At 46.4% G+C, this 281,590-nt stretch overlaps 12 protein-coding genes across 25 annotated transcripts; 6 read left to right on the top strand and 6 right to left on the bottom strand.

Annotated features, from left to right (window-relative positions):
- Positions 1 to 32,439: 32,439 nt before the first annotated feature.
- Positions 32,440 to 47,239, bottom strand: ATP23 (ATP23 metallopeptidase and ATP synthase assembly factor homolog). Its single transcript, XM_046012509.1, has 6 exons — positions 46,852 to 47,239; positions 43,375 to 43,420; positions 42,617 to 42,698; positions 38,897 to 39,034; positions 36,992 to 37,075; positions 32,440 to 33,221 (listed from the first exon to the last, which is right to left on the bottom strand). The coding sequence occupies exons 1-6, from the start codon at positions 47,036 to 47,038 to the stop codon at positions 33,018 to 33,020; spliced, it is 741 nt and encodes a 246-aa protein (XP_045868465.1). The 5' UTR covers positions 47,039 to 47,239; the 3' UTR covers positions 32,440 to 33,017.
- An 85,832-nt stretch (positions 47,240 to 133,071) lies between these two features.
- On the top strand, positions 133,072 to 156,860 carry CTDSP2 (CTD small phosphatase 2). Its single transcript, XM_046011887.1, has 8 exons — positions 133,072 to 133,642; positions 147,545 to 147,693; positions 149,290 to 149,328; positions 149,747 to 149,848; positions 150,397 to 150,453; positions 152,435 to 152,527; positions 152,682 to 152,867; positions 153,066 to 156,860. The coding sequence occupies exons 1-8, from the start codon at positions 133,579 to 133,581 to the stop codon at positions 153,189 to 153,191; spliced, it is 816 nt and encodes a 271-aa protein (XP_045867843.1). The 5' UTR covers positions 133,072 to 133,578; the 3' UTR covers positions 153,192 to 156,860.
- Positions 156,861 to 157,755: 895 nt separating this feature from the next.
- AVIL (advillin) lies at positions 157,756 to 176,603 on the top strand. The gene is made up of 20 exons (XM_046011885.1): positions 157,756 to 157,853; positions 159,985 to 160,069; positions 161,406 to 161,480; positions 162,175 to 162,371; positions 163,741 to 163,849; positions 163,939 to 164,049; positions 164,347 to 164,549; positions 165,179 to 165,257; positions 165,364 to 165,462; positions 166,142 to 166,295; positions 166,405 to 166,505; positions 167,004 to 167,141; positions 167,247 to 167,405; positions 168,421 to 168,600; positions 170,223 to 170,368; positions 170,597 to 170,741; positions 172,119 to 172,307; positions 172,941 to 173,009; positions 174,514 to 174,630; positions 175,991 to 176,603. The coding sequence occupies exons 2-20, from the start codon at positions 160,004 to 160,006 to the stop codon at positions 176,102 to 176,104; spliced, it is 2,451 nt and encodes an 816-aa protein (XP_045867841.1). The 5' UTR covers positions 157,756 to 157,853; positions 159,985 to 160,003; the 3' UTR covers positions 176,105 to 176,603.
- Positions 176,604 to 177,265: 662 nt separating this feature from the next.
- Positions 177,266 to 189,158, bottom strand: TSFM (Ts translation elongation factor, mitochondrial). The gene is made up of 6 exons (XM_046011886.1): positions 189,029 to 189,158; positions 188,564 to 188,737; positions 187,806 to 187,934; positions 186,544 to 186,666; positions 179,901 to 179,988; positions 177,266 to 177,844 (listed from the first exon to the last, which is right to left on the bottom strand). The coding sequence occupies exons 1-6, from the start codon at positions 189,083 to 189,085 to the stop codon at positions 177,438 to 177,440; spliced, it is 978 nt and encodes a 325-aa protein (XP_045867842.1). The 5' UTR covers positions 189,086 to 189,158; the 3' UTR covers positions 177,266 to 177,437.
- A 321-nt stretch (positions 189,159 to 189,479) lies between these two features.
- On the bottom strand, positions 189,480 to 196,828 carry EEF1AKMT3 (EEF1A lysine methyltransferase 3). The gene is made up of 3 exons (XM_046013030.1): positions 196,652 to 196,828; positions 196,419 to 196,530; positions 189,480 to 191,489 (listed from the first exon to the last, which is right to left on the bottom strand). Exons 1-3 carry the CDS (start codon positions 196,826 to 196,828, stop codon positions 191,098 to 191,100), a joined length of 681 nt encoding a protein of 226 aa, XP_045868986.1. The 3' UTR covers positions 189,480 to 191,097.
- A 99-nt stretch (positions 196,829 to 196,927) lies between these two features.
- Positions 196,928 to 200,935, top strand: METTL1 (methyltransferase 1, tRNA methylguanosine). Of its 6 annotated transcripts, XM_046013027.1 has the most exons (7): positions 197,005 to 197,075; positions 197,935 to 198,064; positions 198,289 to 198,452; positions 199,400 to 199,584; positions 199,675 to 199,788; positions 200,168 to 200,269; positions 200,433 to 200,930. In XM_046013027.1, exons 2-7 carry the CDS (start codon positions 198,057 to 198,059, stop codon positions 200,550 to 200,552), a joined length of 693 nt encoding a protein of 230 aa, XP_045868983.1. In that variant the 5' UTR covers positions 197,005 to 197,075; positions 197,935 to 198,056; the 3' UTR covers positions 200,553 to 200,930. The 6 variants fall into 6 exon arrangements, with proteins under 6 accessions (XP_045868981.1, XP_045868983.1, XP_045868984.1 ...); XM_046013025.1 differs by lacking the exon at positions 197,935 to 198,064 and having other exon boundaries at positions 196,928 to 197,075; positions 200,433 to 200,935; XM_046013028.1 differs by lacking the exons at positions 197,005 to 197,075; positions 197,935 to 198,064 and adding an exon at positions 197,086 to 197,552 and having other exon boundaries at positions 200,168 to 200,273; positions 200,433 to 200,545.
- Positions 200,936 to 201,122: 187 nt separating this feature from the next.
- LOC123947065 (25-hydroxyvitamin D-1 alpha hydroxylase, mitochondrial) lies at positions 201,123 to 206,673 on the top strand. The gene is made up of 9 exons (XM_046013023.1): positions 201,123 to 202,299; positions 202,945 to 203,135; positions 203,652 to 203,854; positions 203,934 to 204,134; positions 204,221 to 204,393; positions 204,598 to 204,770; positions 204,973 to 205,051; positions 205,336 to 205,533; positions 205,848 to 206,673. Exons 1-9 carry the CDS (start codon positions 201,997 to 201,999, stop codon positions 205,959 to 205,961), a joined length of 1,635 nt encoding a protein of 544 aa, XP_045868979.1. The 5' UTR covers positions 201,123 to 201,996; the 3' UTR covers positions 205,962 to 206,673.
- A 2,009-nt stretch (positions 206,674 to 208,682) lies between these two features.
- On the bottom strand, positions 208,683 to 214,066 carry MARCHF9 (membrane associated ring-CH-type finger 9). The gene is made up of 4 exons (XM_046010624.1): positions 213,115 to 214,066; positions 211,669 to 211,824; positions 210,750 to 210,942; positions 208,683 to 210,487 (listed from the first exon to the last, which is right to left on the bottom strand). Exons 1-4 carry the CDS (start codon positions 213,469 to 213,471, stop codon positions 210,153 to 210,155), a joined length of 1,041 nt encoding a protein of 346 aa, XP_045866580.1. The 5' UTR covers positions 213,472 to 214,066; the 3' UTR covers positions 208,683 to 210,152.
- Positions 214,067 to 216,959: 2,893 nt separating this feature from the next.
- Positions 216,960 to 219,897, top strand: CDK4 (cyclin dependent kinase 4). Its single transcript, XM_046011496.1, has 8 exons — positions 216,960 to 217,154; positions 217,607 to 217,843; positions 217,991 to 218,126; positions 218,245 to 218,412; positions 218,543 to 218,652; positions 218,901 to 218,951; positions 219,087 to 219,222; positions 219,490 to 219,897. Exons 2-8 carry the CDS (start codon positions 217,626 to 217,628, stop codon positions 219,580 to 219,582), a joined length of 912 nt encoding a protein of 303 aa, XP_045867452.1. The 5' UTR covers positions 216,960 to 217,154; positions 217,607 to 217,625; the 3' UTR covers positions 219,583 to 219,897.
- A 201-nt stretch (positions 219,898 to 220,098) lies between these two features.
- On the bottom strand, positions 220,099 to 222,936 carry TSPAN31 (tetraspanin 31). 2 transcript variants are annotated; one of them, XM_046011498.1, is made up of 6 exons: positions 222,642 to 222,936; positions 222,044 to 222,172; positions 221,672 to 221,716; positions 221,192 to 221,323; positions 220,755 to 220,868; positions 220,099 to 220,651 (listed from the first exon to the last, which is right to left on the bottom strand). In XM_046011498.1, the coding sequence occupies exons 1-6, from the start codon at positions 222,702 to 222,704 to the stop codon at positions 220,577 to 220,579; spliced, it is 558 nt and encodes a 185-aa protein (XP_045867454.1). In that variant the 5' UTR covers positions 222,705 to 222,936; the 3' UTR covers positions 220,099 to 220,576. The 2 variants fall into 2 exon arrangements, with proteins under 2 accessions (XP_045867454.1, XP_045867453.1); XM_046011497.1 differs by having other exon boundaries at positions 221,672 to 221,752; positions 222,005 to 222,172; positions 222,642 to 222,918.
- Positions 222,937 to 224,650: 1,714 nt separating this feature from the next.
- AGAP2 (ArfGAP with GTPase domain, ankyrin repeat and PH domain 2) lies at positions 224,651 to 243,004 on the top strand. Of its 5 annotated transcripts, none has more exons than XM_046011494.1 (19): positions 224,651 to 225,480; positions 231,937 to 231,995; positions 232,583 to 232,670; positions 232,851 to 232,936; positions 233,085 to 233,232; positions 234,218 to 234,352; positions 234,618 to 234,727; positions 235,141 to 235,299; positions 235,465 to 235,551; positions 235,637 to 235,741; positions 237,093 to 237,255; positions 237,438 to 237,560; positions 238,805 to 238,933; positions 239,863 to 239,922; positions 240,154 to 240,302; positions 240,411 to 240,501; positions 240,622 to 240,844; positions 240,963 to 241,218; positions 241,401 to 243,004. In XM_046011494.1, the coding sequence occupies exons 1-19, from the start codon at positions 225,321 to 225,323 to the stop codon at positions 241,641 to 241,643; spliced, it is 2,574 nt and encodes an 857-aa protein (XP_045867450.1). In that variant the 5' UTR covers positions 224,651 to 225,320; the 3' UTR covers positions 241,644 to 243,004. The 5 variants fall into 5 exon arrangements, with proteins under 5 accessions (XP_045867450.1, XP_045867451.1, XP_045867449.1 ...); XM_046011491.1 differs by lacking the exon at positions 224,651 to 225,480 and adding an exon at positions 228,969 to 230,286; XM_046011492.1 differs by lacking the exon at positions 224,651 to 225,480 and adding an exon at positions 228,971 to 230,286 and having other exon boundaries at positions 237,441 to 237,560.
- Positions 243,005 to 246,166: 3,162 nt separating this feature from the next.
- Positions 246,167 to 273,238, bottom strand: OS9 (OS9 endoplasmic reticulum lectin). 4 transcript variants are annotated; one of them, XM_046012867.1, is made up of 15 exons: positions 273,051 to 273,238; positions 272,458 to 272,634; positions 271,538 to 271,601; positions 271,331 to 271,407; positions 271,049 to 271,147; positions 251,090 to 251,300; positions 250,882 to 250,986; positions 250,579 to 250,679; positions 250,349 to 250,394; positions 249,576 to 249,664; positions 249,089 to 249,367; positions 248,649 to 248,841; positions 247,525 to 247,689; positions 247,239 to 247,351; positions 246,167 to 246,966 (listed from the first exon to the last, which is right to left on the bottom strand). In XM_046012867.1, exons 1-15 carry the CDS (start codon positions 273,210 to 273,212, stop codon positions 246,841 to 246,843), a joined length of 2,007 nt encoding a protein of 668 aa, XP_045868823.1. In that variant the 5' UTR covers positions 273,213 to 273,238; the 3' UTR covers positions 246,167 to 246,840. The 4 variants fall into 4 exon arrangements, with proteins under 4 accessions (XP_045868823.1, XP_045868824.1, XP_045868825.1 ...); XM_046012868.1 differs by having other exon boundaries at positions 250,882 to 250,983; XM_046012869.1 differs by lacking the exon at positions 247,525 to 247,689.
- Between the last annotated feature and the right edge of the window lie 8,352 nt (positions 273,239 to 281,590).

Genomic DNA, 281,590 nt, shown 5'->3' with positions numbered 1-281,590 from the left:
AATGTGTCCAGTTAAAAATATTCATTTTCCCAGGCTCCTTTGAGCCAAGGGAGAGCATTTGACTTACTTTGGTCAATGATATGTCAGTAGAATTCTGTTGGGTGGGTTTCTGGAAAACTATGATTTTCCTAATAAAAATAGATGGACTTAGCTGGCTCAGCCCTATCATTTACCCTTTCCCTGTCTTCCTGCCCAAAACATGGTCAGAGCAACCAGAACTAGAACAATCATCTGTATCTGTGAGGATGAAAGTCACACACAGAGGATGGAAGAACAGAAGTTGGAAAGAGCCTGGTATCCACGACTTCCTTGAACATTTGAACCAGCCCTGGACTGCATTCCCCTGGACTTGTTGTAAGAGAAAAATACACCTCCATTGGGTTAGGTTGGGTTCCTGTTGTCTGTAGTCCAGCACAGTTCTGGCTGATAAACTCTCCCTTTTTCTTATCACTGATAACACTTAATTGCTTGCAATTACCTATTGTCTGAGTCTATCAGCAGATAATAAGATTCATGAACACATGGCTTTGTTTCATCAGACTCCTCTTCTGCCTTATCTCACATCCTCTTGGCCCACTTTTGAGTCCAGCTTTGGCCATGCCAACCAGCAGATGAAAACTAACAGTGCATTCTCTTCTCTTTCTATGGGGGTTTCTTTGCCTCTGCTAGACAACTTCAGGAGTCAGTCAATCATTCTGATTCTTACACAAACTTAGAAGCAAAGAGAATTAACACCCTCGAAGATGATTCCTATTCGAGGGATTGAATATTGCTCACTTCCGTATTTCAAGGGGGTAATATTGAGGGTCCTCCTAGATAGTTCTCAGGGGGTCCCAGAGGGACTGAACCCTAGATACCCATAATGATAACCCAGGTCAATAACACCTAGATTCTTTCCCTATTTCATTATTTCTAGTTCCCACTTTTGTTGATTTCCAAACTAAAACTTCCTACCAGCAAGCCCTTCTCAGTCTCTGCTTTTGGAGGGAACATGAACTAAGATAGCTGTGACTTCATATCTTAGCACACCACTTAGTGTGATGTCCAGTTCTCAACAAATATTTGTTCACTGATGCATAACTCAATGAATGGACTTCTTTTCCAATTATACCTCTTTGTGAAAACTGCTTTGTATTTCATTAAAACACTATAATCATTTGAAATGTTAGGGGTAGAGTTTAATAGCTGCTAACCTCTACATAAAATACTAGCCACAGAGGAGACAGAGAAACATAACAGCAAGATCTACCCAGATTTCAACCAGTGAGGTTTCACAGTTTATTTTGATCAACCAGGTAAGGATCTCTGAATTACAGATATGAAACATATTGTCCCAAACACAATGAGCCTTAAGCTCTAAGCCTTGGCCTAATTAATGATTTGAACATTTAAGTAGATAAAAGTCTTAAAATATTATCAAAATTAAAAGATTTAGTTAGGAAAACAGCAACAGCTATGACCATACAATCATGTTTTCCCAAATGATATGACCCAGTTCCAAAATAAATCTTCAAATCTAAAACAGCTATAATAATATGCCAACCAATCATTTTATATTATCATACAATCAGAAGAGAAGAAACTAGTTTTTAGGATAATAAAAAAATGTTAGTAATAAAGCATTATTAGAAAATATGGGGCAACATTCTGCTACCATGGGCTTTGTTTTTAGATCGATGATTTAATAAAAATTCATGTGTCCTTTTCTATTTATTTTTAAAAAGAGATAAAAACGTACCACATAAAATGCCTCTAGGTCTATGCACAGTGCCTTAGAAATAAAAAAAATATATTATTATCAAAAGATGGCTATAGCCTCACCTCATCCAAAGAGCTCCTCCTACTGTTTTTTCAAAATATAAAAGGAGTCTGAATTCAGAGATGAGCTTTCACTGAAGAACCAGAGCATGACAAATCAAGGAGTAAGAACCAACAGAGTTAACACTTTCAAGTCAGAGCTGGGTCTCTGATGCCCTGAGCCAGATGAGTCAACGGCTACACTCTGACACCAAAGGGCTTCCCGAGAGTCTCAGGGCTCTCCTTCCCCATAAACGGCCTTGCCCAGGAACTGTGCTTACTTGAAACTTTGCAGGGGCTTTCTGGCAATAATAGGTTAAGTTACAAACTTCAGATCTATTCAGACAGTAGCTTGGAATATAGTAGGAAAGAATTTTTGAACAAGGAACCGTTTCTCCTTGTCTCTAAACACTCCTTGAAAGGCAGTCTCTTTATACAAAAATCATCTTGAAAAGAAAACAAAAGGTTTAACTCAGGCATAAAGCAATTGTTTAAATGAGTGGTTAGTGGTAAGTTTCTAACTTAGAATCAATTTTAATTAATACTAACTTATTTTTAATTACTTAAGTAATCTCTGACATTTTGATGAAGGGACAATAAATTTTATTTTTCAATCCATGGACATGAGGACACACACCTGAGTCACCAAGAGTAAACTGTAGATGCAGAAAATAATAAAGGTTGGAAAGCTACATACCAAATTTACTTTTAGTGTATGTGGGGAAGTGATGAACTAGGGAAAGAGTGGGGATTTTTTTTCTTCTTACTAGATACAATTCTCTATTGTTTGGATCTTTTTTTTAGATTTTATTTTTTAACTATTCTCCACACCCAATGTGGGGCTCAAACTTACAACCCCAAGATCTAAGAGTTGCATGTTCTACCAACTGAGCCAGCCAGACACCCCTATTTTTTAGATCTTGTACAAAAAGAATATTTTTATGTGTAACTTCTGAAATTTCATTTGTTTTAATATTTTATTTGTGTATTTGAGAGAGAGCAAGAGAGCATGAGGGAGTGTGGGGGCAGAGGGAGAAGCAGACTACTTGGGGCTCAATCCGAAGAACCTGGGATCACGACCTGAGCCACCTAGCACCCCAGAAATTTTATTTTTTTAAGGATCATCTATAATAATATTATTATCTGTGCTTTACTTACCCATCTAGACAGTAAGCCGTGTTCTCTGTTTGGTCACTTTGTAGAGTCCTTCGAGACTAGCTCCCTTAGAGAGCCTACCCCCAAATCAGGCACTGCAGAGGCTTCAGAGACCATCCTTGCAACAACAGACATCTATGGAGTGCTGATTACAAGCCAGGCACTGCTCCAGAGTTTTATCAGAACTATTAATTTAATCCTCACTCAAATTTTTCAGTACCAGGATTACAACCATTTAACCATTTTTCAAATGAGGAAAAAAGGCACAGAGAGATTAAGTAAATTGCCCAAGACCTTTCAGCTGAGATGGAGCTGAAATTCAAACCCAAGCAATCTGGCTTCAAACTACACCCCTAATCACTATGCTATTTTATCTTCCTGAAAATGAAAACACTTCCCAGTCTCCAAAGGTTTACAGCGTAGTTAGAGAGAAATTAAGTGACCAATCACAATGCTATGTGCTACATGGTAGGATGCAGGTACATACTGGGAAAATAGAGGAATAAAACTTGATTGAGTGTCATCAGGAGGAAAGGAGAATGTCAAGAAAGGTTCCCCAGAGGAAGCCCCCAGCCAAGCCAAGAGCTGGTCTCACCATGGAGCTAAGGGAGGGGAGCGTCTTGAACATCTACTGTGCACCTGCTGTTTACCAGGCATTTGGTGAGTGTTTTACACAGACCATCTCATTCTGCCCCCATAATAACCCTATGAAATATGTGGTGTTGTCCCCTTTTACTAATCAAGAGACCAATGCCCGAAAAGTAAACTAGTTTGCCTAAAACTGAACAGTTGCAGGTGCCAGAGCCAAGATATGAACCTCCATCTATCTAACTCAGAAGCCCATGCTCTTTCTACTCCCCACCACCTCCTCACCCCCCACATACACACACAGAAGAAGGATAAAAGGGAGAAACAGCATGTACAGACATACATTAAAAACATCCTGGCATGATAAACCTCCATGCCCTCAGAAACCAAAGCCATCTAACCAGAGACTAGACTCTCTTATAAGATGAAATTCCATCCCCAGAAATGTTCGTGCAAATGTTGACAATTGTTGGCCCATTGAAGAAGGCCTAAGGTGAAAGTTTAACCTACCTGACCTCTAGAGGCCCTTAAAGCTAGAGAGAGTAATATTCCACAAACTACCTGGGTTTGCACAGTAACACAGGTACTCACAGAATGTAGTGCTGCTTGGGACTGGTTTTGTTGTCTGTGACGACATCATCAGTTCTTTAAAGAAAAAGATCAAGTCTCACCCTCTCTGTCATTCTGATCAAGGAAGGTCATGCATAACCTTTAAGAGACAAACGTAATGATCATTTTTCTTCTCTGTTGTCCTCTTTTTTTTTTTAATGTTTCATTTATTTGACAGAGAGAAATCACAAGCAGGCAGAGAGGCAGGCAGAGAGAGAGGAGGAAGCAGGCTCCCTGCTGAGCAGAGAGCCCGATGCAGGGCTCGATCCCAGGACCCTGAGATCATGACCTGAGCCAAAGGCAGAGGCTTAACCCACTGAGCCACCCAGGCACCCCCTCTGTTGTCCTCTTAATGTATCTCTCAGCATTGGTACACACTTCCTTCCTGAAACAATTTTTCTTTTGGCTTCCATAACACCAGATTTCTCCAGCTTTACACCTACCATGCTGGCTACGCTTTCTCCATCTCTTCTTCTGGCTCCTCCTTCTCTTCCCAAACTCTGAATTGCTGTGACAATTGGGATGCCGTTCTGGACCATCTTCTCTTGGATCCACACTGTCTCCTAAGGTCAGTTAGTCCAGTCCCTGGTCTTTGCATACCATCCATATGCAAATAATGCCCACAATTATATCTTTAGCTCTGACAGATCTGATTTTGACATTCAATAAACATGTGAAACTAACCAGTTTTGAATCAAACTCTAAATTTCCATCCACTAAAATTCTTCTTTCCCACCTCAGTAAATTGCTCAGGACAAATACCTCTTTCCCTCCAATCCCCACATCTAATCCACCAATATATTCTATTATTTCTCCCTCCAGAGTATATTTTAGAATCAACCATTTTTCTTACACTTCCACTATTTCCACTTTAGTCCAAAGATCCTGGGCTTACCTGATATACCCCAAATTGTCTTCCTGTTCCCACTCTTGCTCCTACTCATTCTCCTCAGAGTGGCTAAAACCATACTTTTGACTCTTCAACAGTTTCTTGACTACACATAGAATAAAATCCTGACTCCTCACGAGGGCTCTACAAGATCCCACAGAGCCTATCCCTACCTGCCTCTCCTTCCTTATCTTTCATTCTCACACCTTTACATACTACATTCCAACTATAAGAGTTCCTTCCAGTGCCCTGAACATGCCAAGTTTGCCACTGCCTCAGGGCATTTGCACTTGCTGTTTCTAGTGTTTAAGATGCTCTTCTCCTTTGCCTTCTTATAACTGACTCCATCTTATTGAACACTCCCTCAAAGAGGACTTTTCTTACCCACACCCCTCACTTTCTTTTTTTTTAAGATTTTACTTATTTATTTGACAGATAGAGATCACAAGTAGGCAGAGAGGCAGGCAGAGAGAGAGAGGAGGAAACAGGCTCCCTGCCCAGCAGAGAGCCCAACATGGGGCTCGATACCAAGACTCTGGGATCAGGACCCGAGCCAAAGGCAGAGGTTTTAACCCACTGAGCCACCCAGGTGCCCCCCTCACTTTCAACCACATTACCTATTTTATCTTTTTTATAGACTCTATGTAAACTTACTTATTGTCATTATCCCCACTGAAAAGTAAGCTCTAAGAGAACTGGGACTTTGTCCATCATGGTCACCATATCCCAGTGCCCAGAATGATGCCTAGCACAAAACAGGTACTCAATAAATACTTGTTGAAGAAATAAATACAAGTATCGGTTTTGGGTTAACTGAATCTAAGGATGATTTTTATCCCACAACTAGAGTTATGGGTGTTGGAAACTTATCACAGACAAGTGATTACAGAGTCCTCAGTCACCCACGTCACCCTAACAAGTTTATATGAGATCTTGACTTACCAGTGGTGCTGGAAGAGATTGCAGCCAATAACTCTCAGATGCAATTCCTTTTATTTTGCATCCTCAATTTCTTAATGTAGGGAATTTTAATGTTTAAATGATGAACTAATCTGTTTCTTTCTGGCACAGTGTTCTTATATGAAACAAAGAGATATCAAGGCAGAAAGCCTGAAAATGATGCCAATTTAGATCAAGACATGAATCATCCTATTTGTATCAGATATGTGTCTTGTTCACCTAGGAAGATATCCAGAGTAATGTCATGAGCCACTTCCAGTTTCACGTGAAAAACACCCATGTGGACATTATCTGCAATTCCTAGTGAGTTCATAGTTCCATTGCAAGCATGTTTCCTGAAATGTCCATTGTTATTTGATATTAAAGTAAAACTCATAAAGAGAATAAGATTAGGTGTTATCAATATAAAGAGAAAATAATCATTCTTAATCATGACTGCATTATGTGAAAAAAAATGACTTCCTTTCATTGGATTTTGGTTTAAACTATTGTACTGAAATTGGCTTCTGAAAAGTTGTCTCAGATAACTTATTTACAGTCGTGATGTGGAAGAACACAATTTGCCACCAGTATCCTATTATTTCTACACTGCTCAGTTATTTGTGACCTGAATAAATAAGGCCTGTTGGTTTAATAGGATGAGAAGGCTGCTAAGATATGAGGAAGCAAAGATAAAGCCTCTTGTCTATTCTCTCCAAGAAGATGAATTTGGCAGATGGAGGTCATGATAGTCAGAGGTCATAGGTTATGATACTTCCCAAAGCAGGGCTGTGTGGCCAGGGCCTTTCCTTGCAGAGTCCTACTTCAAAAGGACACATAGGGTGAAGTCAGGGGACTGGCTTATATAAGGTGACTCAGGAAGAAAAATCTATTTTTTTGTTATAGGCATCTGAATGCCTCAGAAAAGTATATTTCAAGATAGAATTATCTGAATTATATTTCATCATTTTCACATTTCCTTTTGCATATCTAATCACATCTTTCCAACCCCTCTATTAGTGGTGTAACTATGAATTAATTTCATTTTCCCTGTTGGTAGCCTGTTACATTGCTTGATAAGGCTTTAAAAGGTTCTCAGAGAAGAGGTGCCAGAATCAGGTGAAATACCACATCTCTAGAGAAGAAAGGCTACAGATTACTCTGGCTTAAGTGAGAACGTCCCAGCCATCAGAATTACTGAAAAACACCTGCAAATCTTCATTCTTCAAACTCCAAATTCTTTGACCAATCCCCTGACATAGATATCCACATCCTTCATTTGCTTTTTTTCATCTAACAAATGACATGAAGATATGATGCACTGATGAGATGAAATTGAGTGTGTGTGTGTGTGTGTGTGTGCAGTTGTGTGTGAAAAGAAGAACATCTGTTTTCCCCGGGTGTGTCAAAGATGTATGATTCTTAATGATTTCTATCTAGGATTTACTCATAATCAAAAGTTGAAATGTCTCATCCTCCAAGTATCTGAGCCATACTAAATTAATGGAGAAAAAGGTAATTGTTCACTAGGGGGAACAAAACAGAATGCCACATTAAGAAATCACTGGAAACTGTATTACCTGCTAACATCACCCAACCCTAAAAATTGGAGGAATGAGATTCCAGGAATTAAAGTTACATTCCCATCCAAACCAACAGCATTTACCTCTTCATTGGAACCATAAAATCTTCTACAGAAAGGCCTGTGTCATACCTCTGGGTCCTAACCCAGTTCCCTACAAACAGAAGGAGCTGAATACGTTTTGGGATGAAGAGGATAATAATGAAACAATTTCCTTAATTCCCACTATGAAATATATTTCTTATTGTAGTCATCAGACCCATGTTTCTCAAAACATGTTTCACAAAATGTACAGCATGTCTTACAATACTGAGAGTGTTCTATTAAAGATGAAGAGAAGGTTCATTAGCCAATCAAGATTAAGAAACCTGAGTTGTACAAAGTTCAATGTTTCACTGCCACAGAATTTCTTAAGAAACTTTAGAACATTTTTGTGTGTTGTGAAATTCTAAAAGACGATTAAGGTTTGCAACATTTTGCAAAGATTATTTCATAAGGAAAACTTAAGAAACCTTGAAGGGCACCAGTGTCTTTCAGAAGAAAGTTTGGGAAACGTTGCATTGGACAAGTGTTAAAGCAATACACTGTTTGCAAGAACAGTGTCCATGGAAACATGTCCTTTCCCACAGCTTCAGTGTTTTTGTTTTGTTTTGTTTTGTTTTTATCTGTAAACAGATGAAAATAACACCTACCTCACAGGGGTTGTCATGAGACCGAAGTAAAATCAAACATAGAAGCTGCCAAGCCTTGCACAAAGCAGGCCCACAATGAATGTTCCTTCTCTGTCCATATAGGCATAATATGGAGAAAATAAAATTGTCCTGAATTGAACTAGACCTATACATACCTTTGAGGACAGAACTATGGCACGTGAACCTCCGTTCTCTGGTTTAGGTGTCAAGTCAGGCCAGCCACAGTCGTCTCCCACCCAAATGGGATTTTTACTTCCTTCACTTGGTCAGACTCCACTGGCCAACGCCTTTGCTCATTAGACCTCTAATCCCTCCCACAGTCGCACATACTTGCAGAGACCCAAGCATCCCAGCCTAACCCAGAAGCACAGTGCTTCCAATGCCAAAAGGGGCTAGGATCTTGGTTTGTAAAAGAAATCTATCGTTTGTGGCAATGAGAGTGCTCAACAGCACCCTGGAACTGTGTTTAGTTTCTGATCTGCTTTAGCAACACTGCACGGTGAGGTCGACTTAATAAATATTTCAAATAAAATCCAAGTTGCACAAAGCATTGTAAAAAGGAGGCGTTTGTGACTCAAAATTCATCAGTGATACATTGGCACCCTCTGTTGGCCAGACTTTCCAACAGCTCAGAATGTTCAATTCTGCCTTGCCTCCTTCCCTTTGTTTTTGTCTTAAGAGGCAGTGTTATGATTTGGTTCCATTTTTTACACATAAATTAGTAATAATTATCAATAGAATGGTCATCAGAATGCACAGAATTGTGTTTCAATCCTCACCTTAAAGAGGTGTTCTGGGTTAAAAAATGCAATTTCCTATTGAGCTGTAATAGAGAGCGTGTTATCACTCTTTAAATTGTAAAATATTTCGCAAAAGGCATTTTGCCTAAGCATCCTGCAAGCAGAAAATATAGGTGCCAATTTTTACTAATTATAGATATAATTTACTCCTCATTTTATGTGGTCTATTGTTAGAGTTGCCAGACTTAGCAAATAAAAGTATATCTCATGTATTTGCATGGGATATACTCATACTAAATACTTATACAAAAAAATTACTAAACTATTGAGTAAAAAAGCATCCACTGTTAATCTGAAATTCAAATTTAACTGGGTTTCCTGTATTTTATCTGGCAAACTTACCTATTTTCACTTGTACACTGAATTTTATAATCAAAGTTCTTTTCTCTTGTGATAGTCAGTGTTTGTTCTACCAAAATAATAAATAAAGCAAAAACTCCTCTTTCTCTGTTTTCTATGTCTTCCCTCACATTTTGGGAGACACTGAGTAGGTCTTACTATATCAAAGCTTAAAGCAAGATTGAAATAGCTGGAACAGCTAGGCATGAGATTAAAAAACATCTTCTTCTTTGAAAAAAAAAAGGTTATTTAATTAAGGAATGGATTGAATGAGAGAAATCCCGAGTTCCTAGGCTTCCTTTATGCAGCAACAAAGATATTATATGAAATATATTAAAACTGTTTTGTTTTGTTTTGTTTTTAGGATGGTAAATTTGAAAATAAGGGCACCTAGTCACATCCAGCTTTTAAGGCAGTGAATCTCAAGCCTGCAGAGTTGAGTTGCCTGCTCAAGTTTTGAAACTCAAGGATCCCCAGGCTCCACCTGCAGGCCAATTAAATCAGAATCCCTGAGGTCAGAATCCCAAGGAACCTAAGGGCTTAAAAGCAGCCCAGGCAATTTAAATATGCAGCTGGGGTGGCCAACCACTGTCCTGAGGCCATCCAGTTCCTTCAGGGAATGCTTCTTGCTTTTGATGTGCGGGTGAATCAATATAGATTAATTTAGTAAAACCTGGGCTTTTCTAGCTATCTTTCAGTTGATACAGTTACTGCTAGGCAAAGGACCACACTTTGAGGAGCAAGATTTTATGAGAAGCCAGAAAAGAAAAGACACCTGGGTGGCTCAGTGGGTTAAGCCTCTGCCTTCAGCTCAGGTCATGATCCCAGGGTCCTGGGATTGAGCACCGCATTGGGCAATCTGCTCAGCAGGGAGCCTGCTTCCCTCTCTCTCTGCCTGCCTCTCTGCCTACTTGTGATCTCTGTCTGTCAAATAATTTTTTTTTTAAAAAAGAGAAAAAATTAATTTGTTTCAATATGGGTGAAATGCATCTCACTTACAACAACATTGCTATAATGAAAGCTGCGGTAGAAACAAAGGAGGAGAGGGACAGTGAAGGAAGAACTTAACTTGTCTTAATAGTTCTGCAATGTGTTACTCTCTCCTCTCCCATTATCTTACTGTTTTCTGCCACAATGTCTTTTGGAAGCCAAAAGGAATTAATATTTGCTCCCCAGCTACTTTTTCAAAAAACAGCCTGAGATTTGCATTCGATCATTTTAAATGCAGCATCTCAAATATGCCATAATTTAAAGCATACACACTTAGATCGTATTAGAATTTAGTTCATAGTTCATTTCCATCAGAACTTTTTTAACCACTGTAGTCAGTCGGAGCTAAAAGCAGCAATATAAGGACTGTGCAACCATGTGAAGCTGATCCAATCAAGCCTTGGAAGTGTAATTGGTAAACCTCCTCATGTGCTTTTGAAAAATTAATCAAGACAGGTTGGGTGAACCTTTGCTGAGAGAGTCTCTGTAGGACTAATGACTTTGTTCCCAATGTATTGTCATAAAGGCAAACTCCAGCTGCAAATCCCAAGGTGACCCATTTATCTCGCTCGGTCGAAGCATAATGACTTCTTGAGCACTGCAAATAATTCTGCTGGTTTAAAATCAATTTGGTTAATACAATTAAATGAAACTATTTGATCCTTCAGGTTCAAAAAACCATCCATTTGACTCATACATTAAAATTTCAATATGGAAAGAGCCATCATAATCTTCCAATGCCTTCTAATAATGTTCTATAGGGGTATGTTGTTGAAAGCAGTGTGTAGAGTGTCGTCTTTAAAATCTCTGCCGAATTAGTCATGAGAATCAGTATTAAAATAGTTATTCCTCCAGGACCCATAAAGCAACCGAAGCTAGTGCCTACCTGAGGCCTTTTGCATGTGTCCGCCAGAGAAGGCAAAGGAGCCACAAGTGGGGCCTCAGTTCCACCAGGTGGTCAAGCTCCACCACTGTCAAAAGTGCAAGGCCTCCTTGGAACACACGGTACGGTCAGTGGTATTTTCAGATCTCAGTGTATTGACTCAGTCGATGGTACATAACACAGGTGACTACTCCCCTCTTGGAACTCTCTTCTGCTTTTCTTACAGGACACTGCCCCTTCTGGACTCTCTGACAATATTTTCTCCATCTCTTCTTTCTCTGACCAAACCTTAAATGCTGGTATTCCCCAATTTCTAATCCTCTGCCCTCTTCCCTTCCCATTTACTTATGCTCCTCTCTTTATGGCTTCAACTATCACCCATAAGGCGATAACTCCATCTGTAACTCCAGGCCTGGCCTCTCCTCCAAGGTCTAGATCCATGCTGTTCAATAGGGGAACTACTAATTACAGATGGAACTACTAATTACAGATTAGAACTACTAATCTACAGAAGAAACGTAGATAATCATATCAAAAAATGGGCAGAAGACATGAACAGACACTTCTCCAAGGAAGACATACAAATGGCTAACAGACACATGAAAAAAATGTTCATCATCATTAGCCATCAGGGAGATTCAAATCAAAACCACATTGAGATACCACCTTACACCAGTCAGAATGGCCAAAATCAACAAAACAGTAAACAACAAGTGTTGGAGAAGATGTGGAGAACGGGAACCCTCTTACTGCTGGTGGGAGTGCAAGTTGGTGCAGCCACTTTGGAAAACAGTGTGGAGATTCCTAAAGAAACTAAAAATAGAGCTACCCTATGACCCTGCCATTGCACTACTGGGTATGTACCCCAAAGATACAGATGTAGTGAAAAGAAGGGCCATCTGTACCCCAATGTTCAGAGGAGCAATGGCCACAATCACCAAACTGTGGAAAGAACCAAGATGCCCTTCAACAGACGAATGCATAAAGAACATATAGTCCATATATACAATGGAGTATTATGCCTCCTCCATCAGAAAAGATGAATACCCAAATTTTGTATCAACATGGATGGGTCTGGAGGAGATCATGCTGAAATCAGTCAAGCAGAGAGTCAATTATCGTATGGTTTCACTTACTTGTGGAGTATAAGGAATAATATGGAGGACATTAAGAGAAGGGAAGGAAGAGTGGATTGGGGGGAAACCAGAGGAGGAGATGAAGCATGAGAGACTGTGGACTCTGAGAAATGAACAGGGTTTTGGAGGGGAGGGGACTGGGGGGTTGGGTGAGCCTGGTGATGGGGATTATGGAGGGCACATATTGCATGGAGCACCGGGTGTGGTGCATAAACAATGAATCTTGGAACACTGGAAAAATAAAATTTAAAAAAAATTAAATTAAATTTGAATGGCCTCAGTCACACTAACCACATTTCAATACTCCACCACATATGACTAGTGTACACTACATCTGGTGGTTCAGAGAGAGCACATATCCATCATCTCAGAGTTCTACTCTACAGTTAGATTTCAACCTCTAGTCATACATGTGCCAGGTTCTCTGCCAGGTCTTTCACAGGTAAACGAATTTAATCCTCACATGGAATCCTGAGGTACTCACAGTCGTCAACATTATAGAGATAGGAGGTAGATTGTAGGTTGCTGGGGGTGGTCGGGGGTGGCGATTGGGGAGTTATTGTTTAATGAGTATATAGTTTCCATTCTGCAGGATAAAAATAGTTCCGGAGATGGAGGGTGGGTGGTGTTGGCACAACAGCGCAAAGATACCGAATACCACCAGACCATACACCTAAAATGGTCAAGATGGGGAATTTTATGTGTATGGTGGCACAATGACAAAAAAATAGGGGGTGCCTGGGTGGCTCAGTCATTAAGCATCTGCCTTCAGCTCAGGTCATGGTCCCAGGGTCCTGGGGTCGAACCACATTGGGCTCCCTGCTCTGTGGGAAGCCTGTTCTCCCTCTCCCACTTCCCCAGCTTGTGTTCCCTCTCTCACTGCCTCTCCCTCTTTGTCAAATAAATAAAATCTTCTAAAAATTTTTAAAAGAACAAATAAACAGGACAGATACAGTGTGCACTGCAGGAAAAGAGGTATTTGAGACTCCTCACTATCCCAGCTTGTGCCAGCACTAAGACTATTGAAAGATAATCCAACTCAAATGGGAACTTTAGGGTAGATAGTTAAAGGAAGCGAGGGTGGCAGCCCCTGGGTGGCTCAGTCTGTTAAGCGTCTGCCTTCGCTTGTCAGATAACGATACTGGGTCTTGGGATTAAGCAAGTCCGGAGCCCCAGTGGCCTCCCCGCTCAGCAGGGAGTCTGCTTCTCCATCTCTGTCTGCCTCTCCACCCCAACCCTGCTTGTGCTCTCTCCCATGCATGTGCTCTCTCTCTCAAATAAATAAATAAAATCTTTAAAAAAAAAAAAAAATGTGCCCCGAACTATGGCTTGAAAAGTGAAACTAATCTGATGGAAATAAATTTGTCGTATATTTAACAACAGTTAAACAGTTAACACTGTAACTTTTTGTTCAAACTTAGAACAAAGACTCATTGGTTATTTGATACAACAGTTTTGAAAAACTATGAAGAAGAACAATAAGTGTATGGAGTTTTTTGTTTGTTTGCTTTTTGAGTCCACATCTAAGTGCGATCATATAGGATTTGTGGTTTTGGTCTGATTTATTTCACTTAGCGTAATGCCATCAAGGTGGATACATGTTGTCACAAATGGCAAGATGTCATTCCTTTTTTATGACTAAATAATATTCGTGTGTGTGTGTGTGTGTGTGTGTGTGTGTTATTCCCAATATACACCAATTACCCTATTATGTTCCCACCAACAGTGAACAATGCTGCCCTGTTCTCCACGTCCTAACACTTCTTATTTCTTGCCTTTTTTATGATAATACCCATTCTCACAGGTATGAGGTGGAGATCTCTTAGTTTTTATTTTCTTTTCCCTGATAATTAGTGATATCAAGCATCTTTTCAAGTACCTCTTGGTCATCTATATGTCTTCTTTGGGAAAATGTCTTTCCAAATCTTCTGCCCATTTTTAAATTTTTAATCTGATTATTTGTGAGGTTTTGCTGTTGATTTTATGAGATCTTTATATTTTTTGAATTGAAAATAAACCCCATATATATTTCTTTTTCTCTCACTCAGGTTGCCTTTTTATTTTGTTGATAGTTTCTTTTTAGTTTAATGTACATTATATTTTTGACTCTTATAAATCTCATAAGTGAAAACATAGTTTCATGGTTTACACACCTCTTATTACAACTAAGATCACATAAGGCTTATGTTTTGTTTTGTTTTTAAATATTTTATTTATTTATTTGACAGAGAGGTCACAAGTAGGCAGAGAGGCAGGCAGAGAGAAAGGGAGAAACAGGCTCCCCACTGAGCAGAGAGCCCGATGTGGGGCTCGATCCCAGGACCCTGAGATCATGACCTGAGCCGAAGGCAGAGGCTTAAACCACTGAGCCACCCAGGTGCCCCATAAGGCTTATGTTTTAAGAGGTACCCATTTGTACTTTCTATTCATGTCACTTGTTCATTTTTCTGTTGAGTTGGGTTTTATATAAATATAAAAAATTATAATCATCATTTTATTATGAATGACATCAAATCTTTCATGATATATTATTAAAAACATTATCTTTTATTTAACTTTATTTTTTGAAGATTATAAAAATGCCATTAAGGATATCAATATCATTTTTTATGGTGTCATGATTTTGTGTCTCTTTAGGCTTTCCCATTCTAGGATGAGAAAAATTCTCCCATGTCCTGGTACTTTTATGGCTTTCTTTTCTATTAACATCTTTGATGTCTCTGGGATTTGTTTTGGTATAGGAATGATAGAGGATTTAATTCAATTGTTTTCAGATGTCTCCAGTTTTCCCCAGACCATTTATAGAATATTTCATTCTTTTGCACTGTTTACCTTTTGGATTTGGCGCTCAGGTCACATAGCTTCTCCTCTCCCTGGGAACTAGGTGCAAGTTTCCCTGGGGACCAGGTACATAGTTCAACATTGTCCCTTTCTGTAGACCTTCTCCCATCTTCCCTGCTCCTTTCTAAAGCCCTAACACAAAGGGTCTCCTCTTGTCTGGAAATCTCCTTCCCCACCCCCTTGACTTGCTATCCCTCTTCACACATCAGGCCTCAGTTATATGTCACTTTCTCTGACCTGGGTGCCATGTTAAATATCCTCAAATTACCCCGCATTTTTTTTTCTTTTCTGGTGCAGCTGTTCCCTACCATGATAAAAGTCTAATCCGTGTTGGTCACCTCAGTGTCCCCACTGCTTACATGAGTGCAACAGTGAGTGTTCGATAAATGTTTACTGAATCAATGCGATGTTTATTTTTCTGCTCAGATCGATTCTCTTTTTCATGCAGTGGTTACAGAATGAGGAGCAGCTGTGGTTCCCTCCAGGAGCCCTGAGGCCAGCCTCTGGACTCTTTTGAGGCTCCTCAACACCTCCTACTGAGAAGAGGCCACTCCAGCAGCCTGCCTGACCCTCCACACATGTCTGACTTTGACCTTACAGATCCACGTATGGAGGGTGCATACAGCTTTGGCTTTTGCACTGGGGGTCTGTGACTTACTAATTTCCAGAAAAAGAAACATATAGCAGGAGAGTTTTCTTGGCTCAGTTTGATCTTTTTCCCCCTTATTTTACCACCTTGGATGTAAGGCAATATGAATGCAGTTAGCACTCAGAAAAGCTGTCACTGGCCACTTAGGAGGTTGTGTGATTTTTTTTTTTTTCCTTTAAACTTAATATTGGTACTTGTTGAATGAACACTATTGTCCTTATAAAATCCCAAATATTCTACTTGGTGATTTCTATAGAACCAGATTCTGCTTTGGGAGATTCTAACACTCACATTGTAAAACTTAGAAGCAGAAATCAGCAGGGAAGTGAAAGAAGAAAGAGAAAAATATAGGTTATTAGCAAAATGCTTGGCTCTTGCTTCTCAAATATTTTAAATTCAGGAAAAAAGTTTAAAAATTCAAGTGCAACAATATCATCAACATAAATTAACATTTAATTAATTATACACTCAGGGTATTGCTCTGAAGTGAGTTTAATTAGCAAATAACTAGGACTGGTAATATGTTGGCCGGATATCTCTATCCCCTTGAGAAGGAGAGGTTGAATAGCTGAAATAGCAGGTCTGACTGCTGCAGACTAAGATTATCCTGTTTCATTCTTCAGTCTGCCCTTCCTTCTCTCTTCCAAGGGCAGAAATGAACAAAACAATGGCTTCCTGATTGTTTAGCATTCAGTTTTTCTGCTTAGCTAAAACTATGCAGTTATACCAGTTCTCACATATCTTTTTAAAGAAATGTTATTATATTTAGAATTCAGTGCATACTAATCTTTAACTCATTTCCCCTTTAAAAAAAAGAGACTTTATTGTGGAAAATTTTAAGCAGTTACTAAGGACACAGAACAGTATAATGAATATCTTTGAACCCATCGCTCTGCCATGTTGCTTAATCTATACCGCTACCAACTCTCCACCTGCCCAAATATTCACTGTACAACATTGACAATGGCTATGTATATATAGCCCACAACAAAATGAAAATATAGAACATTTCCTCCACCCCAGAAAGTTACGTTGGTCTTCCCATCAATTCTTTGTCCTTTCCCCAATCCTCTAGGCAACCACTATTCTGATTTCCTTTTCAAAATCATATTAGTTTTTGCTCATTCTTTAATTTCAGGCACACAGAATCATTAAATATGTACTATTTTGTATCTTATGTTTCTTTTAATTAGCAAAATGTCTGTGAGCTCCATTCACCTCATTACAGGTATCAGTAATGCATTCCTTTCTATTGCTGAGAAGTACGATGGTGTGAATACATCACAATTTGTTTTTTCATTCTCTTGTTGAGAGATAGTTGTTTCCCTTTTGTAGGCATTATAAAAAAGGCTGCTAACGTTCTTATGCAAGTCTTTTTGAGGATTTTTTTTTCATTTCTTTTCAATAAAATGCTTAGCATGGAATAGGAGAGTCAAAGGATAAGGGGATGTTTAATTTTATATAAAACTGCCAAGCCTTTTTCCAAAGTGATTATACTATTTTACATTCCTACCAGGAATACATTCCTACAGGAATACTGTTTGCTTCATATCTTAACAAATATTGTAAGCAGCCTGTTGAATTTTTTCTTTTCTGGAGGGTGTATAGTGGTTCCTCATTGTGTTGTTGTTTTTTTTTAAGATTTTATTTATTTATTTGACAGATAGAGATCACAAGTAGGGAGAGAGGCAGACAGAAAGAGAGAGAGGAGGAAGCAGGCTCCCTGCCAAGCAGAGAGCCCGATGAGGGCTCGATCCCAGGACCCTGGGATCATGACCTGAGCGAAAGGCAGAGGCTTTAACCCACTGAGCCACCCAGGCGCTCCCCTCATTGTGGTTTTAATTTCCTTTTTTTTTTTAATATTTTATTTATTTGACAGAGAGAAATCACAACTAGGCAGAGAGGCAGGCAGAGAGAGAGGAGGAAGCAGTCTCCCTGCGTAGCAGAGAGCCCGATGAGGGCTCGATCCCAGGACTCTGGGATCATGACCTGAGCCGAAGGCAGAGGCTTTAACCCACTGAGCCACCCAGGTGCCCCTAATTTACTTTTTTTTATGATTAATGATATTGGCATTTTTCACATAATTTTTGGCCAGTTATATATCTTCCTTTGTAAAGTGTCTGTTCAAATTTTTTGTCTACTTTTTTTATTTGGTTGTTTGTCTTTTTATTATTGAGTTAGAGAAAGTCTTTATATTTTCACATGAGAGTCCCTTGTCAGACAAATGAGTATTTTCTTCCAGTCTGATATTTGTCTATTCGTTGTTTTAATATTTTTCAGTGAGAAGTCTTTAATTTTGAATGAAGTCTAATTTAGCAATTAGAAACATATTATAATTTTTACATCCTGTGTCTTTAACTCAGTTTGATTCAATTTGAGTTAATTTTTTGCATATAAAATTTGCATTGTGTTAGGTAAAGTTCCAATCATTAGTTTGCATGTGAATATCTAGTTTTCTCAGCACCAAAAGGTCATCTTTATATGGTCTTGGCACTCATGTCAAAAATCATTTGAGCATATATATGAGTTAATTTCTGGGGACCTTATTCTATCCCATTAGTCTGTAAGACCTCAGTTTTGTTTGTTCGTTTTTTCCAAGATTGTTTTGGCTATTCAGGTTCCCTTGAGATTCCATAAGAATTTTAAGATAGGTTTTTCTACTTCTTGCAAAATACAAGTCATTGGAATTTTTTAGACATTGCAATGAAGCTGTAGATCGCTTTGGGTAATATTGACATCTTCACAATACTAAGTTCTTCCAATCCGTGAGCCTGGGATGTGCTTCCATTCAGTTATGTCTTCTTAGTATCTTTCAGCCATGATTTGTTTTCATTGTACAAGTCCTTTACCTGCTTAGGCAAGTCAATTCCTAACTATTTTATTCTTTATGATACTATTATAAATGGAATTATTGTTCTTAATTTTGGGGACTATACTTTTCAGATTGTTCATTCTTCGTGTACAGAAACACACCTGATTTGTTTGTGTCAACCTCATATCCTACTACTTTGATGAGTTTGTTTATTACTTTTGATTGTGTGTGTGTAATCTTGAGAGTTTGTACATTCAAAATCATATCATCTGCAAACTAAGTTAATTTTATTACTTCCTTTCTAATTTGGATGCCTTTTATTTCTTTTTCTTGCCTTTTGCTCTGGCGAGGACTTCCAGTTATATGTGAATAGAAGTGGGAAAAGTAAGCATCCTTGCCTTGTTCCTAACAGTAAGGTAAGAGTGGTCAGTCTTTCGCTATTGAGTATGATGGTCACTGTAGGCTTTACAGATAATAGCGTTTATTATGTTGAGGTAGTTTCCTTCGATTCCTAGTTGTTTTATCCTGAAAGGGTGTTGAATTTCATCAAAGGCTCTTTCTGCGCCCACTGAGATGACCATGTGGGATTTTCCCCTTTAATTTGTTGACGTGGTGTATTACCTTGATCAAATTTCCCATGTTGAACTATCCTGGCACTCCAGAAATAAATCCCATCTGGTCAGGTATGTATTCCTTTTAATATACTGCTGAATCCAATTTGCATTTTTCTGAGGATCTTTTCAGCAATGTTCATAAGGAATCTTGGTCTGTATTTTTCTTTTCTTGTCATGTCTTTGTCTGGTTTTAGTATCAGGATAATTCTGGTCTCAGAACAAGTTGGGGACCATACTTTCTTCTTAAATTTTTTTGGAAAAGTTTGAGAAGAACAGGTATTAGTTCTTCTATGAATGTTTGGTTGAATTCACTGGTGAAATCATCAGGTTCAGGGCATTCCTTTGTCTGAATTTTTTTTTTCACTCTAAAACTATCATTTTTTAGCTTATTTATAACCATTTCTTTCAAGACAGCTATTTTAGTACTTCACACAATATTAAGAAACAAACCTTCTCTGAATTTATATAATATCTTTCATGTACTTGATACAATTTATAAACAGTACTTTATAAGTTGGTACAATAAATGTATCTGCAAAAGCGAGGCAGGGGCGTGATGCTCCTTGCTACATGTGGGAAGTTCAGCATCTTCAGTGAAACAGCCATATTCATTTGAAGGACTAATGGTTGGGCAGAGATATGGAGAGACAGATGCCAATTCAAGTCTCCTTGGGCATCTTCTGCAATAGTGTGGTAGATAATGTGGCTCAAATATTTCAGTTTATCTTTGTTCTTGGTCCTAGTCCATTTGAGCTCCTGTAACAAAACACCACTTTCAACTAACAGACACTTACTTCCCACAGTTCTGGATGCCACAAGTTGCAGACCAGGGTGTCAGCATGGCCGGGTTTTGCTGAACCCTTTCTTCTGGGTGGTGACCTGCTGACTTCTCACTGTGTCCTCACAGTTAAGGGGTCTTGTCCTTTCTAGCATATTGGCCAGAGGATCAGTCACAAAGTTTTCTTTCGAAGATAATTCTAATCCATGTTCACTTGTAATACCAGAACTTTGGGGAATATAATTATTATTTTTAATATTTTTCTTTGCTAATTTATAAGAGGTGGAAATGAAATATATAGTATTTAAATTGGACTGTAATTATTTATCTTGGTTCCAACTGATCTCTGTCCTAATTGTCAGCAGACAAGCAGCTCATGTTTGGTGTCCGTGTTGGTCTCCCACTTATACTCTGCACTCTCTCCGTGTGGCAGCCAGGGCCACCCAACCTGGGGCAGTTTGAGGACACATGTATCCCAGGCTGACAGCGTGGTGTCCATGGGACAAAAAAAAAGTAAGTCTCCAATTTTCACTTGTCTTGTATTAAGAAATAAGAAAGATGTTACACCTCTGAACCTCTGATATTTACCTGGGAGAACAATCATACTGTTTATGTGTGAAATGTGCAGTATGCCAGGCTTGAAGAAAGAGTGGAAGTTCACTGCAATGTGCAAATTTCTTGAAGTGATCAAGAGAACATCAAGATTCAAATGTCTTCCATTCCACTTAAAATAGCACCATTATGACATAAAACAGGGGTCTAATCAGACCTGATTTATAATCTGCAAAAAAAATTTGAAATTGCCAAAGGCTATGTCATATTACCACAAACTCCATAGTTCTGTACATATTTTGTAACCTACATAATATGTCTGCATAGTGCTACATATGTATAATTTATGTATTTGTATAAATATATTGGATGTTCACTAAAACATGCCATTTTTAAATTTTTTTCACTTGTATTTTTGTATTTAAATTCAATTAATTAACATATAATGTATTACCAGTTTCAGAGGTAGAAGTCAGTGATTCATCAGTCTTATATAATACCTAGTGCTCATTATATCATGTGCCCTCCTTAATGTCCATCACCTAGTTACCCCATCCCCTCACCCCTCTCCACTCCAGCAACCCTCAGTTTGTTTCCTTTGATTAAGAGTCCCTTATGGTGGGGCGCCTGGGTGGCTCAGTCATTAAGTGTCTTCCTTCAGCTCAGGTCATGATCCCAGGGTACTGGAATCCAGCCCCACATTGGGCTCCCTGCTCAACAGGAAGCCTGCTTGTGTTCCCTCTCTCACTGTGTCTTTCTCTGTCAAATAAATAAATAAATACCAGGGGGAGGGGTTCGCTTATGGTTTCTCTCCCTCTCTGATTTCTTCTTTCCATTGTTTGGCTATTGTGGACATCCTTCTATAAACATTGGGGTGTCTGTACCCCTTCAGATCACTACATTTGTAGCTTTGGGGTAAATACCCAGTAGTCCAATTGCTGGGTTGTAGGTAGCTCTATTTTCAACTTTTTGAGGAACTTCCATGCTGTTTCCCAGAGTGGCTGCACCAGTTCGCTTTCCCACCAACAGTGTAAGATGGTTCTTTCCCCTTTCTCCACATCCTCACCAACATCTGTTGTTTCCTGATTTGTTGATTTTAACCATTCTGACTGGTGTGAGGTGGTATCTCATTGTGCGTTTGATTTGTATTTCCTTGATATCAAGTGATATTGAACATTTTTTCATCTGTCTGTAGGCCACCTGGATGTCTTCTCTGGAGAAATGTCTGTTCATGTCTTCTGCCCCTTTCTTAACCAGACTCTCTATTCTTTGGGTGTTGAGCTGATAAGTTCTTTATAGATTTTGGAGACTAGCCTTTTATCTGGTAAGATATTTGCAAATATCTTTTCCCATCCTGCCAGTGGTCTTTTGGTTTTGAAGACTGTTTCCTTTGCTGTGCAAAAACTTTTTTATCTTGATAAAGTCCCAATAGTTCATTTTTGCCTTTGTTTCCCTTCCCTTGGAGACATGTCTAACAAAAAGTTGAAGCAGCCAAGGTCACAGAGGTTGTTACCTGTGTTCTCCTCTAGAATTTTCATGAATTCCTAGCTCACATTTAGGTCTTTCAACCATTTTGAGTCTCTTTTTGTGTATGGTATAAGGAAATGGTCCAGTTTCATTCATCTGCATATGGCTGTCCAATTTACCCAACACCATTTGTTGGAGAGACTGTATTTTTTCCATTGGATAGTCTTTCTTGCTTTGTTGAAGATTAGTTGACCATAGAGCTAAGGGTCCATTTCTGGGTTCTCTATTCTGTTCCATTGATCTATGTGTCTGTTTTTATGCCAGTACCATACTGTCTTGATGATTACAGCTTCATAATAGAGCTTGAAGTCCAGCATTATGATACCACCAAGTCTGGTTTTCTTTTTCAAAATTTCTTTGTCTATTTGGGGTCTTTTCTTGTTCCATATAGATTTTAGGATTATTTGTTCCAGCTCTGTGAAAAAAGTTGATGATATTTTGATAGAGATTACATTGAATGTGTAGATTGCTCCAGGTAGCATAGACATTTTAACAATATTTATCCCTCCAATCTTAAGCACAGAATGTTTTTCCATTTCTTTGTGTATTCCTCAATTTCTTTCATGAGAGTTCTATAGTTTTCTGAGTACAAATCTTTTGCCTTTTTGGTTAGGTTTATTCCTAAGTATCTTATGGTTTTTGGCACAATTGTAAATGGGATCAACTCCTTAATTTCTCTTTCTTCCATCCCATTGTTAGTCTATAGAAATGCAACTGATTTCTGTGCATCAATTTTATATCCTGTCCCTTTGCTGAATTCCTGTATAAGTTCTAGTGATTTTGGGGTGGAATCTTTTGGATTGTTCACATAAAGTATTATGTCACCTGCAAAGAGTGAGAGTTTGACTTCTTCTTTGCCAATTCGGATGCCTTTTATATCTTTTTGTTGTCTGATTGCTGAAGCTAAGAGTTCTATTACCAGGTTGAACAACAGTGATGATAGTAGTAGATATCCCTGCTATGTTCTTGACCTTAAGGGAAACGTTTTTAGTTTTTGCCCATTGAGAATGATACTGTGAACTTTTCATATATGGTTTTATCCCTAGACTGTGAAGAGTTTTAATCAAGAAAAGATGCTGTACTTTCTCAAATGCTTTTTCTGCATCTATTGAGAGGATCATATGGTTCTTTTTTTTTTTTTTAGCATTTTATAGTAATTTTTATTTTATTTTTTTTTATTTATTTTTTCAGCGTAACAGTATTCATTCTTTTTGCACAACACCCAGTGCTCCATGCAAAACGTGCCCTCCCCATTACCCACCACCTGTTCCCCCAACCTCCCACCCTTGACCCTTCAAAACCCTCAGGTTGCCCCAACCTCCCACCCCTGACCCTTCAAAACCCTCAGGTTGTTTTTCAGAGTCCATAGTCTCTTGTGGTTCGCCTCCCCTCCCCAATGTCCATAGCCCGCTCCCCCTCTCCCAATCCCACCTCCCCCCAGCAACCCCCAGTTTGTTTTGTGAGATTAAGAGTCATTTATGGTTTGTCTCCCTCCCAATCCCATCTTGTTTCATTTATTCTTCTCCTTTCCCCCTACCCCCCCCCCCATGTTGCTTCTCCATGTCCTCATATCAGGGAGATCAGATCATATGGTTCTTGTCCTTTCTTTTATTAATGTATTGTATCACATGAATTTATTTGCAGATGTTGAACCATGCTTGCAGCCCAGAATAAATCCCACTTGGTCGTGGTGAGTAATTCTTTTAATGTACTATTGGATCCTATTGGCTAGTATATTGGTGAGAATTTTGGCATCTGTGTTCATCAGGAATATTGGTCTGTCATTCTCCTTTTCAGTACAATCTTTGTCTGGTTTTGGGAATCAAGGCAATGCTGGCCTCATGAAAGAGTTTGGAAGTTTTGCATCATTTCTATTTTTGGAAAAACCTTCAGAAGAGTAAGTATTAATTCTTCTTTAAATGTTTGGTAGAATTCTCATGGGAAGCCCTCAGGCCCTGGACTCTAGTTTCTTGGGAGTTTTTTTTTGTTTGTTTTGGTTTTTTTTTGGTTTTTTTTTTTTCGTTTCTTTTTTTTTTTTCCATTTTATTTATTTTTTCAGCGTAACAGTATTCATTCTTTTTGCACAACACCCAGTGCTCCATGCAAAACGTGCCCTCCCCATTACCCACCACCTGTTCCCCCAACCTCCCACCCCTGACCCTTCAAAACCCTCAGGTTGTTTTTCAGAGTCCATAGTCTCTTATGGTTCGCCTTTTTTTTTTTTTAAGATTTTATTTGTTTACTTCACAGACACAGATCACAAGTAGGCAGAGAGAGAGGAGAAAGCAGGTACCCTGTTGAGCAGAGAGCCTGATGCAGGGCTCGATCCCAGGACTCTGGGATCATGACCTGAGCTGAAGCCAGAGGCTTTAACCCACTGAGCCACCCAGGCGCCCCATGTTGGGAGATTTTTGATTATTGCTTCAATTTCCTTGATGGTTATGGATCCGTTCAGGTTTTCTATTTTCTCCTGTTTTCGTTTTGGTAGTTTATACATCTCTGGGAATGCATCCATTTCTTCCAAATTGCCTAATTTGTTGGCATATAGTTGCTCGTAATATGTTCTTAAAATTGTTTGTATTTCTTTGGTGTTGGTTGTGATCTCTTCTCTTTCATTCATGATTTTATTTATTTGGGTCCTTTCTCTTTTCCTTTTGATAAGTCTGGCCAGGGGGTTATCAATTTTATTAATTCTTTCAAAGAACCAGTTCTTAGTTTCATTGATCTCTTCTACTGTTCTTTTCCCTTCTATTTCATTGATTTCTGCCCTAATCTTTATTCTCTTCTCCTGCTGGGTTTAGGCTTTATTTGCTGCTCTTTCTCCAGCTCCTTTAGGTGTAAGGTTAGGTTGTGTATTTGAGACTTTTTTCTTTTTTGTTTTTTAAGATTTTATTTATTTATTTGACAGACAGAGATCACAAGTAGGCATAGAGAGAGGGGAGGGGAAGCAGACTCCCTGCTGAGCAGAGAGCCCGATGTGGGGCTCAACCCCAGGACCCTGAGATTGTGACCTCAGGCAAAGGCAGAAGCTTAACCCACTGAGCCTCCCAGACACCCCACCTTTCTTATTTTTTGAGGACCACCTACATTGCTATATACTTCCCTCTTAGGACTGCCTTTGCTATATCCCAAAAGTTTTGAATAGTTGTGTTTTCATTTTCATTTGTCTCCACGAATTTTTTAAATTCTTTTTTAATTTCCTGGTTGATCCATTCACTCTTTAGAAGGATGCTCTTTAGCCTCCATGTACTTGAGTTCTTTCCACCTTTCCTCTTGTGATTGAGTTCCAGTTTCAAAGCATTGTGGTCCAAAAATATGCTGGGAATGATCCCAATCTTTTGGTACCCTTTGAGACCCAATTTGTGACCCAGTATGTGATCTATTCTGGAGAATGTTCCATGTGCTCTTAAGAAGAATGTGTATTCTGTTGCTGTAGGATGGTGTGCTCTGAATATATTTGTGAAGTCCATCTGGTCCAGTGTGTCATTCAAATCCCTTATTCCCTTTTGAATGATCTGCTTAGATGATCTGTCCAATGCAATGAGTGGGTGTTAGAGTCCCCTATTATTATCATATTATTGGTGTGTTTCTTTAATTTTGTTATGACTTGATTTATAGAATTGGCTGCTCCCATGTTCAGTGCATAAATATTTACAATTATTAGATCTTGTTGGCTAGACCCTTTCATTATGATATATTATCTTTTCTCATCTCTTATTACAGACTTTGTTTTAAAATCTAATTTGTCTGTTATAAGGATTATCGCCCTAGCTTTCTTTTGATGTTCATTAGCATGATAAATGGTGTTCCACCCCCTCAGTTTAAATCTGGAGGTGTCTTTGGGTCTAAAATGAGTCTCTTTCAGACAGCATATCAATGGGTCTTGCTTTTTTATCCAATATGATACCTTGGATCTTTTGACTGGGGCATTTAGCCCATTTACATTCAGAGTAACTATTGAAAGATATTAATTTAGTGCCATTGTATTACCTGTAAAGTCACTGTTTCTGTATATTGTCTCTGTTCTTTTTTGGTCTATGTTATTTTGGGGCTCTCTCTTCACTTAAAGGATCTCTTTTAACATTTCTTGCAGGGCAGGTTTAGTGATCAAAATTCTTTTAGTTTCTGTTTTTCCTGGAAACTTTTTATCTCTCCTTCTATTTTGAATGACATCCTAGCTGGATAAAGTATTCTTGGCTGCATATTTTTCTCACTTAACACCCTGAATATATCATGCCAGTCCTCTCTGGCCTGCCAGATCTCTGTGGATATGTCTTCTGCCAGTCTAATATTTCTACCCTTGTAGGTTATAGACCTCTTGTCCCAAGATGCTTTCAAGTTTATTGCTTTGTCTTTGAGACTTGCAAGTGTCACTATTATATATGGATGTATTTGTCTACTTTTATTGATTTTGAGGGGGGTTCTCTGTGCCTCCTCACTTGAATGCCTCTTTCCTTCCCCAGATTAGGAAAGTTCTCCACTATAATATGTTCCAATATACCTTCTGCCACTGTATCTCTCTTTCCTCTTCTTCTGGGATCCCAATTACTCTAATATTGTTTTGCTTTTGGTATTACTTATCTCCCGAATTCTCCCGTCATGATTCCAGTAGTTGTTTCTTTCCTCTTCTTAGCTTCTTTACTCTCCATCATCTGGTCCTCTATATCACTAATTCTCTCTTCAGCCTCATTTATCCTAACAGAGCCTCCATTTTTTATTGTATCTCATTAATAGTCTTTTTTTATTTATACTTGATTAAATTCTAGTTCTTTTATTTCTCCAAAAAGGGATTCTCCAATGTCTTCTGTGCTTTTTTCAAGCTGAGATATCTTTTTTTTATATATTTTATTTAGTCATTTGACAGAGATCACAAGTAGGTGGGGGTGGAGGGAGCAGGCTCCCTGCTGAGCAGAGAGTCTGATGCGGTGCTCAATCCCAGGACCCTGAGATCATGACCTGAGCTGAAGGTAGAGGCTTAATCCACTGAGCCACCCAGGTGCCCCACCCAGATATTATCTTTATGATCATTATTCTGAACACTAGTTCCAACATCTTACTTATATCCATACTTACTAGATCCCTGACAGTCAGTACTCCTCTTGTTTTCTTATTTGAGATGAGTTTTTCTGTCTTGTCATTCTGTCCAGAAAAGAACAGTGAATGAGAGAACAAAATGCTAAAATGGCAACAATGACCCCAGAGAAATATACATTAAACAAATCAGAGGAGACCCAAAACTGAAAAAAAAAAAAATTTTATTTACATTAAAAAAGAGAGAGAGACTATAATCAGACAGGTGAACAGAACAGAGCAATACATTGGAATCTGTGTGTATTTTGGTCTGTTTGTTAGAAAACTAGATCCCAAAATTGTAAAGAAAGAAAAATGTATATATGTACAAAAATAAATTAAATACAATGAAAGGGTAGACTGTAACTGTAAAAATGAAAATTAAAAGATTTTTTTAAAGGAGTTGATAAAATAAGAAATTCAATGAAAAAGGAAAGAGAAGGGTGCCTGGGTGGCTCAGTGGGTTAAAGCCTCTGTCTTCAGCTCAGGTCATGATTCCAGGGTCCTGGGATCAAGCCCTGAATCGGGCTCTCTGCTCAGTGGAGAGTCTGCTTCCCCCTCTCTCTCTGCCTGTCTCTCTGCCTACTTGTGATCTCTGTTTGTCAAATAAATTAAAAAATCTTTAAAAAAGAAAAAAGAAAGAGAAAAAAACAAAAGTGAAATACTAAAGAATTATGGGGGAAAAAACATGAATTCTATTTATATTTTTCCCTAGTGCTGGAGTTTTGCAGTTCTGTGTGACTGGTAAACTTGGTCTTAGCTGGATGTTCTTGCTGATCTTCTGAGGCAGGGGCATGTTGCACTGATTTTCAGGTGTCTTTGTCCTGGGCAGATGTGCACTTCCCTGGCTAGGGGGCCAGGTTAAGTAATCTGCTCTGGATTGCTCTCTGTGGCTTTTGTTCCCTGAAGGCTTTGCGAGCTGATTTAGAGGATGAGAATGAAAATGGTAGCCTCCCAACCTCCAGCCCCAGAGCCAAAATCTCAGGGCCCCACTTCTCAGTGAGCCCCCAGGGAAAAGTGTTCAATCGCTCCTCTCTCACTGATCTCTGTCCACACTCCATGCTCACCCAACCTTTGACCAAGTGTTTCTATCTCAGGCATATGACCCCATTTTAAGTCTCCTTAAAGACTCCTGTGGTGCACTCCCATGCTGTCCTCTTAGGGGAGGAAGGGGAGTCTTGCTGCAGCTCTGCCACTTGCTGGGCCTCTGCCTGGAGAGCAGTCATATGACCATGCTGCGGTTTCAGGTATAGGACAACCCCCAGATGAAATCTCACTCTTGGGCTTGCTGATTGCAGCCAGCTTCCCCATTCCAATGCCTAGAACTCTGCTGCACTCAGACACCCCCCGCTCTTTCTGTGACCCTGGGGATCCTGACACCACATTGTCCCACCTAGGATTCTGCCCGACTTCACCACCTAAGCACCCCTCATGGAAGCAAACTTCTTTAAAGTTCTGATTTTGTGCTCTTCTGCTTTATCACTTTACAGTAGCCAGCGTATAGAGGCTCCGCTACCCCATGGTCCATCTTCCCATATATCACCTCAGATTCTCTTCTCCACATCTCCTACCTGCAGAAAGTGGTCGCTTTTCTGTTTGTAGAGTTGCAGCTATTCTTTTCTGAGCTCTCTGGTTGAGTTTGCAGGTGTTCAGAATGATTCGATAGCTATCTAGCAGAATTCCTGGGACCAGATGAAACTAAGATCTTCTACTCCTCTGCCAACTTGAACTATCTCCCCCAGAAGATTTTTTATTAGGGATTCAATCTCCCTATTAGTTTTAGCTCTTATAGATTTTCTATTCTTTATGGTTTGGTGCTGCATTTCTAGGAATTTGTCCATTTCATCTAGGTGATCTAATATGTGTGTGTACATTTGTCCACAGTACTCTCATAATTGTTTTTATTCCTATAGTTTGGTAGTAATGTTCCCACTTTCTGATTTTAGTAATTTGAAGTCTCTTTTAATATATTAGTTTGTAGCCTAACATATAATCTATATTGGAAAATATCCCATGTCACTTGAGAAAAAATGTGCATGCTGTTTTGTTGGTTAGAGTGTCCTGTGTATGTCTGTTAGATCGGTTGGTTCATTTTGTGGTTTAAGTCCTCCGTTCACTTGGTTATCATCTGTCTGGTTGTTCTATCCACTATGGAGAGTCGGGTGGTGAAATTTCCAACTATTATTGTAGAGCTGTCTATTTCTCCCTTCGATTCTCTCCCCTTTGCTTCACCTTTATCACCATTTTGGTGGCCTTTATTATGTGTGTAAATGTTATGTCTTCTTCCTCTATTGAAGCTTTTTTTAATGTACAACATCCTTTTTTGTCTCTTATAAACTCTTTTTTTTAAGATTTTATTTATTTATTTGACAGAGATCACAAGTAGGCAGAGAGAGAGACAGAGGAGGAAGCAGGCTCTCCGCAGAGCAGAGAGCCCGATGTGGGGCTCGATCCCAGGACCCTGGAATCATGACCTGAGCTGAAGGCAGAGGCTTTAACCCACTGAGCCACCCAGGTGACCCTATAAACTCTTTTAATTTAAAGTCTATCTTGTCCAGTGTTAGTATAGTCTATCCTGCTCTCTTTTGGTTTGTATTTGCAGGGAATATCCTTTTCCATTGTTTCACTTTTAATCTACTTGTGTTTACATCTTAGCTGAGTCTTTTGTAGACATCTTATAGTTGGGTCATTTTTTTTTTAATCCATTCTGCCAATTTTTTCCCAATCTTTTGATTGGAGATTTTAATCCATTTACATTTAAAATAATAACTGAGGGGATACTGGATGGCTCAGTTGATTGAGCACCTGACTCTTGATTTCAGCTCAGGTCATGGGATCAGGCCTTGCCTTGGGCTCTGTGCTCAGCATGGAGTCTGCTTAAGAATTCTTGCTCCCTCTCCCTTTGCCCCTCTCCTTGCTTGTGCTCTCTCTTTTTAGAATAAAAAAATTAGTATGTTAAAATAATAAAATAATTACTGATAGGAAGACATTTACCTCAGGCATCTTGCTACATATTTTTCTATATACCTTACAGCTTTTTATCTCCCATGTACAGAACCATTCTCTTCTTTTGTGTTTACTTGATTTTTTGTAGTGAAATTTAAATTCCTTGTCATGTCCTTTTGTGTATATTCTATAGCTATTTTCCTGTTGTTACCATGGAGATTACATTTAACATCAGAAAGTTTTAACACTCTATTTTGAATTTAGACCAGTGTAACTTTAATAACATACAAAAATTCTCCTCCTTCAAAACTCTGTCTTCTTCCTTTTCAGTTGTTGGTGCCACAGAATTACATATTTATATATGTGTGCCCCCAAACATAAACTAATAATTCTTTAATGTATTAGTCTCTAAAATCATGTAGAAAAGAAAATGTGTAGTTACAAACCATTTATTTCTTCAAATATTCTGTGTGTCCCTTTCTCTCTCTTCTCCTTCTGGGACTTCCATAATGCATATACTGGCCAACATGATTGTACCCCTCACATCCCTTAGACTCTGTTCCATTTTCTTTTATCTTGTTTTTCTGTCCTTTAGACTCAATAATTTTCCTTTTCTTCAAGATTACTGATTCTTTCTTCTGCCTGACCAAATCTGCATTTGAATCCCTCATGTGGATTTTTGTCTTTTGTCATTGTACTTTCCAAGTCTTTTTGGTTTTAAGTTTTTTATCTCCTTATTGATATTTCCATTTTGTTTGTATATCATTTGTTGACTTTCTCCACATTTGCCTTTAGTTCTTTGAGCATATTTAATGCAGTTGTTTTAAATTCTTTGTCTGCTAAACCCACCATCAGGTCTTTTCAGGGAAAATTTCTGTTAGTTTATTTTCTCCTTTGAATGGGCCACATTCTCTTGTGTATGTCTTGTGTATCCTTTGTATGCCTGTGATTTTGGGGGTTGAAAACAGAACATTTGAATCTAATAATGTGGTAGCTCTGAAAATCAATCAGATTCTTCTGCTTCCTCAGGTTGAGTGTTAGTTTTTGTTTCTGCTTTTAATTGTTGCAGGCTGTCTCTGTGCCGAGGATCATTCTGAGGTGTAAACTTGGGTTTTTCTGAGGCTATGCCTTTCCCTGAGCATGCCTGATGACTTTCTAATTACCCCCTGCATAAGCCATTATTTTTGTTTTTCTGATTTTTTTTTTTAAGATTTTATTTATTTGAGAGCATGAGAGGGCACAAGCAGGGAAAGTGGCAGAGGGAGTGAGAGAAGGAGGCTGCCCACTGAGCAGGGAGCCCAACGTGAGGCTCAATAGTACCTTCAGACCTGATCTGAAGGCAGATGCTTTACCAACTGAGCCACGTAGGTGTCCCTGCCATTGTTTTTGAATGGCCTAGTCTTCAAGGTCTAGATCCCAAAAGGGGAAAATGAAGGACAACAAAAGGTACCAGCCCTTTGAAGACCCTTCAGCCATTTGGGAAGCACTTTGCAAAAATGGTGCAACAATGCCACCACCTCTTTCTCCAAACCTCTGTGTTCAGAAGCAGCAATCAGAGCAGGTCCCAAATATATGGAAGACAGGGTGCCTTTTGCCCACTGTGGCTCCACAATCTGTGTACAAGCTACTCCAGGAACACATATATAACTGTCTGCCACAGGGCAGAGTGATGGGAGATGGGTAGCTACCACAACGCTAAGAGCTGAAATTGACCAAAATTAACTGCAATTTACCATCCACACCTTTCCTTGGAAGTTAGGAGCCTTCAGACTCGAGTTTCAAAATATTTATATAAGATTCTGCCAGTGCAATTTTGTCTAGGTGGTGACACTGATTTCTGTTGTTTCCTACTCTACCGTCTTCCCAGAATCCTCAAACCTCGTTTTCATGTTTAATAAGTTATCAAGCTTGGGTATCACTTTATAATTTAATCAAATGTTAATTCACAAGAAACAATCCTAACTTCATTGTCTTTAAATTAATTAGCCACATCTACATACAGGTATCACTGTCTTTCAGTCTGGACATAGGCCAAGGAACATTTGCCAGAGATAGGTGGAAAATGCAGCTACCAGTTAAGGGGAATAGACAAGATGTCCTGTTTTCTGAATCTAAAACTCAAGACACAGGGCCTGACAAAAGATTTGAGAATAACTATATGAAAAATCTTATAAGTATATACAAATTAAATTCAGAAAAAAAATTAAATTTAGTTACATTATAAACTTAATGCACTGCCTTTACAAAAGAAGAAAAATCTAATCAGAACTTATCCCTGGAAAGTTAAACCACATAGTCCCCACATACATGTTGAAAGAAGAAGAGGGAAAAGGGAGGCATTGACCATTGAATGAACCATTCCCAACTTTAATTCTTTGCATATATTGACCATGATAACATCTCAGTAAATGTCTTTTAATAAAATCAGTACATTTTCTTTACATTTAATGTAAATACCAAGTCACATATCAACTTCATACAAGGACACACTTCATGGGTTTCATAATCAGATTTTAAAATATTCACATGTAACAAAAACAAATCACAATCTAAAAATAACATAAATAATAAAAAACACAAGTACTACATAAAAAATACAAAAATGTAATTTATTTACCTTATCTACCAAATGGTTAACTATAAAGTTACAATTTTTGCCTTGGAGTTTAAGGCAGTTTCACTTTTACCACAGTTACTTTTTCTGATCATATGCTAGAATCAGTACCTTCTCTCTTTTATCTGTATTTAATCGATCAAATACATTTTACATTTATCCACTTAAGAACTATATTTTCTTCAGATCACAGAAGCTCCATTTATAAAATGTCTTCATATATTTGAGTAATACCGATCACGGTTTTGAAAGTCTCTATGAGCATATCTTGCATAAGTCTTGTTATGTGGGATCCTTCCAAAAGGTTCATGGTCATTGAAACAAGACTCAAAAACTTCATCAACAGCCTTTTGGGCTACCTCTTTGCTGATATTCCTAACAGCCAGGATAGAAAGAATGGCTCTGTCTCGCACACAAGTCTAAGGAGAAAGAAAAGTATACGGCTTTAATTTAAATGACAATTTAATCATGAAATAATAACATTTTATATAATGTCTGACCACAGTCAGACTTAATTCCCTTTCAAACCCTCTTACCCTGTTGGTGGGAATGCCAGCTGGTGCAGCCACTCTGGAGAACACTATAGAGGTTCCTCAAAAAGCTGAGCCTGGGTGGCTCAGAGGGTTAAGCCTCTGCCTTCGGCTCAGGTTATGATCTCAGGGTCCTGGGATCAAGCCCTGCATCGGGCTCTCTCCTCGGCAGGGAGCCTGCTTCCCCCTCTCTCTCTGCCTGCCTCTATGCCTACTTATGATCTCTCTCTCTCTCTGCCAAATAAATAAAATCTTTTTTAAAAAAAGTTGAAAATAGAGCTATCCTACAACCCAGCAATTGCACTAATAGGTATTTACCCCATTGATACAAATGTAGTGATCTGAAGGGCCACCTGTACCCCAATGTTTATAGCAGCAATGTCCACAACAGCCAAACTATGGAAAGAGCTCAAATGTCCATTAATAGATGAATGGATAAAGAAGATGCAGTATTTATATACAATGGAATACTGCTCGGCCATAAAAAAAAAAAAGAAATCTTGCCATTTGCAATGACATGGATGGAACTAAAGGATATTATGCTAAGCGAAATAGGTCAATCAGACAAAGATAATTATTCATATGTGGAATTTAAGAAAAAAACAGGATCATAGGGGAAGGGAGGGAAAAATAAAAGACAAAATCAGAGAGGGAAACAAATCATAAGAGACTTCTTTTTTTTTAAACGATTGATTGATTGATTGATTGATTGATTGATTCAGAGAGGGAGAAAGAACACAAGCAGGGAGGAGGGGCAGAGAAAAAAGGAGCAGCAGACCCCCTGCTGAGCAGGGAGCCCAAGGCGGGACTCAGTCTCATGACCCTGGGATCGTGACCTGAGCTGAAGGCAGAAGCTTAACCAACTGAGCCACTCAGGCACCCCACCATAAGAGATTCTTAATCACAGGAAACAAACTGAGGGTTGCTGGAGGGGATGTCAATGGGGGGATGTGGTAACTGGGTGATGGACATTAAGGAGGGCATGTGATGTAATGAGAACTGGGTATTATATAAGACTGATGAATCACTGACCTCTCCCACTGAAACTAATAATACATTATGTGTTAATTACTTGAATTTAAGTTTTAAAAATTCATGGAAAAAGAAGAATTAATTCTCTTTCATATTATTTTATTCATTTCTATCATTCTAAAGTAGAAACATAACTCTTAAATTATGGAATATGGGGGCACCTGGGTGGCTCAGTTGGTTAAGTGACTGCCTTCAGCTCAGGTCATGATCCTGGAGTCCTGGGATCAAGTCCCACATCCGGCTCCCAGTTCCACGGGGAGTCTGCTTCTCCCTCTGACCTTCCCCTCGCTCATGCTCTCTCTCACTATCTCTCTTTCTCAAATAAATAAATAAATAAATATAAAATATTTTTAAAAATCATGGAATATGTTTAGCTTGATCTAAAATTATTTAGGTATAAATAAGATCTCCTCCATTTTTTCATCTTTTCCAATAATACAACCAGATGTCATTCTCTGCAGTCCAACAAACAGTAACTCCCAATTTTCAAAAATCAAAAAAACTAACAAACAAACAAAAAATCTATAAATAAGGTTCTGGTTGGATTTCTGGTAAAATTGCAATAGATTTAAGATATAATTTACTTCTATGTCTTTCTCTTTACTTTCCAGTTGACTAATACTAGATAATCTTTCCTTCAAGAGGGGCATCTCCCATGGAGGCAATAGGAGGCTACACATATATATACACAAAATGTGAAGGTGTCTCAATTTTTCAGGAGAAAAAAATCAAACAACTTTTTTTTCCTGAGCATTCTTTGCATGGGTATTAAATTCTCTACTTAAGAAAACAAATTATCTAATGTTACATACTAATAGGCTAGAATCTCTCAGTATTCTAAATATGTTACAAAACAGATGGTCCTGGGGCACCTGGGTGGCTCAGTCGCTTAAGTGTCTGCTTCGGCTCAGGTCATGATCCCAAGGTCCTGGGATCGAGCCCCTCATTGGACTCCCTGCTCAGCGGAGAGTCGCTTCTCCCTCTCCCTTTGCTGCCACTCTGCCTGCTTGTGCACTCTCTATCTCTCTGTCAAATAAATAAATAAAATCTTAAAAAAAAAAAAAAAAAAGACTGTCCTGCCATTCCAATTCTTGGAGAGCTTTAAACCATTTATTTCTCCACAAGCACAAACTAAAGTTCAAAAGAATGGCATCTAACCTTTTCATGAAAAATAACCAGGGACACCTGAATGGCTCAGTCGGTTAAGCATCTGCCTTCAGCTCAGGTCATGATCCCAGGGTCCTGGGATTGAGTCCTACATTGGGCTCCTTGTTTGTTGGGGGGCTTGCTTTTCCCTCTCCCTCTGCCTGCCACTTCCCCTGCTTTTACTCACTCTCGTTTTCTCTCTCTCTCAAATAAATAAAATCTTAAAAAGAAAAAAAGTACTGGTCCTTACAGCTGTGCAATCTGTCAATTATTCATCTTCTGTGTTTATTTCCTGTTTCACTTCACCCTGGTCAGTATGCCTGAGCTAGAGATGCTCACTAGCATTATTAGAATATAAACCAGTGCTTCTCAAACTAAGTTACACTAAACACTGATTTTAAAAATAAACCCCAGGCATAAAGGAAGAAGAAAGAGAGGCGGAACCATATGGAGCTATGACAGCAACTGCCAGGAGAAGACATTCTCCCTTCCAGGGGAAAAAACGATAGCAAGAATTTGTCTCCTAGAGTTAAAGGTTTGCGAGGCACACATATAGACCACAGTTCAGGTTTACCTTTCCAAATGTAATGCATTCTTGTTAAAACTGAGCAATATTACCATATTTTGCCATCGGTTACTATCATCCATGTCAGTGTCTCTTGAGTACATGCTGTACAAACACAGGGACTCCACTCTCTAAGACTGCTCTCCCTCAACCAGGCTCCCACTACCTCCCTGAACCTTCCCTCCTATTGCTAGTTCTATTCATTTTCAGCGGCCACTACCCAAGGGAAAAAGAGGAGAGACAGCATCATCAGGGCTGTGGTGATTCAAAGCTTTGCTGTCATGGCCCACAGCCTGTAAAGGTGCCCTACTACTCAGCCCTAACCTGTGCTGTGGGGTAGCCTCTGTTCCGAAAGGTATGACTATTTTGTCTCCGGAATACAAGTCCCAGACTGTGGGGAGCACAGTCCGACAGGCTGTGATTTTGCACCCATTCTTCATCTAACTGCTTCCAAAAGGATCCCAAGAACAAGATCGTATAGTTCTTTTCACTATTAAAATCTCTCACTGAGTCACACAGCTTCCCATCGTTAAAAAGTAGAATTCAGGCACCTGGGTGGCTCAGTTGGTTAAGCAACTGCCTTCAGCTCAGGTCTTCATTCCAGAGTCCCGGGATTGAGCCCCACATCGGGCTCCCAGCTCCACGGGGAGTATGCTTCTCCCTCTGACCTTCTCCCCTCCCATGCTCTCTCTCACTGTCTCTCTCTCTCAAATAAATAAATAAAATCTTAAAAAAAAAAAAAAAAAAAGTAGAACTCAACTCCATCCATTTGGCCTCCACAGGACAACATTCTGTATTCTTCCCATAGAAGTAGTTCTTTCACATTTCAAATACAAAATGTACTTCTCATTTCTTTGTGCGTTATTTCCACTCCCAGTACTCTGGAGGGTTAAGTGATTTCATATGTTAGTTTTACCTGATGGTGTTGTTTCAATCCAAAATGCAACCTGAATATTTCATTTATAAGTGAGCAGTCTCCACTAAGGTTAGCAGCTCGAACCTATCACAGAGACAGAGGCAAACAGAAAGAAGGTTAAGTTCTCCTGCACTATAAAAAGTTTTAAAAAAGAATTTTAAATTACCATGTCTTTCTGAGACTAGAGTATCCACTGGACCTTTTTCAAGAATGTTTTGAACTCTGACATAAGACTATTTTAAGTTATTCTTACATTAAGAAAAAGAGCAGATATCCATGAGCTGGGCTAGACAATGCAAAATAAACTGGGGGTTGGGGGAAGGCCAATCGTTCATCAAAGGAAATTTTCAAAACTTCACACCATATACTGCATGGAGCACTGGGTGTGATGCCAAAACAATGAACACTGTTATGCTGTAAATAAATAAAAAATGAATAAAAAAAAAAAACAACAACTTCACACCATAACCTTATTGAAAGAACTAATTTCTTCTGAAACCAGAAGCCAGAAAGTTGGGGCTCAGAGTTAAAGTCCATGCTCTCCACAAGACGCAACATTTCTAGAAATTACCAAAAGGACTGCAAAATAGCATTCTTTCAAAGATCTACAAACTGAATTTCATGTAAGCTTAAACTTAAATGCATCAGCATCTAAGACACTTTGAGAATAGGAACCTCCTGCCCTTGGCCCAAAACAATGAAACTCTCTTGGAACCTCCCTTAAACCTGTATAAACTGAAGCCTTCCTTCAGGGCCTCAACTGTCCTTTGAAGACTTAAGTTGTTGAAACTGAAGCAAGAACATTCCAAGCACAAGAACACACTGGAGCTAGCTGACAGGCATTCATTCTTCTAACATCCAAGGGAGAGACCTATTTAAAAACTCGGGTTTCAGTCTACTCTCCAAATAATAGGAGTTATAATTAGATGCAGTGGGGCTGCTTATTAATTTCAAAGGAAAGAGAAAATAATCTAAGTTATAAAGTGTACACTTAAATTTATATATATTTTTTTTATTCCTCAGCACATTGCACTCTTCAATTACTGAAATGCAAGTATTAAATACATATGTCTCTCTAAGAGCATAAATATATTGCACTTCTGAGCAACCCTAAGTGCTTAGCAATAAAAAAACTTTTTATGTCATATTTTTGAGACTAAATGTTTTACTCAAGGGCAAGCAAGGCGCTCCACCTATGGAAGGCAGCACAACAGACCGGTTAAGAACCCTGGTTGTAATCCTGTCTCTGCCATGTACTAACCATAGATCTCAATCAATGTCTCCCATTAGACACATGTAACATGCTGATCATAGCATCTACCTGGATGGACTGTTCAGTAGACTCAGGAAGAATGCACAAAAGGAACAGTGTTTGGCACAGTCTTCAGCCAGGGTTAACTAGCATTAGTTTTTATATTATAGAGTTGATCCCACAGGGAAAAATGGTTATTTGGTTAAGTGGTTAAAAATTGTTATTATATACCACATATAATAATATATGTCATATGTTATTATATATGTGAAATATATATTATACACTAATGTATATGAAATATATATATTAGATACTAAAAATGGTTATTATAAAGTCATTACTATCACTAGGATTTAAAAGTTATAATTAAGATAATTCGCAGAAGATACTTAAAATATCTTTTGTTGTGTCTCAAAGCTGTGTTCAGGAATTTAAAAGGGACATCTAAGAGTAACATGGAACCATGACAGGAGGAAAAGGAGTATGTTTAAGTAAATTATACTTCAACTAGTTGGTTTGTTTTAAGATTTATTTATTTGAGGGGGGAGTGAGGGGCAGAAAAAGACAAAGTCTTAAGCATTATATTTCAATTAGATGTTCAAACCCAGAGTGTTTCAGAGGGAGAAAGTATCTTTCACAATAAAACTCACTTCAGAGCAGGCCAAATGTCTGACGTCAGTGAACCAGTTGACATGAGCGCGACAGTGATCAAAGGCATGAATGAGCTCATGGGTGACCACTCTGTTCATATGGGCCTGATTGCGGATGTTGTTCTGGCACAAAACAATCTAGGAGGGACCAAAATAAGAGAAGTTCCATTATATCTAACACCTACTCACCTTTTGTAACTCCCATCTTCTCTCTGGTATGAGATGGCTCAGCAGCTTAGAGAGCCTCCACCCAATACCCTCCCTCAACCCCACACCTACCCATCCATCAAGGCCTGGTCCTAACGTACATGCTCCATTTAGCGCTCCCAGTAACCAACTTCTCCCTGTTCTCTCTGAACTACAGTAGCACTTAAATGCCATCCTCGGTGGGCTGCTGGACTCCACAGCATCATGCTAGGAGTGGGCTTTGGAATGAAGCAAATTCAAACACCAGCCCCACTCCTTACTAACTCGGTGACCTTGGACAAGTGTCTTAACCTCTTTGCACCTCAGTTTCCTCAACTATAAAAAGGAGATAATTAGAGAACCTACCTCATAGAATTGTGAGAATTAAATGAGAATACATGTAAACTGCTTCTTATCAAGTTTCTGAATGAGCAATGAATCAACAATGAATGACCACCACTGTCTCATTCTACTAGAATTGCCAGGGAAAATCCTCAGAAAGACCTTCAGAAAGAAGTGCAAAAAGCCAACAGCACACAGAGCAGGACCCTATAAGAATAATAAAGACATGAGAGGGATCCTAATAACGACAGTTACCATTTATTGTGTACTTACTATGAGCCAGACACCAGGATACATGCCCACTATTTTATATACATTCATCCAACACTCATCTTTCAACTAATATTTCTTGAGACCTACTAGTAGATTTATAATCTACTTTGAATTTATAATCTATAATTATAATTTCTAATGTATAATCTATAAATGGTGCTAGAAATTAATCAACTATTTACCAAAATCTTTAAATACATTCAATGACAGCTGTCATGAAGAAAAATCCAGGATGTCATGAGGACATACAATAAGAATGCCTGACCTGGTCTAGAGGATTGGGAAAGGGATCTCTGCAGAAGGAATTTTTAAACTGGGATCTCATGGATGAACAGGAGTTAAATTTGAGAGGTGGGGAGGGGAGCATTCCAGACAGAGCAACCTGTGCAAAGGCAAGGAGCGCTGAAGTTCTAGAATGTCTGAGAAGCTGAAAGCCGGCCTACACTGCTATAGCACAGAGCTACAGGGGATAGGCACAAGATAAGGCTGGTGAGGTTGGCTAGAGCCAAATCACTCTTTATCCTGAGAACAGTGGAAGTCACGGAAAGGGAGGAGTGAAACAGGGTGGTGCTTTTGTTTATCCTTTTGACTACAGTGGGAAAAATAAGCAGATGACGACCAAAACTGGATGCAGAGAGACTTCCTGAAGGTTAAAGAGGTATTCTAGGCAACGGGTAATGGTATTTGAGCAGGGATAGTGAGATGCCTCCCCAAAAAACACTTAGGAGATAAACTGGACAAAAGTTGGTGATGGATATAAAATATGGAAAGGGAATTAGAGATACAAAGATGATCTCTATATTTCTGGCTTGGGTAAGAGGTTGGAAGGTGGTAAAATTCACTGAGATATGCAAAATTACAACACCAAGTTAGATGGGGATAGGGGATGGTAAAAACCATCAATTTGGACTTGGACAAATCTGTGAGTTCTCAGGTGCCTTTAAGACACCTGTAGGTGTAGGGCTGTAGTGCCACTTGGGTATATAGATGTTAAGTTCAAAAGAGAGCTCTGATCTAGGGAAATAAATGAGATCCCCTTGGCAAACTGTAGAGGAAGAAAAGAAGGGAATCTAACATCAAGGATTAAGAGACTTCAACATTTAGCAGCTGAGAGAGGAAGGTGAGCTAGCAAAGGAGCAACCAGAAGAGTGTCACATACCAGGAGCCAGGGGAAGAGATTGTCTGGCATTACCCACAAAAGCATCTGGCGTTACCCATGAAAGCCAAGGGTACGCATGCTATATGACCCAGCAATTCTGCTTCTAGGCAAATACCTAGGAGTAACTTCTGCACATGTGCCCCGGGAGAAAAGGTGAGAAATATTCACAGCAGCATTGTTCATAATAACAAAGTCAGAAACAATATTAAGTATGGTTAACTGCTGTATACGGATACAGTGGAGGACTATATAACAGTCCAACTATAGAAAAGAGAGCTGCGTACAACATGAAAGAATCTCAACAAAATAATGGTTACAGAAGACCCTGTGTTGTATGATTTCATCAAACTACAAAGCATCACACAGAACTCAAAGTATTCCATGAATAAAACTTAAAACCCAGGCAACTAAATAACACATAGTTTGACTGTACATGTCTATGGTAAAACCAGTGAGAAAAGCAGGAAATCACTATCACGAGAGTCAGAATAAGAAAGGGAGAGGAAATGTGATCCAAGAGGGGGACACAAGCTTCTGAAGTCCTGGCGATGGCCTATTTCTCAAGTCTGGGTGGCAGTTACAAAGGTACTCATTTTATTACTACGACCAAAAGCATGCACACAGGTTTCTTACTCTTCTATATGAATGAGACACTTCATGATACAAATTAGAATTTAAAAAAAAAAATAAAAGGAGAAAGTACCCAACTACGCTCAACACTGCTGAGAAGTAAGCTAAAAGTTCAAAATGTCCACTCTATTTAGCCCCAAGGGAGAAATGAATTCACCTGAGACCCATTTTGAGAGCTACAAGTATTGTTATTATCATTTTACAAATGAGGAAACTGAGAATAAGGCAAATAACTTCCCCAAGCCCCACAGCTAATAAGCAAGGGAAGTAGATTTGAACTCAACTCTATCAGACTCCAAAACCCAGACCTTTCACACGTATGCTATGTTTCTTTTTCTCATGATTACTACAAAATACCTATAAATAACCAAATTACATACCAAATTCCCCAGGAGGAAACAACTAAGTATTATTAAACAGGGTTGTATGTTCAAGATGGAAGGTGTTACTTATAAAAACTTCATCTACCCTCATCACATGCCCTAATTCTTCTACCACCTCCAAGATGCTGTCAAAACCCTCTGATGACTTAAAACTTTTATTGAATGCTTTCTATGCTTATTATGATAAGCACCTTACACAAGGTATCTCATTTAATTCTCATAACTATACTTTAAGATAGATACAATCAGTACCCGTATTTTCCAGATGAGAAAACGTACTTCCCTAGTCGAAAATGTTCTAAGGTATATCAGCTCAGCATTCAAAGCCTCCCACCATATGGCTTTCCTTTTCTTCCAATCCTATCTCCACACATTCCTGTCCCCCAGCTACGTTAGACAACATGCCACTTTCCAAATACACCTTATCTTTTGCCAACACACCACCTTTGCTCATGCTACCCCTTCTTTGCCATGGAAAAAACTTTATACACTCTAGCTGAATCTGTAGGTATCTTGCAATCACCTTACCATCCCATTGTGGTAACTACACCCCCCTAAAAACCACACCCCCTCAACTTTATCACTGTCTTATCTCCCCTATGAGAGCATAAGCTCCTGAAGAGTAAGAACCATAACTATTTATTTTTTATATAAGAATCTTACATAAAGTCTACCCAACAGAATGGCCAGGATGCCAAGGTCCCTAGCAAATATCAGGAAGGGGAACAACTTGGCAAAAATGCCTACCTGAGATGTTGATGCATCAAAACCTCCGCTGACATTGCCATTACAGTCTTCACAAGAAAAGTGTCTTTCTCTGTTAACAGCACTAAAAGGCAAGAAAACATTAAAGATAAAATATCCAAAAGCAGTGTGCACTCAGTGCAGGGGAAACAGCCCTGGGCAAGGAAGGAGTCAGGAGCCCCTTGTCATAAATCCCCTCTACCACTAACACATAGGAAACCTTGGGAAGCCTTCAGGACTAAGTTGTCTCATCTGTGATATAAGGAAATCATCCCTGCAAAATCTATCCTAGTTTAAATTCCATGACATGGTTCCATAAAGCATTTGGTCCGCTGATTAAGACCATATTGGGAATACCCTGGAGTTGTTCCCCTCGGACCAGAAAGTCACCTCCCTAATCTCCGCCAAGTTAAACAACCCTTGGAAGGCTCCTACATAACAAGCTGAGATTTTTTCTCCACGAAAGACAATGCTGGGGCTGGAAGAGAGGAAAAGTCAGGTTTGGTAATTACTCACAAGACTTTATGTGTGGTCTTTACTAAACACCGGAGATGAATGGTAAAGCCAGAGATTTACAGTTAGGACAGAAGATGTATGCAGAGATCAAGACCTACCTGGAAAGAATACAGCCCATCCCCACCACCTACCGCATGGAAAAGGTTTTGTGGCCTTAAGTAAAAACCTGTAAGTAGTTCTAGTATGGGGTTTTTATGTTTTTAGCAGCCTGAATAGAGACCAGCACTTTAAAAAGATTTACTTACCAACCTGAGTGCTTCATGGCATCAAGTAGAAGTTTGACATACGGATCTAAAAAGATATTGATTCAATTAAGCATGTTAATTGGAAAAAATAGCACCAATTAAATTATCCAAAAAGCAGTAAATTATCAAAAACTCACAAATCTTAATGAAGTAATACTATCTTAAAAGTGGTAAAAATGGATATGAAAAGACAAGCTTAAATTAACATAAAAACAAGTCTTCAATGAAATAAAACACTGATACGAATACCCAGATGGGTACTACTGAACATCTTCAATAATACCAAAAATGATTTGAAAGCTCTTTTTTAGTTACATGATCAAAAACAGCGTACTGAAGCACATACCAAAAGAATGAGGGAGTTTGGGGCCACATCCATAGAAAGGAACAGCAGCACAGTACCCAGATTAGAAGGTAGTTACAGAGCCCCACTGGCATCTTTCCTGGTCAGACACAGACTAACAGAATCCCATTCTGAATACCACACTCTAAACAGGACCTGCCAACCGAAGCTCTTCCACAAGAGAAGGCAGTCAGAATAGTACAGGACTTTGTTCAGTAAGAAGCAAGAAAGGAATTGTGGATTTGGAAAGGAGAATACAAAACTGAACTAAGACCACAATGGCTTCAGATTTTGAAGGCGTGCCATGTGGAAATAGATGCCCTCTTCAGAGGGCAGAACAAGGACCAAAGAGTAGAAGTTACAGTATGAGAAAGGATTTTTTCCAACAATTAAAGCTGTTAATAAAAATACAAGTGGCCTCAAAGAGCCTCAAAGAATCAGTAACCTGTTCCAGCAGAGGTTATAAACTCTCTGGTCGGTGATGGCTCAGAGGTTTTCCTATATGGGGTGGAAAGGTCTAGATGACTCCTGAGGCCCCTTCTAAGCAGCCACGAGTCTGTGATAATTGCAGGAAAGTACAACAAACCCAAATGCCTCTAATATCAACTTTTCACATAGGGGTCTCATCTGAGTGTACAAATGGGCAGAGTATTATATGACATAAGTGAAAAAATTAAAAAAGAAAGGAAATCAAGGTTGGTTTTTTTTTAAGGGTTGAAAGCAAAAACAAGTGAGTAAAACAAAGTAATGAGAGATGAGAAAGATAGGCATAGGTTACTGCTTTAGTAACCTGCCTCCCCCCTTAAGAGTGTTAACAGTAATATAATTATTAGTAATAACCATTGTGTGTGTGTGTGTGTGTGTGTCTGTGTGTCAAGTGTCAGGAACCATATCAAGTGCATTATTATTCAGGCAACTAAGAGAGTCTTACAAAGTTAAAGTGTATTCCAAAATCTATTTTGGAATCTATTATTTTCTTACTAAAAAATAATCATAACAATAATAATTGTGGGGAGCGTGGGGGAGGGGTCTGATACTTCAAACAGGACCTGCAGTATTTAAAATGGATTTACTTTGGGGCACCTGGGTGGCTCAGTGGGTTAAAGCCTCTGTCTTTGGCTCAGGTCATGATCCCAGGGTCCTGGGATGGAGCCCCACATTAGACTCTCTGCTCAGCAGGGAGCCTGCTTCCCTCTCTCTCTCTCTCTGCCTGCCTCTCTGCCTACTTGTGATCTCTGTCTGTCAAATAAATAAATAAAATCTTAGAAAAAATAAAATAAAATGGATTTACTTTAAAGAAAAAGAGAACAAAGATCTCCCTGAGGCTCAGTCCTAGGAACAGCATAGTTAAGTTACAGGTTGATGCTTTAATACCACTAACACTTCTCTCAACATCCCTTCAGGGGAGGGTTGAGGCCTGTAAATTCCTCCTGGGGCTCATGGTCAGCCCACCACCATCTTCACATTCTACCTACATATCTCCTCCATTGTTTGTCTCTTCCACTGTAAGCAGTTATCCATTACTCAGCTCCTGTTACACTTACCATTCATAAAACCTATTCCTCACAACCCTAAGAGAGGCTTTTTATCCCTACCCATTTTTGTGTGTGTGTGCAGATAAGGATAGCCGGGATCGGAGAGTTAAGTCAATCTTCCACACCTGATAAGGAGAGGGACCAGGATTTGAACCCACGTCTAACTCTGCAGTCCATGTTCTTTCCACTGTGTTCCACTTCATAAAAGGTACAGTACAGTCCTGGTCCCTACCCATCTTTGTATTTCCCCACACCAGAACCTAGGAGGCATTCAATATACATTTCCAAGTGAATACAATCTCATTATTCCCATTACCACTCTTCTTCCCACTCCCTTGAGTCCCAAATAAGAAGATTGGAGAATCTTCAGGTGGTTGACATTTGAACTGTAATGGGCAGCTATGAGATAGCTTGCTTTAGGACCAACAGGTTTAAGACATTTTATTTTCTAAATATACCTGAAGTAAACTTAGAAAGTCCATATATCAATGTAAAGGAGTTAAGAAATCTCTAGTGCAGTGTTCCTGGGACTAGAGGAATTGGCCAGCAGGTCCCCTATTTAACCCACAGCAGTGGTTCTTTTTTTTTTTTTTTTTAAGATTTTATTTATTTATTTGAAAGACAGAAATCACAAGTAGGCGGAGAGGCAGGCAGAGAGAGAGAGAGGAGGAAGCAGGCTCCCTGCTGAGCAGAGAGCCCCATGCGGGGCTCGATCCCACGACCCTGGGATCATGACCTGAGCCATAGGCAGAGGCTTTAACCCACTGAGCCACAGCAGTGGTTCTTGACCCTTTGGGGATCGGGCCTTTTTGAGAATATGATGAAGTTCCCCAGAAAAATGCATTCAAGTGCATACACACAGGATTTCATAGCCCATTTCAGAGGTTTCCACACTCGGAAGCCCATCTATGTATGAAGCTTAAGAACCCCTCGCAATGAAGAACGGTTTGCAAAACTGCTTTTATGCCCTCAGCAGTCATGCCTTAATTAACGTGACTCTTTAAAACTCTGCTTCACCCGGACTATGAAGCCCCCACACCGCTGCATAATTTATATAAGAAATCGGAGCACCTGGGGCGCCTGAGTGGCTCAGCGGGTTAAGCCTCTGCCTTCAGCTCAGGTCATGATCTCAGGGTCCTCGGATCAAGCCCTGCATCGGGTTCTCTGCTCAGTGGGGGGCTTGCTTCCCCCTCTCTCTCTGCCTGCCTCTCTGTCTACTTGTGATCTCTGTCAAATAAATAAATAAAATTTTAAAATAAAAAATTTAAAAAAGAAATCGGAGGACCTGTCAGATCAGTGCCTCTGACTGAAAAAGGCAAAACTCCCATCCGACTCCTTCCTCATTCCACAAGCAAGAGTAGGGCTGAACACGGCCTCAACACCTCCTCTAATAGGGAAACTGAGGCCCAACCTGACACCCCCCCTCCCCGCCACCACTCCCTCCCCAAGACGCTGAATCTACCTAGACCCTACTGAGAGGTGCCTGAACTCTGCTCATCCAAAACCTGGGGCTGAACCCAGAGACCCCTGCCCTCCGGGTCTCAGACACCATCGGGCCCACCCCCAGCCGACCCCCGGCACCCGGGCCACGGCTCCTACTTGTCTCTAGAGTCTTCAGGAGCATAAGCTGGCACTTCTGGTTGTTGGTGAAGAAGCTGGAAAGGAACCCTTGCCCGGGCTTCCCCTCAGCTAGCCGCTCGGGTAGGACCTGGCACGCGACGTGTTGCTGCTGCAGCTGTTCCTCCGCCGCGGGAGCGGGCGGGCGCTCGTCCGGAGCTCCTGCCATGCCGCCCGCGGACCTCGCCGCTGCCTCACCTCCCGCCTCGGGCGGCCAGGGATGAGATCCGGATAAGGCAACAGCCCTCCAGCCAACCCGGCCGCCTCGAACCTCCTTCCGCCCGGCCCACCGCGCCCCAAGTAGGGCGACAGCCGCAGAGCGCGTAGGAGGACGTTGGGGCGGCTGGGCCTCCGAGCCCTGCTATAGACGCCGGGCCGGGGGGAGAGGAGCGGGGCGGGGCAAGAGTGCGGGTGGGGCGGGGCGAGAGGCGCGAGAAGGAATGGGGGCGGGGCTCCAGATCCCCGCGGAAGTAGTCAAACCTGGGCGCTGCGCTGGCTGGCGTCTGTTTCCAGGACTGCTGTGGGCTTCGCTGGGGACCCTCGGAGTGGTTGGCCGATCCTCATAAGCATGGTTCCGCAGCCCACCTCCTCGTGGACACTCATTCCTCAGTACTGGCCACTAAAGTCCCCTCACGATCCGAAGGTCTCAGGCATCCTCCCACTCCCTGACTTTTCCACCAGCAGGCCAGTTGCAATCGGGCCCACCCATCTCCTCATGTCCCAAGCCATTTCGAAAGCAGTGCTTTTCAGAAACGTTTGAAAGCTGCCATTATAATTACTGGTCATGTCAGTATCCTCAAAATTTTTTCTACCTCATCTGGGCCCAATGGCCCACCCTGCTCTCTTGTCACTAAAAATAACTTTCTGCTAGCAAAACACAACCAGTTTACTTCTACCTCCAACCCTTAATTCACTTCCATTTTTAAGCCCCTTTACTCAGTCCTTATGATCCTGGTCCTGATCAAATCTACATATCCCACAGGGCTTTCCCAGATACCTTAATCAAAATTATTCTCTCCTGATCTCCCAAGGTACAAAATACTCTTCATCTGTTATCATTTTCATCACAACCTGTCAGGTTTTAACTAATTTGTATTTCGCATTTTCCACAAAATTTTTTTAAGATTTTATTTACCTGTTCGAGAGAGAGAGAGCGAGCGCGCGCGCACAAACACATGGAAGGGCAGAGGGAGAGGGAGAAGCAGACTTCCCACTGAGCAGGGGCTACATCCCAGGTTCCTGTGCTCTCAACCTGAGCCAAAGGCAGACAGTCAACCAACTGAGCCACCCAGGCGCCCCTCTTTTTCCACTAAATTACTCAGTTCAGCTCACGCATTTATTCAGCACCTACTATGATGGCCCAAACATAATGGCAGAGACTGAGGAAACAATAATAAGAGAATTGATGAGGCTGAAGAGGAGCATATGATTTATGTGAGAAATGTATAGAAATAATATAGGCTCAAGAGACCTTGAGGATTATGAACAGTGCTTTAAGTGTCATGGATGCTTAATAAATATCTTGATTGAATGCAAATCAAAACCACAATGAGATATCACCTCACACCTGTTAGAATGGTTAATTATAAAAAAGACAAGAAATAACAAATGTTGATGAATATGTGAAGAATAGAGAACACTTGTGCACTATTGATGGGAATGTAAATTAGTGAAGCCACTCTGAAATACAGTATAGAGATTCTTCAAAAAAATTAAAAATAGGACTACCATATGATCCAGTAATTTCACTTCTGGGTATTTATCCAAAGAAAACAAAACACTAATTTGAAAACATAACATGCATCTCGTGTTCACTGCAGCGTTGTTTACAATAGCTAAGATATGGAAGCAAACTCATTGATGAATGAATGAAGAAACGGTGGTATTAAAAAAATGGAAAACTGTTCAGTCATTAAAAAAAAATGAAATCTTGCCACTTGCAGCAACATGGCATTTGTATTGATCAGGAAGTGGTAAAAGCACTAATTTGTAGTGGATTTAATCAAGGATACATGCTGTAATCACAAGGATAACCATTAAAAGACCAACATTAAAGGGCAAAACTAATGTACTAATGAGGGGGGAAATGAAAAATAAGCAAATTGGATGGGATGCTAGGATTATTCATCATTTGAAAAATTACAAAAATACAAACACCTCCTACGTACAGATTGCTAAAATTATAATAGCTTTCTTAAGCCACTTTTTATTGAGTTAACCTTGGATACATTACTTCTAACCTCCACTACAACCCTATAAAATAAGTATTAATATCACTATTTTGCTGATAAAAAAAAGTGGGTTCAGCCATATTGAATAATTTATCTAGGACCACACAGACAACTTTCAATCTATTTAGGGAACTAAAACATAAACATATAGAAAACTACACTATTACAGTTATTGTAATGGGTCCACAATACTCAGGAAAGGCTAGATGGAGAAGATGAGGCCTGACATTGACCATATCCTGTAAGCACATGAAATACTATTTGAAATATCATTCAGCTACATGAATAAGGAAATAAATGCAAATTAAAAGCTGTAATTTTGCCCTACCAAATTAACAAACATGTTTTTCAATATTCATCACTGAAGGCAACAAAGAAAACTAGAAAAAAAATGCCAAAATATGATCAGTCGTTGCCTAGGTATTGGGCTATTTTTATTATATTCTGAACTTTCCTATTGTTCACAATAAGCATGTATTACCTTTGTAATAAGTAAACTTTAAAAAATTGAATAAGCTTTCAGTGCAATTTGTGTAACTTCATCCCTTTATAGTATAAAGACATAGAGTGGAATGGAAAGGTGTTAGGAGAGCGATAACGAAGTGCAAATACAAAGGACTAAGTTAAAAAGAGAAAAGTAATGACCACAAATAAGAGTATGCGCAAAGATTTAGCTAACAGTATTTTCATTTCTCCATGGCAACACTGGGATCGAGCCCCGCATCGGGCTCTCTGCTCTGCATCGGGCTCTCTGCTCTGCGGGGAGCCTGTTTCCTCCTCTCTGCCTGCTTCTCTGCCTACTTGTGATCTCTGTCTGTCAAATAAATAAATAAATAAAATCTTTTTAAAAAAAAAAAGTTTCAATGTCCAAGAGATACAATGGAATACATGAAACCATGTTGTTGTAGTCTTTTTAAGTATATTCATAAAAATTAAGTTACAAAACTGCATAAACGTGATTCCATTTTGAAATTTCATTTACTATATGCATGGAAAGGGTCTAGAAGACTGCTCCAGTGTTCACAGTGGTTATTTCTATGTGGATGAGATTTGGGTGTTTTGTTTTCTTTTGTGCTTCTCTTCGTTTTCTAAAGCAAAAATTTGTTGCTTTTTTATTGGAAGTTTTTTGAATATATCACAGCAATACATGAAGTTGCTATCATTTTAAAGTGCTTTCCATCTTTCAGTTTTTTACTAACGTTTAATCTATTTTTCGAGAGCCAACAAAAATTCGGTAAGTTTCTAGCCTTTCCTCAGCTTTCCAGTCATTATTGAATGCTGGGAAAGAAACAAAAACGGTCCCCACAGCCCTCTGCGGAAATAGTCGCCAGCGACTGACAGGAATCTACTTCCGGAAGGAGTCAGCCCCGCGAACCAGAAGCTAAGGAGAGCAGGCGCGCAGCATTCTGGGAAGACCTGCGGAGCTGGGTTGGGCGGGGCTGGGATTGCTGGCTGTTACCAGGACAACTGGAAGCGATTGGCGGTTTTCCGAGGTTTGCAGCCCTTAAGCTGCAGAGGCTGAGATGCTCAGAAGTCGTTTGGGATAAGCGAAAAGGGCAAGAGGGCCTTTCTAAGAGAAAACTGTCCTATCAGGAGGTTTTCTAGTCATGACCCGCAGCGGGAACACCTGCCCTGGGGCTGTGGGTCGTGCTCACCTGCTCTTGCTCCTCGCGGTGAAAGTAAGTGTGGTCCGGTGATTCCTGTCACTTCTCTGATTTTCTTCTGCCTTGTAAAAAATGTAAGTTGGTCATTGCAGTATCACATTGCAACGTGTTTTAATAGCAAGGTAAAATTTTTTTCAGTTGAGGAAAATTACAAGAAAAGGAAAAAGAAAACTCACCAGTCATCCCAACTGCCTGGCAGTGACTTAAATTTTTCATTTTATTACCTATCACTTCTTTTCCCAACACAAATATTTTTTACACAGTTGACTTTATTTGAGGAATATCATCTTGTATCCGGCTTTATATCATACATATACGATACAATTGTTGTTAAAATCTTAGCAACAAAGAAGGCTTTGAAGATTTTTTTTTAAGATTTTATTTATTTATTTGACAGACAGAGATCATAAGTAGTCAGAGAGGCAGGCAGAGAGAGAGAGGTGGAAGCAGGCTCCCTGCTGATCAGAGAGCCTGATGCAGGGCTCGATCCCAGGACCCTGAGATCATGACCTGAGCCAAAGGCAGAGGCTTTAACCCACTGAGCCACCCAGGTGCCCCTAAGGCTTTGAAGATCTTAATGTAAATCTATTTGTAGTGAATTGAAAAGACAGAGATGAAGGGGACGCAGCATGTGAAGACAATGCTTTCAAGAAGTTTGACTGTAAAAAAAAAAAAAGAAGAAGTTTGACTGTAAAGGAAAAGAGAAGTGTCAGTAACCAGAGAAGAATGGCAAGTAAAAGAAAAAAGTTGGGGTTTTTCCTGAAGAAGAGGACATTTAGTGATATTTATCATTACAAGAGGAAAAACTAGTAGTCAGAGGTTAAACATACTGCTGAGAAAGCAAATAACTGATTGAATAATTCCCTAAAGAAATCGAGGAGATAAGATCCACACTTAGAGTACTTAAATTAGTTTAGGAGGTGGAACTCGGTAGGAGGATGTCAAGGTGGATTATGGATGTTAGTAATTTTAAAACTATTACAAGTTACAAGTTGGCAAGAGTAATAAAGATATAGATACAAATGGCCAACAATAGGTATGCTCAGCCACATTAGTAGTAATATAAATGGAATATTAAGTACCTATTAAATTGGAAAAGATTAAAAAGCAGATAATATATGTGTTGGGCAAGAGCTCAGCTAAACAGGCACTGCAGGTGGGAATAGAAACTTGTACTTCTCTTCCCTCCCCCAGGCACTTTAGAACTACATAAACTTAAAATGTGTATATACTTTGACTAAGCAAGTATACTTCTAGGAAGTTCTCAAAAGGAAATAATCACAACTGCGTACATATATTAAGCTGGATGGAGTTCACTTCAGCTTGTCCACTAATGAAAGACTGGTGAAATATATTACACCAGTACGTACTTCTTAGGCATGGATAACATGCTTGCAGTTAAGAGAGGTTCACTTATATTAGTTTCAGTAAGAACATCTTAAGGTTTTACTGCTTTTTGATGGAATCTCTGTTATGGAGGGGAGGCTCCTCAGAAAGTATATCTCTTTAATTACCTTTCTCATTTGGAGGCAAACAGCACAGTGTTGGAGCCTGGATAAGCAGCAGGTGACACTCTGGCTTGAAGATATGCATATAGAAGGGCTCCTGGGTGGCTCAGTCCCTGAGACATGTGACTCTTGATCTCAGGGTTGTAAGTTTGAGCCCCATGCAGGGTGTAGAGATTATGAAAAATAAAATCTTAAAAGAAAATTTTTTTAAAAAGAAGATCATCTTCAGGTTTTATAGGAAGGGAATGTAGTGTTGCAGTCTGATTGACTGGCCTGATAATCAGTGGGATGCTTTGAACCATTAAAAATTATTTAGAAGACTATTTAATGATAAGGAAAGATATGTAAAATACATTGTTACGAGAGAAAAGTGGGATATAAAAGCAGCAATATGTAGGTTCTTAACCACATGATGGTTTTTTGTTGTTGTTGTTCTTTAGGTATTCTGCTTTCTGCTTATCTGTATTATACATGATATTTATTTTATAAGGACATATAAAATGTTGCTCATTTAAAGATGTGAATAACTTTACAAGTAAGGAAAGAAGTTGGGGAAGTTCTCTCCTGATAACCTTAAAGTTGATTATAACTCTCTGTGAGGGGCGCCTGGGTGGCTCAGTGGGTTAAAGCCTCTGCCTTCGGCTCAGGTCACGATCTCAGGGTTCTGGGATCGAGCCCCACATCGGACTCTCTGCTCAGTGGGGAGTGGGCTTCCCCCCCTCTCTCTGCCTGCCTCTCTGCCTACTTGTGATCTCTGTCTGTCAAATAAATAAATAAAATCTTTAAAAAAAAAAAACTCTCTGTGAAGTAGGAGATCAAAAGAAATTAGATGCTTTAAAAAGCTGTAAGACCTGGCGAACCATGAGAGACTATGGACTCTGAGAAACAACCTGGGGGTTTTGAGGGGGCGGGGGTGGGAGGTTGGGGGAACCAGGTGGTGGGTAATAGGGAGGGCACGTATTGCATGGAGCACTGGGTGTTGTGCAAAAACAATGAATACTGTTATGTTGAAAAAAAAATTAAGTAATTAATTTTTTTAAATAGAAAAAAAAAGCTGTAAGACCTGTTTTTAAAATATATTTTATAGATACTTATTATTTATCAATGCCCCACCAGTCTCACAAAAGATTGAGTGTGCTCAGAAAGAGATATATGCTATAGTAGAAGAAAATGATCAGAAGAGGCAAAAGGTAACTGGAAAACAAACAAGATCAAAATAAAGGCAAGCATATGTTAATATCCAAAAAAATCATGCCAAAAGGTCCTTTGTAATTGCTAGAGGGGTGCCACCACAAATTAGTCTCTGATGTTCCTAGAAACTAAAACAAAAGGAAACGTAGTTCTAAGTTTCACATGGTTTATAAGAGTTTTTCTTAAGTTGCTTAAGAGAAGTATAATTTGGCAGGGAAACCTGAGAAAAAATTCCCCCTAAGCTCCCTATAAGGCCATAATATGAGATTCATCTATTACTATTTTTATTTGTGTTTATTCTGTTTTTATAGAATTTAGGAACATCTCAGAAAGGCTATACTCCTCTTTACTAACTCAGTAATTACAAGCGTTCATTAAGTACTGTAAGATATAGAAACACATGTAAGACAAAGTACCTGCCCTCATCTATCATGAAAGAATAAGTATAATATATAATGAATAACTAGTAAGATGAATAATGAGTATGATGAGTAATAGAATAATTAATGTGAATAACTATAAATCAAGGCACTGTTTGAAGCAAAAAAGTGAGATGGGATTCCTGCAGTATATAGAAATACTTTCAACCAGTGGGATCATGTTTAACCATTTGTAAAAGGGGATGATATTCCCCCTTTTTACAGAGATTTGATAAATTGTCCAGGGTCACATGGCTAGTAAAGGACAGAGCCAGGATTTCAAACCAGACCTCTCCCATGCAAACCATCTTCTTAACTACTGCACCTTATGGGAGAGGTAGCAATCAAATAAACTTTAAAGGATGGAAAAAGTTATGTCAGGCGGAGTTTGGGCAAAGATAATCTAGGTGGAGAGAACAGCACTAAACAAAACCAGAAAGTTTGGAAAGCATAGGGTCTGTTTTGGATAATACATACACACACCCCAGAAAAGTGAGATAAATGTAGGTAAGCACTAGAAAAGTAAGACTAGAAAGGCTGGACAGATTTTTTTAATTTTTAAGAATTAGGGCATAGCTTACCTGATAAAGGATTCAGGTCTCAGGGCCTGATAAAGCAAGAATTTTAAGCACAGAGACCTTGAACCTGAAAATTCTAGGTGAGGGCTTTGAATGGGAAATATGAAAGACATTAGGTCTAGGTTAAGGATTCACCCCACCCAGGTGAGGAGCGGGTCTAATGGCAAATAATAGAATCCTGCTACACATTAACTGTGTAAAATTGCCCAGGTAATGTAAGTTATTTGGACCTTAATTTTTTTTATTTCTTAGAGGAGGAGGAAGAAGACTGTCAGACAGGATGATATCTTTTTTTTTTTTTAGATTTTATTTATTTATTTGTCACAGAGAGAGCACAAGCAGGCAGAGTGGCAGGCAGAGGCAGAGAGAGAATCAGGCTCCCCACTGGACAAGGAGCACGATGTGGGACTCGATCCTAGGACCCTGGGATCATAACCTGAGCTGAAGGCAGTGGCCTAACCGACTGAGCCACCCAGGTGTCCCAGACAGGATGATATCTTAATATCTCTTCTAGTACTAGCATCCTGTGATCACATATGCCAAAGATTGCAAACTCAAATGCCTAAATTAAGGATCAGGAAGGTTTGATAAATACGTAAATGAATTTGAAGAAAGAAAAATAAGGAATGGTAGAGATTAGAGTGGTAGTTTAGATGCCCCATCTAAAACTCCAGCCAATTTTTTCATGAATGGGGACCCAATGTTGCCTATTTTCTAATTTTTCATGAGAAACAAGAATACCATACTTTTAAGAATATGATATAGAACAAACAAAACACCTCTGCTGGCTAAATACAGTCCATGAGTCACTAATTTTCAACCTCTACTACAGATAAAAAGGCCTAAACAAGAATACTAAGTGTTTGAATGAAAAGAACTAAACTGTGAAGAAAGAAGAAGGAATCAAGGAGAATACCAAGATTTCCCCTAGGTAATGAGAAGGAGGTGGGAACATTAAGATAAATATTAAAAATCAGTAGAAGGTTTGGAAAGAAGGTGCTTAGCGGTGATTTTTTTGAACACAGGACAAACTTCTCAGTCATAGCTGTCCACAGCACACAAACAAATTAAGCTGTTGAGTTTGAGAAATCTGTGGGATTTAGCAGGTCAAATGGGCACAAGAAATATAAGACAGGAGTTTTGGGAGAGAGGATGAAACAGGAGTTAAAGATATAAGATTCATTCTTTCAAAGTTTTATTAAACATACATCAAAATATGTATTTGTTATTTCTTAAGAGTCTATATTCTACGAGGGCAAAAACCACATTTTTTTTCACCACTTATCCAGCACCTAGCACAATGCACGGTAGATGCTTAATGTATGTAGATTTAAAAAATTAATAAATACACCTTGTGCTTCACTGTACACAAGGTACAGTGTTGAATTAGAAAATGTTCTCCAGTTTATAGACTAGAAAGTAAGTCAACTCTTATATATATAATTAACTAATCTCAGTTTGAAAGCAGTACCATTGAAAAAAAGGCACCATGGAATTCAGAAGAAAAAAAATTTTTAGAAGAAGTTACACTGGGCTTTGATAATAGATAGTTAAGATTGGATCATGCAGATGTTGGGAGGAACTGGTCAGAAGCATCTAAGTTAAAGGTACATACTTTTCTTCTGAAAGTAGGGAAGTGTTTGAGACTGCCAAGATAGTGAATAGAGAAACAGTTCGAAGCCAGAGCCTTGAGAATGTAAATATAGCCACATGTAAAGGCAAGGAAGGAGAACCAACAAAGTAAACAGGTTAGAAGTCATCAGAAAGCTAAGAGAAGCATCAGGAGAGTGAGTTACATAGAAACTAAAAATCCACGTTTCAGGTTCCTGGGTGGCTCCGTGGGTTAAGCTTCTGCCTTCCACTCAGGTCATGATCCCAGGGTGCTGGGATGGAAGTCTGCATCAGACTCTCTGCTCAGCAGGGAGCCTGCTTCCCCCTCTCTCTGCCTACTTGTGATCTCTCTATCAAATAAATAAATAAAATCTTTAAAATTTTAAAATTAAAATTAAAAAAATTAAAATCCACGTTTCAAGAAAGGAAGGTCAATCAGTATTGTCAAATACTACAGACAGCAGGCCAGCAAGAAGGAGGATTTAAAGCCATTGGATTTAGTGATTAAGGAAATAATTGATGACTTTCAACTAAACAATTTCTTTATAGTTGACCATTGAATAAGAGGAGAGGAGCATAAAAGACCACTAGAATTTTGATTTGCGGAGGGTGGAAGAGAATGGGGTTACTTAGTAGCGGGGGGAGGCGAGGAACTAGAAGAGAAGAAGATTAGGTTGCAAAAAAGGATAAATTCATAAAGCAAAATTTTACAGGATCTAAACAGTAACGAGAAAAACTAGAAAGAGAAAACAAAAGAAAAGAGAAGAGTCATTTGTCAAGAATCAGCATTATAATTCTAACAAATATATCTCAATAACAAAGATAATATTTTAAGTAATCTCTCAACATATTTTTCCTACTTGGTTACCTTATTTCTTTTTATCCTTATGGCCCAAAGTAACTTCTGATATACTGAAAAATAATATTAGAACTTTAACTTAATAATATTTCTTAATGCTTCCTGAAAATCCTCTTTTTATAAGTGAATGGATATCATAGTACATAACTCCTGCATTCTTTGTTATTCCACATCCCTTCAAGAATCCACCCCTCCACAAATGTAGCTTGTGTAGTTCAAGTGGGGCTGATTCCCAAATCTCCACCCAGCCCCCACTCCTATATTTGAGCCCAGATCTGGCCAATGACAACCATCACCGATACTTTCACTTACACTATAAGGAAAAAGACTCTTTCTCTGAGCTGCAGGAGCTAACGACCATGTAAGCATGGAGCAGATAGGCCACCTTTGCTACCACATGGAGGCTTGTGTAAAATTGGAACCTGGAAGATAGAAACCAAATCCTGATGATGTTATTTAGCCCAGCAATCCAGATATACCTCACAACTAGTTTGACCACTGGACTTTTCAGTTAAATAAGCCAATTAACTCTCTTTTATGCTTATCTGGACTTCTGTGATTTACTACTCAAAACATCCTAATACAGGTATCCTTCATTAAGTCAGCATCATTTCTGTTTCTTCTATGCCTTTTTTTTAAGATTTTATTTGTTTATTTGACAGAGAAAGAGCATGAGCAGGGGGGCCAGCAGGCAGAGGGAGAGGGAGATGCAGGCACGTCACTGAGCAGGGAGCCCAGTGTGGGGTTCAGATGCCAGGATTTGGGTATCATGACCTGATCCAAGGGCAGATATTTAACTGACTGAGCTACCCAGGGGCCCCTCTATGCCTCATTTTAAATTTGTTACTCTAGAATGTACTCTGTAATGTATTCCACAGTTCTCACTAAATTAATCCACAAATTTAGTACAATCTCAATCTTAATCCCAGTGGTATTTTAAGAACTTTTTGTTGTTGTTTGCCTGTTTGGGAAATAGGTGGAATTACCTCAAAGTTCACAGAGAGGAAAAAAAAAAACATTAAAATGCCAAGAAAAATAGGGGAATATAATCAGATACTGAAACATATTATAAAGCAAGAATAATAAACATGGGGTGGTATGTTTAGAGTATGATAGAGTATGACCTAACAGTCATAGAGCAGAATCCAAAGCTTAAGTATATATATTTAATATATTTGCCATATTTAATATATGGTAAATCAGGAAATAGTTAATTCAATAAAGTATTTAATATTTTAAGGTCAATGAGTCAGATTTGGGGGGGAAATAATCAGATCTCTACCTTATTCATCACTCTAGAATAAATCCCAAATGGGTTCATGACTTAAATGTGAAAATTAAAGCAAGACTGATTCTCAATATATATTGGTTGGTGTATAGTTGATATAATCTTTAACAATATCTACTAAATTTTTAAATGTGAATACCTTCTGACATAGCTTTTCAATTCTAGGTATTTATCCTATAGAAATAAAATAAATGTATAAATATAAGGATGACAATAGAGCACTGGAATATCAAAAATAGTATACACGTGTGGAATAATTAAGTTATGGAATATCTATACCATGCAACCTCAAAGAAGCAATATCACAACCCAGAGGTGAAAATTGATTCGGGGGTGGGGGGGACAAAAAAAACTTGTTTTTTTCATACAAAGCACAAATATATACATAAAGTACAGTTTATATGTGGTATTGAAATTTCATGGAAGGGATGATTAAGAAAAAATGTCTAAACAGGCTTCATGGGACAATAATGGAAAAAAAAAAAAGACTGAGAATAACTGACCTAAAAAATTCATTACAGTCCAGCTGTTGAAAAGAATGAGGTAGATGTATATTGACAAAAAAGGATGCCCAAGATGCAGGATGTTTTAAATGAAAAAGAAAGAAACCAGTGTAGATAGCCTTGTGGTGAAAAACGACTTATTAAACATGACTCCAAAGCCCAATACTATTAATGTTTAGGTTAAACTACACAAAATTAAAGATTGGGGGAAAAGATCATGGGGAAAAACCCTACCCACCCACTACCCTACATACACACACACACACACACACACACACACACACACACTCACATTAGAATTCAAGTTGAAACAACAACCCAAGAGAAAATATTTGCAAAATACATGAAAAAGTATATGCCATTAATAAAGAGCTCTTATATGTCAATAAAAAGGTTTAACATCCTAACAAATACATCTGCTAAAGACTGTAAACAAGCAAATCACAGACACACCAAATAAGCATATGAAAATAGATATATTCTTACTAGTTAAGAAACACAAATAATCCCAGATTCCTGGGTGGCTCAGTTGCCTTCAGCTCAGATCATGAGCCCAGGGTCCTGGGATCAAGTCCCGAGACAGGCTCCTTGCAGCTTCTCCCTCTGCCTGCTGCTCCCCCTGCTTGTGCTCTCTCTTCTCTCTGACAAGTAAATAAATAAAACAATTTTTAAAAATTTTTTTAAAAATACAAATAATCCCAGCAATGAGATAACATGTTTTCATTGGATTAGACAGGTTTGCAAAGATTGGTGTTGGCAGAGATATGATAGGGCTCTGTCCGAGTATAAATAGGTTCAGCCCTTTTGAAGTACAGTTTGGCAACATGTATCAAAATGTTAAATACAAATACCTTTGAATCAGCAGTGATACTTCTAGGAATATATCTAAAGGTGATCATCAGATAAGCCAGAAAATATGCATGTGTAAGAATGCTCTTTATAATATTGGTTAAAAATTGGAACCAACTTAAAATTTTATATAAGTAAGAGTCTAAATGTACTTTTGAGTGAAAAGAGCTTGTTACAAAGCATCATGTTCATTATAATGCTACTTATGTAAGTTATGTATAAGTACACATAGAAACAATATTTTTTAAATGCTAGTGGAAGTTTCTGTGGGATTTCAAGTGAGTTTCAAGCTTATGCAAAAATGAGAGAATAGTATGAATTCTAATATATAATAATAGTAATATGTACCCTCCTACATATCCAATCTTAGTTCATCTATATTCCCACCCCCTCCCTCACTCAACCCAATTTTTGGTAAATCCAAAACATTTTATCTGTAAATGGTTTAATATATACCTCTAACAGATAAGGATGATTCTGAAACAATGCCCGCGCCATTACTAACAATTCATTTATGAAATCAATTATATCCAATCAATGTTCAAATTTTTTAAAGATTTTATTTATTTATTTGACAGACAGAGATCACAAGTAGGCAGAGAGGCAGGCAGAGAGAGAGAGGGGAAGCAGGCTTCCCGCTGAGCAGAGAGCCTGATGCAGGCTAGATCCCAGGACCTTGAGATCACAACCTGAGCCAAAGGCAGAGGTTTTAACCCACTAAGCTACCCAGGTGCCCCAATGGTCAAATTTTTTATTCTTATGCATTGTTTTACAGTTAGATTGAAGTCCATACATTACAATTCATTCATATATTTCCTAAGCTATAGGTCTTTCTCCCTTCCTCCCTTCCTCTCTTCCTCTCTCTCTCTACCCACCCCCACCCCACCCCCCTGCTCCCACCGCCAACCCCCACCCCGGTTCCCTCTCCCAATTTACTTCCATAAGTGACTGGGTTGTTTGAGCTTAGGAGTTTTGAAAGTAGACCTGACCCTAACATTTATGAACCTGGGACAACAGTACAAATAGAGCCCCAAATACCACAGTTAAGATAAAATAAAATGCACAAAACTTAACTGTTCAGTTCAGTTAGTTTTAACAATTAGGTACATTCATGTAGCTTGCTCCCAAAACAAGGTAAAGACTATTTCCATTACTTCAGAATGTTTTCTTATGAGTCTTTACAGTTAGTTCCCCTCTACCCACTGAGCCTGGGGCTACTATGAATAAGGCTGCCATGAACATTCCTGTACATGTTGTCTTGTGGGCATTTTCATTCTTCTGGGTGAACACTTAGGAATGAAAATGATAGTTTAGCTTTAAAAGAAACTACCAAACAGTTCTTCAAAGTGGTTTACTAGTTTACATGTCCAGCAACAGTGTACGAAAATTCCAATTGCTTTTTGTGCTGTTAACAGATGTTGACTATCATTACTTAGAAACATTAATTAGGGTTTACAAAATAGCGGTATTCTAGCATTTATTTATTTGCTGAAATGCTTCTTTAAAGAGAAAATTCCCTTAAAATGCATTTGGTTTCCCTGAAATACAACTCATACAGGAAAGTCAGGATTAATGCTTAATTCTTTATTTACCAATTTTCAAAATGATGAGTTCTCTCACATTCATCAAAGACTGACAGACAGTGAAAAGGGTTTTTTTTTCAGAATTATTATAAACTCATTAACTTAAACATATTTGATGTGCTGAAACCATTTCAATTATCATCTTTACTGATGCTCATATTGTCCTATCTTTAGTCAGTGGGAATCTCTTCAAATTAGCTTCTGTTTTCTTTCACACAATGCTCTAAGTCTTTGATAACTTCCTTCCCTTCTAAATGACAAGTCGTTCCACACTGATCTTCAGCCTTTCCTGCAGCAGACACAGAATCAGCCATTTCTCCAAAGAATCCTGGTTCTTTTTAATGGGAAATGGTATCTCAGAGGCCACAATCTGGTAGGGTGTTTATTGGTAGTGGATGTTCACGGTTTCTAGAACTTTAGAGTGGGTGAAGCTAAGAAATGTGTCATTGTCATTGTTGTTGTTTAAAGATTGTATTTATTTATTAGAGAGAGAAAGAGAGAACACGCATGAGTCAGGGAGGGGCAGAGGAAGAAGGAAAATCAGACTCCACACTGAGCAGGGAGCCTGATGGCAGGGATGCATCCCAGAACCCTGGGATCATGACCTGAGCCAAGGGTAGATGCTTAAACAACTGAGCCACCCAGGAGCCCTGAAATGTGTTGTTGTTTTAAAGAAATAACACATATGTCCAGTTGAAAGTTAGAACTACCCTCATCAGTCTCACATCCGTATCTCCTTTTTCCCATGCCTAAAATCAACATAATTACTCATTTGCTTTATAACACCATGTACAAATAACAGTCTCAGAATACAATCTTGGCAGTACAACCACAATATGATTACTGAAAACAGTTTTGTTTTTTGATGTTGTTGGGGTAGGGGAGCCTTTCTTTAAGTCCTTTGTTATTAGGGTGTATTTCCTTATGGATGTGTAGTTTATTACTGTGTTTTAAAGCCACTTGGAAAGGTTCCACATGTGTGGTTATGCCACCAACTCAATACATAGTTAGATTAATTTATTTAATCTTGATTGCAATTTTTAGAGATTGCATTTTAAATGTAGCTTTGCTTTATACAAACATAAAATATTTACATGGTTCTAAAGTAAAGTCTATAAAACAAGAGCTGTCAGAGAAAAATCTAGCTTCTACCCCTCTCCAGTCTGTGCTGTCCTTCCCTCACTATATAAATAACCATTTATTTTTATTATTTATCCTTCCGTTTTTATATACATAAGCAATTATAATCTTCTAAAACAAATGATAGCATACTATGCACTCAGTTCACTCATTTAAAGTGTACAATTTAGGAGTGCCTGGCTGGCTCAGTTGTTTCAGCAACTGACTCTTGGTTTCGGCTCAGATCATGATCTCAGGGTTGTGGGATCAAGCCCTGCCAGGCTCCATGCTGAGGGCAGAGTCTGCTTGGAACTGTCTATTTCCCTCTCCCTCTGCCCCTCCCCACCTACATGTGGGTCCCGGGCTCTCTCTCTCTAACAAATAAATCTTTAAAAAATATATAGTATATAATTTAATGATTTTTAGTATATTCACAAAATTATGCAACATGACTACAGGTTTAGACCATTTCGTAACCCCAAAACACCCTTCACGCCTTAGTTACCCCCTCTCAATCCCCCAATTCTCCCTAGCCATAGGCAACCACTAATCTACTTTCTGTCTCTATAGTATAAATTTGCCTGTTCTGGATATTTCATGTAAATGGAATCATACAATATGCGGTATTTGAGTCTGGCTTTTTTATTTACCAAATGTTTTCAAGGTTTGTTCATGTTGTATATGTATTGGTACTTCATTACTTTCTATTGCTAAATATGTTCCATTATGTCGGTATACCACATGTTATTTATCCATTTATCAGCTGATGGACTTTTGGGTTGTTTCTGCTCTTTAGCTTGTGTGAATCATGCTGCTATGAACATCTGCATAGCATAGACTTACACTTTCGTTTCTCTTGAGTGGAACAGCTGGGTCATATGGTATTCCATGTTTAACATTTAGGGGAACTGTCAAACTGTTTTCCAAAGGAGCTTGCACTATTTTACATCCTTCCTCCCCAGCATTGTGGTTTCCAATTTTTCCACATTCTTGTCACCACTTGTTATTGTCCATCCTTTTTCTAATAGCTATGTTAATGGGAATGAAGCAATATCTCACTGTGAGTTTGATTTGAATTTCCCTAATACTAATGATGTAGAGCATCTTTTCATGTGCTTATCAGCCATTGGTATATTTTCTTCAGAGAAATGTCTGTTCAAATCCTTCACCCATGTATCGATTGGGTCATTTGTCTTCAGTTGCTATTATAAGAGGTTTATTTTATATGTTCTGGGTACAAGTCCCTTATCAACTTGTGATTTGAGCATGTTCTCTCCCATTCTGCTTTCTTTTCATTTTCTTTTTTTTTCCTTTAAGATTTTGTTCCCTTATTTAATTAACAGAGAGTAAGCACAAGCAGGCGAAGTGGGAAGCAGGGGATGTGGGAGAGGGAGAAGCAGGCTCTCCACTGAGCAGGGAACCCGATGTGGACCTTGATCCCAGGACCCCGGGATCATGGCCTGAGCTGAAGGCAGACCCTTAACCAACTGAGCCACCCAGGCACCACTTCTTTTCATTTTCTTGAGAGTGTCCTTTATTGGTTAAAGTCTAATTTATCTACTTATTCTTTCTTTTGTTGGTACTCATTTTAGCATCATGTCTGAGAAGGCTTTACCTAACCGAAGGCCACAAAGACTTATTCGGATATTTTATTCCACAACTTTTACAATTTTAGTTCTTACAGTTATGTCTATGATTCATATTTATGAATTTTATGTATGTAGGAGTCTAACTTCATCCTTTTGCATGTGAATATCCAGTTGTCCTGGTGCTATTTGTTGATAAAACTATTCTATTTTTTTTTCTGATTAATTGTGTTGGTACTTGAAAATCAATTGACTAGGGTCACCTTGGTGGCTCAGTCGTTAATCGTCTGCCTTCGGCTTGGTCATGATCCCGGGGTCCTGGGAAGCCTGCTTCTCCCTCTCCCACATCCCCTGCTTGTGTTCCCTCTCATGCTGTTTCTCACTTGGTCAAATAAATAAATAAAAATCTTAAAAAAAAAAAAAAGAGTAGCCAATCTCTAGGCTGACGAGTTGGACACAGAAAAGTGTAAGGTATCACCCAATCACATTGATCCCAAGCATAGAGCTAAGGCCCACATATTTCTGCTTAATCCACAGCCACTCTTCAGCTCTGGACTCTCTGAGGCCTAATCCCAGTATGTGTCCTATGTGTAGCATGCCAGGAAATATTGTGTCCCTTGATGCAATTATCACTTTAGCTTGAATGTCTCTCTCTCTCTCTCTCTCTCGTAACCAAGTGAGTCTGACTAGAGTCAGACGTGAGTCTGACTAACTTTGGAGAAGTTAGTACCTTGGAAAATATCCCATTTCCTTAAAAAAGGATATAGACTTTATTATCTTTAGCCTAAAAAGGATAAGAGATGCATTATACTACATTTTACTTTTCTAGCTACCCCTATAACTAAAGAAGAAGCCAAAGAAAATCCATTTGATGGGAAAATGTGGGGTCAGGCCTCAAACCTCCATAGAAATGTCTATAGTATTTTATATTTTTCAAGAAGAAATTATAGTCATTTGGAAATTTTCAGGTTTTTATTTTGTTTTTGCTGACCCTCTTTTCCAAGTTTATGACCCTCTTTTCCAAGTACTTCAACATGTATCTCCTAAGAACAATGGCATTCTCAGGGTGCAGTCAGCTAAGTGGTCTGCCTCTTGATCTCAGTTCAGGTCTTGATCTCGGGGTAGTGAGTTCAAAGCCTACATTGTGCTCCATGCTGGGTATGGAGACTACTTTTTAAAAAAGGGAAAAGAAAAAAGAAAAAAAAAAAACAGAATAATGGCATTCTCTTACCCAAACACAAAGCGATTGTAAAAATCAGAAAATTCACATGTAGACAATGTTATTATCTAATATGTCATCCATACTCAAATTTTACTAATTTTTGCAGTATTATCCTTTAGAGAAATCTTTTTTCCCATTCCAGAACCACATATTTCATGTAGTTATCATATCCCTTTTCTTTTTTCTTTCCTTTTCTTTATTTTGTTTGTTTGTTTTTTAATAACATCTTTGTGTGGAGTTTTTTCCTTTTTTTTTTTTTTAAGTAGGCTCCATGCTTAGCGTGGAGCCCAATGCAGGGCTCGAACTCACGACCTGGAGAACAAGACCTGAGCTGAAATCAAGTTGGGTGCTTAACTGACTAAGCCATCCAGGCACCCTTGTTTGTTTTTTTATAACATCATTATCATGTCTCTTTAGTTTCTTTAAATCTGAAACCATTCCTCAGCCTTTCTTTGTCTTTCATGACAATGACATTTTTAAAGAATACAGGACCACTGTTTTGTTCCCATTACTTCCTCATGACTCAATTCAGATTATACATCTGGGGCAGAAACACTACACAAGCAATATATGTCCATCGCTTCAAGAGACACCTCAGCTTGTATCATTTGTGATGACGTTTCAATCTTGATCTCTCAGAGGAAGTGGTTTCAGCTAGATTTGTCTTGTTTTTCTGTTTCTATTTAATAAATATCGGTAGGTATATACTTTGAGGCTATATAAATATCCTGTTCCCAAGTAAATTTTCTACAACAAACTTTTAGCACCCACTGATGATTCTTGACTAAATAGATTATTACTATGCTAAATGCATAAAAGGTGATTTTCTAACTCTTGCCATTCCTCCTACATTGATTACTGGCATTCTACCATAAAAAGCCTTCCTTCTCCCTGCCCTTTGTGCCATTTGCCTGCTTGTTTTCAATGTCAGTATGAATTCATGGATTCTTTTTTGTTCAAGGAGATACAGTCCATTCACATTACTACTCATTTTGATGCTCAAATTATCCCTGGTTTGGCCAGGGGAGGCCCATCAACTGGCTTCTTTACTTCCTGGCATAGCAAGCGCTCCAGGCCCTTGTTGCATTTCCTTGCCTTAGCCATAGAATAGTCAACACTTTGAGAAACCCTCAGTTTCTTTTAGAAGATAATGTTCTTAGAAACCAAGATTTAGGGGCGCTTGGGTAGCTCAGTAGGTTAAAGGCTTTGCCTTCAGCTCATGGGGCTCTCTGCTCAATAGGGAGTCTGCTCCCCCTGCCCCGCCCCCCGGCCCCTCTCTGCCTGCCTCTCTGCCTACTTGTGTATTTTTTTTAAATGTTTAAAAGGGGTGCCTGGGTGGCTCAGAGGGTTAAAGCCTCTGCCTTCAGCTCAGGTCATGATCCCAGGGTCCTGGGATGGAGTCCCACCTCGGGCTCTCTGCTCAGCAAGGAGCCTGCTTCCCTTCCTCTCTCTCTGCCTGCCTCTCTGCCTGCTTGTGATCTCTATCTGTCAAATAAATAAATAAAATCTTTTTTTTAAAATGTTTAAAAGAAGAAAAAAAGAAACCAAGATTTAGGAAGCAGGTCTCTTCATTGCTCCTCACTCTTTCAGCAAATATACCTAGGAAGTAGTTTTTGTTTTGTTTTAAAGAAAGAAAAAAAGCCTGAATTTTTACCAGTCCAGCACCTAAGTGTCCGTCCTCCTTCCCATATTCCATATTGGTATATCCTCTCTCCAAAACTGAGAACCCTGGCTCCCAGCAATGTCAGTATGGTTTCTTATTTTCTCAATACTATATTATACACAAAATAGTTCCAGAATTGCTACAGCTGTACCACTAACAGCAATAAACTTGTTAAGTGGAGTTCAGGATTTCTTTGCAGGTTTTTTCTGTATTTAGACTGAGGAGATATATAGAGATATAAATACAGATATAGATATAGATATAGATATACTCAAGGTACTATGTTCAAACATTACTTGAATAAGTTCTTTTTTATTCTATTTGATTATCCAGTTGATGTGCAATTCAGTTTCCTTGTTTCTGTTTGTATTCAGGTTTAGAATTTCTCCCCCAAACTTACTGATTTTACTTTATTTTATAGATATGAAAAATATTATCATGGTTCCAAAAGTCAAAGCTATATACAAATGCTTATCCAGAGAATCGTCATTCTCTCCTGTATCCCTTTCATTCTGTCCCCTCTCTCCTGTAGGCAAATTTCATTAGTTTTTGGTTTATTCTTCCAGTGTATATTTTTGTAAAAAGTGAGCAGATACATGTATATTATTTCTCCTTATTCCTTACCCAAAAGGTAGCATATGATATACTCTTCCGCTCTTTGCTTTTTTCACTGAGCAGTAAATCCTGAAAGTCACTCTATAAAAGCTGCCTAGTACTTGATTATGTGTATATCACTCTATTATGTATATTCAGTCTCTCTCCAATGTGTACATATTTAGATTATCTCCAACATTTTGCAATTTACTCATTTTTTAAAAAATACAATCATAGGGGCACCTGGGTGGCTCAGTTGATGAAGCATCTACCTTCAGCTCAGGTCATGATCCCAGAATCCTGGAATTGAGCCCCAAATTAGGTTCCTTGGTCAGTAGGGAGCCTGCTTCTCCCCTCCCTCTCCCTCTGCCTACTGTTCCCACTGCTTGTGCATGCTCTCTCTCTCTCTCTCTGTCAAATGAGTAAATAAAATATTTAATAAAAAATACAATCACAACCACCATATATATCCTAAAATTAACTCTTTTCCCAAAAGAAGTATAGGTGAAAACACCACTTGATTTGTGGTTTTCATTACGTGAATATTCTATCTGGCCTTTGCTGTTGCCCCCTTTTTTTGGCAGATATGCTTTGCAACAGTATGTTTGGTGGAACCTGAAAAAAGCATGATGCATGCCTAAAACCTGTAGCTGGTCTGGCTGTCACCAAGCGGCAGGCCACAGCAGCAATATTCTGCCCTGAGGATAACCAAATCAGTGGCCACACACATCTGTCCTTATTGTTTCAAAGACTGGTGTGCTGCTCATCTTCCCTGCAGAGTGTATCTTCGTGTCATTCACATGTTTTCATTTTCCACTTTGGGGAATTTTAGCACAAGGAAAAAGGAAAGGCTAAACTATGGGTATGAAATGAAACATCAGCAAGAGATGTATGCAGGGAGAAGACAGCAGATCCCAGATGCTTCTTGGGTCTGATTGAGTGTGTGCTGCAAATTGCACGAGGCTCAAGGACATTGCATGGATGGAGGGCACAAGCCTTTAGCCCTCACTTTATTCTTACCATCCTCAGAGTCCCAGGCAGGAAAAACACATCAGTCAATGGGCAAAGATTATGTGACCAGCCAAAACACTCCTCTTTAAAGGAGTCAAGCACCTCACTAATGTCGTCCTCTTCCACCTCCTCAAAGCCCACTTGCCTGACTGGCTGTCAAGGATGGGCATCTGAGCCAATGGAGGGGGAAGAAACCACCCTTCCAGCTCTAACACCTCATCTGACCACATTTCCTCACTTACACCCCACCTCTACCGTCTTTTCTCTGCTCTTTCTCTCACCCTTCACCCCTCCTTCCCTTCATCCACAAGTACTTTGTACTTTGTGGTCCTCTCCTTCCCCAACCTGACAGAGACTGCATGGCCTATCAGAAACCACAAGGGCTTTGGACTTAAAAAGAGTTGTTTTTGCCTCTTAGCTCTGTAGTAATGAGTTTTCTGACCTTGGGCACATTATTATGAGACTTCTAGTTCTCTGTTTCCTCACCTGTAAATGGGGGAAATAAGATCTACTTTGTAAAGTTGTTGTAGGACTAATGATGATTTTAGTGTGACACATTAGTAGCTCAATAAATAATAACTAGAACATGAAAACCCCATGTGAGGAAGGCCAGAAAGTTATCTTTATTCTTTGTTTTCTTTCCATCTTCTAACCTGTGCTTCCTCACTTTATTTTTTTACTTTTTTAATTTTTTTTAAGGATTTTATTTATTTATTTGACCGGCAGAGATCACAAGTAGGCAGAGAGGCACGCGGGGGCGGGAAGGGGAGGTAGGCCCACCGCCAAGCAGAGAGCCCAATGTGGGGCTCAATCCCAGGAGCCCTGGACCACGACTGGAGCTGAAGGCAGAAGCTTTAACCTACTGAGACACCCAGATGCCCCATTTTTTAATTTTTTTTTAAGATTTTATTTATTTATTTGACAGACAGAGATCGCAAGCAGAGAGGCAGGTGAGGGCGGCGGGGGTGGGGGGGAGGGGGGCGCGGGGTGCAGAGCAGGCTCCCTGCCGAGCAGAGAGCTCCATGCAGGGCTTGATCCCAGGACCCTGAGATCATGACCTGAGCTGAAGGCAGAGGCTTAACCCACTGAGCCACCCAGGCACCTCATGCTTCCTCACTTTAAAAAGTAAACGATTTTAGAAGTCTTTTCCAATACTAAAATTCTATTTTTAATGGGAAAAAATAACCATGTGTATTTAAGACCTGTTATGAACAGAGAAGGTCACATACTATTTCTTTGGGTCAACCAGATAAATGAAAATCTGCTGAAAAAATCATCTTTAGATTTTCTTTTTCTTGCTTCATATATTATTGCCAGGTGGTGTCACTGTGTATAGATCAAAAGGAATAGCAAGTGACAATGATTCCTCTACTTAGTAAGAGCCTGAGGCCATATATATATATATGTGTGTGTGTGTGTGTGTATATATATATATATATATATATCCCCACATACATGTGTATATATATATTTAATTACATAATGTTTACACCTTAAAAATTCAATTTCAGTACTTCCTTATTCTCTGCCTGGGCCATCTAATATGGTCACCACTACTCATGTGTGGTCAGTAAGAATTTGAAATATGACTAGTCCCAGTTGAGGATGCACTGTAATATCCACACTAGATTTCTAAGATTTAATTTGACCAAAAAAAACAAAAAAGAATGGAATATATGTCATTAACATTTTTATATTGATTGCATATTGAAATATTATTTAGATATATTAGAGTATATAAAATGTATTATTAAAATTAATTTCACCTTTTCCTTGGGGCGCCTGGGTGGCTCAGTGGGTTAAGCCTCTGCCTTCGGCTCAGGTCATGATCTCAGGGTCCTGGGATCGAGCCCCGCATCAGGCTCTCTGCTCAGTGGAGATCCTGCTTCCTCCTCTCTCTCTCTGTCTGCCTCTCTGCCTACTTGTGCTCTCTGCCAAATAAATAAATAAAATCTTTTTTAAAAAAATTAATTTCACCTTTTCCTTTTACCTTTTTTGATGTGGCTATTGGAATTTCCTAAGTGGCTCACGTTATATTTCCATGGGACAGGACTGCTCTAAACAAATGAGAAGTCTACACAACATTAATATTCTCCAAAACAGTGTTGTCACTGACTCTTAGTAAATTAAATTTACTAAGGACTATGGGGGTTTTTTCCTGTGCATATTCTCTGGGGAGTAAAATCAATACCCACTCTTAGTGACTTTTACATTTTAATTTTTTGGAGTGATCTTCAAATCACTAGATATCAGTAGCTGTGTGGTGGAGACTGCCTGTCATACTCAGTGGTGTGACCTCATTTCATGGAGCCCATCAGTAAAAGATCAGGCTGAGATGATTCATTCAGTTTCAGTATCTAGGAAATTCATATCATTAAAACTGAATTAGCTGAGTACAACCCAGCTAAGTGCTCTCCCAGGTTCGGAGATAGCTTTTGGTGGGAGATGATGAGACTAACACTAGGAAGCCTCCTTTCACCCTGCTTATCTCCTCTGAACATTATCATCTGCAAAGGGTTTTCACCTGGGTCCATAAGATGTGCTATGTGGCGTCCATGAACCACTTGAAATTGTATTCAGTTTTGTGTGTATATGAACTCTTCTAGAGAGAAGATCTGTAGCTCTCATCAGGTTCTCAAAGGGGTCTGTGGTGGTCCAAAAGTAAAGGGCCACAGACATGAGAAATTAAGTAGTGTCCTAGCTGCTGTAACAAATGACCATAAACTTAGTGAACTTAAACTCGTGTATTATAGCTCCATGGGTCAGAAGTCTGACACAGTCTCACCAATGTGTGGGCAGGGCTGCATCCCTTTCTCAAGGCTCTAGGGGCAGCTTGTTTCCTTGCTCATTCAGGCTGTCTGAAAAATTCTGTTTCTTGCGGTTGTAGAACAACAGGTCCCCACGTCCTTGCTGGCTGCCATCTGAGTGCTACTCCCCGCTTCTAGAGGCTGCCCACATTCCTTGGCTCATGGCCCTCTTCCTCTCTCTCCAAAGCCAAGGTTTGAGTCCCTCTCAAGCTTCATCTCCCCTGCCTCTTCAATCACATCTCTCTGACTCATTTTCCTGCCTCTCTCTTCCACTTGTAAAGGCTCATGTGATTATGATGTGATTACATTAAGCCCATCTGGATAATCCAGGATAATCTCCCTCTGTTAAGGTTCATAACTTTAATTCCCTCCTCAAAGTCTTTTTTCACTGTATGATTTAACATACTCACAGATGCCAGGGATTGGGGAGCCATATTCTACCTGCCACAGCTTTCCACCCACGTTGTGTGACTTGCTCCATTCTGAGCACAGAGATGAGGCTGGTGACTAGTCCCTGTGCAAGGTGTCCCTCAGCAAAAAGTGTGGGAGTCCATATTTGTCAACAGCTTCCGCAGTCTTCCTTCTGTTACTCATTAGTCAAGTGCCACTCACACTCCCCACTTAAAGGCTTGATGTACTTGGGCCCCAGCAGCACCTCTCTTCTCCGGCTCCTCAAGCCAGACTGCCATCTCCCATCACTCTACCTTTCTTCCTTTTTTAAAAAAATTAAGTCTCACAGCTACCATCCGGAAGGGATCTAATAAAATAAGTTGCTCTAAATTGCTGAAGTCTGATAGGTAACAACCCTTCTCTAATCTTAGATATATTCACAAAATTGATTAAAACTTATAGATGTGTTACTACATTTCTGTGAATTGCAAGTAAGCTGTGTCCAAGGCTTATTAAATTTGTCTGCTCACACGTCTTCTGTTTTCTTATCATCAATCAACTCTGTTCATGAGGTTTTATCATGAGGACTATCATTCATCCCTCTCCCTTCTAAGAGATTTCACCTTTTGTGCCAGACCTTCAGTGCCAGCCAGCTCACAGGTCTCTTAAGAGAATATCAGTGTGCCTATCATTAAAAATACAGACACGCAGGGAGGGAGGCTGCACTACAGAGGAAAAGGTTAGGCTTTTCTAGATCTAGACCACCTTCAACTGTCTGCTTTGTAAAGGCAATCTGCCCTAGATATTTCCTCATAGCATCCTTGTCTTTTAGAGAAATAACCAAATGTAAAATGGTTTTTAGAACAACTGTCTTCATCAATATAGGTGTTTTTTTATATTTAGTTTAAAACAAGATTTAGCAGCCAACCTAAAAAGTTATAAGGAAAAAATTATTCAGATAGTGAACCCTGGCTTGCTTACAAGCTCCTTCTCTGTTCTTCTCTCTCTCCCTCTGCCTCTGCCTCTCACAGGTACACAAATGAGTATTTCTTCTATGTGTTTGCAATAAAGAAAATTAAAAGAGTAAAACTGTTGCTAATAGACTAATTCATGTTCAAAACTCAGAGTTTCCAGGTATCCCTTTCATTAAACCATCTCTGTGACTCTGGAGACAAGATGGCGGGGCCTCTTCAGCCCAACACCTACTCAGCTACTTGAGCTCACCGTGACGGGAAGGGAGACGTCACGCTTAAACACAGCTGTTTCAATGTAGGGTATGTTGTTTTGTTTTTTTTTAACAAGATCTGAAAAATAAAACATCATATTTCCCCATACTCTGCCCCAACTCCCTTTATTATTTATCCTTAGGTAATGTGTAGAATCCTTCTTCCAATCCTTATATCACAACTCTGATCTGTACCGCATCATCACCCCACGCCCTAGTCACCTCCAAAGGTGATTCACAGGGAGGCTAACAAAGCTGTGGCCTATGGACCCCTCACTTGCAGGCCTCTGGGAGGTGCCAGAAGCTGTAGAGGGATCTTGGTGGGGAGGTGAACCAAGTTCCAATCAGAAAGGATTTGTCTGTGAAGTTCTGGAAAATTGCCTGAAATTTATCAGAAGAAAGTATTCTGAATCTCCAAAGCATTAAGAATTGGTTGTGATTTAACAGGTATCTAAGTGGGCAATTTTGTCCATAATTTTGCATTTTTTTTCTTAAAGGGCCCCCAAAATGTAAATGCTTCAGCCCCAAAAAACCTGGTTCTGCCTCTGCTCACCTCATCACAATTCCTCATGGCGTCCCCAGGTCTCAACCCCCTCTTCATTCCCAACCCCCGCCCCATGATTAAGTGGGATTTATTCCAGGGAGGCAAGAATGGTTCAACTTCTGTTAATCAATCAATGTGATATACCACATTAACAAAATGAAGGATAAAAATCATATGATCATCCCAATAGATCCAGAAAAACATTTGATAAAATTCAAGTAAAAGTTTTATTCATGATTAAAAACTCTTAACCAAGTGGATATAGAGGTCATGAACTTCAACATGATAAAGGCTATCTATGACAAGCCCACAGCTAGCATTATACTCAATGATGACAGGGTGAAACCTTTTCCCCAAGATCAGGAGCAAGACAAAGAGGCCGCTCTTGCCACTTTTATTCAACATAGTACTGGAAGTCCTAGCTGAGCAATTAAGAAAGAAAAAGAAATAAAAGGCATCCAAACTGGAAAGGAAGAAGTAAAAGTAACCTCTATTTGAGGGTGACATGATATTCTATATAGAAAACCCTAAAGAATCCACCCAAAAAACCTGTTAGAACTAATAAACAGGGGCGCCTGGGTGGCTCAGTGGGTTAAAGCCTCTGCCTTCGGCTCAGGTCATGATCCCAGGGTCTTGGGATCGAGCCCCGCATCGAGCTCTCTGCTCCGCGGGGAGCCTGCTTCCTCCTCTCTCTCTGCCTGCCTCTCTGCCTAGTTGTGATTTCTCTCTGTCAGGTAAATAAAATATTTTTAAAAAAGGACTAATAAACAAATTCAATAAAGTTGCAGAATAAAAATCAATATACAAAAATGAGTTGTGTTTCTATACACTAATAAAAAAAACTATAAGAGAAATTAAGAAAAGAATCCCATTTACAATTGCACCAAAAAGGATAAAACTCCTATATATAAATTTAACCAAAAAGATGAAGTATCTGAATGTTGCAAACTATTAGATACCAATGAAAGAAACTGAAGAAGAAACAAATAAATGGAAAGATAGTCCATGCTTATGGATTGGAAGAATATTGTTAAAATGTCTATACTACCCAAAGCAATCTACAAACTCAGGGCAATCCTTATCAAAATTCTGATGGCCTTTTCCACTGAAATACCAAAAAAAAAAAAAACCTAAAATTTGTATGGAACCACAAAAGACCCTGAATACCCAAAGCAATCTTGAAAAAGAAGAACAAAACTGAAGGTTATCATACTTCCCGGTTTCAAGCCATAGTACAAAGTACCCAGTAATCAAAAGAGTATGGAACTGGCATAAAAGCAGACACATAGAACAATGTGATAGAATAGAGAATCCAGAAGGAAACTCATGCACACTTAGTCAAGTAATTAATGACAAAAGAACCAAGATTATACAATGGGAAAAGGATCTTCAGTGGTGTTGAAAAAACTAGACAGTTAGATGCCAACGAATGAAACTGTACCACTTTCTTACACTATCCACAAAAACGGACTTAAAACTTGAGTGTAAAACCTGAAACTACAAAACTCCTAAAAGAAAGCATAGAGGGTATGCTCCTTGACATCAGTTTTGGCAATGATTTCTTTGGATTTTACAACGAAAGGAAGGATGACAAAAGCAAAAATAATCCAAGTGGGATCCCATCGAACTAAAAAACTTCTGCAAAGGAAGCCATCAACAGAATAAAAAGGCATCTCATGGAATTAGAGAAAATATTTGCAAACCATATATATCTAATAAGGGGTGTAATCTAGTAAGAATTCAATCTAATAAGATTCAAAATATATAAAGAGTTCATATGACTAAGTAGCAAAAAAAAATTTTTTTCTTAAAAAATGGGCAGAGAAACTGAATAGACATTTTTTCCAGGGAAGATATATGAATGTCCAACAGGTACAAGAAAAGATGCTCAACATCACTAATCATCAGGAAAATGCAAATCAAAACCACAGTGAGATTTCGCCTCACACCTGTTAGAAAGGCTCTCATCAAAAATACAAGAACTAACAAGTGTTGAGGATTGAGTAAAGGGAACACTTGTGTACTGCTGGTGAGAATGTAAAGTGGTATGGACACTGAGGAAAACAGTATGGAGGTTCCCCAAAAAATTAAGAATAGAACTACCATGTGATCCAACAAGTCCACTGTGGATATATACTGAAGGAAACAAAATCACAATCTCAAAGAAATATCTGCACCCCAATGTTCATTGTAGCATTAGTCATAATAGCCAAGACATGGAAACAACCTAAGTATCACGGATGGATGGATGAATGGATAAAGAAATTGTGATACACACACATACACACACACAGTGGAATATTATGTAGCCATACAAAGAAGAAAATTCTGTTACTTGCAACAATATGGATGGACCTTGCAGGCATTATACTAAGTGAAATAATAAGTCAGGCAGAGAAAGACAAATACCATGTAATCTCACTTGCATGTGGAATCCAAAAAAAAAAAAAAAAAAAACCAAACTCATAAAAACGAAGATCAGATTGGTGGTTGCTGGTGGGGGGGGATGAGGGGTAGGGGAATTAGGTGAAGGTGATCCAAAGGTACAGATTTCTAGTAATAAGATAAATAAGTTCTGGGGATGTAATGTACAGTATGATTGTAGTTAACAATGCTGTATTGTATATTTGAAAGTTGCTAAAAGAATAGCTCTTAACAGTTCTTAACACAAGACAAAAAAATTGTACTGTGGGAGGTGATATATGTCAACTAGATTTATTGTAGTCACCATTTCACAGTATCTACATAAATCATTATGTTGTGCACTTTAATATAAATTTATGTCAATTATTGCTATAAAACTGGAAAAATAAAAAATATAAGTAATTAGTATCCAAACCTGTCCTTCCTCAATGTTTCCATTTCCACTGTCTTCAGTGTTCATCACTGTACACTGAATTATTATAGTAGCCCGCCAATTAGTTCTCTGCCTCCTTCTTAGTTCTACCCAAGTTATTTTAAATCCAGAAGTCTGATCTTCTAACTCTGCTGCTTAAAACTTTTAGTGGCCCTCCAGCTCACCCTCCTTCAGCTCTTACAGCCTAACAGTCACACTCCTTAGTGTTATGACCTGCCCACCACCTAACCTCGTCACCCTCCTCTCTCACCACTCCCACCACTATCGTCATCATTCATTCATGCATTCAAGGATTTATGGAGCAAATACAGTGCACCTCACACCATATGCTACAATCATATTTGCAAGTACCTGGACACCCAGTGCAATCCCACCTTCTTGGATGAGCTTTCCAAATGCCTAGGCCTCCCGCTTCCCTCCTCACCCACCCTCATCCAGCCTACCTGTAAAGCTCCCTATTCTGCTAGACACAGATGAAGTGCTCCCGCCTGTCTTTCAAGCCCTCGCCGACTTCCAAGTAGAGATGGCGGTTCTGCATCTGTGTCCTCGCAGCATGCGTGCTCTTCCACTGTTGTTGCACACTGCATGGCATTTACTTATTTATCTGTCTTTATCATCACACTTTTAACCCTTTAAGGACAAGGCTTACACTTACCTAATTCATCTTCAGTCCCTAACATCACTAGTATAGAAGCTAATAGAAAAAATTCAATAAAATTTTGCTGACTAATATCTAAAATGTTTTCCAGCTTTAAAATTCTGTGATTCTGGCACAGGCTAAAGATCAAAAATTAATCATTGAGAATACATCATATATTCACACCCCATTTCACACAAAATTGTAAGTTTGGATTTTCTGAGGGCAGTAGGCAGCAACCACAGATACCGTGACGGTGCCAGTATTCTACTAGTTTACCTTTGAGCCCTGTCTGCCTTACAGGTGTTACATAAACTAACTGTTAACTCACTTCTTCCTGATCTCACCATCATTTCGCTAATCCTAAAGCAGGGGAAGGATTCCTATGGTGTCATACCAATTCTGGCCACAAGAGGGCAACAAGAAGACACGACTTGTGGTAAGACCTTCTGGCCACCAGATGGACCCCAAACACCAGTTTAATGGGGGCAAAGATTTAATTTAGATCAGATGCACTTTAATTTACATCAGTTTTCCTTTATTTCCTCTTCCTGAAAAGTAAAATCTCTCTGACAGGTGACTAGCCAAAAAACCTGGAAATTGTCTAGAGCTATAAGTTACTTTGCTTATCAAGAGGAACTAGAGGGAAAAAGAGAACCACTAAGATTTTTTTTTAATGGTTAGAAAGAGAGGTTCTCTTCAAGCCCAAATAAAAGAACCAGCAATTTGATGGTGGATTGAGAATTTAGGTGAGTCCAAAGAATTAGCATTAATTTTTGTAGGTATGTTGGTGATTTTTTTTAAGAAAATAATATATTTAAAAGCCAAGCATACTAAAAGTCCCCCCCAAAATATCCCTGGAGATAGATGGGTGGTGAATCCTAACCATGATCATCAAATTACATTCTTGAAAGCCTGGCACTGTCATCATGGCACAAAGAACCAAAATGAAAGTCTTGTGAATGAAGACAGTCCCTGCAGGAGACAGGTTTGCTGGGCCAAGAAAACATTTATGCCCTGTCCTCTTCCCTGGCCCTTGGTGGATGAGCATGTGGGCAGGGGAGTGGCAGGTGTGATGTAGAAAGCAAACCCTCTAAACCCGCTCTGAGGAAGCTGGTTTATCTTGAGGGGCAGCAAACTCAGGAGAGAGATTTTTCATGTTGGTTCTGGACAGACCTCTGGAATTTATATTCTCCGTGAAGGCTTTCAGGCCCTCCCATTAAAGCTGTGTGGTAGTTATTTACCCCAAGTAAGAAATTTCCATCAAAAATCGTGATTCCGGGGGTCACCTGGGTGGCTCAGTGGGTTAAAGCCTCTGCCTTCGGCTCAGGTCCTGGGATCGAGCTCCGCATGGGGCTCTCTGCTCAGCGGGGAGCCTGCTTCCCCCTCTCTCTCTGCCTGCCTCTCTGCCTACTTGTCATCTCTCTCTCTGTCAAATAAATAAATGAAATCTTAAAAAAAAAAAATGATTCGGGGCATTTGAGTGGCTCAGTTGGTTAAGCATCTGCCTTTGGCTCAGGTCATGATCCCAGGGTCCTGGGATTGAGTCCCACACCGAGTTCCTTGCTCAGCGGGGAGTCTGCTTCTCCCTCTCCTTCTGCTCCTCCCCTACTACTTTTCCTGCTCTCTCTTGCTCATTCTCTCTTGCTTGCTCTCTCTCTCTCTCTCAAACAGAATCTTAAAAAAAAAAAAAAAAAAAAAAGCATGGTTCACACCCAGACAGTAAAAAGACTGCATTAGGGGCATGTGGTACTTTCATTCAGAAGAACTGAGCAGGAGAGGCTGTCCAGGGAACTTCATCCTTATTTTAATTTTGTAGCCCCCAGAAGAGATAATTCCATGCCCTGCTTTTCTTCTTCATTGACTGGTGCTGTTTCTCCTGTGCTAAAAGAAAACTGTTTGGGGGCACCTGGGTGGTTCAGTTAGTTGAGTGTCTGACTTGATTTCGACTCAGTCATGATCTCAGGGTCCTGAAATCGAGCCCCACAACGACTCTGTGCTCAGCACAGAATCTGCTTGAGATCCTTTTCCCTCTGCCCCTCACCAAGCTCGTACTGTGCCTTTCTCTCTCTCTCCCTAAGATCAATAAATTAAAAAATTGTTTAATTGTAAGGAAGCTGATTACAGGAGGTATTTTTAACCAAAAAATATATGTTAGTGCCCAGTCATCCACAAAATGTATGTGACATTCCCTGACTCCCCCACCTAAAGTCAGTCTCCATATTCATAGCATCTGTATATGTCCTCCATAGTACTTGGGACAGTTGGTATTGTTTTGTTTTGTTTTTTAATTTGTTTATCGATCATCCTCTCTACTAGACCTTCAGCTCCATGAGGACAGGACCTGGTCTATTCTGTTCACTCTCTCAGCTCTTAGCAAAATGGCACAAAGTAGGCCTTTAGTGAATGGTTGTTGAATGAAAAAATGAGTGAAGAGAAATTTTAATGTCATCCAAATTCTACCAATCACAAGAGGAGGGAAAACAGAATCTTGGCTGGTTTCTATGTTGAACATTCTTTCAGGAATGAAGAGAACTATTAAGATTATTGCTCTTTTTCAGGGTGCCTGGGTGGCTCAGTGGGTTAAAGCCTTTGCCTTCGGCTTGGGTCATGATCCTGGAGTCCTGGGATCGAGCCCGGCATTGGGCTCTCTGCTCAGCAGGGAGCCTGCTTCCTCCTCTCTCTCTCTCTCTGCCTATTTGTGATCTCTGTCAAGTAAATAAAATAAAATCTTTTTTTAAAAAAAGACTATTGCTCTTTTTCAATAGAGTCCAATTATAATTACTGTTCATTTACCTGTGTTCTCCTGGAAGGACTACTTAAGCCAATTACTAGCATTAAAACATAGAAATGTGACATTTCACTGTTGAGATGACAGTCTATTTAAAATATGTCCTAATTTTACTCTCTTGTTAGAAGATTCTGACAAATCTCTTTATAAAATCCAATTCCTCCCCTAATTGAGCCTAATCACAGTAGAACCATTAGTATACTGCCTAGCTGGACTGGGGAGTGAGTTGATCCGGAGCTGGGTTCTAGCTTGGCCAGATATTGCCATGTGACCCGGACCAGGGTAGCTTTCCAGAGCTTTCTCTTCCCCACCTAACAGTGCCTCCCCGGGACTGTGCCTGGCCCATGCTAGCCCCCCAGAACTATTCAATTCCCTTACTTTCCCCACCAGCCCAGAGGAGTCACACTACCCAAAACACCTGGACTTACCCATCCAGGTATTAGCAACATTCAACTTGAGAAACAAGATTATAGGCCCCACCACAAATGCCCCAACTCAAACTTCCTCCCCAGTCTCCATATTTATTACGCTTCCCCATCAGATGGACACCCACAGGAGCACACGTGCGCGTGCACGCACACACACACATACACACACACACTCTACCTCAGTCCTCCCTATTTAACACAGAACTGCACTGGCTCCCTGCTATCTCCACAGAGTAAAAAACAGCTTTCTATTTTGTTGCTCAATATGGCCAAGTGTTCAAGGACCAAAGAGGGTAAATGTGTTATACGGGCCAAGGTTTCCCCAATTCGTCATCAACAGGCTGCATGCAGTTAAGGGCACACAGCATCCAGCCACACACTTGGCAGAACAGAGGCAAATTTCTTTAACATTCAGAAACTCCTACAAATCCATCAGGAACATCACTTCGGAAAAAGCAAACTACCCATTAGAAAAATGAAGACTTAAACAAGCAAAAGAATGCAAAAGGCCAGTACCCCTGTGAAAATATACTCAGGTTCACTTTATTAAGATAAAGCAAAACAACCAGACACCAGATTAACAAATACTAAATAAATATCAGATTAGCAAAACTTAAAACCAATAATACCCAGTCAGCAGAAGTGGGGAGAAACAGGCAGTCATGTACACTATTGACACAAGTATAAATTGGGCAATTAACGATACTGAAAATCTAAATACAAAATTCAACTACATTATGTCAACTTCTGCCCATCAAAAGTCTCCATTTAAAAAGTGAGAAAACAATCCAGGTGCCTGGCTGGCTCAGCCAGTAAAGTGTGGGACTCTTGATCTCGGGGTTGTGAGTTCGAGCCCCACGATGGATGTAGAGATTACTTTAAAATAGGGTCTTTGAGGGACGCCTGGGTGGCTCAGTTGGATAAACTTCAGCCTTTGGCTCAAGTCATGGTACCAGGGTCCTGGGATTGAGTCCCACGTGGGGCTCCCTGCTCAGTAGGGAGTCTACTTCTCCTTTTGCTCCTCCCCACCTCATGCATATGCTCGCTCTCTCTCTCTCTCTCTCTCTCTCAAATAAGTAAAATCGTTTTTAAAAATGGGGTCTTTGAGAGGTACATGGGTGGCTCAGTCAGTTAAGCATTCGACTTCTGATTTCAGCTCAGGTCTCAATCTCAGGGTCATGGGTTCAGGACCCCGAGTTGGGCTCCATGCTTGGAATGGAGACTACTAAAAAGAAAGGGGGGGTGGATCTTTGAAGAAAAAAAAAGTGAAAAGACACTCACATACTGGGAAAAAGATATTATTTAATTCATAACAGACCAGTAAGCACAACATATAATGAAATTCTGTAAGTCAACAAGGAAAGGACAAACAGTCCGACAGAAAAAACTGGGCAAAAGCAATTTACATAAGAGGAAACATGCACAGCCACAAAATTATATGAAAGACGCCCAATCTCACTAGTAAACAGAGAAATATAAATGAAAACTACAGTTCACATCTATCAAGTACGCAAAAATTAAAATGTTGGACAATACCAAGTGTTAGTGAACATGTGGAAAAACTGAAGACAGGTTTAAGAGTGTAAAACTATGTTGAAGAACAACTTCTGAAATCATCGAAGATTCTCCTCTTCCCCGAACCAACCATTCCCTCCTAGGCAAATAAATACCCTACACAAGTCCCCACCTACTGACAACAGAGAGATACACACAGGAATGTTCATAGTAGGGGCTCCTAACTGGCTCATGGGTAGAGCACACCACTCTTGTTCTCGGGGTTGTAAGTTTTGAGCCCCATGTTGGGTGGAGATTACTTAAAAATAAATGCCTAAAAAATGTTCATAGCAGCATTGTTTATAGCAGGAAAAACTGATACAGCCTTACTGTCCATTTAAAAAATGGATACATAAGTTGTGATATATTCATGTAATTTGAAGTTATTTGGTACTGAAAAGGAATTAACTAAAAAATGGTATACAGATGGAAGAATGTCAGAAATATAATACTGAGGAAAAGATGCAAGTCTCAGGAGAATATATACAGCAAAGTACCCTTAATATACCATGTAAAAACATTCCCATCATTGCATGAAAATAATAAATACCAATTCAGGATCCTGGCATCCTTTAGGTGGATTGGAAGGGATGACAAGCAGGGCTGTACAAAGGAACATGTCCCTGTGCGGACAATGCTGTTTTTTAAGTTCTTTTTATTCTTTATGTCTTTTTCTTTGTGTATGTTTCAAGTAGTACAGAATAAATTTTTTTTAATTTAATGTATATATACTTTCACTTAATTCCACTGCTAGGAATGTACCTTACATATGTACTAGCATATGCACAAGTGTGCAACAATATATACAAAGATGCTTTTTGTGCAGCTTATAAGGGGTGAAATGGAAGCAACACAATTTGGGAATATTATATGCAATATTCAGTGAAACGCCAGAGCTAGACGATCATTAAAAATGAGATAGGCCAACATATATATGTCAACATATATATTTAAGTGAAAAAAAATGTAGGACTAGACCATTTGTGGAAAATATTAGATTAGCTATACACACACACACACACGTATAACAAAAAATTTCTGGGTCACAAGAAACCATTAACTTCAATCATCTCAGGGGAATAAGAATGGGTAATGAGAGGGGACTTTTCATTTTACACCCTTCAGAATGATTTCCATTTCTATTTTTACCATTAATTAATTATCTTTGTAATGCAAATAAATAGATAAAGCAGTGGAAAAAATAAATAACAGCATAAGATTAGGATGTTGGTTTGATGGGATTTTATTTTAACAGTAAAAATCATACGAAATTCTTTTAATCATTTTTATAATGCTTATCTCCTGGGGAACTGATACCACTCAGAGAGATGACTCCTACCGGACTGGTGGCTGCTTTGTACAGGACAATAATTAGTACTGCAGTTAGAGTACTTGATCTGTGGCTCTTTCACAGCTTTACATAACTATCTGCAGCACATGTCACCAATATTTATTTCAAGTCAACATTCTAAAAACCATAAACTGTTTTTGTTTTTATACCAAAGAGTTTGCCTTTCAAGAAACACACTCAAAGAGGGAATAAAGACCCAAAGCACATTAGCAGAGCAGGCCAATACACCCCAGCCAAGGTGTTCCCGAGCCCCGGTGACATGGGGTGCTGTTGTTAGGGTCTGACCAGAGAGGGCAACCTGGCCCTCTGCCTCAGAGCAGCGCTGGTCCTGCTAAGCTGGTCCACACCCCCAGCTGCCAAAATGCAGGCAGGGCCAAGCTGCTGGCATCGCCATCAGAGACTACATGTGGCTCACGTGATGAGCACAGCCACAGGTCCACAAAGCCTTCTTGGGCTCCAGCCTGGCCTCTGAAGTCAGGAAGTTTGTAGCTAAAAAGGAAGAGAAAGAAGCTGCGTGTAGAGAAAGAGGCTCTAAGTGCTTCTGGGTTGCCCCAGAAGCAAAGTCCCATTGCCCAGACGGGCCCAGGGGGCCAGGAGCGGGAGCAGAGCCGAGCCGAGCCATGGACACTCAGAACCTCCCCCACTCCACTAAAGCCAGAACTCTAGTTTTTGTATTTTATTTGACTGCCAGGTAAAATCTACTTCCAAAAAGAAGAGCCTAAAAATAAAAGTTTGGAAATCTTTGACCTAACCATATAGATAGACAGGTGTTTCTCTAACATAACGACAAAACTTTTAACAACCATGCTTCTGTTTCTTCAGCTATAGGTGTGGGGAGGGACCTCATAATTCCTACCCTCCTGAACCTTGCAGGCTGCTGGAAAGATCAAATGAGCTAATAGTCATCTTCAGCTAAGAGGCCCTTAGGAAACAAATTTATTATTTCCTTCCTTTATTAATGGAAGGTATATCCGGTTCAAATAATTAGTCATGCAAGCAAAACTGTGTTTCTTCTAGAAGGAAAAGGAGAATCAGCAACAACCACAGGACAAGGACAGGGCAGGGGGGGAGCAGAAAGGGAGTTAGGAAGAAGAAAAACAACAGCAACAGCAGCCCAATTAAATTTTTAAAGAGAGAACTATACTCTGTTCCAGTGCCTGCCACTTCCAGGAAATGAGGGAGGGGGCGAGAAGGGAGAGAAGTGCGGAGAGCAGGATACTTGCTTTAAGCACCTGCAGTGTGCCAAGCACCGTACTGGGTGCAAGATGCTTCCTACATTTCCTTTAATCCAAACAGAATACGATGCAGGTATTATCATCCCCATTTTACAGATCAGAAAACTAAGGTTTAAAGAGAGTAAAGAACCAAGTTCAGGTAGAACCTCTACTCACCCAGGTCAGGGCATATTCCCTCCACCGCCTGGCCACCGGCTCCTCCTCCCAAACGTGGGTGTTCCCTGGCCCTCTTTCTCTTTTTCCCTTTCTGTTAGCTTCCTTTCAGATCTGTAGTAATTCTTTCATCCTTTGGGTTATTTCCTCCGTGCTGTTCTTCTGTCCTGATTTCCAGCCCCCCACCCCCGCACAGTTCCCAGTTAAGATCCCACTGTCCTTACAAATGATAGCTCTAAAGGCGGCTCCTCCCCTCCCGATGACACACCCTCTCCACCTGGGGGTAGCCCTCTTCTCCCTGCCTCCGAAGCTCAAAATCGCCATCTCTTTTGGTCATTTCTTTCCTCCCCAAATACACAATCGCTCGACTACCTTCATTCCTTCTTAAAAATATCTCCTACCTCTCACTTTTCCTTTCTACTTTTTCTCTTAACATCCTAGCACTGTGAACCTTTGTGTCTGCCTGGTTTCTGCAGAAACTACCAGCTGGTTCCTTCAGGGCTTCCAGATTAGGCTGTGTGCGCTGCTGCCAGACGCCTGGCACCACCTACCTGCCCTGCACCTTCAGAGGATCCCACACTGCCTTTGTCAAATCACATCCGCCCAGGCCTGCACTCCAGGCTGTCCACATCTGACCCCTAGGGCTTTCCAGCCTCAGGCCCTGCTCCTCCATCTCCAGTTCCTCCCCTTATCCAAAAGGACTGCTCACTGTGCAACATCCTAACACCACACTCCTTTCCTCCCAGGCCCACCTGTGGCCCCCAGGTCCCCCACAGGCTGCCCCTCTCCTCCCTCCTCCCTCCTGCTTTCTCCCAGCCCTCCCTGGAAGGCTGCACGACTCATTATCTGTACTATTCAAGGGGCAGTAATTGCCTACTGTCTGAAACAGCATTGAAATGGACCAAGTGGTATTTCAAATCTCCCAAGTCTGTATCTCATCGCCCAAATAGTATAAAGCACTTGAAGGTGAAGACTAACAGGTCTTGGTTTCTCCCTGCAGTGCCTAATACTTAGTTAGTAGGTGCTTAATACCTGTGTTGATTTTTTTCCCCCACATATGTTGGCCTCAAACAAATAGCCAGGACTGGTGAGAATAAAAAGCATCAGACTGAGAAGCCTGATTTTGGCCACACAGATCTCCCACAAGTCAGTTTCATCTTAACCCCTCGGCTCAAGATCCCTCACAGGCATCCTGGGCATCAGCGCTCTCAGGACCCGGTCTCTGACCGACCTCGCGGGCCCGGGACTGCCTGCTCATTGGGTGATCGAATTTCCAGGTCCTTCCCCGGTTTCCAGCTAAAACGACACGTCCCCGGGGTGGTGATGGATGGGGGTGAGCTCCCCAAACCGGGAGCCCTGGCACCCTCGGGGGTGAAGCCCCCTCCTGTGCAGCTCAGGGGCCGGCAGAAGCGCCCGGCGCCCGGCCCTGGGGAGAGAAAGAAGACACTGCACCTTTAAGTCTGCTGCCAGTGCAGAAAAACAAGCTGTGATTTATATAAGCGGGAAAACCATGTGATTTGCGGGAACGCTCCCTCCTCCTCCGGCCCCCTCCCCGCGTCGCCTCCAGCCCTTCCCAGAGGGGCCCCGCCGCGGGACGCCTTCCCCGGCGCTCCCTTCCCGCGGCGCTGCCCCGGGGCCCCAGACGCCCGGGCTGGCCGGCGTCGGGCCCGGCGGGGCGGGGCGCGTTCGGCAGCGCGGGCGGGAGGCGTCCCCGCCCACACCCCCGCGGCCCGTGCGTCCCCTCCCGGGGCACCCTCGGCCTGCCACCCGCCGCCCAGAGCGTGCGTGGAGACACTGAGGCTTCCCCCCAACTTCTCGCGGAGGGGGCAAAGCCGGGGCCCCCACGGCCGGGCTTCTGCGTCCCGGAACACCCAGCACGCGGGCGGGGGGCGGACGATTGAAGAAATAATTTGGTAGGGACGGCGGGATGAACATCAGCCAGCCATTTCTAGAGCGGAGAGGTGCTTGAGTGTAGCCCAGAGGCCCTAGCTTTGTTGGGGGGGGGGGGGGGGGACCAATGTGGCCTTTTCAGACAGAGCCAAGGAAAATAAATACAAGATTTGGAGGCCGTAAGAACCAGCACGGATCTTTCAAATATTCGAAGGAGGGTATGTAGCTACAAGGAGATCACGCCCACGCGGAGTTAACTCCGACAGCCTCTGAAGAAAAGGAAATGTTTAGACCCTCCTGAGATGCACAAACTGTTGAGCGGGCAGGTCTTAAGAGGTCATCTCAGCCGTCCCTGTCTCTGGAAGACTGTACCAAGCCTTCCAGGAAGGGCTTCTAGTGGGAGAGTAAGGTTAAAGATCACTTCCAAAACCAAGCCCAGGAGAGGCTGGGGGGCTTTCTGGGGGCGAAGAGCTGGGAAGAGAGGTGAGATCTCTCTGGGTGACGCGCCCTGTCCACAACCAGGAAGATGGGCTCTGAAATTGTCCAAGGAAGGCAACCCATAGCTTCCCTGAGTACCCGCTTTCAAAGATTAAACCTTGTCAGGGATACGGTTTAAATTCCACTTTATTTCCCTCCGTTGGTCATCTGCTGGGTTGGGGCATAAGCCCCGAGCTCTCACCTAGAGGAAAAACCCAGTGCTGTTCAGGAGGTTACTAATGCATCCTCTCGGGGCGCCTGGGTGGCTCAGTGGGTTAAGCCGCTGCCTTCGGCTCAGGTCATGATCTCAGGATCCTGGGATCGAGTCCCGCATCGGGCTCTCTGCTCAGCAGCGAGCCTGCTTCCCTCTCTCTGCCTGCCTCTCTGTCTACTTGTGATCTCTCTCTGTAAAATAAATAAATAAAATCTTTAAAAAAAAAAAAAAAAAAAACTAATGCATCCTCTCGTCCTGACGTCCTGACCCCTGCCACGGTGGGCAGAGCTGGGCGAATTCCAGTCTACCCTCTACCCTCTGCATCCCACAGCCAGGTGGGCCCTCCTCCAGTCTCCCTTCCTCCCCACATGGAGGGTCTTTATGCTGAGATCATTTCCAAAACAGTGCCTCAGCGCCCTGTGTCACAGCAACAGAAGATCCTTCCCGAAGGGGAAAGCACAAGGTGGGCAAATATCCTCCACTAGTTTTAAATCCCAGCGAAGAAAAATTTCAGGTAACTTGGGGATTCCAGAGAAGAGCATTCCATGGGTTCATCCAGTTATGTAGTGAGTGCCTTCTGTGTGCCTGGTGCCCAGACGGGGAACTAGAGGCACGGAGGGAGCAAGACAGACACTGCCCCCCCCCAAAATGAGCCGGAAGCCCTGACTGTCTGCTCCCCCACTCTGCTTCCCAGAGAGACCTTCCTCTCTTCCACCAGCATGTGTATGTCCCCTCCCCAGTCCCCACCCAGCATGTGCTGTCCCCAAGTCCAGCTGCATATGTCTCAGCAATCCAGAGCTGCTTCTATCAGAAGGCGCTAACTCTCTGGTGATTGGGTGGCGGATTTAAGAAGTAACCCAAAGGCCTGTCCAGAAAATGAGATCAAAGTTGGCAGCCTCCTGGGCCCCTCCCCAAATTTATAATTTAATTCAGGCCCCACCTCAGTGCCACTTGCTTTCTCTGTCTCTCTCTCTGTCTCTCTCTCTCTCTCTCTCTCTCTCTGCTCTTTTTCTTCTAGGCTGGCTGACCCCTCTTCTAGGTCTGCTCTTCCCTAAGCTTCCAGAGCCCTCCCAGACCAGCCCAGGTGCCTTCGTCCTAAGCAGCCTTAGCTGCTTCCACAGGGGGCCTGAGCCTTCCCGCAAGCCTGCCCAGATGCCCAGCCCAGGTCTCTGAGCAGTGAGGCTCCCCGTGCAGGGTCTCAGACGTTCACCTTTAACCACAGGCCTGTTGACCATGACCTCGACCTTCCCACCCTCCCAGACCATACCAGCCGCTGCCTTCGCCACAGGCTTTTCCTGAGTTTTCCTGTTTCTGGCTTCCCTCAGCCATTCACAAGCCTGATAACGTGCAAAGGGAAACCTGGCAATAAGCCTGTGGTGAGCGATCATTTTAGATGAACAAACAGAAATTATGGCTCCAAGCTGAAAACACCCTGCAAACTACACGCTCTGTTACTTTCAAAGAAGCCAGATTAGACCCCTGAGTTTTCTCTAAAACGCACCAAGAAGTGCAATGAGTGAATGAGTAAAATCGGACACTCTTTCAGGAAATGGGGCCTCTGAAGAAAAAAGGCCTCCCAGCCCCTGCCAAATTCCATTCTGTTTCAAATTAGCCTTCCAGCAAAAGGGCGGGGTGGGGGTGGGGGTGGGGGTGGGGGTTGCTAAACTAGCCGGTCTCTAAGATCCTCCCCTTGTTGAAGCTCTGAGGCTCTATGGTGCCCCCCCCCCCACAACCAAAACAACCTTTTAGAACACTCCACGGTCTCCTGAGTAGAAAATGCATTTGTACCCCAGGCCTAGGTCGGCAGCTGAAGCTCAGAATTGGGCTTTCACTGCCGCTTTTTCAAGCCGGTTTCCTCTTTCTCCTTTCCCTGAAAGGGCCTCTGGTCTTTCCCAAGCTGCCAGAGAAGAGAACACACAGCTCCCCCAGAGCAGAGGGGCCCGCCAGAGGGAACGCTGGCCGAGCCCCAGCACAGGCTCGCCTTGGATTCTGCAGGGACATTCCTCCCTCCCAATGGGCAGGGAACTTCTGGAACTTCTAAAGAGCGTATCCTCTGGCCAGCCCAAGCCCCATGGCATCCTGCTCCCTAGTTTGCAAGCTTTTAGTGGCAACTAACACATTTGGCAAACATTCCTCAAGTGTGAGCCAAGCCAGGCCCTTTTCTCCAGGACCCACTGATGAAGGGTTACTGGGCCGGGACAAAAATGAGGACCAGCCAGACAAGCCGTGAGCCTTGGTTCTCTGGGCCAAGACTGGAGAGGACCGGGGGGAAATGTCCTCAGTCGGCCTCACCGCTACCATGCAGGCTGGTCCCAAGATCTCAGGGCGCATCACTAATTCCAGGCAGGGCTCCACCCCAGCCCACACTCAGCCCGGGACCCGGTTAGGAAAACTCCAAGCGTTCCCGGCAACATGAAGCTTGTTCTCCATGCCAGGCTTCTCTGGGGTCTCTGGGTGGGAGCAGCCAGACCCTCTCCCTGGGCTCCTGCTGTGTCTAGGAGGTCCAGAAAGCATCCATCTCCATCGGAGCTGGTCGCAGCCCCAGCTCTCTGCCTTCAGATGATTTTAAAGAGAATGGTGTTTTAAAAGCTCAAGACATGTTCTGGGCTGGGCTTTGGTTCTAACTCCATCTCCATCTTTCAAAACACAATAGCTTTCCCCATGCATACAGAAATCCCAAAGGCAGTGTGCTGAGCTGAGGGGGCCTCAGAGAGCCCCTGCTTCCTAAATTACCCAGCTGTGCCCTGGCTAGATCTTGCCACGAGGTTCCCAGGAAGAGAAGATCCACATCCATGCCTTCCTTCCAGTTGTCTACCTGGAATGCCTGCCACGTAATACTCAAGAAAATGACTTGAGCCCCATCCCACTTACTGTAGGGATCCATCATTGTGTCCCTCCAACCTCGTGATCTTCCTAGCCTCCTGTCCCCAACACCATCTCTGTCCCCAGAGTTCGCAGAGGGTCTATGCTTCCTTTGGTGACCTCTGGCTCTGATTCCCTGCTTTTCTGTCTCCATCTGCATCTCACCTGCTGCAGCCACTGTCCCTCCCCCCCCTCCCCCCCCCCCCCCCGGCGCAGCCCCCTTGTTCCCTTCCTAATCCCACAGCTGCCCCGGGACCTGCAGAAGGGTGAAGGACACAGAAGCAGATGTTGACTCAAAGTTTGGGGTAACAGAGGGGGACCACAGCGAGCACATTCGGTTCCACGCATAGACATTACTCCCCTAAAACTTCATCAACCATTCCCCTGCCTCGAAATATTTCTCGCTTCATCCTAAGTTCGAACATATCCTATCTTCTCCAGCCTCTTCTCTTCCAGACACTTCTACCCAAATTCCAAGGTCCTATGGATTTCTCCTGCAGAACCATTTGTATTGCCTTCTGCATGGTCAGAGGACCACATTGTTCTCACTGGAGTAGCTTCCCCATCAGGGTCCATCATACCATAAACCTCAAAAAGGAGGCATCTACCTCCCAGGGAGGACGCTACCCCTCCCCTGGGATGATAAAGCACAGCACTCTGTTTTCTATGTAACACTTTCTTCCTATCCACCCGCCACCACCGCCCCCTTACATCTGGTACCCCTGACAGTCAAGAAATCCACCCCAAATCACTCCTGTTCTTTCTCTCCCTGTTTTGTTCTCTCGCCTTTGTTTTTGTTTTTTTGACTCCTCTCTGGGCATGGGGTGCTGCTCACCTGCACCACCTCTGTTGTCATTGAAAGCGATGAGCCGAATAAAAATAAGCATAAGGCAGACACAAAAGGGCAAATATTGTAAGATTCCACTTACATGATGAACCCAGAGGAGTCAAATTCCCAGAGACAGAAAGTAGATTAGCGGTTGCCGGGGGCTAGGGAGAGGGGGGAATGGGAATGACTGTGTAGTGGGTATGGAGTTTCAGTTTAGGAAGATGAAAAAGGTTTTGAAGATGGGTAGTAGTGATGGTCGCCCAAGGTACTTACTGTCAATGTGAATGTACTTACTGTCCCTGAGCTACGTGCAGAATGGTAAATTTCAGGTTACATATATTTTACCACAATGCGAAAATGTCAGCGACATTCACTCTGACCCCAAAAGAGATTTGCCATTAATTCAACAAATGGGGGATTTTTCCCTCTGCTGCCGGGGATCACGGCTGCTCTGGGAACACCAGTCCCAGAGCTCCAGAGCTAAAGGGAGCACCCTCAGGACACCTGAGTGGCTCAGTCAGTTAAGCCACTGCCTTTGGCTTGGGTCATGGTCCTAAGGTCCTGGGATCGAGTCCTGCATCGTTTGCTCCTTTGCTCGGCAGGGAGACTGCTTCTCTCTCCACCTCTGTCTGCCATTCTGCCTGCTTGTGTGCTCGCTCGCTCTCTCTCTCTCTCTGACAAATAAATAAATAAATAAATGGATAAAATCTTTGAAAAACAATAAATAAATAAAGGGAGCACCGTCACCTGCTCCCGGACTCAGGGGTCAGTCTCTGCTGCCCCCGCCCATCTTGCTGGAAGCATACACTTCCTTCTCAACGGGGGGAAAACAGAAGAACCACAAAGGGGTCACCATTGGAACAGGAGGCTTTAGACTCCTTTAGACTTTAAACCTAGTTCAATCATTCATTAGCTGTGCACTCCTGGGCAGGTTATTTCATCTGTCTCCATATCCTTAGAAAGAAAAGTGGAGAAGACCATAGCCAGCCTTGAGTGAGATAATGGATGGGAACACACCTTGAGAAGTGTGCGCGTCTCCTCGTCTCTCATTTCACTCCATCAGACTAAAAACACCTCAGACGTAAGAAGTTGCTACTTATAATAAGGAGGTATCCAAATAAGCCTAAAATAATACTCTGATTTTCAGTCAACATCGCAAAATCATCATCCTCCTTCAATGTACAATGGAGCAAATCCTTCATGGGCTGCTCGTCTGCTACAAAAGCCCCCTTTTGCTGAAATAATGTATTTTCTCCATGATTAGCCTTTATTCCAAGCCAGCCTCCAGCTTTGCCCACAGGATGCGTGTAGCATTGCCTGGATGAAGTGTGGAATGGAGTTCCAAGTGGGAGCACAGCTGGGGCGGGGAGTAGGAGAGATGCCAGGGAGGAGAGATGTAGCCCATGAGCACGCATTCAAAAATGGCACCTTCTATAATAATGTTCAAAACACTCTCAGTCCACTGACATGGCTGTCGAAAGACTGACGGAGGGGGGCCAACACAAGTAGGGCTACCACAGACCACAAACCCCATAAAGAAGGTGTTCCAAAGGTGGCCTCAGTTGGCCGAGTTGGCTGCCCCTCAGTCTGACCACCAGCTGGCTTTCCTGGGGCTAGGGCCCCCCAGCCCTGGCTGGGCTTGCACCCGATGTAAGAGGCATCTTGCTCACCCTTTCTTCCTTCCGGTCTTTCTTTCAATATTTTATTTTTTTAAGTAATCTCTACACCCAGCATGGGGCTCGAACCCACAATCCTGAGATCAAGAGTTGCACACTCCACCGACTGAACCAGCCAGGAGCCCCTAGCACTTCTTTCCAATAAATTCTCTCTTTCCCTCAGGCCTGAGGAGGACATTCAGGTCACCCACGGCCCAGGTAAGGGCCACACCTGACCTTCTCCCTTCCTTTGGCCACCCTACCTCATACAACCCTTTCTGGTCCTTCTCTCAGCCTCCCCTTCCCTTTGAGGAGAGACTCAACAGCCCCTCCCCTCCTCCATAGAACATCCTAAAAGGAGAGGTCCCAGGGCTCCAGGTCTCCGGCCCCTGCCGTGCCTCAGGACCAGCTCAGGCGCTTCACAGGGACCCAGCTGAGCCCAGATGGAAGTCATCTGCTTAAGGCTTCATACTGATTTCACCAATAATTACGTTATGCTCATCCACACCCATTCCCACATCACCTCCTCCAGAGTCCCCTTCCTACTCACTCAGGCAGTGCCAAGAAGTGAAAATGGAAGCAGGCCTGAAGGAACCCGGGCGGGCAATCTAGGGACACAAACAGAGCCTCGGGCTCAGACCATGTCCAAGCGCAGGCTTCCCACCGCACGCCACCTGGCCGCCTGTGCAGCCAGGGCAGCCCAGCTGCAGGATCTCTACCGCCAAGGAGCCAATGTTCCTTTAAAGCACAGGAAGGGGTCTGCAGAGGTTTCCAGGGAAGCTGGCTCCCTCTGGAGTGGCCTGTTTCCCTTCCCTCCTCTGGGCCTTGTGGGCGCTTGGGGAGACTCTCCTTGTTGCTGGCCCGGAGCCCTCACCCCACAGCCAGCCAGAGGCATCTGCAGGTCTCCACCCCTCAGATCCAAGGACCCCAAGGGGCAGGGGGTTGTTGTGAGGCGCCAAAATGATCTTTCCCATTTTGTGGCCTTTTACCTTTTCTTACTACTCAGGCAGAGCAGACTAAGGGGACTTTGATCTCAGGGGCACCTAGTAGAGTAAATAGGGCCTTGTCCCGGACTCCTCTCCACCCTTTCTCTCCAAGGTGGCCTGTGTGAGAGAGAGCTGCACCACAAAACCACACCTTCCTGGGAGCTCAGGAGCAGCCAGGGTGAGTGGGGAGAGGGGACCTGAGCCATCACTCAGCGAGGAGCTCTCTGGTGGGGGGAGGGAACTCAAGAACACCCCCACCCCCCGCACGCGCCCCTTCCAGAAAGAGCTAGAGTGGTTCCTCACAAGAAACCGTGAAGTGTCGACAACGTGACAGTAGCCCAGCCTGAGATGTCTGAGCCACCGGCTGCCTCTCGACTCCTCCCTGGAGGTTGGGGGTGGCAGGTGTGGGCGGAGTACTGCCCACCCCACCAAGACGCAGACCCCACCCCACCTCCCCCCCCCCCCCCCCCCCGCCCCGGGCTTTGAGGAACCGCAGCTCCAGCTTCCCCAGTCTTTGCCCTCACAAAGGCACCCTCTGTCACAGCCTCCCAGAGAACAGGCCTCCCCCTCCTGCTACCCACTCGCTCCCACTCCCCCCATCACACACATGCACTTCCTCCAGGAGCAGATTCCAAGCTGAGTTAATGTCGGATACTGTCTCCCAACAACATGCTGGAACAAAGGCTGCACATGACTAACCGCGTTGGGGTGCTTGTCAGGGCTCAGGCAAACGTAATTATAGGGAGGGCAGAGCTGCTCTCCGCAGCCACACCTGGCCATACAGTAAACAGCACTTCTCTCTGTCGAGCTGGGGGGAGCTGAGAGACAGGGAGGCGACAAACCACAATTTGAATCATTTGGAGAGAAGCTATAAATATAATAATGAGTCATTTGTAAAATATAATTTCATCCAAAAGCCTGGAAAAAAAAATGGGAAAGAAGTTCTTATGCTATTTCAGGCTAAATTGTTCAAGGGTGTTCTGCCAGAACCTGGGGAGGGGCCCCAGCTGCCCACCAAGAGCGAGGCTGGGCTTCACATCCGGGCCTTTCCGAGCCCTCCTCCTGGCAGGGTGCTGCCTTAGGCACCCCCTTCCCCAGTTCTCGCCTAATATTCTGGGATCGGAATGCTCGCCATTCAGAGCTCTCTGTCGGAGAGCTGATAAGAATCACGGACAAGCAGCCCAGCGTCCAGGCTGTGCAGCTGAGAACAGTTTAGGGCAGGCTTGCTGTTGTTTTTGGCAAACTCTTCCCCAGCCTTGGGGCCCGAACAGCCCTTCGTGCACAGGGTGGCTTTTCCAGCGTGGTTCCAAGGTCTCTTCCAGAGCACCAGGAAGCCTTCCAGCCCTGAGCCCCAGCTGGCCTGGGGGGAAAGGAAGAGGCCACACAAAGCTCCATCTGGGGAGTGGGCTGACACTGGCCTGGCCCCAGGTCGCTGCCGCTGTGCAGGGCAGTGGCAAAGAGCGTGAGCTCTGGAACTAGATTTTCCCTAGGTTCAGTTACAACTGGGCCACTTACTATCTGTGTGACCTCAAGTAATTGACTTCTCCTCTCTAGGCTGTTACCTCATCTCTTTGATGGGTTTAATAACAGTAACTTCCTCAAAGGGTTGTTGAGGAGATGAATATGTAAAACACCTAGAAGAGGGCCCAGCACGATGAGGTACCATTAAGCTCATAAGGTTCTTGTTGTCTCTCACTGAGCGTGGGGTGCAACAACGAACCACAGAACGGGGGCCCCTTCATGTATGTGGTCAACCCTGCGCGATCATGGGTAAGCCAGGGTCAGGTCCCCCCATCTGTCCTTCAGCCATTTCATCACATCAGCTTTCTTGTCGACCTAAGCAAACTCTGTAGTCTCATCGGCCAGAGAGGCCCCTTTCTCCGTCCTTTCTCAAAGCTTTGCCCTCCGCCCAGCCTGCAGGCAGCATGAGGGGAGGAGGGCAGCATGACCCTTGATGTTTGGCGCCTGAAGTCAAGCGGCACTTTGAAGGCCCTGAATGCACACTGAGCTCTAACCCCAGCCTCTGGGGCTCTCCTCCCTCCTTTCTTTCCTCTTCTTCTCTTTGCTAGGTCTCCCCATCTTGGTCTTCTCCCCGCCACGGGGCAGACCTGGGAGGTGGGGATGAGGTTAGGGCCCTCAAAGCCTCTGTCCCACCCATGGTGCTCAGTCCTTGTCCCTTGTTGCTGAGAATGGCCTTGACAACCCTCAGGACTTCCTCTTAAGGCAACCTCTACCCCAGGAGGCCAGAAAACATTGATATAGTCTCCATGTCAATTACTCAGTCGTCTTCTGCCTCCAAAACCAGAGCAGCAGAGCCAGCCCAAGCCTGGAGGTAAGAGAGGACGTGTATGCAGCAGGAAGCTGTCAGACTGCTCCCCTCTCACTAAGAGGGCACGCCTTGGCGCTTGCTGTCCCCACCCTCTGGAGTGAACTTCCTCCTCTCCTGGCCTGGCTCACTTTTTTTTTCCTCCAATAATTCCTTCATATACCTGTCAGTGTTGACATTCTCCTGAATGCCATCCAGTTTTTTCCCTTTTCAGTTAGAATTAGGGATTAAATAAGAACCACATGTTGTGACCGACTGATGTGTTACTTAAGTCCCTTGCTGTCTATAGAGCCCCCTCCACGTAACTGTCACTCTTTCTCATTCTATCTGTTTGCAAGTTTGTTTGTTTCCTTGTTTGTTTGTTTTTGATGAAAAAAAAAATCTGGTGGTTTATCCTACAGAATTTCCCAAATCTGGGTTTGTTTGTTTGTTTGTTTGTTTACTAAAACCAAGTGGTGTCACTTAAATGTTTTCCTGCCCCTTATATATCCTGTAAATTGGTAGTTAGATCTAGAATCAGGTTTGACTATTATGACACTTTTTTTTCCTGCTTTTTGGTCAAGGTTTCTTTACACAGGTGGTGAAGCGTGTCTCTATCGATGAATGTGATATCTGGTTGTCTCCCTTTTGGTCATATTGTCAGCCATTGTTCATGCTTGCCTAGATCCACTATTCTTTGGCATTTCAAAATTGTGATATCCTAATGATACTATTCCTTCTTCATCTGTTACAACACCTCAATTCTAGTGCTCTTAATTGCCTCTCATACATCCAGACTTTGATCCAGTATAATTTTCCTTCTGCTTGAAGGATTTTTCAACATTTCCTATAGTGTAAGTCTGGTGGTGATGAATTTTTTCACATTTTGCCTGAAATTTCACTTTAATTTCTGAAAGTTATTTTTGTTGGGTATAAAATTCTAGAGTGACCTTTATTTCTTTCAGTACTTTAAAGATGTTGTTCCATTGACTCCTGGCTTTCATTATTTTTAAAAGAAGTCTGCTGTCATTTTTATCTTTGTTCCTTTATACATGATGTCTTTTTCTCTGTGGCTGCTTGTAAGATATTCTATTTAGTACTGTTTTTAAGCAGTTTGATTATGATGTGCCTTTATACAGCTCAGTTTCTTGTGCTAGGGGTTTATTGACCTTCTTGGGTTTATAGTTTTCAAAATGACATTTAGAATATATTGGGTCCTTTTTTAAAATTTTATTAACTTATTTACTTTTAAGTAATCTCTACACCCAACATGAGGCTCAAACTCACAACCCTGAGATGAGCAGTCTCATGCTCTTCCAACTTAGCCAGCCAGGCTAATAGCCCTGGCCATTTTTTTTTTATTATTATATTTTATGCCCTCCTCCTTTTTCTGAGACTCCAATTACACACATGTTAGGCCCCAGGAGTTTTCTCAGAGATTATTGATGTTCTGTTTTGTTTTGTTTTGTCCTTTCCTCAGTCTTTTTTCCCCCCCTGTATTTCATTTTGAATAGTCTCTACAATTATGTCTTTACATTTACTAGTGTTTTCCTCTGCAGTGTCTAATTGATGTTATTCCCATCCAGGGTGTTTTTGCACTTCATATTGTTTTTCATCTCTAGAAGTTTGGTTTGAATCTTTTTCTTTTTTTTTTTTAAAGATTTATTTATTTATTTGACAGACAGAGATCACAAGTAGGCAGAGAGGCAGGCGGGGGTGGGGGTGGGGGAAGCAGGCTCCCTGTTGAGTAGAGAGCCTGATGTGGGGCTTGATCCCAGGACTCTGGGATCATGACCTGAGCTGAAGGCAGAGGCTTTAACCCACTGAGCCACCCAGGCACCCTGATTTGGATCTTTTTTTGTATCTGCCATGCTTTTACTTAACATGTTTCATCTTTCTTTTACTTTCTTGAACATTATGTCTTTTTTTATTGAACATTATATGTCTTTGTCAACTAATGTCTACTGATGTCCTTATTCTAACATCTATGTCATTTCTGCGTCTGCTTCCATTGATTGATTTCTTTCTTTTGTCATAGGTCATATTTTCTTGATTATTTGCACACCTAGTGATTTTGAACTGAATAGCAAACATTGTGAATTTTACCTTGTTAGATGCTGGACATGTTTGTCCTATAAATTACTATAAATACTCTCGAGCTTTGTTTTGGGACACAGTTAAGTTACTTGAAAACGGTTTTATATTTTTAAGGCTTGTTTTTAAGTTTGTTAGTTGTTAGTTGGAACCAGCATATCCCTTAGTCAAGAGTTAATTTTGCCCCACAACTGAGGTAATCCCCCTCTGAGTATTCTGTCTGATGTCTCGTGATGTATGAGGTTTGCCATTCTGGCTAGTGAAAACAAATTATTCTTTGCCTTGTGTGAGCTCCAAAGATTATTTCCTGTGCTCCTTTTCTCATGGTTGTTTCCCTCACTTGGGTGGTTTCCATATACACATTCTCTGACCAATACTCAGCGAAAGACTCAAAGGAGCCCTCTGCAGATTTCTGGATATCTCTTTTCCTATCTCTTTCTCTATTTCCCTCTCTCCTCTAATCCTTCCCTCCTCCATGCCTCACTCTTCTCTGGTATTCTGCCCTGAAAATTGTAGCTTCCTTGGCCTCCCTAAATTCCCTGGTCCATCTCCTCAAATCTGAGAAACTGTTGAACTCCACCTGTGTCCTCTTCTTTGTGCTACACCCTGAGACCTCTCTCAAGACAGTAGGCTGAAGCAATTGCAGGGCTCACCTGGGTTGTTTTCCCTCTCCTAAGGGAAAACATTGTCCTGTGCTGATGTCCAAAACCATTGTTTCATATATATTGTACAACTTTCTCATTGCTTCAGGTGGTAGGATAAATTCCACCCCTGTTATTCCATCTTGGCCAGAAACTGAAATTGGCCTGGTTAATTTCTACTTTAGTTATATATTCAGTCAAGGACCCTACTCCCAGAAGATTTCCCTATACCCTACCATCATCTCCACCACTCCAAGTTGTATATCCTTCCTTAGTGAGCTTATAATACCCTGCCTGTGGGTGTGATTATTGTTCATGAGTCTCTGCAGGACCACTATGTTCCCTTCTGGTCTGTGAGCTCATTTGGGGTAGGTTTGTGCCTACACATTTTTGTATCCTCCCTGGTGTCTGGCATACAGTAGGTGCTGAATTAAAAGTTTAGGAGAATGAATAAAGAGAAATCTGTGGTCACTTGGCAATCACCAACCAGAACTAAATAACAACATGGCCATACCCATAACTGCTGCGTGCTGTTAGACCTGCCTTAAACTGCGGGCACTAACCCTGACAGCTGTCCTCTGGGCATGTCTCTCTTCCTGAGCTGAGCTGGCAGTGTCCAGAACACTCCCAAGAATGTGGTTTTAAATATCCTGACCTTGACAATTCCAAGGCCTTTGATGGTGTGTGAAGTTGAGACACAAGTCACCCAACATGCCAGAAATGTATAATTGCTTCACTGAGGCTCTCAGAACACTCCCTGTCCTGAGGTGTGGTGGAAGGAAGAAAATAAACATGAGAAACCCAGTAAACACTCTCTCCAGTATTTGACACATTCCTCACCCCCACAGATGTATCTAGAGCTCTCTGCCTCCATAAGGGGCACTGAGAGAAGATCCCAGATATATTCTCTGCCTGCTCAGTGTCTGGATATGGCTGCCCCAATAGCTGCAAAGCAGAATCAAGGAGCAGGAGGCAGGAATTCAGGGAGATCAGTCTCTGGAGTCACAGTCTGCACACTTCCCAAAACCACCTTGGCTCTGGAAACCCAGGCTTTTCAGGTCTAGTAGACAAGGCCCTTCCAAGCTCCCATTCTGTGTGCCCTACACAGTGCAAGATACTGTGAAGACGAAAGAAGTCCTGCTGCCTGTCCATAAGGAATTTAATATTTCCCTAAATGCAATGTCTCCCAAAGTGAGGTTCCCTCATCACCTGCTGATGTGAATCATCAGGGACATTTATCAATAATGCTTATTCCTGAGACCAATCTCAGAGGAAAGGAGTCATATTTGAGGAGGATGAAGCCCAGAATTGACACCTTAGATAAAATTCATATATACATAAAAATTGTAAGAATTATGGCTTTAATGTTTTATTTCTATGAAGGTTGATTCTCTGTGTTTGGGGACCTAAGTGTTGAAAAGTCTCTAGACACTGTCATCTGGGCTTAGAGTTTCTTTGGCACTACAACTCCTTTGATAGGCTTCTAGTCTATTTGATTCTGGCATATTCTATGAGCTAGTATATAAAACCAGAGATCTTGCTGAGACTAGTCTAGGTCTGGAGTCCGGTATGAAACAGGCCTTAGCGTTCCTCCAGACATTCAGCCTTACATTTAATTTTGAACTATACCTTAGAACAACTGGGGGAGCACCTTAAGTCTGGTCCTTACCTGTAACCTGATATCCCACCTACATCTCTGGTGGGATTGATAATTCCCTTTGGAGGTAGTAGAAAACAGGAGGTGCTGAAGAAAGGGCTAGGGAGCAGGATTAATCTATATCCCAGTCTTATCTCATGCAATGTATTCCCCCACCCCTGTTTCTGCTTATCGTAACATACCTAGAGGCAAAATTTAGGGGATTTTCCAGTCCTGCCAGTTTCCAGAATCTCAGCTACAGCCACAGCAGGCACATGATCTGCCTCCCAAGATATAATGGAAACCATATAACTAGCTATATCAGATTACCAATTTCTCAGCCCAAGATATAGGGGTTCTTACTGCTCTTCATCTTACCTCCTTAGTTGAACCAACTCCACTTTGGCGGTGAGGGGGGGGTCTTCCCTCTTGAAATGCCTCCACACTCGTGTTACTGATTTCTGTACTAGTGAGGACTCTTTAGGTGGCAACGAACAAAAATCCAACTCAACCGGCTTAAGCAGTAAAGAGAAGGTATTGGTTCGCCTTACTCTGAAGTCCTGAGGAAGAGCTGGCTCTGAGCAATGCTTGATCCAAGAGTTCACACGTCACCAAGGACTCTGTTTCCCTCCTGTGCCACACAGCCTTTCACGGTGGGTTCATCACCATGTTTCCTATGGTGGCCTTCCAGCAGTTCCAGGTCCTGCCACAGGAGTCGTCAAGTGGCTCAGCAATTCCAGACTCGCATCTTCATACTCGTAACCGCTTTACAAGTCCTGAGACTCGTGTTCTCCCAGTTCCTTAAAATGGGTCAAGTATCCATCCCTGAACTAGTCACTTAGGTTGATGTATTGATTAGTTGAGGGATAGCTGGGGTCAGGAGTCCATCCTACCTGAATCCCTTCGCTGGGAATAAGTGAATCCTCTAAGGGAAACCGTGTACTGTGGCAGGTGTAAGGAATAGCTACTGAGTAGACAACAAATAAGGAGTTTAGAAGCCACATATAGAGGGAAACAGACACCTAAATGCTGTTATCAAAACAAAGTTAGGACTGTAATAGAAATGGGGATAACATGAACCAGTGGAATAAAACAAGGTGCCTAAGTCTGCCTGGAGGAAAATAGAAAGGCTTCTCAAAGGAGGAATAGAAGCTTTCCAGATGCGTAGGGAGGCAAAGAGTGAAGGAGGGCATTCCAGGCAGAGAAAAAAGCATGCATGAGGGTCTGGAGGCTGAGAAAGTGAGGCATATTCAGGGCACTCTGAGTCCTGCTGGAGAATAAAGGGGGAGAAGGTGGCTGGGATAGAGAGGAATGCCAGCAGATGGAGCTGGACAGGTAGGCAAGTGCTAAGCCTCTTGACCACGCTATGGGTTTACACAGCTACCAGGTAGGGGAGAGGGATTTGGATTCTAAAGAGATTTGAACAGAGAAATGACATGAGACTTTTGTTTTAGGAAAAGGATTCTGGCCACAGAGCGCAGGATGTGTTGGAGAGGTGCAGGATCCCAGGACTGGTTCTACCCATTTCCCCATCTCAGTGAATAGCATCGTCACTCTCCATCCGTGGTGGTCCCTGGTGTCATTCACGTGACATGTCCAATACCCCCCCTGCCAATCCCATGGTAGGACTGCATGTCCTTGCCTCCTTGAAATGAGGGGAGACCATGAGACTTGTTTTGGCTAAAGAACACTGAGTATTAATTTTTTTAAAGATTTTATTTATTTATGTGACAGTGAGCACAAGCAGGGGAAGCGGTAGGCAGAGGGAGAAGCAGGCTTCCCACTAACCAGGAGCCCAACAGAGGCCTCACTCCCAGAACCCTGAGATCATGACTTGAGTCAAAGGCAGATACTTAACCAACTAAGCCACCGGTGCCCCACTGAGTTTTAATTTTAAAGGATTTGCCGCATCCCCTTTTGCTGCCTTCAAGTGACTATGGAAGCATGTACTGAGACACAGCCTCTGTCACACTGGTCCCTTATAACAGGAAACTCTCTTTACAGTCTGTGATGGCTACACAGCAAGAATGAGAAGTAAACCTTTCCCATATTAAGCTACTGAGATTGGGGGCATGTTTGTTGCTACCATAGAGCATAAGCCATATGCTAACTGATGCAACCACCCATTTGCCAAGCCATAAACCTGGGCATCATTACAGACTTCTCCCATGCTCTCATTTCCCACCTCCATGTCCTTCTGAGCCTACTTCTAAATATCTCTACAATTCATCCATTTCTCTCCATCCCCACTGCCACTGCCCTAGTCTAGGACTCCATCCTCTCCTGCCTGGTCAACGGCCACCCTTCCCCAACTGCTCTCTTCCTCGAATCTTGCGTGATCCACTTACTTCTTTCCATACTTAAAGTGTTCTTACTAAAACTCCAACTCAGTCCCAACACTCTCCTGCTTCAATCCTTCAGGTTTCCCATTTTCTTTAGAATAAAGTCAATATTCTTAATAAGGTTTTCCAGGTTCTGCATGATTTGGCCACTGTTTACCTCCAACCTCTCTCTCTCTCCCTCCTTCACACTTGAAATGAACCAACCTCCCTTCAGTGTCTTAAATTTGCTCGGCTCTTCATGAGTTTTCCCACTTGCTCTTCCCTTTGTCTGAAACCTCTAAGTTTGGCTAATTCCTACCCAGTCCTCAGAGTCCGGCTTCTTCATCACTCCTTCCGGAAGTTTTCCCTGAGCCTCTGGTACTGGGTGAGATGCCCTTCTGTGCACTCCTTTGTGCTTACAGCACCATGAACTTGTCATGGCACATCATTCATCTGGTATCCCTGGTACTTAATAAAAGGTAAAGAGGTCATCATCATGGTCCTCAAGGAATGACCAGCTGTTCTAAGGGGGTGACGTGGCGGCAAGCAAGGCCGAGGGTGCTAAGGGAAGCATTTAGAATGACTTCCCAGTTTCAGGACTGGGTAAGAGAGGGAGGCCAGTGTCACAATGAGGAGTTCAGATTCTGTTGTGCAGGTGGCAGGAGCTGCAGGAGACAACTTCAGACTCGCTCCACACTATGTGTCCGTGGCCCATCGCGGGCTGGGCTGTGGCTGCAGCAGACAGACCCCCACGCACGGACAGCAGCCCCCCTCGGTGGCCACCGCATCTCTGGCTTTCTGCTGCACGAACCTGGTGCATTCCCTCAGCCAGCATGCAGAGCAGCCCGGAAATACCGGAGGGTAATGTTCCTGGCACAACACTCCGGAAATGGGAGTGAGAGTCCATTGAATAGAAGGCCTAGTCTTCTGTTCTTCTGAGGGACAATTTGAGATACGTCCTACCTAGGAACTCCTCAGGTTATGGTCAGCCAGTTTGAACCCCAGTTACCCACAGTGCTGACCAGCTCAGTAACATAGTCTTCATGCTTTTGCTCCTTCCCTGCCTCACTCCCCTTGCTCCCTGATTACCCTCCAGATAAACTCCCTGAATGCCCCTATCATTCCCTAGATAAACTCCCTGAACCCACATCCAAACCTCAGCCCTGGCTCTCATCTATACAGTAGCCACTGAAGATCGTCTGACAGAGGAAACAGGAGACGCAGTTTGAAGGGAAGCTGCCCGCACATAACCGCCATGTTTGCTGTGTCACTGTGGGGTCCCCATGGGGCCACAGGACTATGACCCCTGCTAAGCATACACAACCTTTCTGCCTTAATTCCCCACTGATTACCTCTCTCTCTCTCTCTCAATCTCTCTCTCTCTCTCTGGCACATGCTTCATGGACACAGTACTTCCCTGGTTTTCCTCCTTCCTTCCTGGCTACTACTTTCAGTTCCCTTTGTAAAATTAAGTTGATGGTGTTGAAGATGTGATGGGCATCTAAGCAGTTGTGGTGGTATTTTAAACTTGTGTATGTTCTACACTTCTAGAACCACTTTTTTAAGGATAACTGTGGGGGCTCCTGGGTGGCTCAGGTGGTTGAACATCTGCCTTCGGCCAGGTCATGATCCCAGAGTCCTGGGATCAAGCCGCACTCGAGCCCCACGTCCAGCTCCCTGCTCAGTGGGGGGTCTGCTTCTCCCTCTCTTGCTCCCTCTGCTTGTGCTCTCTGTGTCAAATAAATAAATAAAATCTTTTAAAAAAATAAATAAAAGAAGAAGAACTTTGAGATGGAGTTTTTTTCCCATGCCAAGTTCTCTTTCTCCATCATCCTCAGTTGTTCTCAAATGTGTGCAAAAGCCTAAGTAAGCATCCCCTGGAGATTTGATGAAAAGCTTGCTCACGTTGCTGTGCTTGACCTGGCTCCTGCCATTTTTCAGGTCTTCTCGCACACACCAGGCTACCTTGTGTTGACCTTGCTCCCGCCACACTGGCATTCCTTCTCATCCTCAAGCACACTCGTAAGTTTGTGGCCTTCACACTTGCACAGCCGCAGATGACAGACACCACGACATGCAGACCTCATTTTATTGCACTTGGCTTTGCTGCACCTGGCTCAGATGGTTGTGGTGTTTTTTACAAATTGAAGGTTTGTGGCAACCCTACATCGAGCAAGCCCGTTGGTGTTGTTTATCCACTTTGTGTCTCTGTGTCACATTTCGGTTTGTCATGATGATCTGTGCTCGGTGATCTTGGATGTGCTATTGTAATTGTTCAGGGGTGCCATAAACTGCACCTATAAGATGGCAAACTTGCAGCGCCTGGGTAGCTCAGCCGTTAGGCATCTGCCTTCAGCTCGGGTCATGATCCCAGGGTCCTGGGATCGAGCCCTGTGGGCTCCAGGCTCAGTGGGTAGCCTGCCTCTCCCTCTCCTACTATTCCTGCTTGTGTTCCCTCTCTCATGCTCTCTCTCTCTGTCTGTCAAATAAATAAAATCTTAAAAAAAAATAGATGGCAAACTTAATCAAAGGTGTGTGTGTTCTTGACTGTTCCACTGTCTGGACGTTCTCTGGTCTCTCACCCTCTCCTCCAGCCTCCATATTCCCTGAGACACAACAATATTGAAATCAGACCAATGAATAACCCTGCAATGGCCTCGCGGTGTTCAAGTGCAAGAAAGAGTCACATGTCTCTCACTTTACATCAAAATCTAGAGATGACTGAGCTTAGTGAGGAGACCTGGTCAAACGCCATGATGGGCTACAAGCTAGCCTCTTGCTCTAAAGAGTTAGCTGAGTTGTGAAGGCAAAGGAAAAGTCCCTGCGGGAAATGAGAAGTGCTCCTCCCGTGAATATACAAATGGTAGGAACGTGTAAGAGCCTTATGGCTGATATGGAGAAAGCTTGGTTGTTTAGATAGAAGATCAAACCGGCCACAACATTCCCTTAATCCAAAGCATAATCCAGAGCAAGGGCCTAAATCTCTTCAATTCCATGAAAGCTGAGAGAGGTGAGGAAGCTGCGGGAGAAGAGTTGGAAGCTAGCAGAAGTTGGTTTATGAGACCCAAGGAAAGAAGCCATCTCCCTAACATCAAAGCACAAGGTGAAGCAGCAAGTGCTGATGGGGAAGTTGCCGCAAGTTATCTAGAAGATCTGGCTAAGATCATTAATGATGGGGCTATCCTAAAGAACAGATTTTCAGCATAGACGAAACAGCCTTTATAAGAAGATGCTATCTAGACTTTCATAGCTCAAGAGGAAAAGTCAATGCCTGGCGTCAAAGGACAGAATGACTCTCTGGTTGGGGCCAATGCAGTTGATGACTTGAAGTTGAAGCCAGTGCTCCCTGACCATTCTGAAAATTCCAGGGCCCTTAAGAGTGATGCTGAATCCACCCTGCCTGTGCTCTGTAAATGGAACAGCAAGGCCTAAATGACAGCACGCCTATTTATAACATGGTCTAGTGACTATTTTAAGCCCACTGTTGAGGCTTACTTCTCAGAAAAGAAGATTCCTTTCAAAATATTACTGCTCATTGACAATGCACCTGGTCACCCAAGAGCTCTGATGGAGATGCCCAATGAGGTTAATGTTTTCACACCTGCTAACACAACGTACACTCTGCGGCCCACGGATCAAGGAGTCATTTGGGCTTTCAAGTCTTATTAATTGAGAAATACATTTGGGGTGTTTGTATTTTATTTATTTATTTATTTGACAGACACATTGAGAGGGGGAACACAAGCAGGGGAAGTGGGAGAGAGAGAGGCAGGTTTCCTGCTGGGCAGGTAGCCCAATGCGTGGCTCTGTCCCAGAAACCTGGGATTATCACCTGAGCCAAAGGCAGATGCTTAATGACTGAGCCACCCAGGCGCCCCTAAGAAACACATTTTGAAAGGCTATAGTTCCCATAGATAGTGACTTCTCTCATGGATCTGGGCCATAAATTGAAAACCTTCTGGAAAGGATTAATCATTCTAGATGCCATTAAGAACAGTCATGATGCATGAGAAGAGGTCAAAATATCAACATGAGCAGGAGTTTAGGAGAAGTTGGTTCCAGCTCTCAAGGACGACTTTGAGAGGTTCAAGACCAGTGGAGGAAGTCACTGCGGATGTGATGGAAATAGCAAGAGAACTAGAATTAGAAGTGGAGCCTGAGGATGGGAGCGAGTTGTTGCAATTTCATGATAAAACTTCCCTGGGTGAGGAATTGCTTCTTATGGATGAATAAGGAAAGTGGTATCTTGAGATGGAATCTACTCCTGGTGAAGATGCTGTGAAGATTGTGGAATAAGATAGTTGAAGAGACTTAGAATATCACATAAACTTGGTTGGTCAAGCAGCAGCAGGCTTGAGAGGACAGACTCGAACTTTGAAAGAAGTTCTACTTTGGGTAAAACGCTATCAAGCAGCATTACATGCTACAGAGAAATCATTCATAAAAGGAAGAGGCAAATGATGCAACAAACCTTATTATTGTCTCATTTTAAGAAATTACCATAGCCATCCTAACCTTCAGCACTCACCAACCTGATCTGTCAGCAGCCATAAACATTCAAGCAAGACCCTCCACCAGCAAAAAGATTATGACTTGCTCAAAGCTCAGATGATGGCTAGCATTTTGTAGCAATGAAGTAATTTTTTAAAGATTTTGTTTATTTATTTGATAGAGACACAGTAAGAGAGGGAACACAACCAGGGGGAGTGGGAGAGGGAGAGGCAGGCTTCCAGCTGAATAGGGAACCCGATGCCGGGCTCAATCCCAGGGATCATGACCTGGGATCATGACCTGAGCTGAAGGCAGACAGTTAATGACTTGGGCCACCCAGGCACCCAGCAATAAAATATTTTTAATTAAGGTAAATACATTGGGTTTTTAAAAGACATAATCTTATCGCACACTTAATAGACTACAGTATGGTGTAAACACAACTTTAATATGCATTGAGAAACAAAATAATTCATTTGACTCACTTTATTGTGGTATTCCTCCTTTTTGCAATATTCTTTTTATTAAGGTAGTCTGGACCTGAACCAACAATATCTCCGAAGTATGCCTGTACTAGGTCTCTGCTCAAATGCTACTCCTGTAAGCAGTCACTGTAAAATAGTGCAAACACATGCACACACAAACTCTGTCACACTGACCTGTTTCATTGTCTGTGTAATGCTGATCACTGTCTAAAATTATCCGGTTTACTTACCTATTTGAATTTTGCTCACTAGCTCCACGTTGTCTAGCACTCCTAGAAGGTGAGTTCCTATTTACTGCTTTATTCCAACTCCTGGCATATTCAAACTGCACAATAAATATTTGCTGGATAGAAAAATAGATGTAAGCCTGCATAACTCAGGAGAGAAAGCTGGGGGTGGGGGTGGATTTGGGAGCTGGCATCACAATAAGAACAGTTGAAACCATTTCATGAATTGATTTGCCCAGCAAGAGTGGGCAGAAGTGGGGAAGACCAGAATAGAATCCAGGAGACCATCCACAGAGTGGAAAAAGGAAAAGAAGCCTGGGAAGGAAATCAAAAAGACATGGTCAGAGAGGCTGCAGAGAAGTATTGGAAGGAGACCAGAAGAGAGTTCAGGAGCAGGAAGTAGGGGACAACACAGCAAAGAAGGATTTAGATGAAATGTGCCCAATTTCTGGCCATTGAGAAGTCACCGGTGAACATCCAGTTCCAATATAATTAGGGGTCACTGGCAACCAATGAAAGTCATTAGATAAATGCCCTGGCCTCCTGCCATTTGGAGGGACAATTCTGATGTCCCTCAGTGGGCATCCAGCAGGATTGAGCCCCAGTGGAACAAGTTCAGAAATGCACCCTTTGTTGGCTTGTCTTTCTCTCCTGTTTCATCCTCTCTGCGTTGTCTTGCCTGCTCCTTGGGGTCCCCTCCCACATAAACTATTAGCATTCAAGTCCTCCCTCAGTCTCTGCTTTCAGGGAGATCCAAATTAGGAGGGACTAGGTGCATTTCTCATCTCTCTCTGTTTTTCAAGGATGGAATGGGACTTCCCCTTACAGCTCATCATCTGGAACTAGACTGTGTGCCCACGTGTAAACTAATCATAACCACAAGGGAAGGGAATTATTATGACTGCCTTAGACCAGTATTGATCCATCACCTGGGGCTGGGCATACCATCCATTGAGAATATCCAAGCCAGATTCCAGTTCTATCTCCAAACCATCACAATTTCATGACTAATGAATGTGGGGGACCCTCACAAGAATGGGACATCTTAACCCCTACACATCCCGTCTATACCTATCCCAACCACAGACTGCCAGGTACTCAGTTCATGCCTCTGCTCTGCACGGCACCATGCCAAGTGCTGGGGACTGGAATCCAAAGCCCATAAAATAGAATTCCTTACCCCAAGGGCTGTATTATCCAGACACGTTACATATATAGGACGATAAGGCAAACCTACAGAGAATAATAGCACAGTTGATTCCAAATCAGAGAGGGAAGCAATATTAGTCAGGATAGACTAGGTTACGCTGAAGAAACAAATAACCCCTCAGACTGATTTATTCCTCACTACGTAGCCCTCGCGGCGGACAGGAGTTTCTAGTCCGTGGCATCATGCTCAAGCCAGAACCCAGCCCAAGGGAGCGCTGATATCTGGATATTGCTGAGCCAGAGGGAAGGAGAGCTCCAGAGGGTTTTGAATTAGCAACTGAATTCTTGGCCCAGGAATGAAATGTATGACTTCCACTTATAACTCATTGGCTGAAACTGGTCACATGGCCCCATCCAACCTCAGAAAGCCAGGAAGTGAGATTCTACCAGAAGATATGCCAGAAGGCAGAGAGGCAGAGAGGCAGAGATATCTGGTGAAGAGTGTAAAGACTTCCAGAAAGCATGAAGACTAATGACGTTTGAACTGAGCCTCGAAAAATATTTTAGTCTTCAATAAATGAAGCTAGGGTCAAGAGAGGGCCCACCGAATAGAGAGCCGTGTAAGAGAAGTTCTGGAGGCCAGAGAATGCCTGACCAGTGTGAGCACAGCCAGGCTTCATGAGAGGGTGACGACTATACCAGAATAGGAACTGGGGAGGAACGCTGAGTTTACTCAGTGAAGGGCTCTTAATGTCATAAGGATTTTAAACTATAATAGATGACTGGCAATAAGGAGCTTCCAAAAGGTTTTTAAGCAAGGAGGTAACTTGATCTGATTCATGTTTTAGGAAGGTACCTTGGTGGCAGAATGGGAAGGAGATTGGAAGGGAGAGAGACCCAAGTCTGGGAGGCGATCGGAGGCTGTTGTCACAGACAGTCCAGGCATGGATAAGGCGGCAGGAGCCGAGGGCGGGGCTGGGAGGATGCCGAGAAGAAACAGATGGGAGAAGACACTTCCCATCTAGAAAGGATCACTGCCTTTTTTTTTTTTTAATGAAAATATTCAAACATATACAAGACGAGAGAAAGTAGTTTAACAAACCCCCATCTACCGTCACCCAGCTTTAATTGTTCTATCCACATGGCCATTACCCACCCCCTCCTCGCTCCACTCCACTGCATGACTTTAAAGCAAATCCCAATCGCTGTTTTGCTTAATCTGTCATTTCTTCTGTATGTATCCTAAAAGATAAAGACTTTTTAACTGCAATCACAATACCATTATTACAACTAAAAAAATAATGACAATTACTTCACATTACCAAATATCCAGCCATTAGCCCCATTTCCGTACTAGTCTCTTAGTTTTTCCCAGATGTTTTGTTCGAATCAGGATCCACACATCCCATTTGGTTCTCCCTCTTTCTCTCTCATGTCATTTACTCATTGAAGATTCTGGGTCATCTCTCCTCTGGAATTTCCCCAATTCTGGATTTTGCCATCTCCCCCTGCCTGCTGACATTTGACATGCTTATCTTCCTCCTGCATTTCCGGCGAACTGGTGGCTGGATCTGAACCTTCCCTCTGAACAGAAGCAGAGGGAGGAGAAGGGAAGGGGGAAGGAGGCCATTGCTGACACAACACCTACCATTTGCCAGGCACCATGTGGATTCCGTGTTAAGGGATCTCATCGAACCCTCACCACAACTCTTTGAGGCAAGAGTACATGATCACTGTTTTGTCAGACGAGGAAACTGGGATGGAGGAAAAGCAACCTGCCCAAGCTCACAAAGCCAAAAGAAGAGGGAGGTGGGGTGGAACCTAGTTCTGTCTGACCCCAAGGCCCCTTCTCTTTCCACAGCTGTGGCAGGGAGAAGGGACATGGCCCATGAGTGGCCATGCCAGGAAGGAAACCCAGCTCTCCTGACTCCCAAGACAACTTCAATATATTAATAATAGACATTGCTACTTCCCACGTGGCACACATCGCAAGGACAGTAAATGATGCATCACTGTCCCCATTTTACTGATGGGAACACCAAAGTCCAGAAAGCGTGAGTGGCTTGCCCCGGACCCTGCAGCTGGTGCACAGAGCCAGGATGCACCTCAGGTCTGCCTGACACCAGAGCCCATGCCTTGCACCACTGCCCTACATGGCCTCTCCTTGTGGGTGGCTGTCATCTTCCTGGTGGCCATGGGGGGGATGGGGTTGGATGCAGAGATGGGAAGGGGCAGGATGGATTTTCTGGCTGGAGTTGGGAAAATGAGCTGTCACTGTTGGCCCAGAGTGGATCTGTTTCTTCCTACCACATTCCCCAACCAAGCACAGCATCCACTCAACTCACAGCAGTGAGGCAGCGAGGGAGGGCCAGCCCACACCCAGCCCCATCAATCTTGGTGGCAGGGACTCCCTCCCCTAGCTTTCTCAAGAGGCCGCACTCCCTGCTGCAACAGGGCAAGAATCCAGGAGGACCGCACTCTGAGGGGAGACAGAGGCAAGTCTCCCCGTGCTTGGAAGCCCTGTAGCAGCTCTTCCTCCTCAGAGCCGCAGGGACAATTGCAGAGAAAAACCAGGACATTCCCCCCCACCAGGATATTTTGTATGCTTTGCACTTGCTGCTGTGTTTCCTTCATCTAAAAGCTCTAAAATTTCAAATAAAAAGGTACAATGAAAGCAGCAGCAGGATAAATAGCCCCAGTGAGCTGAGCCGAAACCCTGGAAGCTTTATTCACATCTTTAGAAAAACTCTGAAGGCTCCTAGTAGCAGCTACAGTACAAAGCCTCACACTTTAATTCTAAGGCTGCCAGAAATAGGTCTGTCAGGCCTGAAATATCACTGCATTTCATTACTCTTAAATGTGCATTACCATCTCTGCCTCATTACCAGCTGGGGGGTATTCTCCAGACCAACTCCAGAGAGAACCGGGAAGCTGGGAGCCATGGGGAAGGGGAGAGGCTGAGCTGGGCCAAGAGCACAGGGATGGGAGGGGAGACCGCGAAGCCTCACAAGGCCTAGGGACTTGTGGGAGCCCCATAGACATGGGGGATCGGCTATTAACACGTCCCCAATGGGCAGGCCTTCGGGAGAGTCTGATGTCACCAGCTGGGGCAACGAAGCCAGGAAGAGACAAGGAAGAGGCAGGACTGCTGGGGTGGCAGGGAGGATAGTCTCCGAGCAAAGAATGGGGCTCGAAGAAGTGGTGGGTAAAGGGCACGGAGGCCTTCATGCCTGGCGGCAGGTAGGAACCAGTCAAAAGCAAATTAGGCCGGGAGTCTCGAATCACAGACACAAAGCAGCCAGGGAAAGATCCTGGAAGGAGCTGGAGCTGGAGGGTTGGAAGTTTGGAGCCCAGAGCAATCTGCATGTTTACAATAAAACTGACACCCAGGGCAGCTCTGAATAATTCAGTAGGCGCTGTGATCTCCTTACAGTTCGTGTCCCTAGGGTACAAAGGGAAAGGGGCGGCTAGCCCAGGCCGGCTACCTTCGCCCGGCTCTCTGAAAGGGCGTGACAGATGGGCCTGCGCTGGCCACCACCCAGTCACGCTTTGCACGGTGATTGGTTTTCAAAGGAGGACAGGGTTTGTGAATGGAGCCAGCTTGTTGCTTGCTGCCTTCAAATGAACGCTGCTGGGTCGCGTGGCCAGCCTGGGCCCCCTTGTGAATGGGACATCACCAGTGGGTGGTGAACAAGCCAGCGGTGGCTTCCCATCCCCTCCCCCTGTCACGGCTGAGGCTGAGGTGAGGGGAAGAGGGAAAAGTGCCCCCTGACCCTTCTCTAAACTGACAGGTTTAACCCTCTGTTGGTCCTCCTCTGTGCTAGCCCTTTGCATCGGTTAGAATCAAATTTGGCTGCATAAAGTTAAGAAAAAAAAAAAAGGCTGAAACAAGACGGCTGTTTACGTTTCCCTCACGTGAAGAAGTCTGAAGATAATTGGCACAGACCTAGCTTGTAAGTTCCGATACCAGCAGAGACCGGGGCCTCCTGCGGCCTGTGGCTCTTTCATCCTCAGTCTTCACGTGCCACTCCTGGCCCAACACGGCTGCTCACACTCCAACAGCATGACCACATTCCAGCCATCAGGAAAAAAGAAAATGAGAAGAAGGAACCCTGGGTACATGCGAGCCATCTTTGGCAATTTCCCAGAAGCTGCCACACAAAAGCTTGCACTTCGTAGACCACAACTTAGATGGTTACACCTAGCTGCCGGAGAGGCTGGGAAATGTATTGTTCGGTGTCCCCGGCCGTGTGTTTGTTGGCAGAAAACTCTCCACGGTTCTCGTCCATTTCTTCACGTCTTACAAGTGAAACACTGACTGTCCTTAGTTCCAGCCCATCCTTTCTGGGATCGTGGACATCCACAGAAGGCATACGGTGCCTCCCTCCAGAGCAAAGGGCAGGCATTCTGCCCATTATAAAAGATTCGGTTTCCCCATGTTTGCGTCCCTCGCCTGAAATGCAGCCCACGTGTGTGCGGTCCTCACCTGGGCCCCTCTGTGAAGCCCTCGGGGAACTGAGGCTGCTGCTGTTCTGCTTCTGCTGAGAACAACAAAACGTCCCTCATCTCTGGCCCAGGAGCCTCAGCTCCTGCCAGCAGCTAGGACGTGGGCCAATTTGTTAGCTTATAAATAGGACAAAATCACAGATATTCACAATTCTTGACAGTGTCCAGCTACAAATCAGGGTTTCTGCCAGGATAGTTCCTAAAAGTTTGTCAAAGTCCCTTCCCAGCTATTTGAACTGTGCCCACAGGTGTTTTCTGGTGCCTCTGCCCCTCCCACAATCAGAGGGAGCGCTCTTCAGGCGAACTTCAGCCACTTCCAGAATCCCAGCAGGTCCTGAAATGCCCAAAGGCAGGGGAGCCACCGCACCTGCTCACCTCTTCAGCTCTGAGTGTTTACTCAGGGCCCCATGGACCGCCCGGTCCCCACCTAGTCAGTCCCCACGTTACAGGAGGGTGCTGAGACCTCCTCTGGCTTCTCCATCTGGAGTGATTCGGTGACCTACTCCTCAGTTCCCTGAACCAAACTGCACCCCTTCTCTTTCCCCACCCATCTCTTCCAGTTCCCCCCCCTCCACTCCCCACTTCCCAACCAAGGTCTCCCAGGTCAGATCCCCCTAGTACAACAACCTTCAGTTGGCCCATTCTGCAACTGACCTGTGGCCCAAGATGGGCCTCCTCTGGGGGAGGAGGCCAGGACCTGGCCGGGCCCACCCTCACCCTCACCCCCACTCGAGATGCTCATGTGTGCGTGCACCTCCCCACCACCCCACCCCGTCCCTCTCCTCTTCATCCTGCAAACCAGAACTCCTTCCAAAGTCACCCTAACTCCTCTTACCCCTTACCCCACTCCACTATCCAATCACTGGCGGAGTCCTGCCTCTAAGTCTCTCTGGTGTCTGTCCCCTCCGCCCCAACTCCACTGCCCTGTTTCAGACCCCGTTACCTCTCACCCAGAGTCCAGGCTCCAAAGAGGCACCCAAGTGACCATTATAAGAAGTAAATGAGCTCCTAACCCTCACCAGCCACCAAACCAAGTTTAAACTCCTAACCGTGGAACCTAAGACCTGATTGTTCTATTTATCCAGCTTGTCTCTCTCCTGCCACCTCCTCCACACCCCCATGCTCCAGGCACACCGGGCTACTCTGCAGATCCGACAAGCTTAGAGGCACCTGCACTCTCACACCTGCTTTCGTGTCTGCTGGGAGCGCCCTTCTCTCCTCTCCCTGACCCCTTCCTGAACACCTACCAATTTCTATCCATCTTTCAAGACCCAACTCAAGCCCAACCTCAGGAGTTGTCCCAATGTGCCTCCACGATCCAAGCGACCAGGCTCTGTCCCTAAGTGTGTATGCACATTGTCGCTATAAAGACATGTCCCCTGATTATTAGTTCACACTGCCTGTCTCTTCCTCCAGAACATAAGACCTTAGAGAGCAAGGATCAGAACTGTTCAACTTCGTGACTCAACCAGGCTCAATAAATCCTTGTCAACTGAATAAACGGATTGTCCCTCACTTCACTCATCTCCAACCCCAAGGCTAGCTCATCGGTGTACTGTGAGCAAGTAACATAGCCCCAAACAGAATCCTCAGCTGCTTCCCTGAGGGTTTCAGGCTAGGAGAGGACTCCAGGATGGGGTAAAAGGAGAGTGAGGCTGGGCAGAAGTGAATGGGGTCTATCCCTCATGAAGACCAGCAATGAGGGGCACAGAGAAGATTCAGGTCCAAAAGGAAATACAGACCTGGGTCAGATCATCTGGAGCAGCACGTCCATCTCCTTTCTGGTATAACCATGGTGGAGGTATGGAGGCAGGACCCAGGGCAGGCCTCCAGGTCTAGATTTGTACCAGATGCTCCCAGAGCCAGCAAGCCAACTCAGGAGGAATCCCTTAATATCACTCTCAGGAAATCCAGGGCTCAAGGTGTTTCCTAGGCCCCCAGGACAGGAAGCTCAGTCCTGTTTCAGGGACTCTGCCTCCTGCATCATTGCCCTACACAATGAGAGGAGAGAGACCCTAGATGATGAGATCTGGATTACACATTAAAAAGCTTCCAGCCCAAAATGCAAAGAGATATCCCAGACTGGGCCTTGGAACAGAAAAAGGATATGAGTGGAAAAACATGAAATCCAAGAAAAGTATGTAGTCTGGTTAATAGTATCGCACCAATGTTAATTCATTTTTGACAAATGTACCAAATGTAAGATACTATCTTTGGGGGAAGCTGGGTGAAGAGTATATGGGAACTCTTTATACTATCTTTGCAACTTTTCTGTAAACCCAAAATTATTGCAAATGAACTAAAATAAAACTCACACACACACACAGACTTTAAAATGTAAGCTCAAGTTTAAGAGGCAGGAAGAGAAAGAAAGCATGAGTTTCAATGGAAGGTAAAGGAGTGAGAAGGAAGGATACATATTTCATTCTTAAGAATCTGATGACCTGGACTATAGTCATTCATCCACTCAACAAATACTTACTGAGCATCTACTATGTACCAAGCATTGTTTTCAGAGACCCGGGTACTGCAGTAAACAAAACAGACAAATCCCCACTGGAGCTTGTATTTAAGGGTTTGAGAGCTTAATAGTATCTCCTCCCACTCCCAGCTCCAGCACTCAGCTCCTGAGTGGCAAAAGCAGGGCCAGTTCCTGGTCACATTACGGGGCAGGAAGGGCTTTGCTGGACCTGAGAGCTCAGCAGACCTGAGGTGGCTCCCGAGAGGGTTCCCCATTGGGCTAACTCCTTCTCGGCTTCTAACCAGTCATGAAACTAGGAGTCTGGGCTTTCGAGTTCCTAAAATAAGGGAAATGGTAAGAAACCAACTTTGTCCCTGAAATACGTTGAAACTCAGTAGGCATTGAGAGTGTATTTCAAGTGCCTGTACTAATAAGATTATTGTAAATATTCACATTCAGGCCAAGAACTCGGTTAGGACCGCTCTTCTGTAGTTACTCCAAACCCTCCCCTCTCCATCGTCAAAGAATCCTCAGAATTGGAGCAGAAACTGAAGCAAACTTGACGTGTTCTCCGCGTGCAGTGCGCCAGACCCGGTGGTCAGCGGGGACCAGCAGCTCCACGATCAAGGCCAGGGTCAGGCCCCGCGCACCCACCCGGAGCTCAGGCAATCCCGCCACAGCCGGCGGGAACTCGGAGCTGCACCCCGGGCCTGAGCCCCCCTCCTCCCAACCCGCAGCAGCCTCGGCTCCTGGGGGGGGGGGGGGGCCGCAGGGACTGGCGGCCCGCGCCTGGGGTGTCGCGGGAGGCACCGAGGCCCGGGCTGTGCCCCTTTGGCCCCCAGCCCAGCCGCCCTCGGAGGGAAAGTTGTTGCTCAACCTTGAGGAATGCGGAGCCCAAGCGGCGGCGAGAGGAAGCGACGGGAGATTACGGCGAAAGCCGCCGGGGACCGCGCCGAGAGGGCGCGCGGCGAACTTCGCCCAAATGTAAACAGCGGACCGGGCAGGGGAAGCGGCGCCACCCGACGTCCGGGCCCTCCCGCAGCCGGGAGGTGACAACCACGCGGGCGGCCGCCGGCGCGGCGCGGGGCTGCGATGGCCCAAGCCGGGCGCCCGCCCCCGGGGCCGCTTTGGAACGCGGGGCAGAGGCAGGCCCCAGGACCAGGCAAGAGCAGTCACCGTCCTCTGAAGACTCCAAGGCGGCAGGGAGTTCTGGATTTTCTCATCACGATCGGTGTCCCACGCCGAAGGGTGCCTCGTGAACATAGTAGGCGTTCAAGAAACATTTTGGAGAGAGTGAGCCAACCCCCCATCCCCCACCCCAGCCTCAGTTTCCTCCTATGTACCAGGAAAGGTGGGATCCCCTAGGCCCCTGGCCACTCTGAAATTCTAGGATGCTGAGATTAAATCCCATGTGTACTGCTGTGGTTTTGCTTTTAGTTTTTCAGGGACATTTTTAGTGCTACCCTTTATGATGTGCCAGGAGTGAATTTGACACCAGATGGCTTTTTTTTTTTTTTTTTTAAATAAGAAAGAAGACAAAGGGAGGGAGAAAATTATTTTCCAACTGGCAGTGCTGACAGCATTTTGGAAGAGAATCCAGGGAGGCAAAGAGGAGCTGTTTCAGCTTGATTTTTTCCTCCTCCTGCACACTCTGCTACCCTGGACTCCACCATGGATGGGGTAGATCATACTGGAGCTTTTTATAGAAGAGGCAAAGGGAACATATCACAGGAAACTCCACCCGGAGTTGGTCCTTGCTTTGTCCTCCCTGGCTCTCCCAGAGGACAGGTCCCTGAGCCACAGGGTTATGGACCGCAGCTATAGGCAGGCCTCTGGTGGAGGCGGACTCTGATGTTAATTAGAAGACCAGAGAGACACCTGGCAAATCAAAAGTCAGAGCTCCCTGCCTGGGGAGCATTAAGGGAAAAAAGCTGATATGGCAGTGTCTTTTCTGGATTTCCTCTTCTTTCGAATCCCGACTCCCTCTCTTCACACAGGGAGGAGAGGAACTGGTCCTCGAGCAGAATGGCCTCCGGCTCGGTTCTTAATGTTGTGGCAAGAAGGGGAATTCCCAGAATGAGCCAGTTTGGCAGCCCGGGCAACGGCATCAACTGGGGATGCTGCAGTCAGACGGCTTGGGTTTGCACCAGTTACTAGCCGGTTGACTAGCTCACGTGACCTTACTTCTCTGTGCCTTATTCTCTTCAACTGTTGCGTGGAATAAAGTCCCCACCTACCAGGATTGTTGTGTGCATTTAATGAGATAATACAAGGAAAATGCTAGTGGTCTGCCTCTTCAACAGGCCAACACTGTAAGCAATCAGCATTTTTCTTACTCGTTCCACAACAGGACCCCCAAAACTAGGACCTTGTGCTGGGTAGGCCCCTGAAAAGCTCACTGGAGCAATGTCATGGGCAAAGGAGCCTATAATCCAGCCGACTGGTCCCTCCCTCCTCCTTCACATCCCCAGAAGACTAGAGGAAGGCCGCAGAGAATAAGCAGAAATCATGTGTCAGACTCCAACTGGATGAATTACCCGTCAAGGGACTTGGGGGGTTCTCAGTCCCTTTGCCCTAGGGGAAGAAGGGAGCAGTGGGCCAGGAGAGGAGGGCTATTGGTGCTGGGCTGGGAGGGCTGCCCTGGGAGGGGCTTGTGATAGCCACCCATGGTCTCTAACCCTATGGGGTATCCTTGATTTTCTTCTGATAAATTCTTCTCTAATTGCTTCAGAGACAGTATTCTCTAATCCTTGACTGGCAGGCTCCATGAGGCCAGGTCTTTCTGTTGTGGTATCCATCCCATGCACGCTCCTGGCAGAAGCCAAACAAACACTCTGGAGGTGCTTATTGATCAGGTTGAGCTGTTTTTTATGGCCTGAATGTGTCTCCACGAGATTCATATGTTGCAATCCTAAACCCCAGTGTGACGGTATTAGGAGGCTGGGCCTTTGGGAGATGATTAGGTCATAAGCCCTCATGAATGGGGTCAGTAATCTTATTATAAAAGGGACCCCATAGAGCTCTCTCATTCCTTCTGCCATGTGAGGATGCAACCTGAAGACAGCCCTCTTTGAACCGGGAAGCAACCCTCACCAGACTGAAACCGCTGGCACCTTGATCTTGGACTTCCCAGCCTGCAGAACTGTGAGAAATACATTTCTCACCTAGTCTACAGCATTCTGTTACAGCAACCCAAATTAAGACATGTTAAAACAGGGGTACCTGGGTGGCTCAGTGGGTTAAGGCTCTGCCTTTGGCAGATCTTTAGGCCATGATCTCAGGGTCCTGGGATCGAGCACTGGTATCGGGCTCTCTGCTCAGTGGGGTGCCCACTTCCCCCTTTCTCTCTGCCTGCCTCTTTGCCTACTTGTGATCTTTCTCTGTCAAAGGAATGAATGAAATCTTTAAAAAAAAAATTTTTTTTCTGGGGCTCCTGGGTGGCTCAGTGGGTTAAAGCCTCTGCCTTCGACTCAGGTCATGATCTCAGAGTCCTGGGATTGAGCCCCACATCGGGCTCTCTGCTCAGCAGGGAGCCTGCTTCCTCCTTTCTCTGTCTGCTTCTCTGCCTACTTGTGATCTCTGTCTGTCAAATAAATTACAAAAAAAAAAAATTTTTTTTTTTTTTTTTTAAAAAGGACATGTTAAAACAGGGAACAGGTTGGAACTCCAGGCTGGATGGGCAAGGGGAGACAGCAAGTAACTAGGCCCTCAGAGACCAGAGGGTCATCTGCTGACCCAAAGTGTCTTTCCTTCAACCCACAGGCTCTCCCTCCAGATACTCCATTCAAACTTTTCCAGCCCCTAGAAAGTCAGTGACACTGAAGTTCCCAGCCTGTCCTGCCACAGGGGAGGTCTCCAGCTACTCTGTCACTCCCAGCCGGCATGAGCCTCCAAGGCCAGCCCAACTGCCACCCCTTCCCTTTCTGGAATGGGCACTGAACTCTCAGCAAGAAAGAGAGAGCAACGGGCTGCCCTGAAACATTCAGGAAATCTCTGTGTCGTTATTCATGCATCTGGCTCATTCTCCCTTTGGGTCTCTTCTTCTGAGGGGACTTCCTTGACTACCATCTATCAAAATTAACCACCCTCCTGGAATTACCTTACATTATCTTATCCTGTTTATTTTGTTATTTGCCCGTTAGTGGTCTCCCCACCACAGGTGGGCTGAAAGTTTCACAACAGCAGGGGTTCTTGTCTTCTGCTCCTCATTATGTTCATCCTCGCCCCTTTCACAGCACCTGGTATACAGCAAGTGTCTACTGGATGAGTGGTGACCTCCTCCCTGAGTGGTTCCCCTACTCTCTAGCATCTTCCAGCCATTCTCAGCTGTTAGGTAATTCTTGTGTGTCCAAAAGATGCATCAGCCTCCTTTATTTTGAAATCTTATTAATGCTACTCTTTGAACAATCAGTTTCTTTTCCCTCAGTCACCCCACCAAATACCCAGGGAAGATACCTGGTATTTATGTGATAGTTAGAACCTTTTGGTTGAAAGCCACAGAAGACCAACTAAAAGTGACTTAAATAATGAGCAACTATACCATTTTTCGGAGGCAGAGAGGGTTAATTCCATCTTCAGTAAAGTCAAGGCTCCCCTCAAACTTCCAGACAGCTTGTGGCTCTGTCAGGACCCCAGCCTAGCAGGCTTCCCCTGTGTCTCATTGGCCAGAGCCACCCCACATGCCTGGGCCTAAGCCAGGAGCTGGGAGGAGACAGAAGCACCCTGACTGGGTGCCTACGTTTAACCTTCCTTTCCTGTGGCTGATGAGGATCTCCTTCCCTGGGGACAGAGCTTTGTACATTCAGGAATAAAATCAAGCCTTACCAGCACAGAAAAAAAGATAGGGAGTGCTGTTGAATCCATGACCTGCCTGCTAATCTTCCACTCAACTGTCTTCCTGCTTCCATTAGCCAGCATTAGTTTCTGCGGCCTGTGACCACTGGATTCTGACTGATGCAGATCTGGGGCCATGCAGCGACGAGTGACAGGAGCAGCGTTCGTGGCCAGGAGGATCTCAGCACACGCCTGTGATATAGAATGGCCACACAGAAGAAGAGATGAAATGGCCCTAAGACCCTGGAAAATGCCTGGTGGGTTCTGAAAGCGAAAGCTCAGAGACAGAGGCCCAGACTACACGGGCACCCCCATGCTCTGTGACCTGGCCAAGGCACTCCATGGATGTTCAGCATGTACTAAAGTATACTAAAGTGACTGTCCTCCCTTTTTAGAATTCTCTCCTTTCTTGGTGTCCAGGGGGCCATGCCTCTAAATGACTGGCCTCTCCCACCCACTGCCTTTCCTTTGGAAGATGTGAGCAAGTGCACTGCTCAGCGGGAAGCCTGCTTCTCCCTCTCCCACTCCCCCTGCTTGTGTTCCTGCTCTTGCTGTGTCTCTGTCAAATAAATAAATAAATAAAATCTTAAAGGAGGAGGAGAAGGAAGAGGAGGAGGAGGAGGAGGAAGAGGAGGGGGAGGAGGAGGAGAAAGCTCAGACTTCTGGTCACAAAGTGGTGGAGTAAAGCTCTTTCCATCTCCTTTTTCTCCTTAAAAATCAACCCCCCAAAATCACATGGAGAATAAGAAATAGAAAAACAAACTCCATATTTAACCAAACTTGGAGACATTTAAAATCCTGAACTGCATCATATGGAAACAGAAAGTGGATGCAAAAGTGGCCAACAACTAAGAAAGGCAGGCCCACATTTGCGACCATGTGGATGGAACTAGAGGGTATTATGCTTAGCGAAATAAGTCAATCAGAGAAAGACAACTATCATATGATCTCCCTGATATGAGGAAGTTGAGAGGCAACATGGGGGGCTTAGGGGGTAGAGAAGGAATAAATGAAACAAGAGGGGATCGGGAGGGAGACAAATCATAAGAGACTCCTAATCTCATAAAACAAACTGAGGGTTGCGGGGCGGGGGAGGGGCATAGGGAGAGGGTGGTTGGGTTATGGACATTGGGGAAGGAATGTGCTATGGTGAGTGCTGTGAAGTGTGTAAACCTGGCGATTCATAGACCTGTAGCCTTGGGGCTAAAAATACATTATACGTTAATTAAAAAATAAAATTTTTTTTAAAAAGAGCAAAACTGCAAGTCAAAGTCCAATTTTATGTTTTAATGCTCAGTTTTACCATTATGTTAAAAAAAAAAGTTTGTAAGCAGTTCAGATTAGTAATATTGGAAAACAGTGAAAATATGGGACAGAAGGATAAAGGTCATTATTATTTTAATTAAATGTAAGTAATACTTGTCTAAAAAAAAAAAAAAAAAAGGCAGGCCCAAAATGTCCAGAGGCACAAACCCATAAGAAGCAAGCTGCTAGAGTGCCTATGTGGCTCAGTCCTTCAGGCGTCTGCCTTTGGCCCAGGTCATGATCTGGGATCGAGCCACATGTAGTGTCCTGTGTAGTGTCCTGTTGGACTCTCTGGTCAGCAGGAAGTCTGCTTCTCCCTCCCTCTCTACCCCTCCCCCCATCATACTCCCCCCTCCCCCAGTAAATAAATAATCTTTAAAAAAAAAAAAAAACCCAGAACCCCAGAGAAGCTTGGGAATTGGAAGTTACAAGTAAACTAGAAGACAGGGGTCTAAAAACCTGGGGGCCTCTTCGAAGATCTATTTAAAGAGCAATTCGATAGTCAGGAAAGTCAGCTGTACCCAACACAAGTGACTTGTGTTGTCCCCTTCAATGTGACTTACTGTGTCCCCTTCCCCATTCCTGCAGGAAACAGGAAAATGGATTCTGGAGATACTGAACTTTCTTGGGGGAGGCGGTGGAGAAGAATGAGTGGGAACCAAAACTGAGTGAAAGTCAGTATTCTGAATTGTGTTACTCAGCCTGCTTGCCACACAGGGCTCCCCGCTTTCCACGCTACACCCAGTTCTAGGACTCTGGGCAGGCGGCCTTATACCCTTCAAGCTGGAGATTATACTAAATGATCCTGTTCTGGAAAAACCAGACTGTGCCACTGCTACTGACAACTGGAGCTCCCCAACGAAAGAGTCTAGCCAGCCACCTGACTGCCTACCGTGAGACCACACTGACTCTCCAGCTGCGCCCAGTGCCTCCTTTTCAACGATCAATGGATAGCCAAGGAAGACCAGACATCTGTGGAAAGTCTACAGTGTGATACATAGCAAAACAACAGAAAATGTGAAATTGGAGGAAACAAACAACATACAGAGAACACTTCAAATTAATATCTTCAAAGAGATGACACCGCATAGGCATCCAGAGAACCGAGAACATGAAACCATTTGAAAGGAAAAGAAAGAAAACAAGGAATATGAAAGCACTCTTGAAAATAGAAGGAGGAGGAGGAGGAGAGGGAGGGGGAGGAGAAGAAGAGAGGGAGGGAGAAAGGAAGGAAGGAAAAGGCTCATGAGAACATAATAAATGTATTGGAATGTAAGATTAACAAAATCTCCCAGAAATAGAAAAAAGATATGGCCAATAAGAGAGAAATATAAGAAAATTAAAGGATCACTCCAAGAGGTCCAGTATCTAAATAAGAGTTATAGATGCTTCAAAGAAATAACAAAGAAATGCCCAGAAGTAAAGACATGAATTGTTAAAACAGAGGTTCTTAAACCTTAGCAGGCACAAAAACACCTAGAGGGCTTATTAAAACACAGATCATATATATATATAGTTTATATATATAATATAAATAAAGAATAACTATATAAATATTTATATATATTATATATAATGTTTATACATTTATATATTTATATTTTTTATATTATATATATATAAAATATTACTCAGCGATAAAAAAGAAGGAAACCTTGCCATCCGCAACAATGTAGATGCATCTTGAGGGTGTTCTGCTAAGTGAAATAAGTCAGACAGAGAAAGACAAATACTGTCAGATCTCGCTTATATGCAGAATCTGAAAAACAAACAAACAAACAAAAAACCAATCTCATAGACACAGAGAACAGACTAATGTCTGCCAGAGGTAGCAGTGAGCCAAGTGGGTAAAGGGAGTCAGGAGGTACAGACTTCCCAGGGATGCCATGTACAGCAAGGTGACTACAGTTAATGATACTGCATTGCATATTTGAAAGTTGCTAAGAAAGTAGATCTTAAAAGTTCTCATCCTAAAAAAAAAATGTGTCCCTCTGTATGGTGGCAGATATTAACAAGACTTAGTGCAGTGATCATAGTGTGTACAAATATCAAACCATTATGTTGTACACCTGCAACTAATACCATGTTATATGTCAATTACCTCTCAATAAAGCAAACAACAAAACCCAGGCTGCCTGGGTGGTTCAGTTGGTTAAGCATCTGTCTTCAGCTCAGGTCATGATCCCAGGGTCCTGGGGTTGAGCCCCACATCCGGCTCCCTGCTCAGCGGGGAGACTGCTTCTCCCCTTCCCTCTGCCTGCTGTTCTGTCTGCTTGTGCTCACTCTCTTTCCCCATCAAATAAATAAAATCTTTTAAAAAACAACAACAATACAGGTTGCTGGGACCTAAGGAGAGTTTCTATTCATTAGATGGAGGGTGGGCTCACGATGTGCATAGATACCTATCATGTTCCCACAGGTGATACTGATGTAGCTACCTGGGGACTACACTTTGAAAACCAGTCAGATTAAAGAGTCCTAGCAAGTGCCATGAAAAATGACCCATGCTGATACATTATCATGGTTTTATATATCAGGGATAATACAGAAAACCCTAAAGGTGGGGGTGGGGGAGGGAGATGAATTCAAAGTCTCAGGAATCAAAATAGCATGAAACTTCTCAACTGCAAAATTTTCAAAGCTGCAAGACAAAGGAGCGATGTCTTCAAAATTCTGATGGAAAATGATTTCAACCTAAAATTCTGTACCCAGCCCAAAACTATGAAGCAAAAGCAAGGGTGAGAATGAAACCATTTCAGGTAGGCAAAATGTTATACCTCCCAGGCACTCTCTCAAAAAGCTCTTGGAGGATGTGTTTCATCCAAACAAGGAAGTACAGAGAGAAAGAAAGACCCTGAGTCCTTGAAAGAGGAACAGGGCAAAGGGAATTCTTTTTTTTTTTTTTTTAATTTTATTTATTTGTCAGAGAGAGAAAGAGAGAGCACAGCAAGGGTAGGGGCAGAGGGAGAAGCAGGCTCCCAGCTGAGCAAGGAGCCCAATGTGAGACTTGATTCTGAGACCCTGGGATCATGATCAAAGCCAAAGGCAGATGCTTAACCATCTGAGCCACCCAGGCATCCCAGGGCAAAGGGAATTCTTAACTACTGGCAATGAGAAGTCCCAGGGTGAGAGATATGCCACAGACCTCAACCAGAGAGCAATGCACCCAGAGAAAAGCAGAAAGAGGCAGCTCCGCAGGACAAATGTCTCCTAGGAAAAACAAAACAGAACCGGTAAGATTATATGACACGTTTGGCCATATGCAAAATTGTACTGAGAAGGCGTTTTACAGAACTGTTGAAGGGTGTGGGAAGACAGAGCCAGAGATTCAAAGAAATCCAAGCAAAGAAAAAATGAGGCAATTAACTCCAGGAAAAACAAGAAAGTTGTACAAGAAAGGAAATGTAAACAGAGCATCCAACAAAAAGTTACATTAGAGAGGAAATGTAAGCAGAATACTTGCCTCAAAAGTAAACAATATTTTCGAAGTCAATAATGAAATCACTGAACAAGGATTTAACCATAAATTATGGTCTAAACATCAAGGGGGTGGAACCGGGGAAGAGGGGAGCAAGAATCAAAATCCCCATCCACCAAAACAAGAAGTCAACAAATGAACTGGATGAATCCAGAATGGCAGTGCATAGATTATTTGGAAATAAGGAAGGAAATACCAGAAGAAATAGCTAAAACAGTTGAAAGTGGTTGCCCCTGGGGAGTAGAATAAAGATTGGGAAAAAGGCCAGGGGACTTCTGTTTTTGTTACAGCCCTTCAGAACTATTTGATTTTTTTAAGCTGTGTGCCTGTAGTATCTTGATAAAAATAAATATTGATTTTATAGAGCAACTATAAAAGGAGCTGTCCCATCCTCTGCTACAGCTCTCCTGCAGGACCCTAGGTGGGACGCCAAGGGGCACCTTCCCGGGCGGCATTATTTATCAGCTCAGCCCTCTTCCTCTCCCTAATGCAATCTCTCCATCTCCTCCTATTTTGTCAGCCAGCAACTGAATGGCTCTGCACCAACCCGACTTCACTGGCAGTTTCCAGAATGTGCCTCTGGGACTTTGCACACACTGTGCCTTGTACCTGTAAGGCTATTCATTCTTTCCTTCTCTACTGTCACTGGGCCCAACAGATTAAGGATGGTTTGTACTTCAGGCCTCTAACACTTTGTCTTTAGCCAGCCTCTTCCCCCACCTAATTTGGGCTAAGTGTTCCTCTTTCCCACAGCCCCCGTGCCCCATGGGTGCTCTCAGCACTGTGAAAGCCCCTCCCATAAGACTGCGAGCTCTACGAGGGCAGCAATCCCGTCTTACTCACGGGAGCCTCAGGACAGGTTGATGATTATGCAAGTCAATGATTACACAAATGATTGAATACGCCACTGGCATTTAGTAAGGGCTCAATAAATGTCTGAATGAGTGAATTAATGATTCACCAAAAAATGCAGACCTCTCCCTCTATCCAAAATGTGGCTCCCTTCTGCCACCTCCATTCTACCATCTACTTCCTTCCTACTGGGTCACACCTCTCAAGCAGGGTGGGTGTGGCTGGTACCCAGCTTCCAATCCACTCAATCGCACCTCAACCCAAAAAGAAGCCAAGGCTCCTTGGTGTGGCCAGGGTCAGCTCTCCAGTACAGGGCTTTCTAAGTATATGAGTTGGCACCAGAATGGAGGAAGCAGTTTCAGGACCATCTGCCCAGCCCAGAGAGAAAGCAATCCCTTTAGTTTCCCTATCTCCAGCCGCAAAGTACAGCTCTAAGAGGTCTGGAAGCCAGGCTAACCGGAGGGAACATGGTTAGTTCTTGACTTGGCCTAGACAGAGTCCTAAACTAAGAGATTGGTTCTACCCAGTCTTGCCACCTCCTTGTCCACTTTGCAGGCCAAGAGTGGAGATTCTAGCCCTCTGAGCTGCCATGCCTCAGTGACTCCCTGCTAGTGTGTCTTCCAGCAGGGAAAGGTATGCGGCCCGGCCTGGGATGCAGAGGGAGCTGGAGGTAAGAAGCCTGAGTATTCAGCACGAGCCAGACACACAGTAGGCGCTGGAGGGTAAAAACCCGCCCGTGCATCACTCTCAGGGCTCCAGAAGCCAAAGCGAATCTGGCCTACGCTGGGTCTGGCGAGAAGGGACCAAAATGTGCAACCCTGGAAAGCTTCTAGGTCGCCAGCCTGTGTCAGGGGCATCCTGCCGCCCCCCCCATGGGCCACGTGACCTCAAAAGACCCGCCAGGGGTTTGGAAAGTGGCGACCCAAGCTGTGCCCCTAGAAGGGCCCGCAGAGCGGTGGTGGAGGGAGGGGCAGCACCCCGCCGGAATGACTGGAGGGCTGGGGGTGGGGCACAGGAGGGGCCCGAGGGTAGGAGGGGGCGGAAGCAAGGAAAGGAGGAGGTTTGGCTTAGAACCTGTAAACGGGGCCCAGACTCGATCCGCTCCTGTCGCTTATTTAGGAAAAGAGTTGGAGCCCAGGGATTAGTGACTGCTGGGGGTGCAGATCACATGGCCATCTACGACTAATTGGTGGGGAAAAGGAGGGGAGGTGTGCACCGGAGGAACCGGGACTGAGGGTGGTGGGAGTCCGGGCACCTGCCCAAATAGCACCATTTGTCTTTATCTTACATACTGACTATGGGATGGGGAGGTCTGGGGTCTGCCCTGCTGCAGGTTCGTGCACCCAACGAGTCCTTTAGGAATGCCAGGGTGAGGCGTATCAGTTGGTTTCACCAAGCCTCTGTTGGCTTCAGCCTAGTTTCCAAAGCCCTGGGCAGAGCCCCGGTTCCAGGCTGCCGTGTTCATGCTGTCAGTTAGGCTCCCAGGTTCCACTCTGGGTCCAGGACTCCCACTTCTTGGGAGGTAGAGAAAGTGCCTAGGATGCTGGCATCCTGCCTCCAGTCTTCCTGGCTCAGTGCCGCAGGAGTAGAGCAAGGAGGAAGATGCCTAATGGGACTAGCTTCCGACAAAGCCTACTATGTGCCAGGCTCAGCGAGGAGCATTAGCAGTCCGGAGGAAAAAAGATAGTAACCGCCCTCAAGGAACTTATATGGGGGGGGGGGTGCATCCAGAACAACCAGAATGAAAATAGGAACACAGAGAAGCATCTCAGAGGGACCTGGGAGGATTTGAGGAAGAAATGGCAATTGAGATGTATTTGATAGGATGAGGAGTCAGCCACAGAGAAGCAGCAAGGCATCCAGGCAGAAAGAACTGTGTGTGCAAAAGTATGGAGGCAAGGGTGTCAAAGAACCACAGGTGTTTGGTTCCTCTGGACAGAAGCATGGGTGGCTGTGTGGAAGGTGTGGGAGACAGGGTAGGTAAGCCAACAGGAGCCGATCTTGGAGACCATCTGTGCCCAGCTAGACATCTGAGCTTCATCCTGAAAGTTCCACAGAGACAGGATGAGATCTGCATCCTCTAGGAGAGCGAGGATTTGAACTGGGGACCTAGAGAACAAAAGAAGTTGGTTAGGAGTCTGTTGCCAGCTTCCCCTGAGGTAGCCGCAGGGAAGGTAAAGAAGGACAAGGCCTGACTAATAATACTTGGGAGGGGAAGAGTCCATGGTCCCCAGGACTGATTGGGGGTGGGCATGTGGAGGAGGAGTCTTGGGCGGCCCCAGGTTTCTAGCTTGGGGAACTGGGCACACACAGAAGGAACAGGTCTGGAGAAAAGGCTGATGATGGTGAGAGGAATGTTTACTAAACACTCCCAGTGTTTCAGGCACTAACTCTGCATATATGATCTCAGTTAATTCTCACAATAACCTATAATGTGGGTACTAGTGTTCCCCCCCCCCCATTATACTATGAGGAAGGTAGTCAAAAGGTTATGAAACTAAGTGGTCGGGTTGGGGTGATCAGCATGCTTACACCTCACAGAATGCATCTTCCCAAATCTGAGGCCCCAGTGAGGTGTCCCAGGCAGATCTACAGAGAAGCTACACTCACTCCCGTTGGCTCCTCCCCAGCTCCCAGTATCTGGCACCCCCACCCATGCATGGTTCACTCACTGTAACTCATTCCCCCTTCCTCAATCGGACCCAACCTACCCTGCCACCCCCTCAGCACCTTGCCCCAGGCAGCTAGGACAGGACTGAACAAGCCTTGTGACAAGAGGGCACAGGGCTCTGGAACCACAGCACTGAGACCCCACCTTCCCAGTTATAACACAAAACGGAACTGAGACTCTGCAGGGACGATCAGAGAAACCAAGAAAATGAATGTGTTCCGTTTGTAATAAAAATAAACATTTTTTTAAATGGAACATTTCAGTGACATCAGAAGGTCAAGAAAGGTCTCCCTTGGCCCAACCCTGTGTTTATTTTCTGTGGTGAAAGGGGCAGGATTCGGGAACAGCATGCGTATGCGTCTCCCTGAGGGGAAGCCCCTCCAGCTACTACCCTTTCCCAAAGCTTAGCTCAGGTACACCAGGTCCAGCCGGAGCAGCTGCAACAGATAGGGACAGCTGCTCCTTTGACCCCCTACCCTCACCACCGCAATGTTCTGGCACTTGGTGGGGGAGGGAGGGTGCTTCTGTTTCCATACTGTCTCTCACCAACCCTCCAGGTGAGGTAAGGGTGAGGCAGGGGATGAAGCAAATAGGTAAGCTTTCCCTTGGCAGAGCTGTCAGGCCCAGAGAGCCCTGGCTTCAGCGGTCGCTTAAACCTCATTAAACAGCCCACCCGAAGTCACACAGCCAGCAACTGGCCCGGGGCTTGGAGGCAAGAGGTTACTGAAGAGGCTGTTTTAGGCAGAAATGGGAATGTCCACGTTCCTCCCACCTCCACCACCCCTATAGCCGAGAGCTTTCTCTGGTGGAGACCTATAATCTGGGAGAGCAAGGTAGAGCAGGAAGAGGCCTGTGGCCTATCTGTGTTTGGGGGTTTCAGGCCCCAGTAAAGCTGGCATTACCTTTTAATTTCTGGAGGCACAAAGATTCCCACCAGGCTTCTCAGGGACCTTCCCTCCTCGTCTGTTGCCCCCCACCCCGGGTTCTATTTGCACCCTGTTCCTCCCTCCAGTCTCGGAAGGGTTCTGTTTATTCTTTATATGTAAGCCTTGCTTTCACCTCAGAAAGAGTACTCGAGTGCCATCTTCTCTGCATCTCTTACGGCCAGCTAGACCCTAGACAGAGAAGGCCTCTCCCACAGACAGGAGATCAAAGCAGTGTCCTTCCAACTATAAGTCACTACATGTGGGTCATGAAATCAATGTAGGCGGTCATGGCCAACACCTTGAAAACATGAAATACAAGAGAAAATATCAGGGGGCACCTGGGTGGCTCAGTCAGTTAAGTCTAACTCTTGGTTTTTCGGCTCAGGTCATGATTTCATGGGTTTGTGAGTTGGAGCCTGGGAGATGGGCTCTGTGCTCAGTGGGGAGTCTGCTTGAAGGGTCTCTCCTCTGCCCCCAATCCCCAGCCTCACCCACACACTTTCATGCCCTCCCTCTTTCTTTCTTTCCCTTGAATAAATAAGTCTAGAAAGAGAGAAAGAAAGAAAGAAGGAAAAGCTTGTACACTTAGAAAAGAAAATATCAGAGTGCATGATAGCAAGGGTAAATACTGTCCTGTAAAAGTTGTTTTAGTTATTCTACAACGGAAAATGTGTTTCTTGCAGTGAATCTCCAAACTCCTGGACAAAAGAGCACTGGTTAAGATGTACAGTCAAGACTGATACCAGCAAACACAGAAGGCTGCCTGCCCTTTGGCAGGCAACATGCTAGGTCCAAGAGACACCCTAATAAATAATACATAATTCATTAGACTCAATAATCTCAATCCATCTTCTGGTTGGGAAGCCGATAAGCAAACTGCCAGTTGCAGGGCAAAATGTTAAGTGCTTTAAGAGAGTGTGTAGGAGGCTATAAAGCCCTGATGAGAGACTGGATATTGGGAGGGCTTCCCAGAGGAGGTGATGCAATTAGACTTCTTAACAAGAAAAGACGGTGACTAGGTTCTAGTATTTCTTCCATTCTATACATAGGAAAGGAACTACAGGAAAGGTTCAGGAGTTCTAGTCTTAAAAATCTAAAGACAAATTCTAGTCCTGCCTCTTCCTCTTAATAAGCTTGTGAGAGACCTTAGGTAACTCAATTAACCTTTCCAGACCCTCTTTCCTCATTGACAAAATGGGCATGAAACTGCTGTCAGTCTCAAAGAAATGAGAGATTAAATGAGACAGAGTGCATGTGAAAGTACTTTGTAAACTATAAATAGGGGAGGGATTGTCTCCATGGATAAGGAAACAGAAACAGAAACTTAGAGATGGAGTATCCTGCCCACCACTACAGAGCTGGGGGAGCAGGTGTCTCTCAATCCTCAGTTCTCAGCTCCTGCCTGCACTCTTCCTCCTGCCATCCCAACCCAACTTACCTTGCAAAGGGGCACGGGACAGGGCCCAAAAAGGCCCCCCACCACACCCAATTGAAGATTTACCTTTAAGAATCCTATTGGTTTAGTGATTCTTTTAATAATTAGGGGAGGGGCACCTGGGTGGCTCAGTGGGTTAAAGCCTTTGCCTTTGGCTCAGGTCATGATCCCAGGGTCCTTGGATCTAGCCCCGCATCGGGCTCTCTGCTCAGCAGAGAGCTCTGCTTCCTTTCCCCTCTCTCTGCCTGCCTCTCTGCCTACTTTTGATCTCTGTCAAATAAATAAGTAAAATCTTTTTAAAAAAAATAAAATAATGAGGGGAGATAAGTATGTAAACATGCCTTCCTGGGGCGTGTAGGTGGCTCCATCTGTGAAGTATCCCACTGAGTGTTCCACTCTTGATCTTGGCTCAGGTCGTGATCTCAGGTCGGGAGATCAAGCCCCTGCATCAGGCTCCAAACTCAGCACAAAGTCTGCTTGTCCCTCTCCCTCTGCTCCTCACCCCGCTGGTGTGCTCGTGCTCTCTCTCTCTTTCAAATAATCTTTAAAAAAGAACTCCTCCCTTTCCCCTTCCGTTAATGAATTAAGATCTACCCAAACTCAGTTTTTAAAGTTACATAAGCATCATTCAGATCTTCTGTAACAGCTTTCATTTTGGAAAAACAGCATTTCCATTAATATGGTGTTATATAAAAAGGTTCTCTGTATGTGTGTGTAAGAACAGAAGAACCAGGCACGCGTGAGCACTATTAAGGTACACAGCCTGATACACATCACAACCTCACCTATCCTCGTGAGGGAGGGATGGGGTGGGGGGGCAGGTATTTGATGATACCTGAAGATTTAAGTTGTGACCCACTTGTCCTCCACCCCTCAGTGAGGCCTGGTGTAAGTTGGGCCATGGAAACTGCAGAGGGAAGGCCATCAGCTGCTCCCACTTGCCAGGGACCAGAGAAGTCCTGACCCCCTGGAAGGCCCTACCTTGGTAGGTGAGTTCCATTAAATCATTGACTTTTAGGGCTAGAAGGAGCTCAGAAATCACCTGGTGCATTCTCATTCTACATCACTCCTGCCGGCCTTGAACAGTTCCCTTCTTCTGAAGGCAGCCCGTGTCACCTATGGACAGATGTAGCTCACTGGAAAGGGCCTGATATTGAGCTGAAACTTGACTTTCTGGAGTTCTCACTTTTTGGAAGCAAATGTGTGTGTGTGTGTGTATCCCTCACCCAAAGCCTTGAGTCCAGGAGCCATAGCCAAGGGAGGGTGCCTGAGGCCTAAGAGCAAAGACGGAGGGGAGGGAGCATTGAGTCCACCAAGCAAAAGCTCTTCCCCTGGAGACCTCTGTCCATCTAATCTGAGGCTGGGACTATAGGGGAAGAGGGGGAGGAGGTAAACCCTGAATGGGAATGAGTGAGTGGCTTTGAGGAAAGCCCTGCGACTCATGTCTCATTTGAACAGTAGGTCAGACCATACCGAGGTCAGTTCCAGTTCTGATATTCTGGGGTCCTAAGTCCACCCCCCACCCATATCCCTTTCGAGGTTCTGTGGTTGTACTTTTACGTGAAACTGTAGGCCCACGATTCCAGGGCCAAGCAGGAAGAAAACTGCCCCGAACCCTCCCATCCTGGCCGGACCCGGGTTAGGACTCGCGGCTTGCCCTGCTTATCCGAAGGGCGGAACCATTTCACCTTACCCGAGAACAGACGCACAGACGTGAACACACCAGCACCGAGTACGGAAACGTGAGCTTTGGAGTGTCCTTTTAAGTAGTTGGGAAGGGGGTGTGGCCGAGTAGACTGGGAGGCCTCAGCCAGGCGAGGGGGGAGTGGCCCGGGGGCGTGGCCGTAGCGACTGGAATGTTGTTGGGTCCTCGCACCGCATAGTAAGGAGGGGCCACGCCCCTTTTCTCCGAGAGGGCCAATAGGGGAACAGGAGCGGTTTCAAGTCTCCCCCGCCAGCCTGCCCGCCCGCCACCCCACCCCCCTCGGGGATTCGCTTTTTCCGTAACAAAATAGGAAAGCTCGGGATGTTCCGCAGCCTCGGCCGCTCACGGGTGAAGGGTCCTGGGGCATAGGACGGTGCCCTGGAGAGGGAGGCGCTGGCGGGCCGTGGAGAGGCCGGGTCCGGAGCCGGGAGGCGCGCGGGGGTGGGCGCTGCAGCCGCGGGTTGTTTATCCGGAGTACGGAGGGGAGGGGGGAGCCTGGAAACCGCCCCGTGTCCCATTTCCTCCTCTTGTTTTCGCTCCGGATTCTCCATGTTGGACCCAAACTGAGGAGCCCGGAGCTGCTGCCGGGGGATCGGGGCCGGGGGCACCCGGGGGAGCCGCTGCCCGGGCCGCCTGCCCTCCGTATAGGCCGCCTCCCTTCCCGGCCCAGGGAGGAAACGAGAGCAGGGATGTGAACAGCGGTGGGAGTCCGAGTCTTGGGAGCCGGAGCCGGAGCGGGCCCCCGCCCAGGCCCCCCAGCCCAGCCCAGCCTGCGCGCCCGCCCGTCCTCCCGCCCAGCCAGCCCGGGCCCGCGGGATTGTTAGATGGAACACGGCTCCATCATCACCCAGGCGCGGAGGGAAGACGCCCTGGTGCTCACCAAGCAAGGTAGGGGCAGCAACTTCCCAAAACTTTGCGTCGCCCCCGGCCGGGTGGGGGGTTAGCACAGCCCAGAACCCGAGTCCGGGTCCCTCACCTCCCGGGCATCAGAGCCGGCGATTCCGACCGGACTCCCTGTTCCATCCGCCCCCGCGTCTCTGTCCGCACTCAGACCCCCATGGGGGCTGCGCGGGGCCCGGGCTCCTGGCGCGCGAGGGGGAGGGGCGTCATCGCGCAGCTGTCACCCTGTCCTGCACCCCCTCCCCCCGTACGGAGAGACAGGAGTAGCGCTCGAAGCGCGGGTCACCCGCGTCGGTCTCCCTCCTGAGTTGGGAGGTGGGGTCGTCACTTTCCCACACGACGGCGCGCAGCCGCCCCAGGGCGGTGGGGAGAGGGGTGGGGAGGAGGACGGAGGGGTCCCGAGCTGGAATGGAGCCGGAACTGGAGTCCAGCACTTCCCAGCGCCCCCCTCAAGCCCGAGGTCAATCTGGCCGCGGGCGGTGACGGAGGTCCTGCGCGACTTGGGACCAAGTTCATCGCCTGGAGGCGGGGGCGGCCGTGGTGGGGGAGGGGCCGAGCCTGAGGGACCCAACTGGCCCGCGCGAGGCCCTGCTATGGGCCGGGGACCTCGATGGCTCGGCGCTCCGGCCCGGCTGCCTCCTGCCGCGTTCTCTGAGCCTCCGAGCCCGACCCCGAGGCCCGGCCGCAGCCCCTCCCTGCCCCGGTGCGCTTCCCCGGGGCCGAGGCTGCACACACAGAGCCGCGTTTGTTTAGCCCGGGAGCGGTGTCCCTGGTTACATAATTCGCTGAATGGCATCAGACCCGGCGTGTTTCTGAATCGCGCAGCGAAAAAGTGCGAGTTCTCCGTGGGCAGCAGTTCGCGGCCCCCGCCTTCCTGAGGGTCAGGTGGAAACGCAAGGGGGTCGCGGGCCCTCCCTGGGGTGGTCTTGGGAACGGGTGCGGGGTGAGGCCGAGGCCTCTGCCGAGGGCGGGGAAAGGTCGCGCGGCCCGAGGGTGGAATCTCTCTTAGTTTGGTCACTCGAAGCCCCGAAACTCTTTTTTCCCCCTCCCTCACGTTCCTCCTCGAGGCTTGAGGAATGTGTTTAAAATAGCGGACAGAATTTCCTCAGGGAGTAAGGACTAGGTCGGGTTTTTTGTGTTTTTGTTTGTTTGTTTGTTTGTTTTGGTTTTGGTTTTCTGGGGTTTTTTTTCCCCTGGAGAACTTCCCCGGGCTGGGGCTACCTGGCCCTGCGCCTGGAGAGAGCACGCTCTGCATACCAAATCCCGAGCATTGCTGCCCTTCCCTCGACCACCCATAATAGGACATGCAGGGCCACTACTGCACTTGAACATATTGAGGCCTAGACCCCGGTGGGGGGCCAGCTGCCGATCCTCAGTGTTGCCCACATTCCCCTGTTTGGAAACATTACTCAGCAGGTAACTTATTCCTGGGGTTCACATTCCCTGCTAGCTCCCCCAACTTGCCTAGGGGCAAGCTGAGCTGGTGGTGTGAGCCTTTCCCTAATTCCTGGAGTGGAATGGGGTGGAGAGGCAATGTATGCTTCCTACATTGAGGGTCCTTCCTTAAATAAGCCTGCCCTGAGGAGGGAGAGAGCTTTGCCAGATAGGATCCCAAGCCCCCCAAAGCCCCTGCTCCTTGTGCCCTGTGCTCCTGGCTGCATCACTGAGAAGGCTTTATGACCCCAGGGGTGACTTCCCCTCTCTGCTGGCTGCCCAGCTGTGCTGAGGCCTGAAGAGGGGAGGCTTTCTGTGTTGAGAACTTCACTCCTGCCTGTTCGAAGTCTCATCCCAGAAAAGGACTCCAGGAGGTAGCCAGAAGTGATGAAGAGATTTGGGTGTGGAAGGATTCCATGACAAGTGGGAAGAACCATCCTGTGCTTCCCTTCTCTGGTCCTGCTCTTGCATACGCTCTGGAGGGTGCCTTCCTGGCAAGGGAATCACACCAGGATTGAGAGGGAGCAGGACTGCTGAAGGGGCGGCCTACGTATCAGAGTTGCAAGTTTCAGCCACCAGGGCCAGTGGCAGGGAACAGAAGAGATGACAGCAGGAAGCAGAGCAGCTGGCTTCTTGACAGTGTTCAGTTGCTGAAGTTGATTGGATTTTCTTGGAGTTACGCTTTTTGTTTTCTTTTTTGTGTGTGGTTTGTCCTTCAGCCTTATCCCTGGAGGAATCTGAATTCTCAAGCCAGGAACCATGGCTCGCTCTCTCCATGTAATTTGACTGCATTCCGGAGAAGACATACTATTTTCCTGGGCTGCTTGGGCACCCAGCAACCAGCAAGCCAACTTTCTGAGTCTCTCATTATTTACAAATGCTGCATCCCTTTTTTTTCTCTCTCTTTTAAGTGGGGGTGGGGAGTAGATGTTTTAATGATATCCTTTAGGAATTCCTGCCCCCCCCCACCTCCCCAGCATCCCATCTCTCTGCCCTGCCTCCCTCTGGAAAAGGGGAAGGGGTGTGATACAGGTTATTAATAAGCCAATTTCTAGAAGAAAAAAAATGTTCCCAGTTTGGGTGGCTTTTTAGTGAAGTTGTTTGCCATTACGGGGTTGTTGGGGTTTTTTTTTTTAGTTTTGTGTTTTGGGTTTTTTGTGTGTGTTTTTTTGTTGTTTTCCTTTTTAGCATTCAGTTCTTGGAGCTTTAAGGCTGACTGGGTGTGTTGATGATTCAAAAGTAATTACAGTAAAGGAAATAGAACAAAGTTACTGAAAGCATTGATGATAAAAGGACCAAAATTGGATCATCTTCCCAGACAGATGGGTGAAATGGCTTCCTGGTGCAGTGGGGACAGGGTTGTGTGTAACATCAGAAGTCGAAAAGAAAAGTTGATAGCAGTTTGGCCAGAGAATAGCCATTTATTACAACTCCGTACGAGGGTGTAGCCCCACTACTGGGAGGTTATGCCCCGGGCTTTGGAGTTAGATGGGGGAAAGCCAAGAAAATGGGATCAAGTCTGTAACCTCCCAAAGTGAGATGAGAGGGTGGAGGCAACCTCTTTCGGGGCTTGTTGGGACCCATGGGTCCTGTGGGATAGTCGGGACCTTTTTCATTTTCCAGGAGACCTAGTGACCCTCTCAGAGAGATGGTGGTGCAGTGAATCGTCTTCTCACATGAGAAACTGCGCAGGTACCAGTAGATGACCCTCCGTAAGAGTGAGGACGCCAGCGAGGTTTTTCCAGCTCTCTGCTTTCTCCCCATAAGGGAGAAATTCTGCCTTATTTTCTCATGGAAAAGCTCAAACACCTTTCCTTGTAGTTGTAGGAACAGGTGTTACTGGAGCTTTCCTCCTTGGTTGGCTCTATGTGGGCCCAGGGTGCACATGTGTCACCGACTCTTCCTGCCCTCCTCGCTCCTCTCCTCTCCCTGCCCCAGCTCAGCCTTAGCCTCTTTGTGGCTCTGAGGCTCCCGCAAGCCTGTTTTGGAGATGCGTCCTCCATCTTGGAAGTCACCTATTGTGGTGACTTAGAGGTTGGGTTTGCTCCCTCTGGAAGCCCCCAGGAGAGTGCTGCTAACTGAGCAACAAAGTTGGTGGGTTTCTGTCCTCCCAAGCTGGGAGCTGGAGCTTCTGCTGCTTCCTGTGGGTTTCCAGTGGGGCAGGACTTTGGAAGGCCCGGGAAAAGCCCCTCAGAGCTGGCACAGGGGCAGGTGTACTGTCTCTTCCCTTCTCAGCCGTCAAGGCCTTATAGAATCTGGCAGTGGAGAGGCCGTTGCATCCTCTGTAGGGACATCCACATCCGTTACAGTCGTGGACTTTGTCAAAATGGTGACTACTGTCAAAGCCACACCTCTAGCCAGGGTGCATTGCTGCCTTTCCGTGGAGAATTAAATCACAGCAGTGGATGGGGTTGGGGGGCAGGGAGGAAGGATGGCATGTAAGTGTGTACATATGTATGTACAGATGTATATCCCTTCCTCTTCCTCCTGGGCCTTCTTCCGGCCAGCTTTTGGGTAATTTAGGCTAGTGTCTTCTGTTCCCATCTTGGGAAGTTTGGTGTTTGATTGGGTGAAGTGGGAAGGGCTGGAGGGCCAGGCCAGGCAGCAGTTAAAGTGTTCCTGTTGTTTCAGAGAACTGTTCCAGGAGCAAAGTTAGTTGCTTCAGACCCGAACGCACATCCCTACTTTTCCTATTCACAGTGAGACTTGACAAATCACGTTAGTGTTTGGAGTGACTTCTTTGTAAAATAGAAATATTGGTATTTACACTTCCGCAATGCCTCATACTTAGGAGGTGATTGAGATATGTTAATGCCCTTCTTTTTTGCGGGGCTAGACCACGCTCCATTAGTTCCTTCTCCTTTCCCCAAAGGACACCGGTGAAAACAGCACGGGGTCATGTTGGCTTTATTGTTAAAGACAGGTGGCTGGGGTCAGAGGGGACACTGATGTGGGGGCTTGGGCCTTCTGGAAGGATGAACCTCCGAGCCTCGCAAACACCGTTGCTGCATAGACCCTTTCTTTGTGCTGGTGTGACTTGGGATGGGATTTTATCTGCACTAACAGGAGCAGCCTGTGCCTTGAGGCATTTGCCGCTCTGCCTGGCGCCTGGGCATCTGGGGGTGGGAGGAGGCCGGGGGGCCATGCACCTCCTGGGAAGAGTCTCTGGAGTCTGAACCTTCTGAGCAATGCTCAGCCTCTCAGAAATGGTTATCCTGAACGCTTGAGACAACTGTGTGCCGCGTTCTGGCCCTGGCTGCGTTCACTTTGAGAGTTAATGGACCCAGTGAGATCACATTTCTTTTAGGGAATTCTGGTAATAAGGAGAGAAATAAAAAGCTGGGGTTTTGAAGAGAAATAGATGTTCTTAGGCTGTGTCTTTGCTGCCTTGGTTTTGGAGTACAACACTGAGAAAGCACAAAAGCAGCAAGAAAATTGTTTTTCGCCCTGTCTCAGGCCAGCCTCCTTGCAAAGCACAGAATTAACTCACCCGTCTTGGGGTCACGGGACTGGGTGTGGCCCTGACATGATCCCCTCCCTCTTCTGAAATGGAGGCATGGTTCCCAACTTGGATATAGATGAACTCGTTAACATGTAACTCTTATGAAAGAGTTAGAAATCAAAGTGGAGAAATTGACTTAGAACTGGAAGGTACTCTGGACCAGAGGCCAACTAGAACAGGGTTTCTTTGTCCAGCAAAGTGCCCAGCCCTTTCAGGTTTGTGCGCCTGCCCTAGGTCTGTTGTTACAGAGTGGGTACTCCAGGGAGCACCCAGACTCCCTCTAGGCAGGAGCTGTGTATGTCTTGTTTTATGGGTCAGCTCTTCTAGGGGTTATCCTTGAACCTGATCTCTGAGTAGACCTCCTGACATTTCCTTTCCCTTTCCAGATGCTCTTGATCCCCCCCCGCCCCCTAAAAATCATACTTGCTCTTACTCTCATTTTATTCTATACCTTTTTTTTTTTAAATCTCTTGACATATGAAAAGCTTTTGCATCCTGTAGAATTTGCTCTTTCCCACCCACACTGTTCTCAAGGAACAAGTGTTGCCCCATTCCCAGTGAGAGCCAAGCAGATTCATGAGAAGGTCCAAATCACCTAACACAGGCTTGTGGAAATGCCTTCTCAGTGTGGTAGTTCCCAGCTCTTCTGTTTCTGTAGCAAAATGGGGCTGGGGCCCCTCCTTCACAGGAATAGGGGCCTGTAAGAAGAGACAGCAGGCTTGGGTCTTTGGATTCAGTGATAGAGTAAGTACTCCTAGAAAGGAAAACCAGACCCTCAGGTACAAGTCCTCCAGGACATGCAGAAACACTGAGCCAGTGAGATATAGTGGGGAAAGGGACGCAGGGGACACTGGCTGAAGCACTTTCCAGCCCTGGAAGGGTTAGTCAAGGACCACTGGCAACCTTTAGGCATTGGCCCTCAGCCAGGGACACACATCAGGATCTCCTGTGACACTTACTAAAAATATAGACCCCACCTGGATCCTGCCGAATCAGAGCATGAGCAGGTGGGCCGGGCATGTGTGTGTTCCAAATGCTCCCTATGATTCTGACAAGTGTCCCTGGAGAAGAGCCAGGTAAACACAGCAGTGGCCCCAACTGCCTACTTAGCCCTGAGCAGAAAGAGTCCCCTGGAGAGATCCAGTTTTGCTGTTTGTTAAAGATCTTGTGGCTCCTAAAAAAAAAAAAAAAAAAAAAAAAAAAAAAAAGATCTTGTGGCTCCTAAAGGGGAGTCCTAAAGTTTTCTGAGTGTGAATGGATAGAGTAATGATTCTCCCCCAGTAATGATCACAGACTATAGAGCATTTCCCATGGGCCAGGGAGTGTTCCTAGCATTTTATATCTAGTATCTTACTTAATCCTCACACTGACCTGTGAGATAGGAGTTAAGCTATACTTCACAAATGAGCAAAACCTCAGCTAAGAGCCGAAGCACCTCGTCCAAGGCTATATGGCTGGTTAGTGTCAGCCAGGACTCCGACTCCAGAGTCCAGTCCTAACCGTGACCTGCATGGCCTCTCATTTGCATTGTGCATCCCCACTTTCTAAAATAACCTGGAGCCACCTTGTAAGGGACCCTGTCAAGTAGACCTTTCCCCATTGACCTGTGAGGAAACTGAACCTCAGAGAGGTTGTGCCTCAGGTGAGACCACAGAACTGTTGGAGACGCTGAAGTGGGGGAAGCGCTGGTTGACTTCTGCCTCGGTACTTTCTCAAGCCGACACACCAGTACTGGTTGGCCGATCCCCAGGGCAGCTGAGGGGTGTGGCTGGAGCAGGCAAGTTTCCATGGAGGTAGGACAGACTCTCTGGCGGATGCCTTCAGTCCTTCTGCAGAGGCCAGCCACTAGAAGAAGAAGGAACTGGTTGGCCAACCTCAGAGAAAGAGAGCGAGCGAGAGAGAGAGAAAGTGTGTGTGACAAAGACACACTGTGACTGGTTTGTGGAGTCCCAGAAAAGGCCCATTCCCACGCTTGGCCCTGCCACTACCTCTGTGTGACCTCTGGGATGAGAAGAAATCTCTGTGGTCTCCTCAAGTGGAACATTTTGAGAGATTGAGACTGAGATTAGGTTATGACAGTACCTTGTCCTTAATAACTAGCAGTTGACTAGAGCCAGGACATACCTGAGTTCCCTATAAATCTCACAGCTCTGTGGAATAGGTAATGTTAGTCTTCCCATTTTACGATGAAGAGACTGAGACCCAAGGCCACACCTTACATGTGGCAGAGCCAGATTTAAATCCAAGTCCATGGCACTTTGTGACCACTATATTGTTCACTGGTTGGAGGAGAGGTGGTCGAGGGTCCCTTTGTCCTGTGCCTCCACTGCTTCGTCTGCATCTTAACTCATGCATATGTCCCCAAAAGCAGGCTTACAGAGCTGGAGGGTAAAGAGGTACTGGATTCTTCATGCTTTCCACCGAATCAGGCATTGCGGGAGTCAGCCAGACAGCCAAAGCAGGGCCAAAACAGCCACCAAGAAGGCATTTGTGTCCTGCCTGCAGGTTTCCCTTAGCCTCCCAGCCTCTGGAAGGGGCCTGCTCAGCACCTCCTCCTGGGGAGGTGGGCGGGTATGGTTTCCAGTGCCCAACAAGGACAGCTCTGCCCTTGCTGGCATGCGTGGGGCAAGGCCTCGGGCAGACGCAGGAATAGGATCCAGCCCTTCGGGTTCTCCCAGATGGTGTCTCTGGTCTGTCTGAGCTGCCACTGTGGGCCATCGATCACTTCCTGACATCCACTGAGATCTCTCTGGCGTGGGGCGGGGGGCCGAGCCTGCTGCTAACATTTGTGTGAGGAAACGGCCCCTCCATCCCTAGTCCAGGACCTGTTGCTCCTTCTGGGAGCCCTGTCCCCACCCCAGCATGTTTTTGAAGTATTATTTTGGGTTTGTTTGTTTGTTTTTTAAGATTTATTTATTTATTAGAGAGAGAGAGAGCATGAGCAGGAGGGGCAGAGGGAGAGAATTCCAAGCTGACTCCATGCTGATCATGGGGCGGATGGGGGGCCTTGATCTCAGAACCATGAGATCACGACCTGAGCTGAAACCAAGAGTCTGTCACTTACCTGACTGTGCCTCCAGGTGTCCTGAAGTAGGATTTTAAAGTATGTTAGAGTGACCTAGGAGGGTGTTTTGGCAATAACTTGTATAAAGGCTGATGGATAAAGTATCTCGATCATGTTTTAGAAGTTGCCAGGAATCCCCTGCTCCCAAACCAGTCCTTCTCAAGGGAACATCCCTGAAATTGAAGCCGTGTGTTTAGATCAGTGACCAGATTGCTGAGGGGACAGGGAACGGGTAGGAGGCAGGTAGCTAGTGACCTGTAACACACACACACACACACACACACACCCACCCCCCACCCCCCCCCCACCCCCCCCCCCCCGCTACAGGCTGCGTTTAGGACCCAGGACTGAGAAAAGACCTTCTGTCTTAGAAGAAAGGGAGATGCAAGGAGCCCTCTGGCTGCGTTTAGGACCCAGGACTGAGAAAAGACCTTCTGTCTTAGAAGAAAGGGAGATGCAAGGAGCCCTCTGGCCCAGAGGAGGACTGTCAGGAGACACCCCACGAGTAAAACAGCCTGGATGCCAGCTGCAGGGAGGGCTCCAGTATAGAATGTGCTGGTGTGAGCTAAACAGCATGGCTAGAACTACTTTTAAAAGTCTGTGTGGTCGGATTAACAGCTGCGTTTGGGGAATTTGGGGAGCTGGTGCTGAGCTGATTGAGGCTCTGTCTGCCTTGTCACCTGAAGAGAATAGTGTCAGCAGTTGGGCATTGTGGGAACTGGTATACTCTTCCCATTGTTTCCAGTCTCTTCTGTGGGGAGGATGTCTAGGCATCTCTCAGCCTCTTGTACTCCTGCCGACTCACCTGCTGGTCCAAGGAGCCCTTCCGTCCACCTGGCGCTTCAGGGCTATCCTTAGCCAAGTCCCAGATGTCCCTTGCTGTGGACCTGGGAGGACTTCTTTCTGTGGGGAGCCCCAATCAGACGTGTCTTGGCTGCAGGGCCCAGGCAGCTAGCCAAGAAGGGCCGGAAATGTTCCAAATACTCTCCTTCCTCCAATAGCTAAGGGGAGGGAGGCCCCTGAGAGAGACCATTTTACAATGATAGCCAGACTAAATCCTTTGCTATGGGGGGATGGGAAATGGTGGGGAAGGAAGTACTTCTGAGGAAACCAAGAAAGCATCCTTCTACGTGAATGGGCTTGTTAAAATCCAATTGCCTGAGAGCTTGCCTTCTGCCGGCTCCCAGGCGGATGTGTGAGGAGTTCCTTTGCTGGGACGCAAAGCTGTGTTGTTGGCAACAGTGACATCTGAACCTGACCTTCAGAAGAAGGTTAAAAATAGTGTTGTCCTGGCAAAGCCAGTCTCCGTTGGGAGGGAGGGGGTTGCGCGTGCGCGGCAGACCTGTACATGCACAAGCTTCTGAGTAGTGGAAGCAAATACCGTCCTCATCTGGTGCTTCTTGGGGGCAGCGGTGGTCGACAGAAGGGGAGAGGGCACTGTTCATCTCAGGTGGAACAGCCTCACCTGCTTTCCTGTTCTTGCAGAATATCAGCCAGGGTATTTGCAAGCTGGAGAGCAACTTTCCTAGTGGGTTTAGAAGTAGGTATAGGGGTGGTTTTGACTTTTTGAAACCTGCTTATGATCAGAGTTCCTTTGACACCTTCCTCACATCTCCCGGGGGCGGGAGGGCGCCCGATGTCCTGTTGCGGGGCTCCTGCAGTGAGGTCCGGTGTTGCTCAGGGGTGGTCATCGCCCCTTAGATAATTCAAACGAGCACAGCACTGAGCCTTAGAGTCCACACAGGATGTTACTATGTAAACATCAAGTTTTGCTTCTCTCCATTTAGGAGAGGTCTTGGTGTTGTCCCAAGTCGTGGATGCAGAGACCAAGGCTCAAAGAGGCTGTGTGTCACAGTCAGTCACTGGCAGAGTCTGGCCCCCAGCCCAGGTGACCCTCAGCAGGGGGTACGTCCCGCGTCCCACCTCGTCTTCACCCCGTCTTCACCCCCTGGCTTGGTGGGAAGGCTTGCAGTAGTGAACTGGAGGTGAGGCCCGGCTTCCTTGTCCTCAGCCACCTCCTCACTTTCTTCTTAAGCTAGAGCTCCTGTCGTTAGGTCTGTGCTGCTGCTCTCTGACACTGAGTACCATACCAGATGTTTGGAGCAGAGAGAGCAGGTGTGCCTCAGCAGCTGGCCAGGGGAGGAGGAGGGCTTCCACAGAGCGTGGGGAGCAGGAAGGGTGAAGGAGAGAGAGCAGCTGGTTATGGGCCTGCATGGCACCCATTGGAATCCTGCCCTCCCTGGACGGGAAACCATGTGCAGTGAAATCCCCAAGGGCCTGTAAATCCTCTTGTGCCTGGTGTTCCTGTCTGTGAGGGGGGCCAGAGCTCCTCGCTGTCCCATCCGGAGGGGTTAGGGGTGTCCTGCCCCTGGCTGTCAGGGACACAATACTGAGTGCTGGCTGAAAGGGGCCCTTTGAAAGGCTCTCTGACACAGGTTTCAGATCCCACTCTGATGAGTGTTCCCCCTCATCCTTAAACCCACCGAACAAAGCAGGTTTGGGGCCAAAGCTCCTGTCTCCTGCCCCTTCCCCTCTCCCTCCCCCATTGTCCTCTTGATCTCCCAGAGGTATCTGTCAGTCAGAGCAGGTGCAGGGCTGGGATGGGGGTGAAGCAAGCCCTGCAGTGGAATCCCAGAGCCTTGTACTGTTCACCCCTTGCACCTTTCACGGTCTGCCCAAGGGGGCAGCTAAGAAGGGGGCTGGGCCCCAGACTAATCCTTTAGCATCCTAGCCTAGAGAGGAGTAGAACAAACCTTCTAAGAGACTGAGAGGGCCCTACCACCTCACTGGTGTTGTAGAGATAAATACACGTGATACCCCTGAGCCCGTCAGGGTGAGGAGTGGGTAAGAACTCTGGCCCTGGGTCTTAATCTGGCTTCAAATCCTGCCTCTGCTCCTTCTCCCTGTGTGATTTCTAGCGGTGTGACCTTTCTGCTTCAGTTTCCTTCTGTAAAATGGGGAATTAGTGCCTACAGTTGGGTCTGTACTAAGGATTAAATGAGGTAATGGTGTCAAGTGTTCTAACCCAGAGCTGGCACAGCATCCCAGTAAACACTCCCAGTAAACATGACTGCGGCCCAGAAAGACTTAAGTGGCTTCCTGCAGGGGCTCAGCTCCTTCAGTGCCCACCTTCTTGTCATTCCTTAAAGGATGCTTTTTTTTGTTTCTGCCTCTTGTGGGCTGTTGCACACCAGTGAGGGCTTCCACAGGTCCTGGCTCTCTGTACAGGCGACAGGGCCCTGGAGTTCTCAGAGTCATTCCTCCACCAGTGACAGTCACTGAGCACCTGCTGTACACAGGGCCAGAGGCTGGGGAATGTACTCAGCCAAGGGCATTGCAGGCCCCGTCAGGAGGCAGCCATGTTGAGGGGAGGCTGAAGAGGCTGTGATGGGTTCTCAGAGACAGTGTTCGTAAGGGTAAGGAGGATAGACAGCCTGGAGAAGGATTGAGGGCAGCGGGGCCCCAGCAGAGGGACATGTGGGGTATTGACCTTGCTGCCGTGGGCTGGGGACACCCTCCGCAGGCGCCATAGCTCTGTGCTCTACTCAGAGCACCTGCCCCCAAGGTCAAGGCATCTGCGGTCTCTGAGGCCCAGGGGCTGCCTGGTTGCATTGTGTTTTTGAGAAGACCTTCATCCCCTGCTGAGTCCAGACCAAGCTAAGAAGCCCCTACCCCCATCCCGCCAAGCTCTGTGTCTGAGGCTGAAGTGCATCTGCCTGTTGGGCCTCCCGCAGTGGGCACCAGCGAGGCCTCTCTGTGGCCCCAGCCAGCTGCCCCTTTCACCCCCCTGCCTCTCAGGATTACTTAGCCTTCACAGCGTCTGTCACTAAGATGCCGAGTGCGTTCTTGACGGCCTCTCTTCAGGAAAGGCCTGGGCTGTGTGGCCTTTTTAAAAAGGCTCCAGGCCTGGGTTAAGCCTCTGATTGTGGTTCTGCATGAAGAAACCATAAACCAAAGGAAGAGTGATGGTTCAGCTTTGGTCTTGGAGCTTTGTGTCAGTGTCTACCTGCGCGCCTGGGCTCGGAATTGAAGGTGGGCCATGAAGGCAGGTGGAGAAGCCGTCCTTTGCCTCTGGTTGCTGCCTAGATTATTAAGAGTCAGGAAAAGTCCAAGGAGCCTCTCTCATCCTGCTCTTTAGGTGCTCGACTCTGCACTGAGGTGTGTCTCTTTGATACAGGGGCCTTGCCAGGGGGTGAGGGGGCTCCGGTGCATCCTCTTCATTTATGACAAAAGCCCCGGTCCCTGGAAATCTTGGTTCTTCCACCAGGGCCAAGAGCTCAAGAATGATACTGGGTTTGTCAGCTAACTGCTGGGGAGGACTGGTCACTTACAGAAAGGATCCTGATGGTCATCCCAGTGTCAGGGGTGTCTGGCGTCACCCAGGGAGGCAGAGAGCTCTGAAGCTCAGGGATGCCGGCCTGCACCTGCAGGAAAGCCCTCTGCCGCTGTTGAGTCAGAGCTGAGGGGCCTGGCCTGGGCGGCGCTGCCTGCCACTTGGCAGCATTTCCTCACCCTTGGTCATGGCCAATACAGTTTGGTTTTCTCTCCTCCACTTCAGGAGCACAGGCAGCCCACGCCTGGCTATTAAATGACCCTCTCCCCACCTCTTTGCAAGGGCCTCTGGGCTCTGAGGACTGAGCCCTGCCTTGGTTCTGGGTGGGTCCCACCACATTGTCTCCCCCTTCCCTTCCTAAAGGGAACAACTCAAGGAAAGTCATCCTTAGTGCCACATTCTGTTTGCCTTTTTAACCCCCCACAGTGACAGGTGTTTCCAGATTTATTTTCTATTTCCTGCACTGTTAGCCTGCGTTGTAAGGTGAAGTGGGCGCGTTGAAGCCTCAGGCCCCTCCTGCCCAGGCTGAGACCGGGGCTGGGGACCATTTGGGCCGCAGTTGCGTGGCGCCACCTCCTGGCTACAGTCCCCTCGTTTCTCCCTACACTTGCTCCACAGTTGCCGGAACAGTTCCTGTAAAAGCAAAAGGCACTTAAAGATACCCTGAAGTCCATTTCTGGTTGATCCCATAATGGCCATAGCTGTTTGTATCAGTTTGGCTTTTCTGGGGCCGCCTCATCAAGCCTCCTATTCAAATGGCTTAGTATTTCTGAAGCCTGAATTACTAAGGCTGGAATGAGCCCCTACAGTCTAGAAGCCGGGCCATCGGCCTAGAACCCAACACCAGGTGTGTTTCCCAAGGGGTGGGTGTGCCTGTGGTGTACAGGTTAGGCCTCCTGCCTGTGAGGGGAGAGAGGAGGAAGGACAGCGCCCTGGGGGTGCGGAGAGAGGGTGTAGCTTCTTCCTTGGGGCTGCAGGTGTCCTTTTTCTCATCTGTTGGCGGCAGCTTGGGCTGTTCTGCTGCTGCTGCTGCTGCTGCTGCTGCTGCTGACCTGGCCTCTGGGGACACTGACCCAGAGCAGACCCTCAGCCCCACTAACTTGAAGGGTCTAAGTGTCTCCCTTGTCTGGAGCAGCTAGTTCTTCTGCAAAGAAGAGAACAGCTAGGGCTGGTCGGGGACTGGGGGGGGGGGGGGTGGCCTTGGTAACTTTTACTATTGAGGGGACCTTCAGCATGCTACAGAGTGATGGGACCCCTGAATTCCATACCTGGCCCCATCTTTGAGTGCCTCTGCCCGAGTGCCTGTCCCCTGCCATGGAAGGAAGAACAACTTCTCTGCATATCATTTCCCAAACCAGAGAGTGGTGATTCCTGCTGTTTCTGCTCTAGAGAGATGCTGGACTAAAGCCGCACCCTCCACTGTGGACAGTACTTGGTGACCAGCCAGGCCCATGCTGTGGGCCCTGCTGGGGTTTACAGCTTGGAGGGAGGTGGGTATAGTGTGCTTGTGGCCACAGTGGCCCTGTAGCTAATGCCTCATCATTCCATCTGCTCTAGGCCTGGTCTCCAAGTCCTCTCCTAAGAAACCTCGTGGACGGAACATCTTCAAGGCCTTTTTCTGCTGTTTTCGCGCCCAGCATGTTGGCCAGTCAAGCTCGTCCACTGAGCTCTCTGCGTACAAGGAGGAAGCCAACACCATTGCTAAGGTAGCTAGAGGAGGGTGGCGTGGTGTCGGCAAGGAGGGGGCTGCTGGTGGGGGCCCCTGCAACTGTGGCATGTGGGCAACGTAATCTGCCCTGAAGTCGCAGAGATCTCTGGCTCAGAGGCCCCTCTCTGTCCCTCCCAGACAGGCCATCTCCTTTCTCTTGGCTCTGGTTGTGATACGAGCCGTGTGGTTCTCCCTGTAGTTTCTGAGGGCCCCTGCACTCCAGACCCTTCCAGGTGCCAGGAACTTACAAGGCGCTTGGTGTATATTGTCTCATGTGATACAGAAGTTCATCAGTATTCCCACTTACGCACCTGGAAACTGAGAGCCAGAGGGTGTGTGTAGCCCCCGAAGAGTTATTGGCTAATACATAGAGTTGGAGCTCCAAGCTCTGTGGCCATGTACCATACAAAGCTTGTCTTCCAAGTTACTTGACTCCCTGGGAGGCAAGGAATTGAAATTCTGCCACACTCTCGATATCCTTTTCCAGCCCTCTCACCTGTTCGGGGGGGGGGGGGGGGGGGTGGGATATTGGGAAATGTGTGGGTGTCTTTGAGCCTCACAAGGAGCAGAAGGTGTGTCTGGCATTTCAAGGGTGGGGACAGCCCAGACCAAAACCCCATCTGCCCCCAATGCTGTTGGTCACTTCTTTCAAGAACACCAAGGTCTAGCTGTTTTTCTCTCTCAAAAGAGATGTGCATCAGAGCATTAGCCAATGGGGGAATCGGTAAATATAGTGCAATGTGACAGTATTACTTAGCAACTGATTTTTACAGAATTCACGATAACACGCAAAAGTATTGAGTTGCAACATTAAGTTGAAAAGCAGAATGTGAAATTACATATTATGGGGGGGGACTGCTAAAACAGACTTGAAAGAAGTACACTAAAATGCCAACGTTAAGATTTTCATTTTTCTTCAGGGTTTCTATTAAGAACACATATCACTTTTTACAACCCTAACAATTTTTATTACCGGTAGAAGGCCGGGGAAGCCTTCTGACCTCTCTATATTCCACTTCCCCTCATATTTTAGGACTCATAGTGTAGGTTCACATTGGCATACCTGATGTTTTATAGGGGTTCTGCTGCCCTCCCCACACAGTGTACCCCAACCACCCACCCACAACAGAGTGTCTAGAAAACACACCACAGCGAGGAGTTCTGATTTGGGTTCTGCCTCTGATTCCGTGTCCCGGCATCAGCAACTGGAGTTCCTGCTACTCAGTTTGTCCAACAGAGAGGCAGTGGCAACTGAGAACAAAGATACTGCTTTCTCTGCCCATCATCAAATCTGATGTCGAAAGGCAGCTCTGGCCTTTCCCCCTTTCCTGTCCAGCTCTTAGGAAAAGTCACTTTTGGGGCTCATGGCTGGCTCAGAGCATGAGACCCTTAATCGCAGGGTCATGAGTTCAAGCCCCACACATTGGGTTTAGAGCTTACTTTTAAAAAAAAGTCACCATTTTATGTCAGAACCTTCCCCCGGGGGCTGGGGTTTTGCTGCAAAAATGACCCTCTGGGCCTGAGGCAGAAGCAGTGGGCTTGAGCTGGGATGGCGTTGGCTGGTTGGCACTGACTGCCTCCTTTTCCCCCACAGTCGGATCTGCTCCACTGTCTCCAGTACCAGTTTTATCAGGTAGGTGAATCGGATAGGGTACATGTTCAGAGGCCCCAGACCTGTGATGACATCGAGTGATACCCTCGTTCCTCAGTGCCTGGCTGGTGCCGCTGCCTGTGGAAGTCATTTGTCCCAGAGATTAGCTGAGGGCTCACTTGGTGCAAGGTGTTAGGTTATGGGGGGATAGCTGACCTCCATCCCACACCAGCCCTGGCCCACATCTCAATGTCCAGATCATTTCATAGTCCAGTGGGAGGCTGGAGCTGAGGAGCCAATTCTCTTTCTCTGTCTCTTGGCCTTCAAAGGGCACCTCGTCTGGGTTGAAGTTGAGGGTCTTCTGTGTCTTGCGATGACCCCAGTACTTCTCAGAATTCTGCTGAGGAGAACACTTGGGCTTTCTTGGTGGCAGACCTCAGCAATCTGGCTCTGATTTCAGATCCCGGGGACCTGTCTGCTCCCAGAGGTGACAGAGGAAGATCAAGGAAGGATCTGTGTGGTCATTGACTTGGATGAAACACTTGTGCATAGCTCCTTTAAGGTAGTTCCCCATCTGGAGTTCTTCCTGCACGCCACTCCGGCTGTCTTGTGTACCTGACTGCAAGTGCTAGGGGGCAGCCTAAAGCTGAGGGCGGGCTGGGGGCCTCTGGCATTTTGGCCATACTGGCATCACAGATGCTCGGAGGCCACACTGAAGAATGTGGAGTAGGAATCCCTGCTCCCCCCGGTCACTGCCCATAGTCTTCATCTGCCCCTAGTCACGTAGCCCGGAATCCCACCAGGGCTTTGGACAGGACAGGCCTGTGAGAGGGTTGGAATCAGGCCAGGACCTGGCCGCGCTCCATTCTGTCAGGTTGTCTGTTAACTCAGGCACTGAAGCTGTCTCAGCTCAGGTAGAATTGGGGGTGGCAGTAAGTAGGGAAAACTAGGAGAGGCTATTGTGCCCCTTAATGGGGTGGTGGGAGCAGCTTCCTGGAGTGTCTGCGCTCTGTCCCTCCCCAGCTTTCCATGGGATAGTGCAGCCGCTGTGGCAGAGGTTTGTTGTCTCCTTCACATGGTGCTGACCTCATTAACTTTTCTGCCTTCCAGCCAATCAACAATGCTGACTTCATAGTGCCTGTAGAGATTGAGGGGACCACTCACCAGGTGAGCTGCCTACCAGGCCGCAGCCGGCCGAGAGGCTCTGATGCGCACCATCATGGGGACCCTCTCCTGCAACTTCAGCCCCTCCTTTCTTGGTACCTCTCGCACTCCGGGCTTTCTCATCTTCGAAACGGTTCAGCCTCTCATCACCCTCTAGCTGTCATCTTTTTTTGCTTTGCAGCCAAGCTGTTTAAAATTAAATATTTCTCAATATGAGTAATAGGTGTCATTTACTGAACACTATCTCCCAGGCAAGGTAGCCAGTGCTGTTAAGTGATGGCGTCTTCTCTAATCCTGAAGAGCTGGTTGTCTGCCCGTTACAGGCAAGGAAGCCAGGGCTCTCTCTTTTATCTCCTCCCCGTGCCTACTGACTCCCGTCTAGCAAGTGGATTTCTTCCTCCCCTGCCCCGGCATCTCGTACTCCATGAAGTGTCTCCACCTCCCCTTCTGTGAGGTCCCCACCCTGGATTCCGCCCCAGTAAATGCTGTCAGAGAGCACTTAAATCCAAGTAAGCCCAGCCTCTGGCCCTGCATAACCTGCTCAGTCTGGGCTCATGCAGTATTGGTAGTGAAAAAGCAGTTACTCTGAACGCTTGCCCAGAAGGCCTGCCAGCCAGCCTGAGAGGCAGAACCATCAGGAACAAGGCCTTATTAGCCCCGAAACTATCCATATGGCCTGGTGGGATAGAAGACTTACCTGAGGCTTCCCTGGGGAGTCACCACTATCCTGTGTTCCTTCGAAGCTTTCGTCCCCAACACCACCGGCCCTTCCATCTGAGGTGACATCAGGCCCAGCACAGCCCCTGCTCGGAACCAGGGTTGGCCCTGGACGGCCCAGCTGAGCTTTACATCCATCTGAGGTTATGGAGATGCGGAGAACCTGCAGAGAGAAGAAGGAGGCATATTTTCAGACAGGAGGAGCTGCACAGTCAACTCCTGATTGACAGGGAGAACCCTGCCTCATGAGAAAGGGCTGAGATTAAACTAGGGGGGGAGGGTGGCTACCTACAGAAGGCGGGTTTTCAGCAGAGCAGGGAGGGGATGCCGAGTTGGATGAACAGCCAGGAAGAGGGAGGGACCTGTGCGAGGTTGAAGAAGTGGCACCTGCAAGGGAGCCAAGCTGTGGCTCCTCAGAGCAGAGGGGTCCTGCTGCAGAGCCACCAGGGGTCTGGTGAGTTGGTGGCCAGTTCAGGCCACCAACAAGGAGGGAGAGGCATGGCAGGCCCTTGCTGGTTGAGCAGGGAGTGACATGGATAACAAGCTTAGAAGGAATGCTTCTTGTAACATCAAGGCTGGCTGAGAAGGGGAGATCCTGGAGGCGGGGAGGCAGTTAGATGCAGAGTGGTGAGGGACATGTAACTGACGAACCTTTGCGGCCAAAATGTGCAAGACTGTGAGAGGTGGACACGAGAGTGAGGGGTGGCCGGCTGGACCAGGTGCAAACAGTGGGACACAAGAGCAGGATGTGCAGGGTATCTGACCCACAGTCCTGAGGAGAAAGAGTCACTTCTCCCTGGCACATTCCTGAGAAGCTGTGTAACGGCGAGAGGTTTCACGAGTGTCTGCAACCTCGCCTGATGGTGATCTGGACACTGTCCCGCCAGAGCCAAGGACAGGAAGCTCCCACAGAGGCTGTGGCTGGATTCAAGTAATCCAGGATAGGCTGTTTCCGTCTGTGAGGCCTATTCTTGATTACTTGTTTCTGGAGGCAGCTGATGGTTCGCCGCCTGAAACCAAGATGGCTTCTGGGACATAGGCTTGTGCGTTTCTGCCTTAGCAGGGTCATGGGTGGGCCGCCAAGCCCACAGAAGCCTTGTGAGGAGGGGGTAGCAGTGTCCCAGTCTGTGGGGCAGAAGGTTTCTAGGGTGTAGGGGCCCAACAGAGTGAGGTGTGATCCTGTTGGCCACTCTTTGTGGAAGTGGAGACCATGACCTGCTTCCCCCCAACGGGGATGCCTCCTACAGGCCTCTCTGCTTTTCCTCAGGTGTATGTGCTCAAGAGGCCTTACGTGGATGAGTTCCTGAGACGAATGGGGGAACTCTTTGAATGTGTGCTCTTCACTGCCAGCCTAGCCAAGGTACCTGGGGTGGGGGTGGGGGAGGGGGAGGAAGCAAGAGCACCCCGTGGCGGCTGCATGGGGAGGGGGGCATCCAGCAGCTCCTTGCTGATCCACGGGCAGCCCCAAGGGGAGCCAGGACTGCGTCTGGACAAAAGCATCTTCTCTGCTCTAGTATGCCGACCCTGTGACGGATCTGCTGGACCGGTGTGGCGTGTTCCGGGCCCGCCTGTTCCGGGAGTCTTGTGTGTTCCACCAGGGTTGCTATGTCAAGGACCTCAGCCGCCTGGGAAGGGACCTGAGGAAAACCCTCATTCTAGACAACTCCCCCGCCTCTTATATCTTCCACCCGGAGAATGCGGTGAGTGGTCCCGACACACCCACACTGCAGGGCCTGGGGAGCCTCTACCCCGGTGCGGGGGAGGGGCAGGGCAGTGGAAACCTGGGCTTTTCCAGAGGAGCCTACCACCCAGCTGCTCCCAGCCAGCCTCCTGAGGCTGGGGCCAGGGAGGGAAGAACTGGCGGTCAGGGGACTAACACTGCCTTTTCCCCATCCCAGGTGCCCGTGCAGTCTTGGTTTGATGACATGGCAGACACTGAGCTGCTGAACCTGATCCCAATCTTTGAGGAGTTGAGCGGAGCAGAGGATGTCTACACCAGCCTTGGGCAGCTGCGGGCCCCTTAGCCTTCCCTGCTTCTAAACAGTGGCCATCCCAGTAGGGGACTTTCCTACACTGTGCCTTTATGATCAGCCTGACGGAGCAGAAGCTGAAGCATCTCACCAAGTGGGGCCTGGAGGAGAAGTGACTGGAAAGGGCTTTAGGACAGGATAGGTGCCAAGTGGGCATGTAGCAGACCGACGACTCCCAGAGCTGCCTGCTCCCTGAGTTGGGTTCCCAAATGTGAGTGTGTGTATGTGTCTGTGTGTCTGTGTGTCTCACCCTGAACTGTGGCCCCACGATATGTGTTCAGGTTGAGGGCAAAACTGAAAGATCAAGACTCCCCAAGTTAGTCTGCCTCCTCTCTAGTCACCCTGAGAGCCCCCGCGCTCGGTAGGGATGAAGACTGTTGAAGACTCTGTTGCCAAACTCATGGCCTTTCCTTGGTGTTAGAAGGCTCATGCCAAGGAGAAAGGGTCAATCAGAGGCTGCCTTCAGGTATCCCGGGCACACGCCTTTCTGATACTTTTCTCCAACCAGCTACTGCAGACAGACAACATTTCTGGAAAGAAAAGCTTGTTTCCAGAACCAGTAGCCCCAGCATCCATCAAGTCCTGTGGTCTGAGAGCTGCACTTGCCTCCAGCCAAGTGCCTGGCATGGACCCTTTCTGTGTCTCCCCAAGGCTTGGATGCCGGGCAGGCCTTCCTCATCACCTAGCCATAGTCTTGAACCTTTGGGGAAGGAGGTCTTCTCCCTGGCCTAGAAGAGGACAAATAACATTTCCGTTCTTTTGACTCTCTTTTAAAATTCTCTTTCTAAACATGGAGTGTTGGGCCTGTTTTGTTTCTGACAAAGCTGCAGTCCTGGGCCCAAGATGAATGTGGGAGGCCCTGGAGGTGCAGGGAGGAGGAAAACCCCCAAACCATGAATGTGTGTGTCCCCTTGGCTTGTAGATCAGCTGATCGTGGGACCATGTCCCTAAGTCTGCTCTTCAGGGATTCTCTGCTGGTGCTGGTGTGAGGACTTCTGTTCCAAAGTCCGGGAGGGGCTCTTGGAGCCCACACCCACCCTGCTTCTCGGGCAGGGCTGTTTCCTGTCGTTCCCCCAGGGCCTGGCCTATGCCTCTCACTCTCTGCTTCTGTCTCTTGTCCCTCCAAGCTGTTGCTTTTTTGCTCCAGGGCCTCAGAGGCACTCCTGCTTTCCCTGGCTGAGGGGAGGAGCATTCTCTTCATTTCCTTTGCCACCCTAATGCACATGCCTCCTGCCTCCCGTGACAGGTGTGAGCGAGCCCTTTACACACCTGGGCTTTGCGTGTCTCTCGCTTTCCGAGTTTCTTAGTAGCGAATGCTTTTAAAAATTGCCACAAAATGGAAGTTTCCAAGGATGGAGAAGGGGAAGTGCTGCTGTAATTGGGAGCACAAGGGCATCCCAAAAGGGAGCCCCACCCCAGCATCACTGCCTTAATTATGGCCTCCCCTGGGGCTGGCTGGGGTTGTCTCCTCTTCTTCCTTCCTCCTTCCCTCCCTCCTCCTCCTGGGAGAGGAGGCGTTTCCTCTCCCCATCTCTGCTTTCCCTGGAGGCAGGGGGTCACAAAGCATTTGAGGACACTCCCCACTCAGGACTCTTCCCTGTTATCCTTTTCAATGTCCACACACTGGGTTCAGCCTGAGGAATTGGCCAGTTTGGAGCCAACCAGGTGGTGGAGCAGCAGCTTGGCGCTCTGAGAAGTAGTGGCTGACTGGTATCATTCTCTAGCATTGTGGTATCAGCTCCCCTCCTTGTCCCAAGGTTGTATGGCCATGTCACAGAAGTGGAACAGAGTCCCTGGTGACCTGTGGTCATTCTCCCCAGTACCATTCCCCAGTGTTCTTGGGGTCCTACAGGTAAAGGAAGAGGGGTCCGGTGCTAGCCAGGAACGAGACCTCCTGAGGGGAAATGGGATCTTCTGATTCTAAGGCCCTCTTTGGGCCTTTATCCTAATACTGTGGAAGGGGCCTCTCTCCCAGGCCCCACCCTGAGGGTTAGCCTCTGGGCCAAATCTGCCACCGGGGCCCAGCCAAACTTTTGTGACTAAATAAGCAATAAGCAGCTCTAAGCTGATCCAGTTTTAGGACCCTTTCTCCCTCCTTTGGGTCTCCCATGTTTTTCCCAATGAGGGAAGAGCCTGTGCCCCTCCCCCCCTTTCCTATCAGGCTCATCCAAATGCTCCAAGTGTGACTCATGACTACGGCCCAGGATATCTTGGTGAGGGGTGTCCCTGCCGCTTCTGCATGAAACCCCTGCTCTCTAGGCCTTGTTCCCATCAGAACCCTGCCCTGCCCACCTGCAGGTCCTCAGCAGGAATATCCTATTCCCTCTTTCCCCCTTCTCCTGCTACTGGCAGAGAAGGAACTTAGCCAAATAAACCTAAACAGGGTCCATCCGTGTGGACCAGAGCCAGCCTGAAGTCATTATTTACTGTCTGGTTTCCAGTTTCACAGTGTGTTAGGGGCGAGTGATGATTGCCAAACGCTCCTCAGAGGAATCAGCCAGACTGTGTGGGAGAAAGGCAAGATTGGGAGGGAAGCAGTTTAGCCCAGAATCTGTTCTGGGGCTTCCCGTCAGCCCTTCCATTGGAGGCTGTCCTCAAGAGGCAGTAGGCCATTGTGCCTGGTCAGCCCCAACTCGAGCCATACCCAGAATCTGCCCACCTGCCAGCTTCAGTTCTTCAAGGTGCCTCTTCAGGGACACTGTGTGTGTGTGTCTCTCTGATTGGGCTTCTAAATCAAAAGCCTGATGTTCGTGTCCCTCTCATAGGGGGAGCTTTGGACACAGGACCAGTCTGGAAACAGTCAAGGGAAGAGTTTCCACTCTGCACATTGTAGAGGGGACGCTCTGTAGGCCCGTGGGTCCTTTACTCTAGAGAGGTTGAGTAAATTTGCCTTCAGTTAACCCGGGACCTTCTGTTTAGTTCCTTCCTGCCTCCCAAAGATTTTAACCATTTTGTTAAGTGTTTCAGCTCATCTTTGTGAACATTGGCCAAGAAGCATCTTTGTGCTAAAAGCGTAGGAAGTCTATAAAGGCAGTTGTTCCCTGGGAGACGGATCCCATTCAGATCTGCTGCCCCTGCCCTGTTCTTGAGGCCTCCTTCAGGAGGGCAGCCCCCCATGTAGGGCTGTCCTAAGTCCCATGTGCCAGCCAGGCCAAGTGTCTGTGGAAGGTAAGGCCCTTTTCCCCTTCAGGTCTTCTATTGGTTACCATTGCTATTCTTCAGTCACTTTTTGTAAAATGGGGTTTTGTCTTTTTTTTTTTTTTTTTTTTTTTAATGCCAACAAATACTTGCATTCAAGCAGAGGAGGGAAGGCAGGGGGGTGACCTGCTGTCCTACGCCCTGCTCTAGGTCCTGCCCCTGGAGCAGACCCTCCTCTTTGGGCCCCATGAGCTTCGCTTATAGTTATCCCAAGTTCTACACATTCCACGTCCTGCTGCTTTCCCTCTCAAGATGCCATGTGGAGGGCAGGGGATCTGCTTCCCACTGTGACTGGGCTATGGGACTCTGACTACCTTGCTTACATATTCATGGTTTGATAAATTTGTTGTATTCAAAACTTGAAATGTAGAACGCCATTAAGTGTCTGTTTATATTTTTGGAATATTTGTATTACTTACAATTAATTAATAAAAGCGGGTTTTAAAAACCCATCCAGAAATGGGAGATGCTTCCTGTCCCTGCTGTCGTTCATTTGGGCAGTCACCAGCACATGCTTCTTCCCTTGCCACCCCTGGCATCAGACAGAGTTCGCGCCCCCAGGCTGGGCGAGCTGTTGCCTCCGGCTGGGGACCAGCCACGCACAGAGCACCACAGTGCTGCTCTGCTCAAGGTTACAGAAGTTGGACTCTCTTTCTGGACCTCGTTTGGAACCAATTCCATTGCCACCCAGGTGCTTAATAAGCATACACTTGGTGTCCTATTGACTTCTGGGGGACGAACCAGAAGCCCTGAGAGACTGGGAGTCTTCATGCTCCCAAACCGGGATCCCCAGAACTGAGAGCCCATCAGGGTTCTTGGCACATAGTAGGCACTCAGACTTTGACTGGACTGCTGTATGGACCCCAAGGAAACCCTCAGGAGCAAAACAGGATGACCTAAAAGAGCACACTCCTGGCCCTTCTCCTGGACTTCCCTCCCTCTGAAAAATGCCCAGAAGCTTCTCAAGGAGGCACTTGCTGGCCTAGACATCCTAGGCACTCAGGGGCAGCTCCGGCTCCTGCCTCCTGTCATCAGCATAATGCATCCATATCTATAATATGGCAAATTTCATATCCTCCCACCCTCTTTCCTGCATTATTGATGGGCTATGCACTTAAAAAAAAAATCAATTAGATCAGGGTGTGGAGCTGGAGTCAAAAGAGAAAAGAAGCCTTTAAAGGTCCGCTCTTCTTGTTTCTGCTGTTTTGAATAGGAGCAGATAAAGCTTCCCCTCTGGTTTGAATAAGTCAAGCCCAGGGCTAGGTTGGCTGTGATTGGCCAGGACTGGGAAAATGAGGTTAAGATGCAAACACAAGCAAATATAACCCAGTGTCTGCGCAGCCATTACTAAGCTAAGGCAGCAGGACCTGGTGCCTCCTGCCTTGGGGTGGTTCTCTGGTAGCTGCTGCTGCTCGCTGGAAAACTCAACTCGGAAGGCCCTGCTGGAGCGAAGACAAGGTACGGTCGGCTTAGTGGATGGGTGTGCATCAGTAGAGCAATCCTACTGAAGGAGGAAGAAAGGGAGAGGAGATTGAAATTTCTGTGCCTTTGTCTTCTTGGATGATACTTTCAAAGGATTAAACCAGCAGTTTGTAACTAGTTTTGCAAACTTTCTGCTGAGCATTTAAGGCCCTTTTTAGAAACCACTGAAGAGATAGGGCACTTTTTCAAAAGCTGGGACATAAGGAGACTGCCCCATTCGCCTAGCTCAGAAAGATGGTGTGGAGTAAGATAGAACCAGCTTCCTCTGCTTGGGGTCCATTCACAGAGCTGTCTATAAGAATTGAGGGCCACTGGCTTTTAGTCTGGGATTTCAGAACTCCACCCCACACCACCCCATGGGTTTCTGGAGTGCCAGGGAATTAAATAAGGACTTGGGGAAGAGGGAGAGAGAAACAGCTTTGGGGGACTTTGATGTCACAAATGCAGTCACATTTTCCAGTGTTCCAATGAGGCAGGAAGTACTGACTTTGAGCTTGTCCTGGGGGGGGGGGGGGGCTTTGGCCCAGTGAGCTCCTTTCCGATTGATCACTTAAGTCCCTGCAGGGAAATGGGACTGCTTTTGGCCTCGGAGAGTCCCAGGTTACAACTTCTCGATTTTCAAGAAATTAATTCATTGCTCCTTGTCCCCTTCCCCTAGTTGGGTCACAGCATTTGCCTTTAATGAATAAAATCTAGGGTCTGAGGAAAACCTGAACAAATATTTCCTGGCAGTTGGGAGCCACACAGGGGAGGGTGGGGCAGCACAAGTTATCAAATTAAATCCTCAAACATTGGCTGCTCCGAGTCACTGCCCTGCTTTAGCCTTGTTATGACAGAACACAAAGGGAGTCTGGTTTTTTGTGTTTTGCCAAAGCCCATGCTAGATGATGGCACAAACAATCCAGACCTGACTTTGTCCACCAGGGCTCAAGGATCAATGGCCAGACTGGCTCCTCTTAAAAACGCATCATGCTTCTAGATAGCAAAACTCCGTGCAGCCCTTTCTGGGTGGGTCGTGTTTGGGGTTTTGTGTTTGCTTATTTACTTTATGTAAATCCACTAAGCACATCTTTTTTCCTTTGCCTCTTGAGAGCCTTCATCAGTTATAGGTATTACCAGAATGCAAGCTCCTTGAGAGCAAGAACCAGGCAGGCATTTTGATGATACAAAGCCGCTCCCTGAGCATGAATGTGTAGAAGTCCTTGCTAATCCTAGACACGCCTTGAACACAGATGGTGCCCCATCCTCCCGCACTTCTCTCCGCTTCCTCCCTCTCCCCACCCTGCCTTGTGGGCGGCCATGGCCACCACCAACTCCTGCAGGTCTGTGTGGGAGGGGACCCAGGGGTGCCCCAAACTCGGTCCCACACCCTGCTCAGCCATGTTATTTTGCCTATTCTGCGAGGCACATGGAATATATTTGTCAGAGGACAAAAGCAAGATGGGCTGTTTGACTTTTAGGACAGTTTCCTTAAAAGAGAAAGTCTGGAAAGTAAAAGCCCAAAGAGGAAGTCAAAGAGTTGACAGCAGACCTGGTAAGTGAGGACCCTGGGCAGAGCCGGACGGGACGAATGAGAGAAGGCAGCACCACTTGGAGATACCCTGATACAAGCTTTTCTTCCCGCGTGCTACTGCAGGCAGACAAGTTTAGGAAGGATTACACAACATCAAAGTGACTAAAAGCGCAGGTTTTAGGGCCAGATACAGATTTCACTCTAGTGTGTGACATCAGGCAAATTATTTAACCTCTCCGAACCTCAACTAGCCTATGATGTAAGCTGAAAATCTACTCAGTTTATAAGAATTAAATGACAACATAAAGTGAACCTGCACAGTAGATAACCATGGCTTTTACCAGAGCTCTTGATGAGGGAAGTGGCAAGGGGGAAGCCGACCTTCTTTCTGGGAGGGGCGCCCCCCAGTCCAGTCAGGCTTACTGTGGGAACTTGGACAAGTCATTTCCCCCACTGCGGTGAAACAGTGCAGGGTGTCCCACAAGGACATGGCAGGATGACTGACAAGAGACTAGGAAATGACTTAGGGGAAAAGCTGGAGAGATGCCTGCTGTGAGAGGCATCATCTCCCCCCCTCACTCTGTGATGTTGCAGTCCTGGAAAGACACGCGCCATGTCTCTGAGCAGCACCTTCAGGGCTGTGGGCAATGAGCCTGGGATCATCACCTGGAGAATAGAGGTGAGCTGGGCTGCAGGCACACTTTCCTGCTCACACAGGATCTGGGTGGGGGCGGTCTCTGGTCACCCCAGTCTACTAAACGACAGCCCTGGTACTCCCTCAGTCTCCTGCCTTTGGAAACAGCGACGGGGCAACATCAGAGTCAGCTTTTCCTATCCTTGACCCCTCCTGTGTGCTTGAAGCAGGTGGTGACAGGTGGAGGAAATGCTTTTAGCCCTGGAGAGCAGGGCTCCAAGCAAAATGAAGCTTGCCCTTTATCCTGCCATCTGCTCAGTGAGTCTGCACTTCCAGTAAATGCCCTGGAGAAATGGGTGGGGCCTGGGCCCACCCAGGAGACCAAAGACTCCTGGCTGTTTCTGTCAGAAAAAGGGAACCTGTCTTTCACAGGGTACCCTGGCTCCTGCCAAGTGTTAGTGGGGCAGGTTGAGGGGGGGACACGGAGGTTACTGCGTAGATCAGGATGCCACTCATCACTTCCGCCTGGGCTTGAGTTCCTCCATCTGACCTCGTGTTCCAGCAATCTAGCTGGGAACAGCCCTAGCCCGGGCAACTCCACCTGTCGGATGTAAGAAACCCCCCTCTCCGCACCCCTCCTCCCTGCTCTGAGGCCAGGGAGGGGTGGCTGCCTAAGACCCAGAGCCCTTAAGTCTCCCTGTTTATTTCAAAATAGGTACTAAAAGTTACCTATGGTATATTTAACAGTGTTACATTTAACACAGGTGTAGAATATACATACACAAGTATGACTACAGGTGTCTGTTACTTGGAGAGAGTGATGAAAATCCCTGAGGCCATGTGAATGGCTCTCCTGAGACAAGCCATATGCGCAGGGGACACATCAAGTCCTCACCCCCAGACTCCAACGGGGAATGCTGGGCGTGGAGCCCCACACACCACTGGCACTCACCTCTCCTAGCCCCCCAGGACCCCCACGTTCCGTTCACAGCCGTAACCCTTGCCCAGCTCTGGGAGGTCAGGGTTGAAGAACCGTGTTGGAGACACTGGTGCAGCTGCTCAGAGTGGGATTTGACATAGCTCTTCTCCCTGCAAACGGCTGGAGGAGCTCACAAGGCTCCTCCCAGTATAGTGAGAGCAAGCAGGTTGTGGGGAGGGCGGTGGGGTGAAGACAGGGACCCAGATTCAGCCCAGGGGCCACGCAGGCAGAGCTCAGCAGAAGCTAGAGGGGTGGGCCCGCTAATCCTGTGGCTGCCCACCATGCCCTGTAGGATCAGCAGGGACATCTTCCCTACCTCTCCCCAGCCACCTGCGCCAAAATGATGGAGAACAGGGAGGCTGGGGGTGGGCAGTGGATTGTACACAGCCCTTGTTCTTCCAGAAACTGGAGCTGGCGCTAGTACCCCTGAGTGCCCACGGCAACTTCTATGAGGGGGACTGCTACGTCATCCTCTCGGTGAGCCCCCCCACCCCTGGTTCCCATGAGCTTCTCCCCTGAGAGCCATTCCTGGGTTCCACTGAGGCCTGCTGCTGGTGCTAACCTATTTCCTGGTATCGCACTTGACTCTCCCTCGGTGTCGTAGAGAACAAGCCTCCAGTTTGACTATCAAAGGCCATTCTTAGGGGATGGGGCCCTTGGTCTAAACCTCAGGGAGGAGTCGGCAAGCAGCACCTCTCCTTCCCGGGGCCCAGCCCCCACGGTAACGTGGTATGGAGGCAGGCCAGGTAAATCCAAGACCACACCTCCAAGTGCTCATTCTAGTAGAGGGAACAATATCACCCAGGAACGGTGCCGACAGAACCAGGCAGAGGGACAGCTCGGCTTCGTGTCAGCACGGCAGTGCAGGGCATGAAGGGCCAGCAAGTCCTGTCTGTGGTTCGACTTGGAAGAGATCCCCACAGGTCTCCATGTAGTCAGAGAACAGTAAGCTACCAACTCTCGCCAAATGCGGGAGGGCATCTGGGCCCTGCCAGAGTTTGAGCCACCTACCAGGTCTGGACAGGGGTGCTGCGGAGAGGGAGAGAGACCCAGAGCCTGCCTGGTGTGGGTCACGAGCCACCATGGCTGTGTTCTTCCTACTCCCGGGGGCCAGCAGCAGAGCAGAGGCTGGGTGAGCTGGCCCCTGACCTCATCTCTCTGGACACCCCAGACTCGGAGGGTGGGCAGCCTCCTGTCCCAGGACATCCACTTCTGGATCGGGAAGGACTCCTCCCAGGATGAGCAGGCCTGCGCCGCCATCTACACCACGCAGCTGGATGACTACCTGGGAGGCAGCCCTGTGCAGCACCGAGAGGTCCAGTACCATGAGTCTGACACCTTCCACGGCTACTTCAAGCAGGGCATCATGTGAGTAGTTCCGGCAGAGCCTGCACATAAATTGCAGTTTACTAAAGAGGAAACAAAAAAGGCTAATCTGTATACGAAGAATCAGAGAAACACAGATGAAAGAAAGCTATCGCTTCCACCTAAATCAGAGCAGGGCAGGCTAGAGGGCAGGGCGGAGGCCAGCAGCTGCAAGGCTGTGGGGAAAGAGGAGCTTGAGTGCCCCTCAGGGCGGGGCGGGGGGGGGGTGGGGGCGGTGGGTGAGGAGAGCACACACTCCGTAGGGCAGTCTGCTGTCACTGAGGCCAGTCCCCCTCCGGGGTGTATAACTCAGGGGACCTCTCGTGCACCCAGCTCCCCAAGGGCTCATGAGCCAGAATGTTCACAGCGGTGTCAGGACTGGTCGTGTGAAGCCATTAGCACCGTAAGGGCCCCTCATGGGGAGACAGGACAGGGAAAAGTACTGCATGGGTCGGGGGGCAATGGGAGGCCGTGGAGCAGATGCCCCGCTGAGTAGTGGACAGCCCTTAAAAACATGGTACTTAGTGACCAAAGTAAGAAACGGGCCTGAAATATATAACAGTGCCAACTTCTGTTTTAAAAAAATACACACCCACAAAACAACAGGACACATTTACCCGAATGAAAAGAAAAAGGCAGTTGTTCTATGGTTGTAGGGGGTGCCTGTGGTGGGGAGAGAAATGGCGGAGCACATGCCAAGGAGAGGGAATGCATAAATATGAAAACAGGAGAGGGGTCTTGGAAAGGACAGTGATAATGTTCCACGAACTGAGGGGTTTAACTCCAAACTTTGCACGTGAGATTGAAAACAAAAAGGAATTCCAAGGAGCTCGAGAGATCTGAGGCTGGTCCAAGGCGCTTCTTGCCGGTTGGCAGTCTTACTGACTGAGGACCTGCTGGGCACAGCATGCCCCATGTCACCAGCGAGCCCACAGACCAATGTCCCACTGGATTTCTGCTCATCCTGCAGGTGCAGGACACTTGGGATGGAGGCAGGGTTAGGGGAAACTTGGGGGCCAGGAGAGCGGACTCCCTGAGCAGGTTTGTCTTAAGGCCATAGTGTCATGACTGCTTCCCTGTGCCCCTCTCCTTGTCCCATGCTGAGATTCAGAGAGTTGCTAGAACCAACGAAGCTCATGCTACGGGGTCCTCACCCCGTAGTGCTGGAACACTAGTCCTCCTAATACGTCAGCCTGAATGTCACTCCTCTGGAGAGGACTGCCCAGACCACTCTGTCAAAAAGGCTGTCACGGAGTCTCCTTCTGGGGTGGCAATTACCACCTGCTCTGTTTCCCTTGCTTATTTACTGCTGCCCCAGTCTCCCCAGTCCCTAGCACCTAAGTAACTGGGGGTTATCTGGATATCCCCTCAGCTACAAGAAGGGGGGTGTGTCCTCTGGGATGAAGCATGTGGAGACCAACACCTACGATGTGAAGCGGCTCTTACATGTGAAAGGGAAAAGAAACATCAGGGCCACAGAGGTAAGCCCTGCCCACTGTCGGTCCTAGGCCCGGAGCCTCCCCACCAGGTACTTCAGAATTCCTCCTGAACGATGTCTCCTTGTCCGCAGGTGGAAATGAGCTGGGACAGTTTTAACCAAGGCGATGTCTTCTTGCTGGACCTTGGGAAGGTCATCATCCAGTGGAATGGCCCAGAGAGCAACAGCGGAGAGCGACTCAAGGTACGGTTCTTCCCAAGCTCGGCACCTTCTCTCCCTCAGGCCCACTCATGGGGCGTGCACTCTCTCAGTTGCCTTGTCCGTCTTCTTTCCTTGCTGACTCCCATGAGAAGACAGACCTCTGCCTTGAAGCAGAATCTGTTTCAGAGACAGGCCAAGTGCCTAAGTCTGTGACTCACGCCGGGGTCTTAAGCCACAGAATAATTCCTGTGTCTGGGACCCAGGTCACTCCCCCCCGAAGCCAGCAAGTGCCAGGGGGTGCCCAGCGGGACTGAGTGCTTCCTTGGGCTTTTTTGACAGGCTATGCTTCTGGCAAAGGATATCCGGGACAGAGAACGAGGGGGCCGTGCTGAGATAGGTGTGATCGAGGGAGACAAGGAGGCAGCCAGTCCAGAGCTGATGAAGGTCCTTCAGGACACCCTCGGCCGGCGCTCTGTTATCAAGCCTGCCGTGGCCGATGAGATCATAGATCAACAGCAGAAATCAAACATCATGTTGTACCAGTGAGTAACTAAACCTGGCTGCCGGCTGGAAGCTGGGGTAGCAGGTGCTTTGGCTCCTCACTTTGGGTACAGGCCTCTGGCTTTATCTTAGGATTTTATGTATTTATTTGAGAGAGAGCATGTGCATGCACACGCACACACACAGAGGGAGGTGGCTCGATCCCAGAACCCTGAGATCCTGACCCAAGGAGAGCGATCCCAGAACCCTGAAATCCTGACCCAAGGAGAGCCGAAAGCAAACAGAGCTACCCAGGTGTCCCCAGGCATCTGGTTTTCCTTTAATCCTTTTCAAATGCAGCTTTCAGAAGGAGCTCAGTGTTCCCTACTCAAGGAGGCAACTATCTCCTGTTCTTGTCAGCAACCCTTCCTGGTCTCTTGAGGACACTCTTCCTTTACTTGGGTCTATCCATGCCCAGGGATGTGGAGGAGATCATGTTCGGGAAAGAGATGCACCCAAGTGTCCTCCCAAGAACAGAATCCATCACACTCCTGTCTGCATTCAAGCCACGCCTGTCATAAGAGGTCAAACTTCACCCAGAAACTACTGAAACGAAGCCAACAAAATACCAAATTGACTGCAAGATGCTTTGCAGAAAAGAAGGCACAGGCTAATTTCTCCCCTTTTCCAGTGTCTCGGACTCCGCTGGGCAGCTGGCAGTCACAGAGGTAGCGACAAGGCCACTGGTCCAGGACTTACTGAACCATGACGTGAGTAGAGTATGGGTGGGTGCGGCTTCTGCAGCCAGACCTGGCTTCAGAGATCTTCCTTATGGTCCTGATTGGCTGTAACCACCTCTATCCCTGCCCGCTTCAGGACTGCTACATCTTGGACCAAAGTGGAACCAAGATCTATGTGTGGAAGGGAAGAGGAGCCACGAAGACCGAGAAACAGACAGCCATGTCTAAAGCCCTGGTAGGAGCTACAGCTGTGCGGTATTGTCCACAGAATTCTGTCAGGACCACGTCAGATGTGTCCAGAGAGCCAGACAAGGCGCTTGGGCTTACAACCTCACCATTACATACACGGACTTCAGTCAGACCCACAACCTGGGGATAAATCCAGGTTTGAGAGACAACTCCCGGGCTGTTCTGGGGGGTCAGTAACATTTGTAAGGCGCTTAGAACGGTACCTGGCGCCTGCACCTGCTCAGTAGACATGGCTGCTGCTATCGAAGGGGATATCACCTCATGGGCAACAGCCCTGTCCTCAAGGGGCCCAGGACACTGTCCGGACCTACGCAGGTGAACCCAGCAGGATACACTTACACAGCAATAAATGAACAAATGAATGTGGCACAGAATCAGTGGAGTGCATGCGTGCAACAGGAACACAGTATAGAGGATCTTGCAAAAATAATAATAATAATCATAATCATGACAGGCCAAGCCAGAGATAGGCAAATGTTCCCCTTAGTCCTTTCCCTGAGGCAGGTAACTTGGTGCCTAGACATGAGTGAGTTAGCATCTGACTCCGGCTCCTACAAGGGGGCAGTCCCACCAGCTGGCTTCCAAGGGGCGAGTCACCAGACAAGCAAAGAACCCAGTGCCTTCCCTGACCGACCTGCCTTTCGGGGGGTGGGGGGTGTCTTCAGCACTTCATCCAGATGAAGGGCTACCCCAGCAGCACCAACGTGGAGACCATCAACGACGGTGCTGAGTCGGCCATGTTCAAGCAGCTGTTCCAGAAGTGGTCAGGGAAGGACCAGACCATGGGCCTGGGGAAAACATTTGGTGTCGGTAAAATCGGTAAGACTGAGATCGCTCCCCCGGTGGCCTTCCCACGACAGGGACTCTCTAGAAAGGCAGGCACAGACGCTCTTCACTCACCTGGCTTCTCCCAACCCCTCCTCTGCAGCGAAAGTTTTCCAGGATAAATTTGATGTGACTTTGCTGCACACCAAGCCCGAGGTCGCAGCCCAGGAAAGAATGGTGGATGATGGCAACGGGAAAGTTGAGGTAAGTCAGGGATGCGCATCTCAGGGCGGGCAGCTGTGGCCCTCCTAGCTGTGTTGCTGGAGAGGCCGGTGACTCGGCTCCGCTTTGCTTTCGGTTTCACCTCTGGGAACTTAGGAGTCCTCTCTCAGGGGTGGCCGCAGTCTGCCACACTTTCCCACAACCCCTCCGGGAAGTGAGAGGCTTCTACCCCCCCACCCCCACCGCAGGCGATCAATGACTCCACTGGCAGAAACAGTTAAATTACCTCAGAGCCATGGCAGGAATGCACCTGAGCCGGAATGACCCAGTTCTCCTCGGGATTCAAATCATGCAAACTGCAAACGGGAAAAGCCCTCACAACTGGGAAAGAAGAGCCAGAGGGGGAAGCTGTGCTGTGGGTAGATGTTAGGGCCTCACCCGCCTGGATTCTCTGTGAAGCATGGCCCCATTCCCTTCAGGTGGCCATCTTTTCAAATAGGGACCCCATCTCTGGGAAATTGCGTCTTCTTCTGTGTCCAGGTCTGGAGGATTGAAAACCTGGAGCTGGTCCCCGTGGAGCATCAGTGGTATGGCTTTTTTTATGGGGGAGACTGCTATCTGGTTCTCTACACGTACGAGGTTCATGGGAAGCCACACTACATCCTGTATATCTGGCAGGTAGGCCTGATGCAGGCTCTGAACTTGGGATCCCCATGCTTCCTCCGGGCACCAGGCAGGGGCAAGGGGTAGCCGGGACCCACTACTCCCCTCTCACCCCTGCAGGGCCGCCACGCCTCAAAGGACGAGCTGACGGCCTCGGCATACCAGGCAGTGGAAGTGGATCAGCAATTTGACGGGGCACCTGTGCAGGTCCGAGTTGCCATGGGGAAGGAGCCCCGCCACTTCATGGCCATCTTCAAAGGGAAAATGGTTATCTTTGAGGTGAGACCCCTCAGATAAAGTGACGCCAGGAGCAGGAATACTCAGACCAGTCAGTCAGTCTCCGTATAGGAGAGGAGGGACGGAGACCAGGGCCGGGGATAGACACAGACGAGAAGGTTAACCTCTCCTAGACATTCCCGAGAATCCCAGCTGCCCAGGGCTTCAGGTCCAAACTCTGCCTAGCTAATGTTCAAGTCTTTCACAATCTGACCTGTATTACCCATGTAGGTGTATTACTCTCAGAGCCCTAACCCACACTCCCCACCCTAGTGAAGGGGGTCTCCCCATTGGACCCCACGTGTGCCACAGCCCTGCCCAGCCTGCCCCTGGATGTGCCCCTTCAAATTCAAGTCCCACTTCTTCCATGGAGCCCCTCGCAGAAGCAATACCAGGAATGTGTAATGTCGTATGCTTGATATCACACAGCCTGTGGGTAAGTCCTAGTCTTGTCATTTACTCACCAGGTTGCAAAGCCTCAGTTTTCCCATCTGCACCATAGGATAAAAAACACCTACTTCAGGGGTGCCTGCGTGGCTCAGTCAGTTAAGGGGTCTGACTCTCGATTTCAGCTCAGGTCATGATCTTGGTCCTGGGAGATTGAGCCCCACATCAGGCTCCACACTCAGCAGGGAATCTGCTTGGGTTTCTCTCTTTCTCTTTCCCTCTGCCCCTCCTTGTGGTCAGGAGCACATGCACTATCTCTCTCGCGCTCTCTCTCTCAAATAAATAAATAAATCTTTAAAAACAAATACCTATTTCACAGTTATTATGAGGTTCCACAAAATGATATGGGTAAGGCACCAGCCACAGAGTCTAGTATATAATAAAAGTCTCAGAATGAGAGCTAATATTATTGGTACCATAATTCCAGCTCACCTGACCTCTCCCTGTTGGCATGGGAGCCCACCAAGTTCAAAGGCAGGGTTAAATTCATCCATAAGCTCTACAATGGCTATCCCAGTGCTCTGTACACACGGTGCCCCTTAGAACCAGATTTGGCTTTTCTCCTCTCTAGGGTGGGACTTCCAGAAAAGGAAATGCTGAGCCCAATCCACCAGTAAGGCTCTTCCAGATTCAAGGAAATGACAAATCTAACACCAAAGCAGTAGAGGTTCCAGCCTTTGCCTCCTCCCTAAACTCCAATGATGTCTTTCTGCTGCGGACCCAGGCAGAGCACTACCTGTGGTATGGCAAGGTAAGACAGCCAGGCCTAGGGGACACATCAGCCCACTGGAGACCAGCCCTATGCCCACCTCCCTGTCAGCAAGGGTGGAGGAACTAAGGGGTAGGCTGGAGCAGTCCTCAAGATGAGTCTTTTCCTAAAGGATCTGCCAGTGTTCCCCAGGATTAGAAACTCACTGACAGCATTGCTCACGCCCAGGAGATGCTCCGTAAACTTTACACAGAGGGAGGCTGGATAAGTCAATCTTCCACACCAGTTCGCTGGATTGCAATAGGACAGGCATTAACATTGAACACAAACACTAAAAATGTGATTTTTTCCCATTCAGAGTGCATCTACACTAAACGCCAGATTTGTTTTACAAATTGTTTTACCAAAATTGTCTTACAAAAGAGAACTGGACAGGGAAAATGCTCCACCACAGTCATCAGGGCAGTGCTAGTGAAAACCACAGAGATGCTGTCATATGCCTAGCAGAACGTCTTAAAAAAAAAAAAATTGACAATATCAAGTGCAGGTGAGGAGGCCAGAACTCGCGGGCATTGCGGGCAGGAATGCAGATCCAGCCTTTGGAAAACGATTTGACAATTTCTTATAAAACGCACACCTAGGGCGCCTGGGTGGCTCAGTGGTTTAAGCCGCTGCCTTCGGCTCAGGTCATGATCTCAGGGTCCTGGGATCGAGTCCCACATCGGGCTCTCTGCTCGTCAGGGAGCCTGCTTCCTCCTCTCTCTCTGCCTGCCTCTCTGCCTACTTGTGATCTCTCTCTGTCAAATAAAAATATAAAATCTTAAAAAAAAATATTAAAACGCACACCTATGATCCAGCAATCCCATGCCTGGGCATTTATTTACCCTTGAGAAAGAAAAATCTACCTTCACACAAATATACACGGCACCTTTACTCATCATGACCCAAAACTGGAAGCAATCCAAATGAAGAATGAAAAAAACAGTGGTATATTCCTACCGGAAGCTACTACTCAACACCACAAAGAAAAGAGCTGTTGATCCTCACAACAAGCGTGAATCTCAAGTGTCCTCTGCTAAGTGAAGGAAGCCAAACTCAGAGGCTATCTAGTGTATGATTCCAATTGTAGCATTCCAGAAAACGCAGACTGCAGTGATGGAGAACAGATTGGTGGTTGCCAGAGGTTAAGGATTTGGAGAGGGTCTGAAGACAAAGGGGGAGTAGCCTGAGGGAATTTTGGCAGGGCTGAGGCCATGTTCTCTCGCTGCATTTTGATGGTGGTAACATGATTCTCTGTGTTGGTCAAGACTCATGGAACCGTACACCACCAAGAGTGAATTTTTTTTAATGTAATTTAAAGAATAAATTTAAATTTTTTCTCTTAAAAAAAAAATCAAAAGGAGGTGCTGAGATTCCAACCGAAGGTGAAACAAAGGGGCCTCTGACCAACACCCACTGTGGGTTTCAGAGTTCAGTCCTGTTCTTTGCCACCACACTGTTTTCCTCTCCCCATCGCTCCTTTCCCAGCACCAGACCAAACCTAGCTCCCTATCCTAGGCCACTGTGGCCTGGTAGCTGATCCAAGTACACTCAGGGTCCCCCCTCCCCAACATCAATGTGTCTGTGTGCGACTAACACGTGTGCTCTCCTCATCCCACTCTCAGGGGTCTAGTGGAGATGAGCGGGCGATGGCCAAGGAGCTGGCCAGCCTTCTCTGCGAGGGCACAGAGGACGCTGTGGCCGAGGGCCAGGAGCCGGCTGAGTTCTGGGACCTGCTGGGAGGGAAAACTGCCTATGCTGATGACAAAAGGTATGGGAAGGCGGTGTCACCTCCTACGGGCTCCCCCTGCCGCCCGGGTTTGTGAGCTGCGCAAACTCTAGGATGCCTTAGAGTTCGAAAACCCTGATTTCTGGATGAACCACTGAACGCTACCCCTGAAACCAATACTGAAGTGTATGTCAACTAACTAGAATTTAAATGTTAAAGAAACACATGATTTCTCAGTAGCTCAGTTCCTCTAAACAGACTGTATTGCAGACTACAGCAGGAAATCCTGGACGTGCAGCCTCGTCTCTTTGAATGTTCCAATAAGACTGGGCGGTTCGTTGTCACGGAGATCACAGACTTCACCCAGGATGACCTGAACCCAGGTGATGTGATGCTCCTGGATACCTGGGACCAGGTAAGACACAGCCAGAGAGCTTGGAACAAGTGACAGACCAACATCTGTCAGTGGTAACCGAAGGAAGACCCCACTTTTCACCAGGGATGGGACGAACAGAGTGTTGTTTAAAACTGACCACCCTGGGGAAATCAGTCCATCGTATCACCATGCACTTTTTTTTCTTAGAAGAAACAGCAACAGGCTCCACACTCAGCAATGGGCCTCTTAGAAAATATAGGGCCCTAAAGAGGAGATCTCCAAGGCAACTGCTCCCTAACACCCTATTTTCCTCAGCTCAGCTCAGCAGACATACTCAGCACTTCCTTCGTGCTCCAGTGACCGTGGTGGGGGTAGGGTCACCAAGGTGAAGGGCCCCTGCTCTCACAGTCGACAGGCTGATGGAGGAGCTGGACAGAAAAATCTCATTTTGCTATGATGGAGGTATGGTGCCATGGGAGCACAAATTAGGGGCACTCAACATAGTTTAGGGGTTCAGAGAAGACTTCCTGGAGGAGATGGCCTCCAGGCTGAATCTCAAAGGACGAGTGGGCATTAATCAGGTAGAGAGAGCATCCTGGGCAAAGGAAATCGCACAAGTAAAAAGCAAGGCATGGAATAATGTACAGTTCCCTGTATACTAGGGAACTACCGACAATATCATCAGACCATAAGACAGAGTAAAAGAGTTTGAGATGAAGCTAAGAAGTAGGTATGAGCCTTACCTACCATGTCAAGTTTGAATTTTATCGTGGAAAACTATGGAAAGCAGGTGAATGACACGGTACCTGTTCTTTCAACAGATCACCCTACAAAGTGTGGGAGAGGAGGGACGGGGGGAAACGACAGAAGAATATGTACTGGGAGGCCAGTAAGGAGAGCACCATAATAGTCGAATAAGAGGAATAAGGGCCACCTCGGGCTGCACAGGGACAGTGAGGTCAGGATGGAGGGAATGGTGACACATATGACAAATGTGTGGGAGGGAAAGAGCTGGCCTTGGTGATTCGCTGAGTACAGGGGCATCGAGGATGGCTCCCATGTTACTGCCCTCGGTGACATGGATGGTTGGTATTGACCAAGAATGGAGACACAGACACAAGTCTTGAAAAGAAGAGCTACATTTGGGAGTTCTGGGGGGAGATGGTGTCTTGCAAGAAGCTGAGTTCAGGAAGCTGAAGTTCAGTGATATCAGGACTGGACATGTAGATTTAGGAGATACGTGTTTAATTAACATCATGAACACCAAGCTGATTCTGGGAAAAACCTTTCTCTCTGCTGAACAAATGAGGCTGGGAAAGTTCTCTGAGGCTGTGGTTCGCTGAGCAGGGAAAGGAAGGGCACTTAGTACTTAGTCCTTGCTAAAAGACCATTAAGACGCCCCCTCTACCACAACAGGTGTTCCTGTGGATTGGGGCTGAGGCCAATGCCACAGAGAAGGAGAAAGCCCTTGCCACGGCCCAGGAATACCTGCATACTCACCCCAGCGGCCGGGACGCCGACACACCGATCCTGATCATCAAACAGGGTTTTGAGCCTCCCATCTTCACAGGCTGGTTCTTGGCCTGGGACCCTCATATTTGGAGTGTAAGGACAGAGAATGGGGGAGACCTCCCTACTGCCCGGGAGCTCAGCACGAATAGCTCAGTGGGAACGCGGGGTACCACCTCAAAGGCTGAATAAATCCAGGACCGCATTTCCCCCACCCTCCTCCACTCCCTTGATTTATACTTTTCTTCTCTTTTCCGCCTACCACGGCACTAAGTCCAGTTAGAGAATTCACAGCTCAGGAATAAGCCGTGTGTGGAAGTAACCAAAGGTTGAGAGAGTTTATCCACACACATCTCCTTTCTGAGCTGCACACCACCCTGACAGTTGAAGCAAACATTGCTTCCCCTGTTAAAAAGGTGGAAGCTTAGAGGAAAGGGGATTTGTCCAAAGTCACAATTAGGAAGAAGCCAGGTTTTCTGACTCCTAGTCAACTGCTCTGTGTTCTTCCGTCTTGTATGGAGGATTAGGGAACACCAGCAAAGAATGCAGATCAGGTTGAAGGACCTTCCAACCTGGCGTGGACCCAGACAGGGGTATTTTCTTTTCTGCTTAGCCCTGCAATGTCTTCTGATTCCCCAGCTACTTTGCTTTCCTCAAGGGTAGACAAGGCCTGAGATGTCCCTCCCCCTGAAAGCAGCACCTGATCCTGTCTTGTCTCTTTTGTTTCAGGCAGGAAAATCCTATGAACAGTTAAAAGCAGAGCTGGGAGATGCCGCTGCTATCACGAGAATCACTGCTGTGAGTTGCATTTGCTCTTGGACAGAAGCAAGTCACACAGGCAACTGGAGCCAGGGAGAAACCGTAAATGCTACAGACACAGCACAGGCAAAACCCTATCGTGTCCTCCTTAGTATCACTCTAGTGGGCTATTTGGATTTGAGGTTGTTTTAATCAATAGCAAAGCAGGCCTCAAAGCCAAGTTCCTCGTTTTAATGCCTTCCAGAATTTAGAATAGAGTTGCTGCTTAAAAATATATATCTAATATATATCATATACATATATATTTAAACATAAATATAAATAATTATAACCTAGGAATCACCTAGGATTATGGACTGAATGATTTTGTCTTCCAAAATTCATATGTGCTGCCCCGAGCCCCTAATGTGGTGGTATGAGGAGGTGGGGCCTTTAGGGCGGAATTAGTGCCCTTAAAGGGAGCGCTATGAGCACTTGCTGTCTTGCTCTCTGCCATTTGAGGACACATTGGGAAAATGCCACCCACAAGCCAGGAATCAGACACCTTAATCTTGGGCTTCTAAGCCTCCAGAACTATGAGAAATGAATGTTTGTTGTTTAAGCTAAAAAACAAACAAACAAAAACTACAAAAACTAATTTTATTATTCAGTTCCATCATTCAGGACAGACTAAACTGACTAGTAGTATTTTTCATAAATAAGAAGCTTCTAGGGGTGAGAGGGTGGCTCAGTGGGGTAAGCCTCTGCCTTTGGCTCAGGTCATGATCTCAGGGTCCTGGGACCGAGCCCTGTGCTGGGCTCTCTGCTCAATGGGGAGCTTGCTTCCCCCTCTCTCTCTTGCCTACCTCTCTGCCTACTTGTGATCTCTCTCTCTCTCTCTCTCTGTCAAATAAATAAAAAAATTTTTAACATTAAAAAAAAAGAAAAGGAGAAGCTTCTAAGCCAAACGAGGTGCTTACCAGTTTCTGACCGTGAAGTCCACAAAAACTCAGGCCATTGCCCCTACTGCAATGGTGAAAAGAAGTGCAGCCTCTGGCCAGGAAGCCAACAGCTCTTTAGCCTTAGGATGAACGCATTGTAGCAGGCTCCAAGCCATCTGCGGCTCCATCCTTTGTGCTCTACAAACTCTGGATTCCAAAGCTAATGGCCACGTAGTATCTTTAAAATGCGTTTAACAACAGTATGACTTCTATTTGAAGTCATTTAAAGGCTGGAAATGGAGAGCCTAAACACCGGGCCAAAAGAAGCTCTGTGATCACAGTACTGAAATGAGATTTAAGCACAGCGTTAAGCCCAACTGCTTATACAGGGTTTACCCTAGACTCACTGAATCAGCTTTCCCAAGATCTGACCCCAAAATCTGAATATTTTAGATTCCCAGATGATTCTGACAGGCAGCCAGCTTTAGGAAATCATTGCCCTAAAAGATGATCACAAAGGGGGCAGTGGTATCAGCCAAAATATTAAATATTATGCACACAGAACTTGAACTGCACAGACCCTGAACAGTCTTTCATCCTGCCTACGTTCTTATCTTACCTAGGACATGAGGAATGCAACCCTCTCCCTGAATTCTGAGCCAAAATATTACCCTCTGGAAGTCCTGTTGAAAAATCAAAATCAGGAGCTGCCTGAGGATGTGAACCCTGCCAAAAAGGAGGTGAGTGGCGAAAAGGAGCTGTGTCTACTGGGAGTGGAGCTCTCCACGAGGAAGTACCCATCTCGGCACATGGCCTAGGACAGCTCCGGCACATTGCTGGCCCCTCAGCAGACATCTGAGCTACCCAGTAGCTCAAGACAAAAACCCAGGACTCCTTTTTCCCTCACCTCCCACATCAGTCCATCTGCTAGACTCTGTCCATTCCTCCCCGTGTCTCTGCTGTCCAGCCATCACGGACTACTGCAATAGTCCCCCAACCAGCTTCCACCCTTGTCCCAACCATCGGTTCTCCCCCCGCATAACAGCCAATAGGCTTTTAAAGCAGACAAAACTGTTCTATCAAAACACCTCCAAAGGCTTCCCACTACAAACAGAAAAGAATCTAGAATCCTTTCTGTGGCCTCCGTGGCTCTACACAATCTGGCCCGCACCCGCCTCTCTGATGTCATCTCAGAGACCACTGGCCTCTACTCGCCACCCTCTAGCCAGGGGCTCCCTTTCTGTCTTAAACACACTCCATCCCAGCCTTTGAGCCTTTACACCGCCTGAGACCCTTCTTCTCACAGATCATCACAGAGGTCAGGTCCTGGCTCCGAAGCTGCCTCCCCCCAGACAGCCCTCCCTGACCACCCTAACACTGCTTGAGATCAAGGACCTTCTCTGTCTTGTTAACTTCCACATTCTCTGCTTTTCAGCACCTAAAACAGTGCCTGGCATATAGTATGCACTCTTGAAGTTTTGGTTAAATGAATTAGCACTTTGATATTGAATGAATGCACTAATTTTCCACTTAAAGGAATTGATTTGGGAAGGATCTCTGGGTTTTGTACAGTGTCTTAGTTAAGCAACTCTTAAGGATCTGGACTACAACTCCTTGAAAACAGAAGCCATATCTTAATAATTTTATTCAGACAGCAACTATTCAGTAAGCATCAATAAATAAATGTTAGAATTTTATGCTCTGAACAAGATCCACATGATCATGCATTCAAAAATGTCTGAATAAAAAATGGTAGATAAGGGCACGAAGCAAAGAAAACCAACTCTCAATTTAGTTCTCCATTCAGCCAAAACCTGATGTCTAGGATTCATCATATATAACCCAATTCTTGTTCTTCTGGCAAAAAACTGGTACCAGGTGGGATACGAGAGCAGCAAATCTGGTCAGCTTCTACTCAGGCCAAAATGGGACTCCACAACCCAAGAACCCTCCAGTGAATAATTTAAGTGCTTTACACCCTTTCTGAAAAATGCCTTCTCCTTCCCCCTTCAAAGATGCTCTCTTGGCTCCACCTTCCCCCACCCTGTTGTCATTGATGGGTGCCATGTCTTCCTAACTAGAGACTGTTTTCTCTTTTAGAATTACCTCTCTGAACAGGACTTTATTTCTGTGTTTGGCATCACAAGAGGGCAATTTGCTGCTCTGCCTGGCTGGAAGCAACTCCAAATGAAGAAAGAAAAGGGGCTTTTCTAAGGCAAGAAGCTATAGGCCTATTGCAAGACCACAGAAGAGAGCAGAAAGAGCCAGTAACAGGAAAGAATTTATCTACCAATTTCTGCCTAATAGCCAACTACTTAATTTAGATACAGTAAGGTCTGCAAATCACAGCATGTTCTCCATCTTTCTCACCCCTGCTTCCGTAGTTGTTATAGACCTAAAATGTTAACTACCCACTCTTTGATTTTTGTGGCCTTCCAGCTAAAGTCTCAGCAGAAAGCACCACAACTGCAAGAATCCGGAGAAGTCAGAAAAGAAAAGAAAAAAAAAAAATACAGCTAAGTTTAAAGTGTTTAATAATGGGGCAAGGACATAGGTTGTTTTAAATTGTAAGATCGGTGTTTGCACCATCTATTTAACCCACCAATCACTGAAGGTATTTCCATTATCTACCCCAAGGGCAAAATCTAAATGCGCAGATCTGTAGGTACCAGAGATTTTTAACTTTTCAAATAAAAATATCTGTATGAGCAAATGGAGTTCAGTATTTGGGGTTTGCCTGTTATGGTAATTATTTTGTGATGCTGGGAGAAACGTCTCCGTACTGGGGTAGGCAAGAGGCACTGCTGAGTGAGTTCTCTGGGTAACCGGACCACTGTAAGTCCTGTTTCTGGCACAAGAATGAATGCCCAAATCTGCCTTACAGCTGTCCAGGAAACCTCAGTCCCCACCCATCTCTACCCCATTATCCAAAAGAAAAATAGGGCCATGTGTTATTAATTTCAGTAACGAGGCCAGAACCAGTGTGCACACCACAGCAGAGAGCCTTCAAAGCACGCCATAGACAGCAACACATGAACCACATTTTCCAGACAGCAAAAAGTTAGTCAACAACTCCCAAGGAATCCATGTGGCAGAAGTAACATATTGGGGAACATTCCAGGAGAGAAGTGCTGTGCAGGGCATCACAAAGTGTGCAGGGTCACAGAAGCACTAAGATCAATGGGTTTTGACATTTTAGAGTTACCATGATAGGTCTCGGCTGAAGGAAGCAGCAGCCCAACGGCTTACGTCTGTCCTCCCAGATACTGGCGGCCCCTTCAGTGAGGGCCCCCTGCTGTTTTCCACAACCTGGCACAAGTCAGGCACAAAAAAAGCTAAACCCAGCACTACACAAACAAGGAAAAGATTCTACTCTTCTTTATTATATAGCAATTTTATTTAAAGCTTTACTCATCGAGTCTATCATTTCTTTATAAACGCCAATGAAAAACAACTTCTGGGTTTGAAGAGGCTTAGGAAATAACTTCTTTTCGTAATGATGTCCAAAGCTGAGGAGAAACCTTTCCTCCAGTCAAGTCTCTGGAACCTATTCAGCTTCTGCTGCCTCTTCACCTTCTCCACATTCAAACCGCACGAAGTCCACGACAGACACCCCTTGAGGCTGCACATACTGTCCCAGCGTGATGGAGGGATCCAGCAAGTATGGCTGGGACAGCATCTTGGTTTCTGCCTCCCCCCCAGGCTCATCATCCAAAGAGCCAACAGAGAGAGGGGCCATGCCCACCACATGCTGCCCCAGGCGGCGGCCCAGGTCCTCCAGGCCTGCTCTGTGCTCAGGTGTCTCGCAGATGACCAAAGCTCCATACTTCCCCAGCACCAGGTTGTGGAGCGATGGGCTGTGCATTGCTCCATGGACATAAGAGCCAACGTAGAACCCAGCTGGCACCTTCACCCATGCGGCTCGTTTAAGAGTCATGTTTTCTCCCAGTTTCCCTATAAAAAAGAAAAAACAAGTAACATGCTTCTAGAACATGACACCCGTGGCAGTGACTGAAATATGCACAGAAGTGGCCGAGTCTGGGAGACAGTCCTCTCTCCCCACATTTACACTATGAATATGGAGAGATACCATTTGCCATTTAAAGAGGAAAAGGTATGTGGGAGGAGAGGGTAGGGATGGGAGAAATAAAGAACACCCTTACGGGAACACCAACAACATGCCACACTGGTACTTAAAAACATAGGCTATGGTGTCCCACAGACCCTGGACTCGGGTCTCAGTTCCGCCCCTTACCAGCTATGTAACCTTATGCAAGTGACATAACCCCATTTATGAATTTATCAAGCCTTTGTTTCCTCCTCCACAACACGGAGATGACATCACTTAAAACAACCTGAAAGCAGGGTTCTTGGGAGACATAAATTAAGTAACATATGTAAACGCACTTAATTACATGATCTAGCACAGAGCGACACACAAATGCTGGCTATCATTACTATGTTTGATGTAGGCCTAGAAAGCTCGAGCTACCGCCCAAGCTCACACAGCTACTACATGCCAGAGCTGGAAGCAAAGCCTGCATCTCACTCCAAAGCAATTAGGTGTTTTCTTCCCCTGAAATTACCATCCCTCCCGAAAATCACCATAACTGACACAACTCTTCGTCATCCATGATAGCAGGAAAAAGTCCACAACTAAAAGCCCCAGAAAACCCAAACCCCATACCATCAGATAGTTTCAACTTCCTCTCAGCAAAAATAAAAATTTTCAGTTTTTTTTGTTTTGTTTTGTTTTAAGATTTTATTTATTTGAGAGGGAGAGGGAGAAAGAGCAGGGGAGGGGCAGAAGGAGAAGCAGGCTCCCCACTCATCAGGGAGCCCAATGCAGGGCTTGATCCCAGCACCCTGGAATCATGACCTGAGTGGAAGGAACTTAACCCATTGAGCCACCCAGTTGCCCCCAGCGTTGTTTTTAAGAATCAAATATAATTCCAGGTTTCCCTGTCTCCTCAGGATGCTATCCTCTCTAACATAAGTCCAAATAAGCCAAAAGGTAGGAAAGAGGTTAGGAGACCCCAAAAGGTCTAGGTAAATATCCCTGCATTAGCCATAGTTATATCTAAAAGTCTTAATAAGGGGAGAAATCAAAAGAAATCTTAAAACAATTCAAAGCATTTGAACAGTAGTTAATTCTCAGAAACTGACAAGGTTGAAACACCCAGTTCTTCCAGAATTTCTTAATAAGTCCCATTCGCAGCTGTCTGCCTGGCTTCTCAGCCATGACTCACTAAAACATCATACATATTTCAAGATAACTTGATAAAAACAGAATTGATGCCTTGACTGGAAACGATGGATGAGCAGTAAATTCCCAGCAAGCTCCAACCCAGCCCTACTTCCCTCTTTCCATCAAGGACACGTAGGAAGAAAACAAAATTCCCACTAGTTCTGGCACAATGACCCAGCTATGGTTCCTGTGCCCAGTGGTTCTGGAAGGAATAAACCTTCACAAATTCAGGATCAGATTTTTCCAAAAAAGAGCTCAAATTCCTACACATGATGCCCCCAAATATTCCTGGATCCCTTTATAAAGAAGGTGAGATGACTTCTGATGTAGTGTGTCTCCCAAAGCGTATAGAGAGGTAGTCAATTGGAAGAAGTCAAAAGCCATCCCTGCCTAAAGACATGCTTCGGTCAGCCTGCAGAGTGAGGAAAATGATTTTAATTAGCTGCAAACATCTAAAAACTGAAATTTTCACACAGAAAGCTAAATTCTTTTGAAGGAATTAAAAAATTCTGACCACGCTGGGACCCCAAGGCAACAACTGGCCAGAGCCTGGCGGCAGTTCCCGTCACCAGTGTGAAAGTCTCAGGAAGCCTACTGCTCACTAATGTCTAATGCACAACACAACCCACTTCTCACATTCATATTTCCTGACCCTTGTGGGCACATGAGCTCACAATTCCTGATCAGGTGTGGAGGAATATCAAAGATACCAGGAGGTCCAGTTCATGATTTCCAGTTCCCACAATCCTTACAAATACTCACCAATTGCTAAGGCTAGCTGATCCTTGAGACAGCCTTCTTTCTCAGGCCCAGTCGGAAGTTCAGAAAGCTCAGAGGAATTCAAGAAGCCCTAAGTGCACACATACACAAAAGAACAAATCTGTTCTGTCCCACTTAAATTACACAGAGACTAGGCAAAAATAGTGTGTTTCTCAAAAAATGATTTAAGACAACTAAGTATAAATGAATGTTTTGGGTCTTTTTTTTTTTAAGATTTATTTATTTGAGAGAGAAAGAGCATTAGCGAGCAAGCCTGCACAAGGGAGGGGCAAAGGGAGAGGAAGAGACTGTCAAGCAGACTTCCTGCTGAGTGCAGAGCCCAACGCAGGGCTTGATCCCAGGATCCTGACATCATGACCTGAGCTGAAACCAAGAGTCAGATACTCAACCCACGGAGCCACCTAGGCACCCCCTAAATAAATGTTTTCATTAAGCCAAAGATGTTACAAATTTATAAGAGTTCTATTTTTATCTCTATTATATTCTATCACTATACCACCCCCAATTCTATCTCAATCCCATCCTCTGGCCTAACTTCTTTGACTGTGGTTTCCAAGAAATCAGAACAGTATTTTCAAACAATCATAAAATGTTAAAGCTAAAAGACTGGTTGGATAAACCATGGCACAGCCACATAATGGAAAAACTATGCAGCTGGGAAAAAGAAAAGATCTGCATGAGCTGCTACAAAGTATGTCCAGGTTATATTATTAAGTGAAAAAAAGCAAATTAAAAGAGTACATATCTAGGGGCAACTGCATCGGGTTCCACACTCAGTGAGGAGTCTGCTGGAGATTCTTTCTCCCTTTGCCACTTTCCCTGTGCGTGCACACTCTCTCTCTCAAATAATAAATACTTAAAAAAAAAAAAAGAGTGTGTGTGTGTGTGTGTGTGTATTTAAAGATTTTATTTACTTATTCGACAGACAGAAATCACAAGTAGGCAGAGAGAGAGGAGGAAGGGAAATGGGCTCCCTGCTGAGCAGAGAGTCCAACATGGGGCTCGATCCCAGGACCCTGCGATCATGACCTGAGCTGAAAGCAGAGGCTTTAACCCACTGAGCCACCAGGTGCCCCAAGAGTATGTATATATTATACCATCATTTGTGTAAGAAAGAGTTACAAAAATATGCTATTTTTGCAAAAAAGACTTAAAGGATACCCAAAACCAATGAAACTAGTTATCTACAGGAGTGGACAAGAATAAGGTAGAAAGGAGAGAAGGAGGAGTGAGACTTCTTTGTGTGTATGCGTGTGTGCATGTGTATTACAGCTTTAACTTTCAGAATCTTGTTAATGTTTTACATTTTTTTTTTAACTTATCAGACAGACAGAGATCACAAGTAGGCAAAGAGTCAGGCAGAGAGAGAGGGAAGCAGGCTCCCTGCTGAGCAGAGAGCCTGATGCGGGGCTTGATCCCAGGACCCTGGGATCATGACCTGAGCCGAAGGCAGAGGCTTTAACCCACTGATCCACCCACATGCCCCAATGTTTTACATATTTAAAAACAAAATTAGATTAACAAGAATTTGGGGGTAAAACCAAAATTACCTACACACAAACATAAGACTCTAACTGTATTTCAAATGAATAATGTAACTTCACAGAAGGGGGAAAAAACTAATCCCAGTAACTTTGAATACAGTCCTTTGACCATGTAACTCCAATATAAAGACAAAAACAACATCCAAGGAATCTTGAACTCCTTAATAGGTTTGTTATTTGCAGCAGTCAGGTATAGTCACTAAAACGATTTAATGTGTATTGGAAGGATGAGAAAATAAGTAAACACAGAAGTTGCTAAGAGCCAGTGTACTAACAGTGCAAGAAGGAAGATACAAAAATAGAATAGGGGAAGGAAAGGAAAAACCTGGGATGCAGGATTAGAACTGGAACACACACACGCTTCCTGCATCTGTCTGCTGAAGGAGCAGAGCAGCAGTAGAATGCCAACTAATAAAACGAACACATGTAAAAGAAATTTTAAGAGACAGAAAATTAACCATTACGTAATTATCAGTCATTACTGATATTAACAGTCATAACTGAACCTGACAAGAGTCACGGATGGATGCTAATACTTTCAAGTAAAAGTTTTTTGATGAACTGGACACTTATACAGTCTCAAAGAATCTCCCATACAGATTGCTGGTTAATTACAAAGAGAAATAGAGTAACTTCACAGTAGAGAAACCTGGAAGGTACTACCCTGACCAAAAAGAGACCAAAAGTAACATCATCAGGGACAAGGTGGTGACTCAGTTGATTGAGCATCCAACTCTTCTTTTTTTTTTAAGATTGACTGATTGATTGATTGATTGATTTGACAGAGAGAGAGGGAACACAAGCAGGGGGATTGGGAGAGGGAGAAGCAGGCTTTCCACTGAGCAGGGAGACCCATGCAGGCCTCGATTCCAGGACCCTGGGATCATGACCCAAGCCAAAGGCAGACATTTATCGCCTGAGTCACCCAGACGCCCCTAGTATCCAACTCTTGATTTCAGCTCAGGTCATGATCACAGGGATCAAGTCTCAGGTCGGGCTACTCGCTCAGTGCAGAGTCTGCTTAAGATTCCCTCTCTCCTTCTCCCTCTGCCCCTCCCCTGCTCACTCTGGCACAAGCTCACTCTCACTCTCCCTCTAAAATAAATAAATAAAATCTTAAAAACTTAGTACCATCGGTGTTGCCTGGGTGGCTCAGAGGGTCAAGTGTCTGCCTACGGCTCAGGGCGTGATCACGGGGTCCTGGAATCAAGCCCCGCATTGGGCTCCCTGCTCAGTGGGGAGCCTGCTTCTCCCTCTTCCTCTGTCCCTTTCCCTCCTTGTGTGTTCTCTCTCACTCTCCCTCTCAAATAAATACAATATTTAAAAATAATAAAAAAATTAAAATTAACATCATTAGTAATGAGACCAATGGTCATCACATACCTCCTGATGCACCATCCTGGGATAATATACAGGATAATTTATTTAATATTCATGCTAAAAACCCAAACTCTAACTATGACGAAACATCAGACAAACCCAAATTAAAGGACTTTCTACAATACTGTCCTCTACTCTTCAAAAATGTCAGTGTGGGGGGTGCCTGGGTGGCTCAGTGGGTGAAGCCTCTGCCTTCAGCTCAGGTCATGATCCCAGGGTCCTGGGATCGAGCCCCGCATCAAGCTCTCTGCTCAGCAGGGAGCCTGCTTCCCTTCCTCTCTCCTGCTTCTCTGCCTACTTGTGATCTCTGTCTGTCAAATAAATAAATAAAAGCTTTAAAAAAAAAGGAGCTTATGGAAAAAAAAAAAGTCAGTGTGGGGCACCTGACTGGCTCAGTTAGGAGAGCATGTAACTCTTGATCTTGGGGCTATACGTTCAAGTCCCACCTTGGGTGTGGGTGTGAGATTATTTAAAAATAAAATCTTAAAAAAAAAAGGTCATTGTAATGAAAGACAAAGAAAGGCTGTGAAACAAAGAAAGGACACTAAACAAACATGACAACTAATCATAACACATGATACCAAACTGGATCCTGGATCAGAAAAAAAGTGCTAGCTGGCAAAATATGAATATATGTCCTATATAGATTATATAAATAAAAATATTGTATCAGTGTTAAAATTCCTTATTGTGATTATTGTACTGTGGTTACACAGGAGAATGTCATTTTTAGGAAATAACCTATTCAAGGGAATAACGGTCCTGATGTCTGCAACATACTTGCAAAAAATTTCTTTAAATAGTGATGGGACACCTGGCTATCTCAGTTGGTTGAGCATGCAACTCTTTTTATTTATTTATTTATTTATTATTTACTTGATAGAGAGAGACACAGTGAGAGATGGAACACAAGCATGAGGCTTCCCGCTGAGCAAGGAAACCCGACATGGGGCTCAATCCCAGGACCCATGGATCATGACCTGAGCTGAAGGCAGACGCTTAACAACTGAGCCATCCAGGCGCCCCTTGAAAATGCAACTCTTAAACTCTTGATCTTGGGGTTGTGAGTTCCAGCCTCACGTTGGGGTGTAGAGGTTACTTAAAATTAAAATAAAATGAGGGCGCCTGGGTGGCTCAGTGGGTTAAGCCGCTGCCTTCGGCTCAGGTCATGATCTCGGGGTCCTGGGATCGAGTCCCGCATCGGGCTCTCTGCTCAGCGGGGAGCCTGCTTCCCTCTCTCTCTCTCTGCCTGCCTATCTACTTGTGATCTCTGTCAAATAAATAAATAAAATCTTTAAAAAAATAAATAAATAAATAAATAAAATAAAATGAAAGAGTGATGATAACAGTAAGTATATAAAAAGTAATACAACAAATGTGCCAAAATGTTAACAAATGGTGACTCTAGATAAAAGTACAATGTAGGGGCACCTGGGTGGCTCAGTGGGTTAAAGCCTCTGCCTTTGGCTCAGGTCATGATCCCAGGGCCCTGGGATCAAGCCCCGCTTCAGGCTCTCTGCTCAGCGGGAAGCCTGCTTCCCTTCCTCTCTCTCTACCTGCCTCTCTGCCTACTTGTGATCTCTGTCAAATAAATAAATAAAATCTTTAAAAAAAAAAAAAAGAAAGTACAATGTAGCTTATTCCAGAACACTAGCAACTTTTCCGTAAGTTTGAATTTTTTTCAAAATAAAAGTTAAAAAAAATTAAAGGCCAAAACGGAAAAAAATAAATGAAGCTAAAATAAACCAATATTTCTTGTTACAGATAATGAAACAGGGACAAAATAAGTGAATGGCTCAGGGTTACAGACTTACAGGCAGTCAAGATTAGAACTTCTAGGTGTCTATATGTTGACTAATTGAACATAATTTAAAAAATTAAATTAAAATTTAAAGTTAAAAACAAAACAACAACAACAAAAAAAAATTGGGTGTGCCTGGCAGGCTCAGTTGGTAGAGCATGCAACTCTTAATCTTGGAGTCATGAGTTCAAGCCCCCCTTGGGAGCAGAGTTTACTTAAAAAAAAAAAGAAAGAAAGAAAGAAAAAAGATTAGAACTTCTAGTTTAAGTAGCTCATCTTTGAACATTTACCACAAGCTCTCAAGAGAAGGATACACAGGAGAAAAAAGGTACTAGTATAAACACACATAAAAAAATGAGTAGTTGGTTCGTTTTTGTCTTGACCTTAAGGATGAACCAAAGGCAGACTAATATAATTCCATCCTGCTTCTCCTATGGACAAGAATATGCTTGTTTTCCTAAACTGTGCCTTCTCTAATATCTGTATTTACAAATCCTTTCCTTAAAAAAGAAAGAGGGGGTGCCTGGGTGGCTCAGCAGGTTAAAGCCTCTGCCTTCAGCTCAGGTCATGATCCCAGGGTCCTGGGATCGAGCCCCGCATCGGGCTCTCTGCTTAGCTGGGAGCCTGCTTCCTCCTCTCTCTCTCTCTGCCTGCCTCTCTGCCTACTTGTGATCTCTATCTGTCAAATAAATAAAATCTTTAAAAAAAAAAAAGAAAGAAAAAGAGAGAGAGAAAAAAAGAAAGAAGAAATCCTTTCCTCGGGCTATTCTAGATTTCTGAATACAAAGAAACGTTCACCTGATTAGGGTGCCTGGGTGGCTCAGTCAGTTAAGTTTCTGGCTCTTGATTTCAGCTCAGGTCTTACTCTGGGATTGAGCCCTGCACCCAGCCCTACTCCCACCCCCTACCCCAGGGGAGCCTGGAGCCCTCCATAGGGCTCCACCCTTGGCAGGGAGTCTGCTTGGGATTTTCTTCTGCTCCCTCGTCCCTCCCACCCCATTCAGGCTCCCACTCTCACTCTCTCAAGAATAGGTAGGTCTTTAAAAAAAAAAAAGGAAAGAAAGAAAGAAAAGAAAAGTGGGGCACCTGGGTGGCTCAGATGGTTAAGCATCTGCATTTGGCTCAGGTCATGATCCCAGGGTCCTGGGATCAAGCCCCACGTTGGGCTCCTTGATCAGCAAGGAATATGCTTCTCCCTCTCCCTGCTCATGCTCTCTCTGTATCTCTCTGTAACAAATGATTTAACAAAAAAATCTTTAAAAGAAAAAATGCTTCACCTGATTTGAAGGACTCTACCCCACTGGCATTCATTCATTCATTCATTCAATATTTAATGAGCCCCAACCAAATGCTGGGCCCACTCCTCTTTCACCAAAGACACAGTAGTGAAAAGACAAACTTAAATTCTCTGCCTTATGAAACTCACATTCGATTGGGGAAGACAATCAATATATAAATAAGTAAAAGTATAATAATAGTATTATAAGAAAACTTCTTCAATGAAGCAAAATAAGGGGCTAGAACAACAGGAAGGATGTTTCTCTCCAAAGAGATAACATTTAAGCAAGGACATGAAGTAAGGGAGTGAGCCATGAAGATGTCTGAAAAACAGGGAACAGCAAAGACCCTAAGAAAGCAGTGTGTCGGGGGGTGCCTGGGTGGCTCAGTCGGTTAAGCCTCTGCCTTCAGCTCAGGTGATGATCCCAGAGTCCTGGGATCAGGCTTCTTATCAGGCTCCCTGCTCCAAGGGGCACCTGCTTCTCCCTCTTCCTCTAACTGCTGCTTCCCCTCCTTGTGTGCTCGTGCTGTCAAGTAAACAAAATCTTTAAAAATAAAAATAAAAAAAAGAAAGGGGTGTGTGTGTAAATCCAGCATATTGACAGATAATCCCAAAACTCACTTTACTGTATGTGGAAAGTTGATCCTTTAGGTTCTGACAATGCAACAGGGTTCCCAGGGCGACTTGCTGGACCAACTGTTGAAATTTCAAATTTCTGGAAACAAAATCTGTCTCACAGTTTACCTGGTGAGAACAAACAAATTGATATTGTTTATAGGCTGTTTACGGACAGTTTGCAAAAGTGCCATAAAATTGGAGAGTAAACCAAGGTACTGCAGAACAAGCTGCAGATTCAATAAAACAGAAATAAAAGACCCTAGAATTTTAAGGCTGCAGTTCCTCTCCTAGCTTGAGGCCAGAAACTGAATGAAGTGATTCTTGCTCTGCCAATGAGTTGGCAATGACCCGCGCTTTCAAAAGATGGTTCCATAATGTCCCCCAAAGGACTCACTACAAGTTCACCATTTGCCTGTGGCTGCAGGCCATGAACACCTAATTCCCCAGGCTCCTCCAACAGCAAGCCACTTTTGCTATCAGCATGCTTATCTCCTTTTCTCACTCTAAACTAACCCACACCTGATTCTTCACCAGCTGAGGCCCCTAAACCTCCTCTAAAACAGCTACATGCTATCCATCAACTAATATAATTCCTAGCTTTAAAATCTGTTCCAGGAAACAATCAGTGGCAAGTTATAAGGCCATACGAGACTCACATGTAGAAGCATAGGTTTGTTTGCTCCACCATCTCAAAGTAGAGTATGCCTATGAAACCTTTTGTCGGCCCAAATGGCATAAAGCGAAAAATCAATTACCATTCATTTAGATGGACGTGGGGCACAAAATAAATCGACCTAAAACACAGATGCTCACAAAGTTCAAAGGTACGGCAGCTTGATGTTGAGTGTAGTTTGGGCAGGGAATAGTTGGGGGGCACAACTCTTGCTGCTAGGGTGCCCCTGCCTCTAAAGCAAATCAGGGCAAACCAACAGGGAATGCTATTTTCACTTTTTGCCTTTTTCTTCGTAAAAGTGAAAGTACTCCTTGAATTACTTTTGGTTAACCAAAAACAAAACAGGTACGAATGTAGGCCTTTTGTAAATGTAAAGTGTGTAACTCAAACTTTCGAAAAGTGGGGGATATCTGTAATCTTTTTGACTTCTAGGCCTTTATTCATCAACATACCTGTGCATTTCTATACTTAAGTGAATTCATAACTGTGGTCTCACCAGTTTAATTTCAACAACCTTTTGCGGTTCTCAAACACCTCTTCTTTCCACCCAAGGGGCAGCTGTTCCTGGTTATCCGGAATTCTGACAACTCACCTCTACTAACACAGTTGTGTTTCCTTCCTGAAGCAGCCCAATCAGACCTTCTTTGGTCTTCCTGCCATGGAGTTTGGCAGCTCTGCTCCAGCCTTCCTTCTGGGCCTGTTTGTGGAGCCAGCTCTCTGCCTATAAATTAAAAATACAGCAGATGACAAAGTCATAGAATTTAGAACTGAACAGAGTTCTAAAATATGTTCAGGTTCCCTAATTCTTTCTGCTTCTCTTCAGTCCTATAATGGAAACTAAAGCAATCTATCGTTTGCTGGCAGCCTACCACTGAATGCCAAATACCAGGCATTGTGCCTGGTGCTTTGGATACATTTCATCTCCACAACAACCCCATGAAGCAGACAGTAGTATTTCTATTATACAGACAAGAACACTTCAACTCTGAAAGAGTACGGTGTCCTAGATCACAGGGTTAGTGTGAGGGCACCACAGCTGGAGTCCTGATGGGTCTCATTCCCAAAGCCCACACGAGCCCTTTGGGCTCCAAGCAGCAGGAAAACGGCATAGCAGTGTGCTTGGAATCGAGTTTGCCAACCATGGGATCCTGAGTTAACGGCTTCCGGAGTCAAAACACGGTCAAAGGGTGAGGTTGTCATTTAAGTCAGAATCCTATCCAGAGTTCTGCAGTTATGCGTCGCTGGGCAGCAGGTCTGATTCACTGCTCCCCAGCAGCACCTCCCTGAGAGACTGAGTTCGGGCCCTAGTACCCCGCCCCGCCCCGCTCCCCTCGCCCTCCTCCCCCACACCTGTTTGAGATCCCCGCCACAAGTCTCCAGAGCTTTCTTGCAGTTTACAAAGGAGTAGCCTGTTTTTCGCCGCAGCTTCATGAGAAGCTCCTTGCTGGAGGCCGCAGAAGAGAGCCAGGGCCCAGTGTGAAATGTGTGCCACGGCTGAAGCGACTGAAGCCGAAGGGGTCCCGCCTGCAGAGGTAAGAAGAAAGGGATGAGAAGCAGGAAGCAGCCAGGAACTCCGGCGGGCGGAGAGCACGTCGGTGGGAATGCCACCTTAGGAGGCCACCTTAGGATATACCTCCTCCGGGGGCGGGGGAAGGCAGCCAACTGGGGACTGGACCCCACAGAGAAAATGAGGTCGGGGGCGTAGGGGGTGGGGGGAGGATGGAGTCGAACGGGGAACGGAAGGAAACACTGCGTTCCGAGCGCTCGGGAGATCTGCAAGGAAGGCGGGACGGTGGGAGGACCCAGACCCCTCACCGGGCAGCTCCCGACCCGCGCGACCAGGTTGAGGCTCAACGACCGCAGCAGCGACATCTCTCTGGCCCGAGTACACTGCCGCCGTCCGGCGCACGGGTGAGGCCACTAGCCTACGGCGCGGCGGCAGGGCCAAATCTCTTCACCGCAACGAGCCGAGCGAGGGCTGCGCCACCTGCTGGCCGGGGTGGGCACACTCGCCGCTTCTACCTTGTTTTTGGAGACTATTTCACAGGGGATTTATGGCCCCTCACCTCCCGACTCCCACCATAGATAAAATAACAGAAACCATGGGACAAAGTTGTCGCAAAATAACAATTCAAGACATGTGGCAACATTTTATGTTTCTTTATTTCCGTTCATCTTTCTTTTTTTTTTTTAGATTTTATTTATTTGACAGACAGAGATCACAAGTAGGCAGAGAGGCAGGCAGAGAGAGAGGAAGGGAAGCAGGCTCCCTGCTGAACGGAGAGCCCGATGCGGGGCTCGATCCCAGGACGCTGGGATCATGGCCCGAGTCAACCGCAGAGGCTTTAACTCACTGAGCCACCCAGGCGCCCTTGTTCATCTTTCATAGTCATCCATTTAGGACTCACAACAAACTTGTGAGGTAGGTGGGTGGGTTCAGAAATTTGGCCAAGGGCACCTGGGGAGGTAAGAGTGGAGTCCTTTCAACAAGCCCTGTAAATATTTGTTGAATAAGCAAAGTCTTTATTGGACATCTACGGTATGCTGGGAGCTGTGCTAGACTTCAGGGAATTAGAGAAGAGTAAACCACAGCCCTACGCTCCAAGATAATCTAATGGTGAGAAAATAATAGGGAACAGGCAAGTGACCACGCAAGATAATGTAAGTCCCATAAGATGAACAAACAGTGAAAGGGTCTCCAGGGAGAAAGAAATCACACCCAAACTAGAGGCTCTGTAAAAGTTTTTTTCAGGAAAGAGGCCAAGAATAATAAAGATTTTGACAAGTAGACATAGCCCTTCCAGGCAGAGAATCACCAAAAAGAATGAAGAAAACAAGGAATTTAGGTGTGGAAATAGGGAACAAAGAGTAGACATTTGGAATTTGTCCAGAGGTTGCAATACACATAGGAAACCAGTTGAAAATTAAAATTAAGAGTATTTTGGGATCACACAGGATGGACTGAGTACCAAGCCAAGGAGCATACTCTTGCTGTAGGCATCCGAAGCTAATCAGAGCTGATGTGGGAAGATCAACAGAGTTTGATAAGTGGCTTGGATGGGAGGGAATGGAGGCCAGGAATCCAGAGGAGGTGATATGTGGCCCAAGGAGTAAAAGGGAGCCCCAAGCAGAGGTAGCTCAGTGGGAAGAGAAAAGAAGGGAAGACAAAACACGTTAGCAAGGAAGGACCAACAGGCCTTGGAAACCTGAAGAAAATTCAAAGATGAGAAGAACCTAGTACTTAGTGATCCTGGTTCCAGCTCCAAAAAGGATGAAGAAGCCATAGTCCAAAGGACAGCTTGCTGCCTATGTCCCCAGCTTCAGGGCAGGCAGGATTTGACCCAGTTACGGCCATGGTCCCACCAGACTCTGTCTCCAGAAGCAAGAAGTGGGTGGTCTGAGGTTCATTCCTTCCTGCCCCCCAGCAAAAGCCTGAATTCTTTGGATGGAGAGATGATCTTCTTTCCCTTTAAAAAAAATTCCATTCAAATCTTGCAGGGAGAAAAGTCCATTCTGTATTTAAAAAAAACAAAAACAAAAACAACAAAACACAACAGGACTGGAAGGGTTCAGGGACAGTCTCTCTGCAACCACTGTTCTCACCTCCCATTTGTCTCCCCTATCCCTAAAAAATCTTCGTTTCATCCTCTGAGAACAGGAACTGGGAACTTCCTTTGTTCTCTAACCCAGCGCTATCAGGGCTCTAAGATTCCTAGCAAGCAGGCACCTCCCTGCACCAGCCCAAGAGTATCTGGGGAACAAAGAGGGAAGGAGGAAAGAGAGAGGCAACGGAAACCCATACTTCTCTTCCTCGTGTTTATGGCTTTGGAGATTCGGCAGTTCTTTTCTTAGGTCAAGGGGTTCAGAGGAGCAGAAGGGTGTTGTCAAGCAGGTCTTGGTTCCCTGTGCCTGGCTCTATAGATGTTGACATTCTCATCCTCATCCCGCTGGGCCAGCTCCAGTTGGAAGTGCTGGGGCAGGAGGTGCTGAAAGAAGCTCTCTGTCCCGTGCTCCTCTCTCATCTTGGAGGCCAGATAGATGGTGCCTTGGGGCCCGCATAGGTGTTGGAGGGTGCCCAGCAGCAGTGGGAAGGTGGGCTCCAGGTACACGATATCAGCCCCCAGCACCAGGTCATAGTCTCCAGGGAAAACATGCTGGTCAATCCCCCAGGACAAGGCGCGGACCTGGGTCTGGCCTCCAGCCGGCACATTGGCCTGGACGTTGGCCTGGATCTGCTCTAGGGCCAGGGGCAGATCAGTGATGGTAACATTCCCCCCTGAGAGAGAGGAAGGAGGAGAAATGCAAGTCAGACAGACCAACCGAGGGGTCTCGGCTTCTACCCAGAAGGTCCAGAGACAGCAGGGCCTAGAGAACTATGTCTTGCCAGCCCAGAGTGCACACTTGGGCTTTTAGTTACCCTAACCTCCATCTCACCTGCTGCTGTCCTCATTGCTTTAAGTTCTACAACATCAATGTTGTCTTTGAGCTGATCTTCAACCTCTCTGTCCAACACACAACCACTGGGCATGCCCAGAAGCCTGGAGAAGGGCTATATATGCATCCAGCCCCTACTGACCCACACCAAACTTCATGGGTCTGGAAAGCTTCCCAGAAGACATGGCCTCAGCAAGCCCCAAAGGACAAGCAGGAGTTAGTTAGGTGGAGCTTTCCAGGCAGAGAACAGAGAGTACAAAGGCCTCGGGGCGAGAGCATCACAAGTTCAAGGAAGGCTGAACCTTAGGGGATGTGGAAGGAACGAGAGAAGTATCAAGACCGGAGAATAATGATGACAGGCTAAGAGACTCAGGTTTGATTCTGAGGGTAGGTTTTATAGGTAGAAGCAGAGGGTGAGGATAATCAGATTAGCACCTCAGAAAGCTTCATTCATGCAAGAAATACATGTACTGAGCCCCTACTAAGTTCTGGCAGCACCGTGGTGAGCAAGATAAAACCTCAGCCTTCCTTGAGTGTTGTTAGAGAGGTAGAGACACATGAGGTACTGCAAAACAGACCCTGATCATGACGACTGTTACAAACACAGGAAAAATTCATTCATTCATTCATATTTATTTTGTGCCTCTGTGCCAGGTGCTGAGAATACAGCAGTGAACCAATCAGACAAGAATCCCTCCCCTCATAGGGATTATGGTCTGGTGGCAAAAAATGGACAACAAACAAAACAAATCAAAGAAAACACACTGTACACCAGATGCTATGGTGAAGCATTAAGGAGAGAAGGGGGATAAGAATTGCTTCAGGGATGGGGCGGGGCATGTAATTTTAAATTGAGTGGTTAGGAAATGGCTCGTTCAACAGATTATGTTTAGGCAAAGACCTGAAGGAAATGATGGAGCAAACCACGTGGACCTCTCAGGCTAAATGTACCAAATAAGGAACTAATACTTGCGGAGACCTTGGGGCAGGAGTGTGTCAGCAAGTCTGAGAAAGAGCAGGAAGGCCAGTGGCTGGAGCAGAGTCTGCTAGAGATGCTCTCTCTCCCTCTCCCTCTGCCCTTCCCCATGCTCTCTTAAATACATAAGTAGATAAATAAATGTCTTTAAAATAAACAAATGAATAAAGGATCAGTCTGACTGCTGTGATGAGAAAGGATGGCAGGGGGACAAGTTCAGAAGTGAAGAGACCAGTGAGGAGGCAGCTAACCCAGCTGAGAGGTGATGCTCGTTTGAACCAGGGCGGTAGCCACATCTGAGAAATGGTCAGATCCTGAATGATTCTGAAGGTGCAGTCAGCAAGATGTGTTGAGAGGCTGGACATGAAATACTAGAGAGAGGGGATGTTTGAGCTGACTGATTAGAAGATTGAACTGCTATTTACCAAAAGGAAGAAGGCTATAGGAGGAGCAGGACTGGAGAGGAAGATCGTGAGTTCCTGTCTATGGGTGAGGTGCCCACCAGACAACCACATGAAGATATCGGGTAGGTAGGATGTTCCACAAACAAATCTGGAGATGGAAATGGGAGTTACAGGGTCATGAGCACAGAAACAGGATTTAAAGTCATGAGGTGATGGGATTGCTTGGGAGTGGGGAGTATAGACAGAAAAGGGAAGGGGTCAGGGCACCGGGGTGGCTCAGTCGGTTAAGTGTCTGCCTTCAGCTCGGGCTGTGATCCCAGGGTCCTGGGATGGAGCCCTGCATCGAGGTCCCTGCTTGACAGGAAGCTTACTTCTTCCTCTCCCACTCCCCCTGCTGTGTTCCCTCTCTCACTGTGTCTCTCTCTGTCAAATAATAAATAAAATCCTTAAAAATTAAAAAATAAAAGAAAAAAGAAAAGGGAAGGGGTCAAAGGACAGCTCCAGTGCAAGTGAGGTGGGCAGAAAGCAGAAGTGTGGTACCCTGGCAATGAAGGGAAGCATTTTAAGGAGGAGGGAGAGTCAAATGCTGCAAAGTCAAGTCAAGTGGGCTCATAACCGACTCCAGTACTTACCAACATGGAGTTGGAAATGAAACTCACCACCTCTGACTGCTGCGAATAAGGGCAGAAACGTGGAATGGACTGAGGGAAAAGATAGGTACTACAGATGAAGATTAACTCTTTTGAGGAGTTTTGTTATAAAGCAGAACAGAAAAATGGGGTGGTAACTAAAAGAATATGTAGGACCAACAGTTTTTTTCTAAGAGAAAATATGGCATATTTATAGATGTAATAGGTGGGTGTGGGGGGGGGCGCACGCGCGTGTGTGTATAGAATGTTCCAGAGAAAAGGAAAAACTGGTAATGCAGGGGGTACTGGGGATGGGGAGGTTTGCTGGAACAATGTTTTTGAGTAGACAAAGTTCGGGGTCCTGTTGACAAGTGGAGAGCTTGACTTAGGAGCACAGTGTGCTTATCAATGGTAACAGGAAAGAAGGCAGCACTTAAAACAGACACAGGTGAGGAGACATTGTGACAGGAACGTGGAAAATTTTCTACAACAAAATAGAAGCAATCAGAAGAGATGGACAACAAAGCCATCAGCTGAGGGTGAAGATGGGGAGGAGGCAAGTAGAGGTCTGAAGGGAAAGAAGGTAAAACAGATGTTTGGGAGAACAGAAGAATACGTGCACAACGGAAGAACATGTGCACTGCTAGTAACAGAGTAGCTGGGCAGTGCTTAAGGACTTAAGTTTAGTAATGACAAATTAAAACGAAACCAGTCAGCACGGTTGTGTATATACTAGGAGGCCTAAGCTAGCCTGGAGATGGGGATACCAAAGAGGCTTTCCCTTGGAAGTGATGTTTGAGCTGAGCACTGAAGGATGCATATGAATAAACCAGGTGATTCAAGGATTCCAGGCGTAGAGTACAGTCTGTATGAAGGCTCTACGGATGAGAACATCAAGACAGACTTGAGGCACTGGGAGAAGGGTAACTGACAGCATGAGGAGCACAAGAAGGGAAGGAGAAGCACAGAAAGTGGCCAGAGAGAGAGGCAGGACCTTGGAAGCCATGCCAAAGGTATTGGTTTGATCTTGAAAGAACAAGAACTCATTGAAAGATGGGAGTAAGAGGCGATTACAGGTGCATCTTGAAAAGATCACTCTGCTGGGTAGAGTGGGCAGAGATCTGGGTGGGGACAAGGAGTCAAAGCAGGAAGACGAGCTGGGCTAAATGCAGCAGGGCAGGCAAGTGCCCATGCTGGCATGGACTGGGGAGCCATCAGTGTCGATGGGAAAACGTGAGATTTGAGAGATTTTTAGAAGATAAAATCAGTAGGACTTGAGTAATGGCTGTGGGGGTGAGAAAAAGGGACATGTACCCATTGGGTAGATGATGCTTTGATTCACTGAGATGGGGACGCCTGAAGGAGAAACAGCCTGGGTGCAGGAAGAACACAAGATGTTCTTGCGGCATGCTTACCTTCCCATGGGAAAGCTTGAAGACACTTGGGAAAACCCAAGGAAGAAACAACAGTGGCCTGAACTGGAGATGATAGGAAGAGGAGCAGACAACTGGGGAACCATTAAGGACCCATGACCCACAGGTTTGACTGATTGCCGAGATATGAGCAGGAGAGAGCAAGGGACAAGATGACACCTAGATTTCTTACTTGGCAGCTGGACGGGGGCAAAGGAGGAGAACCCAGTCTTGGAGCAAGTGGAAGCAGGTGTTCCCATCCATATTACATGCTTTTCTCCCATTTTAGCATAACTTTATACTTCTCCTCTGCTCTTCCTTCATGGAAAATTGCTTTTAACACTCCCTTGGTTTTGTGAGCCTGCTGTGTTCTCACTGTTCACCTGCTCACTTCACAGTGCTTCTCTTTGAATTCCCAGGGATCAAGGGACACATAGCCAGAGCATGTCCATTGGCTCCGTGCATACATCACCATAATTCCAGTACCATAACATCTGCCCCCACCTTCCCCACTAGATCATAACCTCCTCGGGAACAGGAGAGCTGTCTCACTCACTGTTATATCCCAGTACCTGGCACAATAGAAGGCTCCAGATATTGACTGAATGAACACAAGAATGAATGCCTGTCTCTGGGAAGACTTCCCTGAATGTGACCTAGTTGTGTTCCCAAGAACAAAGACATTTGCATTACTAAGAAGATGACATCATAAGTGTTTTAAGTGAGTGTATTGGGTGTGAGGTTTTGCCTGCCCATTAGATTATAAACTGAGGAGCTGTTTCCTTTGTAGTTTTGGATCCTTGAAAAAAAAAGTGAAGCAAAATTTTCCTTACCTTTTCCTTCCCGAAGTCTGCGGTGCCGAATTCCTACTCCCACTTCCCCCACAAAAAAACCCTAACCCTCAAGAATTCACGCTTATTTCTCCCAAGCAGTCCAAAACCCTAAAAAATCTAATATCTATTCATACTAGAATTGTAAGGCCCTCCTCGGGTTTAATACAAGCAGATTGCTCCCCCTACAGAATGCCCCCAAAGATGCATTTTGACAAAATACCATGTCAAAGCAAAGGCGGTTTTAAGTGACGGTATTATTCATGAAATCACAAAGAGCAAAAATGTAGAAAAAAACTCCAGCTCCTTCTAAGGCCTGCCCGGTTTTTATTTCCTGCCCCCAAATCAACCACCCTGGGTGTTTTCTCTGGCACACACACACACACACACACACACAGAGTTTGTTAAAAAGAGACTGGTCGGGTCACAAATCACTCCCCTCCCAAGAATCCAGGGAGTCACAAATTTCTCCACCACCCAGTCCCCACCCCCAGTCACTCCTATCACAAAGCTCACGCACCCTGCAGCGCGGCCAAGATTCCCACGATGCCCGTCCCTGCGCCTAGTTCGATCACTTTCTTGCCTCGGAAATCCACATTTTGACTCTCAAAATAGTTGCACAGGCTCAGAGCCTACAGGGGGAAAGGGGGAGAGAGAAAGAAAAAGACTGTCGCGTGGATGGTTCCATATGGCAGAGGGAGTCCCGGGTCCGGACCTCCCGGCGGCCATCGCCCAGAGCCGCCCACTCCTCACCGCGTCCCACACGCGCGCCGCCACCCCGAGGCGGGACCCGAAGTTCTGTGTGATGCTCAGCACGTGTCCACAGAAATAGAACCGGCTCTTCTCCGAGTACGAGTCCGCGAAAAGCCCGACTTCCCGCGGGAACACGTATTCGGACTCTGATTCACGATCTGGGCAGGGGTCGGCCATCCGGCTGAGAGCGCACGCGGACCCCGCGGCCAGCGCTGGTATCCCGGATCTAGGACCTGCTGGGGGTGAGGGGCCGCGGGTCGCCTGGGCTTCTCCGTGGCACCGAGCCCCGCCTCCCCGAGTTTGCCCTCCTCCCTCCAGTTTGACTTCCTGGAGATGGGATGAGAAGCTGCCCCTCCCGCTCCGGTCCCCAGCGCACACCAGACCGGACTCCCGTCGGACCTCGCGGGTCAGACCCGGCAGACAGGTCTGAGATTGGGGGAGAGGGGAGAGGAGTGAGGATTTTACTGTAGGAAGGGGCAGTCCTGGGACTCCTCTCACCTGCGGGATGCACAGGTGCCTGCAACTAGGATAGTAACCCAGACCACGCAGAAGCGGACTAACGAAAGGAGTAGGGTGCCAAGACTGGCTTTGCCAGCCCAGGTGAAGACCCGCGCCGCGAACGCCCCCCGCTCCGGCGCCGCCCACCCTCGCCGCGCAGGTCCGCGAAGTATACTGTTGGGTCTTTAAGAGGCGGGGTTGACTCGCAACGTGCCTGATTGCGTCATTATCGTGCGCCTCGAGCCTTGGTCTCCACGTGTGTTCAGTGGAGAAACGCCCGACTGGGGATCATGGCGGGAGCTGAGAGTGGGGACGCGGCGGGAGCAGAGGCCCCGCAGCCCCAGAAGCGCTACTATCGGCAACGTGCTCACTCCAACCCCATGGCTGACCACACGCTGCGTTAGTGAGTGAGCAGGGCAGGGGGGCGGGAGCAGGGGGAGGCAAAGGAGGACGGAATGTTTGCAGCATCCCGCAGCAATTCCGAAGGGCTGTTCCGGGATGGTCGGCAGGGTCACAGAGGGAGCCGGAGTCTCGGCTGGGTGACGTCAGCTTTAGAGGTGGGTCGGGGAGATTTAGGAGAGGGCGGAGTTGGAGGGCTGGGAGGGGGCGTGGCGTTCAGCCCCAAGTCTCAGTTGTGGTGTAAGTCTGGAAAGGGAGAGTAACTTAGACTGGAGTGTTGCAGGCAGAACGTCGTTTCCACCTTTCGGTTTCGTTTATCGGATTTAATAAAAAGACAAACATAAACACACATCCCACCCACACCTTAATCCATCCTCTTCCCACAGAGCACATAAACAGAGTAAGTAAGGTCCCAGTGCCTTAGGCAGCCAATCTCTGGGGGAAGGGAACTTGTGACCGAGGAAGGAGAGCTGCCTGACCAGAGTCACATCAGCTCCTAGCAGTGGAGATGGGCAGGTCAGCAATCATGAGCCCCATGATGGGCCTATGATTCACACTGGGGTTTAAGGGTGGTTTCCATTGTGTCTGCTACAGACCACAGAGCCCACTGTTACAGAATTTTTGAGAATAGCTCTTCCCATTTACCTCCCACCCTTATCCATCTGCCCACACACATGTAGTACCACTTCCGCAATGGCTTGACCAACCTTCTCATGTCCCTCGTGTCTTCTCTCCAATAGCCCTGTGAAGCCTGAAGAGATGGACTGGTCCGAGCTATACCCAGAGTTCTTCACTCCACTGACTCAAAATAAGAGCCACGATGACCCAAAGGATAAGAAAGAAAAGAGAGCTCAGGCCCAAGTGGAGTTTGCAGACATAGGCTGTGGCTATGGTGGCCTGTTAGGTAACACTCTGGCCTTTTCTCTAGGGCATGGAGAGGCAATGTCTAGGTTCTACTACCTCAGCAGGTTTGGTGGGGGCCACAGTTGGCCTTTCCCCTTCGGACCAGACACCAGTGCTGTGACATCAGTGTGGAGAACCTCTGCTTTCCCGGTACTCTGGGTCTGTGGCCTTTGTCCTGGAGAAGGGAGGGTGTTGACTCAAATGCCTCTTAGAACTTGGGTTGTCCTGTCTGGCCCCACCCCTGGCCTCAGTCCCTCCTTGAGCCATTTCACCTGCAAGGTGCCGGGTCAGTGAGCTGGTCAGCACAAGCGTCAGAGATTAGTCACTGTAGCCAGTGATCCTGAACTGTCTTTCTGAGGGATTCCACCACTCTCCCTCTCCTCCCCCTTCCTTCACCAGAACTCATTGTTTCTGCTCTACTCTTGTGTTTTCAAGTTCCTCCTGTATTGTCTGTATTGTCCCAGCCCTGCATGCCAGGCCACTTCTCTATTTTTAGATCTTCCCATAGAGGTAACAGTATGACAGAGAGAGGAAAAACATGGTACTTGGGGGCAGAAGAGCTCGGCTCAAGTTCAAGTTCTGCCTCTTCTTAGCTCTGTGACCTTGGGCATTTCTGACCTCAGTATCTTTATCTTCTCAATTTACAGGGTGTTAGGAGGATTAACTGAGACAATGTGTAAAAACACTGAAAACTCAGAAGCACTTGCAAATATACATGTATTCCCAGACCCTCCCACTTCCAGTCTGGGTAATAGTCTTTGGATCTAAGCCTAACCCTAACCTTAACCCTCTTCTCCAGATTAGAACCAGCCACGTACGTATCTCTCCAACCACACTTGCCATTCATGATTTTGGCAGTTGCAGATTGGCAGTTCCTTTCTTTTCTTGACCCCTTTGTACTTCCTGTAAGTATGAGGTTGACGATTCCATTCCTATTTCTGCGTCCAGTGGAACTGTCACCGTTGTTCCCGGACACACTGATTCTGGGTCTGGAGATCCGGGTGAAAGTCTCAGACTATGTACAAGACCGGATTCGGGCCCTTCGAGCAGCTCCTGGAGGTGGCTTCCAGAACATCGCCTGTCTCCGTAGCAATGCCATGAAACACCTTCCTAACTTCTTCCGCAAGGGCCAGGTGGGGAGGGGCTCTGGTGGGTAAGGCTGGTAGGCAGATGTGACATTGAAGCCAGGCTCTCAACCCTGTCAATGCCTCTCTGTCTCCCAGCTGACAAAGATGTTCTTCCTCTTCCCTGACCCACATTTCAAGCGGACAAAGCACAAGTGGCGAATCATTAGTCCCACACTGCTGGCAGAATATGCCTACGTGCTTAGAGTCGGGGTGAGTTGGCAGTGGGAGGGAGGAAGGGGTGAGTGGCCTATTCAGAGACCCTGACTAAGAATTCCACTTAATGGGCGCCTGGGTGGCTCAGTGGGTTGGGCCGCTGCCTTCGGCTCAGGTCATGATCTCAGGGTCCTGGGATCGAGTCCCGCGTCGGGCTCTCTGCTCAGCAGGGAGCCTGCTTCCCTCTCTCTCTCTCTCTGCCTGCCTCTCTGCCTTGTTGTGATTTCTCTCTATCAAATAAATAAATAAAATCTTAAAAAAAAAAAAAGAATTCCACTTAATAAATTAAGCATTTAGGACTCTCACCACCACTCCCATCATCACCCTGCTCAGCTGCATGCAGCCCCCCCATCTCGGGTGATTTTTGCCTCTGCAGGGGCTCGTATACACCATAACTGATGTGCTGGAGCTACATGACTGGATGTGTGCCCACTTTGAAAGGCACCCCCTTTTTGAGCGCGTGCCTCTGGAGGAACTGGTAGGTAGGGGCCCTGAGGGAATTATGACAATGCAGGCCTTTTCCAGAGTGGATCTGTATTCTTTGAACCCAACTCAGTGCCGGGGGATGGGCCCTCAGAACCTCAGGGCCAGGGGCCGTCTGAAAGGTGGGCAAGGACTTACGGAATCCTTCTTTTTCCCAGAGTGAAGACCCCATTGTGGGACATCTGGGCACCTCAACTGAGGAGGGAAAGAAAGTCTTACGCAACGGAGGCAAGAATTTCCCAGCCATCTTCCGAAGAATACAGGATCCCACCCTCTAGCCAGTGACCCCCCCAGTCCCACCCCTCTTGGCCACTGACAGCCTACCTTGCCTTAGCTTGACTGCAGAACCTGCCTAGCTGATACTGCCAGGGCCAAGAGGGGACAGTTTTTCAAAGAAGTCGGGAGAACTTCCCAAGCCAGAAGCCTGAGATTCACAACTGACCTCTCATCTTCTTGCCTGTCTACCACCAACAGAAAGCAAAAGAAGCTAACTGGGAAGGTCAAAAGACCTTGGACCAGAAGGGATGTTTGGAAGGGTGTGGGGTCTTGCTCTTCCTTAGCACTCCCTTCTTCTGGGATCTTTCCTTCTCAGCGAAAGTGAGGAATGCAGTTCTCCACTATCCATCTAAACAGCTTGCTAGACTCAAACTGCCTGTCCACTTGTGTTTACTTTGCAGTCCTGGGGATAACGTGTGTGCGTGTGCCCCTGCCCATGCTGCTATTTCTTGGGAAAGGCTAGAGCATGTATCTATCACATGCCTTCTCCCATCCCCACCCCCCAATCCTCTCCCTGCCTGAAACTTGACCTGAGGAATCTGCTGTCTTTATTGTTGCTGTCTCTGGAGAGTCCTGGGTCCGGGTGGTGGAGACCCTCTCCTTTTTCATGTTGACCTTCGATTCCAGAACTTCAGAGCTAACTGACTGGCGCGGAGCCCAGTGGCAGCAGGGTGGAGGAGTGAGGAGCAGAGAACTAAACTGTGCAGGATTCTGAGGCTAAAAGCAAATTTTTGCTTTAGACTGCTGACTAGAAATCCCCCCTCCCCTCAAAGAGGACTGAGTCAGCTGGAGATTCAGAGCACTCACGTAGCCCATCCAGGAGCCCAGAGAAATCTCTCAACTTTTCTAATTGGTAAAAGGTTCTTTTGTTTCTGCTCCTGAAGCCCTAGGTTCCCATGGCTGGAAAGACAGGGTTTGTTGACCTAAAAGACCAACACCTTCCCAAGGAGCAAAGATGAAGGCTCCTGGAGCCATTTTAACCCATTAACCTACCCACCATCTGCCCAGTGTCAGGTACAGGAGGTGGGAAAGCTGTGGGAGTGCCAGAAAGTTCTGCTTAGTTACAGAGAAGGCACAGCTCCATATGCCAAGAATATAGAGACGGCTACAGCTGTGTCTCTTCCCTTCCCGAAGGCTGAAGGATGGGGAATTCCTGACAATGGTCCCAAGAGGGCCTGGCTCCCTAGGGAAGTGAGAATACCAGAGACTGACTCTGTACCTCAGTATCCTAAACCTCACCAAAGAGCCTTTACCAGGAAGATATCTCTAGGCAACTGGACCAGGGCACCAGCCCAGAAAGGGGGAACCAAGGCAGATCTCCCTTGCCAAGAGGGTCATAGCAACAAGAGACCCAAGAGAGCTGCAAGGTAACCCCAGCCCCGCCTACTGTGCCTGGGTGCTAATCTTCAGCTGAACCACTTAGGAGGGGATTGGCTGAGGAGCTTGATGAGGAGGCGTTGCCACTATCTCACCCAAAGGTTAAATAGGGGCTCAGAAAAGCAAGCAAGATGCCTGGGAGAAGTCCTCTCTTTTGTGGGTTCCCTGAACCAGACCATGACCCAGACCCTCAAGCTGGCCTCCAGAGTGTTCCAGCGCGTCCACTGTGCTCCCAAGCTGGGCACCTCACTGGGTTCCAGAGGCTCCGACTCACCGCCCCGGAGCTTGGCGGACATTCCAGGCCCCTCCATGCCAGTCTTCCTTGCTGAACTCTTCTGCAAGGGGGGTCTGTCACGCCTACACGAGCTGCAGGTAGAGGTGGATGTTCATGGGAATGGAATGCTGGGGAAACGGGCTTTGACAACACCAGAAAGACTAGTGCACAAAGTAGGAGGAGGGCCAGTGACAACAGATGCCCATGAATGAGAAAAGTTGGGACTGCGGGCGGTGGTTGGACCTGCTCGGAGTCCATCCCCACACCCAGCAGAAGAGTGCACTCAAAAAGCGCCTTCTCGCGGTACTGAAGTGGGGGCCAGGTAGGTCTAGAACAAGTGTGGGGGAGGTGGGAATGCACAGTACCTTCCCCGCGCGCGTCAGACTTAAAGCTACAGGCGCTCCTCTTCAGTTACTAGGGGTTCGTTCTGAGATAGTCCACGTGAGGAGCCTTCAAGGATTTCTTCGCCTCAGCTCAGCCTGGGTGACCTAAGAGAAGTGCTGAGTATCTGCTTTGTGCAGAATCCCTCCGTTTTGCCCATCACACTCAAACTTCCTAGGGATGGGAAGTGGGGAAAAGAAAAGGAGGAAGGGTTTGCAGCATCACGGCTATATACTAGCTGGGAGTCTGTGAAGAAACAAGATCCCTCTTGCAAAACCCAGCCAACACCCTTGACATTGACATGGACCAAGCTGAAGGGCCCCGACTGGGGTCTCCAGTGTCCTCTACGCTCCTTCTCTCAGGTGCAGGGCGTTTCGCGCTTCGGGCCCATGTGGTTGGCCAGCTTCGGGACGGTGCGCACTGTGTACGTGGCGGCCCCTGCGCTCGTCGAGCAGCTCTTGCGACAGGAGGGGCCCCGGCCGGAACGCTGCAGCTTCTCGCCCTGGGCAGAGCATCGTCGCCGCCAGCAGCGGGGTTGCGGGCTGCTCACAGCGTGAGTCTTCCCTGGCCCCAAAGCCCCAACGCCCGGCTGCTGCGTCCCTCTCCTGTAGCTGGTCTGGAAACAGTCTGTCTCGGGTTGTGGAAGGAGGCTGGCCTTTCCTCCCCAACCGTCTGGCACATTGTGCTTCCCACCCCAGCCTGTTTCGCTCAGGCTCAGGTAGAACCCCACCTTGGTCCCCCACCCATCTCCTTGTCTTTGGAGTCCGGAATCCTGGAAATCTGTTGAAGGGGCGAAGGTACCAGGACCTAGACGGAATGTAAGAATCCGTGACTCAAGTTACCCAGGAACGCAGCCCTCCCTGCCCCCCGGCCAGGAAATGAGTAACGAGGAAGGGGGACAGAAAGCAGACGCAGGCAAGAGCAGGGTTTTGTACCCCAAGGGAGCAGCTGCAATCCTTTTCCTGGCCACCCCAGCCGCATACGCTCCATCTTCACCGCAGCCAGCCGGGTCGGCCGCCTCCACACACCCCCATCCGCCCTGATGCGCCCCCTCTCTGCACACCCGCAGGGAAGGCGAAGAATGGCAGAAGCTCCGTAGCCTCCTGGCCCCGCTGCTCCTCCGGCCTCAGGCGGCCTCCCAATATGCCAGGACCCTGGACGGCGTGGTCCATGACCTTGTGCGGCGACTGCGGCACCAACGGGGACGCGGTGCTGGGCCGCCCACCCTGGTTCGGGACGTGGCTGGAGAGTTTTACAAGTTTGGACTAGAAGGTGAGTCCCAAGACAGGGGCAAGCGTGGGAGTCTCCCGCCTGGTCTCCGGGTGCCCTGACAGCGCCCCCTCCCGCCCAGGCATAGCGGCGGTGCTCCTGGGTTCCCGCCTGGGCTGCCTGGAGGCCGAAGTGCCTGCGGACACAGAGACCTTCATCCGCGCGGTGGGATCGGTGTTTGTGTCCACGCTTCTGACCATGGCGATGCCCAGCTGGCTTCACCGCCTCGTCCCCGGACCCTGGGACCGCCTCTGCCGAGACTGGGACCTAATGTTTGCATTTGGTAAGGCCCGGAAATGAAGTGGGGATAGGGGAACATAAAGCTGTTTATGGATGGTGAGGCATCCCTGTACCTTCTCCCCCACACAGCCCAGCAGCACGTGGAGAGGCGGGAGGCTGAGATAGCCTTGAGGAGCAAGGGAAAGCCTGAGGAGGACTTGGGATCTGGGACACACCTGACCTACTTCCTGTTCCGGGAAGAGTTGCCTGCTCCGTCCATCCTGGGCAATGTGACGGAGCTGCTACTGGCTGGAGTGGACACAGTGAGGTTCTTCTCCATGTTGGGAGCCCCACTTCCAGAGCTTAGCCTCTCCAGTTTCAGGGGCCACTTTGCTGCTGCAGGGGATCCACTGTGACCCTTTCGGCCAGCTTGGCTTAACACTTCCTGAACTCCAGACTGCCTCATATCTGCCCCCTTTACTGGGCGTCCACTCTCAACACCTCTGAGACTCTCAACTTCCCCCCAGGTATCCAACACACTCTCCTGGGCTCTGTATGAACTCTCTCGGCACCCCGAAGTCCAGACAGCTCTCCACTCTGAGATCACAGCGGCCCTGGGCCCTGGCTCCAATTCCCACCCCTCAGCTACAGCTCTATCCCAACTGCCCCTACTGAAGGCAGTAGTCAAGGAAGTGCTAAGGTGAGGGGACAGGAGAGGAGAAGCTAAAGAAAATGTTGGGAAGGGCTGGGGAAGGAGATGGTGAATGGGAGTGGGGAGGAAGTGCAGAGGAAAATGCATACTCCTGACCAAGAATGGCTTTGGACGTAGAGGGCTTGGGGTCAAGAGGAAGGCTACAGCCACCAGACTTACCTTGCTATTTCCCTCTTGTTCTGCAATCCAGACTGTACCCTGTGGTACCTGGAAATTCCCGTGTCCCAGACAAAGATATTCGCGTGGGTGACTATATTATCCCCAAAAACGTGAGTAGAGCCTCTGGGCCCCTTTTGTTAAGCCATCCCTCACTATCTTGGGCCCCATCTTGTTTTCAAACACTCCATATATGCCCTTCACCTTCCCTTTGGCCTCAATGCCTCTGTCTGGAATGTAATGGGGCAGTGGAGCAATCATTCCAAAAGTAGCCCCAAAAAACTTACCCCATCACCAACCAGCACCTGCTTTTTCTTCAATCCATATATCCTCTTTTCCATGTCCCTCCCTGCTTCCGTGGGCCCAAACTGACAAGTTTATGTTCCTACCCCATCAGACGCTGGTCACATTGTGTCATTATGCCACTTCAAGGGACCCTACCCAGTTTCCAGAACCAAATTCTTTTTGTCCAGCCCGATGGCTGGGGGAAGGTCCAGCCCCCCATCCATTTGCATCTCTTCCCTTTGGCTTCGGCAAACGCAGCTGCATGGGGAGACGCCTGGCAGAGCTGGAGCTGCAGATGGCTTTGGCTCAGGTGAGTGATCTGGACATACCTTCCCCAGACATGAGAGACCCTGACCCTCTAAAGCTATGAGGTCTTCTGACAAGCATAGCAGAATGTATGACTTGGTAAACCTAATCCTCTGAAATTTGGCAATCCTGTTTTAAGTCTGGAGTGAGCAAGGATATTTGGACTTTTTTTTGCCCTGCCGTAATCCCTTAAGAAATTCCCTACTGACCACAGATGTCATTTCAGAATTGACCAACCTAACACTAATAATACCCTTCACTAACTAAATCCACCATTACAGACCCCTCCCAAAGTGAGAGCCTTCTTTCCCTTTCCAGATCTTAACCCACTTTGAGGTGAAGCCTGAGCCAGGTGCTGCCCCAATCCGACCCATGACCCGGACTGTCCTGGTACCTGAGAGGAGTATCAACCTACAGTTTGTAGACAGATAGTCCTGTGGAAGAAGGCTATCATCATCACCCTTTCTCTCACTGTAGGGATTTATTAGCCACAAGACCAAGAGATATAGATTCCCCCTAAGACCTGTCTATTTGACTAGACTGGTTGGAAGGACCCTAGCAAACTGCTTGAGGCAGCCCTGACCAAGGTGAGAAATATGCCTTGGCCTGACCCTTTGGGTCCTGAGAAAACCAGGGTCCCTCTGCCTACTCAGGTTTTCTCCTGGTCTCAATCATACACATCCTTCAAAGGCCAGCTCAGATCTGAACTCATAGTGCTGGGTGGCCTGTGGAGGGATTCAACCACTGCCTTTTGGGGCTTCCACAGTGTTCAGGAGCTGCTGGGTATGCACTTACCACCACATGAGCTCGGTTATGCATTTGGTCTGCATCTGGTTGGTCTTTTCTTCTTGCATGTGAGCTCTTTGAGAGGAAGAATGAGACCTTATTCAGTCTTTATATCCCCTGATTGGGTGGTGCCATACAGGCTCTCAGACTGAATCTGGACCATGTGGCAGAAGGGATAAGCAGCTTACCAGGACCTGTCTACTCTCCTTTTTCCTCATCTTGTCTCTAGCAAAGTGAGTCAGCCCTCACCTGGTTTATGTTTTAAAACTCTCCTTGACTCTCTGGTCACCATTAGAGGTTGGCTTGTCCCACCACTTAGTTCCTGGGCAGACACATCTTTGGGCCTATACCTGCCTAAACCTTCCTTTTATATATTGGTATTTTTTAATATTCAAAGGTTTGAAATAAAATAATCAAATGTTCCATCTTTGGTTTTGACTTACTTCTCTTGCATTTCTACTTCCTACAAGTCCAGGAGGCAAGACCCTCACCCAAATCCGCTGCTTTGATTTCTCTTGTCCTGGGAGTGATCTCCATAACAATGGGAGGTCTAGACACCTGGGAGAGTGGTTTGCTTCACAAACCCAACACCTTTCTGTCTGTACTGGGAAGAGCCAGAGTCTGGCTCCCTGTAAGAGATTAAGGGGGTGGTGGTGAAAACTAATGCCAAGGATTAGCCTGTAGAAATGGGTTGGGGAGCTAGGGATTTGCAGAGATGGCCAGAGGCAACTGACTCTGGTGGAAGTACTTCTGGAACTTGGACTGCTAGGACCAAAGGCTATCTGCTCTCTCTGGAAAAGTTGCTCTGAAGTAATTTCCTTCAGAGAAAGACAGGGATACGTGCACAGAAGTGAAGTTAGACAGGATGAAAGCTGAGTGTGGAGGCATCCAGAAGCCCTGGGGCACTGAGGCAGAAGCGGGTAGGGCAGAAGGATCCTCTGTTTCCCTGAGTCAGCATTCTCTGCAACCCCCCCCCCCAGAGGCTGGGCACAGTTCTCCCCTTGCAATGTATACAGATTAACTCATCTTCCATACAAATAAATCTCTCAGCACACTCCCTGCCGCCCCTCTCTAGCCTAGATTACCCTCCCCATGTCAGGACTTGCCCCCCTGCCTCCTGCTCCTCTCCATTCCAATTAGCTGGATGGAGATGGAGACACTTCCTCCTCCACCAGCTTGGCCCTCTACCCTAGACAGGGCTCCCTCACTACAGACAGTTTGCCACCGGCCTTCTGAGGGCATCTATCTTTGTAAGATCTACAGAGGGGCACAGTTTACCCGAGGTCTTATGCAGAGACCAAGGTTTTTGTGTCTTCACTGCCCCACCTCTCGACTCTTCTACTGTATTCTCTGTCCACCCCCACTCCCCTATGACCAAACTTAACTTGAACTTGAGTGCCCTGACTTTTAGCAGATCCAAACTTTGAGGGAGAATAAGCCCAATTTTCTCTCACACTCTTTCCCCCTGGAATCAGTGATGAGAATTCTGTACACCCACATTCCTCATTGGGCAAGTTTGACTGATTTACTTGAGGAGGATAGCAGTTCCCATCACCCCTTCATGACAAGAATCTCTTTAGGTTGGAAAAAGGGAAGGAGAAGGGACCATACTGATTGCTGGTCCCAACCCACATTCCAAGCAAGACCTCCAATGGTACTGAAAGGGAGGGAAACATCCTATCTCCGCTTGGCCCAGTTTTAGGACACAGAATGGAATTGGAGAGGATGTGTTTGTGTTCGTGTGTTCTTCAGTACATCTAAGCTTCCAGGGAGGGTCATCATGAGGGACAGTCTGGGCCTGGCACAAGAAACCCCACGTGTGGCATACCTACCTGTCATATTTGCCAGGATAGGTACTAGTAGTCACTCTGATTTGCCCTCTCCTTTCTGACCTCCACCAGCTATTTTGTGAACAGCAAATCAGGAAAGTCTGGCACTTCTGTCTTCCCAGGTGGAGAATATGGAGGGTTGTCTCTCTACAGAAATAATATCCCACTGGAAAAAAATTGGGGCACTTGGCCTCTGTCCCCTCTTTCTGATCTCCTCAGAGGTTAGAAGTGATACACCTCAATACTTCCAGGTGATTCAAACCTGAGTCTAGTTTCAATGAGAACCTCCCCAGGTAAGTCTGGGTGCCAGCACCATGGACAGCAGCCAAGACCCTTTTAGGGAAGGACGGGGAAGACCATTTCCAAGACAAGGATGTGTGACCTTTAGGAGAGAAGCATTTCCCCCAAAACATCCCCAGGGAGGAGGCAGAACAGAACCTTCCTGAGAAAAGGACCAATAATAGGAAAGGCGTCTGGATCTGACTTAACAATGTATGAAGTAATTATTTTAATTGCTGATGAATAGTTCACTTAAAAGACACCATAATTCATATAATACACAGCCCCAAGGCCTCAGGAGAAAGGAAGCAGGCCTCAGGCTGACCCACATTTTAACCAGTCCTTCCCAAACCCTTTCTCTATAACAGCCCTCTACACTGCTGCCTCCTGGCACACCTTCCAGTGAACACCACTAGCTGGGGCACACGGTCAGACCTGTGACCCTGAACTGCCATAGAAGCTTAAGCCAAGGTTGGAGATTCATAACATTGGGACATTCTGTCTTACTCCAAATAAGTCCAGATTCATTTCACATCACTTCCCTGGGTGGAACACATTATCTTGGAAGGACTGATAGAACCCACAAGATCCCCAGAGCAAGAAGGATAGCTCCATCCTTCCCCAGCTCCCAGTGTTTAGGGTGTTGCGGGAGCTCTTATTTATTTATTTATTTATTTATTTATTTATTTATTTTTGCAAATAACCGCCATCCTTCATATTTGCAGTTTCTATTTCCCCCCATATTTCCATTTATATTATGACACTCAACACAAATTTCCAAGGCTCTGTGAAACTCCAGATGAAAAACACATTCTGGAATTTGTTAACCAGCTACTATTTGAAACAAATGGACCACCAACTAGTCTAGAAATCTTTTTACGCCATCACTAATTTTCTTTGCAATGGCTTTCAACCTGTCCCTCATTTATCCTCATTCCAACCCTATGAGGTAGACAGGAAAACCACGGTGAAGAGATTTTTTTTTCCTAAATCATACAACTTGCACGTGGCAGGTCCACCCCTTAGACACCTCTGAGCACTGCCACCTAGCAGCCACTGTGAATTATTCGCCAGCAAGTGGGAGTTACACCTCCAACTCAGAACCCACTGCTGTATTTAGGATTTGCAACCTCTGCAGAGAAACCTCCCCACACCTCCCAACCCTCCAGAAAAGCCCCAGATGAGAAAGGAGTCTCCACGTGCATATAAATGATTCTTTATGCCCTCCCCCCATGCAATGGGGGGGTGGAGCAGGGCGAGGTCCCCCCCCCCCCGCCCTCATGCAGGGAACGGGAGGTCAATGTATACTAGTCTTATTGCCAGCTGCCCTGTGGCCATAGGGTGGGGAATAGGGGGTCTACAACCCCTTTCTTCTGGCATTGGTCCCCCTTCACCAAGTCACCATGGTGGAGCTGGGGGGCTGGAGGCCCTAGGAGCTGAGGTAAGGACGGTTCTCTAGGGAAGAAAAGATGTTCTCCCCAACTGCCCACTGACTGCCCCAGGATGAGCGTGAGGAGCTATCGGTGGGGGCTGGAATGTCATCCAGGTGTCTCTACCCAGTGGGTAGCAGAGGCCAGACAATGTCTCCAGCTTGAGGTTGCCCCCAGAGATCCTCAGTGGTGGGAGCAGTGTGCCCCAAACACCTTGTCCAGGAGGTACCTCCAACAGCCATGACAGCTCATCTCTGGCCAATGCATCGACTCAAGATCCCTGCTCCTGGAGTTCAGTTTCAGACCGTGGTGACTCTCATAACAACCTCTCGGCCAGAATGGGAACTGGAACGGGCATCTGGTGGCCGCAGCTGTCCAAGGAGGTGCAGGATTGTGTAACCACAGCGCTGAGGCAAGAGCGTCCGCATGCGCTGGGCAGCCGGGGGGCGGCTGGTGGCCCCAGAGAGGGGGCCCGTCCGTGAGGTCCTGGGGCCCGGCTTCCCTGCCGTCCCTCCCCCTGCATCTCCTCCTATGTCCTTGGTCTTGTCGTAATTCAGGACCTTCCACTGCTGGTTCACTGCCTGCCAGCGCTTGAAGATGCGGTAGACAGAGGAGCCTTCGTGGACGATGAGGCCTGAGCAAAAGGGATAAAAAATCCAGGGTCACCTGCTGCCCAGACTTAGGCCAGAGGTACTGAAGCAAGTATTTCTCTAGAGTGAGGAGCTGGGGTCTGTAAAAGGCCTGAAGAAGCAGGGAAGGGAGGGGCACCAAGATAGCCCTCAAGGCTCCCAATGGTAGAAAATGTGGCTGTGGAGCTGAAGGAATGGGCAGGGAAAGTCAAGTATGTGAGTTGAAGGAAAACACTGAGCAGGTAAGGGGGAGAGAGGTGCCCTCACCTATGCAGACGACATCCATGAAGCCATACATGCCGTAGCAGATCTGAAAGAGCAGATCCTGCCGTTGCCACTTGGCTGAAGGGCTGAGTGAGGACCAGATGAGCCAGGAGATGCTGGCAACGAGGAAGAGAGAGCCCAGAACTATGGCTGCAATCTGGACCTTCTCGATGACCGTCAGGGAGATGGCCTGCCACTGTGTGGGAGAAAGGGCTCCAAAAAGTCACAGAAAGAGAAGGAGGGCCAGGTGATGAGTGGCCCTAAAGACAAGATGCTGCAGAGCCTTCCTGACACCCCTTCAGCCAGGATTAGCAATCCGTCTCCTCTGACCTGATCACACCTAGTACAGAGCACTTTTCCCTTTGTTTGAGACCATTTCCCATCTTATTTTAGAAAGGCAGGATCAGGCAAGTGCTCTGAACCCAGACCATCTAGGTCTGAATTCCAAATCCTAACTTCGTCACTTACTGGCTGAGTAACTTTGGGCAAGCTTTTAAATCTCTTTAAGCATCGATGTCCTCATTTTTAAAATTGAGATAATAATGGCACATAACTAACAGGATTATTATGAAGAAATACTATGCAACAAGAGTGTAACACATAGAAAACACTACAGGTTTGCTATCATCATCACCATCTTCTGCTGCTGCTGCTGGTTTTTTTGTTTTGTTTTGTTTTGTTTTTGTTTTTCTGTCTCGGTGCCTAGAACAGTGCCTGGAATACAGGTGGCACCCAATAAATGTGAATAAATGAAGGAAGGGAGGATTTACAAGCAGACAGGAGATTGTGGTAAGGGTGGGTAAGGGTGGATAGGGGTAAATGAGGAAAGATGAAACGGATAAATAGGCTCCCTGGAGAGTCCCTGATTCTGACTACTGAAAGGCTCTTGCCCCCATCTGGAAGTTCTCTCCTTGCACCTCACCTGCAGCGGGTTCTTGGTGCTGATCGCCAGGACCTGGTACTTGAAGTAGCAGAGCTCACAGCTCCAGGAGCCCCTCTCACTGATCCAGCGGATGAGGCAGGGCTGGTGTGTGCAGCGCACTGAGCCGTCGCAGCGGCAGGGGCTCAGGAGCTCCCCCTGGAGGAAGAGTGAGGAGGGTCCTCGTCAGCTGTCACCACCCCACTCCTGTCCACTCCAAGAGAGGGAAACCTCTCCAGGTCAGTCATTCTCCAACATTTAAAAAAACCTCAAGCCTTTCACCCAAAACAGGGCAAGAGGCTAAGACCACAGCAAAAAAGAAACAACTTAGAGCTCAAGGTAAACTTCCCTGACCAAACAGACGAAGGATAAAAAGAAATGGGGTGGGGGAGTGACTGGGTCTCCTCCTCTCCTCAAATTTGGGGAGCGTGCTCTTTAAGGCTTCCCAAATGGAAAGCTACTCCTTAGGATCTGAAAAGATGGGAGGGTCAAAGCTTCTGAGCCATGCCTTCCTCCTTCCCATCGCTGTAAAGTATTTCACACATGTGGTGCAGACTGGGATGGGTTATTGTCCTCAGTTTCCAAGTATCAAAAAGGGTGGGGAGGGGGGCGCTCCGGTTGTGGGAACGGAAAATTTTCCTTTAATCCTCTAGAGTGAGGAGCTGGGGTCTGTAAAAGGCCTGAAGAAGCAGGGAAGGGAGGGGCACCAAGATAGCCCTCAAGGCTCCCAATGGTAGAAAATGTGGCTGTGGAGCTGAAGAAATGGGCAGGGAAAGTCAAGTATGTGAGTTGAAGGAAAACACTGAGCAGGTAAGGGGGAGAGAGGTGCCCTCACCTATGCAGACGACATCCATGAAGCCATACAAGCCAAACATACAAGCATATTTAAAGGAAAATATTCCTTTAATCAAGGAATATTTCTCGTGAGGTAGGTACACTCCCAGCACTATACCGGGACAACTTTGCCCATAACATTTAAACAAAGAGTACTCTTTGGAATGAGATGGAAAGTTACGGAATGGGAAGTGAAGAAAAGTGCCCCATGGAGAGAAATACTGAGTAAGGCAAGGGCGTCAGCAGGGCCCCTCCCTTCAAAGGGGGAACAGAAGCACTCTGCCCACCTCAGAGTGAATAGGCCCCTCAGCCTACAGGGACACCGGGGTGAGAGAAGTTGGGCAAAAAGGCTCTCCCGGTTGGTGGATGAGAGGGATTTTGAGCCCTCCAGGAGAAAGCCCCACCCTTTCTCTGGGAACCAGACCCCCTCCACCCCAAACATGCGCTCCTCGACTCTCCAGCCAATACCCCCCAACCCCAGACGCACCCGGTACCCACTCTGGGTCCTGGGTCCCGCCCAGCCTCCTCAGGCCCCGCCCCCTGTTCCTGGTCGGCCTGGGCGCCCCAGGTGCGCGCCCCCACCCCTCCCCGCCCGGCCCGGTACCTAGGCCTGACCTGCTCCGGGCCCTGGAAGCAGATTCGGCACTGAGGGGTTCGGAGCCCGCTGTCCAGGCTGCTGCTGAGCGACAGGGCGTCCAGCGCACCCGGGGGCGGCGGCGGCGGCGCGGGCGGCGGCGGGGGTCCGGCCCGCGGCTCCTTGTCGCCGGCCAGGCCCCGGGCCCGCGGCTCCGACCCGTAGTACTCCTCTTCGTCGCCGTCGCCGTCCCGGGTCGAGCAGCCGGCGAAGGGCGCCCAGCCGCAGCCGCCTCCCCCGCCCCCCCGGGGCTGCGGCTCGGCCCGGGGCCGCCCCCCGCCCGTCAGCACCAGCAGCTTCAGCTCGTTCAGGAACATGCGGAGCCGAGACTTGAGCATCGTCCGGGCGCCGGGGGGCGGGAGGCGGCGTGCAAGGGGGGCTCTCGGGCGGCGGGGGGAAGGGAGAGGACAAGGCCGGGAAGGGGGCGCGCGCTGGAGAGCCGAGCCCGGCTGGGGTCTTCGGGGCCTGAGAGCGCCGTTCACGGCTGCCACAGCCGGGGTTCCGGGGCTTGCGGGGCCGAGAGGGCTGGTGGCCCGGGGGCCGCGGGGCGGGCAGCCATGGTCGGGGCAGGGGGCGGGGAGGGGGGGCTCAAGGTGCCGCGCCCCACGGGTCCGGGTCTGGGGCAGGCCGGGCCCCCGGGGTTACGCGCCCCAGTCCTCCTGCGGCGGGGCCGCCCCCCATCGCGGTCCTGCTGGCTCCAGTCCCGCTCCGGTTCCCGGCTCCTACTCGGCTCGGCCCGTGCGCTCGGCGGTGGCAAATGGCGGCTCCTTCCGGCGGCGGCGGCGGCGGAGACCCCCCCGGAGCGGCGGGCGGGCGGGGCGGGAGCCGGGGAGCCGGTGAGGGATGGAGGGAGGGGCGGGGTGGGGAGCGGGAGAGGAGAAGTGGCCGCGGCTGCGCATCCCCGCCCTGCCCCGCACGAGCAGGTGTCCCCAGAGGCGGGGGCGAGTGTGCGAGCCCGGGGGAGGGTGGAGGGAGGGGAGTGGCCAAGGAGGGGGGGTGTGCACACGGGTAAAGAATAGGTGTGTTAATGGGGGTCGGGGGAGGGGTGGGGAGCGGCTGAGGATGGAAGGTGAGTGGTCAAAGACAGGTGCATCAGGGAGGGAGAAGCTTGTGCAAGATGAAAGTGTGCAAAGAAAGAGCTATGCAAGTGTCTGAGGTGTGAGGAGGGTGAGCAAGAGATGGACTCAAGCAATAAACATTTTTACACAGAAAACCGACGGCGGAAAATAGATGAGTGTGTAAGGGATGCAATTGGATTGTATGAAAACAGAAGAGTGTAACTGTAATGTGTGAGGGAGGTGAGTGAGCAAGGGAAACAAGAGTGCTTAAGGGATGAGAGTGTCTTACCTGGTACTCTCCTGCCCCACCACCCTACACTGAAGTGAATACCACACACACACCTACACACAAGCAGCTCTTTGGTTTTGCTTTTATGGAGGTCTTGACCCTAAGAACCAGTTCTTCCCCCTCATCACATTATTTCTGCCTTACGCTGATATCCTTCCTCTCCAAGGCTGAGGGAAAAGGGGTTCCAGAGGAGCCCTTTGGGTCAAACGCACTGGAAAAAAATTAATTAGTAAAAGAGTAATTAACGGGAGAAGGGAGGGTATGGAACCAGGGACAGACTGCCAAACAAAGTCTCCTCAATAAAAGTGATTAAGGAGAGTAATGCTTTAATGAAGTATTCAAATGTTTTGGGTGGATGGATGAATGAGTCACAAAGGGGGCTAGAACCCAAGGCAACATAGAGGATGACTTTATTCTAAAGACAGTAAGGTGTGGAAGGTGAAGCTGAAGTAGACCTTGCTGGTATAGGAAAGAAGTTTGAGAAACTCACTTTGCCTGCCACAAGGTTTATAAACCAACCAGTCCCAGTAAAAGAGCCAATAAAACATTCACCTCAGGTCAGAAGCCCCTTAGCCAGTTTAGACCTTGAGGTTTTTCTTTCCTGTGTCCCAGCTGCGCTTGCCTGCAAAGACCCAGAGCTACAACTATCAGAACCCAAAGGGGAATCTGTACTGACCTGTATTCCATTTTGCCCTGGAGCGTGGTTTATAGTCATCTCAAGCCTGAGCTGTTATATCCTCCACTAGATGGTTAGGGAGAATAGAAGTTAAAGTGGAAGAAGTGGCCAGCGGAACCTGGGTCAGTCAGTAAAATGTCTGCCTTTGTTTTGGGTCATGATCCCAGAGTCCTGGGATAGAGTCCTGTGCCAGGCTCCCTGCTCTCAGGGACTATGCTTCTCCCTCTGCCCCTCCCCCATTGATCTCTCTCTCTCTCTCAAATAAATAAAATATTTTTTAAAAGTGGAGTGGCAAATAGAGCTATAAAATGGTTTCAGATTTTAGACAATTTCTTGCAAATGAGATACTGATCCCTTTCTTCATTATTCTCATTCCCATAAAGGGTTAGGAGATCAGAAAAGAAGCTGGAACCAGTAACCAGTAAGACAAAGAAAGCCAGAGAATCTTCTCTGTTGTCCACCTAAGTGTCTGTGAACAGAGGCTATTTAGAAAAGTCTGTGTTCGGGGGCGCCTGGGTGGCTCAGTGGGTTAAGCCGCTGCCCTCGGCTCAGGTCATGATCTCAGGGTCCTGGGATCGAGTCCCGCATCGGGCTTTCTGCTCAGCGGGGAGCCTGCTTCCCTCTCTCTCTCTGCCTGCCTCTCTATCTCTCTCTATCAAATAAATAAATAAAATCTTAAAAAAAAAAAAGTCTGTGTTCTGGGCAGGAGCAAGGGCTAAGAAAGCTTGCAATGGGGAAAAGAGAGAAGCAGAACGACCCCAAACAGGGTTTGTAGAAGAGCACAAATGATTCTCATGCAATGCCAGGGTCTGAGGTGGTGGTGGAAGTAACTTTCTTGCACATGCTCACTCCCGAATCTATCCATCTATATATAATGTGTAAAATGCACATATATACACATGTATAGATAGACATATATCATAGCATTTTGGTGTTGGGTGTTGGAAAGAACCTGAAAGGCTAAATATTCCTGTCTTTTGCTCATTGATACCTTCTCTACCAGAAAGCGTTATTTTAACACTACCAGGAAGGGGTGGCAGTTAGAAGAGGGGAGGGCATTACCTTGACAGTCTTCCTGTTGGATTACTGCATTAATCTACCCTCCATCAATCCTTTAATCCTAGTTTTGACCTCAAATGGGTATTGTCTACTCTCTTATACGAACACACACACTGTTGGCTACATCTTTACAGACAACCTCGTCATTACTTTAAAGGGCTAGTGACTGAGACACGAAAAAAAAAAAAAAACTCGCATGCACACAGGAAGCAAGCATTCAGTAAAAATTTGTTGAATGACTGAATGAATGAAACAAAGACACAAATGAGAATGTTTTCCCACGGCAGTGAAGCACAGAGGCGACAGCACCACCTCTGGCTCCCCGTTCCATCCTTCCGATCCCTGACCAGCATATAGAGAATGGGAGACGTGTTGCGTGTAGTGAGACTGGAGAAGCGCTCAGGCTCGGCCTGCAGCCCTGAGTTGGGAATCTGGGTGGCCCAGGTTGCCATGGCACCGCATTGGACTCCACCCTCTCTCGTCTCCTCCGCCGCCCGCCCCCCCCAACCCCGCCAGGGTCTGGCAGTCAGTCACGTGCGCCGCCGCGTAACCACACCTCTGCTCCTCAGAGCTAAGTCAAGGGGTCACGTGGGGTAGCAACAGATCACGTGGTTGCCATCTCCCCCCTCCGCCCCCTTCCCCTCCCCGCCCCCTTCCCGGTCAAAGCCTCTCCGGGGTGCCCCTCTGCGCATGAGTGGCTTGTCACGTGCCCTGAACGTCCGGCTTTCGCCCCGCCCTGTCAGTTTCCGCGCGCCTCTCTGGCAGCTGGTCACATGGTGAGGGTGGGGGTAAGGGGGCCGCTCTAGCTTGCGGCCTGTGTCTATGGTCGGGCCCGTAGCGTCCAGCTGCCCCGTCCAGAGCTCGAGTGTATGGCGCTGCAGGATCTGGCTCCGCGGCCCCGATAACGGGCCGCCCCCGCAGCTCCCGGCACGGAGTGAGGTAAGTCTATCCCCTTCCCAGGAATGGAGACCGTTTTCGCTCTCCACGGCTGCTTACGCGGACAAGTTATGGAAGGGTCGCTCGAGGGCGGGAAGTGGGGCAGGGTGTAATTTGTTCCTTTGTGGTCATATGGAGGTGTCATTTTGGGGCCTGGATGTCGGGTCTTCGATGCGGGGGGTGTGTCGTGTGAGATAGAACCCTGTGCGGGGCGCGATGGTCCGTCCCAAAGGAAAAGGAATTTTTTATTTTAGGGTTTTACGTGGCTGGAGGGGTTGGGGTTAGAGTCATTGTGTTCCCTGAAAGGCTAGCCTCATGGAAGATTGGGGAAGGGATGAGATGGTGGTGGGGGTGTCTTTGTGATGTGTTTTGTGGGAGTCACTTTATTGCTGTAGGTTCATAACCGTCTGAACTCTGGAAGGGATTTTCGATGGCAGGGGTCTTTGTGATTGTAGGGTCTTCTCTGTTCTGAGAATGGCTACTCCTCGATATGAGCCAGTGGCTGAGATTGGTGTTGGTGCCTATGGAACGGTATACAAGGCCCGTGATCCCCACAGTGGCCACTTCGTGGCCCTCAAGAGCGTGAGAGTCCCTAATGGAGGAGGTGCTGGAGGGGGCCTTCCCATCAGCACAGTTCGTGAGGTGGCCTTACTGAGGCGGCTGGAGGCTTTTGAGCATCCCAACGTTGTCCGGTGAGACGGTGGAGGGTTAGGAGTGGGTAGTAAAGGGGGAAAGACAACTTTTGGTGGGGAGTGGTGGTCAGGAGAGAAGGGATCCTGAGAAAATAGGGGGTCCAAAAGGATTGATCAAGTAAATGAGTGACCATTTGTTCTGGCCAGGCTGATGGATGTCTGTGCCACCGCCCGAACTGACCGGGAGACCAAAGTGACCCTGGTGTTTGAGCACGTGGACCAAGACCTGAGGACGTATCTGGACAAGGCACCCCCACCAGGCTTGCCAGTGGAGACCATCAAGGTGAGTAGGGTGGATAGACACAGAAGGTACATTGAGACCTTTGTAGTAGAACCTGTTGTGATTTCGGGTATGGTGCCTATAGATTCTAGTTCCTCTGTTCCTTCCCCTTCCAAACCAGGATCTCATGCGCCAGTTTCTAAGAGGCCTAGATTTCCTTCATGCCAACTGCATTGTTCACCGAGACCTGAAGCCGGAGAACATTCTGGTGACCAGTGGTGGGACAGTGAAGCTGGCTGACTTTGGCCTGGCCAGAATCTACAGCTACCAGATGGCACTTACACCTGTGGTCAGTAGAAAGAAAGTAGAAAGTGGTTGATCCTAGCAGTTGAGAAGTCATGGGCTTTGTGATTTTAGTCGAGCCGTTGTGGTTTATCGTAACCCATAGGGTCCTCATGTACTTCTCCTATTCCCGCAAGGTTGTTACACTCTGGTACCGTGCTCCAGAAGTTCTTCTGCAGTCTACATATGCAACACCCGTGGACATGTGGAGCGTTGGCTGTATCTTTGCAGAGATGTTTCGTCGCAAGTATGGGACCCAAGTATCCTGAACTTTCTTGAGTTTCCCAAATCTCATAATCAAAAACAACATCCATTCCCTGCCTATTCTTTAAGTATCACTGACCATTTTGTTCCTAACCAGAAACTCTGAAATGTCCTGGATTAGGAACTTCACATCCCTCTCCTGTCCGTACCCTCTGTTTTGAGCCAGTAGCAATAATGACTCTACTACCATATTTTTGAAAATGACTACCACCTGTGTTTTTCTTACTTTAGGCCTCTCTTCTGTGGAAACTCTGAAGCTGACCAGTTAGGCAAAATCTTTGAGTAAGTGACCAGCATAGGGAAAACTTTCCATTCTGAATTTTTTTTCTGCTGAGCCCTGGGTGGCAGTTGGCTCTGCCTCTGGAGTTGGGGGCTGGAGAAGGACCCTCTTGACCAGAGCTCTCCTGTTCCCTATAGCCTGATCGGGCTGCCTCCAGAGGATGACTGGCCCCGAGACGTGTCTCTACCCCGAGGAGCCTTTTCCCCCAGAGGGCCCCGTCCGGTGCAGTCAGTGGTACCTGAGATGGAGGAGTCTGGAGCACAGCTGCTGCTGGTACTGGGCCTGGGCATGGGCACAGGGTGAGGTTGGGGTGGGAATGAAGCAGTATAAAAGGGACCCAGATCGTGACAGTAACTAAGACTTGGTGCATGGGCTAGTCTTTACTGTTGTTGTGAATAGGCCATCCACAAAGAGGGATGTAGAAAATAGCCTATCCTGGGTTCCCAGGTATTGTTGGGAGTGAGCAAGTCTGTCTGTCTGTCTTTTTTTTGGGGGGGGGGGGGGTCTTCATGGTCTTTGATCTTTGCCTCCCCTTCTCAGGAGATGCTGACTTTTAATCCACACAAGCGAATCTCTGCCTTCCGAGCCCTGCAGCACTCTTACCTACAAAAGCCAGAAGGTAACCCAGAGTGAGCAGTGGAGTGGCTGCGACAGGACTGAGAGAAGAGAAGCTGTCATTTCCCTTCCTTTGAACACTTGAGTGGAGAGCTCCCCAGTTGAGTAAGGCCATCTTGGCCTTCATCTCTGAGGCTATGGAAACAACTCCTCCCACTTTTTTACTGAGAATATTTTGCTGCCTTAATGACATTTCCCTCCTTCCCTGCCTTTTGAGGCTTATCCTTCTCCTCTCCCCTCATTTTCATACACCAAGGGGTATGTCCCTTGTTCTCCCCTTTCCTATCTTGATATTGGGATCTTTTTTATACAGGAAAAACAAAACAAAACAAAGAAATACGGTCTTTTTTTTTTTTTTTTTTCTTTTTTTAAAATATTTCTTTCTCTGATGGGTTTTGCCATTTGGGGATTTAGAAAAACCATTTGGAAGATGGAACTTCCCTATAGAATTTTAAGAGATTCTCTCTAGGTCACAGAGCCTATATAGGTAAGCAGAGAGCCCCTCAACTGGCAAGAGAAGAAAAGGCACTTAAGTTGTTTCTTTGAATATGGAATTTAAATGGCTTTTATTTTTATATTCACTGAACTTCCCTGAACCGGGTCCTGCATATTGTAAGAAAGAGTTCTTGATGGTTTTTTCCCTGGTTCCATCCCTGATTTACCCTTGAAGCCAGGCCAGGATGTGTTGAGGTGGTCTGGCATGTGGAAGGGAAAAGAGGGGAAACAGAGCCAGGAATGACTCCAACCCCCATCCCATTTCATGCATTCCAGAAGCTTCCCATATTCTCTTAGGGAGAGAGGGAGGAAGTTGTTCTTTATTCTTTATGATCTTGTTCCCACTAAACATGTCAAGGCATACAGCCTGGCTATTCAGTCATCTTTGGGGGATGTGGCAAAGGGTCTTTCCTTTTTCTCAAACAAAAAGGGCTACAGACCCTAGGTTTTCCCTAAGGGAGGAAGAAAAGCTTAGGGAGAATAGAGAGCAGGAGAGATGTCAGAAGGATCTAGAGTCTTATAGAAAGGCACTGGGGTTAGCTCGAGGATCCTTCTGATTCCGAAATCTCATTGCTAGCCAAACACCAAGAATCTGTAAAAAGCAAAGGGAAAGGAATTATCAGCAATTCTGAATCTCTGGAGCGAAGCAAGACAGAGAAAGGGTATGTATATATGAGAGAACTGAAGAATGTTACCTCTGTAAAGCTAAAGAAGAGTCCAACACCTCCCAGGATTTTCAGGGCTTCATCTGAATGCTTAAGAAACTTTTCTCCACACATCTGGCACGTGGAGCTCCGGCTCTTACAGATCTGAGGATAAAACATGTATGTGTGTTTAGAGGATGCAGAGTTGCTAGGCTGCCCTGTCCCAACACGTGTGGTGAAGGGTCCCAGAAATTACTTACTAATTTGTTGTGATCAGTATCCTACAGACTGAAATCCCACTTGACAAATTCTCTAACCTTTGTATCCATACCTCCCTCCCCCTACCAGTACATGGCCTCAGGGCAAGAGAGCTGCTAAAGAGAGACAGTCACATTCAGACTCTTAAATCTGCCTATTTGGGCATTGTGCTTAACCAGCTTTCCTGCACCACCGCCCCCCCCCCCCCCCCAATCTCTGCACCAACTCACTGCAGTGCAGAAAGCGTAATCCTGTTGATACAGGGTTGTAAGGTTGAACAAGCCACAACAATCAAAACTTCTTTCCAGTTCATCCCGGGTCTTGTTGCTCATGACCCACCAAGAAGCATTGATAACATCTGTCTGGAGAATATAGGCAGAGGGAAGTCATTGGATGCTGCTGACCTTAAGAATGTTCTTACATCTTGCTCTTAGTTCAAGTGCCTCAATCTCCGTATTCCAGCAAAGTCAGTCAACATCCCTCAGAAACAAAGGTGTATTATACAGAAAATGATAATCTACCTTGGGTTCTTCTGTAAAATACTCATGGGAAATTGCCCAGACTTCCCAGAAGAAGAAAACAACTGAAGAGTCTGAAAGCAGCGGACCTACTAAGAGGTCCAGACTGGATGGGCAGCAGGGAAGGGGGGGGGGGGGATGCAATTAAGAGGACAGAAGGGAAAGCAAGTACTTGAGAGGGTATGCACTTACCTGTTTGCTTCGGTTAATAGCCAGACACGAGCAAGAGATTCCAAACTGGAAGATGAAGACCAAACCAAGGACGATCATGTACTGAGAGGAAGTTATGGGAAAAAAAAAAGTCCTAGATTCCTTTATGTTGCACCTATTAATAACCATCTGATGTCATCTGTTCATAGAACTTACAAAGCCATGTCAGTTGAAAACAAAACCATCAGCTCTTGTTTCATGAAGTATGGTAAAGGGCAGGGCCAGGTGACATGTCCCCAAGATCCTCCAAGTCTACCTCTCGAACATTCCTAGCCAGTTCAGCCCTCCCAAGAGTCCCACTTAAGGTCAGGATACAAAGAATAGCAGTACTTGGTGGTGGTTGACAGCACCCACCAGTCCAGCCACAGCGATGAGAAGAAGGAAGACTCCCACGGCAATGACTCCTCCGATGATGTGGATGCTGGATACCAGACCCAGACCCTTACCCCAAGCAGCCACTCCAATGAGCAACAAGCCTACCAGCTACAAGAAACAGAGTAGGTTACTTCTCCAAAGAACTCTAGCACAGCCAAAAGCCATACAGGGAGTCTTGGACAAAAAAGAACTGAGTGTGCGAAGGAGAGGAGGTGTATGCGCCCACCAGAGGTCAGAATGGCTGGGATGGGAGTGGGGGCAACAGTCTGTGAGCATAAACAAGGAACCTTTAGCTTCATGCATCACTTCTGTACTGGAGAAATAAATTCAGAGGAGGGCGGAATGGGCCTTTATTCCCTCAGCCCTCAGTTCATTCCCCCCACCCCCAGACAAACCCTATGGTCACCGGAAGTCTCCCCTCTTCCCACGGAAGTCCCCTGGAATTCCCTCTTCGCCGGAAGTTCTCGGGAATCTTCCCGGAACCCCCAGTACACCCCTCTTCCCACCGGAAGTCCCCTAGAGATTCTCCCCACTCCTCTTTCCGCCCCGAACCTTCCCCCCACCTCCAAAACCTCACCATGTAGACCACGTTGAGAGCGCACAGCGCATTCTTGGAGCAGGCAAAGCCACCGCAAACCATCTCCCCAGCTTTGGGGACCCAAGTGGTCCCAAGGACTTGGGGGGAGGGTCTTGGGGACTGTCTTCTTGGACCCCGACAGCTTCTGTCTCTTTAAATCGAGTCCAGCCAAACCCAATCCTCTGCGCCTGCACCGTCCCACCCCTGCCTCTGGATTGGCGAAACTCGGGGCTAATCCAGGACGTCGGTGGCCTGAATGCCAATCAGTCTGCATTGCGTCACTGACCCGCCTGCTGGCCCCTCCTTTAGATTCTTTATTGGCTGAAACTTAAAACTGGGGGTAGGGCTTCCATAGATTCTCGTAGGGACCCGAGCCTAAACTTCAAAACCCCGGATTGAAAGCGGAGCTCTCGGTGGTCGCCCCTGGGAGGGCATCCGAGGGAGGAGGCTCAGGAGATCCTTAGTGGAAGAGGGAGAAGGTGCCGCTTCGAGGGCAGGGTGAAAGGGCTCCTCCCCTCGAGGGGGCGCCCTTCCCCGCCCCTTTCCCCTTTTCCTGCAGTGATCTCACGATGACGCCATTGTTTGTTGTCATTGCATCACACTCGGGAACACCAGAAGAGCAAAACATCGAGCTTCTTAGCCCGGCCACGGAGGCCCCGGGTTGGGCACAGTAACATCCAACAAATCGTCACCCATTTGCAGGTGTGTCCACTAGTACACACATCGTTTGTCATATCCCCTCCTAACTGGGTGTGAATATGCTAGAAGTTCAGTGTGGAAAACAGCTGCCTTGAGCCAGGGCATTCCTGTATGTGACAAAGCCACAAGCGCAGACCTGAGTGTGCTCGGTATCTTCAGAGCCCGTGCCTGATTCGGGGCTTGGGAAAAAAAAAAAAAAAAAAAAAAAAAAGTCAAAGGGAGGATTCTGGAATATGAATAAGGGAAGGAAGAGTCTCCGCATTTTCACTCTGGGGGTGAGCATAGAGGTTGATCAGTATGCTTATTATTGAATAAATGCTTTTCATGGAGATGGGAAAAGGCATAATTCCTCTTTCCCCCAAGAGAAACAGTCGCAATGGGAACACAAAAAACCTCCCTTCAACCCCACAGGATGATTTCAGTTTGGATGTACTTAATCCAGACTAGAGAGTCTGCTAGTCAGACTGCATGGGTTCCAACTCTGCCACTTACCTGCCGCATAACCCTTGGCTCCTGGTGGCTGTTTCCTCATCTGTAAATAGGGATAAATAACAATACACCTGCCTCTTGGGTTGTTGTGAGAATTTAATGAGTTGATATATGCAGAATGCTTAGGACAGGACCTGGCACACAGTGAACACTCAGTTATTTTCATCAGGCTATAAGTTCCAGGGGGTAATCCTAGCCTCCAATTCCCTTATCTCCAACTATACAAAGAGTCACATAGGTATAATCCCCTATCCTTCATAAATTAGTATCAAGAACATATGCAGAAGAGATATTTGGCAGGGCCAGAAAGGTTTGAGTCCTGAAACAAAGTGATTAGATCAAATTAGCCACCACCCCCCATATACACACTGCATCTTCATTCTGTCCTTTAATTCCTCATCCACCCTCTTCTCTTTCAGGTCCTAAATCAAGGGCAAGACAATGGTATTAGGAATAAGGGGAACTTGTTGGCAGGCATCTTGGCTGGGTGGTATAGTGAAAAAGAGTATCAGAGTTGAAATCAGAAGACCTAGACTCAACAAGTGTGCCTGGAAGCTGGCTCAGTGAAGGGAGTGTGCAATGCTTGATCTCAGGGTGATGAGTTGGAGCCCCACGTTGGGTGTAGAGATTACTTAAAAATAAAATCTTAAAAAACAAAACAAAAAAAGACCTTGACCCATAGATTTGTTTCACCTCTTATTGGCCTCTCTGAGCTTTGGTTTCCTTCCCTGTACCCCTTGGGCATATCATAAAGACCATATATTTGAAAGTGTGTCGTAAGCTATTGTTATAGACAATTATTATGAAAGTAATTGAGAGAGCATGGTGGTTTTGTCTGGTTATAGCTGCTGTTCTCCTCCATAACCTGTTCTCCCCATAACTACCTGGCCTTTTGAAGCAGGAGGTGGTTACAGTGGGGCAGCTGACTGAGGAAGGGTTATGGAGCAAGATGTAGGTACACGAGCTCTTTGGATGTGGTGGGTACAGAGTGGGTGGTGAGTACAATTGCAAGCTGGAATGCAGGACTGTTAGGGTGAGAGACCAAGTGTGTATACATTCCTGTCGGAGTTTGAGACTGAACAGAAATCCGTAGGTCACCAACAGTTTGGGATTGCACCCAAGAGATTGGGACCTGGCTTGGCACATTTTCCTAGCACCAACCAACACCCATCTTAATTAGCCACCTCCCACAGGAGGCTCTAGGATGTTTGTTAAGGTCTGTCCAACCACCTGGCTGAGGAATCCTAGGGGCTGGTTGGCAGAGCTCATGGGCCAACGCTAGAGGGGGTGGGAGGTGCAGCAGGTAGTGCTGTCCCAGGCTGTGGGTTTGAAACTCACCAGTCAGGAAGTGAGGCCGACAGACGGAAGGGCGGGCAGGAGCGGGGAGTTCTGGGGCACAGCAGAAGGGGCCTTCTGGTGTTTGGGGACTACGGGGCCATGGGCCTCAAGGCCAGAGGTTGCTCTTAGCCCGGCAAGACAGGTCTGGGCAACATGCATGCCCAGAGGCAGCTGGCTGTCGCTGCAGTGAGAGCAGAAGTCAGACGACATGAGGTGGCCAAGCAGTCTCTAAGCCGCCTCAGGAAGCTGGCAGAGAGGGTGGGTGATCCTGAACTTCGGGACAGCATCCAGGCCTCACTGGACAGCGTGCAAGGTAAGAGAAGGGTTAGCTCCCACCCTGGGTGTATCGGGGACCAGCAGGGGCATAGAAGGGCCTGCTGTGTCATACATCACTTCCCAACCAGGCATTTCCTAGTCCTCTAGATGGAGCTGGGACTCGGGGGAAGAATACATTTGGACAGGATGGAAAAAAGATATGGGAGGTGTTGTTCTTCCTCTTTCCTCAACTCTGATCCTTCTCCCAGGGGATAAAAAAACAAGTCAGTGCTGAGCTGACCTTCTTGGCAATGGAGAAGTGGGTGAGCATGGGGAAGAGAGGCCATGACAGACCCATGGTAGACTTGGACCCTGCCTGGGGAGTCCAGGGCAGGAAGCAGTGTGGGGCAGGAGGTTCTGGGACTGGATAATGTGTTCATTCCCAGGACCCACAAAGGATCGGTGACCTCTTGTTCTCCAGCTGTAGAGAGAAACACATACACACTGAAATACACCATGCAGAGAATCCCAGGCTCTCAGGCACACGCTATCACTCAGACTGTATGCTTTGCATAGCCAAAGTGTAAAGAAGTCCCCAAGACTCTTTTTGGTCCCTTCTCTTCCCCATGTTCCTGTTCCTGTCCTTCTCCCCACCCCCAACACATACACCTTCCGCTCTACCTCCTTAGTGCCATTAGAGCAAGTGATGACAACACAGGGAGGAAGTGCTGCCATGGCAACACCATCCGCCACATCCTCCTGCCCACCCCAGCCTTCAGTCCTGTGGTGGGGCCCCAGCGGGAACAGTTTCTCTCTATCCACAGGGCCCCAGCACTAAGGAACTAGTGGAACTGAAAGTCATCTCCAGCCTACTCTCCTCTCATTTACCTCTGAGGTGGCAAAGAGCTAACAAAAGCCAACTATGTTGTTCCTGAAAGGTGTCTGCGAGAAATACATCCTTCATCATACCCTGGTCTCCCAGCCACTCCAGTCTTAGCTGCCTACCTGGGGTGGGGTGGGGTGGGGGGTTCAAGAGACCATTCTTTCCATCAGGGACACCTCCTGCCAGACCTCTCTGAAGGAGACCAGACCATAACTTGGGGAAGGAACATTTGGTTTGGGATCCCAAGGGGACAGTCTGATACCCTTCCCATTGCCTTTCTGACGCTAGTGTCCCTCTCACCTCCTGTCCCCATCCTTTGCCAAGAACAATGGCTGACACCTTTCCTACAGCCTCAGTGGGTGGAGAGGCAGACCTAGGGGGAGTGGCCCTATGGGGCCTCCTAGGGAGGAACTCCAAGCCCCACCCCTGTAGGTAAAAAAAAGAGGGGGAGGAAAAAAGGTTTAGTCCTGGTGGAGGAGTTCTGCTTAGCTCTGGAGGAGGGAGTGCGGAGGGATGGAGGCTGAAATCTCCCAGAAGACACCACTCTTCATAAGTGATTTGTTCCACTCCTATAAGAGTCAGGATTCTGTTCCCACTGAACAGAAAGGAGAACTGAGGCACCAAAGGAAGGAAGGAAAATTAAGGCAGAATTAGCAAATCTCCTTCACCTTCTCTTCCAGAAAATTCAGAAAAGGTTACTGAAGGATTCACTGTCCTGGGAATGGCGTCCTCCTGGAATGGGGTGGAGAGAGGGCTGCTGACCTCAGGACAGGACCCAAGAGGGATTGGGTACAGGTCCCAGGGAAAACAAAGGGCATCCAGCATCCTGGTGCCACCACCCCCCCCTTACCCCCTACCAGGCCAAGCACACTGCCGGCTCCTGCCTCCAAGAGCCGCCCACGACAGCACTTATTATAGTCTCAGCTGCGTCAGGAGGGTGGGACGCCAAATTAGGGGAATGCTGAGACTCCCTGAGTCCAGGGAGGGGTCTCCAAGCCTGCGGGAAGCCCTCCCACCACTCTGGTCCGTCTCTGACAAGTCTCAGCCTCCATTCCCCATTGGCCTACCCCCTTCAAGCTTCTCCCCAGGATAGAGGACAGTGAGCCTTGAATTCCAGGGTCCCTAGAAGGTGGTGAACACAGAGCAGACAGACGTTTTCCATTCTATCTCCTCTTTAACCTTCTAAAAGAGCTCCAGCTGGAAAACCTCAGGAGACGGAGGCCGGCTCCCACCACAACTGAAGGAGTCCTTATATTCAGGGGTACTAAATACCCCACATGTGACTAACTAGATGCGAGGATGGAACCTCCATTAACCCCCAATCCCCTGGCAGGTCCCTGCACCCACCATACACACCGATTCTCCTCTCTGCTTATCCCCGCTGATTCTGAGGCACTCTTGGAGCTACGGTTGCTATGGAGACTGGATGCATTTTGGTACGGGGGGGTGTCAATCTGTAGACATGTTCCTTCTCCTTCCACCTCAAGCTGGAGCTTTTGACTCACTTTTTGGCCTGGGCTCCTGGAGTTCTCGGATCTCTCCCCTCCTAAGACACCCCCCTCCTTCCTACCCTGCTAAGTTCCATGTTTGTCTCCATCCCCAGGGAACACTTTACAAGTTCACTTTGGGACAGTTGCGCTCAAGTCATGGCCCCATCAATATACTGCGTGTGGGGGGTGGAGTGGGGTGGTCAGGGCGGCTGGGTGATGGGAAAAAGAATGCGTGCAATTACCTGGGGGAGAAAAGGGGTCCTGGGAAAGGGATTTGAGGACTCCCCATTTCCTCACTTGAACTTCCCCAAAATTGGCAGTGACCCCTAAAATCACTCCGTTTTCCCTGCGGACTGTCCATCTGTGTACGGATTTTTACCCTTATCCCTAAATGCCACACCCAACAGTCGAGTTCCCTAACCGTGGTGTGCTAGGGGAGGGGGCTAGATTGTTGGAGTAGGTGAGTCCAAGTTCTAGGAAATCCAGCCCAGGATTTGGGAGGGAAATCCAGTCCTGGATTTTGCACCGCCTTCTCAGACAGCAGAGCTGGTGGAGAGAAGGTGGGGGGGGGGAGATAGGTTGGGGGGGGGCGGGGGGCCGCCTCCTCCTCAATGTGAGGGGAGCGCCCGGACACAGCGCGCATCCGGACCGAGCCGAGCCCTGGCGAGCCCCCCGGACCCTTCGCCCGGATCTCACGCCCCTTCCTTCCCAGACCCCAGACCCGTGGGTTCCCACCCCCTAAGGCTTCCCTCCTTCCTCCCCCGCCGGCGTCTGTATCTCCATCCCCAGCATCCTCCCCGCGCCCCTGCGAATCCCCCGCACGACCAGCCTATTAGCTTCCCACCTTCCTACAGACCCCCTCTCCGACCCCCATCCATAGCCCCTGTCCCCTGAGTCCCCATTTCCCGCCCCTGCCTCCCCCGCACCGGTTCTTCCTCTCCCCCAGCTTCGGGTCCCTCTTTTCTGCCCCCTTTTCCTCCCTCTCCCCTATTTGCCCCCACTACTGTTCTCCCCGCCCTCCTCCGCCCATCTCGGCGCCCCCACCCAGGCCGGGGCGCAAGGTCCGGCGCGCCTCCCTGGAGCAGCACCAAGGTCCCGGGGCTCCAACGGGGTGCGGGCACAGGGCGGGGAGCATGGGGAGGGGGCGCCCCGTGTGATGGGAGGGGGGCGCAAGCGGAGGCGGCGGAGGCGGCGGCGACAGCGGAGCCGGGCTGGGGGCTCAGCGGGGTCCGGGGGCTGGGGGCAGCGAGCAGGGCGGCCCCATGGCCGGGCCCCCCTGAGGCAGTCCGGGGGAGTCGCCTCCCCTCCCCAGCTCGGGGGTCTCGGGGCCCCATGAGCCGGGGCGCGGGCGCGCTTCAGCGCCGGACAACGACCTACCTCATCTCGCTGACCCTGGTCAAGCTCGAGTCGGTGCCTCCGCCGCCGCCTTCTCCGTCTGCGGCCGCAGCCGGCGCCCCAGGGACCAGAGGTGCGGAGACCGGGGATCCTGGCAGCCCCCGAGGCGCGGAGGAGCCGGGCAAGAAGCGGCACGAGCGTCTCTTTCACCGGCAGGATGCGCTGTGGATCAGCACGAGCAGCGCGGGCGCCGGGGGCGCCGAGCCCCCCGCCCTGTCCCCGGCTCCGGCCAGTCCGGCCCACCCTGTCTCCCCCGCTCCCGGCCGCCGCCTCTCCCTTTGGGCCGCCCCTCCGGGGCCCCCGCTCTCCGGGGGGCTGAGCCCTGACCCCAAGCCCGGGGGCGCCCCCACCTCCCGGCGCCCTTTGCTCAGCAGCCCGAGCTGGGGGGGCCCGGAACCTGAAGGCCGGGCGGGCGGCGGCGTCCCGGGCTCGTCCTCCCCGCACCCCGGCACCGGCAGTCGGAGGCTCAAGGTGGCGCCTCCTCCGCCGGCCCCCAAGCCTTGCAAGACCGTAACCACGAGTGGCGCCAAAGCCGGCGGGGGCAAGGGCGCGGGTAGCCGCCTGTCATGGCCCGAAAGCGAAGGCAAGCCCAGGGTCAAGGGGTCAAAGAGCAGCGCCGGGACTGGAGCTTCTGCCGCTGCCGCCGCCGCCGCCGCCGGGGGAGGAGGAGCGGCAGCCCCGACCTCTGGTGGGGTCGGGGCTGGGTCGGGAGCCCGAGGAAAGCTGTCCCCTCGGAAAGGCAAGAGTAAGACCTTGGACAACAGTGACTTGCACCCCGGACCGCCTGCTGGCTCTCCTCCTCCGTTAACCCTCCCAGCAACTCCGGCTCCTGCCGCTTCTGTCACCGCCGCCTCCGCGCAGCCCACTGGGCCTGCACCTCCCATCACTCTGGAGCCTCCAGCTCCAGGGCTGAAACGGGGCCGGGAGGGGGGCCGAGCATCCACTCGAGATCGCAAGATGCTCAAGTTTATCAGCGGGATCTTCACCAAGAGCACAGGGGGGCCTCCTGGCTCCGGGCCCCCTCCCGGTCCCCCGGGCCTGTCTTCTGGCAGCGGGTCCAGGGAACTGCTGGGCGCAGAGCTCCGCGCCTCCCCTAGTGAGTAGGACCAGGGCCTGAGAACAGGGAGGGGAGGGCACGGGCAATGCTCAGCTTGGGGTGGAGGAGAGGTGTGCAGGGTTGAACTAGGGAACCTTCTCTCTTGGGTGGGTGGATGAACCACAATCACTCCTGGGTCAAGGCCTGGGGCAAAGACTAAGCAGTCCTAAAAGGGGGTGGGTAGCTACAACCTGCCACCGGAGAGATGGCTTGATTTCAGGGGGAAAGCTAAGGCTTTCTGGGAAAATAATGCCCTTGGCCAGAGTGACTATAGGAAATTACTCCCAGAGACGCTTCTAGCCTCAGCTGGACTCTGGGAGCAGGGGAACACAGCTTTGCCTTGCCTAGATGAACAGTGAAGATGAAGAGGACGAGGAAGCCTCAGTTTCTCCTGAGCACTTGGAGCAGGTGGCATGAGAGTGACCTTGCAGGCAGTTCCTTGCAGGGGATAGGTCTTCCCTGGGCTTAGACCAGGCTAGTGAGACAGCAGGAAGGGACTCTTGTTTCTTTCCATGCAGTGAAGGTGGATTGGGCTGGACGGGAGTGCGCGGGGGCTGGAACGTGATGAATACTTGAATGTGAAGCGAGAGGGGGCGGATAGGAGGCTTCACTTCCCCCACTGCCCCCCCCCAGCCAAGTTGAAACCCCCAGGGGACTGTCCAGGAGTGACTCAGGGGGACGGAACTGCTGCAAAGGCAGTTCTTAACCCCGGAGACTTGGGAGGGGGTACCGAGAAGGTAGTTTTTGCGGGGAGGGGGGACGTGTCTTTCTTTTTTTTCTGGAAGAAAGAGTCTAGGGACTCTTGGTGCAGCTTACACTCCCCGAAGGGGAGGCGGGATCGGAGCGGGGGCGGCCCCCGGGGTTTGGCTCTGGAGCGGGTGGGAGCAGATGGCTCCGGATCCCAGAGTTCCCGCCGCAGCTGCGGCGCCCCGGGAACGTCCGGCCAGTGTCAGGCGCGGGGGCTGGACCCGGCGGGCGGAAGGAGCATCCTACCCCCCGCCCCCAGGCCTGTGGCTTCTCTCGGCCCAGGAATGGAGCCCTTCCCCACACTTGTTACATAGGGTGCTTGTGGGGAGGATATGGGAGAAAGAAGCTTAGGCAAGTCCGAGCTCCATTGCCTGGGCTGTGGGAAGCGGTCAGGGCCACCATGCTGTTGACCTTGAAAAAGGGGAGGGATATCCCTCACCTCAGTTTCTCTCTCCTGAAATGGAGATTGAGGAAGACCCATTCCCTCCCCTGTCCCAGCTCCTCCTCCCAGGATCTGCCTCGGAATCCAAGTCAGACTGGTAGGAAGGAGACCCTCTCCCGTTCTTCCAGAGGGGAAAAACCCGCCACTGTCAGAACGCTGGTCCCTGGTCTGGGGCAGACTTACGTTTGGGGATGTGCTTTAAGGGAGATGCCAACTGAAGTATTTTTGTCTAGCTGGTTCCGTTGCTAAGCAACCACTGAGCGGCAGCAACAGCTGTGGGGAGAGCGGCTAGGATGGGAGGACTGGGGACCACTCTCGAACCTAGCCTTTCCACACAGTTCTCCAGCCCAGGCAGAGTCCTGGGGGTTAAGGGAAGCTGCAAAAGGGGGAGGGGTGGCTGAGGGATGAGGGGTGCTCCTGGGCTGGGAGCATCCTCTCTTACAGCTCCTTTCCTATTGCAGAGGCTGTGGTCAATAGCCAGGAATGGACTTTGAGCCGCTCCATTCCTGAACTGCGCCTGGTAGGTAATCCAGTCCCCTCATCTGTATGAAGGCTGAACTCCCACCCATCGCACTCTCAACTCTCTCCCCTTCACCTCTTCCCTTCCCTCTCTTTTGGGAATGGGGGATGATTTTCTAGTACTACTGAGAGTCTACCTTCACAGCACATTCCTGGGGTTTGATATATCCTTACCATTTTTCCTTCTTTTTTCCTGTTTGTTCATGGTCCTTGTCCAGGCTTCTCTTTATTTCTGGCATCTTCCCTTTAGTCTTTCATGTTCTATTGCCTAGAATTGGGTAAAACTTTCCAACCAGTGTCTAGGGCTGTGATGTTCCACCCCTCCCTCCCCGCCCCCCCCCCCCCAAGCACGGACTGGGTTGCTAAGAATCTTCAGCCTGTGGTCCACTTTGAGCTTGGGATCATTTCTTACCCCACTCACCTGATCTTCCCAAATGCTCTCTTCTGACCAACCATCATCCAGTGCCTGCAGGATCCAGCTTGAATGATTTGACACTGCCAGTCTCTTTGAGTTCTCAGGAGTGTTCAGACCCAACCATTTGGCCTCCTTTTAATTCTCACAATCTCTGCTCCACAACATGTTCTCAGGGTGTGCTGGGCGACGCCAGGAGTGGGAAGTCATCGCTCATCCACCGATTCTTGACAGGTTCCTACCAAGTGCTGGAGAAGACAGAAAGTGAGTTCTCAGGAGCCATAGTAAGCTAATGTTTTGGGTCGGGAGTCCAGGATCAATGACTAGGCAGCTGTGGAGAACAGAGGAAAGGATAAAGCCACAATAGTTTGAAATACAGGGAGCATAGGGAAACTTGGTGACCTGCAACCTTTGACCTACTACCACTTCCACCCCTCTGGACAGGTGAGCAGCACAAGAAAGAGATGTTGGTGGATGGACAGACTCATCTGGTGTTGATCCGAGAGGAAGCTGGGGCACCTGATGCCAAGGTGAGGAGTGAGATGTTGGGATAGGCAGGCTGACTGGGGTCAGCGCTGGCCAGGGGAGAAAGCTCTGGTTTCCCAGAACTCCCTGGGCATCGTGTCCAGAGGAGTAGACTTGTCTGACCCCCTGTTTTGCTCCCTCACCACCCGCAAGTTCTCAGGCTGGGCAGATGCTGTCATCTTGGTCTTCAGCCTGGAGGATGAGAACAGTTTCCAGGCCGTGAGCCGTCTCCATGGGCAGCTGAGCTCCCTTCGGGGGGAAGGACGAGGAGGCCTGGCACTGGCACTGGTGGGGACACAAGGTGAGGAGGGCCTGGGAAAGCACTGCTTTCGGGGGAGTCCTTGAGATGACTGCTCTCACCAACACAGGTGAGAGCTTGGTAAGGAGTGGAAATGGTCCCTTGGATTGCAGGAACCCTCTGGAAGGAGCCTCGGTCTCCAACAAGGGAGTCATTAAACCAAAAAATCTTCCCAGGGTCTAAGCAGAGAAAAGAGGACGCTCCAGGAAGACGGGGGCAGCTATAGGAGCAATCTCCATTCCTTGGAGATGTCACCTACTTTGTGTTCTCACACTGCTATTTCCTGTCACCACCATGGCAAACACAGAAAATCTCGGGCTCTAGAATGGATAGAAAGCCTTCCATCTTCCTCTTGCTACAGCTGGGTCAGGCTGACACCTTTCCAAGGAATGTATCTAAAAAAGAAAACACAAACGAAACAATGGAGAAAATACAGAGGGCAGAATAGTTTGAGTTCTCAAGGAAGTGATTCAGGGGCTCTCAGATGCCACCAAATCCAGGAGAAGCTTTTCCAGTACCCACCTGTATGGAGCTGGCTCGACTTTCTGTGTGGATGCCTATCCTGCAGGAGTCTGCTTCCCCTCGCCACTTGCCTCCTGGCTCCTTGATGCAGAGTGGACAGTCCACCTGTTCCCCATGGACTTTCAGCCTTTTCCAAGGTGAACTTCCACTCAGCTCAGGGGTCGTTGGATTTGCAGGGCAGGGTGACGGGCCCTTGTGAGTCTCAGCCATTTCAGACCTGGTCAAGAAATTCTGCTCCCCTCTTGGGTATTCTCTGAGGACACATATACAAAGCTCTCCCAGCCTGCCCCTCCTGCAGTTGGACTTGTGAACTGGGACCCAGTCTTCAGAGAAGAGGGGGATATTCTCTCTTCGCCTGTCGTTGTCTCTCTTCGCCTGCCTGGGACTGGAGCCGGAGGGAAAAGCAAGTAGGAAGAGTGGGGAAGTGACGTCCTTGTCCAATCCTTCCCTTCTCCTGTCCCCTCAGACAAGATTAGTGCTTCCTCCCCTCGAGTGGTGGGCGATGCCCGCGCCAGAGCTCTGTGCGCAGAAATGAAACGTTGCAGCTACTATGAGACGTGTGCAACCTATGGGCTCAATGTAGACCGTGTCTTCCAGGAGGGTGAGTACGGTGTGTGGGGAGCAGGAAGCTAGGGGCCTGCCTGCGTGGGAGGGAGGAGACATCAGGGAGGTCGGAGAAGGTTTCCTTAATGACCCCGTGGTCTTTCTGGGCAGGATGAGCTGCCAAGACTCCAGGTGCACAAAGGCCACGGTGACAATGAAGTTGGGGCCATGTTATCTCCTGGGGAGTTCTCAAAACTGGGCAACAGAGGGCGGTCTTGGGTATCTACCCTGTTCATGTGTCCTTCCCCTCCCCCTTCCTTCAGTGGCCCAGAAGGTGGTGACCTTGCGAAAGCAGCAACAGCTTCTGGCCGCCTGTAAGTCCCTGCCCAGCTCTCCAAGCCACTCGGCTGCTTCCACTCCTGTAGCTGGGCAGGTGAGTCAGGGTTTCAGGGTCCACAGAGGGGCTGGTAGGATGCAGAGGAGGGGCTGGTGATCTAAGAACAGGTACCAAGTACCAAGGAGGTCGGGGGTTGGGGGGCAAAGGGAAAGGGCAGTGACAACATTTGTAGAAAGTTCATTGGACTGGAAGTCAACCAGGTTTGAAATGCTGTTTGGAATGTCCTCGAGCAAGTCACCTAAACCTCCCAAGGTTTCAGGAAAATTGTATGGCCTGATACTTGCAAAATGGAAAGCATATGACAGTGAGGAGTTTTATTATGAACGATAATGCAATCAAATGGCGATGAGATCAAGGAATGTCTGGAATTCCTCCTAACTAAATGTAACTATAGCTTGGTGGGGTGGGGGGATCTCAGCTGTTCTGCTGACTCCTTCATCCATCCCCAGGCTAGCAATGGGGGCCACACTAGCGACTACTCTTCTTCCCTTCCATCCTCACCCAATGTTGGTCACCGGGAGCTCCGAGCTGAGGCAGCGGCGGTGGCTGGATTGAGCACCCCAGGTTCCCTGCACCGGGCAGCCAAACGCAGGACCAGCCTCTTTGCGGTATTGGACATGATGACTCCCCCATCCTCCAGCTGTTTGTTACCTGCCCATCTTCCCTGGTCCCTATACCCCGCCGTTGGGCCCCTTTTCATTCATTGCCTTCCCTGTCCTTCCATCAGTAGATCCCTCTCCTCATTCTCTAACTGATGCCAATAACCATTCTAGAATCGTCGGGGCAGTGATTCTGAGAAGCGGAGTTTGGACAGTCGGGGAGAGACAACAGGGAGTGGACGAGCCATCCCCATCAAACAGGTGGGTGGTCCAGGGGCTGGGGGCAGGCTGGACATACTTGGTCTTGACTGGGCTTTTCTCCCACATGTCTCTTTCCATCCTCCAGAGCTTCCTACTGAAGCGTAGCGGCAACTCCCTGAACAAAGAATGGAAGAAGAAATACGTGACCCTGTCCAGTAATGGCTTCCTACTCTACCACCCCAGCATTAATGTGAGTGGCCGAAATTGTCTGGGCCACACTGGCTGGCCTTGGACACCCTTCCACCTGTACCAGTCTGTGCCTCTGACAAAATTTACCATCACTTCTGGGGAGCCCTAGTCCCATTTTCTTAGGTTCAGCAAACATGTGTTAGGCACCCACTATGTACCCACCCTGGAGAGGGGAAAATAGAGACATCCCCTGACAAACTTGCAGTCTAGTGGGAGAGAATGGAGGAAGGACCTCTACCTGGTCTGCCATACAGGGAATGCTTTCTTCTTCTTCTTTTTTTTTTTTTAAAGATTTTATTTATTTATTTGACAGAGATCACAAGTTGGTAGAGATGCAGGCAGAGAGAGAGGCAGAGAGAGAGGAGGAAGCAGGCTCCCCGCGGAGCAGAGAGCCCGATGCGGGGCTCGATCCCAGGACCCTGAGATCATGACCTGAGCCGAAGGCAGCGGCTTAATCCACTGAGCCACCCAGGCGCCCCTTTCTTCTTCTTCTTTCTCCTTCTTCTTCTTCTTCTTCTTCTCCTTCTTCTTCTTCTTCTTCTTCTTCTTCTTCTTCTTCTTCTTCTTCTTCTTCTTCTTCTCCTTCTCCTTCTCCTTCTCCTTCTTCTCCTCCTTCTCCTCCTTCTCCTCCTTCTCCTCCTTCTTCTCCTTCTTCTCCTTCTTCTTCTTTTCTTCCTTCTTCTTCCTTCTTCTTCTTCTTTCTTCTTCTTTCTTCTTCTTCCTTCTTCTTCTTCTTCTTCTTCTTCTTCTTCTTCTTCTTCTTCTTCTTCTTCTTCTTCTTCTTCTTCTTCTTCTTCTTTTTCTTCTTCTTCTTCTTCTCCTTCTTCTTCTTCTTCTTCTTCTTTTCTTCCTTCTTCTTCCTTCTTCTTCTTCTTTCTTCTTCTTTCTTCTTCTTCCTTCTTCTTCTTCTTCTTCTTCTTCTTCTTCTTCTTCTTCTTCTTCTTCTTCTTCTTCTTCTTCTTCTTCTTCTTCTTTTTTTAAGATTTTATTTATTTATTTATTTATTTATTTATTTATTTATTTATTTGACAAGTAGGCAGAGAGGCAGGCAGAGAGAAAGGGGGAAGCAGGCTCCTCGCTGAGCAGAGAGCCCGATGCGGGGCTCAATCCCAGGACCCTGGGATCATGACCTGAGCCAAAGGCAGAGGCTTTAACCCACTGAGCCCCCCAGAGGCCCCCAGGGAATGCTTTCTGGAGGGGATAGTACTGGGTCACATCTGGGGAAACCATCCCCTAGAAGCTCATCTGAACTCAGTCCTCTCCAGGTCCTCTCTAGCCCATACTATTGGCTGCTTCCCAACACCACCAAGGACCTCAGGTTTCCCACACTCTCAACCTCTGTACCCCTCCAGGATTACATCCACAGTACCCATGGCAAGGAAATGGACTTGCTGCGAACAACTGTCAAGGTGCCTGGCAAGAGGCCCCCAAGAGCCATCTCTGCTTTTGGTCCCTCAGCCAGCATCAACGGGTTGGTCAAGGACATGAGCACTGTGCAGATGGGTGAAGGTCCTGGTGAGTGGGGCTCATGGCAGAGAGGCAGAAGAGTTGCCAGAGCTGGGGGATGAGGAGGGGTAATAAGGAAGTGGGGGCTGGGACTGGATAAGCGGGAAGGTGGGTGATAAAGAGGGACTACATCAGAAGTGTGTCCCAAAGACAGAGGGGCTCACTGAAGATTTATCTTGTTCCCCTTCCAACAGAAGCCACCACGCCCACCCCAAGCCCAAGCCCCAGCCCCAGTTCCCTGCAGCCACCACCAGACCAGACATCCAAGCACCTGCTGAAGCCAGACCGGAATTTGGCCAGAGCCCTCAGCACCGGTCAGTGAGGACCCACCCTCCATCCACTATCTTCCAGATGTGAATGGGATGTGGGTGGGAAAGGAAATTGTGGTACAAGCTTGGAGGCTGGAATCAGTGCATGAGCGACACACCGAGCGTCTACTGGGCGCCAGGCACTAAGCTCAGTCATACCGTGATTATCATAATGGTTAACATGAGTGGGTTCTAGAGCTAAATGGATAGAACTTAAATCCTGGCTTGCCACTGGGCAAGTTACTTGACCTCTCTGTGCCTCAGTTTCTTCATCTGTAAAGTGGAGATAGAGGTTGCCTTGAGGATTAAACAAACTAGACAGATGTCTAGCACATAGTCAGCCATCAGTATTTGGAGTGTTTGAAGATATATATATATATGATATATACATACATATATATACACACACATACATAGGTAGAATATATATACAGTTGCAATTTACAGTTTACTTACAGTAAATATTTATATACATGTGTTTATGTACATTTTTATATTTATATACAATTATTTATTTATATACTATTCATATTTATATACAATTCAATTATGTGCAATTCATATTTATATACAACTATAATTATATACAATTACTTTATATTTATATACGATTTTATATTTATATATGATTTATATACATATTTATATTAACATTACAGTATTTATATATAATTATAATTTACCGAGCACCTGGGTGGCTCAGTGGGTTAAAGCCTCTGCCTTCAGCTCAGGTCATGATCCCAGGGTCCTGGGATCGAGCCCCGCATCGGACTCTCTGCTCAGCAGGGAGCCTGCTTCCTCCTCTCTCTCTGCCTGCCTCTCTGCCTACTTGTGATCTCTGTCTCTGTCAAATAAATAAATAAAATCTTTTAAAAAATTACAATTTACAATATACTTACGCACACACACACACACACACACACACACACACACAAGTAAACTGTAACAGCAATCCTCACAGCAAACTTGTCAGGTATAGATTTTTATCCCCATTCTAGGGATGAAGAAACTGAGGCTCAGAAGATTAAGTGACTTGCTCAAGGTCTCAAGGCCAGTTAGTGGCAGAGCCAGGATCTGAGTGCAGGTCTGGCTCTAAACCACTCATCTGCCCACCTCCCCAGGCATGATCGAGGGGGACCTCCTGGAGAGGAGGGGAACCAGAGCTAGTTCAGGGGAGGAGGCAGGCTTTGGAGAAATCAGGAAATCTGTGGAGGGGGCAACTGAGGCAGCTGTGTCCCCCCCTCCCTAAGACTGTACACCATCTGGAGACCTGAGCCCCCTGAGTCGGGAACCCCCTCCTTCTCCCATGGTGAAGAAGCAGAGGAGGAAAAAATTGACAACACCGTCCAAGACCGAAGGCTCGGCTGGGCAGGCTGAAGGTGAGGCCCTGGTGGGCAGTTGCATTCCCACCCCGGACCCTCACCCCCAACTCCAGATCCCTGGCCCAGCTCCTGCAGGAGGAGGACAAGTGCCTGAGCTGAGTGCTTGACTATCATTATCACTCTGCACATAACTTAGTGAAAAATAGAAGATCCCTCAGCTCCTGTCCTTCCTCCCATTCCCCAGGCAATGCTTCCCCCTCCCCCCCGTAGTTCCCAGTCCTGCCATTCCCACACCCAATGACTCCCATTGGTCTGTAGCTCCTGCTTCCTCTCTTAATGACACCCTAGTTTCTGATTTTGCCCTCAACCCCATTTATCATCCCAGGCCCTGCACCCAGAACCCCCTGTGGCCCTCAGTGACTCAGCACCTGACTTCAGTGTCACCCATTGACTCCTCAGCTCCGGGACTCGGTGACCACCAGGCCCCTGTTCCCAATAGTTTCTCATGATCACCAAGCTCCCCCAACAGCCCTTGACCACAGTGATTCCCATTCCTGCCCTCAGTGACCTCCCCAGGCTCCTGAGACTCCTCCGGAACCCCACGACCCCCTTGTCCCAGGCCCGTGACTAAACTTCTGTCCCCTTTACCTGTATTCATTTGGATCCTGACCATCCCTTCCCTTCCCAGAGACCTGGCTCCTCACTGGTCATGATAACTGGTCCCCACGCCCTGCTCTCTGCTGGGTGCTCAGACCCAGGTTCCAGATCTGCCTACTCTCATGGCTCTTGGCTTCCTCTCTACTCTGCTCCGGGGCCACTGACTTTAGTTCTGCTTTCTCTCCCCATCTGTCTGTCCTGCTTTGTCTCTGGCACTCTGTCACTATTTCTCTCCATCTCTCCATCTGCCTCTCTTTTTCTCCTTTCTTGGTCTCTTTCTCTGTTCTGCTCTCCATTCTATCTCTATCTCCTTCGCTTCGGGAAACCAGCCAAGCGCAAAATGTGGAAACTAAAATCCTTTGGTAGTTTAAGAAATATTTATAAAGCAGGTAACAAGCGGGGAGCTGGGAGGGGCGCTCAGCTGGGGTGCAGAGGGGTGGGGGTGCCCCTGCCTTCCCCTGCATGTGCTCGGGCTTCCTGCTCTCCCCCACGTTCTGCTTCCCCAACCCCTCTGCCCCACTCCCAGGGGCTTGGGATGGACATCAGGGGGGAAGGGTTTGGGGAAGGCCACCCCTGTTTGAACTCCATCCCTCATGACCCCATCCCATCCCCCCACCCAGAGGAAAACTTCGAATTCCTGATCGTGTCCAGCACTGGTCAGACGTGGCACTTTGAGGCAGCCAGTTTTGAGGAGCGGGATGCCTGGGTCCAGGCCATCGAAAGTCAGATCCTAGCCAGTCTGCAATGCTGTGAGAGCAGCAAGGTCAAGGTAATGGGTGGGGGGTGAGGGTTGGGGGCAAGCAGAGGTAAGTGTCTTAAGTCTGGAGAAGGGCTCAATACAAGGGAGAGTCAATACAAATCCCAACCCTTTCTGCAGCTGCGCACAGACAGCCAAAGTGAAGCAGTGGCCATCCAGGCGATCCGGAACGCCAAGGGGAACTCTATCTGCGTGGACTGCGGGGCCCCCAGTGAGCGCAAGGGGCAGCGGAGGGGTCTGGGAGGGAGTGTGGTTCGCTGGGGTTGGGGAAGGCTGGGGTGCGCATGCTGCCTGCACTGCAGGGAAGCCGACCTCTGCACTCCCTCCCCAGACCCCACGTGGGCTAGTTTGAACCTGGGCGCACTCATCTGTATCGAGTGTTCTGGCATTCACCGGAACCTGGGCACACACCTGTCCCGCGTTCGCTCGCTGGACTTGGACGACTGGCCTCGGGAGCTGACCCTGGTGCTGACGGCCATTGGCAACGACATGGCCAACCGCGTGTGGGAGAGCGACACGCGGGGCCGCACCAAACCCACGCGGGACTCTTCGCGGTACGTGGGAGAGAAGCGGGGCGCTTAGGGTGTGAGGATCCCGAGAGGTTACCCGAGTGAGGGGCAGAGGTCCAGGGTGGGGGTCTAGAGCCCTTCCTGTTCATCTCTGGTCTTGTAGGGAGGAGCGTGAATCGTGGATTCGCGCCAAGTACGAGCAGCTGCTGTTCCTGGCGCCGCTGGGCACTTCCGAGGAACCGCTGGGCCGCCAGCTGTGGGCCGCGGTGCAGGCCCAGGACGTGGCCTCCGTTCTCCTGCTTCTGGCCCATGCGCGACACGGGCCGCTCGACACCAGCGTGGAGGACCCGCAGCTTCGCTCCCCCCTTCACCTGGCTGCCGAGCTCGCCCACGTTGTCATCACGCAGCTGCTGCTGTGGGTGCGTGAGTGAGGATTGGGGAAAGGGGTTTTGGAGGGTTCCCGCTGGGAAACAGCCAGGCGCGGGGGAGCCTGGTGTCCCTAAAAGGACCCTGGAAGCGGGCCTGGAAATTCTGGGGAGACGGCGTGCGGGTGTCGGCCCTACCGGGAGTCTTGGTGACGCGGCCGTCTCTGTCCTTCTAGTACGGCGCCGACGTGGCCGCCCGCGACGCACAGGGCCACACGGCGCTGTTCTACGCCCGCCAGGCTGGAAGCCAGCTATGCGCCGACATCCTTCTCCAGCACGGCTGCCCGGGTGAGGGCGGCAGCACCGCCACCACCCCCAGCGCAGCCACCACCCCCAGCATCACCGCCACGCCCAGCCCCCGCCGCCGGAGCAGCGCCGCCAGCATGGGTCGCGCCGACGCCCCCGTCGCGCTGGTATAGTTGCCCAGCGGGAGAGACACCCCCACTCCCACACGGGCCGGGCACGACCACATCGGGCGGACCGCTGGACAGATGCACCCACTCACCTCTCCAATCCGCACCCCGCCCCACGGGAGCACTTCTTTCCCCCACGAGGGCACAGCCCCCACGCCTCCCAGAAGACACAAACTCACCTCCCTCTCCCCAACGAGGCATGGAGACCCCAGCTCAACACGCCCCCTCTCCACCGTTTTCATACTCGGATTGCTCTGAGTCTACCCGCTGGGTGTCCGCGGAAGCAGACCCCCTGTTGCGGTACCGGCTCCTGGGAGCTTGGATATACCCGCTTGCGCCCCCTAGGGGTGGAGGGGGAAGACCCAGTCCTGCTTGTGCTCGACAATCCCAAGGCGGGAGCACATACCCAGGCTGGCTCCTGGGGCGACGCCACGCCAGAGGGAGGGGTTAGTACGTGGGAGAGCTAGCCCTGGGACTTGGGGCCAATACCGGGGACCCCACCCCTTCCAAGCTAATCTCACTGCCCAGTGAAGGGGGAAGGGCAGCGAGGGGCAGGACCCCTGCTGCCCAAGGGGGTAGGGGGGTCCCCAACCCTTTCCGTGAAAGGGACCATGAGGAGTGGAAATCAGGACGTCCCCCCACACCCACCCATGGATGGAAGCTAAAGGGCCGGGGGAGCCAAGAGCCTGGGTCCCTCCTCACTATTATCTCGGGAAGGAGAAGAGATGGAGCAGAGTGGGCTAAGGGGACAGGGGAGGGACCTTGTAATTTATTGCTTTGTTCCCCAACAAGGGGGCGGGGGCGGGCAGGGACTCGGGGAGGGCGTTTCAAGGTAGGGGAAGCCAGGGGTGGGCAGAGGGTGGGGTGGGGTGGGGGTGCTCTCGGGTTGTGAGTGTCTGTGACCGTGACTGCGTACCTGTGACTGTGCAGCGCCCGTGGTGATCTGGGGTAGGGGGCACCCCTGCAATGGGACCCCTCCCCCACTATTCTTCCTGTCCAGCCCCTCCCTCCCACTGGAGCATCTCCAGACCCGTCCCTCAACCCCATGATCCCTTCCCAGCCAGGGCTAAGAGGATGTGAGGTGGCTGGGAGGGTTTCCAGGCCTCCTTCCCCATCCCCAGGAAGGGGGTGGTGGGGTGGATTTACCTGGCCCAGCCCTGCCTCCTTTAATCAATCCAGCCCTTGGACTGTCTGTGTCAGTGGTTTCCGGTCTTTTTTTTTTTTTTCTCAGCTAAAATATTTTGCAAAGGACCAGGTAATTGGGGAGGAGAGAGGGTCGGGGGCAGAGGGAAATGCCCTCATCTCCTCTGAGGCAGATGGTGTGAATCTTCTTCAACAGCTATTAAAGAGGAAGTGATTTTTGTCTAGGGGGGAGCTGCTGGCTTTTTCTTGAAGAGGCGATCAGGGAATGGACTTGGTCAAGGTGGGAAACTGGAGGTGGGAGAGGGCTGGCAGAGGGTGCCCTGCTGGGGCTAGTGGCAGGACACCAGCTGGTAGGTCAGATACTTCCCCTTGTAGTGAAAGGTCAGAGCAAAAGTAGGGATCCAGGGAGCTGAAAAGTCCATGACTCCCAACATGACCCCCTTTCTGGGAAGGAGCTGGGGTGTGGAACTTAGAGGAGATGACAGGGGAGGGGGCTGCTTGGAGAGGGGGAGAAGATGGGCTTGCTTTGGTTGAGAGGAGGATCTTTGGAATCAGATCTGATTTTAAAGCCAGGCCTTCCACTTCCTGGCTAGGTGGCCTTGGGCAGGTTACCTTGGTGGCATCTGTTTATTGGTAATCTGAACCATCTGTTCAGAGGGACCTGGTGAGGACTCCAGCACTGGCCATGGAGGACTGCCCTAGGGACGTGGTACCAGAAGTGGAGCTCATTATGGTAGGAGCTGGGAAATCTCACAGCCAAAAAGGTCCCTGGTGGTCACACACTTCATGCCCAGCTGATGGAGTAGACATCTGCTTCCCTCCATGTCCTCTAGGCCACTGAGGTCAGTGCTGCCCCCAACAGCTGCAGTGCTTCCTGGTTCAGCATGAAGCCCATCCTGCTGTCTCTCGTGGGCAGCAGAAAGTGTTTGCTCCGATAGAGGGGCTCGCTGGAGTGGCACTGGCCAGCAGCCAAAGCAGGCTGTGTACAGCCACCACATGTCATTCAGTCAATGGCCCTGAATCTTCTGGTAGAGCCTCCAGTAGAGGCTCAGAACCTCCCACCCCACAATGACAGACAGCTGCTGGTGTGCCATCAAGCTAACAAGGCATGGTGGCAGCAGTGGGCCCAGGTCCCAGTCACGTGGAGGCCCTCATTACCCAGGATTCTAGGGGGGGGGGGGACCACCCAGCACAGCAGTCCGACATAGAGAAAGGTGAGCTCAGGGATGCAGGTGCAGTGACATGTACAGAGGCAGGTGTGTATTCTGGGAGGGCAAACCAAAAGAAAGGGGGAGGGGGATGGAGGTGACCCGTCTGGGTGGCTCAGTCGATTGAGCGTCCGACTCTTGATTTCAGCTCCAGTCAGGATCTCAGGGTGGTGGGATTAAGGCCTGTGTTGGGCTCCTTGATGGGCATGGAGCCTGCTTGACATTCTCTCCTCTCTCCTCCTGCTGCCCCTCCACCCCCTCCCTCTCTTAAAAAAAAAAAAAAAAAGGAAGAGAAGGAATTAACCTCAGGTGGAACACCTGGCTATTCCCTCTTTCAGCTCAGAGACCCTGGACTCCCGCAGTCCATCTCCACTCTACTTCTTGGCAGCAAAAGTTCACTATCTTCCTCAGAAGCTCAAGTGTGAGAGAGTTTATGGAGGAAGTAAGGGCCCCGGAGAGCATAGAATTACCACAGGGAACCACAGGCTAGTGGGTAGTTCCTTTCCTTTCCAGCCAGTGAAGGGTGATCAGGGTGTCAGCAACCCCACCGCAAATCCCAACACTAAGTAATCCACTGGCTGTTTTTTTTTTTTTTAATCATTGGATCCCTCTTGGGCTTTGTGGGAAATGTGAAGGGTGGAGTGTGTGGGATCACAAAATGCCACGCTCTCTGGGTTGTGCACAACAGGACTCTAGAAGGAGACTCCGGGGCGAGGGGGGGGGTGCCGAGGAGAGCTGCTGCCCTTTCACATCCATGCCACCTTCCCAGCTTACCTCGGGTGTCCTCACCTGGATTCTTGCTGCCCCTCCTCACCCCCACTCTTGCCACAAACCGTTGCCACACACCCTGCTCACCTCCTTTTGTTTGCCTTAGCACAGCTGGGACAGACCAACTTCCTCCATAGGAGTTTCACTAAAAGCTAAAGGAAAGCAAAAAGGAATTTCCTATTGAAAGTACATTATTCCATTTAGTGAGGTTTCCAGAACTCCGTGTCTATCCTCATCAAATTCCACTGTAGCTTCAGATCAGCGTTCGAGATGCCTTTAAGACTCTTGCCTCCAAGGACCATCTAGTGTCTTCAGAACTCAGGAGCTGGTTCATGACAACTTACCCAGCACTTTCTGTGGGCCTGGTGCTGTGCTAAGAGCATGAAACACACAGTAGGTTCCACTCAGTACTCAAAACCACCATCAGAGGCCAGCGTGATTATCCACAACCTACCCGAGAGGAAACAGCACTTGAAAAGTTAAATAACTCTTTCACAGCCCCGCCGAGTAAAGAGAGGAGTGAGGATTTGAACCCAGCACCCCAATTACAGCTGCCCATGAGCCCATGAGTCTCAGATCTTGCATTGGGGAAGCATTCCTTCCCTGCAAGACCCCCAAATGGACCTGAGGAAGCAGGGTTTCACAAGTCTACCCATTTATAGTTCTCCATAAAACAATGCAAGCATAACATGCAAAACAAACACCCGCTGACATTCAGAAAGAAGAGGGCGGGTCTCTCTTGTTGTTGAACTTTCTTCAACAACAACTGAATCTCACTTTGACTTCTGGAGACCCAAGAGTTCAATGGGCTCTAGCTTACCTGTGAGTCGGTGCCATCTTCAGCAGGAAAACTGTACCTCTCAGAGATGGAGCAAGACGAGAAAAGGGGGAGGTGAGGGCCCCCGTGTCTGCACTTGGCAACAGGGAGGAGATGGAGAGACCTACCCAGCCTCACTTGGCCTGGGCACAGTCACAGCTGGAGTAGGCGGGCACTGGGCCTGGTGAAATGACGCCGTGTGGCAGGCGGGCACGGGTGCAGGCGGCCAACAGAAGCCGCAGCGCGCTGTGGTGGGCGGCACTTGAAAAGTTACTTTTCAAGTGGGGTAACTCCATGCTGAGCACCCCACTTTCCGGATGTGAAGGGTTGGAAAGAAGGAATAGAAAGAGGAAGAAAAGGAGGGACAATGGAACTACAAGTGCTTGTCCTTGGCAGGTCAGTGCGCTTTGTTTCTCTGTCCTGGTTTCTTCCTGTGCGTCCCAGTCCCCACTGGCGCCACCTGGCAGGGGTGGGGGTGGAGCACAGAATGGGATCAGAGAGTGTGCACCCCACCCTGAGGAGAACACGAAGCCTCAGGTCTACTAGAGCCCCCGCCCCACCCACCCCCTGAGAAGAAAACACAGATTGATGGATTGATGGTCCAGTTCTTTATTGAGAAACCTGATTGTTCAAGAACATGGTGGGTGGTTCTGTACCCCATCCTTTTCAGTGGGATCATGTCAGAGGTGGTGGGCAACTTTCTCCCATTTCCTCAGAAACAGAAGCAAAGGCACCTCAAGTCGGAAGCCCGGATTGTAGGGAACAGTGTGGGCAAGGAAAGGAGTAGGGCATCCCGAGCTGATCCAAGGGAAGGCGGTGGCCCCAAAGAGCAGCTTAGGCAGGGTGTGGGGGGCCTGCTGAACTGCTCCACTCTTCTTGCTCTCCCCACCCTCCTTCACTCAAAAGATCTCATCAACTCTCCAGGGAGGGAGGGGAAAGGAACCGACAAGTTAGGGGACGGGTACCAGGGAGCCAGGGAGAAAGTAAGGGGCTGTGGGGAGAAGCCTGGGAGAGTAAACCCCACAGGCCCACGAGGTCTTGGGTGGCTCTGAGCAGCAGCAGTGGTGGCGGGGGGGTGGGGGTGGCGTGCTCACCCCAGGGCCTCTCTATACCCCCCCAGGAGGGAGGCAGCAGGAGGCCAGGTCCACAGCTCAGCTCTACTCTGCTGTTTGGCCTTCAGGGTCCCCGGCGCAGGTGAGGGGAGGAGGAGGCAGGGCCAGTCTAGGCAGGCTCTGGACTCCCTGGCCGGCCAATGGCAGAGGTGGTCTCAGAAGTCAAACTCCTCCAGGTCCCCTGTGCCCTCCCCGCCTCGAGAGCCCCACACGCGGCGGTAATTGCTCTCCAGCTCCTTCTGCCGTTGCCGCTCTTTCTGCGCCTCCTCTGCTCCCTGCACCTGTGGGGAGGGCGCGTGGTGAGGGGCTGCTGGTGGTGAGGCAAGGGTGCTCAGGGCACTAGAGCATCCGGGGACTGGCTGTGTGGGGAGGGCAGGGACCTGGCACCCGCACTTCGCAAGGGAACATCCATCCAGTTGCCAGAAATTCCAGCAGCTCAGAAGGTGGCGATGCTGGGACTGGCCAGGATGCCCCTGGCCACGCTCTCCACTCCACCGCGCTAGACGGGGTGAAGGCCTGGAGCTCCAGGGCTGGGGAGTAGGCTGCCTCTCACCAAGATATTGAAGAAAATCTCCTTGAGGTTTCTCGTGTCCTCATCAGTTAGCCAACGTGCATCCTCCTCTGTCCCTTCAGCCCCTGGTCGCACGATTTTGATTTCAATTTTCCCTGGAAAAGGAGCCGTGAGGGTGGTAAGGGGGGAGGACGGATGAGTGCTTCTGTGCAGGGCCCTCTGCCTCCCAGGTCCCCAGCGAGGTTTCCAGTCCGCCTTGACCCAGCCCCTCCACCTCGGGCAGCAGGCCCTGCCAACAGCTCTGAAGCCAGCCAGCCCCAGGGCCCACCTTCCGCTGTGAGCCCCTCCCTCTCCAGCAGCTCCTTCACCAGCCCCTCGATTTGTTTCAGCTGTGGGTTTTCCCGTTTCATCTCGAGGACAGTCAGATCCTGATTGGGGCCTCCATGACGGAGCTTGGTGACCCGGACCCGGACTCTGTGCTCAGGATCCTCCTCTTAGAGGGGGAGACACACAGGGAGACACAAAGCAGAGCCGTGACTCCAGGTTAGGGGTGGTGGTGGTCACCTCTCCCCCGGCCATCCACTGGTTTGGGCAGTTTTCCATCACAAACACATAGAGGAACTGGGGCTCAGAATAAATTAATGCCCTCCCCTTCACGCCTCTACAGTTTCCTCCACCAGCGGCAGCCTCCCTTTCCCAGCCTCCCTTTCCCCTCCCGGACTGGGAAGTCTCTGCCTCTCCCCCACACGAAAAATGACTGTGTTTTCTGAAGCAAAAATCAGGCCACCCAAGCCAACAAAGAAGTTTTGTTTTTTAAGAAGCAGGTTGGAAAACTGTGGTTTGGTACTCCACATGCTGCTACTCGAAAGACATTCCAATGTTTATAGAGATAGTGGGATGGACGGTTTGAAAAGAGAATATTCCAGTTGGAATGTCTGATCTCATATGACCGTGTGGAAGGGAGACCAAGGAGTGCGAGAAGCAGCAGTAACTGCAAGTCTGTCCAGGAAGTCAGTTTAGGAATAGCTGGGCTTGCGTGTTCACATCCTACCAGCTGGGGCCTCCCCCGGCACACAGGGCTCAGTGTTGGTAAGCTGCCTTCACCCCCCCTGTGTGGTCTTCAGCACACAGGCCTGCTTGCAGTCATTCCCTTACTGTCTCCTGACCACCCACTATGCGCCAGGGAAGTGTTAGGCGCTGGGTGCACAGAAGCAAGCCAGAAAACAAGACAGATACACTCCAGAAGCTGCTTCCCAAGAAGATGAATGAATAGGAGGTAACGAGGCAAAGGGATGGAGGCCGTGGGAAGGCAGGTGTGAAAACAGTGTTCCAGAAAGAGGGAAGGGAGTACGCCTTCTCGGAAGGGAAAGAACATGATGCCCTTCAGAGTCCACCAGCTGAGGGACAAAAGACAGTGGGCTTGACTGCCCCTCCCTGTCTGACAGCTCCTACCTGCTGCCTTGGGGGAGGGGGTAGGCTTTTTGGGGACAATCCTCCTTTTCCTGTGCTTCTTCTGTGCCAGCTCTGGACTCTGTTTTTCCTCCAGCCTTTTGATGAGTTTGTTGAGAGTGGATGTCAGGGCCAGCATTGCCCGATCGCGCTCGGATTCCTTCTTCAACCCATCTGGGTCCAGCTCCTTCTCCGTCTGGAATGCCCAAAGCAGGAGTGGAGAGTCAAGGGTCTGGGGGGTGAAAGTCAGTGGTCCACGCCCTACAGGAGAGCACTAGCTAAGTTTCGGCCCTCTCTTGGGTCCCCCTTCCCTAATGTCCCCCTTTCATTAAGTAAACAACCTCCCGGAGGCTGCTCTGTGCTCCCTTTGGGCCCCTCCACCCACCCCGCCTCAGCCCACAGGGCAGTGGGCTGGCGCACACGGGAGTGAGGGCCGCGCGCACCTCCTGGATGATGTTCTCCAGTTCCCGCTCCATGCCAGCCTTCACCTCCGACCGGAGTCGCTCTCGGTCAGACGGGAGCAGTATCCCTTCCAGTTCCTTCTCAAACTCTCCCAGTAACTGCTGTTCATCCTCATCTTCATCTTCCTCCTCCTCCTCTTCCTCCTCTTCCTCCACTTCGTTCTGATGGTCCGTGTCACTCTTTTCCTTCACCTCTGCTTCCCTCTGAGGGCCTTCAGTGGCATCCTCCGCAGGCTGCTCTGGGCCTCCGTTTGGCCTCCCCTGGGTGGATGGGGACCGGAAGAAAGAGGTGGACAGTTGCGGGTTCAGCAGAAACACAGTGGCCGGAGCACAGTGGCAGGGGTCTTGGTAGGGGGAAAGAAAGGGAGTCACCCCCGCTGGGCTCACTGCAGGCCCCGGTCAGGGGTGGTTGGCTAAGTGCTCCCTACAGGGAGGCGGGCTCTCTCCCTCCCTTAAGCAGGGCCCATACCTTTTTTGCGCCACCTTTCAGCTCCTCTATCAATCGAATCAAGTCTGCAGGACTCCGGATGACTTTGACCTGCACATTGTTCTGAAAATCTGCAATGAAAGAGAGGAGTGAACCAGTTGTGTCCTAAATTCTATTTTGATTTCCTAAGGAGAGGAGAGGAGAGGAGGAGACCACGGAAGGACACAGTCCCAGCCTCCAGGAGCCACCTGGTCAGTGAGCTTGGGGCCAACGTAACCCCCTGAAGAGCACTGTACTAAGGGGGACCCACAGGTGAGAGAGGGAACACTAACAAGCTGCTGATGAGGGCACCACTGAGCCCCGCTGGTAATGACTCCAGTTTTTAGGACTACAGAAGAGATTCTGAGGCCACAGGCTCCTCTTCCCTGGATACTATTCTCCCCTTTCCACAAATATAAACTATTGTCGACTCTGTTCCAGGCACTGTGCTATGAACTACAGACTCATTCTCATTTAATCTCACAACCACACTGTAAGGTAGGGGTATTACCCACTGTTGGGGGTGAGGAAATTGAGGTTAAGTGAAATCACCCAGGATTACAAAGTCAGCAAGCTGTGGAACCACTGTGTCCTGCTATCTCCCTAGAACAGAACTGCTGTCTGCCAACAGTATTACCTCCTGTAAAAATGAATTCGATGCTGGCCTGGCAGCCCGAACTCCCCAACCAATGTCTACCTCCACCCCACCCAACCCCCACCCCCGCCAACCTCAGAATACATGCAACCAGGAAAGGAGACAGGGACAGTTGGCTCACCTTGGGGAGGGCCGGGAGCTGGATCTGCTGTCTCAAGGTTGGGTTCCTGCTCCCGATGAGGAGAAAAGGGCAGAGTCAAGTACACAAGTGTGTTTATGCCTACCACACTCTTAAGGTGGTGGTTCTGGGTAGATCCTGGCCTCCCTAGACCAGTATAGGTCATCTCGTGATGACCGCAGCTCACCCGGGGCCAGCCTCCTCAGAGCAATGGCCGGGAAGCTGGCTCTCACCTCAACCTGAGCCTCCTCTACCCCAGGGGTCTGCTCCTCTGGCTCATGAAGCATCTTCCAGAAATCTGATTCCTTACTCTCGTCCTTGGTGGGGTGTGCACCTGGGATACAGAGAACAGGGAGGAATTGGGAAGGAAGGGAGAAATGGAAGGGACTAAGCAGAATGGGGTCCATTCTCCTTCTATTGCTAAGGAATCAGGACCCCCCTTCCTCCCCACCCCCAACAGTCAGTCCAGGACAGTAAGACTGGGGAAGGGAAGGACCTGAGAGAGGTGTCGTGGAATAAGGCTAACAAGGTCCTACCTGCTCTCTTTGAGGGCCCTGCTCCCAGCTGGACCTCACTCCACATGTGCGGCTCCAGGTCTTGCAGCTCCTCAAGGACTTTATCCCCGTATTGCTTGGAGTCTACTGAGAAACAGCGTGTGGGCAGGAGAAGGCCACACGCCTCTGGGCTCTCAATCCCTTATCTTCTGCTGGTCCTGCCCGGTATCTCGCCCTTCTCATTACTCACCAGCCTGCCTCTGAATGTAGGCCATGTACTCCTCAGGCTGTAGAGCAGGGTGACAGAGAATGGCCTGGGGGGCGGCACTGGGTGGGGGCCGGAGCAGAGGGTGGGGGCACAGCCGAGGTGTCCGAATGGTCAGCACATAAGAGCAGGACAAGGGCTCATCCACACGATCAATGTAGTCCCCAGAAATACCAGCACCCTCGTCACAGAGGAACTGCCAGGACAGAGAGGGTGGACAAACAGTAATGACCGCTACCCGTGAGCTTTTGTTCTTGGAGCAGCCGCCTGTTCCTGAGCACAAACTGTGTGTCTGACGCTGTGCCTACACCGTGTGGACGACACTTTACAGACACCAGCTCTGTTAATCATCACAAAACCTAGCGAGGGAGGGATTAATATCTCAGGTTTGTGGCTCAAAAAACCAAGGTTTGACTTGGATAAGGGACTCGGTCAGGCTGACCACTGGTAGGTAAGTGGTAAAAACAGGAATTGACTTCAAGCAGCTTCCCTGTGGATAACCAGCCAGTTTGTGTTTCCCATTCTTCCTCTACATAAATACAGCGTATATATTCTTGCATGCATTTGAGATACAGATACGATACAGTTGACCCTTGAACAATGCGGGGGTGGTTAGAGACACTGACCTCCCCCTCCACAGTCAAAAATCTGCCCAGAACTTCCGACCACCCCGCAGCTTCTCTACTAAGAGCAAGAGCCATAAGAGCTCACATTTTACTGCGATCTACAATTTACTGGAGACACACTGCTCCTGCACACAAGATGAGCATCCCGGAGTTTTGAGCAGACACCCGCAACACTTGAGCTCATTCCAACAGCAACAGGAGGCGGCCTCGAAAGCGTTACAGTTGTCCAGTATGTCCTGTGGTTTTATGCTGTTATGATTTAATACCGCATCCTTGTTTGTTTACACTTCTCTATACTGTGGATGACACCATATATGGTCTGTAAGTTTGTGCATAAGTTTTGATAAATTTTAACTTCTGTGATAGATTTGTGTATATTTTATGGTAGCATATGGTAAAATAGACTACTACCTACATATATTTCATGCATTCATGACATACCTAACTTAATTTTTTCAATCCTTCTAAGCTACGTGGTTCATCTGGGAGTTTTTTCAATTTGTCATAAATCTCCAAAAAAAATTTCCAATATATTTACTGAAAAAAAAATCAGCTTATAAGTATGCCCACACAGTTCAGACCTGTGTCTGTGTTAGTCAAGGGTCAACTGTACTTATATGTATTTGAAATATATATATTCTTTTTTGGTATGTACTCATGTACATATGTGTGTGTAAATATATTAAATGATTAAAATTTTTCCCTGCAAAAGACAAGAAAGAAAAAAAAACCTCAAATCAGTAACTTATTAAGTAACTATTAAGTAACTTCTACCTTAAATCACTAGAAAAAGAAAAGCAAACTAAACCCAAAGCAAGCAGAGGGAAGGAAGTAACACAGATTTGAACAAAAGTAAGTGAAATAGAGAATGGAAAAACAAGAGAGAAAAATCAATGAAACTAAAAGTTGTTTTGAAAAGATCATTAAGTGACAAAACTTCAGCTAGACTTACCAAGAAAAAAAGAGAAGACTCAAATTAATCTAATCAGGAATGAAAGAGGGGTACTACTATTTACTTTACAGAAATAAAAAAGGATTGTAAAGAAATACTATGAATACCTACATGCCAACGAATCAGATAACTTAGATGAAATGGACACATTTCTAGAAAGATACAACTACCAAAACTGATTCAAGAAGAAATAAACAACATAAGTAGGCCCATAACAAGTAAAGAGAATCAATTAGTAATCCAGAAACTAACCACACAGAAAAGCCTGGGCCAGATGGGTCTACTTGTGAATTCTACCAAATATTTAAAAAACAATAAATACCAATCCTACTCAAACTCTTCCAGAGAAAAAGAAGAGGAGGGAATATTCCCCCAACTCATACTACAAAGCCTATATTATAACCATGATACCAAATCTACACAATTATAACCCTGATACCAAATCTATATAAATATATCACAAGAAAAGGAAATTGTGTAAGTCAGTATCTCTTATAAATGAAGACCCAAAATGGTCAACTAATCAAATTTAGCAACATATAAAAAGGGTTACACACCAGACCACATGGATTTATCCCAAGAGTGCAAAGTTGGGCTAACATAAAAAAAATCCATTAATGTAATTAATACACCCTATCAACAGATTAGATGACAAAACCCATATGATCATCTCAATGGATGCAGAAAAAGCATCTGATAAAATGCAACACGCTCTTCATGATTAAAACATTTAACAAACTTAAAATAGAAGAGAATTTCATCAACCATTTATGAAAAAAAAAAGCCATCTCTGAAAAATCCATAGCCAACATTATACTTAATAGTGAAAAACTGAATGGTTTCTTCCTAAGATCAGAAATGAAACAAGGATGGAGCACCTGGGTGGCTCAGTTGGCTAAGTGTCTAACTCTTGATTTTTCGGCTCAGGTCATGATCTTGGGGTCATGAGATCAAGCCCCTACTGACTCCAAACTGGGAGTGGAGCCTGCTTGAGACTCTCCCTACCCCTTTCCTCTCCCCTTCCTTCCACTCTCAGATCTCTCTCATGCTTGAGCTCTTTCTCTCTCTCTGAAAAAAAAAAAAAGGAGGGGGAATAAGACAAGGGTGTCTGCTTGTGCCACTTCCATTCAGCACTGGTCTGGAGGTTTTGACCAGGCCAAGAAGGCAAGAAAATGAAACAAAAGACATCAATATTGGAAAGAAAAAAAATAAAACTATCTCCATTTACAGATGATTTTATGTACGGAAAATCCTAGGGGCATCTGGGTGGCTCAGTCGGTTAAGCATCTGACTTTTTTTAAGATTTTATTAATCCATTTAAGAGAGAGACATAGCAAGAACGGAGCAAGAGCAGGGTGGAGAGGGAGTAGCAGGCTCCCACTGAGCAGGGAGCCTGACGTGGGGCTCAATCTCAGAACCCTGGGATCATGACCTGAGCCAAAGACAGATGCCCAACTGACTGAGACACACAGGTGCCCCAGCATTTGACTTTTTAGTTAACTCAGGTCTTGATCTCAGGGTCAGGAGTTCAAACCCCTCTTAATATTAATACTTAATATTAAGATACCAATCTTCCCTCAAATTGGTCTTGACATTCAATGCAATCCCCACCCAAATTCTAACTGGTTTCATTGTGGAAATTAACTAACTGATCCTAAAATTCATATGAAAATTCAAGGGACTCCAAATAGCCAAAATAATCTGGGAAAAGAACAAAGTTGGAGAACTTACACTGATTTTTAAAACTTGCTACAAAACTACAATAATCCAGGGGCACCTGGGTGGCTCAGTGTGTTAAAGCCTTTGCTTTTGGCTCAGGGCATGATCCCAGGGTCCTGGGATCGAGCCCCGCACAGGGCTCTTTGCTCGGTAGGAAGCCTGCTTCCTCCTCTCTCTCTGCCTGCCTCTCTGCCTACTTGTGATCTCTGTCAAAACAAAACAAAACAATAAAAAAAAAACCTACAAGAATCCAAACAGCGTTAGTACTAACATAAAGACAGATACATAGACCAATGAGATAGAATTTAGAGTCCAGAAATTTACCTTTACTTTCATCATCTTTTTTTTTTTAAGGTAACAAAGATAATTCAATGGAAATCATCTTTTCAACAAATGATGGTGGGTCAACTGGATATCTATATGCAAAAAAAAAAAAAAAAAGGAGTTGGACCCCTACCTCCTACTATATACAAAAATTAACTCAAAATGGATCAAAGACCTAAATATAAAACTATAACATTTTCAGGAGAAAATATAGGTGTAAGTCTTCATGGCCTTAGATGAGCTAATGGTTTATTTGATAGGATATCAAAGGCACAAGCAACAACAACAACAACAAATAGGTAAACTGGAATTCATCAAAATTAAAAACTTTTGTGCTACAAAGGACACCATCAAGAATGTGAAATGACAACTCAAAGAATGGGAGAAAATATTTGTAAATCATGTATCTGATAAAACTTGTATCCAGAATATACAAAGAAATCTTCCAACTCAATAATAAAAAAAAAAAACACATAATGCAACTTAAAAACAGACAAAAGATCTGTAGACAACTCTCCAAAGAAAACACACTACTTGCTAATAAAGCACATGAAAAGATGTACCACGTCTTTTACCATGGGGGAAATGCAAATCAAAACCACAATGAACTACCACTTCACATTCACTAGGATAGTTATAGTTTAAAAGAGAAAAGCAAATATTGGGGTATCTGGGGGGCTCAGTTGGTTAAGAGGCTGCCTTCAGCTCAGGTCATGATCCCAGGGTCCTCAGGTCGAGCCCCACATGGGGCTCCTTACTCGGCGGGGAGCCTGCTTCTCCCCCTCCCTCTGCCTGTCGCCCCCCCCCCCGCTTGTGCTCTGTGTCAAATGAATGAATAAAAATCTTAAAATAAATAAATAATTTTAAAGAGAAGTAAAAGCAAGTGTTGGTGAGGATGTAGTGAAACCCTCATACACTACTGCAGGGGCTGTAAGATGGTTGCTACGGCTTTGGTAAAAGTGTGGCAGTTTCTCCAAGAGTTTACCATACGATCCAGCAGCTCTACTCCTTGGTATCTACCAAGAGAAATGAAAAGCTATGTCCCCACAAAATCTTGTCCACAAATGTTAAAAGCAGCATTGTTTTTAACTAAAAAAGGCAAATAACCCAAATGTCCACCAAGTGATGACTAGATGAACAGAACATGGAACAGTTCTTGGCGGTAACGCGTGAGAAAGCACTGGTGATGCTACCCACAGATGATCCTCGAACACATGATAAGTGAAAGAAGTCAGACACAGAGGTCACACACTGTATGCTTCCAGTCACATGAAATGTCTAGAAAAGGCAAATCTGTAGAGACAGGAAGATGAGACATTCTCTCGAGGTCTGGAGTGGAGGGTGTGGTCACGGGGACAGTTTGATGGAGAGTAACTGCCAAAGAGTAGGGACTTTCTTTTAGGGTAAGGAAGATGATCTGAAGGTAGTTGTGGTGATGACGGCACAATTCTGAATATACCACACACCACTAAATCACACGCTCAATTGTATGGCATGTGACTTTTATCTTTATAAAAACTCTTACTGAGAAAAATACTACATAACTTCTTATTCACGTGAAAGAAAAGATGGCATGATTAAGACAAAATGAAAGAAAATAAAAGAAAGGAGAGAAAAAGATAAAACAAAAGAAAGCATAAAGTAAAATGTTAGATGTAAATCCAAATATATATATATATACATATATATATATAATAAATGGTTAAAATTTTCTAAAAACACAACTATATGCTTTTTACAGAACACATTTAAGACATAAGAATCTAGAAAGGCAAGGAGCGCCTGGGTGGCTCAGTGAGTTAAAGCCTCTGCCTTCGGCTCAGGTCATGATCCCAGGGTCCTGGGATCGAGCCCCGCATAGGGCTCTTTGCTCAGCGGGGAGCCTGCTTCCTCCTCTCTCTCTGCCTGCCTCTCCGCCTACTTGTGATCTCTGTCTGTCAAATGAATGAATAAAATCTTTAAAAAAAAAAAAAAAGAAGAAAGTTGTACATAGCAGCAGGTTTTGGTAATAGCAGAAAACTGGAAACAACCCAAATGTCTGTGAAAGGTAATCTGGATGAAAAGATGACCAACTACACAAAGGAATATGCTACAGGCCTGTGAATGTGTGCACCGCAGTTCCTACCCTTGACGGGGCTGGATCTCAAACCCCAGATTTCCTTGTGTGCACTCTGCATGTTTTCATACAATATGATACCATTTATATAAAGTTCAGAAGAAGGAGGCTAAATTAAATGAGATGCATACACAGATGGCAAAACTCTAGAGAAAAGCAAAGGATTTTTCCTCACAAAATTAGGAGAGCTGTTAGCTCTGTGGTAAAGGGAGAGAGAGGGATGTGTTGTATGGGGGCACAGGGGAACTTTTAAGGTGCTCTCAGCATTCTTTCATAACCTAAGGCGATTGGATGGGTATTTCCTTAATTCATCCAGACATGACAGATGCATGTTTTATACCATTTTATATATTGTGGTATATTTCAGGTTATTTTTAATGTGATGTGGAAAAAAATGACCACAACATTAAGGACAAGAAGAATAGAAGAGGAATAATTTACCATGAAGATATCACAATTCTGAATTTATATGCATCTACCACAGCCTCAAAATAGAGGAAGGAAAATTTAACAAAGTCGCCAAATCCACCATCACGGTGAAAATTTTAATATACCTCTTTCAATAACTGGCCACTGGAACAAAACAAAATTAGTAGAAAACTTGACTAAAACAATTAGTCTTGAATAGAGAAAACACATGGTTCCAAGTACACCAGAACAATTTTTTAAAGTTCACCAGAGAAAGTCAATAATCCCCAACGAATCACTGACACAACAGCATAAAATGAGAAATCAATAGCAATTATATAAAAACAACAAAAATAAAACACAGCTGTTTAGAAATATAATAAGCATAAATCTAAAATAAGTTCTCAAGCAAAGTGCAAGTAACAATGAAAATGGAAACACTGGATATGGACAGCTTTCTCCATGCATGATTAGGAAAGGAGAAAGTGAACAAAGCATCCTGCAATTTCTATTATGGACAAAGGGACAATCTATTATACAAAGAGTTCTTATAAGTTTAGAAGAAAGAGAACAACAATCCATTAGGAAAATGAGCAAAGAAGTTGGATGGTTGAAAGAAGAGTAAAGGCTGAAAGAGAAATGGCTCTTAAATAGGAGTAAGATTATTTACATTTTCCTAAGATAAATGTAAGTTAAAATGATACTAAGATGGGGCACCTGGGTGGCTCAGTGGATTAAGCCGCTGCCTTCGGCTCAGGTCATGATCTCAGGGTCCTGGAATTGAGCCCTGCATCGGGCTCTCTGCTCCGCAGGGGGTCTGCTTCCTCCTCTCTCTCTGCCTGCCTCTCTGCCTACTTGTGATCTCTCTGTCAAATAAATAAAATCTTTTTTAAAAAAATGATACTAAGAAAGCACTGCTTATCTGATGCCTATTTGATGACTGGCCAAAATCTACAAGTTTAAAAATACTCTGGGTTGGCAGAGTTGTAGGGGAACTGGCATTCTCATACATTGCTGGAGGCAGAGTAAATTACCTAAGCAGGGTAACTTGGTGGTATGTATCAGAATCACACACGTCTGCTTCCAGGAATTTAACCTACATATACTCTGTAGGTACAAGGTTATTCACTGTAGCACTTTTGTGTTAGTAAGGCTTAAAACAACCTAAATGTCCATCAACAGGGAACTATTTAGTCAAATGATAGCACAGTGTATAAGAGAATAATAGCAACTATAAAAAAGAACAAGAGTGGGGTGCCTGGGGGGCTCAGTCAGTTAAGCATCCTCTTCTTAATTTCAGCTCAGATCACGATCCCAGGGTCCTGGGATTGAGCCCCGGGTCTGGCTCCAGGCCCTGCACAGAGTCTGCTTGAGGACTCTCTCTCTCCCTCTTCCTCCGCCCCTCCCCCTTCTTGCACTTTTTTCCTCTTTCTCAAATAAATAAATAAATCTTAAAAAAAAAAAAAAATAAAAAGAACAAGGGAGTGATGGGCAAAATGGGTGAAGGGAGCCAAAAGGTACAAACGTCCAGTTATAAAATAAATAAGTCACAGGGATGTATAGCATGTGATTATATTTAATGATACCATATTACATATTTGGAAGTTGCCAAGAGAGTAGATCCTACAAGTTCTCATCACAAGAAAAAAAATTGTAACTATATGGTTGACAGATGTTAACTAGACTTATTATGGTGATCATTTTGCAATATATAAAATACTGAAATATTATATCATATACCTAAAACTAATATAATGTTATATGTCAGTTATACCTCAATAAAAAGACAAAAAGAAAAAAAAGCAAGAAACAAAGAGGCAGGGAGGAAGGAAGGAAGGAGGAAGGGAAGAAGAAGAAGCTATTTATATATGTATTTGGAAAGAGTTCGAAGATAAATGTTTGTATGAACATTGAAAAAAATCTCTGAGTCAGGGCACCTGGCTGGCTTAGTAGAGCATGTGACTCCCGATCATGGGGTCGTGAATTTGAGCCCCACATGGGAGTAGTTTACTTACAAATAAAATCTCTGAGGAGCACCTGGGTGGCTCAGTTGGCTGAGTGCCCAAACTCAACCAGAAAAAGACAATTATCATTATGATCTCACTCATATGTAGAATTTAAAACAGAAGATCAAAAAATAAATAAATAAAACAGAGGGTCATAGGGGAAGAGAGGGAAAAACAAAAGAAGATGAAATCAGAGAGGGAGACGAACCATGAGAGACTCTTGATCATAGGAAACAAACTGAGGGTCGCTGGAGGGGAGGAGGATGGGGGGATGTGGTAACTGGGTGATGGACATTAAGCAGGGCACATGATGCAATGAGCACTGGGTATTATATAAGACTGATGAATCACTGACCTCTACCTCTGAAACTTATATGTTAATTATATGTTAATTAATTGAATTCAAATTAAAAAATACTGAAAAGAAAAAGAATTTTTTAAGTGTGGAAAAAAATTCAAGAAGCTTGGAAAAGAAATGAATAAACATAAGGAAGAAGGAAAGAAATAATAAAGATAAAATAATGATATTAATGAAATAGTAAACAGACAACAGAGTGGAAAAACAAAGTCAAAACACAGCTCCTGGACTAATAGACAAATCTCTAGCAAGATAGATCAACAAAAAGAGAAAAGGCAAAGTCAATATTAGGAATTAAAAAGTGGACAGATCTATAAAAAGCAATTACTAAAAATAAAACATTATAATTTTATGCTAATATATTTGAAAATTTAGACAATTAAATAATGTCCTATGGAACTGTAACTTGTTATTGCTTCATGCATTAATATGAAAAACTCTTATCATTTAATAAATTAAATCAGTAGTAAAAACCATCCCCACAATACACAATACACAGTATTGTGGTATACTGGGACAAGGTGGTTTTAGAGAGTTCTCCCAAACTTTTAAAGAATAGATTAATTTTTAAAAAAATGATTAATTCCTATCTCAGCAAACTGTTCCAGAGAACGAGGAAAGAGAGACGCTTTCCAAGACATTTATGAAGCTAATATAACTTGATACAAAGATAAGACTAAAACAATACAAGAAAACTGTAGACCAATTCACTTATGTAGACCAATTCACAACAGCTATAAAAATCAATTAAAATATTAGGAAACTAAATATATCAAGGTATTAAGAATATTTCAAGGGGCACCTGACTGGCTCAGTTGGTAGAACACGTGATTCTTGATCTCAGGGTTGTCATTGGAACCCCATGTTTGGTGTAGAGATTACTTAAAAATAAAATCTTAGGGGCACCTGGGTGGCTCAGTTGGTTAAGCAACTGCCTTCGGCTCGGGTCATGATCCCAAGGTCCTGGGATCGAGCCCCGCATCAGGCTCCCTGCTCAGTGAGGAGCCTGCTTCTCCCTCTCCCTCTGCTGTTCTGCCTGCTTGTGCTCTCTTGCTCTCTCTGTCAAATAAATAAATAAAATCTTTAAAAAAAAATAAAATCTTAAAAAAATACTTTATGACCATGAATTATTCCAGAAATCGAAGGGTAAAAAAAAATCTTAGAAAATGAATTAGTTGAATTCACCATATTAAAAAATAAAGATAAAAAACCATATAACCATCTTGATACAGAAAAAACATGTTAAAATGCCACACCTACCCATGATGAAAATATTTCCCAAACTAGGAATAAAATGGATCTTTATTTACCTGATAAAGGGTGTCCACAAAAAGCCTACAGGAAAACATCATTTTAATAGTGTAATTTCAGGAATACTCCCTTTAAAGTCAGAACAAGCCAAAGATGCCCACCATAGCCACTTCTATTGTACTGCAGGTATAAGAAAAATAAAAGATATAAGGATTAGAAAGGAAGAAACCAAAGTCTTGCTATTTGCAGATGACATAATTATTCACAGAGAAAATCCATGAGAACCTGCAAACTATTAGGAATGAGAGTTCAGTAAAGCTGTGAATATAAGATCAATATATAAAATTAATAATGTGACCATACCCCAGCAACACTCAATCAGAAAATGTAATTTTTAAAAGATGCCATTTACAGGGCACCTGGGTGACCAAGTCAGTTGAGCATCTGACTCTTGATTTCAGCTCAGGTCATGATCTCAGGGTCCTGGGATTCAGCCCTGCATCGGGTTCAATGCTCAGTGAGAGGTCTGCTGGAGATTCTCTCTCTCTCTCTCACTGCCTCCCCTCAAATGGGTAAGTAAATCTTATCCATTTAATAAATAAAAAATAAATAAAAATAAAACAAGTAAAAATAAACAAAAAAATAAAAGATGCCATTTACAATAGCATCAAAAACTCTAAGATACCTCTATGCTTGAAACATTTGCCTACACACAAGACACAAATAAAAGCTGTAAGATATCTAGAACTAACCTCACATGAGACATACAAAAGCTTTCATAGAGAAAATTAAAGTCTTACTAAAGTACAAGGCAATAAGTAAATAGAAGTATACATTATGTTCATGGTGAATGAACAGTCAATATCATAAAATATCAATTCTCTCCAAATTAATATAAAATTCAATATAATTCCAATTAAAATTCCCAAGAGTTTTTTCACAGAACTTGTCCAATAATCTCAGTTTTGAAATCTGAAGGAAAAAAATGCCTATTTTCAGATATCAAGACTTACTAAAAAGCTATAGTCCTTAAAACAATGTGGTATTGGCATAAGAATAGACAGACTATTGAAACAAAGGAGAAGCCAAGGAAATGCATATACACATATACAGCAACCTGATAAATGCCTGATGTGGCACTACAAATCAAGGAGGAAAGTATGGGCTGTTCAATAAATGATGCTGGACAGTCAGTTATCCAGATGAAAAATAGGTACATGATATAATAAATTAATTTGTAATTGTAAATTATATTAAATTAAAACAATTAAAATTGTAAATGATACAATAAATTAAATTAATTTATTGAATTAAAGCACAACATATGAGAAGAAAATTTCTATAATTTGAAAAATATAAACAGGACTTTTCCTATTAACAAAAGATATAAAATATACAAACTTTAAAGAAAAAGATTGATATTTTTAATCATATTGGAATTTTTAAATTTTTAAATTAAAAGTACATTGGCACTACTATGAACAAAAGAAAAAGACAAGCTGAGATAGAGGGAATGTAGATGACCAAGGAATTAAATCTGGAATATATAAAGAATGCCTTCCTAACTCATTCTGTGAGGCTAACACTACCCTGATACCAAACCCAGACAAAGATATTACAAGAAAACTATAGACCAAGATCCCTTGTAAATACAAATGCAAAATTTCTCAACAAAATACTAGCAAACCGGGGCGCCTGGGTGGCTCAGTGGGTTAAAGCCTCTGCCTTTCGCTCAGGTCATGATCCCAGAGTCCTGGGATCGAGCCCCACATCGGGCTCTCTGCTTGGTAGGGAGCCTGCTTCCTCCTCTCTCTCTCTCTGCCTGCCTCTTTCCCTACTTGTGATCTCATTCTGTCAAATAAATAAATAAAATCTTTAAAAAAAAATACTAGCAAACCAAATTAAGTAGCATATTGAAAGCATCATGCATCATGATTTATGTGGGCTTTACTCCAGGAATGCAAAGATGGCTCAATATACAAAAATCAATCTGCATACTGCAATACACCACATCGAGAGAATGAAGAAAAAAGCTTATGATCATCTCAATTGGTGTGAAAAAGCATTTGACAAAAGCCAACACACTTTCCTGATAAAATCACTTCATAAACTAGGAATAGAAGAGAATATCCTCAACATGATAAAGGCGGCAAAAGAAAACCCACAGCTAACATCATAATCAATGGTGAAAGAACAAAAGCTGTTCCACTAATAACAGGAACAAGATAAGGATGCTCACTTTATGCCACTTCTATTTTACATAGTACTGGAAGTTCTAACCAGAGCAATTAGGCAAGAAAAAGAAATAAAGGACATTCAAATTGGAAAGAACGAAGTAAAATAAAGTCGTGTCTATTCATAGTGATATGAATAGTGATATGATATTACACATAGAAAATCCAAAAGAACATACACACAAAAAAATTGTTACAGCTAATAAATTGAATTCAGCAAAGTTGGAGGATATAAAATCAACCTGCAAATATTAGTTGTATTTCTGTATATTTGTAATAAACAAGCTGAAAGGGAAATTAAAAAAAAATTTTTCACTTACAATAGCATCAAAAAACAAACTACTTAGGATAAATTTATCCAAGGAGGTAAAAGACTTGCATATGGAAAATTACAAAATATTACAGAAAGAAATTATAGAAGACACAAATAAATGGAAAGACATCCTATGTTCATGGATTAGAAAACTTAAGATGGCAGTACTATACAAAGCGATCTACATATTCAATGTAATGTCTACCAAATCCCAATGGCCTTTTTTATAGAGAAAAACCCATTTTAAATTCATATAGAATCTCAAGGGATCTCATATACAGAACAATCTCAAAAAAAGAACAAAGTTGGAACACTCAACACTTCCTAATTTCAAAACTTACTGCAAAGCCACAGCAATCAAAACAGTCTGCTATTGTCATTGGGATAGACAAACAAACCAATGGAGTAGAACAGAGCTCAGAAATAAACCCTAACATACTTGCTCATTTGATTTTCAGCGAGGGTACTAAGATCATTCAAAGGGACAAGGATAGATTTAACAAATGGTGCTAGAAAAACTGGATATTTACATATAAGCAAATGAAGTTGGATCCTTATCTTACTTTGTATACGAAAATCAACTCAAGGGATGCCTTCCTGGCTCAGTTGGTTAAGCAGCTGCCTTTGGCTCAGCTCATGATCTCAGGGTCCTGCGATTGAGCCCTGCATGGGGCTCCCTGCTCAGGGGGTAGCCTGCTTCTCCTTCTCCCTCTGCCCCTCCCCCCCACTTGTGCATTCTCTCTCTCTCTCTCAAATAAATTTTAAAAAAAATTTTTTTTAAAGATTTTATTTATTTATTTGATAGAGATCACAAGTAGATAGAGAGGCAGGCAGAGAGAGAGAGAGAGAGAGGGAAGCAGGCTCCCTGCCGAGCAGAGAGCCCAATGCGGGACTCGATTCCAGGACCCTGAGATCATGACCTGAGCTGAAGGCAGCGGCTTAACCCACTGAGCCACCCAGGCGCCCTAAAAAAAATTTTTTTAAATCAACTCAAAACTATAAAACTCTTAGAAGAGAACATCAGTAAAAATCATGACCTTGGAATAGGTAATGATTTCTTAAATATGAGGCGAAAAGCACAGGCAATAAAAGAAAAAAATAGGCAAATCAGACCTCATCAGAACAGAAAACTGTTATGCATGAAAAAATACTATTAACCAAAGGGGCACCTGGGTGGCTCAGTGGGTTAAGCCACTGCCTTCGGCTCAGGTCATGATCTCAGGGTCCTGGGATCGAGCCCCGCATTCAGCTCTCTGCTCAGCGGAGAGCCTGCTTCCCTCTCTCTCTCTGCCTGCTTCTCTGCCTACTTCTGATATCTCTGTCAAATAAGTAAAATCTTAAAAAAAAATACTATTAACAGAGTGAAAAAGCAGGGGGTGCCTGGTTGGCCTAGTTGGTAGAACATGTGACTCTTGATCTCAGGGTCATGAGTTCAAGCTCCACATTAGGCATGGAGCCTATTAAAAAAAGAGAGAGAGAGAGTAAAAAAGAAACCCACAGAATGGGAAAAAATACTTGCAAATCATATATCTGACAAATGATTATTATCCAGACTATATAAAGAACTCCCCACAACTCAACAATAAAAAAAACCAAGTAGCCCAATTAAAAAATGGGAAAGGATTTAAATGGACATTTCTCCAAAGAAGATAAACAAATGGCCAATAAGTACATGGAAAGATGCTTAACACCATTTGTGATTAAGAAAATGAGAATCAAAACCACAATGAGATACCACTTCATACCCATTAGGATGGTTATTACAAAAAACAGTAATAATAAGTATCAGAGAGGGTGTTGAAAAACTGGGAGTTTTTGAGCGTTGTTAGTGGGAATGTATAGTGCAGCTGCTGTGGAAAACAATCTGGCAATTCCTTAAAAAGCTACACAAAGAATTACCATGAGGTATACTTCTGTCCTAGGTATATACCCAAGAAGAATTTCGAGCAGGGACTCAAAACACATGCTTGTACACCAATGTTCGTTGCAACATTATTCACAATAGCCAAAATGTGGAAGCACCAAAGTATCCACCCACCAATAGATGAACAGATAAGCTAAATACCATATATACATACAATGGAATATTACCAAATGTTCCACAAAAGGAATGTGCTATAAAAAGAAATAAGATTCTGATACATACCACAACACAGATGAACTTTGAAAACATTATGCTAAGTGAAATAAGTCAGACACACACAAACGGGCTAACACTGTATGATTCTACTTAAATGAGGTACCCAGAACAAGCAAATTCATAGAGACAGAAAGCAGAACAGAGAGTGGGGGAGGGGGAGAAGTGCAGAATTATTTCTTAATGGGTATAGAGTTTGGGATGATGAAAAAGTTCTGTAAATAGTGGTAATAGGTATACAACATTGTTAATGCCACTGAATTGTACACCTAAAAATTGTTAAAATGGTAACTTCCATATCTATTTTACCATAACCTAAAAAAATAATAAAAATAAATGAATACGTATACATTAAAAAGACATTGAAAAAATGGGCAATGCACCAAACTCACCAATAAAATATGCATTCCTGGTAACTCCATTATTCTACTTCTAGATTTTTACCTCGGACAAACTCTTGCACACTCACAATGAGACCTATACTGCAGCACTGCGTGTAAGAGCATTCGAGTTGAAACCCAACCATTCCTTAGTAGAGAGATAGTAAGTAAACAATGAAACACAACACAGCCATCAAAATCATTGAACTAGATCTCCATGTCATGCCACAGAACAGCAAACATTGATTAGTGAAAAAGCAAGTTGATACCACTAATGTATAATTTTAAAATATAAAACAATATATATTGTCTATGACATGTGTATAACTAATAAAAGTACAAAGCAAGCATGGGGATGGTTGTGGTTGTTTCTGGCGAGGAGGGAGAGGAAAGAAATGAAAGGGAGGGCTTTAACTGTATCATTAGCATTTTGTTCCTTTCTGATGGCAAAATGTTAACATCTGTTTCCCTTGGCAGTGGATATATGGATCTCTAGGACATTATTTTCTGTAAGTTTGAAATGTTTCATAATTAGAAATTAGAAAAGGAAAAATCTTAGATCTCTGTGAAATCTTAATATAAGAATTGAGATGGGGATCCAAATCTGTTTAATTCAAGATGGCTAGTCATTCCCAAACTCCACAGGGACAGCACTTTTACCAAACACCATGCACACTGCTCCTACCCAGGAGGCATTGGGAAGACTGAACTTCACAGTGGTAGGCCTGGAGGGGGGAGGTTTACTCAATCACGAAGGCAATGAACTTGGGTGGTCTATCAGGATATAAGAACTAAAAAATGAGAAACAGCCAAACAGGAATGCCCTCAACTGTCTGCAACTAAAACCTCCAGACTCCCCCCAAAAATACAGCACCCTTTCATTTCTGTGACGACCCTACATACGCTCAGGGTAACTGCTCCTGTGTTCCCTATCCTGGCCCTGCCCACATTCTCTTCCCCATCTTTCTCCTGTGATTCAGTCTCTCCTTTCTGCCAGGTCCACTCAACAGCATTTACACATGCTCCCATCTTAAAACACAAACAACAACAACAAAATACCACTCTCCCCAACCTCATAATCCCTCTAACTAGGGCTTGCCTTTCCCCTCCCTTCACACCCAGACTTCTTCCACACCTTCACTTGAAACTGCTGTAGCAAAGATCACCAATGACCTCTGCTCAGGAGAGACTGGGAGTAGAGGACTTAGAACTTTTCATCTGGTTCCCATGCCAATGGTCTGAATTTTCATTTCCTTGTGCATGCATGCTTTGCTTTTATTAAAATTCCCATGATCACCTACAAGCAGTTTTTAATTCTCTTCCCTGAAGGTTCAGATGCAATTGCCCATGGACCCCTCCTCGGGTTGTGTCGCTGTATCTCCTTTCTGGCCCCTTCTTCTCCGCAGAGCCCCCCTTCTGCCCATACTTTCAACCAATGGCTTCCTCAACATTCTGTTCCACTTTTTTCACTATTTACTGTTTCTTTGGGAGGATTTTACCCAGACCCTGACTCCAATTATAGCCAATATGTTGATGACTCCCAGCCCCCTGGGTTTAATTTAGATCTGTCTCCTGTGATCCAGACCCACAGATACAATAGCCTCCTCAGAAATCTCTCCTTGAGTCTTCAGCCACCAAAATTATCATACTCAACACCAGAATCATCCTTTTCCTTCACCAGACCTATCCTCTTTCTACTATACCTAACTCAGTAACAGGAACCACCCACCACCTATCCAGTTGCTCAAGCCAGAAACCCACGAATCTTACTCTATTGATTCTGTCCTCTAAATCTCCCCTGGAGTTCATATTTCTTCATTCCTGGGCCACCTTCTTTTCTCACCTGGATTGCTGCAATCATCTCCTAACTGGCCTCCCAACCATTTGCTACACTCCAGCCAGAGCGAGCCTTCCAAACCAAAATTGGATATGTCATCATTCTACTTCAAATATTTCCCTGGCTTCCCCCTTGGTTCTCAGATTGTCCAAACTCAACATAGCTACAGAAAGTCAGAGCTTTCTGACGTGTAAACTGTCCCCTAACATTTGCTTAGCCTCACCTCCCACACTCCCTGCCTATAATTCTCTCCAGTCACCGTGAATAGGAATCAATTGCCCCTTGCCTCCAGGCCTTTGGCACCTACCATACCTTCCACCTTCAATGCCCTCTTCCCCCTCCCACTCCTCTATCACTGCTAGACTAACTCCTCAGCCTTCAACTCTCAGTTCAAAGGTCACATTCTTCAGAAAGCTTCCCCTTTACCTAGACTTGGCCATTTCCTTTACTGTGTGGCCTCCTATGATATCTACTTCACCAGTCAGTCTTTATCCTGCTTGTCGTGGCTGTTTATTTAATGTCTGCCTCCTGAGAGCAGGACTAGGTCTCTCAGTCACCATTTTATCCCCAGTTTCTATTACTGTGCTTGGCACAGGATATCTGTTCAATAGATGAGAGGAAAATGCAGTCTTTGCCCTCGGTTCTTAGCCTACTGAAGCTACAAATAATAATAAAGAAATAGGGGTGCATGGGTGGCTCACTTAAGCATCTCACTCCTGATCTCAACTCAAGTCTTGATCTCAGGTTTGTGAGTTCAAGCCCCACACTGGGCTCCATGCTGGGAATGGAGCCTACTTAAAAACAATAATATAAAGTAAGTGCTATAATATATAGGTGTGTAATTATATAGGTGTGTAAATGCTTGTGGGTTGTATGGTCTGAATGTTTATGTCCCCCTAAACATCTATGCCCAATGAAATGGTATTAGGAAGTGGAACCTTTGGGAAGTGTTTAGGTTATAAGGGTGGAACCTTCACGAATAGGATTAATGCTCTTATAAAAGAGCTCCCTAGCCCCTTTCACCATGTGAATAAACAACAAGTCTATGACCTGAAAGAGGGCCCTCACGCCACCACACTGGCACACTGATCTCTGACTTCCAGGTTCCAGAACTGTAAGAAAAAAATTTCTGCTTATAAGTTACTCAGTCTGAGGTATTTTCTTCTAGCAGCCCAAATAGATTAAGCCATGAATATATGTGGACGTAGATATATGTACATGAAATGCTGACTAGGGGCGCCTAGGTGGCTCAGTCGGTTAAATGTCTGCCTTAGGCTCAGGTCATGATCCCAGAGTTCTGGGATCGAGCCCCGCATCAGGCTCCCAGCTCAGTGGGAGGCCTGCTTCTCCCTCTCCCACTCCCCCTGCTTGTGTTCCCTCTCTAGCTGTCACTCTATTAAATAAATAAAATCTTTTTTAAAAATGCTGAAGAAACCATCTGGATTAGCCAAGAAAGTTCACAGGAGATAAATGACATTTGAACTGCCTTATCACTTGTTCAACAAATAATTTCTGGGCACCTTCTTGGTGCCAGGCACCGTTCCAGGCACCAAGGATATAGCAGAAAATAAGACAAAAAATTTAAGAAAGAAAAGTCCCTGCCTTCCTGGAGCTTATTCTAGTCGGGAAGACTGAGAGAGATATTAAATTCAAACAAATTAAGATAATTTCAGGAAATGATATATGCTTTCAAGAATATACAACACTGTAGGTATTTACCAGCAAGGGGGCAGAAGGATGGGTGTGTTCTGTGTGCCTACATTAGGGTTCCCTGTGCAGGTGTCAGAGAGATATATAACCTGAATGAGGGGATGGAACCAAGCGCCTGCAGATCTGGAGGAAGACAGCTTTAGGCAGAGGAAACAACAAGACCCATTGATTCACAGAACAAAAAGAAGGCCAGTGGGGCGGAAACACAATGAGTATTTATATCTCCAGCCCAGAACTCATCCCTGAACTCCAGAATCACAGAGCCAACTACCAACTGGACATCACCATTGAAGGTTTATATCATTTTGACCTTTATATGTCTAACACCTACCTGCTTTCCCCTCCAAACCCATTCCTTCCCATTTTAGTAAATGACAGTTGCATTGTTCCAGCTGCTCAAGCTTAAAACCCTGGAGTCATACTTGACTCCACCCCATATCCAATACATCAGCAAATCTTACTGGCTCCGCCTTCAAAATATATCCAGAATCTGAGGTCTTCCCACCACCTCCACGGCCACCCCAGTCTTGCTGAAGTATTTGGATGTTAGCCTTTGTGCAAGGCGGAAGCACTGAAGGTCTTCCAGGACTGGACAGAGAAGTGACACTTGCCATAGAGGCGTTACGGGAGTCAGCTCACACCAGTTCACAACGGCCAACTGGTAAATGTTCAGGAATGTTGCAAGATGGTTGACATCAGAGTGACAGCATGAATTTGGCCATGGTAGGAATATTTATACCACAGATATTGGCAAATGTGACAAATCAAGGCTCCCCCTCCCCACCCCCAACTCTATCCTGGTGATCAGAGTCTTCAACAACTACCACAACACAACTGCATGTGAAAATCTGTATTACAGAAAGATAATTCGTGTGTGGTCAAGTGTGTAATTCTGTTCTCTGTAGGTGGTTATGTTTGTGAATACGCATTAGAAGCACCTGAAGAACCTTTCCCACCATACATCCACCTGCTTGCCTGAATTCAATTCAGGATCACTAGATCAGGAACACCTGTTAAGAGGCTGCTGGCAGTGATGCAGGTGAGAGATGAAGGCACCAAGCATAGGAAAGAAGAAAGTGGTCAGAGAAATCTAGACAAAGAATGAACAGGCTTTGTCATTTAGTCTGAGAAAACTAGATTCCTTTCCTTCACGTCGCTCCTCAGTTTGTAGTTACAGACATTTCTGTGGTTCTTTTGTTAACATGTCTTCCTGTCTAGACTGAGGGCAGGGGCTGCATGTTTGCTGACCACTGTGTGCCCAGAGCAGAGCCCGGTGCCTACACTAGTACTACCTCACTGACAAGTCCTTCCATGAAGAAAGGAAGAGTCAGACATGACACTCAGGTGATAAGAGAAGAAACATGGGAAAAACAAACAGGCATGGCTAGGGGATCCGAGGGAAGGATTTGGGAAGTGTTGACTTTAAGTGCCTCAGACTATCCAGCTACCAGCTGGAAAAGGAGTCTTAAACTTAAGAGTTTTGGGTCTGGAAGAGACCTTCTGGAGTCTAACACGCAACCTTGCCCTCCTCCCTTAGAATCTAAATTGTCAACTTCCCTGTCCTGAGACTCACCCGAACCTCGGCCTCCCGTGGCCTCCCGTTGAGGTCGCACTTGGACCCATTGCCATAGGTCTGGCTGTGGTAGCGTTTCAGGCGATGCTGCTTGGAGGCCTGGGGAGGACATTAAGAAGGAGGGCGGGAGCAGAAGAAAGACCACAAAGAGGAAGAATGGCACTTTGTCCTAATGGCCACCAAGCCCCAAGCAACATGTCAGCTCATTCCACCCCTCCCTTCTGATCAGGGCTTAGTCTACAGCCAGGACCCCATTCTCTCCCAATCCCAGACCCCTGCCACCTTGGCTGTCTCATCATCCCAGTCGAAGGCCGATTGGTAGTAGCCGAGATAGAGAACTTCACCTTTGATCTCTGAATCTACAAGAGAAATCACAGTGAAGCACCATTACTCCCTTCTAAGAGGACCAAGAGGGAAGGGGACTGGGAGGGCAGGTCACCTTCCATGACGTGGTGCTGAGGGCTTAGGAAAAATGTAGGCGTGAGTCACCTTCCATGTGGTACTGCTGGATGTGGCGTCCATAGCAGAATTCATACGTCCACCAGTCCTTGGTCTGACAATAAAAAATGAACAATCAAGGGGATAGAGTGCAGATAGAGTGCAGTCTCTGCTTGGAACCTGAATCTCTCCTGGCTCCAAGACACATAACCTCTCAACTACTTCTCCTCCCATCTGCTTCCACACTCCATTCTCCAGATTCTCGGAGAGGAGCAAGGGCTGCTTTCCTTCTGTGACTGGAGAAATACCTCTAGGGTATGTTTTACACCTGTGGTCTTTCCACTCCTCCCTTTCTAAAGATTTTTTTTTAAATCCTCTTTGCCTTCCAAAAAGATAACAAATCGTGATATCCTTGAAGCACTCAGACCAGGAAAATACAGAATATTCAAATACTAATTGAACTCTACAACATTCCTTGTGCTGTTCTAGCCACTGGGGATACAGCCGTGAACAAGATAAATTCTTTGACCTCATGGACTCACATTACAGAGCAAAATTAAATAAACTGATGATTCAGTTGGTAAGATGATTTCAGATCATGAAAAATGCTATGATGAAAATAAAATAGGATACTGGACAGAGAGTGACAGGGGCAGGGGGTGACTTTACCAGGAAGGCATCTCTAGGACAGTGTCCTTCCTACCCACACTGACTCTCCTCAGGCACCTCAGTCTTGGCTTAACTATTACTCTATGATCTTCTATCCCAACCCTCCTCTACATTCAGCAAAGTGTCATCAGTGGTTGCAAGATTCTTTGCTTCTTTCCTGTCTGTACAATATGTCTGCTCTCCTAATGGCCTTCTTAACTCCCCCCAGGTCCTCTCGATCCCTCTTCATTCATGGGCACTCTGGCTCCCAGATAACTAGCCAGCTCCCAAGCCCTCATTCCATCCTCCCCAACCCCTTTCACCTTCAGCAGGCAAGGAGCATCTTTCATTGGGCTCAACAACTCAGGGATCCCAGGTCCTCGGTAAGCAGGTGCCTCCTCTTCCCTTTCGCGCTGGAAGTGAATAGCTCCAGCTGGCAGGCGACATTCATAGCGCTGTTTGTACTTAGAGGAGACAATCACTACGTCGGAAGCTTGGCTCTGGGAAAGAAGGGAGGATGGGGGGTGGGCAGAGAGGCAAAGAGAGGCTGGGATTAGAGAGAACAACGAGACCCCTCTTCAGATCCTGGGGAAGAGCCCAGTCAAGTCAGAATGAGCCAGAAGTCCTCCAGCTGTGTTTGGCGGGTGAGGGGAGAGAGCACTACCACTTCTCGCGGGGCGGAGTCTGGGTGCTCGGATCAGGAACTGAAGTTGACAGCGGGAAGCCCCACCCCTCCCAGTCCCTAGCCCCAAGGGAATGGGTCTCAATCAACGAGCCTTAAGAGTCATCGTAAAACTCCTACCTACTCTTCCCGATTCTTCTTAGGCTACCGCTGCAGACTCTACAGTTGCCCTTCTTCCTCCACCTTTTCCCTCTTTCCCTTGCCCGGGACCCTGGCCACTCCACGCCTCCTCACCTGCCCTCCCATGACAGGCAATGGCAGAATCTCGATCCCATAACGCATCTCACTCAACTCCTCTAGATTCAGGCTGCCGACACCGCCAGTCAGACTTGCGGGTAATAGGAGCCCCAGAAGCAGCAGCCACAACAGACTGGACAGCAGCGTTTCCGCCGCCATCTTTCGTTCACCTTCTTTCCCAGAGCAGCTCCTTCCGCCCTAAACCTGGCAGCGGCCTCACCCCGCCCATGAATGGCCGCAAGGTCTCATTGGCTGGATAGTCTGTCCCCCTCACCTACTCTGTTCCCATTTGTAAACGCGGCCACGAAGCCCAGGGGGAGGCGGACCACGATGGCAAGCAAAACTGCTTGCTGCTCGTGATTGGTCAGAGAGGCCAACCAATTATCGACGAGATCAGACCCCCTCTCGTCCTCTCCGGTCGCCAGAGAGGCGCGGGCTAATGCGCTGGCCCTTTGAAGTAATTTTTCTCTCTTCGCCCAACTGTCATGCGCGTCTCTTTCTCTCTCTCTCTCTCTCTCTCTCTCTCTCTCTCTCTCTCTCTCTCTCTTTTAGACATTTCTTGCATTGTAGACTGCTCCCGCCAGGTGGAGGATTGAAGCCAATGGGTAAGAAGCCAATGGGTGAGTGCACGCAAAACACATGAAAGTTACTTAATACTTGTTGCAAAACAGTTATGTAAAAACATTCCTCTTTTCGCATATACATACAGCTTTAAGGCAGTCTGGTAATCAGTGTCAAAACCTTCCTACACGATCCTATAATTGTCTTCCCCAAAAAAATTACCCTAAAGAAATAATGGTGGCATCCAGTTAAAGACTGGGGTTGGGGTGGGGGGCAAATTCCCGGATTATCCTCCAGGCCCAGAAAGGGAAAGGAGACAACTGCGCAATATTTTAGAAGCTGGAAAACAAATGGAGGAATGGTAACAGGCTTAGCAAACCCTAGAAATTTATTCCTAAACAAAGATAAGCAAAGAGCATGATTATACTTTTGGAAAAACTCCTCTGGGGAATGTGACCAGTCCAAAAGACAAATCCCAAAGATACTTTCATCAAGGTTCTCTTAACGAAATAGACGAAAGAATCCTACAGTTAAGCCCTTGGCCTGCATGTCCCAGCTCTCATAGGTCTTTCCAGCTTTTTACTGCCCCCACTCTAAAATAAAAGCAGGCAGCCAAGGATCATTAGACATTAAAGGAAATCCTTTAATATACAAGAAAGAAACCAAACAGACGAGGGAAAAAAAAGGCATTTTAAGATATTATTTATTTTGATAGAGATCACAAGTAGGAGAGAGACAGGCAGAGAGAAAGGAGGAAGCAGGCTCCTTGCTGAGCAGAAAGCCTGATGGGGGGCTGGATCCCAGGACCCTGAGATCATGACCTGAGCTGAAGGCAGAGGCTTCAACCCACTGAGCCACCCAGGCACCCCGAAAAAAACCAATTTAGAAGAAACAGAAATTGCAAGGGAGAGGGGGACCTGGGTGGCTCAGTTGGTTAAGTGTCTGCCTTGGCTCAGGTCATGATCTCTGGGTCCTGGGATCAGGCCCCACGTGGGGCTCTTCGCTCATCAGGGAGTCTGCTTCTCCCTCTCCCTCTGTGCTCTCTCACTCTCAAATAAATAAATAAAATCTTAAAAAAGAAATTGTAAGGGAGAAAAACTTAAAAATAAGACAAACCAAAAAAATCCATCATTAATATCCTCAGAGAGATAATATATCCATAAAATAACAGGAAGCTATTTTAAAAAGTAATTACTATGACCTGGCGATTCATAGACCTGTACCTCTGGGGCTAATAATACATTATATGTTAATAAAAAATAAAAAATTATTTTAAAAATGTAATTACTATGAAGGCAAGCAAAAAGAGCTCTTGGAAATCAAAACCATGATAGCAGAAAAATTCAATAGAAAGAATGGGGAGTAAAACTGAAAATCAAATTTCCTCTACTTAAGGAAATCAATAAAAATTAGAGGATCAGCCCAGAAGGTTGAATAATGAGAGTTGTAGAAAGACAAAGAACCAGAAGGGAAGAAACAATTAAATCAATTATTCAAAAGTATGCCCCTGAAATGAACAACTGAGACTCTAAATTGTAAGGGCACACTATCCAGCAAAACAAATCAGACCCACACCAAGACACATCATTATAGAATTTCAGAACACTGGACACAGAGAAATAATTCTAAAAGCTCCCAAAAAGAACAAGTTGCATACAAGGATCAAAAATCAGAACAGGGTGGTTTGCCTGAGTGTCTCAGTGGGTTAAGCATCTGCCTTCAGCTCAGTTCATGATCTCGGGGTCCCAGGATCAAGTCCCACATTGGGCTCTCTACTCAGCAGGGAGCCTCCCTCCTCCTCTCTCTCTGCCTGCCTCTCTGCCTACTTGTGATTTCTCTCTCTATTGAGTAGATAAATAAAATCTTAAAAAAAAAATCAGAACGGGGCTCCTAGGTGGCTCAGTCAGTTAAGCGTCTGACTTCAGCTCATGTCATGATCTCAGGGTTTGGGAATCAAGCCCCACATTGGACTCTTCCCTCAGCAGGGAGTCTACTTATCCCTCTGTCCTTCCCCCCATCACGTGCTCTTTCTCTCAAATAAATAAAAAAAAATTTTTTTTAAATCAGAACCGCATTAGGCTTACCAATTCATCCAAACTGTAAGGTAGAAGGCAATGAAAAAATGCCCTAAGGACTTAAGATATTGTAATTGTCTAACACATATTATAAAATAATTATGCTTACTAAAAGAAATAAGGGAGAACACTGAAACTACATCAGAAAACAGAATGATCTAACATTTAAAATAGAGTTTCTAGAAATGAAAAAGTAAAGTTTTAAATTAAAAATTTAATAAAGTAACTAGTTTTAAGAAGCAATTATTCTTCATGGAAGAATTCCAGCTAATAAATGCAGGAGGAATAATAAACTGTCATTACTTTGCAGTTCTAATGAATTAATTTAGGCAATAGTCATTAATGACTGTCAGAAACATTACGTAAGAAGCTTATAGGTGAATCAAGCCCATACCATGTGCATACACTGATAAAAACTTAATATCATGAAAGGAGAAACAATGAAACACTATGTGCTTTCTTAATGGGATACAATAGGAACCACAGAGCATTATCTAGGAAGGATTCTTGCAAAAAAACCCCAAAATTCTAAGGACATTTTTTTTTAAGATTTTATTTATTTATTTGACAGACAGAGATCACAAGTAGGCAGAGAGGCAGGCAGAGAGAGAGAGGAGGAAGCAGGCTGTCCACAGAGCAGAGAGCCTGATGCGGGGCTCGATCCCAGAACCCTGGGATCATGACCTGAGCCGAAGGCAGAGGCTTTAATCCACTGAGCCACCCAGGCGCCCCCAAAAACCCCAAAATTCTAAATATAACTATCAACTTACAGGAAGTATAAGAAGTAGGAGATTATATTAAACAACACCATTAGGAATATAACCAGGAATAAAATAGAATCAATGCCTCGGTTTCTTCAACAAATACTTGCAAGGAAAAATGGGGAGAGGGGAGAACTGTTATGGAATAAAAGAGGCTTAAGAAATATATCAACCAGGGGGCCTGGGTGTCTCAGTTGGTTAAGTGTCTGACTCTTGGTTTTGGCTAGGTCATGATCTCAGGGTGGTGAGACTGAGCCCCATGTTGGACTCCACACTCAGCGGGGAGTCTGCTTGAGATTTTCTCCCTCTGCCTTTCTCCCTGATCATACATTTCTGGCTCTCTCTCTCTCTGTCTAGTAAATAAATAAATCTTATTTTAAAAAAAAGAAATATATCAACCAAATGAAATATAGACTTTGTTTGTGTCCTGAATCAAATTATCTATAGAAAGACTTTTATGAACTCATTAGGAAAATTTGGACACTTGTTGGATATTATATAATAGCAAGGTATCATTGTTAATTTGTTGGATGCAATAATGATGTTATGATTTTTTTAACTTTTTATTTTTTATTAACATATAATATATTATTAGCCCCAGTAGTACAGGTCTGTGAATCGCCAGGTTTACACACTTCACAGCACTCACCATAGCAGATGTTATGATTTTGTAAAAAAAAAAAAAATTGTCCTTATCTCTTAGAGATACATACTCATGTACTTACCAATGAAATGATATAATGTCTAGCATTTGCTTTAAAATAGTTCTGGGGAAGTCTGGGAGAAATGGTGGGGGAGACATGAAACAAAATCACCATATTTTATAATAGTTGAAGCAGGATGATAAGTACATGGAGACCCATTATACTTTACTTTTGAATGTATTTTAAATTTTTCATTTAAATTTTCTTTTAAAAAACTCAAAAAGCAGGCACCTGGGTGGCTCAATTGGTTAAACAGCTGCCTTCGGTCAGGTCATGATCCCAGGGTCCTGGGACTGAGCCCCACATAGGGTTCCTTGTTCAGCAGGGAGCCCGCTTCTCCCTCTGCCTGCCACTCCCCTGGCTTGTGCTTGCTCTCCCCCCACCCCCCATGTCAAATAAATAAATAAAATCTTGGAAGGAAGGAAGGAAGGAAGAAAGAAATTGTAAACAAAAAAGAAAAAAATTAAAAAAAAAAACCTCAAGGGTCGCCTGGGTGGCTTAGTGTGTTGGGCCCCTGCCTTTGGCTCAGGTCATGATCCCAGGTCCTGGGATGGAGCCCTGCATCTGGCTTTCTGCTCAGCGGGGAGCCTGCTTCCCTCTCTCTCTGCCTGCCTGTCTGCCTACTTGTGATCTCTGTCTGTCAAATAAATAAATAAAATCTTTAAAAAAACAAGAAACAGGGGTGCCTGGGTGGCTCAGTGGGTTAAAGCCTCTGCCTTTGGCTCAGGTCATGATCCTGGGGTCCTGGGATCGAGCCCCACATCGGGCTCTCTGCTCGGTGGGGAGCCTGCTTCCTCCTCTCTCTGCCTGCCTCTCTGCCTATTTGTGATCTCTCTCTGTCAAATAAATAAATAAAATCTTAAAAAAAAAAAAAAAACAAGAAACAGGGCACCTGGGTGGCTCAGTGGTTTGAGCCGCTGCCTTCGGCTCAGGTCATGATCTCAGGGTCCTGGGATCGAGTCCCACGTCCGGCTCTCTGCTCTGAAGGGAGCCTGCTTCCCTCTCACTCTCTCTGCCTGCCTCTCTGCCTCCTTGTGATCTCTCTCTGTCAAATAAATAAATAAAATCTTAAAAAAAAAAAAAACAAGAAACAAAAAGCAAAAAAGCCCTCAAAAAGCAGTTTGGATTCACCTGAAAATAGAATTAATGAACCAGAAAATAGACTGGAAGAAGTTATTCAGGATGAAATACAAAGCAACAAAGAGAGGAATATGAAAGAGACAATAAGACATACAGAGAGTAAAGTGGGAAATATCACTAATTGGAGCTCAAGAAGGAGTAAAAGGGAATGGAAGCAAAAGTAACACTTGAGCATTTTCCAGAACTAATGAAAGATACAAATCTACAGATTCAAAAGGCCTAATGAATTTCAAGCAGAATAGATGAAAAGAAATCTATTCACAGACATATCACAGTAAAACTGAATAACCCTAAATAAAGAAAAACAGAAGATCTTAAAATCATCCAGAGTGTGGGTTACCTGGTGTACGCATTTATCAAAACTCTTTGACCAAAAAAAACAAAAACAAAAACAAAACAAGACAAAAAAAACCCCAACTCTTTGATCTACAATATATAAGTTGTGTGCATGTAAATTTTACGCCAATAAAAATAAAATTAGATGAAAAGCAACCAGAGAAACAGATTGCCTTCAAAGGAGCTGCATAAGATTGAGCTGAATTCTCAATGGCAATAAAAGCCAGAAGACAATAGATGGTATCTTCAGTGTGATGAAAGAAAATAATTTCCACTAGGAATGGTATGGCCAGTGAAAATTCATCTCAATAATGAGGGCAAAATACAATATTTTCAAATCAAACAGAAACAAAAACCCAGGTGGGTTTACAATCATTGGGGTCTCATTAAGGAAAATTCTAAAAGATGTATTTCAGGCAAAAGGACAAAGATTCTTGATGGAAGGTCTGAGATGTAAGAAAGAATGAAGTGGAGAATAGGTAAAAATCTTGCATGATCATTGGCAGTAAAAAACAATACTAAAATCTTCTGGGAGTTTAATAACTATTAAGATAGAATGAAAACACATCAAAGCAATATCCTATACACTGGGAGGTCAATGATTAAAATCAAATTGTTCTAGTTTTCTTATATTGTCTACAAGGAGGATGTGCTGATTACCCTATGTCTTCCAAGCTTCACATCCACCATTCTATATATCACAGTGATGCTGGAATTACTATTCTTTAAAATGTTTTATTTTTTAAAATAGACATTACTTTTTACAGCAGTTTTAGGTTCACTAAAAAAATTGAACGTGAAGTACAGAGTTCCCATATAACCCCTGTTCTCACATGTGAACAGCCTACCCTACTATCAACATCCCACACCAGAGGGGTACACTTGTTACAGTGAACCCATTTGACACATCACTATCACTCAAAATTCACAGTTTACACTGGTGGTCACTCTTGGTGTTGTAAATTCTTTGAGTTTTGACAAATGAATAATGACATAAATTTACATTAATAGTCTCATGCAGAATAGATTTACTGTCCTAAAAATCCTCTGTGATCACTCTATTCATCCCTTCTTCCCTCCTAACCCCTAGTGAACCCTGATCTTTTTATTGTTTGCACAGTTTTGCTTTTTCAGAATGTCACATAGTTGAAATCATACAGTTTGTGGTCAGATTAGTGATATGCACTTAATTTTTCTTCATGTCTTCTCATGATTTGATAGCTCATTTGTTTTTATCCCTCAAAAGTAGTCCATGTCTGGGTGTACCACAGTTTATTTATCCACTCACCTACTGAAGGACACCTTGGTTACTTCCAGGTTCTGGCAGTTATGAGTAAAGCTGCTATAAACATCCGTGTGCAAGTTTTTGTGTGCACATAAGTTTTCAAGTCATTTGAGTAAATACCAAGGAGTGCAATTGCTGGATTGTATGCTAAGAATACAGTGTTTAACTTTGTAAAAATATGCCAAAGTGTCTTCCAAAGTGGCCATAACATTTTGCATTCCAATTAGCAATGAATGAAAATTCCCGTTGCTCCACATGGCATTTGGTGTTGACAGTGTTCTGGATTTTGGCCATTCAAATAGATTTGTAGTGGTACCTGATTGCTGTTTTAATTTTCAATTCCCTTATGACATATGATGTGGAGTATTTTTCAATGATTACTTGCCATATATTTATCTTCTTTGGTGAAGTGTCTGTTCATGTCCTTTTCCCAATTTTTAATCAGGTGTTCATTTCTTATCGTTGAATTTAAGGGTTCTTTGTGCATTTTGAATAACATCCTTTTTATCAGATATGTCTTTTGCAAATTTTTCTCCCAGTATATGACTTGTTTTTCTTTTCTCTTGATGTTGTCTTTCAAAGAGCAGAATTTTTTTATTTTAATGAAATCCAGCTTATAATTATTTCTTTTTTTTTTAACTTTTTTTTTTTTAAGATTTTATTTATACATTTGCGGGGCGCCTGGGTGGCTCAGTGGATTAAGCCATTGCCTTCGGCTCAGGTCATGATCTCAGGGTCCTGGGATCGAGCCCCGCATCAGGCTCTCTGCTCCACAGGGAGCCTGCTTCCTCCTCTCTCTCTGCCTGCCTCTCTGCCTGCTTGTCATCTCTCTCTCCGTCAAATAAATAAATAAAATCTTAAAAAAAAAAAGATTTTATTTATACATTTGACAGACAGAGATCACAAGTAGGCAGAGAGGCAGGCAGAGAGAGAGAGAGAGGAGGAAGCAGGCTCCCTGCCAAGCAGAGAGCCCGATGCGGGGCTCGATCCCAGAACCCTGGGATCATGACCTGAGTGAAAGGCAGAAGCTTTATCCCACTGAGCCACCCAGGCGCCCCCAGCTTATAATTATTTCTTTCATGGATGGTGTCTTTAGTGTTGTATCTAAAAAGTTATTGCCATACCCAAGATCACCTGGATTTTCTATGTTATTTTTTAAGATTATTTATTTATTTATTTGGCAGAGAGAGAGACATCACAAGTAGGCAGAGAGGCAGGCAGAGAGAGGGGGGGAAGCAGGCTCCCCGTCTATGTTATTTTTTCAGGAATCTATAGTTTTGCATTTTACACCTAGATTTATGATCCATTTTGAGTTAATGTTTGTGAATTGTGTAAAGCCTATGTCTAGATTCTTTTTCTCTTTTTTTTTGCATGTGGCTGTCCAGTGGTTTCAGCACCATTTGTTGAAAATATTCTCCATTGTGTAGCCTTTCTCCTTTGTCAAAGATCTGTTTAACATATTCATGTAGGTCTATTTCTGGGCTTTCCAGTCTGTTCCATTGATCTTTTTGTCTGTCCTTTCAGTATTATCACTACATTTTGATTACTGTCCTTATAGGAAGTCTTAAGTAGTGTTAGTCGCTGACTTTGTGCTTCTACTCTAATATTGTGCTGGGTATTCTAGTCTTCTGCTTCTCCATATAAACTTTAGCATCACTTTATCAATATCCACAAA

This window comes from Meles meles, chromosome 7 (assembly GCF_922984935.1).
Source record: "Meles meles chromosome 7, mMelMel3.1 paternal haplotype, whole genome shotgun sequence".
NCBI lineage: Eukaryota > Metazoa > Chordata > Mammalia > Carnivora > Mustelidae > Meles > Meles meles.
This window is presented reverse-complemented; position numbering and strand designations above follow the sequence as displayed.

What these genes read in the sequence shown, in the direction of transcription:
- ATP23 (XM_046012509.1), bottom strand. Translation starts at nt 47,038, where the DNA reads ATGGCAGGAGCTCCGGACGAGCGCCCGCCCGCTCCCGCGGCGGAGGAA. An exon ending in GCCATGAAGCACTCAGGTTG is followed by an intron (nt 42,699 to 43,374) that starts GTAAGTAAATCT and finishes CTTGCCTTTTAG; the next exon opens with TGCTGTTAACAGAGAAAGAC. An exon ending in GACATTTGGCCTGCTCTGAA is followed by an intron (nt 37,076 to 38,896) that starts GTGAGTTTTATT and finishes TCTCTGTGATAG; the next exon opens with GTTCGAGCTGCTAACCTTAG.
- CTDSP2 (XM_046011887.1), top strand. Translation starts at nt 133,579, where the DNA reads ATGGAACACGGCTCCATCATCACCCAGGCGCGGAGGGAAGACGCCCTG. An exon ending in CCTGGTGCTCACCAAGCAAG is followed by an intron (nt 133,643 to 147,544) that starts GTAGGGGCAGCA and finishes CATCTGCTCTAG; the next exon opens with GCCTGGTCTCCAAGTCCTCT. An exon ending in AAGCCAACACCATTGCTAAG is followed by an intron (nt 147,694 to 149,289) that starts GTAGCTAGAGGA and finishes TTTCCCCCACAG; the next exon opens with TCGGATCTGCTCCACTGTCT.
- AVIL (XM_046011885.1), top strand. Translation starts at nt 160,004, where the DNA reads ATGTCTCTGAGCAGCACCTTCAGGGCTGTGGGCAATGAGCCTGGGATC. An exon ending in ACTGCTACGTCATCCTCTCG is followed by an intron (nt 161,481 to 162,174) that starts GTGAGCCCCCCC and finishes TGGACACCCCAG; the next exon opens with ACTCGGAGGGTGGGCAGCCT. An exon ending in GAAACATCAGGGCCACAGAG is followed by an intron (nt 163,850 to 163,938) that starts GTAAGCCCTGCC and finishes CCTTGTCCGCAG; the next exon opens with GTGGAAATGAGCTGGGACAG.
- TSFM (XM_046011886.1), bottom strand. Translation starts at nt 189,085, where the DNA reads ATGTCGCTGCTGCGGTCGTTGAGCCTCAACCTGGTCGCGCGGGTCGGG. An exon ending in ACACAACTGTGTTAGTAGAG is followed by an intron (nt 186,667 to 187,805) that starts GTGAGTTGTCAG and finishes TGTTCTCACCAG; the next exon opens with GTAAACTGTGAGACAGATTT. An exon ending in TCAGCTAGCCTTAGCAATTG is followed by an intron (nt 177,845 to 179,900) that starts GTGAGTATTTGT and finishes TCTTTTTTATAG; the next exon opens with GGAAACTGGGAGAAAACATG.
- EEF1AKMT3 (XM_046013030.1), bottom strand. Translation starts at nt 196,828, where the DNA reads ATGGCCGACCCCTGCCCAGATCGTGAATCAGAGTCCGAATACGTGTTC. An exon ending in CGGCGCGCGTGTGGGACGCG is followed by an intron (nt 196,531 to 196,651) that starts GTGAGGAGTGGG and finishes TTCCCCCTGTAG; the next exon opens with GCTCTGAGCCTGTGCAACTA. An exon ending in AATCTTGGCCGCGCTGCAGG is followed by an intron (nt 191,490 to 196,418) that starts GTGCGTGAGCTT and finishes CCTCTCTCTCAG; the next exon opens with GGGGGAATGTTACCATCACT.
- METTL1 (XM_046013024.1), top strand. Translation starts at nt 197,440, where the DNA reads ATGGCGGGAGCTGAGAGTGGGGACGCGGCGGGAGCAGAGGCCCCGCAG. An exon ending in GCTGACCACACGCTGCGTTA is followed by an intron (nt 197,553 to 198,288) that starts GTGAGTGAGCAG and finishes TCTCTCCAATAG; the next exon opens with CCCTGTGAAGCCTGAAGAGA. An exon ending in ACTTCTTCCGCAAGGGCCAG is followed by an intron (nt 199,585 to 199,674) that starts GTGGGGAGGGGC and finishes TCTGTCTCCCAG; the next exon opens with CTGACAAAGATGTTCTTCCT.
- LOC123947065 (XM_046013023.1), top strand. Translation starts at nt 201,997, where the DNA reads ATGAGGAGGCGTTGCCACTATCTCACCCAAAGGTTAAATAGGGGCTCA. An exon ending in GGACCTAATGTTTGCATTTG is followed by an intron (nt 204,135 to 204,220) that starts GTAAGGCCCGGA and finishes TCCCCCACACAG; the next exon opens with CCCAGCAGCACGTGGAGAGG. An exon ending in TACTGGCTGGAGTGGACACA is followed by an intron (nt 204,394 to 204,597) that starts GTGAGGTTCTTC and finishes ACTTCCCCCCAG; the next exon opens with GTATCCAACACACTCTCCTG.
- MARCHF9 (XM_046010624.1), bottom strand. Translation starts at nt 213,471, where the DNA reads ATGCTCAAGTCTCGGCTCCGCATGTTCCTGAACGAGCTGAAGCTGCTG. An exon ending in GCACCAAGAACCCGCTGCAG is followed by an intron (nt 210,943 to 211,668) that starts GTGAGGTGCAAG and finishes TCTCCCACACAG; the next exon opens with TGGCAGGCCATCTCCCTGAC. An exon ending in CATGGATGTCGTCTGCATAG is followed by an intron (nt 210,488 to 210,749) that starts GTGAGGGCACCT and finishes CCTTTTGCTCAG; the next exon opens with GCCTCATCGTCCACGAAGGC.
- CDK4 (XM_046011496.1), top strand. Translation starts at nt 217,626, where the DNA reads ATGGCTACTCCTCGATATGAGCCAGTGGCTGAGATTGGTGTTGGTGCC. An exon ending in CAGTTAGGCAAAATCTTTGA is followed by an intron (nt 218,952 to 219,086) that starts GTAAGTGACCAG and finishes TGTTCCCTATAG; the next exon opens with CCTGATCGGGCTGCCTCCAG. An exon ending in CTGGAGCACAGCTGCTGCTG is followed by an intron (nt 219,223 to 219,489) that starts GTACTGGGCCTG and finishes TCCCCTTCTCAG; the next exon opens with GAGATGCTGACTTTTAATCC.
- TSPAN31 (XM_046011497.1), bottom strand. Translation starts at nt 222,704, where the DNA reads ATGGTTTGCGGTGGCTTTGCCTGCTCCAAGAATGCGCTGTGCGCTCTC. An exon ending in CTCTCAACGTGGTCTACATG is followed by an intron (nt 222,173 to 222,641) that starts GTGAGGTTTTGG and finishes TGTTTCTTGTAG; the next exon opens with CTGGTAGGCTTGTTGCTCAT. An exon ending in ACCAAGTACTGCTATTCTTT is followed by an intron (nt 221,753 to 222,004) that starts GTATCCTGACCT and finishes ACTTCCTCTCAG; the next exon opens with TACATGATCGTCCTTGGTTT.
- AGAP2 (XM_046011491.1), top strand. Translation starts at nt 229,128, where the DNA reads ATGAGCCGGGGCGCGGGCGCGCTTCAGCGCCGGACAACGACCTACCTC. An exon ending in AGAGCTCCGCGCCTCCCCTA is followed by an intron (nt 230,287 to 231,936) that starts GTGAGTAGGACC and finishes TTCCTATTGCAG; the next exon opens with AGGCTGTGGTCAATAGCCAG. An exon ending in AAGAAATATTTATAAAGCAG is followed by an intron (nt 239,923 to 240,153) that starts GTAACAAGCGGG and finishes CCCCCCACCCAG; the next exon opens with AGGAAAACTTCGAATTCCTG.
- OS9 (XM_046012867.1), bottom strand. Translation starts at nt 273,212, where the DNA reads ATGGCGGCGGAAACGCTGCTGTCCAGTCTGTTGTGGCTGCTGCTTCTG. An exon ending in CTACATTCAGAGGCAGGCTG is followed by an intron (nt 250,987 to 251,089) that starts GTGAGTAATGAG and finishes GCTGTTTCTCAG; the next exon opens with TAGACTCCAAGCAATACGGG. An exon ending in GGAGGGGCTCACAGCGGAAG is followed by an intron (nt 247,352 to 247,524) that starts GTGGGCCCTGGG and finishes CTCCTTTTCCAG; the next exon opens with GGAAAATTGAAATCAAAATC.